General features: G+C 35.0%; 29 protein-coding genes and 1 pseudogene across 38 annotated transcripts; 16 read left to right on the forward strand and 14 right to left on the reverse strand.

Annotated features, from left to right (window-relative positions):
- Nucleotides 1-3,312: 3,312 nt before the first annotated feature.
- On the reverse strand, nt 3,313-10,469 carry LOC132308742 (uncharacterized). Its single transcript, XM_059806946.1, has 11 exons — nt 10,120-10,469; nt 8,708-8,962; nt 7,605-7,814; nt 5,929-6,009; nt 5,746-5,832; nt 5,558-5,653; nt 5,348-5,401; nt 4,404-5,236; nt 4,253-4,301; nt 4,102-4,141; nt 3,313-3,706 (listed from the first exon to the last, which is right to left on the reverse strand). The coding sequence occupies exons 2-11, from the start codon at nt 8,954-8,956 to the stop codon at nt 3,558-3,560; spliced, it is 1,848 nt and encodes a 615-aa protein (XP_059662929.1). The 5' UTR covers nt 8,957-8,962; nt 10,120-10,469; the 3' UTR covers nt 3,313-3,557.
- Nucleotides 10,470-12,033: 1,564 nt separating this feature from the next.
- On the reverse strand, nt 12,034-14,373 carry LOC132308743 (uncharacterized). The gene is made up of 2 exons (XM_059806947.1): nt 13,665-14,373; nt 12,034-12,571 (listed from the first exon to the last, which is right to left on the reverse strand). Exons 1-2 carry the CDS (start codon nt 13,986-13,988, stop codon nt 12,395-12,397), a joined length of 501 nt encoding a protein of 166 aa, XP_059662930.1. The 5' UTR covers nt 13,989-14,373; the 3' UTR covers nt 12,034-12,394.
- A 3,823-nt stretch (nt 14,374-18,196) lies between these two features.
- LOC132308745 (uncharacterized) lies at nt 18,197-20,191 on the forward strand. Its single transcript, XM_059806949.1, has 3 exons — nt 18,197-18,414; nt 19,531-19,610; nt 19,884-20,191. The coding sequence occupies exons 1-3, from the start codon at nt 18,205-18,207 to the stop codon at nt 19,951-19,953; spliced, it is 360 nt and encodes a 119-aa protein (XP_059662932.1). The 5' UTR covers nt 18,197-18,204; the 3' UTR covers nt 19,954-20,191.
- A 191-nt stretch (nt 20,192-20,382) lies between these two features.
- Nucleotides 20,383-26,329, reverse strand: LOC132308744 (glutamate receptor 3.4-like). The gene is made up of 6 exons (XM_059806948.1): nt 25,736-26,329; nt 23,426-24,765; nt 22,851-23,128; nt 22,356-22,387; nt 21,807-22,216; nt 20,383-21,347 (listed from the first exon to the last, which is right to left on the reverse strand). Exons 1-6 carry the CDS (start codon nt 26,028-26,030, stop codon nt 20,895-20,897), a joined length of 2,808 nt encoding a protein of 935 aa, XP_059662931.1. The 5' UTR covers nt 26,031-26,329; the 3' UTR covers nt 20,383-20,894.
- A 4,772-nt stretch (nt 26,330-31,101) lies between these two features.
- Nucleotides 31,102-37,426, reverse strand: LOC132308746 (glutamate receptor 3.7). 3 transcript variants are annotated; one of them, XM_059806951.1, is made up of 6 exons: nt 36,552-37,426; nt 34,173-35,518; nt 33,440-33,717; nt 33,264-33,295; nt 32,126-32,529; nt 31,102-31,730 (listed from the first exon to the last, which is right to left on the reverse strand). In XM_059806951.1, the coding sequence occupies exons 1-6, from the start codon at nt 36,874-36,876 to the stop codon at nt 31,314-31,316; spliced, it is 2,802 nt and encodes a 933-aa protein (XP_059662934.1). In that variant the 5' UTR covers nt 36,877-37,426; the 3' UTR covers nt 31,102-31,313. The 3 variants fall into 3 exon arrangements, with proteins under 3 accessions (XP_059662934.1, XP_059662933.1, XP_059662935.1); XM_059806950.1 differs by having other exon boundaries at nt 32,126-32,532; nt 36,552-37,423; XM_059806952.1 differs by having other exon boundaries at nt 32,126-32,532; nt 34,173-35,510; nt 36,552-36,648.
- An 11,692-nt stretch (nt 37,427-49,118) lies between these two features.
- Nucleotides 49,119-50,500, reverse strand: LOC132308747 (36.4 kDa proline-rich protein). The gene has a single exon (XM_059806953.1). The coding sequence runs from the start codon at nt 50,373-50,375 to the stop codon at nt 49,404-49,406; it is 972 nt and encodes a 323-aa protein (XP_059662936.1). The 5' UTR covers nt 50,376-50,500; the 3' UTR covers nt 49,119-49,403.
- Nucleotides 50,501-51,540: 1,040 nt separating this feature from the next.
- Nucleotides 51,541-57,078, reverse strand: LOC132308749 (uncharacterized). Its single transcript, XM_059806955.1, has 6 exons — nt 56,010-57,078; nt 55,718-55,867; nt 55,291-55,413; nt 53,357-53,401; nt 52,834-53,271; nt 51,541-52,384 (listed from the first exon to the last, which is right to left on the reverse strand). The coding sequence occupies exons 2-5, from the start codon at nt 55,830-55,832 to the stop codon at nt 52,892-52,894; spliced, it is 663 nt and encodes a 220-aa protein (XP_059662938.1). The 5' UTR covers nt 55,833-55,867; nt 56,010-57,078; the 3' UTR covers nt 51,541-52,384; nt 52,834-52,891.
- On the reverse strand, nt 55,999-56,860 carry LOC132310007 (uncharacterized). Its single transcript, XM_059808250.1, has 2 exons — nt 56,827-56,860; nt 55,999-56,501 (listed from the first exon to the last, which is right to left on the reverse strand). Exons 1-2 carry the CDS (start codon nt 56,858-56,860, stop codon nt 55,999-56,001), a joined length of 537 nt encoding a protein of 178 aa, XP_059664233.1.
- A 10,453-nt stretch (nt 57,079-67,531) lies between the features above and the next one.
- Nucleotides 67,532-69,352, reverse strand: LOC132310497 (leucine-rich repeat extensin-like protein 3). The gene is made up of 3 exons (XM_059808666.1): nt 69,097-69,352; nt 68,174-68,974; nt 67,532-67,717 (listed from the first exon to the last, which is right to left on the reverse strand). Exons 1-3 carry the CDS (start codon nt 69,182-69,184, stop codon nt 67,686-67,688), a joined length of 921 nt encoding a protein of 306 aa, XP_059664649.1. The 5' UTR covers nt 69,185-69,352; the 3' UTR covers nt 67,532-67,685.
- Nucleotides 69,353-75,447: 6,095 nt separating this feature from the next.
- On the forward strand, nt 75,448-79,370 carry LOC132310008 (uncharacterized). Its single transcript, XM_059808252.1, has 5 exons — nt 75,448-76,581; nt 77,323-77,409; nt 77,598-77,944; nt 78,083-78,704; nt 79,296-79,370. The coding sequence occupies exons 1-5, from the start codon at nt 75,448-75,450 to the stop codon at nt 79,368-79,370; spliced, it is 2,265 nt and encodes a 754-aa protein (XP_059664235.1).
- Nucleotides 79,371-84,825: 5,455 nt separating this feature from the next.
- LOC132308751 (uncharacterized) lies at nt 84,826-86,540 on the forward strand. The gene is made up of 2 exons (XM_059806957.1): nt 84,826-85,537; nt 86,005-86,540. The coding sequence occupies exons 1-2, from the start codon at nt 85,004-85,006 to the stop codon at nt 86,119-86,121; spliced, it is 651 nt and encodes a 216-aa protein (XP_059662940.1). The 5' UTR covers nt 84,826-85,003; the 3' UTR covers nt 86,122-86,540.
- A 417-nt stretch (nt 86,541-86,957) lies between these two features.
- Nucleotides 86,958-88,775, forward strand: LOC132308750 (UDP-glycosyltransferase 71K1-like). The gene has a single exon (XM_059806956.1). The coding sequence runs from the start codon at nt 87,168-87,170 to the stop codon at nt 88,605-88,607; it is 1,440 nt and encodes a 479-aa protein (XP_059662939.1). The 5' UTR covers nt 86,958-87,167; the 3' UTR covers nt 88,608-88,775.
- A 3,249-nt stretch (nt 88,776-92,024) lies between these two features.
- LOC132308752 (UDP-glycosyltransferase 71K1-like) lies at nt 92,025-94,084 on the forward strand. Its single transcript, XM_059806958.1, has one exon. It carries the CDS (start codon nt 92,095-92,097, stop codon nt 93,541-93,543), a length of 1,449 nt encoding a protein of 482 aa, XP_059662941.1. The 5' UTR covers nt 92,025-92,094; the 3' UTR covers nt 93,544-94,084.
- A 759-nt stretch (nt 94,085-94,843) lies between these two features.
- Nucleotides 94,844-103,428, forward strand: LOC132308753 (pentatricopeptide repeat-containing protein At3g22150, chloroplastic). Of its 2 annotated transcripts, XM_059806960.1 has the most exons (3): nt 94,844-99,830; nt 100,621-100,670; nt 103,145-103,428. In XM_059806960.1, the coding sequence occupies exon 1, from the start codon at nt 96,912-96,914 to the stop codon at nt 99,492-99,494; it is 2,583 nt and encodes an 860-aa protein (XP_059662943.1). In that variant the 5' UTR covers nt 94,844-96,911; the 3' UTR covers nt 99,495-99,830; nt 100,621-100,670; nt 103,145-103,428. The 2 variants fall into 2 exon arrangements, with proteins under 2 accessions (XP_059662943.1, XP_059662942.1); XM_059806959.1 differs by lacking the exon at nt 100,621-100,670.
- Nucleotides 103,429-108,742: 5,314 nt separating this feature from the next.
- Nucleotides 108,743-109,817, forward strand: LOC132308754 (VQ motif-containing protein 22). Its single transcript, XM_059806961.1, has one exon. The coding sequence runs from the start codon at nt 108,812-108,814 to the stop codon at nt 109,487-109,489; it is 678 nt and encodes a 225-aa protein (XP_059662944.1). The 5' UTR covers nt 108,743-108,811; the 3' UTR covers nt 109,490-109,817.
- A 2,548-nt stretch (nt 109,818-112,365) lies between these two features.
- Nucleotides 112,366-115,288, forward strand: LOC132310498 (probable pectinesterase 8). Its single transcript, XM_059808667.1, has 5 exons — nt 112,366-112,758; nt 112,884-113,055; nt 113,170-113,376; nt 114,688-114,947; nt 115,058-115,288. Exons 1-5 carry the CDS (start codon nt 112,367-112,369, stop codon nt 115,209-115,211), a joined length of 1,185 nt encoding a protein of 394 aa, XP_059664650.1. The 5' UTR covers nt 112,366; the 3' UTR covers nt 115,212-115,288.
- Nucleotides 115,289-123,061: 7,773 nt separating this feature from the next.
- On the forward strand, nt 123,062-125,203 carry LOC132308755 (zinc transporter 8-like). Its single transcript, XM_059806962.1, has 3 exons — nt 123,062-123,733; nt 123,925-124,074; nt 124,738-125,203. Exons 1-3 carry the CDS (start codon nt 123,125-123,127, stop codon nt 125,041-125,043), a joined length of 1,065 nt encoding a protein of 354 aa, XP_059662945.1. The 5' UTR covers nt 123,062-123,124; the 3' UTR covers nt 125,044-125,203.
- Nucleotides 125,204-134,882: 9,679 nt separating this feature from the next.
- LOC132310009 (uncharacterized) lies at nt 134,883-137,891 on the forward strand (annotated as a pseudogene).
- Nucleotides 137,892-162,132: 24,241 nt separating this feature from the next.
- On the forward strand, nt 162,133-169,945 carry LOC132308757 (ethylene receptor). The gene is made up of 7 exons (XM_059806965.1): nt 162,133-162,340; nt 162,969-163,924; nt 165,175-165,543; nt 165,672-165,938; nt 166,030-166,154; nt 166,410-166,607; nt 169,130-169,945. Exons 2-7 carry the CDS (start codon nt 163,010-163,012, stop codon nt 169,485-169,487), a joined length of 2,232 nt encoding a protein of 743 aa, XP_059662948.1. The 5' UTR covers nt 162,133-162,340; nt 162,969-163,009; the 3' UTR covers nt 169,488-169,945.
- A 720-nt stretch (nt 169,946-170,665) lies between these two features.
- Nucleotides 170,666-176,453, reverse strand: LOC132308756 (protein FAR-RED IMPAIRED RESPONSE 1). Of its 5 annotated transcripts, none has more exons than XR_009482468.1 (9): nt 176,141-176,453; nt 172,398-174,650; nt 172,246-172,302; nt 171,898-171,966; nt 171,728-171,796; nt 171,573-171,641; nt 171,415-171,462; nt 171,084-171,317; nt 170,666-170,882 (listed from the first exon to the last, which is right to left on the reverse strand). XR_009482468.1 is itself a non-coding variant. In XM_059806963.1 (8 exons), exons 2-8 carry the CDS (start codon nt 174,504-174,506, stop codon nt 171,261-171,263), a joined length of 2,478 nt encoding a protein of 825 aa, XP_059662946.1. In that variant the 5' UTR covers nt 174,507-174,650; nt 176,141-176,453; the 3' UTR covers nt 170,666-171,260. The 5 variants fall into 5 exon arrangements, 2 of the variants coding, with proteins under 2 accessions (XP_059662946.1, XP_059662947.1); XR_009482469.1 differs by having other exon boundaries at nt 170,969-171,317; XR_009482467.1 differs by having other exon boundaries at nt 170,960-171,317.
- Nucleotides 176,454-179,023: 2,570 nt separating this feature from the next.
- On the reverse strand, nt 179,024-182,734 carry LOC132308758 (protein FAR-RED ELONGATED HYPOCOTYL 3). 2 transcript variants are annotated; one of them, XM_059806966.1, is made up of 8 exons: nt 180,557-182,734; nt 180,414-180,470; nt 180,029-180,097; nt 179,875-179,943; nt 179,707-179,775; nt 179,576-179,623; nt 179,377-179,456; nt 179,024-179,299 (listed from the first exon to the last, which is right to left on the reverse strand). In XM_059806966.1, the coding sequence occupies exons 1-7, from the start codon at nt 182,732-182,734 to the stop codon at nt 179,400-179,402; spliced, it is 2,547 nt and encodes an 848-aa protein (XP_059662949.1). In that variant the 3' UTR covers nt 179,024-179,299; nt 179,377-179,399. The 2 variants fall into 2 exon arrangements, with proteins under 2 accessions (XP_059662949.1, XP_059662950.1); XM_059806967.1 differs by lacking the exon at nt 180,029-180,097.
- A 5,267-nt stretch (nt 182,735-188,001) lies between these two features.
- On the forward strand, nt 188,002-197,120 carry LOC132308759 (probable protein S-acyltransferase 19). The gene is made up of 10 exons (XM_059806968.1): nt 188,002-188,575; nt 190,044-190,157; nt 190,583-190,993; nt 191,768-191,836; nt 191,958-192,029; nt 192,110-192,238; nt 192,348-192,428; nt 194,309-194,509; nt 195,448-196,547; nt 196,664-197,120. The coding sequence occupies exons 1-10, from the start codon at nt 188,531-188,533 to the stop codon at nt 196,668-196,670; spliced, it is 2,229 nt and encodes a 742-aa protein (XP_059662951.1). The 5' UTR covers nt 188,002-188,530; the 3' UTR covers nt 196,671-197,120.
- A 2,802-nt stretch (nt 197,121-199,922) lies between these two features.
- LOC132308760 (gamma aminobutyrate transaminase 3, chloroplastic) lies at nt 199,923-209,195 on the reverse strand. The gene is made up of 19 exons (XM_059806969.1): nt 208,945-209,195; nt 206,875-206,993; nt 206,512-206,596; nt 206,264-206,336; nt 204,446-204,543; nt 204,109-204,201; nt 203,534-203,607; nt 203,407-203,445; nt 203,200-203,288; nt 203,044-203,120; nt 202,881-202,955; nt 202,062-202,109; nt 201,871-201,954; nt 201,698-201,785; nt 201,532-201,610; nt 201,174-201,264; nt 201,005-201,083; nt 200,763-200,878; nt 199,923-200,321 (listed from the first exon to the last, which is right to left on the reverse strand). Exons 1-19 carry the CDS (start codon nt 208,990-208,992, stop codon nt 200,247-200,249), a joined length of 1,530 nt encoding a protein of 509 aa, XP_059662952.1. The 5' UTR covers nt 208,993-209,195; the 3' UTR covers nt 199,923-200,246.
- A 6,618-nt stretch (nt 209,196-215,813) lies between these two features.
- On the forward strand, nt 215,814-217,809 carry LOC132308761 (scarecrow-like protein 23). The gene has a single exon (XM_059806970.1). The coding sequence runs from the start codon at nt 216,145-216,147 to the stop codon at nt 217,486-217,488; it is 1,344 nt and encodes a 447-aa protein (XP_059662953.1). The 5' UTR covers nt 215,814-216,144; the 3' UTR covers nt 217,489-217,809.
- A 3,068-nt stretch (nt 217,810-220,877) lies between these two features.
- Nucleotides 220,878-221,707, reverse strand: LOC132308762 (uncharacterized). The gene is made up of 2 exons (XM_059806971.1): nt 221,431-221,707; nt 220,878-221,371 (listed from the first exon to the last, which is right to left on the reverse strand). The coding sequence occupies exon 2, from the start codon at nt 221,346-221,348 to the stop codon at nt 221,145-221,147; it is 204 nt and encodes a 67-aa protein (XP_059662954.1). The 5' UTR covers nt 221,349-221,371; nt 221,431-221,707; the 3' UTR covers nt 220,878-221,144.
- A 4,433-nt stretch (nt 221,708-226,140) lies between these two features.
- LOC132310010 (uncharacterized) lies at nt 226,141-226,512 on the forward strand. Its single transcript, XM_059808253.1, has one exon. It carries the CDS (start codon nt 226,141-226,143, stop codon nt 226,510-226,512), a length of 372 nt encoding a protein of 123 aa, XP_059664236.1.
- A 51-nt stretch (nt 226,513-226,563) lies between these two features.
- On the reverse strand, nt 226,564-230,168 carry LOC132310499 (uncharacterized). Its single transcript, XM_059808668.1, has 2 exons — nt 230,042-230,168; nt 226,564-228,384 (listed from the first exon to the last, which is right to left on the reverse strand). The coding sequence occupies exon 2, from the start codon at nt 228,358-228,360 to the stop codon at nt 227,050-227,052; it is 1,311 nt and encodes a 436-aa protein (XP_059664651.1). The 5' UTR covers nt 228,361-228,384; nt 230,042-230,168; the 3' UTR covers nt 226,564-227,049.
- A 4,504-nt stretch (nt 230,169-234,672) lies between these two features.
- LOC132308764 (probable E3 ubiquitin-protein ligase ZFP1) lies at nt 234,673-240,867 on the forward strand. 2 transcript variants are annotated; one of them, XM_059806973.1, is made up of 6 exons: nt 234,673-234,868; nt 237,481-238,766; nt 238,879-238,929; nt 239,024-239,122; nt 239,390-239,554; nt 240,491-240,867. In XM_059806973.1, exons 2-6 carry the CDS (start codon nt 237,588-237,590, stop codon nt 240,635-240,637), a joined length of 1,641 nt encoding a protein of 546 aa, XP_059662956.1. In that variant the 5' UTR covers nt 234,673-234,868; nt 237,481-237,587; the 3' UTR covers nt 240,638-240,867. The 2 variants fall into 2 exon arrangements, with proteins under 2 accessions (XP_059662956.1, XP_059662955.1); XM_059806972.1 differs by having other exon boundaries at nt 237,562-238,766.
- Nucleotides 240,868-247,458: 6,591 nt separating this feature from the next.
- LOC132308765 (uncharacterized) lies at nt 247,459-250,521 on the reverse strand. The gene is made up of 2 exons (XM_059806974.1): nt 249,893-250,521; nt 247,459-249,621 (listed from the first exon to the last, which is right to left on the reverse strand). The coding sequence occupies exon 2, from the start codon at nt 249,316-249,318 to the stop codon at nt 248,056-248,058; it is 1,263 nt and encodes a 420-aa protein (XP_059662957.1). The 5' UTR covers nt 249,319-249,621; nt 249,893-250,521; the 3' UTR covers nt 247,459-248,055.
- Nucleotides 250,522-266,371: 15,850 nt separating this feature from the next.
- LOC132310011 (uncharacterized) lies at nt 266,372-277,760 on the forward strand. The gene is made up of 5 exons (XM_059808254.1): nt 266,372-266,478; nt 274,764-274,825; nt 275,429-275,484; nt 276,102-276,700; nt 276,808-277,760. The coding sequence occupies exons 1-5, from the start codon at nt 266,372-266,374 to the stop codon at nt 277,007-277,009; spliced, it is 1,026 nt and encodes a 341-aa protein (XP_059664237.1). The 3' UTR covers nt 277,010-277,760.
- Nucleotides 277,761-286,940: the final 9,180 nt, after the last annotated feature.

A 286,940-nucleotide genomic window follows, 5' to 3' on the forward strand; every position in this document is an offset into this window, starting at 1 on the left:
AATAAAAAGTATAAAATTTGGAGTGATGGATATTTCACACAAGACTTAAAATTCAATGAGTTTTTAAAAAATAAGTAATAATAAAAATAAATAAATTCTCAATTTATCTAACATTCCATTTTATTAGGTTTCGATTCAATAATGCTGAGTTTGGTGTGCATGAATGGAATGAAATGCAAGTAGGAATGTAATGATAATGGGAATGGAATGGAATTGTCATTCTCATTATATTGTTTGGTTGTAAATATGAAATATATAGGAATGAAATAATAATAACTATTCAAGTGTTTGGTTAGACTAATTTAAAATTTAAGATGGAATAAATTTTAAATTGAATTCTCCAAAATATCCCTCTTAGTAACAAATAAATTAAATTAATAAAATGACATTCTCTAATAATTTTTTAAAAATAAATGGTGGCAGTGGTGGTGGTGGATGGTGGTGGAAAGTAGAAATGGTGATGTTAGAAGATGACGGTGAATGCAATGGTGGAAGGCGGCGGGTGGCGGTGGTGGTGGAAGGCGGCAGTGATGTTGGTGGAAAGCGGTGGCAATAGTGTGATAGTGGTCGTGGAAGGAGATAATACTGTAGGTGGAGGTGGTGGAAGCCAATGGAGGTGATTGTGGCGGTGATGGAAGGTAGTGCAGGTAGCGGTGGTAGAAAGTGGTGGTGGTGGTGGAAGGGGTGGCGGTGGCGGCGATAGTGGTAGTAGTGGTGGTGATGGAAGGTGGGAAGGCGGTGGCGATGGTGTTGGTGGGAAGGTGGTGGCGGTGGTGATAGAAAGTGGTGAAAGGCGGTGGCGGTGGTGGTGGTGGAAGCCAATGGAGGTGATTGTGGCGATGGTAGAAGGCAGTGGAGGTAGCGGTGGTGGTGGTGGTGGCGGTGGAAAATGGTATTGGTGGTAAAAGGCGATGGTGGTAGAAGGTGGTGGCAATGGTAGAAGGCGATGGCGGCGGTGACGGTGGTGGTGGTGTGAGGCGATGGCAGTGGTGGCATTGGAAGGAAGTGGTGATTGAAGGCGGTAACGGAAAATGGTAGTAGTGGTGAAAGGCAGTGGCAGTGGTGGAAGGTGGTGGTGATGGTGGAAGACGGTGGCTATGGTGAAAGGCGGTGGCGGAAGGTTGTGAAAGGCGATGACGGTGGTGGTGATGGTGGTGGAAAGCGGTAGTAGTGGTGGTGGTGGTGAAAGGCGATAGCGGCGACAGTGGCAACGGTAGCAGTGGTAAAAGGAGGCGACGGCGGTGGTTGCAGCAATGGAAGGCGATATCGATGGTGAAAAACGGTGTCGGTGGTGGTGGTGGAAAGCGGTGGACGATGGTGAAAGTCGGTGGCAGTGGTGGTGGTGGAAGGCGGTGGTAGTGGTGGTGTTGGTGAAAAGCAGAGATGGTTATGGTAAAAGGTAATTGTAGTTTTTGGATTTGGAATATGTGGGTTTTTGGGAAGTTGATTTTTTAAAAAAATTTACTTGGGAATGGAATGACCATTCCATAAATTTAGTTGTGAAATTCATTCCAATGAAACGGTCATTCCCACTTTAAATTACATACCAAACAAAGGAATGATTGGGATGGACATTCCATTCTATTCCATTCATGCCCACCAAACGCAGCATAAATGGAGTATCAGTTACCAAGCATGAAGCATAAGGTTTATTTTATTTTTATTTTTATATATGTATGCCTAAAATTTGTATAGTTTTACAAAATGTTTCAATTTTTTTTTTTTAAATCCCCCTAATTTTTTATTTCTTTCCTTTTTATTCTTCTTCAAATTCTTTTTGATATTCTTCAAAAAAAAAAATAAATAAATAAATAAATAAATTGCATTCTCTTTCTTCAATCAAATCCTAAATTTTTGAATTGCCTTTCAAACTTCTCTCATATTTTTTTCCTTTTTTATTTTCTTCTTCTTACATTTTCTTTTTTTATTCTTAAAAACTTTCTTTTTTGCACTCATATATAATATATGTGCTGTATCCTTCTTTTCTCTCTCTTTTTTTTTTTTTTTTTTTTTTTTACTCTATAAATTTATCAATGGAATTTATATGGTTATATGATTATATCTTGTTGGGCAATACAATTTATAAAAAATATTTAAACATTTTGCAATAAATTAGTTACCAACCATATTTTTGTTTTGGAATAAATCAAGCCACAAAAATAAAATAAAATAAAATAAAATAAAATAAAAATACAAAATAAAAATTTGTTGCCGCAATGATTTTTAGTATCTGTATTTTATGTTTCTGAATTTTCTTTTGGCAATTAATTTTTTTTACATACTTTTATGAATTTTGATTACAATTTTATTTTTTTAACTTATTATATAACTGTACTATTAGTTAATTAAATATATATTATTATATCGAGTTTAATATGCTCCTAAAACAGATTACTTCTCATTCTTTCTTTGTTTTGTTTTTTGTTTTTGTTTTTGTTTTTTTCAATCTTCGTTGTCGGAAATGAACTTAGTACTGTTCGTAACTGTGTACTGTCTTTCGTTGGTCGTCAGTGACGTGTCTTTTTCACTCTAGTCCCGCTTAACTGACTGTGACTGAGATATGGTCACATGCATGCCACTGATAGGCCTCGCACATGGCCTCCCAAATGGGCCCAACCCAAAAATCAGAAAAACCCCACAGTGGTAGGCCTGTTGCTTAATTAAAATCCATGGCAAAACTGATATTTCATCTCATTTATGTGACATGGGAAAGAAAAATTTAGATGGAAATGAAAAAAAGGAATAAATGAAACATCACTAGAAAACAGATTAGATCTTTTTTTATTGTGTTAGTAAAGAAAGAAGGGAAGGGAGGGTTTTAAATTATTTTTTATCATTATATCCATCACTATCTGTAATATTACAATTTATAAAAAATAGTGTTATAATTTAAAACTTGTATAATTCAAAATAGTAATATTATAATTTAAATTTTTTATAACAATCCCACTTATCATCCTCTGGTTATCTTTTCCCTCCAAATAATGAATTCCTTCCCATCTTACCTCCACACCTCTTCATTCATTCCTACCAAACAAAGCAAACTCCACACCTCTTCATTCATTCCTACCAAACAAAGCAAAAAAGTGAAAAGACCACTATTTTGATTTTGAATCCACACCATCAGACTCGAATACTCTTATCATATATTATATACCACATAAGGAATACTAAAGAGATCACCATGTGCCTTCCCATAAAAAAAAAAAAAGATCACTATGTGGTATAATGGTAAATTTTCATAAACCTAAACTCAAACCATATAATAATAATAAGAAGAAAAACTTTAAACCAAAAAAAAGACTTTCCAACTTAAAAAACCAAGCCTTTACCACCATGTAATATTTACCTGATAATTTGTCACAACATCGAATGTACAATTCTGTAACTCTACAATGTATTTATACACAGCAGAATACATGATTGATACATATACCATAATTATTCTCCACGCTTTTCTGTCACAAATTTTGATTGTACTGCTACTGTTATTCCACATACAATGCTAACTGACTAAGCAATGCATCTGCTGCTACTGTTATTCCACATACAAAATACTAAGCAATGCATGTCTCTAGGGAGGATTTGGCAAGCCACAACAAGCCTGGATCATTCCGCTTCAACACTAAATAAGTTTCCGAATTCCCAATTCCATCCAACACAGCATCTTCATGGAAACCAATCAATGAAAGAATCTCCATGGCAGCTGTAAATCACAAAAAGCAGAAAACAGGCATTGTTCAAATGGCATTTACAGGACAGACGCTTTTAATTATAAGTTCGGCCAGCATGATTTAAGGTTTGGATGGACCTTCTAGGGTGCATTGGCATTTTCAAGATAAAATCGAATCAAGTGTAATGGAAATAGAATTTCAGTCAATCAAAATCTTGAAGCCAGACATGTCCCAAAGTAAACAAAGGAAACTAGATGGTTCAATCAAATGAATTCTCGTTTTGACTAAACAATTATGGATGACTTAAAAATTTCAATTTGAATTGACTAATTTGACATTGTCAAACTGACCAATGAAATTGCATTTAGTTTTGGGACATTCATGCATTCAATTAATTCAAAATTTAAGATTGAGAAGAGAGGCAAACCTTTATAATTTGCAACATGTCTTTGAATTATGGGATTAGCCTGCAGTACATAATCCATTAATACATAAGAAGATTGATGAGCAAAATATGATATTTAAAACAAAAAATCAAGGGGAAAAAATTTTATTATTATGACATGGAAATACCGCACCTTGCGGAGTCTCTTGAATTTCGTTTCATCTGGGTTTTCAATGACATTCCTGCATAAATAAAAGGAATTCCAACTTTTGTCAACAATACAATGGGTTAACAACTAGGAACACTTTCACAAAGAATATGAAATACAAGTTGTACAAGTTTACCTAATTATCTTAAATAAAGTTTGCAAGACTGTGCCAGCCTCCAAAGGATTAACTTCAGATCGCAACATCTCAATGGCCTTCTGCAGACGACTACAAAAGACAGTAACAGGGTCTTGAATTCTCTGTAATTCTTCATCATCAGGATCAAGTTCATCAGTCTGTATTCTAGAAATTCCCTGCCCAGGTGTCAAATCATCATCAGGATCAGGCTCAGCCCATGAAACTCCATTTGCTTGAGAATCATCAGGATCAGGTACCTGACATGACTCAGTTATTGCCAACTTTCTTTCAGTTGTCAAAGGAGGTACAATCTGTGTCATCTCAACATCATCATGATCTGATTCCGAGGAGATCCTGTTTTCCATGGATTCTAAATGTGGTTCAGTATCCATAGTTTCACCACCCTCGGTATCATCAGGATAGGGCTCAAACTTTTTCTGACTGTTGTAGCAGTCATCAGGATCGAGCTCGTCAATGCATTTCAACTGAGCATTGTTTTGATTTTTAATATCCATTCTCTCTTTATCCACAGCTTCCATATGATCAGGTTCTTCATCAGTACCAAACCCAGAATCATCAGGGTCCCTTTCCTCGTGTACATGAAGTGTTGTCAATATGTTAGTAGATGCATCTGCTACACGGCGGTAAGCAGCAGCCACTGAAGATGCACGAGCATTAGCCAGCTGAACTGATGTGTTCCCCCCAAGCTTATGAGATGAATTGCTATTGCTATCAACATAAAACTCCTCTTCATAATGTTCTGAGTTCCTGACTCCACTCAAGGTGTGGCTTCTTGTTCTCGTCCAATCTAAACTAGCAGCTTCTTGGTTAAGCTGCAAGAAATAAGGGAGGGGGATTCAATCAAGAGAAAACCAAGCCCTAGTGATGTAGTCAATTCACGTGGAGATATATATATATAGAGAGAGAGGCACATCCATATATACCTGTTTATCTAGAGCATAGAAGTTTGCATCATGTTCAGAGTACACCATGTGAGCCTAAAATTAATATAAGAACCAAATAAGTGCATTTGATAGTCATTCCTAATTATTCACCAAATGGTCATGCAAAAAAATGAAGCTACAGCACATGTAGACATGGGCATGAGAAAGAGATTTGACATATTTCATGACAAAGTAAAGCTTACAACTCACAAGTTCGTGCAGAAGAGTTTTCTTGATGCTCTCATATTTCCTGAAACCCTTGAGGTCATCAGTTCGCAGACGTAGAGATATCTCCTCTCCATGATTCTGGAACACCAATCAGGAGTCAAAACAACCAAAAACAAAGAGAAAAGTGTATATCATAAATTCACCTCTCTCATGCTGAGGTTGACCCTTACCTTGTTGAAACCAAGAATGCATTTGGGGCTCACACCAACATAGCCCACTGGGGCCAACTCAGTCATAATTCCCACCCGCCAACGATGCTTTTAAGAAATACAAAAGAACATACCATATCAGAACTGACAGAAAACATTATGTAAATGGTACAGTTGCAACTAAGAAATGGCACCTGATACTACCTTATTCATGATAGAAACTATTCCTGGATCTGCAGCAAGCATATGCATTCGTTTCAGTGCCTCAGAGGCCGGTGGATTCAACTGTTGACAGCAACAACTGGGTCAGTAAGCAGTTCAAGAAACAGACCAGCTCATTCCTATCCGAAAAAGGTAGAAGGAAAGACATAGAGCTTTATTGAGCAGGGGACACATGCAAGACTTGAACAGAGAAATCACAGGAACAAGCACATACAATAAACATGCTCTTGACGAACATAAAGATAAGAGATTTTGAGACTTTTAACGTCCCAGTGGGAAGATATCTGAATTCTTTATGATTCGTTGCCAATGACCTCGTATTCTAGGTGGAATCCAGGGCCAGGGGGTGCTCTTTATAAGAGGACTAGGGTTTGAGTCAGATACTAGCACTACTTTACAAAAAGAGTTCCCCAATCTGAAAATCCACTACCTCAGAAAAACACATGTAAATGACCAGAGTTCAGAATCCCAAATCACCGTATCATATTTTTAGTTCCACTTTATAGCCCCCTACTTTGTTTTGTAACAGCCAAGCCCTGGATGAGAAAATAAGGCAGCCTGAAATGCCAGCTCGCCCCTCTGCGATGGAAGACCAATTCAACCTCAGATCCTATCTGCCTGACTACAGATGGCTTGATATCCGCTAGCCTATCCTGAATAGGAAGTATTTCTGAATCTTTACAAGCCTTAGATCCACTTAGACTAATATGTACTGCTCTTGGTAAGAGTCTGTTTTCCTTCCCCTGCATAACTATTTAGCCCAGAAATCCAGCTACATGACTGCAATGCCAAACACACAACCTGTTATCGTAAAAATGATACCCGTTTCACCTGATATATCAATTCCAACCAGCAGCCATGGCTCTCAAGCCTTTGAAATCCCGACAACTTTTACCAACCAGGAAAAAGAAAAAAAAAAATCCCGACAACTTAAAGGAAGAAGGGGCATAATAGAAGTTAGAATACTACAAAGGAATGCCCTTAACAGGAGCCACTTTCTGTTTACAAAGATAATGCCTCTTTCACAATGCTAGTTGCCTCTCAAAGCACTTTAAATACTAGGTCCTAGATCAGTCGAGGAAAGATCTGTAACCCCATTGACATCCCACTTCGGAATGGTCCAATATTTCAGCAACAAGGTGATCATTAATCCATCAAACCTTGGTTCAACCAACTTAACTCATGTGACCTTTTAAATGATTTCTACTTATCAAAAAAAAAAAAAAAAAATGATTTCTGAACTGCTTACCATTGTCAAAACAGAACAGGGAGTCACTCATGTCTTAGATAGCCCAAAAAACACACACTACAATCACAACTATTCCTCCCTAAGCAACATCTTTTAGATGCAAACAAGTTATATAGGAAAATGGTGTACGAAGTGGTGGCCACTGGCTTCTTAAAAAAAATCGCAATAATGGTTGAATTTTAGTTAAAGGAAACCCCGCAACACCCCCCCAAACCAGAAAAAAAGATTCCCAAACCACAAGCGCACACAGGGCGAAAAAATCCCCCAAGAATACCAAATCTATCTAAAACCCAAAGTTATTGATGCTTCATGTTTCCTTATACAACTTGAATATAAAACAAGTAAATTAGAGAAAAATCATGTATGTAAAAGCCAGAAAAAAAAGTATTTCAGCAAAGCCTGACTATACCTCTAGTCCTGGAATATGAAGTGTGCGGAAATCACAAAAGATGTATTGTCCGTGTGGAAGTTTTAGAGAAGTATGCGGTCTATCTAACATTCTTTGCTTTAGTCTCTTCTCCTCTTGCTCAAATCCTGCTATCCTCAGGTCGGCCTTTGCATTTTGCAGGACTTCATCCACCTCAACTTCAGGCACTCCCATCATCCTAATAGACTTCCCCTGAAATAGAGAATGCAAGAATTGATGACCACACGAGACCAATAAGAAATTCTCAAACATGTTTACAAAGTTATAAAACAAGAACAACAATGTTGCTCTTCTGAGATGTGGAAAGAAGAACGAACTTTTATTTCTAAAATTTATTGCAAACGTAGTCCAGGCTTGCAGCTACTTTTTACCTTCTTTTGTACAGTGCACGTGCACAAATAAAAAATCAGTTCAGGACTACCCTAGTTTAACCAATATATATATATGCTGTAGGCTTGTAGTACTGACAATTGTACCCCTATAAAAAATAGTGCTCAACAAAAATGGTCATTTCAGTCTTTACTAAACACTTCATTTAATAGACATGATTATTCAGGCTTTCTTACTCGCTACGATGATTGTCATAACAAGCCATACAATTCTACTAATGGGAACGGTGACATCCAGGACAAGTGTGCTCACACACACACGAAAAAAAAAAACGGCAAATCAATCAGTTGTCCTTTGCATGCATCGATAGGGTATTCATACGCTGATGTGATTCAAGTCAGGACAGTCGTGCTTGAGAAAACCAAGCACACAATAAAATAAGCAAAGCGGTCAGTTTTCCTTTGCATGCATTGATGGTGTGTGTATTCATACGCCGATGTGATTCAAATCAAGTATGGCCAACAAATCTATCTCAAAAGAAATAAAAGATCACATGAAACTAGTCTTACATTAAGAAGAGATATAAGTAAAACTGTATAAGAAGTCAGCAGTGTGTATCTGCCATAAATGGCTTGCTTAACCCCCCATCAACCAAAAAAAAATAAAGCGCAAAATACAAGCACATATTATAAGAATTAGTTACATGATGTAAAAGCAATATTTATTGACCATAGATTAATAGTAAAGAATGGTACCTCAAGAAATGATATATCTCGCAAACTTAGAGCAGAGTGCTCATCTGAGAAAGGCAACAGCAATTTCGGAAATTTATTGGAAGATTGTGGTACAATGAGCCGCATAGTATCTGCTTTGACATCAGCCAGTTTCTGCAGTTCGTGGCCTAACTCTTTGAGAGTAGCAGCTGAATCCATCTCCAGAATAAACTTCTTCCCCCTCCATGTAACTGAGATGTTGTGCTCTGTGTTTTGCTTTTGCTGTTGCATACTGAGCTGCAAGAAATTTGCAAAAGAAAATGCCACGTCATGAATTTAATCAACTTTGGATAAGGAGTTCATTCATATAAATTTTAGCCACTTTTCATCTATTTCAAAGTACACAGCTTTATTTGTCCAAACTTAGCAGAATTAAAAAATTTAATAGGATATCAAACGGGTCGAATTTTCTCAATTTATTTGTGCAATCAGGATAAAGCTTCTACACCTTTCCCAATTCCCACTCCACAAAAACCATGTTTTGATCATGTTCTGATCCATGAATTGATACAAAAAATTTACATAATAGCCAGATTGTGATGCAAGGACAGAATTCTTTTATATCATTTTCGTGGGCAAGGAGGGAACAAAGAAAAACCAAAGACTGACAGTAAAACCTCCATCCTCTATCTTTGATCAAGACTGAAGAGTTCTGATGACAATGCTAAGTGCCACTGTGCCAGTACTAGAAAGCTTCAACTAAACAACAACTATGGCAACTTAATGAAGACTATCTTAACATTCAATGAAGGTAAAAACTTGAATGCGTAGAAAGATAAATGTTTTAGCAGAAACTTGAATAACTATGGGCTTAGGAAGCACCATTCTTGAATTGCTAGTGTGCGTGAGACAGCTTAAGAAGCACCATTCTTGAAATTTATAGAATTATCATCAACGAATTTGAATTCAAGTAACAAATACTTTAACTCGTTTCTTAATTTGCAACCATGTTTATCTCCAAAACAATAATTCCTGTTACATTGAATCTTGAACTCCACCTTCAAATTAAAGAAACCCAAACGTTCTAATCTTCAATCAATTCAATGGCAATCAATTAAACCGTTTAAGTTCCCAATTCAAATACAAATAGATTTTCAGATGAAACCCACATTCAACAAGAAAGATCAGCTAAAAAGTATAAAATATTAAAAAATAAAAAATGATAAGACAATAGTCAAGAGGTTGCCAAACCAATACCTACAATTCCTTTGATACCAAACAACATACATCAATAATATTCAAAACCCAGAAGAGATCAAACAATTAACCAACAAATATTCAAAACTGTAAAGATAAAGGACACAGTTTCTTAGACTAATTCCACCATGACCTTGACTTATGAGACAATTATCGATTCTTTGACAAATCCATATGGAGAATTTAGGAACATTTACCTCGGTTGTTGATCAGATGGAAGATGATGATCAGATGAATCTCTCTCTAAGCGAAATGGAGTATCAGAATACGTTGCGAATCAAACGATGATATCAGATTATATATAATTCCAAAATCTGCAATATTTATATATGAATGGGGAGCGGCGTACTTTAGCCTTAGGACGTGGAATTAATCTAATGTAAACGGACGGTGAGTAGTGACGCATGTGCTAGCATATAAGCACAAGCGAAAGCTCGAGAAGCAGGAGGTGCAGAGGGGTGTTTGGCAACGACTCTATGGTCATCCTTTGTGAGGCTGCAGTTTTCCTTGCGTCGGTCAGGGATTTCCTTGTTCTGTCTTTGTGGTCCTTTCATTAAATTTCATAAAACATTCACATAGAGGCTTCAAAAAGCTGTAGATGACGCGTTTCACCTTCACGATCTTCAGGGAAAGTCTAAAAAACGAGTGGGGATGCGAGGGTCATTTCAAATTAAATGCAAAATGAAATACGGAGTAATTAACTTAACCGGGACATTTAAATTTGTTGACCTAAAAAAGTGATTGATCGCAAAAATACTTTAAAATGCCTAAAATAGTAATTATAATGTCTAATTTTTTTATAAATAATATAATTGACTAATGACACTAATAATATAATATCTTATTGAAGTTTCTTTAATTGTGTTCCAACAATGTTAATTTAATTGTACCACTTAATCAAAAATATTTAACTTATGGAAATGATGCCTTGATAAAATTTGTGATAGAGATTGCTGAAAATATCTCCAATAACCATTCTTTTTTTTTTCTTTTTTTTTTTTTTTTTTTTTTTTCAGCGCTAAAAAAAAAAAAAAGGAAAAAAAAAATCCTATATTATAGTTTGAGATGCCCAATTCAATGTTAATTATCAAGTTAAAGTAGCTACGTAAAGAATAAGTTTGGTTTTCTCCGATCTAAATTTGGGAAGGTCACATTAGGTAAAAAAATGAACACAAAGTCAAACTCATGATATATTATGATATCAAAACTTAATAGCTGAGTCTGGCGGTATTACCCGAATGGTAAAGGGTCAAGTCTTTAGTGCCCCCAACCCTGTAGGTCTAGAGTTCACGGGAAATCACTTTTAATTAATATATAAAAAAACTTATGAGAGGGAGTGGTTGGTGAAACCCACCCAATTGGAGGGGGGCCTCACCTCTAGAGGGCGAAGGGTAACAACCCCTTGCCCTCGCGAGTTGAGTAATTGCCAGATACTCAGTAGCTTTGTACAAAAAAAATTTCTACAGAAGAGAACTTCATACACGATAGGGAGTGGTTGGTGAAACCCACCCAATTGGAGCGGGGCCTCACCTCCGGAGGGTGAAGGGTAACAAATCCCTTGCCCTTCGCGAGTTCAATAATCCCCAAATACTAAGTAGCTCGAGACTATTGGTGATGCCAAAGATGTGCCAATTAGGACTATGTATGGTCCTATTCGAATTGGCCAGATGTTCTCTTAATATATGGTGCCACATACGCCATGACGTGGCATGATCCTCTACACGAGGCTTGTTCTAAAGCTTCTGGGGGATAACTTTGCTTAAGCATTGGATATGGAAGATAATTGGAAAGACAATTCCGAGACATACATGTATAACAACAAATGAAAAAGGAAACCATCTTGTCATCTTATCTTCATTATTGAATTTCACATCACAGTTTCACCTACGCTGTAAAGCAAATACTCGCAAATACTCCCTCCGTTCCATAATGGTTAGAATTGAAAACTTACTCCCAACAAACATAATTTAAATGGGTAATTTTGTAATCTTCAAAAAAAAATAAATAAATAAAATAAAATTGAAATTTCAATGAGGAATGACCACACCACACAAAAAGCAAACTAGTAATTTGAGTTCAAATTAATCACACAAACATCTGAAATGGTACTGTTTTAAGTATAAAGCTCCCACAATCATGGAGTATCAATCCATAGTATAAACCTGGCTGTACTTTCATGCAAACAAAGTAACAAACACAAATGTATTTCATAACTAGAAAAAAAAAAAAAAAAAAGAAAAAAGAAAAAAGAAAAAAGAAAAAAGAAAAAAAAGGAACTGTTAATAAACCATCTTTGGTTCAATTCTATCATTCCATAATGCTTTATAACAAAACTTAAAAAAGACCATTGTCTAAAACCTTACTTCAGTGAATACAAAATGAACCTTATCATCCAACTGGAAGATTTGGAATAAAATATTTCCTAAAATGAGAAAAAGTAACACAAAAGCTTAGCTGCTGAGTCAAACTATTTCAAGCCCTCTTCTTCTTATTTAACGCAGGTCTTTTGCCAATTGCGGATGTCTTGCCAGAGTGAGGCAGCAGGCCGCGCAAAATTGCTAAAGCAGCAAAACCCATGAAAGGGGCGTAGATCATCAACAGCTTATCTGATGCTTTATTGGACCACATCAGTTCTGCTAATATGGCAACCTGAAATGCATAAAACTAACAAAGGTTAAATCATCCTCCAGCTGTAACTACATTGTCCATTACGCAAGTTTTATCATTTCACATTATAAATGAAAAATCATTAAAAAAGGAAAGAAGGATCCTGCTATTCTAGCAGTGATCTCGTGGATGTGCCACGGCAATGAGATGGTAAGTCCACCATTGAAGTCTCCCATTTGCTAACGAGGGTATGATGTGTGGTGATCCAACCATTCTATATCCTAAAAGAAGTTATCTTATTGCATTATTAGGTAGACCTGTTGAAGTTCTCTCATGACCTCACGAATTTATAATCCATCATTGCTTGTGGAAAGCCCCTCTACTCCTCAAACTCCCCATGTATGTATATATAGATCAATAAGGATCACCTAGTCACCAATGGTGCTTATTATGAGAGCTTCTGGTGTGGCAAGCATATGAGCAGTTACTTGTTAGTTTATTCGGTTTAGAGCACTAGGTAGTTGATATGCAATTTCAATAATTGTAGACTTGCTCAAACGTATTATATCCACAGAACAACCTTGGCAACCATTTCTTAGTTTGAAGAAATATGAAAACAAGAGATGGAATTAATATTCTTCATTTTAGTTAACAGAATTTATTGGAGGAAGCCCCTCAACGATAACAGAGCAGATCAGATTCTGAAATCACACTTCTCTCCCATAATTTCCTCAGACAATAATGGATTAGCTAGCTTTTATTTACCTAGAGACCAAAGACACCACTAAAACTCTCATTGCAAAGTTTATGCATTTTACCGTATACCACTTGACATTGTAATATATATATAATACAACACAAACACACATATACACATGTTAACAAACAAGGCAGATCACACTTATCTCCCATCATTTCCTCCTACAAGTCAATATGAATGAATCAATTTTTCCTTAAAAGAAACCAATTAGAGCACTAAAACACACTGCAAATTTTCTGCATTTTCCCACATAACAATAAAACAAAATTCAACCCTCAAATAGAAATCTGATCAAAACTACACAATTCCCAACAATCTTCCATATTATGTTGTATGTAACAGATCAAAAGGGGCAAAGAGAAATGGAAAACATACCATAGAAGTGAAAGTAGAGACTCCGTAGAGCAAGCAAGTAGTACCGAACCAGGACTTTCCAGCCGCAATGGCGTAGAGATTGATGAGGGAGAGAGGCCACTGGAAGAAAAGCTCGAGCCAAACGAGGCCCACGAAGAAATTTGGCTTCTCGGTGACCAAATAGTCGCCGTAGTCAGTGGCGTACGAGTCCTTGAGATGGATGAGGAAATCGGGGAAGTATTCCAGAGGTAGGCAGGTTTGGGCGTCCATAAGCGGAGCTACGATGGCGATGAGCATGAAGAAGAGGAACAGTATGGCGTCTATCAGCTTTATCAAAGCCCCCATTTTTGTTGCGCTCTCTCTTACCTGGATTTTGTTTCAGTATAGGTTTTGATGGGTTTTTGTAGCAAAAAGGGGATCTTGGAACGTTGAAAGGTCAACGGGTTTGCGGAGGAGGCTGAAGAAGAAGACTTCACAAGCTTTTGCTCTCACTAGGTCACAGAGTCACAGTTTAAAGTGTGAAAATGAAGAAGAGGAAGGATATGGAGTCTATCAGCTTTGTCAAAGCTCCCATTTTTGTTGCTTCTTCTTGTCCCTCTGGTTTTTGTGCTTAGTTTATGCTTTGATGGGTTGGTAGCAAAAAGAGGATCTTGGAACGTTGAAAATTCAACGGGTTGCGGAGGAAGCTGACGAAGACCCTCGATCACAGAGACACTGTCACCATTTAAATAATGAAAAATACAAATTTGTTCGACAATTATAAAAACAGCTATTTTTCTAAAAACAATTTTTAAACTAGTGAACCAAACATGTCATAAATTCAGCGGGTTGCGGAGGAAGCTGACGAAGACCCTCGATCACAGAGACACTGTCACCATTTAAATAATGAAAAATACAAATTTGTTCGACAATTATAAAAACAGCTATTTTTCTAAACAAAAAATTTTAAACTAGTGAACCAAACATGTCATAAATTTATAGAATAACCCTCTTTTATGTTTCAAAATATGTGTAGTATATAAAAAATAACCTTCCCTGCATTATTCTTAAATTAACAATATAAACTTTAGATTTTGATGATTTAATTTTAAATTTTCAATCCAGACCGTGCTGTTTTGATCTGTAATTCAGATTTATATATGCATTTTTAAGAATGTATTAATTAATAATCTTTTAAACTAAAATTAAATAATAATTATTTAATGTTTTAACTTTTATAAGGATGTATTAGTTAATAATAATTTAAATATGTTAATTAATATTGACAAATTAAAATTTTATCTAATAGGAAAAAATATAAACCTACCCTACTCTCCATAAGATTGATTAGATTTCATTATCAAGGATAATGAAATCAAATCTGACGTGGTTCAACAAGTAAGAATAATCATACTATAACTGGAGAAGGTCAAAAGGATTAAATCATATCCCGACAAATCTGGTAATAAATCTCCTATGATTTCGCACATGCGAAAGATAAGGTCAACCATCAACATCAGCGGAACGATTTTGATTCCAATCGACAACCATAAATAGGGCATCAAGCCATTAAAGAAGGTACGAAGTAAAAACTATTATTAATCCCTGCTTTCTTTTTAGACCTCCGTGACTAATTTGATCATCGGAGAGCTCTTGGCAGACACCACATCGGTGCCGTCAAGATTCATCGATCTTCTCCTCTCTTCCTTGCAGGAAAACGGTATCGTATCGGACTGTGCGAATTTCAGCCTCAACAGTTGGCGCCGTTTGTGGGAATCACGATTCCCTTGAATCAATTAATTACTCGTCGGGTATATACGTTTGCAGTCCAGTATGGTTACCGAAGGAACACCGTCGCAGGGATCTGGTCAAAGGGTAGAGTCAGGTGAAAACCTAGACGTCTCAAACGACCAGGCACGGCTTGCAGCGTTGGAACTACAGGTTCAAACTCTGAGTCAAGGTATGAATCAGTTGATCCAGCAAAATGCAACGCTCTTGCAACACCTTGTTCCACCGGCTCAACAAAACTTTCCAGAACAAGATCTCTCAGGTCCAAACGGAGGTAATGAAAATCTTGAAGAGACGGATAATCATTCCCCCCAAAATGAGACTGAAGTGGAACAAAGCCAGGTGGGAACCCGACATAGAGAGGTGGTTCACCCATCTCTCCTACGGAGTTCCCGACCTCCTGAAAGCATAGCTTCTATCTTAAGGAAAAGACAAAGAAAATTACCCATCTCGACTTGCAGATCAAGGATCTCAAGGGGAAAATGGAAGATGTAATGCAGGCTATTAAAGGGAAAGGTCCTGCCGTCGTAGATGATCTGGTATAAAGGACCAACTTGCCTTTCAGCCCCGCCGTTATGAAATGTCCACTACCTAGCAAGTTCATGATGCCCTCGTTCGAAAGTTTCGATAGGACCAAAGATCCCCTCGATCACCTGGAAACTTTTCAAGCTCTTATGCATTTACACGCTGTGCCAGATGAAATCATGTGCCGAGCTTTTCCCACTACACTTAAGGGATCAGCGAGAGTTTGGTTCAACAAGTTGAAGCTAGGAACCATCAACACCTTCGAAGAATTGAGTAAGCAGTTTGTGAGCCACTTCATTGCAGGTCAGAGGCATAGGAGGCCGGCTACCTACCTGTTTACCGTGAGGCAACAAAAGGAAGAGTCGATTCGGGAATACATCACCCGATTCAACGCAGAGATGTTGCAGGTAGAAGAGGCGGACGACAAGGTAACTTTGACAGTTTTCATAGGAGGACTCCAAACCTCCAGATTCTTGTTCTCCTTATCAAAAGAACCTCCCACCAGCATGATAGAGTTGCTGGTCAGAGCGTAAAAACACATCAACGCTGAAGACACCATGAGTGCACGGAAGGAAGGAGAGGATAAGAAGAGGCCAGCCCCTCTCGCCAGGGATGAAAATAATACCAAATATAAGAAATCGTTCTTCAGCCAGAGTGACAGCACATATCATGAGAATGACTCAGATGAGTATACTGACTAGAAATTGTCTCGCGGCTGGAATTAGCCTTCTCAAGTCATTCACAATAAAAACTGGGGGCATCTTAGTTAATCATTTTAAATGGAGGGTAGCTCCATCACGTGTTACTTTGTTTTTAATAATGATGGTCTTTAATAAAATTCCTTTTAGTTTATACGTGTAGTATCCCCGTACTATAAGGGATAGTAAATGAGTGTCCTATATTACAAGGACTCGGGCTGAATGAATCCCATAATCCGTATCCCCGTACTATAAGGGAATAGTAAATGAGTGTCCTGTATTACAAGGACCCGGGCTGAATGAATCCCGTCATCCATATCCCTGGACTATAGGGGATAGGTATCTTGTATTATCAGGATCCGGGTTGAATGAATCCCGTAATCCATATCCCTGTAATATAAGAGATAATAAATGAATGTCCTGTACTACAAGGACCTGGGCTGGATGAATCCCATAATTAATATCCCCTTACAATAAGGGATAGTAAATAAAAATCCTTTATTAAAGAGATGAGCTGAGTAAAACTCGTAAAGTTCAATTCCCTTACTAAAGGGACGAGCTGAGTAAAACTCGTAAAATTCAATTCCCTTATTAAGGAGTGAAAGTCGTATAATTTATTCCCTTATAAAAGGAAGAGTACTGTTCCCTCGGGTGCAAAAAAAAAAAAAAAAAAAAAAAAAAAAAAAAAAAAAAATTATTACTATTCATGAACAGTACCTGCCGGTACTGTTCATGCACAGTACCCGAGGATACTGTTCCCTCGGGTGTAAAAATAAATAAATATTACTATTCATGAACAGTACCCGCGGGTACTGTTCCCTCGGGTGCAAAAAAAAAAAAAACTATTCAGGAACAGTACCCCGCGAGTACTGTTCCCCCAAGGGTACTGTTCCCTCTGGTGCCAAAAAAAAAAAACCTGACTTATTTTAATCCCTTCCTTCTTTTTAGACCCCCGTGACTAATTTGATCGTCGGAGAGCTCTTGACAGGCACCACACCGGTGCCGTCAAGGTTCATCGATCTTCTCCTCTCTTCCTTGTAGGAAAACGGTACCGTATTGAATTTCAACCTCAACATTATCTATTGAGGTTATGATTAAAAAATTATAATATAAGACTATTTAAAAAAATTCTAATCCTTAGATCTGATTGTCATCCACGGATTTGATCAGAACACCTAATTATCAATTTTAAAAAATGATAAGCATGTCAATTCGGAGACATTATATAATATTTATTATTTATTATTTAATTCTTTAGTAATATAGAATTTGATGTATAAACATATTCAGTTATTTCTCATCCTAACTAAATCAACACCTGAATTCATCAGGGAAACAATATCTAAAAAGTTAATTTTAACACTTTTTTTTTTTTTTTTTTTCCTGTCCAACCTAACTAGGGTTAAGAATTGAGATTAGACATGAATCCATGATCGAAATTTGATTGGAACTAGATCCGAATCCGATAATCTAGCATGGCATCCGCATCACACTGGTGAGCCCCGACCCATTGGCGGATGATAATGGATCCATCATACGGAGTATATATAAAAACATGGATCCAAATTACTATGGCCAGGTGCTCTCCATTTTCTTCATCCATCCAGTGGAGAGAGGAAAGAGAGGGGGAGGAAGAAGAAGAAGAAGAAGAAGAAGAAGAAAGAAAGAAGATGAGTGAGAGGCCGGTACCGAGGAGAGAGAGCCCTTGGGGCATATCAGGGGAAAATCACCGAGAGCCAAAGGCACACAGATGCAACGATCGAGCCGAAGATGTCGTCCAAGTATTTCTATTCCCCTCTTTTTTAAATCAAACCCCTTAGAATCTTCATATATACTTATACTGTGTGTGTGTTTGTTAAATGCTATAATTGTACCCACATACATACTTTCTGTTAAAGAACTGTTGTGGGTATATGGGTTGGTGTTAATATTTGGATTTTTGAGGTGAAGTGGTAGTTTTGGTGCTTTCTTTTTAATTCTTTATAAGTGTATCAATATACACCAACCTAGGACGAGGCCAACTCAAATCTAATTCTAATTTCACAATTAAGTAAATTGATATTGAATACTTAGTGGATTCAACTTTAGGATTCTAGGGCAGGACATTATCTTTATTTTGATTTCTTTTCCAATTTGCTGGATGGGTTTAATTTCTATAGGTTCTTTCTTCGTTCTTACTGTTGATCATGTGATTGATGTCCATTAAGAAGATCCTGAATCGGTGTAGGATTTGAAGATGGTAGAAGCACTTGGATTTTTTTTAATGATTCACTGTGCTGAGACCATGAATTTTGGCATTTGTTGTTTTAATTCCATCTGTTTGGTGCTGCTTTGGATCTTTTGTGAGAGGTGAGCTTATAAATTTTAAGTTTAAATGTTTCTCTATGGCTTCTGGCTGAATGAGTTCCTGCATTGTACTTGTGTATATATTTTGGGTGAGTTGTGCACCACTAACTTTTGACATGTTTAATTCCATCTTTAGAGACATTTTAAAAACAATTAATGGAGGCTTATGTGAGACGTGATAATTAATGAACCAGGGAATGATTTGTTTAAGAACAACATATAACTCCCCTTCAAAAAATTGTAGCAGTATAGATAGATCTGTAGAACAAACATATTCTTACTTAGGAAATAAGTACACTTAAATCTATTAACAACAAAACAGATCTGTCACAAATGAAATGTAAAAATGCATAGTGAGATGATTTAAACAACGTTTTCCTTCATGATGTATGAGTTGAGTATCATACTCTCTGAGCCTATCATCTTAGCGCCGTTGCTTGCCTTAGAGATTCTTGGTAGCAAACTCTTCATCTGGAATCGGTTTTTGCTTGGCCGTGAAGGTTCAACATTGTCTAACTTTTCTTGATTTATCTTTTTTGTATACTTTGTAGGCATGTTTTGAAGGCAACCCATTTAAGACTGTTCCGGGGCCTTTTAAGCTCTTCTGGCAGTGCATGCGCTCAAAACCTGGGTATGTTTGATCTTTCATTCTATTGTATGTGGTTCTCCTTGAAACTTGGTAATTTTCTCTACCGTAAGTTAAGGCAATTGACGTGTAATCCAGCACGTAGAATACGAGAGGGGCGGTTGACGTTCCACTTAAATTAGTTCTTTGGCCAAGGTTTTCAATTCTAGGGACTCACATACATAATAGTTCAGTGTAAAGTTTAATGGGATGTGCCATTTACTTTTGAAGTATATATTTTTTTAATTCTGCTAATTGAATCACATGTTTTGTTTGCAGGGAAGAACCAACTGAGCCGTTTTCCTATTTGCAATTGGATCCTCCAAATAGAGAAGTGAAACTTGAGTAAAGCCTATGCTGGAATGTCCTTAAATCCCTTTTTATGTGGATCTTTGCAACCTTAGAATGGCAGTTTTTGTTTTGTTTTTGATGAAAATAGGTTGACTCGAGGCAATACTTATATTCTGGCTTTCGCTGTTTGAATAATATATGTATGACAAAAAATGTCAATTTGGAGTCCATCCCTATTCTTACTTTTGCGAATTTAACATGACGACCTATAAATTAATCTTTTTTGTATGAAACAAGCTTATAGAGTCTTGCACATCTAGTTTTGTTGCATTTCTGTATCATATGAATGAATGATGTTGCTTCCTTATCAGCATCTGATGAATCAAAAAACGTTATTTTAGCTTGACCAGAATGCTCAGGAACAGTTCTAATGGGGGAGACTCTTCCCGCCCCGGCAGGGGGAACGTACTTACCAATGCGTAGGGAACCGGGTAAACATAAGTAGTGATAGAATAACGGGAGTTCCAACTCCTGACAAGACCTTGCATTAGAGTTACATATAAGAGGTCCAAGAACTTTGAACCCTACAAATAGTAATTGTAGTTCAAGTTTCTACTCAATGGACCTACCATCTGTACGCAGAATTGAGGATATATTTCTAATAAGTTTGTTAGGCACCTTAGAAAGGCTGAAACAGAATGCTCTTGTAGCATTCTTCTAACCCACTAAGAAGAAACTGTAAAACTTCAGCCTCTTCAAAACTCCTCTTTTGTGAAAAAAAAATGCAAACACAGAGATCGTCCTGAATCACAAACAGTAGTAACACATGTAGCCAAGATCGATCTCTCTCTGCGGATTGTCTAGATAACATTCTCAATCTAGTTTTTTCTGGTATCGTGGAAATGGGGAGTATGTGTTAGCGTCCTAGATTGTGTTATATAAAAGCAACAAGGGTAAGGACATTGGAACAAATCACCAGTTCACAGTAACAAATTTTTCTCAGGGAGGTGAACCAGGCTGGATAGAGCTCTGGCTAGCTTGTCCTCTCTTATCACCGTTCTTCCCTTTGAGCATTTCCTTAATCTCAGCTTCTTTCATATCGACAAAATCAATCATGTCCCTGAAGCTAGCTCTTGGGATTGTACATCTAGCCATTGCAGGTTCAGGCTCTTCAAGCTCCTGATCCTCGCCTTCTGGGCTAAATCTGCGGTATTGCCAGAACACCCTACAGAAAAACACTGCAAGTGCAAGGAAGCATGCAATACCACAGATAAGGAATAGGCCCCAGAAGCTCTTGAGAGAAAGACGAGCTGCTTCAACTTCATTGATTTGTTGGTTGCACTTGCTGTGGAACAACCATTTATCATGTATTCTTTGGAGATCACCGCGCTCTGAAAGATGAAGAATTGCAGTTGACAAGTCCACTGCAAGAGGAGAGTCCTTCTGAAACGCCTGAGTCAAAGAAATCAAACATGACAGTCAAATTAGGCCTTGTTGCAAAATAGTTCTAAATTCAAAGGATACAGTGCTATTATATATTGTCCATCTAATCTCTCTCTCTCTCTATATGTGTGTGTGTGTGTGTGTGTGCGCGCGCATATTTTCCACGCTTTCTTAGAACCACACAACCAATTGAACTCCTTTCCATCCAGCCATCAAAATCATGGTGCTAGAAATAATATAGAGCGACCAAAAAAAGAAAAAAGAAAAAAGAAAAAGAGATTAGGCTTAAATTAGCATAAGATCAAATTTGTATTTAGCATATGGAAAAGAATGGCATCACCCAACACTTTTTTTATTTCAACAATATTTTTCAATTGGAGAATCGTAGGTTGTCAAAAAAAGTTTGCCAAGTCATTTCAATTTAGTTGCAGTTATACTTCTTTGGACTTATACTGAGGAGATACTTACAAATCCCCATCCACTTTTCATAAACTCCTGTCCAACAGTCCCAAATATGCAATCAGTTTTAGACAAGAAGAGATCAACATAAGGAGGCTCGTCGACTATTGCAGCTACACCACCACCTTTTGGACCTAGCTGAAGGGCACTAACATATTCTTCCTGGGTTTTCAATATTCTGAGCCTAGATTCTGCAATATTGAGCTCTTCAATCAGATAGTTATACACAAATGATCCATCCTGAACTCCAACTGGATCATTGCTTGAAATCAAAGTGTCAATCCCTTCAATCCGTGAAGTCAACTGCTGCACCGTAAGGATTGACGTCAAACTAGCTGTGTAGCTTGAATTGATAATCAAGACCACAAAGAGCCATAAGATGAGTATTAAACGTCCGAGGGTGCTCACAGTGTTCTCCCCTGTGTTAAGTCCAAACAGGGAAGAATTTTAGTGGTTTTCAAGCATAAATTTCCAAAAATTGTAGACAACTCCATAGAAATAAATTAAAAGAACAGACATGACACGGAAGAATATAAGGACCAGGCATGGTTTACTTACTGTGCGAAAAAAACATTGTTGAGAAGCTAAACCTGCAAAATTAAAGCCATCTTAGACTCTTGGTATTGTTCTTTAACATTTGTAAAGTTAAAACAAGGGATGAGCCAAGGCAAACATAATCTCGGTTTTCACATGGGTTTTGAGGCAGGCTTTCAGGTAGCTTGGATAATTATAGCCAGTATGATTGGCTAGCCACTAGCCAAATTACCTCAGCACATAAATTTATTTTCAAAAAATCTGAAAGTTATATTCTCTGTCTCCATCCATTATAGACTTCTTGAGAATGTTCAAGTAGAAAACTCATGTTTACACTGATAAGTTGTTCTCCGTGGTGCAATATGCATGATGTTCTACATATGCAGTGCTATAGTTAGAGGGATGTGAATGCCCTGGCAACATCCAAGTCCATCACCTAAATGCTTTGACATCATCTTCTAGTGAGACATGCAGTGACTCTATTTAGACTGGAAGACTTGTGAGTTAAAAAATACTAACCAAAAGATTGTTACGAGTTGTTGTCCCGGCGGACCACGGAATTCAGCATTCATCCGATGCTCGAGTATCCAGACAACAGTTCCCACAAAAAGAAAGAAGGCCCCAGTGACACACCACATTTGCACAGTAAATGGCTCTAGGAAAGCCCAAGCACTAGACTTCATCTGTTTGACAGGAGCAACTACGATAAGTCCAGATTCCAGGTAAGGCTGTGTAAAGTCCACCACTGTAGTCCTATTGGTAACAATTGTAATGTCCCCAATAGCTGCGTCATACTTCTGGAAGATTAAGCAAACCAAGAAAATTACCATACTATTGAAACCTTACAGAAATCCAAACAAATTATTACAACTACTATTTCTACAGAGAATACCAATACCAACACAAAAGCAAGAACACACAATATTCAATATTAATGCCAAAGCTCCATGTAATCTTAGTTTTCACTTTTCATTTTATTATTACCTTATTTTTTTTTTTTTTTTGAGGGAGGGGGTTCTGGTATGCAAACTTAGGAAGACAATGCTAAAGTTAGTGGGGTTGTATGACAAATAAACTTAAAAGCAGATACTCACATTCTGTGCGACATCATTCACAAGATTGTCATAGGAAGGGTTTCTCTGAGCATCTCCATATAAAATGTATGTGTGAGGGACGGGGTACGGCAACAGGTTGAGTGCAGCTTCAAAGACATCAATACAGTATCCTCTCACCCCTGGGGGATTCGTGTCTCTAGCTACAAATTCTTGATACATTACTCGGCGAGGCACTGCAATTCGCAATGGCTTCCCATTATCAGGGAACACCCATCCCCGTGGCTTTGTAATTGTTTCACCAGGCCAGATTACTGTGTAAAGATGTTGATTACTGGTTGAGGTGTTTGGGGGGTTCTTATATAAGATTTCTGGAGCAACAACAGAAAGACCAGAATAATTTGACCAATAACCTATCCTGCGCAGCCCAGTTCCACCAATGTTAAGAACATCAAATGCTGGACGAATTAAATTCTTCTCTGGATCACATTGAATTTGACCAGTCAAACCTGTGAAGTTCGTTGCCATAAGTATGTGGAGCAATTTCTTGCCTTCATCAAAAGTACGGAGTGCTGTTGACTTTAGTGCGTCTCTACTGATGTTGTGCAACCTGGGGTCGTCAGAGAAAGAGATATTTCCACCTTCATTGAAGAAAACTTCAAGAGCACGGGCAATTAACCAAACAGAATCGTAAGCATAGAGTGCATAAGAATTGAAGCCCGAGGTTTCCTTATATTTCAAGTTATTCCACCTGGATGTAAAACTTCTTTTTAGATCAGAGTCTGGAGTGTGAAAACGAAGTGCAATAACCCCTTGTAAGAGATTCATTGTATCAGTACCAACTGATTCTGGCGAATCTAGAACAGAAGGAAGCCAATCTGTAGCAATCCAAACATAGCCGCTGGTCATCATCTGAAGATGTTTTGCTACAGAAAATATTGTTAGACCAGAATCAGGATTTACATGTACGACATAAACCCGAGTCTCCATCAGGTTTACTTCAACTAATAAATCATTAATATCACTTCTGGAGGCTCCAGGAGTGAAGGCAGCCTTGTAAGAGATCTTGGTACGCTTCTTTGCGAGGGCATCACCCAATACAGAAATCCCATTTCTACCATAATCATCATCGACAAAGATGGCAATTACCTCCCTCCAATCATAAAACTCGACCAAATCAGCTACTGCATTCATCTGGAAATAGTCACTCTGTGTGGTGCGGAGGAAATATGGGTACTGCAATGCAGAAAGACTGGGATCTGTTGCCCCAAATGACAGGAGTGGCACATGAAGTTCATTTACAACATGGGAGAGAACATGTGCTATTCCAGAGGATTGGGGGCCAATTATAGCCACCACACTTTTCTCCATCAGCTCAAAAGCTGCATGAGCAAGGATGCTTTGTCAAAATTGTCCTTTTATTTTATTACAAGATAATCCTTGATCTAGAGAGAGAGAGAGCAATTAGTGAAACACTCATCATCCAACTTTTTTATTTTTGTTTATTGAAAGGGGTGTTTGTCACAGATAAGTTGCTATGTTCATAAGTAGTCACACAATTATGTGAGTCCTCTTCTCTACCTTTTGCTTTGGTTATTGGCTACTTGTAAATCTAGCGGATATCTTTTTGACCTCTTTGTGTCCTGCTAATATTGAAACAAATTTCTTAATCATTATGCTCTCATATTAGGATTTCTAACAAACTGGTAATCTGCTTGAGTGATGGTTGTGAACTTGTGCTGAATAGATGGTTCTACAATGGGTCATAAACTTCAATTCTAGCATGTAAACTCAATGACTTCTAGAGTTGTAATATATCAAAGAAACAAAAGACTTAAACAATCCAGGGCCATGTCATACAAAAAACAACGCCTAGCCAAAGTCCACATAGTCCATGAACTATTTGGCTAGTTAAGATTAACGTTCCTAAATCAAAGCTGATACAATTGAGTCAATTGACATTGTGAGAAACTTAGGTGCCACTCTAGAATTAGAATTTTAGGAAGTCCTGGAAGAATGCTATCTAGACCGTAGTTCATAAAAAAGTACTGCAGTTATAAGAAATTGATAACTGAGATCACAAAGCACATGATGCTCAATACTGTGTACTTGCATAAGGCAGTTCAAAAGCAGAGTTGCAAATTAAATGAGTAGAAGTACAGTTAACTAAGACAACCTCATATTTCCCTTCTAAAACTCTACTTTTTTATATAATCAAGGGCATATTCTATTTTTCAGTGTCCTAAACTGACTACCCGAGGGGGTAGTTCCCTCCTATTAATAGCAGGGAAAGTCTAAATTTGGAGCCTCTCAGAGAAGAAGTTCATCAACACAAGGGCATTTACGAATTACCTTCTACGGTTCCAAGAAATCCACTGCAATTTGTATCTTGAAAAAAAAGGTTCAATTTTGTCCCTGCAAGAATGGTTGAATCAGAATTGACATCATCAATTGCAGCTGCAATCGCTGGCCTCACGGACCGTCCAATGACTGAGTTGACAGTAAACAAAGCTCCAAGATTCACAACAGGAGGCCTTGAAGAAGAAATGCTGACATTTCCATTCTTAGCCAGGACTTCCATGGACTCCCACATACAGAAGAACATCAACACCAGTAAAGCTCTCTTTATGGATACGTGGACCACCATTTTTAAGAAAGCCAGCAATTGGTTGATTGACTCTTCAGATCACAATTTGCACTGTTAACAGATATAGCATGAAAGAAAAGCTTACAATTTGAAGATTTCCAAACATGTCCAACACGTCTCTTAACACTCTCAGTAACAACCCAAAACTACCTAATAACTGAAATCCAAACTTGGATGCTAGATATTGGTACACACATGGTAACTAACAGTAAGCATAACAAGAACAATATCTACAATATTCAGCATTGAGAATAACCAATTTTAGCTGTAAATTTAGTGATTTTTTGTTCCAAATACCCATCATTTGTACTATTTATTTACATTTCTACTATTTATTTACAGTGTATATAAATTAATATAAACATAGACATAATACAAAACAAGTTGGAGAGGCATTATTCAACTTTATTGAAGAACTCATACGGATGGATTAACAAATGAAGAGAAAATGACACTAAATGTAAATAAGAGATACTTACAAGGGGAATTTGAGGTTACTTGATTGAAGACCACATGCAGACAGATCTTCGAATAGATTGAGTGCATTTATATACAAAACACCTAAGAAAAGCTAAAAGAGATCATTTCTCATTCAAACATAACCGACATTGAGAGATTCAAAAGTTCAAAGACTGTCTGTCTTGAAAGCTCAGTAAGGAATAATTCTTGTCTACAATATAATTATTTACTCTATTTTTTCTTTTTCTTTTTTCTGAAATAGAAATTCAGTATTAAAAAAAAAAGAAGAAGAACGAAAAAAAAAAATCTGCATTTACAGTCCCGTCTCAGATATCAGAATCTGATGATGGTTTTTAGATATTTCAAATTTGTAGTGGGTCCCAAGTCCCAACTGTAAATATGCATGTGAAACATGTGGACCAAATATGAAACGAATGTATGTCGTTTTAGGAGTATTTTGTTTCAGCATCTAATTGCCAGTTTGCAAGGAACGAATTAGGCATCAAATTTTGGATTAGGCAACAGAAGTGGTTTAGAACTCAATTGGAAAAAATTGTAAAAGTAAGAGTTATTAGTTATATTTTAATTTGACTGAAAAAAGAAAATTGAAACTTTTCTATTTCAGTTTACTTAACTATAAATTTTAGAATAAATTACGCTGACCTCTTTTCATGTTTGAACAAATTGCATAAATATAACGTTTAATCTTTATTATTTTGACATCTTAAGAATATAAAATGTCTTTCATACTCTTATCTAATTGAATGATAGTTTAATAATAAATTCAAATCAAATGATTGTATTACCCTTTTATTTTTTTCCCTTATATTACCCTACCTAATTCTTCTTTCTTTCTTTTTTTCTTTCTTTTTTTTTTTTTTTTGAAAAAAAAAGTAACCTAATCAAACCCTAAAAAGACACCTAATCAAATGTTATTAAAAAAAAAATTGTAAAATTTAATAATATAAAATTTGAAAAAAAAAAAAAAAAGAAACCTAATCAAACCCTAAAAAGACACCTAATCAAATGTTATTAAAAAAAAAAAAATTGCAAAATTTAATAATATAAATTTTGTATGAAAAATAATATTTTACATTTCAATGACATTTCATGGTATTTTTGTTATTTCATGTCAAAATATAAAGTTATTAAGATCTTTTAGCACAAGGAAAGAAGAATTTTCATTACCGGCGAGGATTATTGTTGAACACATAAGTCAAATATTTGAGGAGGTCAAAATAATAAATGTAAAACACTCTACTGCATCTAATTTATCCAAACCTCAGAAGTGATCAATGTAATTTATCCTAAATTTTAAGCACTAAATAATTGTTTTTATTTTTTTCTATTTTACCAAGAAACTTAGGCCATTTACCTCTATACAACTTTTGATTTAGAGCCAGTTTGGGATTGCTATTAGAATGTTAAAAGCGTTTTTAATAGTAAAGCTGTTGTAAGAGTGCTTTCAGTAAGATGCAGTTAAGTGTTTAGTGCCACATTGTATAAAGCACTTTTTATACTCGAAGCACTTTTAAATTTGTTTGGTAATAATGTTGCTTAAAGCACTTTTATTACTAATTTTACTATATTACCCTTACACTAAACATATACTAATTCCCTAATATTAAATATTATAAAATTTTATTGAGTTCAATAATTTATAAAGATCAACTTGTATTTTATTTTATTTTTTTTAATTTTAAATATTACGTATTTTGTTTATGATATCGAATTTATATTGAGTACTAAAATATAAATAAATTAAACATATTTTAATGATGATTAATTTGTATTTGATTTGGGATAAATTAAGCAAATTTGTTCATATACTATTTGATAATGAAATTTAATAATATAATATTTTGCAATATAGATAACATTTCATAAAATAAAACTAAACACTTTAATCACAATTAATAATCGTATTACTTGTTATTTAAGATAATAGTATAAATGTATTATAGTTATTTTAAAAACAAATTACAAATCATAATTTATTAAAAATTAAACATCTAACAATTATATAATTCAAAGTCCCAAAATAAACTGAGATTGAAAGGCAGCTAGAGAGTCTCAAAATAAATTAGGATTTTAGTTTGTTACAGAGTCCATATTGTTTGCTGTTCATTTGTAGAAGGGATACAATTGTATTTATAAAAAATATAAAAGGATTAAATTGTATATAAGAAAAGTAGTTACCTAAAAACATGGATCTCTACCATAACGTAATTTTAAAAGTTACGATTCCCATCTTCACTTATACGCGCTTTTTATACCTGACCTCTATCATTTATAAGAGCTTTATTTTTTCACCAAACACATTGCATCGCAATTTTTTAAAATAAAAATATTTTCAGTAATAGAGAAGCAATTCCAAACACCCACTAAGCATAATGAAGTGCATAACATTGAGTAGTTAGTATGGTAATGAATTTTTTCCAATTCCTTCCCCTCAACGATCAACAATAAATATTTGGTGCTTTCGCATTACTACTAGGTATATTTTTTCTTTATAATTTTGGGTCCGGGTCCGGGTCCGGGTCCGGGTCCGGGTCCGGGTCCGGGTCCGGGTCCGAGGCGTGAGAGAAGCTATTGAAATATGTTGGGAGATTTTAAAGTGATTTAACCTGCTTTTGCTCCACGAACACACAAACACAGGTCAGCATGGGTTTCCAATCATCCAACTGACTCTGCCACACACAATCCAGAAAGAAAAAGTTGCAACTAGAATAAAATCTTTATTGCAAATGAGATCTACAGGAAAATCAAACACATAAATAAAAGCATGTTGCAGCAGAATATATAATGTCTCCCCAGCTATGAAACACGGACACAGATACGGAACATGGGTATGACATGACACGGATACGACGACACGGCAAATTTTAAAAAAATAGGACACGGACACGGCGGGGATACGCCTATAAAATTATATATATATATATATATATATATATATATATATATATTACTATAATCTTGTACAGAAAAATAAAACAACAACAAAGAACAGAATCAATTTCAATAATTTCATCTCTGTTATAAGAAAAATATAAACAAGACAAAACAGAAAATAAATGAAAAATAAAGTTGATCCAAATTCCAAACGAAGATGTGCAGAAGAGACATAACTATAATGAACTAAATATGTATATGAATAAACATATATACTTTTAGTCTTTCACAAAGTTTTGTTCATGTAACTTAAATATATATATATATATATATATATATCTTGTTCATGAAGAGAGATAATTGAAGAAGAGGAGAGATTGAGAGGAGTGAGAGAAAATAAATTTTGGACACTTTACAAAAGTGTCTGACCGTGTGTTCGAGCTTCGGACACGCGTGTCCAATAAAAAATAATATTTGAACACTTTACAGAAGTATCGGACATGTGTCCGACCCTCGGACACTGGTGTCGGTGTCTGAAAAGTATCCGACACGGGTACGGGACCCCTGGGAGGAGTGTCCGTGCTTTATAGCTCCCCAGACATCTCTATTCAAAACATGGAATACAAGGTGTAATTTGGAAGTGTTTATTGAATTGAAAACACAAATCCTAATAAAGGGTTTCTGTAAAAAGCGAGCCATCAATTGAAAATCATGCTAGAAAATGTTCTCTTAGGAGTGGGCGGCTTGATGTTTTTATCTATTCAAAAACTGTGTTAAAATACACATAACATACTATGTTTTACTCTATAAAATTAGAGTTTTGAAATTAAAATTGTGAAATAAGAGAAAGACAATACAGAAAATTGAACTAAAATTTTTTCCAATTCCATCAATTTCAATTCTAATGTTCCAATTCTATACAGCTGAACACAGCCTAATAAAAAAGAAAAGATAATTTTGATGACACCCGACATCCGACTTTGAATGAGAGTTGGGTGTGGAGTCGGTAAGTATAAGAGATCAGATTTTAAAAAAAGTGAGAAATCCTGTGATGAAAAAGACCATAATGTTTAATTTAATGTACCCAAAGAGTATCGGGGAAGGAAAGAAAAAGCACAAGTGAAAAATGAATAAATTGGAAGGAAGATGAAGGATGAAAAGTAGACCAAGGATTTGGGTTTTGATTCCCATCTTACTTCGATTGTGTGCTACCCTTTGGAAGGAAATTCTATTTAGTTTTGAATTTTAATTTGATCTACAATGTGGGATTAATAGATTCAATGTCTGAATGTAGCTCAGGTACCTAATGAGACCAGACATGAAATATTTGTGCATCTTTATTATAGGTGTTCATAAATTCAATTTGTATGACTAAGTGCTAGATAACAGTTTTTTCATCATTAGAATGCAAATATGTGCAAATCATATCCATCTATTGAGTCACGAAAAACAGGAACAGATCTAACTACAAAAGATCAACTCAATCATAATTTCCTACCAAGGTCCATGATGTAGATGAGCCAATCCATATTACTTCAGTCTGGTTTAAGATCTCCTACTTAAAAAGTTAAAACCAGAATAGGGCACAAGTCAGGGTGCTGCAAGTCACTTCAAACCATTAAAATTACCAAAGCCTTGACTTGAGTGGTAAATAAAAAAGGGAAACATATCAACAACCATATAATTGGATCAAGAAATCCTGGCAGAAAATTCTAACTGGAGCAGAAGAAAAATAAATATCAATATGAAGAACTATATATTGCACTGTTTATATATATATATATATTTACATGCTTCATTATGCTACTTAAAAATGTACTAAACTTGTCATCTACAAACTGGTATTCATTTTTACACCAAAATATTCAAATTGCTCTAACAAAATAGACCGCCCCTTCGAACCCTTTTGTGAATGTAAAACATGATTGATCAGCTTGTTTGGGGTTGAGGGTTGTCACGCTGGGTAAATTTTTTTTTGATAGCTTCTTCCTTCTCATCAATGAAGTGAACGAAGCTATAAATGGCATGAGAACAACGGGTGCTTAATGATACTGAGGAGGAAGGAGTAGAATGGTCCATCTGACTCAATTTGTACCGGATATATTGGCGAACAGTACGAAGCAAAAACAGGATTAAGGCAGTGAGAGCAAAACCACCGCATAAAACATAGAGAGCCCAGAAGCTATTCAAGTGGAGCTGATTAGGCTGAGAGCTTCCTATCCTCTCTGCAGAACAACCTGTCTTACAAAACCACTTCTCGTTGATCTCCTGAAGTCTTCCGTTCTCAGCCAGTTTAAGGATTGCCGTTGACATGTCAACAGCAAGCGGAGAGTCTCTTTGAAAAGCCTGATATTATTACAAGGCAGAGTAAATGTCAATTCAATGAGATGCCACAAACAATAGTTCTCTTAGGTTCCATTATATCCAGGCAAAGTTCACTGGTGTGACTCAAAGACTAATAAATGTCTTAAATCAGGTTTAAATGCCACTACTTCATGAGAATAACATTTTCCCCCTTCTTTATCCTATTAAAAGAATTGAATCTGCTTTAAATATGCAATATTGATATTTCAGCTGGTAACTTAACCCAAACTCATGATTGTGCAGGCTACATACATGCATACATGAATGTAAAATGCAACCATGTAAGAGTGCACATTCACATTAATTAGACATATCATGCATGTATTTATGTGTATGTGTTAAGCATCATTGATCTACATGTAGAGAGAGCCACTTACAAATCCCCATCCCCTCCATGCGAATGGTTGCCCAACAATTCCAAAATCAGTCTGCTTTGACAGAAATAACTCCACATATGTTATCTCATCTACAATAGCTGCCACCCCTCCATTACTAGGTCCTTGTCGCAATGCTCTCTCATATTCTTCTGGGGAGCCAAGTTCTACAAGTCTTGAACGAGGTATGTTAAGAATGTCTGTAAAATAGCTATAAGAAAATGACCCTACTTGATACCCAATAGGCCAATCGCTTGTAATCAAGCTATCGATCCCCGTGATGGATGAGGAAAGCTGCTGGACTGTAAGAATTGAAGTTAAGCTTGCTGTATAGCTTGATGTGAGCACCATCAGCAAGAAAAGCCATACCACCATTACCATCCGTCCAAGTGCACTAACTGTATCCTCTTCTGCGATATAATGATAACAAGAAAGTTGTCAATTAATTAATTGTCAGTCACAGAGTTTACTTATATAATCAAAGCAGTGACAGAATGAAAGTACTTTTTCCCCCCTTATAGAAAATTAAATCCAATAGAAAGGGAACAGGTAACAAATATCACCAATTATTGCAAGAAAAGTATGCAATATTGAGAATGAATATAAAAAACCTAATTGAGATTTTCAATATATAAATTTGTTTTTTTAAGGTTAAATGACAGAAAATCTTTAGTATTAGGTTTGAAATATCAAATTGTGCATGATACAGCCATGACACACCACATTGTTCAATATTTCAATGAGATGACCACTAGGTTTGAATCATTACGGGCAAAGTAGTTTTCTCTCAATACTTCCATGGCTGACAACAATTGACATTACAGAAGAATTGTTATCTCCCAATACTTTCAATTGTTATCTCGCCACACTTCCATATCAAATCAGGGTTTCAAAGCTTCATATAAAGAATAGCAACTTGATTTCAGTTGGAATTACAAAATTTGATATGAATGTAAATCTAGATCATTGCTAAATTGGAAAGAGAGTCATAATTCTTGTTACTAGTATTTTAAAAACTTCAGATAGAAACAAAAACAATGCAAGCCCTAAAACTTACCTAATCAGCATTCCTCAAAGAAACGTGCATACACTATAGCTAGAAATAAATTAAACATGTTTTAGAAGTCATAATTGTCCTTACTATTTGTCTTGAACAGAGTTGAGAAGCTGAACCTGCATCATGAAATGATCAGAATTTAATACTCTTATGTAAACATAGGGTTCATAAATGCAACTTTGAAGCATCAAAATATTTAATGACAATATTTTGTAAAGAAAATTGGAAAGGGAGTTCATTAGAACATCAATGAAGCTTACAAGCACATTGTTATAAGCTGTTTCCTAGGAGGACCACGAAAGTCATCATTGACACGATGTTCAAGAATCCAAATAACCGCTGCAATCATCACAAAAGAAGCTGCAGTGGCACACCACAACTGCACTGTAAATGGTTTGAGGAAAACCCAACCACTTGATGTTGAATTCCTGATGGGGACCACTACAACGAGAGCACTGGCAACATAAGGCTGAGTAAAATCAACAATCTTTGTCCTGTTCATAACAATTGTAATGTCCCCAACTGCTGCATCAAGCACCTGAAACCATACTCTCATAGAATGAACAAGTCATGCTAAATGGAATTCAAATTACCAATCAATGTGCCTCGCAAACATACCATTCTTCAAGTTCTAGGACACTCGGACCAAAGGCAACCGGGCAAAAAGGAAAAAAAAAATCATAACAACACACACGTCATTTCCACTTCCCCCATGTTCCTCTTTTAAATCAGTCATGTATTATATAACAATGCAAACAAATGGCAAACCAGGCCTCAAAAAAGAAAAGGAAAAAGGAAAACGCAACAGTGATTTAGATCAGTTGGTTGGTGTCATCCATTTGAAATTTCGGCAGAAAGCATCTCCTAGGAAAGATCTGTTCGTGTGACTTCATTCTTTCAGCATGTTTTGTGTAAATTAATAGGATGTCCTTAGCCCACATTCCATGTGCTGGACCTAGTGTTACTGAAAGAAAATTAATATGATTTACTTACATCATCTGCAACCATCTTCACAAGCTCATCATAATTGGGATTGGACTGACCATCCCCAAAAGGCTCAAATATGTAAGGAACAGCATATGGGACTAGTTTTCGTGCTTCCTCAAACACGTCAATACAATATCCTTCTATTTTGTGGCTGTGGTTAAAACCTGTCACAAAATCTTTAAAACTGGCTCTATTTGGTACTCCAATTCTCAATGGCTTTTCATCCTCAGCAATCACCCATCCACGTGGCTTTTCCGTCTTTCCACCAGGCCAGGTAATATTACCAAGCTTCTGATCTAGACGGGAAGAGCTTACTTGTTCACCTTTTAGAGCTTCGGGGGGTAAAACAGAGAAACCTGAATAATTAGACCAATAACCAACTCTGTGAATTGCCATCTGCCCAAAATTAATGACATCATACCCACCAATCACAAGGTTCCTATTTGCATTAAATTGAACCCGGCCTGTCAAACCAGTGAAATTTGTCTGCAACAATATCTTGACTAGAAGTTGACCGCCATCAAAAACTTTGAGATTCTCAAGCTGCATTTTAGTTGCTTCCATACCATGTAAATTATCATCGAAAGAAAATGTTATATTCCCGTGCTTGTCTAAAAATTTATCAACTGAATGTGCAACTGCCCACACTGTGTCATAAGCATACAGTCCATATGCATTCAACCCAGAATGTACTAATCCTTTTTGCTGCATTTTTCTCCAACGAGACACAAAGGCCTTAATCTGGGTGGTCTGTGGAATATGTTGACGAAGTGCAACTACACCTTTGAGGATTTGCAGAGAAGCTCGATTCACAGGGGAGAATGAATCTAAAGTGGCACAAAGCGAATCCGTTGCAAGCCACACATAATTGCTGGTCAACATATGAAGCTTTTGAGCTATACTAAAGATTCTCAACTCCAGGTCAGGATTAATATGAACCACATAAACACGAGGTCCAAGCAATTTGGTTTTATTGAGCATGTCAGTTACGTAACCAAGATCAAATTGGGTGGGTAATGGCAACTTATAAGAAATCTTTGACATTTTCTTCCCAAGCTCATTACCTAAAGCAGATACTCCACTTCTCCCATAGTCATCATCCACAAAGATGGCAATAACCTCCTTCCACCCATAAAAGTTGATCAAATCAGCCATGGCAGCCATTTGGTAGGAGTCGCTTTGCGTGGTTCGGAGGAAGTAAGGGAACTGAAGGGCAGACAGAGTTGGATCAGTGGCAGCATATGAGATAAGAGGCACTCGGAGACCATTAGCTATATGAGAAATCATATGAGCTATTGCGGAGGACTGTGGGCCAATTATTGCCACTACTTGTTTCTCGATCACCTGAAATGCTGACAATAGAATTGCAATTATATTGATGTAGTTTGCAGACAGGAATGAATAACCTGCGTTCTGACCCATAATTAATCCATAAAAAGTTGCACAAAGTTCAATTGATGTGACCAAAAGAAGTATTACTGCAGATTGGACTCTTTAAAAGTGAATTTCACTCATTCCTTGGATTGCCTGAATTAATTTGGAAATTGTGGATAACATTAAGAATCCAAATTAATAGTGTTTATTTACCTGGATTCAGGATAATTAACATCTGAACACCACTTGAATTACTTAAAGCTTACAAAACTACAATAGATATAGCACCCAAATAATGATGACATTATTTTCAAAATTTACTATATTATAGGCAAGAAACTAATGAGCACCGACACTTTTGAGGAACTGTCTCATATGCCAATGCATCTTGTACGTGTCTGTGAGATAATTTCATCATTTACAGTTTAATGTGAGATAACCCAATCATCAATAATGAGCCGCAATGCATAATAATATTCTTTCCGTTTTGTTTTGTTTTGTTTTGTTTTAACAACCTGCATTACTTCTTTTCTTTTCTCTTACAATTTATGGGGATTAAAACTCTTCTGTAATTTGACATCCAAAAACCTAACATTTCATATTTAGCAAGAATAATTTTAATTTTTAAGATTTAAAGTTGTGAGAAATTGGAAATGATTCCTCTTTACAAATACGTTGCAACATATATAAAAATACTTAGAAAATTGCCACATTCCACTTTTAATCATTTTAAATTTCCTTTCTGTCATTCATTTTGAGAACAAAATTAGAACCAGAGGACAATTGGTTAAAAAAATAAATAAGTTTTAAGTATGAAAAATTTGCTTTGCACAATCTATAGCTGAAGGTGGATCTGATCAAGATAACCCACAATGACTTCTATGAATCTGCTTGCTGCATAAGTATCAACATCACAGTAAAAATTACACTTTTTACATTGTCACGAATTATAATTGAAAAAAAAAAAAAAATCATAAACACAAATACAAGCAAATGGAGAGTAAGAGGTACCTCCAATGGAACCCATAAACACACTACAATTTGTATCCTCCGTGATTAACTTCAATTGAGTGCCATTGAGAACACTCGGGTCCAAATTGATATCGGAGACGGCAGCTTCCATGGCCGCCTTCGCAGCTCTACCAATCACCGAATTGAAAGTTAAAAGTGCACCTATATTTATAACAGCAGGCCTTTGGCAATACACACAAGCACTATTGAAAAGGATTAATATCAAAAGGGGCAATCTCATTGTGGCAATGGATTTCATGGTTGAAGCTTCAAACTTTATAAACAGGGAAGAAGACCAGTGTTGACCCAAAAGGCCAAAACCCATATGCTTCACAATGGATTTTTAGACTTCTGAAAAGATATTAACTCCAGAGGCTTCACATATTCATGAAGACCCATGTAATAGCATCAAAGTATCAACATGGGTACCCTAGAAATTAAAAGGGTACCCCATAGATTAAAGGCACCTCTGCTTCGTGATCAGAAAACTACCTGTTCTGGATGTTTTTTTTGGTTTTTAGGGACTCAATTAGAGTGGAAAGTTTCTTTAAATGAATGATGAGTAGAACACCAATTTTGAATACCCACAAGTGTGAAGAAAATGAAATTGAAGTTTAGGCCGACCCTGAAAACGAAGGGTACAACGTATTTGGCAAAAAAAATAGTGCATTCAAACTAGTTAGTGTGATGTTGATTTTGGGTTTGTGGAGATCATGTTTAACATGATGGGAAACAAGAATATCATTTGTGGAGAGTTAGAACCAAGAAAAGATAAGCAATAGAAACAGTACTGTGTATGAAGAAATTAAAGAGGCTTCAATGAAGGTCTATATCAGCATACCCCATTTACCACATGCTTTTTAATTTCGTACTCTTACAATCTTATCGTCTCTGAAACACGCAGACAGACAGGACAGGGATTTGTCACCCGAATACAATAAATTATAGATAAATTATACAAACTTCCCTTATATTTTATCATAATTGTAAAGACCTTCTTTTTAGTTTGAAAATTTACACAAATCTTCCTTAAATTGAAACTAATTTACATAAACCTCTCGTAAAATAGATTAACGGACCTATTTAATTTACTAAAATACTGCAAAATTATTATAATAAATGACTGAACTACCCATTTTCTTTTAGAAATATATACACACACAAACATCAATCGACCACTGTTTCTCTCCGGCTAAGAACCAGCACCAACAAGTTGGGTTGTAATTAGGTCTTGTTGATTTGGGTTTCGTGATGGAATTACAGATGTTTGTTTACTTGATGGGTGCAAGGGATGATGGTATTGTGTAGTGAGAGTAAGATGAAGTTGCGGCCGCCAGCGAAGACAAAGATAGATGCTTGTGTATGTATAAAACGATACAAAGACGGCCAAAGATAAACATATATTCTTGTCTCTCTCTTCTCTTTGCTAAAATGCGCACTATGCGTAACTGGAGCTCATGAGACTCATATACTGATCCCAAGAACACAATTCAATTTGAACGATCATGGCGAATTGGATCTCCTCCAAACCCAAGGTCGCCGAAGCCCTCCTCCATCAGGTAATCATTCGATCTCTATTATTTTTTCCTTTTTTTATGTAATTTTATTTTAATTCTATTCTTCATAATTGCCACTCCAGAATATTCCTAAATTGTTATAAAATTCCAGGTTCTGCTTCTTTTCCTGTATTTTTCTTGGCAACCAAACAGATTTCTATATTTTCTTGGGGATGCTTTTGTTATTTATTTTGATTTAGCTAATATTACTATGAATTTTGATGATTTTAATTCAGATTGATCAGCAATTGGCGAGATCCAGGCAAAAACTAATGCGGTTGTGCCATTGAAAGATCAATTGAAGAAGAATACAGAAAAAACAAGTGATTTGATCGGTAAATTACATAATGATCATAATTCAAATGTAAATAAAAACAATAGTCACAATCTGAGCAAGGAGGTTGTGGCGCCTGTAAATTTGAAACCTTCTTCAAAACCCAATGGATGATGGGGATTGTGTAGTGGAGGAGGATGAAGGAGAAGGAGAGGAGAGAGTGGATAAGGGTATTACGGATATTTTATTTAATTTAATACATAATGTCAGCATAATTAGTTATTGATTAACGTTGACTTTAATAAAAGAAAGTTCAACGATAAATTAATTTTATTTTTAGGAAGGACTTGTATAAATTCTTAAATTAAAAGGAAGGTTATTGTAATTATGGTAAATTATAAGGAAAGAAAATATAATTTATCTATAAATTATCAACTACATTTGACACGTGCCTCCGATGTACGCAACATCAGTGTGTTTGTATAATAGTAACTGCATTAATAGAGGTCTTTCCTACGGTCCTACCTCAGACGTCAAAAATTAGGCTAATTTACGAAGTTTATGCAAAGTTTGTTCTTTACACTCTTTAGATTTAACATGATGAAACATTCATACAAAATTACAGATGGCCCTTCATTGTGTTAGTGATGTTAATGATGTAAGAGCTGACTATGAACAAATTCCCTAATTTTTTGCAATTAACTTTATAATTTTTGAAAACTTTTCATATTCTGAAATTTTTTTCTGATTATATATAATTTTGTGATTTTTTTGGTACTCCCTAACTTTTTCTTCTTCTTCATTTTTATTATTATTATTGTAATAAAGTTAATTTGGATGGAATTGTTAGAAAAGAAACGCATATAAAAAAAGTGGCTAGATTGTTGGAGAGATAGTGATTAATTTTATTTTTAATAAGATTTCAGTAATTATTGTTTGTTTGTTCTAACATTTTTTTTCTTCTTTTGTCTCTCTCTTGTTAGAGACAGTCTCAGTTGGGCGGCATCGTGACATACTCAATAGGTCTGTACTCTGTACCTGCCCACAACTCTCTCTCTCTCTCTCTACCTCTCCCTCGTCTCTGTTAGAAACCCTAAAATCGCAAATCCTCACAACAACAAATTTGGGAAAATATTGTGGTTTTGTTAGCAATTGGAAAAGCCCAAAAACAGATTCATATGAAAATTTCTCTATCAACACCGATAAAAATTGCTCCACAATGACACAAAATGTGTTAATAATCTCTTCACAAGATTTAATGTTATGTTCGGAATCGGTACCTTAAATTTGAATTGAAAGAATTTAGTTTATTGAATATAGATTATTATCAGATTATAAATTTTTTTATTATTATTACTCATATTTAGATAACCGAATTCGAATTAAAATCTAATCTATTCACAATTCTAGATACAAGGCCTACCAAACTCTTGTGTCCGTCAGTCCAAATTCAGAAAAAAAATGACAGTTCTTTGAGAAGGTCCACACACATATTTAATGACAGTTCCTTGGATAATGTGGGTTGGAGCATTCATCATTATTTATTCCCTTTCATCTTTAGGACTTGTTCTTTGAGAAGGTCCACACACATATTTAATTTTCTATTGGTTTATTTAGGCTTGTACATCATTCGTGGGCTTTCCTTTTCAAGGTATGGCTTTGTAAATCTTGTAGTAAATACTTTTACTTTAATGAAACTTATCTTCCGAGAAAAAAAGACCACACACACACACATATATATATTGAAATTCAATCAAATGATTCCAAGTACTTTTGCCTTTGGCATAAAGAAGCAAAGCTATAAAGTGATTTATGGAGGTGTTGGTGGGAAGTTTTGACAATTCGCCAACGAATAACAATGTAAAGATAATTATGGAAAAGCACGTAAACCAAATCAAAGCAAAAACATACCCAGCCCAATGAAGATCAAATTCCGTATATTAAAATAATCAAAAGCAAAAAATCCAATTAACATAATTAGGAAAGAATATCTGCCTTTTCACTACTTAAATGTACACCACATATATATATTTATTTAGTGTCCTGAATAATGTGCATGAACCAACTTTTGAAACATGATAGAAAAATGTTTAAATCATGCCTTCAAAAGTGCATGTCCTACTATGAGCTTTTTCTTTCAATTTTTCTGAACTTGTCAGGAATTCACACACATAATTGATAAATAAACATTATCTTTATTTTAATATTTTGATTACACACTCATTCACCTTTCACAAACTTGACTCACCTTCTCTCTTTACAATTATATATCTCACTCTACACTTTGAGCAACACAACTCCTTAGATTATAACATCAATAAGCAACTACTAGCGAAATATATGCTTGAAATTTAAAAGAAAAATAAAAATCCATTTCTTCGTTATGAGTTATAATTTAAAAAATATTTTCTAAAATATATTTGACATCCAGACAAACCTAACTTCGGTGCAGTAATTTACAAATGCTTCAAGTTGTACAAGGTGTTTCATATGAATGGTACACCCGGCAATGCCTTTGAAACTGGAACAAGTTAAGGTCGAGATGCAACAAACTTTATTTAAAGAATGTAATACATTTGCTATTAATTTGTGTTTTTTTATTATTATTATTATTATTATTAGTACTCACATGTACTTATTTTTTTTAAAAGTTAAATTCTGATATTTCTTTAAAAGGTCAAAAAATGATATTACTGAATCAGTGACCCGTTGATCTATTAATTTACTTAAGATAATGAATGATAGATGGACGACATGGGTTTCATCTGTCCCTACCTGCCCTCCCCAGTACTAACCAATTTTTATCCCTTCTACAAATTCAACAATTTCAAAAATGTCAAAATCTCATAATTTCAAAAAAATGGTGACGTTAATATGGAAAAACATTATTTACTTTCACATAAATATCAGTTTTTGTACATCAAGTACCACTTTTGTTTTGAGAATAGAGGTATCACTTTTTGTGTTTTAGGTATCACGTTTTTGTGCAGTACAAAAAGTGATACCTAATGACAAAAAGTGGTATCTATACGCCTAGTAAACAATATTTTTTAATGTCTTTATTTTTTCAAAATTATGAAATTTTGACTCCATTAAATAATAAATATGAATTATTAACACTATTTATGCACGTAATAATCCCAATCAATTTTATAGTGGCCAGTTAGACAATATACCATTCACTTTGTGGGATGCCATAGTCAATCTTGAAGAGTAAAATTGACCTTGTCAACTAAGGGAGGCTTGCATCTGTAGGTGGAAATCGCATGATAGTTCCCACGATGCTATTGTTCTATATATTTTAGAGTTATTTTTTTAACATTAGTATTAATCTTTCCAAAATATATATATATATCACGATGAATCGATTTCACACTTAAAAAAGACTATTTTCTTTTTTTTTCTCTTGACAAGTAATTTTCATAATACTTAAAACTACCCAGCATATACTTGATGAGACCTATTATTAAATCTATGCACATATGTAACATCATAATCTCTATAGTTAAACAGTCAATTTAAAATCCGACAAAGAAAATAAAATAGAATGATCGTACTCCTCGTTGATACTGTTGAGGTCACAAAAATAGAATGACATGTGTTCCATTTGAATTTTATAAGAGGCAAAATTTTAAGATATTAAATTTAAAAAAGACATTAACTTTTCCAAAATATATATATCTCACAATGAATTAATTTCACACTTAAAAAAACTATTTTTTTTTTCATTTTTTTTTTGTCTTGACGAGTAATTTTCACAAAATCTAAAACCACCCAGCACATACTTAATGAGACTTATTATTAAATCTATAATGTTGACGCTAGAATCGGCTGGTTAGATCCGATCTTATATTGATGGAAAACAGGCATGCCGGAACCAATTGTATGGTTCGATTGTAATTGGTCAACTATAATCTCTTTCGAGGGTTGACTTTCGGACGATACGAGGATAAAGAGAACAGTGATACTCCTCTTAGAATTCAAGAATTGCCTTAGTTAAAAGGACTTTTCAATAAATAAATTATAATAAAAGATTAAGAGAATAGAAAAGGGAGGAAAATAGATATAGCAAGAAAAGAGAGAGATAGAAGGAAAGAGAGAAATAGATAGAACGAGAGATTGAGAAATATAGAAAGGAGAAAGAAGAAATAGCAAGGATGCTATTCTTGGAAAAGTGTGAGAAAGCAAACAAATAATAATAAAGATTCTAAGAGTGCTGGACCCTAATATAGCATGTCACTTTGTTTATTTATAAAATAATTCGTAACTAAATCCTACACGCAACTATTTTACTTGCTATACAACTCTATATCAAAACAACTATAAATTCAAAATAAACTAATCTTAGAGATAACTATCACCATTTAACTAACACAAACTAATCGATATATATATATTAAAATTATATAACTAAACTTATCTTAAAGATAAATACTAGCTTTTGATCCTTATTCAGTAGTCAATTCAAAGGCTTCTCCAACCTTTGCATGTATTTTAATCCACGTAAACAACATAAACCCATTTCAGCCCAAATTATAGCCATGTCACTGTCCAGTAATTCTGTCGAAAATGTTTCATTTCAAACCAATACTTACTGCCATGTTAATGTTCATGTAATTATCAAAATGGGTGTCAACATATAGTAACATCATAATCCCTATAATTAAATAGTCAATTTAAAATCCAACAAAGAAAGTCAAAAAGTATGAACTCCTCGTTGATATATCTCACAATGAATCGATTTCACACTTAAAAAAGACCTTTTTTTTTTTTCTTTCTTTCTTTTTTTGTCTTGACAAGTAATTTTCACAATATCTAAAACCACACAGCTTATACTTGATGAAACCTATTATTAAATCTATACACATATGTAACATCATAATCTCTATAGTTAAATAGTCAATTTGAAATCCAACAAAGAAAGTCAAAGAACTCCTGCTTGATGTTATTGATGTGAGAATGACACGTCCTCCATTGAAATATTTTATAAGAGACAAATTTTAAGGTGAATAAATGTTTTTTTTTTTTTTCTTTTAAAGTTCAAATAAACACATTCACACGCTTAACACTCAACCTTTCAATTTAAAAATTAAAATTTATACCATCTTGAATTAGTATCTCTTTCCACTTTTATGCCAAAGACAACATATATCCATCGTACTAATTCAAGATGGTATAAATTTTAATTTTTTTATTGAAAAGTGGAAAGACTCTCTCTCCACTTTTATGCCAAAGACAACATATATCCATTCTACTAATTCAAGATGGTATAAATTTTAATTTTTAAATTGAAAGGTAAATTAAATTGAAAGGTTGAGTGTTAAGCGTGTGAATGTGTTTATTTGAACTTTAAAAAAATAAAAAAAAATAAAAACATTTATTCACCTTAAAATTTGTCTCTTATGAAATACAGTTTGGGCTTGGCTTGGGCTCGGTTCGTCAGTAAACGAGCTGAGCTCGAGCTTAATTTTCAAGCTCGTTTAATAAACGACTCAAGCTTGAGCAGCATTGAGCTTGGCTCGTGACAGGTTCGCTAATTTGAAGGCTCATTTATATTACCATTTTACAATTAAAAAGTTTAGCCCATATGAACATAAGTTTGGCCGAACCCACATCATCTTATTATTAAGGTTCATGTACATATAATTTATTAGTCCATCATCAAATAAGGTTTAATCTCAGCCATTAGGATAAACAAATCTCAGCCGTTGGTTTCTAAAGTTAAAGATTAGAGTAGACCTAGAACTCTAATCTGTTGCAAGTCTGTGGCATGTCTTCTTCTTCAGCCCCGCCGCATGGTCCACATGATGTCGCCGGCAACCCTCCTCGTGCGACACAATTCTCTCTTTTCTCTTTCTAACAAATCTTAAGGTACAACAGTGCAACATATTGATAGATCAAGTCTGATATAGTGTGATACCCCTCGGATCCGAAACACGGGTTGATCAGGCCCAGGCCCAAACCCGAGGGAAATATCAAACAATTAAAGTATTTTAAAACGAACACTGATGACAAAAAACAATAAAGATAGAATAAAGCTGAAAGAAATAAAAATAATAAAACCTTCCATGTATAACTGAAAAATGAAACTCCAATCCTCCAAAACTTCAAAGTTACAACTTAGGAATCCACTGGTGGACCCCTAACCAAAAGTTCAACTGAAACTGAAAACTGAAAATAGATAATGCTAGAAACATCGAGAGAAGTCCTACGTAATCAAATGAATGTGAGACTGTCCTTGACAAGCACGATTAAGCTCTAAGGCTGGAACCGTCATGTACCTGAAAAGAATAATAAAGGAGTGGGTCAGACCCACGAGCAAGTTCTAATCTAACTGTAATCCATATAGTGACTCGATACGCAGATACACCGTAGACACCTCACAATATCTATCTAGTCCATACGTATAAATATATCCACACTAAGGGATATTCACTAGTCTATAATAGGGGTCTCAACCTGAATAGAAGGCAACATGTGAATACGCACCCAAAGGTGGGCATGAGTACCTAGACCTAACAGGGTACACCTCAACCTATTATAACCAGCTACGCATCCATTGCATATACGCACCCTGACCAACGAGTCTGAGACTCAAGCTCAGTTCGTGGTACCATAAACATATATATAAAGTCCGTCCAAATTCAGGGTATGTAGTTCAAATATTTATTAAACTGACATACAACAAACTAACTAGTTAATCACTCAACTTATTCAGTTGATGTGAATTAACTACCATCCATTAATCTAGGAAGTCATCCAACTTGGTTACAGCTGATCTGACTTAGTCATAAATATGATTTAGTATCTTTCAATCCATTCCATTAATCCATTAGGTTATGTTTATGCGTTTTGAGCTAAACCGTCCCTAGTATGTCACCGTCCCATACCGGTACACACAATCCTCCATATCCATGTAAATTACAACATATATAATAGTTCAACAATTTATAGACCCAAAACCACCATCCAAATAATTGCACAAAAATATTTAAAGTTTCAGCAATTTAAATCCAAGCATTTAACCATATAGTTGCAGGAGACGATTTAATAAATCAACAACTAACATCCAGAGCCCGCATAGACCAAATTTAATATGTCAAGGACTCTATCATGCATGTGAATAAGTTAGATAATCCTATTATTATCCAATAAATTTCTAAATCAATTTCAGAAGGTTGTTTAATGTTTCAGTAATTTAAATCCAAGCATTATCCATATAGTTACAGGAAACGATTTAATAATTCAGCAACTAGCCTCTCGAGCATGCATAGATCAAAATTAATAATTAAATGACCTTATCATGCATTTAAATGTATTTTAAAACAAGTTTTATAAACACATTACATTCCATCAAATTGCTGAAATTTATTTCAACAATTAATTTAACTTCCATTTATTAACAACATAGGAAGTGCCTTAATTTTTACACTATTTTTTCCGACAATTTAGAATTAAACTTTAATCAATTTAGGGTCTTAATAACACTTAAAATTCATTCCTTAATCCCTCTGTAAAGTTCCAGATTCACTCAAATAGTCTCCATGCTCCAACAGTGTTAAACAGTACGTAGAAAACTAAAAAAAAAATAACAAAAAAAAAAAAAAAAACAAACAAAATTGAAGATGGAGCCTGCCCCAAATTTTGGGAGCAGGCTCTTTCAGCCTAGAGCCGGCTCTAGGAGTCCTTAGAGCCTGCTCTACTTGTTGTGGGAGCCGGCTCCCACATCCATGGAGCCGGCTCTCACCTCCTTTGATAGCCTCTGTCCCCGTTGCTTCGTTTCAGTCCGTCTGCTCCCTCTCTGATCAATTCCTACCACTCTGTTGGTTTCTAAAACTAATCTTAGGAGTCATTAATTTAGTCTAGAAGCATCCCCAAGGTTGTTTACAATAAATTTGAAAACAATTACTGAGTTTAAACAAAACCATTAAACTAGCATGCTTGGAAAACAACACTGGAACAGGTTTCAGAAAACTTCAATTATCTTCCAAACCCTCTATTCCTCTTCATCACTGAACCTAAGGATCTTATATCAATCCCAATAACATCCCCATGGTTCATTTACAGAGACTAAAAACAATTCCAAAGACTAAAGTTACAACAGAGCAACATGCTTAAAAAAAACAGAAAACTGAAACGAGCCATGCATGAACTGTAACAGAATGGTTTTCAACATAAACAGATCATTCATATGACATATATTAAACATATATCATCCAGTTATTGATTGATTAAACCCTAGAGATTATCTAGGTGCACAGAACACGAGCCAAAGAGAAGGAGAAAGAGAAGAACTTGCTTGTGATTTCAATTATGAAATCCCTGCGTCGTCTCTAAGTTTTCCAGCAATTCTGAACGCCGTCAAGCTTCCTATAACTCCGTCTCTAATCCTTACTCAACCTCCTTGGTCCTCTCTGTACAATTCCTCTTAAGCCTCACTCTGGTTTCCCCCAACTGCTCTTTGTTTCTCTCTCTATATCTTTTGTACGTGAATAGGGTTTTTCCAACCCTTGATATAGATTATAACCGTGTATATATAGGTGTAAAAAAATCCTAAACCCTAATCCTTGTTTAATTAGAGACAGAGCCCTAATTCTAAGCCTAGTCGGCCCATAAACCTATCTCTGTTACCACAGTGCGGTTTACCTATACGTGAATTGCAACCCAGAGCTAACTGTAACTTAAACCATAATTAAATTAAAAATCCAATTAAATAATTTAATACACTTAACCAATTAATTCCAATTAAAATAACCCAATTAAACAGTTAAAAACACTTAAACAATAAATGCCAATTAAATAATAAAAGATAACTTATTTAATTCAATTTAAAACACATGTCACCTAGGTAAACAATTTAAATCAAATTAATAAATAAAAATAACACATAGGTAAACAATTAAATCAAATTAATAAATAAAAATAATTAAACCCAATAATCACCCAAAAACAATAAAAATAATAAATAAAATGCCGAAACCATCCTTTTAAAATTAGGGGTATTACATATAACATTGTAAGGTTTGATTTAATCTTGTTCTGTATTATTTTTTTTTCTTTTTTGTCGGAGATGGAGATAGGGTGATTTTGTTTCTCGGTCGAAGATGAAGATCGGATTTAATGGAAGAGATCGGGTGATTTCTTGAATTGGTGGCTATTGGGTAATGTAAAGATTCCAAGCCGAACCCGAGCCTGAGCCCGAGCTTGTCCAATCTCTATCGAACCGAGCCCAAGCTGAGCTAGTCCAAGCTCGCCCGAGCACGTTTGTGGAGTTAACGAGCCGAGCCCGAGCAAGCCAAAGCTTGGCTTAGCTCGGTTCATTTGCAACCCTAGGCAAGAGAGAGACACACACAAAAGGAGCAAGGATAAGTCCCACCAGCAGCCATGGGGATTGGGTTAGCAAATAATTATCAAAAAGTAACCTTAAAAAAAAAAAAAAAAAAAAAAAAATTGACGTTTTACTTTATGAAATGCTATTTTACTCTAGGATGGTCTGAACTCCTGAGTGTCTAAGGCTTCGTTTGGATTGAGTGATTTAGAGGGATTTGGAGAGAAAAAAAAAAAGGGAAGGATAGTGATTAGGGTGTTTGGATGGGAAAAAAAAGAGAGAAAAGAAAGGATTGGGAAAAATTTCCCTCCAAAATTGATAATATTTAGAGGGATTTGGAACAAATTACAGAAGGGGCAGTTGAGAGACAGCCGGTTATATATATATATATATATATAGTTTACAGTTGCACAGAGAAATAGAGTGGGAGGCTAAGAACAAGATGGATACTAGTGGGGAGGCTGAAGTATATATATATGTAGTTTGCAGTTGCACAGAGAGAGAGTTGCAAAACAAGAATTACAGAACTTGATTAGTTGATTTTAGAAAAAAATTTAGAACAAAACCCATACATACAAGTTAGTTGTTGTAGATAGAGAGGGGGGTAAGCTTGAAAGATATGGGTTTTGATTTTTAGAACAATCTAAAATGATATGTCGATGTAAGTTTTGATCTTCTGATTTTTGTAGATTTTGTAGTTTGCCGTTGGAGAGAGAGAGAGGAGAGAACGAGAATAGAGAGATGGAGGCGATTAGGGAGGCTGAAATGATTTTGCCCTACTAACCTTACCCAAAAGGGTAAGATGGTAATTTCATTATTATTTTTTCTTTTCTTTCCTCTCATTTGTGTTATCCAAACAACAAAATTGCTAATTTCTTTCTTTTCTCTCCTATCTATCCAATTATAGCTATCATTTCTTTTCTTTTTTTTTCTTTTCTTTTCTCTCATAATTCTCTCATATGTATCCAAACGAAGCCTAAGTAATCAGGATATGTAAAGAAAAAAAAAAGTCTCTAGGAAAGTAATTTTTACATTAGATTAATTAAAGTGATTTGTTTGATCAATTAATTATTTATATAAAATATAATATTTTGTATTTAATAAAAATAAAAAATCAAAATCAAAAGTGATAAATTAAACAATTCCTTTGACATTTTTATCACTAAAGCAAGTAATTATACCCAATCCGTCAGTTTTATTTACTTACTCGGTTCTTGTCCGGTTGTCCCCATCTTCAAAGCCATCTAGACGTTGTCCATGCATGGGTAACATGTTGTCTACGCATAAAGATTAGTTCACAAAGTCCATGAATAGAATTCCAAAAAGGTGAGAGAGAAGATATGGACCCCACCACTGTGGGGGCACAAACTCCACTATCTCTTTCGTGGGATTTGGTTTGCAAATAAATAAAATCCAATTCAGAAAACAAAATTTATACAAAGCAAACACCTGCTCAACATAACAGAACAGAAAGTTACATAGATCACTTAACAAAGTCCCCAACATGAAGAAAATGAAATTAAAACCAACACTCCCAAACATAACATTCATTTGATATGCTCATTAGACCTCATCTTATAAACTATGACATTAAATAATAATTAATACAGTACGTACACGTAGCGTACACTTTCTCAAAGTGAACTCCACTTGAGTTCACACCGATTTTTATTGTGTGTTGAAGAAGTAGGTAGCTAGGCAGGACACTTGAAACCTGGTGGTGGAGTCTTACCACAGTCAACTAGAACCTCAAGAGCAATTGGTATGATGATGTTAATATTCAGAAGCTTTGCCTTGATGGTGGTGCACAGACACACTGCTGCGTCTAAGTCCACCAGCCCTTGCAGCACTGGGCAGCATGTGTCCTTAGCACTGCTGCCAATGCCAATGTGCACCAACCCACCCAACAAGTCCACACACGCCCCCAGTTTCAGCGTGTCGATGGGGCAAGTTTCTTGTCCTGCGGGCGGCGTTGATGGCGGCGTTGTTGGAGGCGGTGGAGGACACGGCTGTTCAATTGGTGCTGGTGGTGGTTTTGGCACAACGGGAGGCTGCACCACCGGCGGCGGCAGTACAACAGGAGGTTTTGGTACGGGTGGTGGCATTACAACCGGAGGAGGTTTGGGCACGTAAGGTGGCATTACAACGGGAGGAGGTTTGGGCACGTAAGGTGGCATTATAATTGGTGGTTTAGGTATGTAAGGTGGTTTTACGATGGGTGGTTTGGGTACATAGGGTGGTTTGGGGATATGGGGTGGTTTCACGATGGGTGGTTTGGGGATATAGGGTGGTTTCACGATGGGTGGTTTGGGGATATAGGGCGGTTTCACGATGGGTGGTTTGGGGATATAGGGTGGTTTCACGATGGGTGGTTTTGGGACATGGGGTGGTTTAGGTTTGGGGACATGGGGTGGTTTAGGTTTGGGGATATAGGGTGGTTTTGGGACATGGGGTGGTTTAACGATGGGTGGTTTGACATATGGGGGTTTAGGATGAAAGGGTGGTTCAATTTTAGGAGGGTGTTTTGGTGGGAATTTGGGGGGAAGTTTTGGTGGCTTAGTAGGAGGAGTTGGATATGGGCAATAGGGGCAAGCAAGAGAAATGAGCAGAGTGCCCAAGTTGAGGAGAAGGATTAAGAGTGTACCAACATTACACTTACCCATCATTCTTTTTTTACCCAATCTCCCAACCTAGCTCGAGTGGGAAGGAAAACAGAGTTTCTCACACTCGGTATATAATCCAATGAGTGGAGTATTTAGGCTTCTTATAGAGAGGAGAGAGGGCAATATTGAGAGAGAGAGTGAACGAGCAACCTCTAGTACTGTTTTTCTTTGTATTTCATTGAAGGTTTTCCTTTGATAAATTGATTGGAATATTTGTCATTATTCATTGACTTGAGTGACACCACATACCAGTCAGTCTGGATATGGGCTATATCGCAAATAGATTATTAGGGTGTTTTGTTAACCGTGTAGGCTAGGGTATGGTGATGGCTTTTCTTTGGCCTAATTTTCAAACATTGAGAGGACAAGGGGAATCCAAAGGACGCGGTGTTTTGCCATCTAGTGGGCCTACTTGCTTGTCTATTGTGTCCGTGATTCAGCTAATCTACATGTGACTCTCACACAGTCGTCACACTAACCCATTATTTTTTACTATAATATACTCCCTATATCTTTTTCCATGTGTGTGTGTATTATACTTACTAATATATATATACAAAAATTAAGTTCTAGAATAGGCTAAATTTAGATGGGGTGGATATATAAATCGGAGAGTTATAAATGGGAAAAGAGTTTTTATTCTTATAAAAAAATGTGACAATGGTCATCCATCAAAATTAATTAACGTGAATAAAATTATTAAAAATGACCTTATAAAGTTAAGTACGAAAGCAAAATGAGTGCAGAATTCATCTGGCCGACTTGAAAAGAAAAAAACAAAAGGTGATGATAATAACATGCATGTGAAGACAGACCCCTATAGGCTATAGATTTTTTTCAGTCAAGCAAGTAGCTGGCTTGGATGGACCACAAAATCTTATTCTCTATCAAGTTAAATGAATCATGAATCCAGGCTGTCGGCCACGTACGGTGACCCTTTTAGTAGTACTGGAGAGCATACTGCTTCGCACGTATTTGCCATTTTCATTTCAAAGATTGCATGCTTCCAATTTAATTTGTACGTAATTGCTTCTACAACATAATGGATAGGGTCTAAAACCTCTTCACAATTGACAACGTCAGAATAGCTTTTGAGTCTCAAATCCACTTCACCTTCATCCAACCACACAAAGGCCTATGATTTATTCAATCAAGATGGTTCATCTAATTAGATTCAAAATACTAATATCATCGTTTAGAAATGTTCAACAGTGTACATATATTCATTATCATTATATATATACATATGCATATACATATTTTTGCGCAATCAATTGATAAATTCGAAGTAACAATTCCATTGATCATTTGTGGGTTCTAATGCAGAGTGCCTGAATTTGTAACCCACCCAAACCCTTCACTGCAAGCTTGTATATTTGCCGATCATCTCAGCTCAGTACAGGGGAAGTTCACTTTGCTTACCAAAAATGCCAGGCCCATATTTTGGAGATATCATATCGATCCATAAGTAGTGGGAATTGTAAGGAGATGAACAAGGTGACTGGAAGAGATGCTAACGCGGCTGCTGGAATAAGAACCCAATCCTTTTTATGGCCAAATACAAGATAGAGTGTGGCACTGAAAGTTACCATCATGGAAGTTATAGAAAGAAACAGAGTAAGAAGACCGATAATTAACCTTTTGGGAAGAACATAGAGGAAGTCCTCTTCTGCATAGCGCGATGTGAGGATAGACAAGAACATTAACAAGGAAGCTATGGATGTAAATAGAGATATAGCATCTGAAACCGCAAAGATTATGAAACCAATTTCTTTGGAGAAAATTGGGACGCCATCGTCCTGATTGTTGCCGCCTGGAACGGTAATAGCTGCTGCAAATACTACAGTGGCAATGAGTGCTGCTGCAATTGTGCATGAATTTGCTGTGTCTTTCATCCATTTTTCTGCTTCGATTACCAACTCCTTGTGTTCTTCACTGAATACCATTGCAGCAGTTTTTCCATCTTTGTTTTCCGTTCCCCTTAGGGAAGGGATTACAAACTTTTCCACTTCCTACATAACAGCCATAAGTTAAGATTAGTGGAACAACTTCCATTAATTTGTTTTATCATATAAGGTGTAATTTTCAAGTGTTGGAAAAAACATCGATTCTCCCAAAATTCAGTGAGAGAGAATCTGGGGATAAGTGAAAAAGATTTGATGGGCTGAAAATGTTTCTTAAAGAGAAGACAACTAAAAGGAAGATGGCCATCTGTGGGTTATATATATATATATATTCATATGTATTTTATTTGATATAGAGTAATAAGTTGGTCTATGTTTTTGGCTTGAGTAGCATTACCGCATGCAGACAATAATGAACAAATGTCAATAATATAATGGTCGACACCTGACTGTCAATTAAGACACATCGGGCATTGCCAATGCCCCATGCTGTGGTGGCACCATTTATAACACTGCTCTAATCATATTTAGGACAGAAAGTAGCTAAATTTCAATACCTTAAACCATTGTAACTCACGCCGCATCTGTAAAGCTGCACCAGAAACGCGATTAAGTTTATTTGAAGGTGCCAATTTTCCAGCTAAATGCAAGATGTTGTTGCCAAATAAGTCTGCATAGTCTGTAAAACTGCTTATCCTCGGCATTCATATGATATAAGAGCTTGAAAACATTTTCCCAGCGTTCTATAACTGCCACTTGAAATATGACATGACTTTCTTCATCAGTGAACAATTTTGCGGCTGGAAATGTATCCAAAATCTCTTCAACAACCTCATGAATACCCTGTCTTGCAGCCTCAAAGAGAGCTCCTTTGAAATGAGAATCGTAAGCACTCGAATCATTTAAAGATAATATTTCCTCACACAAACATTTAACAAGTTGAAGAGCTTGATGATGTATCAATTTTTTCTCTCGGATGTGCTTGATATGAGGCACTGCAACAATTAATTAAGGAACTTACTCAAGAACGTGATCAATAACATTCAATTGAAACTATGTGTTTACTTAATTATCCCTTACCTAATTCAGCAACTTGCCAAAATACAAAATGCAATTTCTTCCTCACTGTTAAAGAAAACAAAATAAACAAGTTGAAATTTAATTTCAAAGGAAAACACCAGACAACATATATATGAACTAGCTTGTTGCTAATTATCTAACTTTAATTTTAATTAAATTGTTTATATATGATGATCAACTAGCTAGCTATCTACTTTTACTGGAAAAATGTTTGGCTGAAAATTTTGCTAGCTTCCCAAAGTCTAGTTTGACCCAATATGAGAATAGCCAAACAATTCTTGAAGTGACTCGACCAATAGATTGATTGTTTGAAGATCAGACGACTGTTGATAGATAGTAATGACCTCTTCCTTTATATTCTGATACCTCAAGAAAAAGGACTTTTAACACCAAGTAATTGATATAAATGGGAAAAAATGATTTAGAACAAAAGGAAATCAACATTCGTTTCACTGATTCGTCATATAAACAATTGGAATTTGTACAAAGATCAACTTGAAATCAAGTTAAAGATAGGGTTGAAACTACACTAAGACTACTTGTGAGATATTTAAATTTTATGTTGGTGAATTTCGTAGTAAAAACTTGTTGATCGAATTATAATTTTGGTTTATCTTGAGTCTTTTCGTCTTTGGAGCTGAATGGTGAGTGCCTCGATACCATGGAATTAGATGAAGACACCACTTAGAACAGGTATGTGAGCGAGGACGCGTCATTTAAAGGTTGGTGGTCTAGGACTTAGAATTTGAGCTTTTAATTGAAAATTTTTGAATCCTGAAAAGCCCGACCAGTCGCACTTTTAGTGACCGGTCCACCAAGTCTTGGTTGGAACCTTCGGAGAGTTCGACCAGTTGCACTTTGCCTGATATGTGCAAGTTTTTATGTTTTGGTAAGATTTTGTTACCTTTTAACACCAAATTTCTAGAGAAGTCTACAACGTTTTTAAAACCATTTTCTAATTATTTTGAGGACTCTCTAGGTATTTAAACCTCTTGAAACTCCAGCCCTAGAAGGATTTTGGGGGAAACATAGAGAATATTTTTGACACCATTGTTGAAGCTTTGACAGAGATTTTTTTTAGAGCACACACATACACGCGAGTGTTTAGGGTGATGCTCTTCATCTGATCAAAGGGAGTTTCAGAGCCTACTTCAGCTAGTGTCCTTAGTTTTTTCCTGCAGGTTTCCATGTAAAAAATATGGTGTCCGGTTTGTTCTTTCCTTACTTGCTTTACTTTATCATTTTACTTTGTGATTGTGGATGTTGAAATGTTAATTGTTATGTGTAATTAAGCAATCACAAAAATCAAGCAAGAAGACCTATTCACCTCACTTTACTGGTTTACTCCGTTTCACTAAATTAACTAACCACTCCTGCACTGCGCATCTCACACTACAAACTAAAACTACTCCTAAGGAAAGCAGTAAAGTACAAGTAATAAAATAAAGGCAATCGTGTGGTCGAGAAGAGGACCCTTCTCCAAGTTTGCTCCACGCCTATTTATAACCAGCCTTGAGCGGTTTGAAACAGTTACGAGCGGTGAAGCCTAACCGCTAGAAATGGTTAACCAAGGATAGTTATCAGAATAACAGCCTTCCCCAAGTCTTCAGCACCTTTTGCCACGTGCCCAATCACATATGGATTCAAATTTCAAATTTAACCTGACCCTTCGGCACATGCTTAATTCAATTGAAATCACACTTTCAGTTCCGCAACATCTGTCAACCGCTCAAAAGTTTGGCACCATACAAAAGACTCGCACAATTTTCACTCAAAATTTACGCAAAAGCACTTACACGTGGTCCAATCTGGAAAATTCCAGATTTTGATGTAAACAAAAATAACTTTTTCAGACATGTTATTCAGTAGGAGTACTTGATTATACGAAATTTTGTAACAAAACAGAAATGAAATAATGAAATACGCACACTTACCCATGGACATTTGCATCTGCAGGAACCCTTGACAGTTGCTACCTGGATCCTCAATGTTACTGGCATTTGGAGGGTTATTGGTATTTGGAGGGTCAGCGTAGTTGTCCAGCATCACAGGAACACCTTTTTATATGAAATTAGTTTCCTCATCAGTACTGTACAATAGCAATTATTTCTTGAGGTAAATTTGTTTCGGTTTCATGGGGTGTGTGTGAGTGTACCCCTTAATTATTAAATACATGGTCTACCCTATATATATAGTAACCACAAAAATTTATAATACACCTAGCACATAATAAGATAAATAATTATAGACTTAATTTTCATTATATATACCTACCTTATTGACTTAATTTTCAGCATATATTCCTACCTTATTGGGTGAAAAGAAATGGCAAAGAAATATAAACAAATTACAGAAACTAACAAGAATAGATTAAACTTTGCCAGCGGTTGAAGCAACTTCCACTTGGGAATGCAGATGCCTTGCTAGCTATTGCTGCCAGAGAAGAGTCACCATTAGAACTCATCATTGTAGCCATATTATGGTAGTCCTGAAGCAAATCCAATGCCACATCTGTGAAATTTAAATTACAATTAATCCAACTATCACTGTATCAATCAAAATGTTTTCTTATATATATATATATATATATATATATAGCCAAATAAATATATATATAATAAAAGATGGATAAATTCTCTGAGTCAGTACTCACCAATGAATTCAGATTCAATTACATAAATGAGAAGGAAAACCCCACATTGATTTGCAAAGTCATCCCCTACAAGGATGTTCTTGGTCTCGCTTATCAAATATGCAAGTGTATCCTTTTGCTCATATAGAGCAGCATGGTGGACTGGAAAGTGTTTAGCGTTGTTCCTAATAAGAAGCGCAGCTCGGTTATTCTCCACCAATATTATGGCAGCCTCAGTGTTGCCAACCTGTGCAGCGACGTGAAGGGCCGTCTTGCCAAGATAATTTTTTATGACAAGTGCCTCCGTTGGTATTCTTTGCACCACATTCTCCAAAAAATGATGTGCTTTTCTGGTCGCCACTGCTACATGAAGTGCTGTCCCTCCATTATATGTGATTATCGCTGTGAATGCATTTTCATTATTATGTTGGGAGAAGAATCTTTCGGCGCTCTCCCAGTCACCTCTCAGTGCAGCTCTGTGTAATGGCAAGTACAAGCTTATATCCTCATCATCTGTGAACACCAACACATGGTCGGAATTAGTAGATAGTATGTTCCATATGTTTGTTTTTGTTTCAATGTAAAATATTTTTCGAAAAAAAGTTCACTATTTTTGGTGTTTGGATATTAAGAACAGTAAAATGTTTTACAGTTTAGAATAATATTTGCTAAAAGCCTGAAAATGATTTAGAAATCCAATTCACATAAGTCATTTTCCAAAATTCTGAATCAGTCGAACTTGCACAGTTTGAAAAAGACGACGACATACGAAGAAGACTGGAGCATAAGAATTAAATGGGAGGCTTGAAGAAGTGAATTGAAGTTGTAACAGAGATACTCATGGCACTGGTGTAGGAGGAGACAGACGGCATCGACGCCAACAATGCCTGTTACAACATTGGAGATGATGATGATGCGCAGTGGCGATGATGACGATCATGGCGATCAACAGAGGGCTATAATAAATAGGGAGCCTTGACCGTTGTGTTGGTAAGAATGATAAGTCTCTGCCATTTGATGGTGAATTTTGAGTCTAAGGTATGTTATGGTGTTTGGATTTTTGGTGTTCTAGTTGATTACTTAATTGATGACCAGTGTGAATTTGATTTTGTCTTTCAGGTGCTTGACAAAATTTGCATTTGTAAGAGTTTTGGACATGAATTTGAAAAATATTTTACGGATAGTAACCAAACACCAGAAAGTAAGTAAGAAAAAAATTATTTTACTTGAAAAATATTTTACCACAAAAAATGTTTTAAGTCAAAATAAACAGTGCTAGTCTTTTTCAAGTCAATAAAGTAAGTATTTAATTTTTTTTTAAAGTTAAATTGTAGTAACTTTCAAGAAAACAATGTAATAAATGCCCGCCATTTTAAGATGCCCGCCATTTTAAGATGTTAGATTTCTTAATTGATAAGTTGGCTTGGCTCGCCATCCACTTGATGGGTTGTGTGGGACCCAAACTTGAGCCCATATTAATAATTTGGTGGATGGAGAGTCAACTATAATAGGCTATATTCACACTCCCCTTTTCTACATTTGCACTCCCATCTTAAAAGAAATGACAAGTCTAACCCTAATTAGAAGCGAATGATTTTATTTTATTTTTTTCAAATTACACAACTCCCCTTTCAGATATCCCCTCGTAGTCTCCAATCTTTAATGTTTTTGGTAACACAAATAAAAATAAAAAAATCTTTTGACTGGACCCAAAAATAAAGCATAGTACGCCCATAAAAAAAGACCCACAAAAATTCTTCGTTCAATAAATATCCCTTTTGACAGGACCCAAAAAAAATACAAAAGGTTATCTCGGTTGAATAAATTATCACTTTTGACATGACCCACACCAAAAAAAAAAAAAAAACCTCATCTCTATTAACTAAATTCTCTCTTGACAGGTGGAAATAAAAAAGTACTAAATGAAATAAATAAGGTAAAGAAAGAAGAAGTTATAATTAATAGTATAAAGGGTAGTTATTGTATTATACAACAAGGAATGATGCATTAATGAATTAAGGGACCTTCAAGGAATGATGCATTAATGAATTAAGGGACCTTCTAGTCATTTTCTTTTAAAAGAAAAAGAAAAGTGCGGTGGAATCGTAGAGAAGGGGAGTGCAAATATCGCCTCCCTATATATATATATATAATATATAGACTGATGGTGACAATTCAGGGAAAGTAGTAATATAAAGGTGCATTAAGTAACATTTTTGTTTTCTATTTTTGCAGTCTTGAGAAAAAAGAGACACGATTTTGCTTTCCTAAGTGAAGTAGAAAGCAAAATGGCGTTTATTGCCACAATTCTGAAAATAGAAAACAATAACAGTATTTAGTAATACATATTTGTTACAAGATGGACACTATTTTTAAAATTTTTAATTTTTCTATTAGTACCAAAAAACCTTAAATTATGTACGCAATTCATTTATTTCACAAATATTAACGATACCCAATACATGATAATAAAATACAATATCGAATTTAAATCATAAATCCTAATTTTACCAATATATAAGTATAAAATACCATGTATTAAGATAAAAACGCTCTAACCAATTATGTATATAAGTACATGTATATGCATCATGTAATCATTTATTATGTGATATATAATATATTTAACAAATAGTATATTATAATAAATAAAAAATCAAAAATAGATATCTTATATGTAATAAGATACATAATGTATTATAAGCTTATAATTTAATATTTACATATAATATAAAATAGATATGATATAATAATAGAAAATACCTATTGCATAATAATTTTATAATATGATATAAAATTAATAACAAGAATATAATAAATCATAAATATTTTTGTCTCAAAAAATAATTTACACTATTATATACTATGTTATATATTTTTATTAGTAATTAATATGTAGCATTAGTATATAACATGAATTTTGTTTGAAATGAGTGTAGTAATAATAGTAAAAACGTTTTTGTGTTACACTGTCGAAAACATAGGAAGTATTCTTTTTAAGTTTCCTCTTTTTTCACAAAAATGAAAAACGTTTTCTTTTATAGAAAAACAAAAACATATTATTAAACATGATTTTTTTTGTTTTTGTTTTTGTTTTGCCTTTTTAGGGGTTGGCGATAATAAACAAGAAACGTTTCCCTTGTTTCTCTAAAACTACCACTGTTTACTATTTTAAAGAAAATTTAAAATTATCTTAAATAACTAAATCAAGCATGCTCATGACAATCTAAAAAATGACTAATATTTAAATTCGAAGTGATATGAGTGCTAAAACATTGGAAAGCAGGGGCGGTTGCCAACTTACTAAAATGGGAGCCAACTTCTGAATATTGTGAGGATGATGATGATGACATTCTTGTGTACGCGTCTGAATATTGCGAGGGAGAGGATGATGCTGATGCCATTCTTGTTTTGATGTGATCACTCAATGGCTGTAATGCGCTTATAACAGTTTTGATCAACAGCTGTGTGCACTTGTTAGGTGTGACAACTGATCATACTTTATACAAAATCAAGAAGACTTAAAAGAAAGAATTTGACATAAAAAGAAAAAGAACATATATATCACTATCAAATGAGTTGTAATTAAAAGAAAAGTCAGACTCCATATATATACTCACATGATCACTTGACAGATTTCTAATCTTTTATATTTCTCTGAACTAAATCTGTCTTCTATTTTAAAATTTCAGCCCTTAACATTCTAAAAAATTAATAATTAAATTCAAAGTCATACTAAAATTTTGGAAAGCAGGGGTCGTTGCCAACTTACTAGAACGGGAGTCAACGGTGATTGGGAGGAAGATGAAGCCATTCTTGGTTTGAAGTGGTCACTCAATGAAATAATTGGGGAATCCCGGGACCAATAGGAGGAGACAAATGGGGTAGTCCAGGGACCACGTAATAATTTCTCCAAATTGGGAAGGCTCCAGAGAATCCCGCTCTTCTACGGCGCTCCTTTCTTTTCCCATTTTGTGGTTGACGCCGACGGAGATATATGAAGAATCTGGTTGAGGTTGATTTCGTATCATACTCTGTGTCTCTCTCTATCAGTCTATTATCACAGCTGCGATATCCCATTTTATTCATCATCAAAAACCCTAGAAAAACCCTAAACCTCTCATATCATGTCATTACAGCTGCCAAAAACAACAAACACACAATTGATTCAGAAAGATACACAGAACCATCAAACCACAACCATGGAAAATGATTCAGAGAAGCAAGAATATTAAAAAGTCCCTGAATTAGAGTCTATGTGGCTAGAGAGAGAGCCGTCGTGAGGAAGGAGAGGGAATTAGGAATCTGATATGAAACTGACGTTAGGCAAAAGGTCGGCGAAAATAATATATTATTATTATTTGAAAGAAAAAAAAATATAAATAAAAAATGTTTTGATCTGTATTTTCATTCGCTTCACCATTTTAACTTTTCTTTTCTCATCCTGAATCGGTGGCATTGGAACCTTTTATTTTTTTTATTTATTTTTTTATTCTGGTGTCTGTTCTATGATCTCTTGTATTAGTTTGTTTTTAAGCAACCAATTATCTCAAACAGGCGATTTTGTAAGCAACTTTGTAAACTGGTTGAATCACAATCATTAGATCAGCGAGGCCAACACGTGAGACCCATTTGTAATATAATGATGAGTTTGATGGCGTGAATGAAAGAGAATGCTAAGTGGAAATAGAATAAAATGCAAGTAAAAATGGAGTGAAATAAAATGATCATTTTCATTTTATTATTTGATTGTAAATGTTAAATGTATATAAATAGATGGTAATAACTATTTATACATATTGAGTTTTGACCGATTTGAAATTTCAGAGTTTTTCAAAATATCTTTTTTAGTAACAAATAAATTAATTTAACAAAATTAAATTCTTATATAATTTTTTAAAAATAAATGATAGTAATAGCGATGGTAGATGGTGGTGGTGGTGGTAGTGGAGGTGGAGGTGAAAAATGGTAATGGTGTAGGTGGTGGGATGGGAAGGCGGCGGTGAAGGCAATGGTGAAAGGCAATATGGAGTTGGTGGAAGGCAGTGGCAGTAGTATGGTGATGGTGGTGGAAAGAGATAGTGGTGTAGGTGACGGTGGTGGAAGTCAATGGAGTTGATTATGGTGATGGTGGAAGTCAGTGGAGGTGACTGTGGTGAAAGGCGATATTGTCGGTGGTATTAGTGGTTGTAGAAGGCGATGGCGATGGAAGGAGATGGCAACTGTAACGACCCACTCTACCATATGGTATGATATTGTCCGCTTTGGGCCTGAGCTCGCACGGTTTTGCTCTTGGGCTTCACCCCAAAAGGCCTCATACCAATTGGAGATGATGCACTTACATATAAGCACTTCACCTTTCCTCTACCCAAGCGATGTGGGACTGTGCACCCGTAACTTGCCAGTGTGGTAGCCTGTCAGTGTCTCTTGCACCCGCCCACGGTACACCCGCCCACAAGGTCATCACAATCCACCCCCTTTGGAGGCCCGACATCCCCGTCAGCACACTTCCGGCTGGGCCAGGCTCTGATACCATTTGTAACGACCCACTCCATCACATGGTATGATATTGTCCGCTTTGGGTCTGAGCCCGCACGGTTTTGTTCTTGGGCTTTACCCCAAAAGGCCTCATACCAATTGGAGATGATGCACTTACATATAAGTACTTCACATTTCCTCTACCCAAGCGATGTGGGACTTGTGCACCCGTAGCTCGTCAATGTGGTAGCCTGACAGTGTCTCTCGCACCCGCCCACAAGGTCATCACAATCCACCCCCCTTGGAGGCCCGACGTCCTCGTCGGCACACTTCCGGCTGGGTCAAGCTCTGATACCATTTGTAACGACCTACTCCACCATATGGTATGATATTGTCCGCTTTGGGCCTGAGCCCGCACGGTTTTGCTCTTAGGCTTTGTGATACCCCTCGGATCCGAGACATGGGTTGATCAGGCCCAGGCCCAAACCCGAGGGAAATCAAACAATTAAAGTATTTTAAAACGAACACAGATGAAAAAAATGAAATAAGTATAACTATTAAAAGCTGAACAGAATACTAATATAAAATCCTCAATAGCCTGATAAAACTTAATAAAATCCAACTTCCAAAACTTCCATGAATTACAACTCGGGAATACATCTAGTAGACCCCTAAATAAAAATCTCAACTGAAACGTAAACAACTGACATAAAACCAAATACTAGAATATGGAAGGACATCCTACGTCGTCGGTGGAATGAATGATAATCCCTGCACAGCACGATCAAGCTTAAGACTGGAACCGTCCGATACCTGAAAAATAAGAGTGGGTTAGGCCCACGAACAAGTTCTAATCTAACTGCAATCCATACAGTGACCTGATACGCAGATACACCTAAATACCTCATAATATCTATCTAGTCCATACATAAATATATCCACACTAGAGGACCTTCACTGGACTATAATGGGGTCTCAACCTGAGTAGAAGGCAACATGCAAAAACGCACCCAAAGGTGGGCATGAATACCTAGACCTAACAGGGTACACCTCAACCATCATATCCAACTATGCATCCCAATGCATATACGCTCCCTAACCAATGACTCTGAGACTCATGCCCATATCGTGGTGCCATAACATATATATAAAGTCCGTCTAACCCAAGGTATGCCATTTTATTATTTATTGAATTGACATAAGAATTTTAATCCAGTTTAGTCATTCAACTTAATCAGTCGATCTGACTTAAACACAACCAACATTTAATCCAGGTAGTCATTCAACTTAATCAGTCGATCCGACTACACACAAATACAATTAATCCAGATAGTCTTTCAACTTAATCAGTCGATCTGACTAAACAAGGTTTAGGATTCAATATTTTACAATCCATCCCTTTCATCCGATAGGTTAGGTATTAGCATTTTGAGCTAAACCGTCCCTAGTATGCCACCGTCCCGTACCAGGGCATACAATCCTCCATAACCATATAATTGACAGAATATATTAATTCAGCAATTAAAATTCCACATATATATAATCCAAAACCAATATCCAAGTAATTGCAGGAAAACAGTTAAAGTTCCAGCAATTAAATCCAAGCATTAAACCATATAGTTGCAGATTGTGATTTCATAACTCAACAATTAACATCCAGATATGCATAGATCAAATCTAATATATCATTGACTCTATCACGTATTTAAAATCAATTCTATAATCATATTATAGTCTAGTAAATTGTTAAAATTAATTTAAGCAATTTATTTCCTTCCATCCGGTAACAGCGTACTGAGTTGTATACTTGTACTCTGTTTTATCTTTAGCACAGAGCCCTAGCCTATCCATAAGTCTAATTCATCAATTAATAGACTTCTCCGTGTATCTAAAATTTAATTTAGAATCCAATTTTAGCACCATAAATTAGCAAATTAGAACTAGACAATGAATTACCTTCCAGCCGTTAACCGCACGCAAAGTGGTTAATTTGCGCACTGTTAATTCCATTAATAAAAAGAGGGTATTTTATGCAATCCAAGACTTTGATTTCATGTTAAAGTATTTGTTTAAAACCCCCATTAAAGTTTCAAAACTTTTCCTGAACCCCAAGTGCCCAAACAGTAGCTGAAAACCCACTGAACGCATCAACTGAAAAGAGCCTGCTCTTTTAAAACATTGAGCAGGCTCCAAAATGGAGTTGAGCCGGCTCCTTTAAACCATGGAGCCAGCTCCATTGGGTTAGAGCCGGCTCTATGTAACCTAGAGCCGGCTCCATTGTAGGAGGGAGCCGGCTCCTTCTCCATGGAGCCGGCTCTCTCCCTCTGTGAGAGCCCTTTCCCCCCGTCTGAAGTTTCTGCAACCTTCTGCCTCATCTCCGGCCAGTTGCAACCTGTCTAATTGGGTTTAAACTTTTCTTAGGAGTCTTAATTATGTTCAGTATAGTCCCCAAGATGGGTTTACAGTAGTTAAATTCAACTACAGAACTACAAGTTCCACAGACAAAACATGCTTAGGTAATACAAATACTGTAATGAAACTTCAGAAATCCATCACCTAACTAATTCAAAATAAAGATAAGATTAATTTGACATATAAAACATGCTTGATTCAATTATTGATCCATTAAACCCTAGAGTATATCTAGGTGCACAGAACACAGGCCAACGGGAAGGAGGAAGAAAAGAACTTGCCTTTGATTTCAGTTATGAAATCCCGGCTTCGTGTCTACTGTTCCGGCAATACGAACCACTGTAAAGCTTCCTCTGGTTCTAGTAAACCCACCACCACACCTCCTTTGTCCTTCCTTCTCCTAGGTCCGACCCTGAAGCCTCAGTCAGAAACCTCACAAACTTGCTCTGCTCTCTCAAAACCTTACTCTGTATCTCTCTGTGTTTTGCAGAACTAACACTTTGTTTTCCCCCAAACCCTAAACCAACGTGATCACTGTATTTATAGGCGTAAACACTAAACCCTAATCCTTGTTTAATTACAGCCCTATCGTATAACTCCAGTCGATCGGCCCATATAGCAGTCTATGTTAAGATACTCACGTAACTTCTTAGGGAACCCTAGTTAAGTAACGGATCATTTAATACTACAATTACTCAATTAATATAAAAACACAATTAATCAAATAATTTAAAACACTTAAAATAATTAATTCAAAAATCATCAGTTAATAAATAAATAAATAAAACAAATAATCAATTAAATAAACAAAATTAACAAATAAACAAGTAAAAATGCAATTTAACTAATACATTAAATACCAGGAATATCCTTTTAAATCTAAGGGTATTACAGGCTTCACCCCAAAAGGCCTCATACCAATTGGAGATGATGCACTTACATATAAGCACTTCACCTTCCCTCTACCCAGGCGATGTGGGACTTGTGCACCCGTAGCTCGCTAGTGTGGTAACTTGACAGTGTCTCTCGCACTCGCCCACGGCACACCCGCCCACAAGGTCATCACAATATTTGTAATGACCCACTCCCTCACATGGTATGATATTGTCCGCTTTGGGCCTGAGCTCGCAAGGTTTTGCGCTTGGGCTTCACCCCAAAAAACCTCATACCAATTGGAGGTGACACACTTACATATAAGCACTTCACCTTTCCTCTACCTAGGCGATGTGGGACTGTGCACCCATAGTTAGCCAGTGTGGTAGCCTGACAGTGTCTCTTGCACCCGCCCACGGCACACCCGCCCACAAGGTCATCACAATCCACCCCCCTTGGAGGCCCGACGTCCTCGTCAGCACACTTCTGGCTGGGTCAGGCTCTGATACCATTTGTAACGACCCACTCCACCACATGGTATGATATTGTCCGCTTTGAGCCTGAGCCTGCACGGTTTTGCTCTTGGGCTTCACCCCAAAAGGCCTCATACTAATTGGAGGTGACACACTTACATATAAGCACTTCACCTTTCCTCTACCCAGGCGATGTGGGACTGTGCACCCATAGCTCGCCAATGTGGTAGCCTGACAGTGTCTCTCGCACCCGCCCATGGCACACCCGCCCACAAGGTCATCACAATCCACCCCCCTTGGAGGCCCGACGTCCTCGTCGGCACACTTCCGGCTGGGTCAGGCTCTGATACCATTTGTAACGACCCACTCCACCACATGGTATGATATTGTCCACTTTGGACCTGAACCCGCACGGTTTTGCTCTTGGGCTTCACCCCAAAAGGCCTCATACCAATTGGAGATGATGCATTTACATATAAGCACTTCACCTTTCCTCTACCCAGGCGATGTGGGACTGTGCACCTGTAACTCGCCAGTGTGGTAGCCTATCAGTGTCTCTTGCACCTGCCCACGGCACATCCCCCCACAAGGTCATCACAATCCACCCCCCTTGGAGGTCCGACGTCCTCGTCGGCACACTTCCGGCTGGGTCAGGCTTTGATACCATTTGTAACAACCCACTCCACCACATAGTATGATATTGTCCGCTTTGGGCCTGAGCTCACACGGTTTTGCTCTTGGGCTTCACCCCAAAAGGCCTCATACCAATTGGAGATGATGCACTTACATATAAGCACTTCACCTTTCCTCTACCCAAGCGATGTGGGACTGTGCACCCGTAACTCGCCAGTGTGGTAGCATGTCAGTATCTCTTGCATCCGCCCACGGCACACTTGCCCACAAGGTCATCACAGCGACGGTGGTGGTAGAAGGCGATGACGGTGGTGGTGGTGGAATGTGATGGCGATGGCGGTGGCGGCGGTGGTGGTAGAAGGAGATGGCGACGGTGAGAGGTGGTGGTAGTGGTGGTTGTGCAAAGCGGTGGCGATGGCGGTGGCGATGGTGGTAGTGAAAGGTGGTGGTGGTGATGGAAGATAGTGGCGGTGAGAAAGGCGGTGGCGGTGGTGGTGACTGTGGTGAAAGGGAGTGGTGGTGGTGGTGGTAGAAGGAGATGGCGACGGTGAAAGGCAGTGATAATGTGTGGTTGTGCAAGGCGGTGGAGGTGGCGGTGGTGAAAGGTGGTGGTGGTGATGGAAGTTAGTGGCGGTGAAAAAGGCGATGGCGCTGGTGAAAGGCGCTGGTGGCGCTGGTAGTGACTATGGTGAAAGGGAGTGGTGGTAGTGGTGGTGGAAAGGCGATGGCAAAAATGGTGGTGGAAAGTGGTGAAAGTTAGTGGCGGTGGTGGTGGTGGTAAAAGGTAGTGGTGGTTTTTGAATTTGGAACATGAGGATTTTTTAGAAAGTTGATTTTTAAAGAAATTTACTTGGGAATGAAATGACCATTTCATAGGTTTAATTGTTGAATGGATTTTCATTCCAATAGAATAGTCATTTTCACTTTAAATTACATACCAAACAAATGAGTGATTGAGATGGACATTTCATTCCACTCTATTTCTGCACACCAAATATAACATAAATATAATTTGATAGGTTTGAAAATTTAACCTAAATAGTGGTAAAACTAAGATTTTCCTTTTTACAACCTACTCATTTGTGGCCTCACAATTATTATTCTTTATGAAAAATAATTTTAAAGTCCCAGAAGTTTGACAGAATTGTTTAACGGAATCAAATGTAAAAAGCGGGATTATTCACTTCTCTATTTCTTACATTTATAAAAAGCATAACCTCACCTCACCTCACCGCTCATTGATAGCAGCATATCTGGTGGCCTCACGAATTTATTCACGTCAAAATTCGTGAGGTCAAATATGACGGTGGACCCAAAAAATATGGTTGACAAAATACCAGGTTTGAACATTTGTTATTACAAGTCGTACTTTACATTTCATTTTAATAGAAAAAGTTGGTTGATGGAGTGGAACATGAGGTTGCATTCCACCGTAAAAGTGCTAGCGTCATATATCGTAGTAAATTTAGTATAGTAACGTTTGTGAAAATGTTATTTGATTCTCCGGAATCAATTTGTTTTAATTTAATTTAGGGGAAAAAGGAAGTTTTATAATACACTATTTTCTTTCTCAGTAAGTAGTTATTAGTACAATCTTTTTCATGTAGAGCACATTATTATAGAGTCTCTTAAGTGTCAAAATCACAACACAGTGACATTTATCAAATGAGAAAATTTATGACAAAAATTCGAAAGTAGTATGTATAAATTAAAATTCATCTAACAGCATGCCAACGCCCAATTTTTACTATATTGAGAGAGAAGATGAGGAGGATCCAGGAGGAGAGGTTGTGGTTGTATATTGCCATGCGGCATGTGTCGTCAGAGATCAATTAAAGATGAATTGGCATCCATCAAAACCTGCCATGCACACATACAACCACAAAGAAGATTAAAAGAATGATCCAAGAGTGTAATACATATAATATGATACCAGTCAAAAATTGGAGCGCACATGTATGCGAATGTGTTAAAAAGAGAAGAGTCCAAACAATGCAAGTACTGTCAATATAGAACATCAACTGCACCTGTGTCCTCTATCAGTCACATGTTTTTAAATATTTGCAGACATGAAAAGGATAACACATCAAAGCATCACTTAAAATTGTTTTCATTTTTTTTATTATTTGGAAAAAAATTTATGTTGCCATTGGAAGCATCACATTTTGAATCTGAAATCGAAGAAAATTTAGTTCAAAATCCTTTGATTTGAAATTCAAACCGTTAGTTCGGTATTCCCAAACTTAACATTAGAAAAATGCAATAATCATCTCATCATGATCTGGTAATGACATTTAAAAAATAAAAAATACATACTTGGATCAACTGTGACGATCATGGCAGACCCTCCAAAATCACAAGTGCCTCCAGCAACCTTTGTCCTCTGCCAGTAACTATTGAAAGCATAGGAGGCATGGGCTATCACTGTATTGGGTTTGAAGCATGGCCCATTGGGCTGAATGGACTTGCAGTCCGCACCTGATCCACAAGCATAGTCCATGGCTTCTTGGATTATTGTATCAGGCACCGTTGGCTTCGCAACACACCAAACAGCAAAATCAGGTCTCTTGTGTGGAGGTGGTGGCCCATATGGTGGCGGGAAAGGTACAGGCGGTAGATAGACCGGAGGGCTTGGACCATGCTTGGGTGGGCTATGGGCTTGTTTTGGTGGGCTAGGCCCATGATGAGGCGGACTAGGGGTAGGCACAGAGTGGGGTGGATTCTGGACCGGGTTAGGTGGGCTAGGGTTGGAGTGGACCGGGGTAGGTGGGGTAGGGGTGTGACCTTGGGGTGGTGGGGTTTGGTTAGGAAATGGAGGGAAGTAAAAAGGTGGTGTTGGGGATGGTTGTCCATAGCTATTAGGAGGTGGGTGTGGGGTGAATATTGGAGGAAATACACAAAATGGAGGTGTATCTTCAGGAGAGGGAAGTGGTCCTAGTGATTCAAAAGGTACAAGTGAGAAGGGATAGCTTATACCATCTAATTCATCATTTGATATTGCTGGATTCATGTTCAATTCATCATTTGATACTTTGACATCGTTTATTGCATCAATCGCTGAACTTGTATGGAATTCTTGGCCTCTGAACTCGAACATTTCCAGTAAAGTCCTTGCCTCTGCATCAAAAGAATTTACTAAGAAATTGTAGCACATATATGCAGGTGTAAATTAGTAAATAATTTGGCACTCTATATATAATGTTAATTACTATATTTTTGAGAGAAGCAATAAGAAATACCGCATAGAGTGAGATTTGTTGTGGCTAAAATGGATATGCATACAGCTAAAATGCACAATCTGGTGCAGCCACTTCTAAATCTCTCCATACTGAAAAACAGCTCTAACCAAATTGAAAACAGTTAGATATATATATATATATATTGATGAACTTCAGATATTACAGTTGAAATTAAAGGAGATTGAAGCAGAAGTGGGAGTCTAGAGAGTGAGGCTATAAAACTGATGTTTAAGCAAGACAGAGTGAGGATAAAGATGCAGGGGAGAGTATTTCTTAAGAAGGTGTGGTGTTTAATTTTGTGTGGAATATATGCTTGCTTGGCAAGGGAGAAAATTCAATAACAGAGTTTCCTGGACTTTCCATTTTGCTTGCTTCCTACTCAAAGAGCTCTAACCAGAATCTACTCCTTCCTATTAAAAGAACAAAAAGGTGAAGTCCGATATTATGCTTCATTTATCATTCAAATCCATAAAGAAGTTCCTTAGAGCAGTAACAACATACACTTGCCTAACTTAAGCTGCTACAAATGCCATTGTTCATATAGATCACAGTGCCACGAGTCAAGCAGTTGAGATGTGAGAAAAATTAGTCAGCATTTATACAAATTGCTTACAAATCAGTCTTAAAATTCCGCAACAAACAGTTCTGAAATCAGTCACAAGTAGTCACAACTGTCTAACATCATTTGTCAGATATGACAGCTGCATAATAGGATTAATCATCCATCTAACAAAATGAATTTGGAAATAGATTGAGCAATGAGCAGATATGGAAGTGTGCCGTGCCGTGCTTGCTCATATAACCCTCGCGCAGTTTATTCATTCGGTAGATGAGATACGGGATCCATTAAATTCAATAACTGAAATCTCCAAAGCTTCACTTTTAATGCAAAACTATTGAAATGTCACACTTATGCACAGGATATCTCAATAGAGATTGACAAATTTTCTTTATTTCATTAGCATAATATAGTTATTATAAATTACAGACTAGTCAAATTGGTGGAACGAAAGGCTCATTAAGACGTGATATAAAAAGAATTTGAGGGTCATATGCATGCACATGACATCTCAATAAAGATTTTTATTTTTATTTTTATGTACGACGTTTCCATTTCTGGAGGATTGCCGACTCTAATCGGAATTGATATGTAAATTTTGTTTATTGACAATTGTTAATGAAAAAGATAAATATATTTAAATTTTAAGGGGATTGGATATGTTTTTTTTTAATGGAAAGTAAGGATAATTTTATTGAATGATGCATAATATACAGAAGGAGTGATAGGCCCACAAATAGTGGACAGCCCACTCAAAAGGGCTTGTACAGAGACACTGTCCAACAAAAGCAAAAGCAGGCCCAGTAAGCTACAAAGACAATTCTATTCTTGTCTAAGGCTTACAAACTTCCGGTGTAGAAATCAGAAGGGTACGAAACCCTAATCAGATCGATCCGGCGGCTCAGGTGGTGGTTCGATGAACGCCGGCAAGTCCCAATCAAGGGATTGTTAATTTCTATTAAAAATCATTTCTTTCTTTTATTTATTTATTTATCCTTGTTTTTTTCTTTCTTCTTTTTTTTTTTTTTTCTCTCCTTGTGCAACTTTCATTCCACCCAATGAGAACATTGCTCTTTAGTGCTGTTGGCACCAAAACTTGGCAGCCACTTCAACAGTGACGTGGACCAATGAGGAGCTGACAAGTGTGCAATATGATTCCAAGGAAAGTCGGCCAATAGAGAAACAAGAGGAGAAAATATAAGGAAATATATATTTCAGCCATCTTATTAATAAGGTTGTGGCTGAATACATTTGCAAGATTTGAACCAATTCAAATGTGGTCATTGATTAAAAAGGAAAGACCTGGAGATTTGGTTACAATAAATAACTAAATCCCTATGAAATAGGGATTTAATTGGAAAAGGAATTCCAACAAAGTAGGAACAACCATATGAGTTCAAAAGCTACAAAAGGGTATTCAGGCCACTTAAGGAAATTACACAGTCTATGGAAAGAAGTTGTTAAAAATTAGCAACTTAATTATTAGCAACTTTTTTAGCGATGTCAATTTACATTCGATTAAATCAAGAAAAGCTGTTTTGGCAAGGATCTTCTACTAAAGCAAGCCAATATATTGGGATTTGACCCAGTAAGCCGTGAAGAGAAGAAAATCAAGAAGAAAGAGAGATTTTCTAGCAATTAATTAGGAAATAAATAAAACTTCTATAAATAGAAGTGTTGTATTTTATTCCAATTTGTCCAGCACCAACCACAAATCAACATGAATCAAAATTCATTTATCAAATGACTCAACGTCATCTTTATCTTTATCAATTCTTTATTATTTTGTCCAAATGGCAATTTCCATTTGAAGAATACGAGTTCCAATAACTTATAATTCTTTTTGCAATGCTTAATTATGCAATTTACAATTTATTCTTTGTTTGATGCAAATGAATTTAAATGACAAATCTTTGATCACATTCATGTCAATTTAATTCGGCCTGTTTTCTCATTCCAAAATGTCATTATTTTCCATATAATTTCCATTTAGCCAATTCCTTTATTGTTCATTTCAATTCGGCCGATTTACTTTTCAGTCCATTTCAATTTAGCCAATTCATTTTCATTTACTTTTTCATCGCATTTTACTTCTTTTAAGCACTTTAGATAAAAGTCCTTACTACAAACAAGGCACAAAAGAACCTTACTGGGAGTTCTTACTAGTCTCTCTCCCACACAATCGCCTGAGAGTTAGCCATCGAAAAAAGGGATAGGCTGGTGTTCGAATCAACATATATTGAGTGTTTTGTACAAATACTCTGGCACGCCCGCGAAGAGTCCATCGACCGGCGTAAAACCGCGCGAACATATTTTGGCACGCCCGGTGGGACCACTAGTAAGTGTTTAGAAGAGGCAAAAAAGCCACGACGGCTTACGAAGAATTCTAAGGCCGTGGTTACTGAAGAAGAACTGGAGGAAGGACATCAACCAGATCAGGCTAAGAACATTGCATCAGGCCCTACCGATGAGCTAGCAGTGATGTAAGCACATGTGAGTTCCTTGGTAGATGCAATGGGAAGGATGGGTGCACGTTACAATGACCTGCACGAAACTATGTCCCAACTTTCAGCTGCCATTTTGAACAGGCCGACTCAGGCTAGCAGCTCCAATAATCAAGAATCGGCTCTTCAGCCGAATTCGTCATAATCTACTCGGCCAGAGAGGGCCATTGAATCATCACAACCATGGCCGCCAATAATGATACTTCAACCAGGTGCAACATTAAGTCAGTCGGCTCATATGCCACCAACCTGGGCAGAAAACATCCATAGCCTACTGTGTCAGGTTTTAATCAGCCACCAGTAACAGCTCCGCGGCCATAGGTAATTCCACTAAACCCTCCTCGGGTACCTTTGAACTCGAGGGGCAATCAGATCAGGTGGAGGCCACCGAACCCACTATATACTCATGTGCCACCACAGGTTGGGCTCGGGGGGCAAAACATAGCCAATCAGCCACATGATTGGCCGAATTACTATCAACCAGCGGCTAATCAGCCACCAGTTTATAATCAGGTACCGCCAGTAATAAATCAGCCACCACAGGTCATGCTAGACAGAGGACAATTAGCTGATTTACTTACCCAAGAGTATGGTCTGGAACTTAGAGGTGCAGGGCGACCAATTTATAGAACCCCATATCCAGAAGTGGTAGATCAAGTTGAGTTTCTTAGAGGATATAAAGTCCCTGACTTTGTAACCTTTAGTGGTGAAGGGAATCAGTCGACCGTGGAATACATTGGCCGTTTCACAGTTCAATGTGGAGAGGTTAGTGTGAGCCCTTGGTTAAAATTAAGACTTTTTCCTCTTTGACATGGGCAGTTTTTTCATGGTATATGCGTTTACCTCCTAACTCTGTTTTTAATTTGCCACAGATGGAGGAGTTATTTCACAATCGGTTCTACCGTACGGAGACGGAACCAACTCTGGCTGATTTATCCAGGCTGAGCCAATTGCCTAGTGAATCGGTCGAGCCATTCATTGCAAGGTTTAGGAGGGCAAGATTGAGATGTTGTGTACCTCTTCCAAGACAGGAGTACATTCGTTTAGCCTTGAACGACCTTGATTTTGAACTTCGGAAGAGGTTTGAAGGAGTCCCATTTTATGACATGTATGACCTGGTTGAGAAAGCTACCAGGTATAAGTTGGTCCTCAAGGAGGAAAAGGAACGAAAGAATTCCTCGAAAGGTACGTACTATAGGTATCCCAATTATGAAGTTTTTTCAATCGATGTGGTTGAGGAAGAAGATCTTGATTCTAATCTTGCTGAAGTTATTATTAAGAAACCTTATGTATGTGAGGCTTTAACAAAACCGAAGGCATCTACCGGTGGTACTCAGCCATCGACTTCATCGGCCAGGAAGGGTACGGCTGATACTGGTAAGGTTTATACGTTTGACTTGGCCAAGACAGAACAAATTTTTGATCATTTGTTGACCGACAAACAAATTGTCCTACCAAAAGGACACAATATGCCATTAGCCACTGATTTAAAAGGAAAAGAGTTCTGCAAATTTCATAATTCATGGAATCATACTACTAACAATTGTTATGTATTTAGAAATGTATTGCAGAAAGCAATTGATGAAGGTGTATTGAAATTTCTTGAAAAGAAGCCAGAAGTGATGGGGTTTGATGGTGATCCATTTCCTAATATTGTAAATACTAACGTTATCAGCCTAGCAACTGAGAAAGCCGCTGATAATGGTAGACAAGAAATATCACCAAAAGTTCTTGATAGTTCGTCATCGCCCAGCAGCAAAGAATAGAGGGTAAAGGACTTGGAAAATCAGTTGAGAGAAGCTCAAATTGCCCTCATCAACCACGGCTGTTGCCCAAAATGCAAAAGCCATAGGGATAATCAGGACAAGAGGAGCCATTTTCAATTTACCAGGAAACGCAGTGTCCATGAGAGGTTGGGTTTTCAGCCTAAACATAATCATGAAGAAATTAATCGGCCATTATTCAGAGAGAATGGGCCGAGAGCAGTGAGAATCATTCGGTCAGAAAGATCTGTGGCCGATAGAGTTCTGTCAGAGTAACATTCTTATCCTAGTTTCAAAAGGAAACCAGCAATCCAGTCAGAAAATATGAGTTTAAAAGGGGAAAGAATCTAGCCGTGTAAGAACGGTTAGACTTCTTTTGGTTGATCATGGCAGATGGACTCGAATGAATCATACAAAGTTTCCTCAGCAACCTTCTACACGTACTCAAAAGAGGAGGATGCAAAGAAAAAATGCAGAACTTAAAAGGAAAGAGGATAAAATTGACCAGGTTCAGCCAGCTAAGGAAGATGAACCAGAGGAGGCCGAAGACATAGAGGTTGCTATAACTTTTGGGAATGAGACATCCTTTTATGAGGAGAAAGATGATTAGCTAGATCAAGATCCCAAGCATGCGGCCAAGTATAGAATTCGTTTTGGCTCCCTTTCGGATGAGGTAAATTGTAACATGGTATTTGTTTTACCTTCTATTTTTGAAGTAAGGACAGAGCCAATGATGAACAGGGATGTCAAATCAACCAAACTTAAAGAGGAGGCTGAATCATCAAAAATCAAGAATGACGCGAATAGTTCTTCAGCCGGGGTAGGATTGGTCTCGCCAGGCCCAACAACTGAGGCCGATAAAATCATCTTTGAGAAACCACCTTTGGCCATGACACAACAATTGAGGCTATTGTATGTTAAAGTATGGGTTGAAGGTCAGCCAATTAATAAGGTGTTGGTTGATAATGGTTCGGTGGTAAATGTCATTCTAGCAACTACTTTGAAGAAATTGGGCAAAACCATGGATGATGTGGTTCCAACCGATGTGACCATCAGTGGTTTTAATGGGGGATCTAGTAATACCAAAGGTATTATGCCTTTGGAAATTACTATTGGTGGCAAAACATCCTTTACGGCCTTCTTTATCATTGATTCAACTGCGGCCTATAATCTCCTTTTAGGCCGAGATTGGATTCACCCTGATATGTGTATCCCATCAACATTGCACCAAATGTTGATTTTTTGGGATGGAAATGAAGAAAAAATTGTTGAGGCTGATAACAAACCCTTTATAGCCAGGGTGTATTCGGCCGAAGCTGCACTTTATGACGACCTGTTGTACCTATCAAGTTTGTAGGCATCAACAAGATGGGTCGACCAGCAGCAGCAACAATGAAGAAGAACTTGATTAATATTGATATTGAAGAGTTATTGACAGAAGCAGCTCGGCCGAAAATTAATATTTTAAGGTCGACCATCAAAGAAATTGAAGATGTTTCTGATGGATCACACGACTAAAGAAGAAATGAAGCGGCAAGCTTTCAGGGCCGCTTGTATAAGACTGAAAACATATTTGGCTGAAAAAAGATTAGCCAAAGAAAAACTGTTATATGAAGAAGTATCGGCCAGCATGGCCGATATAGTTCAAGAAGGTTTCGAAAAATTGGATGCAATCCAAATTGAAGATATAGAGTCAGCCCCTTCTAGGATAGAAGATAATAAAGCAGAAGTGCAGGATCCCTTATTAGAAATTAATGTTGGTACTGAAAAAGATCATCGGCCATTATTTGTTAGTGTTTTGCTTGAGCCTAATTTTCAGGCCGATTTGATCAAGTTACTAAAGGAATATAAGGATTGCTTTGCTTGGAGTTATGAAGAGATACCTGGCCTATCAAGGGAGTTGGTAGAACACAGATTACCTATCAAGAAAGATTTTCAGCCTTATAAACAACCACCAATGAGGATGTCCTTGGAAGTGATGCTCAAAATTAAGGAAGAAATTGAAAGACTTCTTAAGGCAGGATTTATTCGAACAGTTAGGTATGTGGAATGGTTGTCTAATGTTGTTCCAGTAATAAAGAAAAATGGCAAACTTAGGATTTGTGTGGATTTTCGTAATTTAAATATTGCCACTCCAAAAGATGAATATCTAATGCCAATGGCTGATCAACTTATTGATTCGGCTGTTAAGCATGAAATATTGTCTTTTATGGACGGCCATTCAGGTTATAATCAAATCTATATAGCCGAGGAGGATATTCACAAAACGGCTTTTAGATGTCCTAGGGCAATTAACACTTTTGAGTGGGTTGTGATGCCATTCGGCTTGAAAAATGCAGGTGCTACTTATCAAAGGGCAATAAATTCAATCTTCCATGATATGATTGGCCGATTTATGGAAGTTTACATAGATGATGTAGTTGTGAAGTCATCGGCCAAAAAACAGTATTTGGAACATCTAAAAAAGGCTTTTGAAAGAATGAGAGTCCATAAGTTGAAAATGAACCCATTAAAGTGTGCTTTTGGGGTATCAGCAGGGAATTTCTTGGGATTTTTGGTACACAAACGAGGCATAGAAGTTGACCAGAATAAGGCCAAAGCTATTATGAATGCTATGGCTCCGACCAACAAAAAACTGGTGCAAAGGTTTCTCGGCCAGGTAGGTTTTCTTAGAAGGTTTATTTCTAATCATGCTGGCCGAGTACATGTTTTTTCTCCTTTATTAAAATAGAAGTCACATGCGAAATTCCATTGGGATGAATCCCATCAGAAGGCTTTTGACAAAATAAAAGAGTATTTGGCAAACCCCCCGGTAGTAATGCCTCTAAGGAAGAAATGGCCGTTGAAGCTTTATTTGTCGGTCGCGGAAGAATCAATTGGTAGCATGCTTGCCCAGAATAATGAAATAGGGAAGGAACAGGTTGTTTACTATTTAAGCAGAGTATTAACTTATGTTGAATGCAGATATTCTTCAATTGAGAAACTTTGTTTATCTTTGTATTATTCAGCCATGAAATTAAGAATATATATGCGGCCGGTTGATGTTTACATTCTTTGTCAAACTAACATGATTAAATATATGCTATTAAGGCCATTGATCACTGGCCGAATATATAAGTGGGCATTGGCCTTGATGGAATTCGATTTTAATTTTATCCCACAAAAATCAGTTAAAGAAAGGGTTCTAGCTGATTTCTTGGCCGATCATCCTTCAACTGATATTGATCCATAGATATATGATGAATTGGAGTCATCAGCCATATTCTTAACTCCTTGGATATTGATGTTTGATGGATCAAGTACGGCCGATGGAGCAGGGACATGTATTGTTATCATTTCACTAGCCGGGAGAAAGACTTCATTTTCATTCCTCTTAGATTTTAAATGTTCAAATAATCAGGCCGAATATGAAGCACTTATAATCGGCCTGGAAAATCTAATTGAAATGGCTGTTGGGGATGTTAAGATTTTGGGAGATTTAAACTTGGTACTAAGTCAAATTACTGAAGATTTCAAATGTTTAAGTTGGCAATTAGGCCGTTTCATTCTCTGGCCACTTCATTGTTGAATTAATTTAATACTGTTTAACTTAAGTTCTGGCCGAGGGGACAAAATAAAGAGGCCAATAACATGGCCTAAGCAGTCTCTGGAATCAGAGTACCAATTGGAATGAAGGATCAGTTGATAAAAATCACACGAAGATCATTACATTCGGCTGAATTAAGAAATACTATGTTGGCCAATTCCTGGGTAATTGATATTGAAGATCTGGCCGATGATGATTGGAGGATACCATTCATAATATTTCTCCGAAATCCAAACATCAAGGCTGATAGAAGTATCAAGAGAAGGGCAATCAACTTTTTACTTCTTGATGGGGATCTATATAGAAAAGGCCTTGAAGATAGACTTTTACTACAATGCATAAGTAAAGAAGAGTCACTTCAGGTTATGGTCGAGGTGCATAAAGGCAGTTGTGGAGCCCACCAAGCTGGGACAAAGATGAGATGGCTGATTCGAAGGTATGGATATTATTGGCCAAGGATGAGAAAGGATTGCATAGATTATACAAAAGGGTGTTAGGCTTGTCAAATACATGGGCCGATTCAAAATGTACCAGCAAAAGAATTACAACCAATAATTAAATTATGGCCGTTCAGAGGTTGGGGCCTAGACCTTATAGGTAAAGTCAATCCACCATCAAGTGAAGACTCTCACTGGGTGATTGTTGCCACGGATTATTTTACTAAATGGGTTGAGGCTAAAGTTTGCAAATCGGTTGATCAACAAACAGTGATTAACTTCATAGAACAACATATTGTCCATAGATTTGGAATTCCAGAAACATTTGTTTCAGACAATGCAACAGTGTTCAGGGCAGTTGATGTGCTACAATGCGGCCATAATATGAGCATTCATATGTCAGCCTCTACACCATACTATGCCCAAGCAAATGGTCAGGCCGAGTCCTCAAACAAGATTTTGATAGAGATCATTGAAAAAATGATCAAAGATAAACCAAGAAGATGGCATGAGACTTTATCTGAGGCTCTATGGGCTTATAAAAATTCAAAGAAAACAGGCACAGTAGTTACACCATATATGTTGACTTATGGCCATCATGATGTTCTGCCTATGGAAATGAATGTTAAATCGGCCAAGGTCGCATTCCAAAATAATTTAACTCCGGCTGATTATACTCAAGCAATGTTGACAGAGTTGGAATACTTAGATGAAGTTAGGCTGGATGCCTTAGATCATATCATAGCTCACAAAAGAAAGGTAATGAGGATCTACAATAAAAGGGTAAAACCTAAGTCTTTTGCTGAAGAAGATTTAGTTTGGAAAGTCGTTCTGCCAGTAGGTAAGGTTGATAGAAAACATAGAAAGTGGTCTCATAAATGGGAAGGGCCATATCTAGTTCATCAAATCCTAAGTGGAGGAGCATACAGGCTGAAGTATCTTAGTGGCCGATTGCATGATTATCCCATTAATGACAAATACCTTAAGAGGTATGTGCCAACAATCTTTGAAAGGGAAAATTAGAGTCAGCCAGTACCTTTGGCTAACCATGTGTACCATGTGTAATAAAATTCGGCCTATTTATAGGCTGATATAGTTGTTCAAATTTTAAATAAAAGGGAAATTCTTGTTGAAGTATTGATGATTGTTTAAAGTAGCAAAAGAGGCCATTTATTTATTAAAATGTAGAAGGATTACATCATCTGAGGTCATACACTAAAATGGCTACAAAAAGGGTCCCATTAAAATAAAAGGTTTACATGTTTGCAAATTTTTTCTTGAAATCGGCCCAAATCACCAAGGACCGATTGAAAGCAACCATGGCTTGTCTCTTTGATTCTTCTAACTTAGGTAATTCTTCACGAAGATTTGCATGCTCGTGAGCAAGGTCTTGAGCTTCAAACTGCAATGCGGCAGCCTCGGTAGACAAAATGGCCTTACGAGCATGAATCTGGTCGATCTCTTTTTGAAGGACTCTCTTTCTTTCTTCAAGGCCGATGAATTATGTGTTCACTCGGTCAAAGATAGAAGCTTGTGTTAATAACTGTTCACCAAGAGTATCTTTCCTACTTTTGCTCTTATCAAATTGGTTGATTGATTCATTGGCCTGAAAAATCTTATCAGCCAGAACTGGCAGTTGACCTTTGAAAGTAGCAATGGTGGCTTGTAGGTCGACTGGGAAGTCTGGATACTGGCTGAGTGTGGTAAGAACAGCCGTGAGCTCACTTTCAAACTTGGGAAGATCAGCAACATCTCTTTGTAAGATTTCAACCAAACTTCTTTTTGTTTCTTCCATGGTTTGTATTGGAACACTGGCTGAGGTAACTGGAGTTGCTCCTGAAGATTCACTCTCTCTTTCCTCAGTCACTGAAGCCACCACATCTCTGAAGAAATTACTCAAGGCTAGGAGGGAAGATGCAGGAGCTTTTAGTGGAGGAAAAGATGCAATAGCTTGAGTTTCTCCATGCACAACCTGTTAATATGAAAAATGTTAGAAGTATAATTTTTTATATATGAGTAAAAATACAAGTATGAGATAGTCAATACTTTGGATGATTCGGCTATAGTTGCATCCAAATGTGACTGATGGCTGATCACTAGTAGAAGAAACTCTGGCCGAAGAGCTGTGCTGTCTCCATGAGAAGAGGCTTTGGCTGGAGTGACTTGAACATTTAAGGGCACCTCAATGGGTTCATGAAAATCCTTCAAATGACTGAAATTCCTAACTGGGCTATAGACCAAGTCAAGAAGTGGAGATTGCTGTAAAAGAAAATCAATGATGTTATCAAAAGTGATGAGGTTAAAAGCTTAGGTAAAAATTATCATTACCTCTTTTTCATATGAGGAATGATTAGAAGGGTCATCAGCCACATTAATTACAGGGCCCAGTTCAATTACAGGATCATCAGCCACGTCTTCTGTAGGTTGAGGGCTTTCTGGATCCTTTTCTACCTCATGTTTCTTACCTTGTTAAATTTTGTCCTTTTTAATGTCCCATGGGCAGTTAATTTCTTTCTTTTTTCCTGAAAAATGAAATTTTATTAAAAATTGTTTCGGCGAATAATTGTTGTGGCCAAGAGTTAGGAATTAATATTGGCCAAGTATTTTAGTAATACAGCCGATATGATAATCTTCGTGTGCTGATGAGTGTAAACTTTTACCTTGCCTGCAACCGGAGGGGCTGGAGCAACATCAGGGATGGTGGCTGATTCAGTTTCTGCAGGCTGAGAAGGTTGACTAGAGGAAATTTCATCATTTTGAGGATCAACATTTTTTGGATTAAGGGAGGCTGATGAGGTTTCATTATCTGAATCTGCAAAAGGGTAAGAGAATTTAATTCAAAGCTTTTAAATAAATATATATATGAAATAAATGAAGATTATACCTTTGAGAAGGCTAGCTGTGGCCTTTGCCTTAACTTTTCTCTCTTTATTTATCTTTGTTAGAGCATCTGTTGCCTGAGAGAAATGGAGTTTCTTGGCTGTTTGTTTTTTGCCTTTGGGAGGATATTTTTGAGGCACTTTCTTTAGAGTAACAGCCCTGGTAATTATGAATGCCCCTTCAAAGGCCACAAATATGAATTTAAATGATTCTAAGATTTTAATGACAAGGGACTGGCATTCAACTGTCGTGGTAGAGGCAATGTAAGAGGACCACCATTGGTCAAAACTGGAATTTGAGGCTGGGTTTTTTATGAAGGGTTGGAATCTGAATTCAGCTTGTAAACTAAAAAACTGAGAAGATACATTCTTAACATAAGATTCATCCGGAAATACCACATGCCGATTGAAATTTTTGTTAAAGGAGATATAAGGAGGCATATGAATTATTTGAGTCAGGTCAAATTGCCTAGCAAGCTGGCTAGGATTGTAAAACTCAACCCCGACCTTTGAATTTACTGTCCCCAAAGGACCAGTGTTGAAATGAAGATCTCTTGAAAGAAGGAAACTGACCCACATGGCCGAAAGCTCATCAGTAGTCTTCTTTGTGGATACTCCTTAAGGAGGAGTCAGCCATCGAGGGGCTTGAGAACAGTGAGAGAATGAAAGGTACTGGCTGATGGTTCTATGCTTACAGCCAGAGTAGAAGAAATTAAAACAATCTCCAAATGAGTGGGATTTGGGCACGGCCGATACATAACTCACAGAAAGGAGTGGGTTATTGGTCGATGGCCTCACCACAGGCCCTAATTCAGGAAAGTAAACTTGTAACCAAATTTGAAATAAACAGAGGGGGCCACCATAACGTCCAAAGTTAGAGGTAAGTAGGTCATAAATTCCCCTATATAAATAGGATAACACTAAAGGAACTAGAGCAAGGGGTTTACCTCTGGAAGGAGCAACGACCACATGAATGTAATCCTTGGTAACTTGAAAGGCTGGTACACATAGAAGAAATTTGCTCAGCCAGGCTAACAAGAAGGCAATATGCTCGGCATCATTTACAGGAACGCGAAGATCCATGGTAGAGGTTAAATATTTGCCGTATGAGGATTTGGTTCCAGTTTGTTTAGAGGGAAAAATAAAGGGGGAGTCCTCTTCTACCAATAAAGTGCTCACATTAATTCCAAAGGGTTTGAGGCCGGTTAAATAGCATACATCTTGAATGGTTGGAGCCATCATGCCACACTTCAAGTGTAAGGAGTTGGTGGTGGTCGACCAGTTGAATATAACTGCTATCATCAGAGCCCTGTCCTGAGCAATATTTGTTTTGCTCAGTTGAATGGCATCATAAATACCACAGGTTTTCTACGTCTCTCCTTTCACAGCTCCAACTCGATCGACCCAATTGATCTAAGCATCATTGGGAATATGCCATGTCCTAAAATGAAAATGTGGCAAACTGCCATTTTCATTAGGAGGGAAAGTTTAAAGAAATGGAAGTGCCTCAGCCGAGGGGTAGTAAGGTGAGATGGATGAAGGAGCTTTATCAAGGAAAGCAGGACCTAAACCCTTGAAGTCAGTGCGAAGATCTATGACAGTATTAAGGCAATACTTGTAAGAAGAAAAAGTTTTTAGGGATTTCTCGATGGCACTGTTATGAGTTGAAGAATCTGAAGGTTGTGGGGCCGAAGTAGAGTCGGTTGACTTGGTTTTCTTAGGAGCCATGAAAGATCGTTAAAGGAATTTGGATTGTTGAAAGATGAGGAAAGGAATTTCAGAGTTAGCGACTTAAGGCTAAGGAAGAATGATCTCAGAAATTTCAGGATAAGAAGCTAAATACTAGCTGGGTGTAATGACGGATTGATGTAATCACTGCTTTAATTGGGAAGTGGGTAACCATTAAGGCAGGTGGTTGGGAAAAGAAGGAATTAATTACCAAAAATTTGAAATTCAAGCTTGGCCGACTCAAATTCCAAAAGCTTCTTATCATAAACGATAAGAGCATTTGAAATTTAGGGGGCATTTGTTGGCACCAAAACTTGGCAGCCACTTCAGCAGTGACGTGGACCAGTGAAGAGCTGACTAGTGTGCAATATGATTCCAAGGAAAGTCGCCCAATAGAGAAACAAGAGGAGAAAATCTAGGGAAATATATATTTCAGCCATCTTATTAATAAGGTTGTCGTTGAATATATTTGCAGAGATTTGAACCAATTCAAATGTGGTCATTGATTAAAAAGGAAAGACTTGGAGATTTGGTTACAATAAATAACTAAATCTCTATGAAATAGGGATTTAATTGGAAAAAGGAATTCCAACAAAGTAGGAACAACCATATGAGTTCAAAAGCTACAAAAGGGTATTCAGGCCATTTAAGGAAATTACACTAGCCGAGTCTATGGAAGGAAGTTGCTAAAAATTAGCAACTTATTAGCAACTTTTTTAGCGATGTCAATTTACGTTCGATTAAATCAAGGAAAGCTGTTTTGGCAAGGATCTTCTACTAAAGCAAGCCATAAAGAGAAGTAGAGATATATTGGGATTTGACCCAGTAAGCCGTGAAGAGAAGAAAATCAAGAAGAAAGAGAGATTTTCCAGCAACTAATTAGGAAATAAGTTGAATAAAACTTCTATAAAATAGAAGTGTTGTATTTTATTTCAATTTGTCCAGCACCAACCACAAATCAACATGAATCAAAATTCATTTATCAAATGACTCAACGTCATCTTTATCTTTATCAATTCTTTATTATTTTGTCCAAATGGCAATTTCCATTCGAAGAATATGAGTTCCAATAACTTATAATTCTTTTTGCAATACTTAATTATGCTATTTACAATTTATTCTTTGTTTGATGTAAACAAATTTAAATGACAAATCTTTGATCAGATTCATGTCAATTTAATTCGGCCTGTTTTCTCATTCCAAAATGTCATTATCTTCCATTTAATTTCCATTCAGCCATTTCCTTTATTGTTCATTTCAATTCGGCCGATTTACTTTTCAGTCCATTTCAATTGAGCCAGTTTATTTTCATTTACTTTTTCATCGCATTTTACTTCTTTTAAGCACTTTAGATAAAAAGTCCTTACTACAAACAAGGCATAAAAGAATCTTGCTGGAAGTTCTTACTAGTCTCTTTCCCACACAATCGCCTGAGAGTCAGCCATCGAAAAAAGGGATAGACTGGTGTTCGAATCAACATATTTTGAATGTTTTGTATAAATACTCTGGCACGCCCGCGAAGAGTCCATCGACCGGCATAAAACCGCACGAACAAGTGCTTATATAAATAAGAAGATGAGCCATGAATTTTATTTATTTTAGTGATGCTACGAAGGATTTCAACTAGAGAGATTGCTGATATGCATATCTCACCAATTAAAAGTCTTCCAAAGATTTCGGGTAAAGCATTTTTATATTTATTTATCTTATAAATTACTCTGTATTATTTTTGGAGGACTTTTTGAATAAGGTAAAATTATTATTTTTGGTACATATAAGGTAGAATAGGTCCTAGGTATCAATTTGAACTAACTTAGACTTTAAAACTAGCTAAATACTTTATCTGAATTCGATTTCAAAATTAGAGCATGAGTTGAATTTGAATCAGAGAAGCTGAATTGAATATCAAATTAAATTGGATTAGGACTTAAAATTTAATAATTCGAATAACAGCCAATGTGAAAGGGCTATGTTTGTAATTTTCTTCCCATTTTTCATTCTTTTAGTATGCTCAACGGTACGAACGACCAAGTAACCAAACCTTGTTCTTTTTTTTTTTTTTTTTTGGGAAAATTAAGCAACTAATATGTTCATGATAAAAGTAAATACATAAGGAGGGTGGCCAAGACAGCCCAAAAGGGAACCACCTTGTTTTGATAATGCATGACACGTTTACCTTTCAAAAATAAAAATAAAAAATACATGACACGTGGCATTACAACTTCCCATAAAACGAATGCCCAGTCGTCTTTTGGAAGCATTACATTGCAACGGTAACTTTCTGTCTCTTCTTCTACTTTCCTCCTTTCAAAGATTCAAAATTTATTATTTGGTCTGAAGCATAAGCGTTTCAGAGAAAACCAGAAAATATATGTACACACAAAAACACATAATCCATAAAGATCTCTAGGTGATAACCCTTTTCTGATTTTCTTTGGAAAAGAAGTGAAGATGGTTTTCAAACTACAAAGAGAAGAAGAAGAAGAAGAAGATAGAGAACCCCTCATGAATGGCAGAGTGGTGGTGGTGGAGTACTTGGAGTCGTCAATGTCTCAAGAGCTTCTCTGCAAGTTCCCAGACAACTCGGCCTTCGATTTTGACTATACCCAAAGTTCAATTTGGTCCCCTTTAGTCTCTCGTCACTTCCCTCCCATTGTCTCCATCATTGGCCATGGTGATCGTGGTAGCTCCGATGTCCTCCAAATGGTGCCAATGGAATTTGGTATGTCAACACACAGAAAGTTGTCCTATGAGGAGGAGAGAGATGGAGTATTGGACAATATTAGTAGCACTGACACTTTCATGAAGAAAGTGACCACTAATCTCAAGAAGAAGATCACCAACTCTGTCTCCAACAATCTTCGCAATCTCAACAATCACTACATGAAGAAGATGAAAAGGAAGAAGAAGAAGAAGAAGGCATTTGATTTCTCTCCAAACCCTCCTTCTGCTAAGGGGTCTTCTACTACCCCAACCCCCCAAAAGGTACTTTTTCCTCTTTCTCACTACCATAATTTTTTTTTCCTCATTTAGTTTCCCCTGTTTCACTCTGCTTTTGTAGTCTACTTCTGTTATAGATAAAATAAAGTATACTACTCATTTATCAGTTTTTTTTTTTTTCATTGACTAAAATGAATTTTTTAAAATTAAAGTACTTATAATTTTTGGAAAACTAGTATGAATTAGTATCACTGAAAAGAGGAATTTTTAACCTTAAATTTATTCATGAAAAAAGAAGAAGTAGGAACTGTGAAATAAAAATTCCATAATTTAACATAAGAATTGTGAACAGAAACTCAAAAGTTCAATTACTTATTCTTATATGTTCAATTTCTATTATTAGCTTCATTCATTGGTCTAATTTTCAAGTTTGTTTGCCCTAGATTTTATAACTTGCAGATGTTTAATTATGTGTTTTTATTTTTTACAATGATGTAATGGTGAATAAGCAGGGATGGGCTAAGGTGCTGAAAGCTGCCTCTAAACATTTTAAGAAGAAGAGTCAGAAGAAAGATTGTGGTGCCAATTATATAACACAACCCAACTATTTCAGAGATGCAAATTTCTGATTACTTTCCCTTTTCACTTCTGCTTCTTCCTCCTCTATACTATTCTTTTATTGTTATTTTGGTACTTCTCTTATGTTTTTTTACTGATATGTAATCTGCAAATTCATCATATCAGCAATATTATTGACTCTGGTATTTAAAGTGTTTATTGTTTCTATTTGCATCATTCATCACATTATAAAATATAGTCAATACCAATTCGTACTAGAAGGAGGAGCACTTGCCCCTTGAGCATTATGAGACCAGAGTAATGACGTTTTTTTTATCAATTCCTAATAAGTGCATCTTCAGACCAGAGTATTTACTTCACTGTTGACCATCAATCTTTACTCTATCTTCATTTGTATCCTAGTTTAGGAAAAAGCTATATATTTCATATATTAATGTTGGAACCTCTAATTTAGACCTTATCCGAATTAAAAACAATAACATCAATAAATAGCCATTTTCTTTTTCTCTCTCTGTGTGTGGCTGAGGTTTCCTTTCCTGTTGATTTCATGGTGGGACAACTAAGTTGTATGGTTGCAGAAGTTTTTTTTTTTTCTCTGAAGCTAGGTTGAAAATATTACATGAAGTTTTTCTTCTCTAAAGCTAGGTTGAAAATATTACACTCATGTTCATTTAGTCGCGAATGTCTCAAGCAATCGTTATTATCACATCAGGCTGGTCCAAAATAACACAACCAGTCAACCAACAACTACCCAATGGGTCCAACTTTGAATGGTGCAAAGATAAAAGGGACCAACGTTTCTTGGCCTTGTCTTCATGATTCTGACACTTGGTTTCGTGATGACCTTGATCATCGATATACAAATTTTGGCCCTGCCGTCCTTAATAAGACGATTTCTTGTAACTGCTTTGTCAATGTAGTAGACTAGTAGTAACCCCATTAATACTAGAATACAAATATGTGTGTATAATTTCCGAAAAAAAACTACGTGTGTGTATATATTTAGATATATACTCCAGTTTAACCAAAGAAAACATCAATTGAACCAGTAGGCAGTAGTACTCATCACCTACCTAGTACCCACCTGCACACAAAGATGATGAAGGCAGAGCTGGTTTTCGTGCCCGCCCCTGGTCGAGGTCACCTTGTATCCACAGTTGAGTTTGCCAAAAGGCTACTAAATCGAGACCAAAGGTTATCAATTACAGTCCTCGTCATAAGACTACCATTCGGCCCAGTTATGGACTCATCCATCGGCGACTCCCAAATCCGATTTGTGTACCTTCCCCCAGTCCAACCACCTCCCTTAGATCTAATCTCTAAGTCACCGGAGAAGTATTTTTCTGATCTCATAGAAAGCCATAAACCCCACGTCAGAGCAGCAATAACCGATTGTGTATTGTCCGCTGACCGTGCCGGTGTAAGCTCCAATTCAGTCCGACTTGCCGGGATAGTAGTCGACCTCTTCTGCAGTTCCATGATTGATGTAGCCAACGAACTTGGCATCCCTTCCTATGTGTTCTTCACCTCTGGTGCAGCCTTTCTTGGCCTCATGCTTCACCTCCCAACTCACCACAACCAAACTGGTGCTGAGTTCAATGAATCCGATCCCGATTCAATCATTCCGAGTTACGCCAACCCAGTACCTGCAACTGCCTTACCGTCTTTTGTTTTCAATAAAGATGGATACACCTCGTTTTTGAAGCACGCCATGAAATTTAGTGAGACCAGAGGAATCATTGTGAACACATTTGCCGAACTCGAACCTCACGCACTGAATTCGTTGTTGGATGGTCACGCGCCACCCATTTACACTGCTGGACCGCTGCTTGACCTGGAGGGTCAGAAGAATCTTCCCCGATCCGATCGTGACAGGATCATGAATTGGCTTGACGGTCAGCCATCCTTGTCGGTGGTGTTGCTGTGCTTCGGTAGCATGGGCACTTTTGATACAACCCAACTGACGGAGATGGCGGTGGGACTGGAGCGGAGCGGCCACCGGTTCTTGTGGTCGATTCGGCGGAGGCAGCCCACGATGGCGGTCCCAGAAGACGTCGTTGATTATGAGGAGGTACTGCCGGCTGGATTCTTGAAACGGGTGGACGGTAGAGGGATGGTGTGCGGGTGGGTCCCGCAGGTGGAGGTGCTGGCCCACGAAGCAGTGGGAGGGTTCGTGTCTCACTGCGGCTGGAACTCAATACTGGAGAGCTTATGGTTTGGTGTGCCGGTGGTCACCTGGCCAATTTATGCAGAACAGCAAATCAACGCATTTGAGATGGTGAGGGAGTTGGGATTGGGTGTGGAGCTGAGATTGGATTACAGGAAACAAGCTCACGGTGATGGGGGCGGTGACGTTGATGTGGTGACGGCGGAGGATATAGAGAGAGCAGTGAGATGTTTGATGGACGGAGATAATCCTGTGAGGAAGAAGGTGGGAGAGATGGCGGAGAAGAGCAGGAAGGCGGTGGCAGATGGTGGATCTTCCTTCACTTCTATTGTACGTTTGGTTGAGGATATGTTGGGAAACAACCCATGAAAGTACAGGGTTGAGGTTTAAGAATGTGTTTTAAGTCCATTGACAGCTTTATGTGAGAGTTGTTAAAAGTGAACTCATCAATCTTGTTGAGAACATTTTTATGGTTGCAAACCAGCTCTTGCATATTATATTGAGCCCATAATGGCACTATCAATTCTGCATAGAAAATGATAATTCTTTTAAAGCCGAAAAAAAAAAAAAAAATAAAAAAAAAAAAATAAATTGTAATGCTATCAAAGAGTTCTATCGCAACAAGAATCAATGATTAAATACGAAAAAGTTCATTAATTTTACCAGAAAAGATACTTCTAATACTATCACTTAAAAATTTTTAATTTGTAAAAAACATTTAATTGCTAACTTTATAAATTCTATTCACCCTCGCACAAATATCAAAAGGACTACTTTAGTCGACATATTTCGCTTCTAAAAATGGGATTTTCAGCTTTATAATGGAAATTGAAATGCACATTCTGCCTTTCAAAATTGGTACATCAAAAATGATATACCAGAGTTCAGCACTTGAATTCTGCCCGTCCACTAAATGATTTTTTAGGTCCACAAAAGAATAAAGTAATAATAGCACATTTGAAGTGAAGGTACATTAAAGACTAAAAGTGATAGCGATACATGTGAATTTACATTAGATTTTAAATTGATACATTTAATTTTGACGACTGAAAAGAACAATTTGAGAAATGAATCATTGGAAACAATGATTTTCCATTTTTGAGAAAGAAATTCTTCTTGTGGCCATCTAAGGTACAAGGACTTGGGTATGTTGAGCCCCCACACGACACAAACACTGAAGGTTTATTTGAATGTGACCTTGCTGCTTATTTTGATTCAAGGTAAAGTGAATAAATCAATGCAACCATAATTCAGGTTAGAGTAAATTTTCCTCCTAAAGAATGATAGTCTCCACCAAGCCCCTTCTGTCTTCCATAATTCAGCTACATTGCTCAATTTGAAACTTAAGTTTGTCTATTCTAGTTTTCTACTATGAAGGTGGATGGATTAATCATTAATGGAAGGGAAATACCATTTTACCCTAGCAGAATTTTTAATTGAAAAATATTACTCTTATTTTTATGGAGTATTAAAATCGAAATTTATAAGACAATACTACTCTCTTTCTTAGCTTTTTTTCTCTCTCCTCCCATATGTTTGTATACATATATATCTTTCTTCTTTTTTCCTTTTTTTATTTTTTCTGTTATTTTTCTTTTTAAACTGATTCATTCTATACTTTTTACTCTTTTTTTAATTTTATTTTTTATTTTTATCAAAACCAATTATTTATCCTCTATTATCATCTATAATTTATATATCACTCATCAAACCATCTTATCTATCTTTAAAATGTGATTATCCCATGGCTATTGTACATTTCTCTTTCACGTACTTTACTAAATCATTTACTTTTATCATTTATAAATAACAAAAGCTCAATTATACAATTTTACTTCAACTAAAATTTAATAAGAAAGTGCGATTATCCCATCATCACTATACTCCCCGTCCCCCTCTCTAGTTAAAGGGTACGCTTTAAAAAGTAAGATTAATTATTAATAAATGAATGAATTATTTGGTCCCTCCTCACGTATAAGGAAACATATTAGCTGTCTCTCTCCCTCTCTAGCTCTTTGCTAAACCATTCAACTAAAACTCAATTATATAATTTTACTTCAAAGAAAATTAAATTTTATAATTTACTTTAATTAAAATTTACAGTTATGAAATCCTCATCTAAAGTAAATATAAATAATATTTAATATATACAGAATTCATCAGCAGTAAAAAGACAATTGAAAAAAAAAAATGATGAAATAATGCATTGACAGAAGATTAACTACAATATATGTTATATATATGAACACACAATGGAATAAGGAAGGATAATAATAGTCAATAAAAAAAAAGAGAGTAATATTGTCCATGAGAACAAGAGCAGTGTAATACTTATCAAATCAACAGACACTGTGCATGAGTGAATACCGTTCATGCAGTGACTCTATCAGCTCAGGCTGAATTCGGTTTAAAAAATAATATTAATTATTAATAAATGAATGAATTATTTGGTCCCTCCTCATGATGTATAAGAAATTATATCAGCAGCCTAAGGAAACTAGCAGAGGAAATTACCCAAAATTTTCTCTAAAATTACGAAAAACCAAGAAAAAGAAATCCAATCACTAAAAATATGAAATATAAAAACTAAAAATAATTCGAGTCTATGTAGGCCTCCAACAAAAATCCTGAAATATTTGACATTCTTTGTACGAGTAAAAAATGGTGTTGGATTTCTTTCGATGCTATGATCACTATTAGGCGTACAGAAGGAATCGTGTTTAAGAAGCTCAGCAAAGTATTCGATGTTTGTGGTGCACCAAATATAACTTTTATAGCTTCACGATTAATAATATATTTCACAGGAATTGATATGTATGAATATGCAAAGCACACATGATCGGCTATTAGTCATTCGACTCATTCCAACACAAGCTCCTAGCTAGTTATACGTCTGATTGTTTTTTTTTTTTTTTTTTTTTTGGTAATTATTACGTTTGATTGTTCCTTGGCATCAACTTGATGCTTGAACTATTCTACATGGTCCTGGACATGCAAATTGGGAACATGCAACTAATTCACGTTTCTTACTTTCAGCAACAACGAATTACGTACATTTTTGGGAGGTGGAGGTATAATGAAGAATAAGAGGGTACGTGTTGGAAGAGAAAGGGTGATTCTCTACAATTTTCTTTATGCTTTCACTTATGCTTTCTTTCTTACTTTTAGCCCGTGAATGTATGTAATCAACCCCTAGGTACGTTGTCACTATTTCTAGAGGAGGCTTGTGTATGTAAGGGATTGGTAGCCGCCATGAAGCACATACTCGGGCTGGCGATCGAGTAGGGATGAGTTTATTACTTAAACCCTTGATAATTAAATCAATGATGATTTTTTTTTGTTTTTTTTTCTGTGTGATCAATATTCATTTGTAAAACAAGCAATAAAATATATCAATCACATGCTAACTTGTTTTCAAAATTAAATACATGAGCATATTCATTGTAGTCACATAACACCCTATATAGTTGTTTTTGTTATTATGCCCAATTTTATGTTCTCGTGATTGTTTGGAAGGTTTTCTCATATAAACCATGCATAGACTATGAAGCAATTATACTTGTGTAATGTGTGGGTTGTTCCTTTTCTCACAAAACATTTCACACACACCCCTATTAAAATATAGCTAGAACTCACTTTTCTAATAATCTCCCCACTTGATTTCTTAAAAATTCCTTAGATTCGTGGAACTTAATGATCTCCCTGCCACGTACCCTTAAAAAGACGAATCCTTGCAACTGGTTTGCCTTGATGTCGAAAGGAATAATACTGTAATACAAATAAAGTTGATCATCTAAAGAAAGATCAATTGAAGCAGTACTGAATACTGATCGATCACCAAAACATATATACCAAGATGATGAAGGCAGAGGTAGTTTTGGTTCCCTTCCCCGCAATAGGTCACCTTGTATCCACAATTGAATTTGCAAAACGCCTACTAAATTGGGACCAAAGGTTATCAATTACAGTCCTCGTCATAAGACCACCCAGTGCCCCAATTGTAGACTCATACACCCACTCACTCGCCACCGGCGACTCCCAGATCCGGTATGTGTACCTTCCCCAACTCCAACCACCTCCCTCAGATATGATGTCTAAGTCAGTAGAAAAATATTTTTCTGATTACATAGAAAGCCATAAACCCCATGTTAGAGCCGCAATAACAGATGGTATAGTATCCTGTGGAAGCTCCAACACAGTCCGACTAGTAGTGGACTTGTTCTGCACCTCCATGATTGATGTAGCCAACCAACTTGGTGTCCCTTCTTATGTGTTCTTCACCTCAAGTGCAGCCTTTTTTGGCCTCATGCTTCACCTCCCAACTCATCACAACCAAACTGGTGCTGAGTACAATGAATCCGATCCCGATTCAATCATTCCATGTTACGCCAACCCGCTACCTACAAATGTCTTACCCTCTTTTGTTTTCAACAAACAAGGTGGATACGCTTCCTTTTTGAAGCACGCCATGAAATTCAGCGAGGCCCGGGGAATTATTGTGAACACATTTGCAGAACTCGAACCTCACGCGCTCAATGGTTTGTCGGATGGTCACGCGCCACCCATATACACGGCTGGACCTCTGCTTGACCTCCAGGGTCAGAACCATCTTCCCCAGTCTGACCGTGACAACATCATGAAATGGCTTCACTGTCAGCCATCGTTATCCGTGGTGTTGCTGTGCTTTGGTAGCATGGACACTTTCAGTTTCAGCGCAACCCAACTGGCGGAGATGGCTGCGGGACTTGAGCGGAGCGGCCACAGGTTCTTGTGGTCGATACGGCGGCCTCCGTCGCCGATAGGGGTGCCCGAAGACTACGAGGAGGTACTGCCACCTGGATTCTTGAAACGGGTGGAAGGTAGAGGGATGGTGTGCGCATGGGTCCCACAGGTGGAGGTGCTGGCCCACGAAGCAGTTGGAGGGTTCGTGTCTCACTGCGGGTGGAACTCAATATTGGAGAGCCTGTGGTTTGGCGTGCCTGTGGTGACTTGGCCAATCTATGCAGAACAGCAGATCAATGCATTTGAGATGGTGAGAGAATTGGGATTGGCTGTAGAGCTGAGATTGGATTATAGGAACCATGGTTTTGGTGATGAGAGCGGTGGTGTTGATGTGGTGACAGCGGAGGAGATAGAGAGAGCAGTGAGATGTTTGATGGATGGAGATAATCCGGTGAGGAAGAGGGTGGGAGAGATGGCGGAGAAGAGCAGGAAGGCAGTGGCGGATGGTGGATCTTCCTTCATTTCCATTGAACGTTTGGTTGAGGATATGGTGGTAACAACCCATGAGGGTAGTAGGGTTTAAGAACGGGTTTAAACTTTAAAGTCCAGTAATTAATGTTAAATAAGTACAAAAACTGTTTTGCATGATTATTGAATGTAAGTTTTGCAGATTGCATTTTAATAGTTGAACAAAGACTGCTTGCATTTTAATGCATCATTCCTATCAAAGTTGCATCCTGTTTCTTGCCAAATGTTAAGTCAGCTTGTATGGCAGAACTTTTTATACTTCGTGAAAGTATTAAGATGTTGATTAACCGGGGCTTCTCCAGTGTGATCGTTGAGGGAGATTGTCAAGGAGCCATGGCTCTTGTCCCAAATGATAGTCTCTCAATTACAGTTTTAGGTGATATTTTTGCTTTACTTCAGTTGGGTAATGGTGATTTTTTTTTTTGTCTTGAGTTAATCGAGATTGTAACTATGTTGCTCACCATCTAGCGAAGATGGCTCTCAGTTGTAAGAGAGGGGATAGTGATTGGAATGTGTGGCCTTCAGGCTACTCAATCTCATTGCTGTAGACCTTCTTTCAATTTCTCTATAAAATGTTTCTTCCGTTGTTCGTTAAATTCATATTGAAAATGATGATGCATGTTTTAGAAATAGAAGAAATTAATTGGTTGTTGCGCTGAATTAGTTTAACAAGACTACTCTATAAATCCTAAGGACGCTCTCAAAAGACCATTTTACACATGCAAAGCATAATAGTAAATATATCACTTCTAAATTGGTATTTTCAGCTTTTAAAATGAAATGATTATCGTGTCTGGGACATGTAATTGAAACTTTTAAATTGAATTTAATGAAATTAAGAAAAAATGTAGTTCAATTTTTGGAATTGTTTTTATTTATTTCTAAAGCTCCAATCATATTACTGCTAAACATAATGTTAAAAAATTCGTGTAATAGCATACACTGAAAAATCATATACTCGTAAAATGGAGAACTGATAGCTCCAAATGAGTTTTTTTGATTAATTAATCATTATTAATTATATCAAAAAGTAATACTTCTAATCTACTACTACTTTGCCTTCAAAATGAAGATTTCAATTGAAACTAAAAAGAAAAATTTGTGGAACGAACTATGGGGAACATTGTTTTTTCCATTTTTGAGGAATATATGCTTCTGGTGAGCCCCATGTCATCGTACAAACACTGATTCTTTGTTTCAGATGTGACATTGCCTGTTTTGATTTAATGTAAAGTGAATAAATTAATGTAAGCATAATTTATGTTAGAATAAGTTTTCTTAAAGAATATGGGATTAAATGCAAAAAAAATCTTCATATACATTTTTGCTGCAGATGACTTCATCCGGCAACTCTCCGCTAGAATCTCACCGGCAAAATGATCACGTGCCATCACGTGATACATATCTAACTTTATGACCATATTGTCCTTTATAAGCATGAAAAGACTCCATTGCCCTTCTTGTGACCATCACCATCATCACTGAGGCAATCCATCGCCACCACCATCATCGCCGAAAAAATCCACTGCCACCACCATCAAGCATAATGACCACCTCATCTATGGTCCCTAGCAATCCAAACGCACACATCAGCACCTTCTCTCTCCTCTCCCTGCAGACCAATCCTCTTCAGATTGTTCATCAATGATTTCACCCTCCGATTTCAAAAAAGAACAGAAAATTAACAAATTGTAATCAAAATGGCTAAACAGAGACAATAAACAAAACAATATGGAATAACACTGGGTTTTTTCCCACAGAATTTAGAAAAATCATTAAAGCAGCCATCAGTCCTCCGAGCTCGTCGCCGCCACAGTTCTTCATCACAGCCGAGAGCTCCATCGGCCAAGCTCAACGGTCCATCTCCGCCGCTGTGCAGTTCATCCTCGCCGGAACAATCTATAATTTTCAACGGATTATGACAGTACCTTGTTCGCTTAAGTTTCATCTATCTGAACCTTGTCGCCGCCGGTCCGCAATCACTTATCACGCCAACTCATACAGCTTCGGCTAGATTGCACAACGGCCGGCGAACAAGAGGGAGACTCGGTGGGTTTTGATGGAGAGATGTGGAGGAAAAAATTGGCCATATGAGGAAGAAGACGACTGCCGCGGCGTGGGGCGTGCAGAGCACGCGATTTGCAGTTACCGGCGCGTGTTGAATTCCTGAAATTATGTCATCGCCTCCACTGCTGCAGATCTATTTATTGATGACGATTTGGTAAACCCATGGCCGCCACCTGCAAATCAAGACTGGTGGTTGTAGTGATGTTGCAATCTTTGGCACCACCCATACCAAGTGTTGATTCAAACCCAAGCGGCGTGAAGGTGGGTGATGAAAGGTCAGATTTGAAGGTTTGGTGGTTCAATTTATCTCGACGGTCAGTTGGCGTCTTTCTCCGATGAGGTTCGACACGACTGCCGTTGCAAATCCATCTCTGCCGGCGACCACAAACCCAAAATCAATCACTTAATCACAACCCCCACACTCAACCCAACCAATTCAACCACCCAATCACCAATTCGGACCAGAGAGATTTTCAGATCAGAGAGATTTTCATGCCGGCGCTAAGCTCCACCATGACCGAGGGCAAGATTGTGTCGTGGGTCAAGTGAGAGGGTGTCAAGCTCTCCAAAGGCGAGAGTGTAGTCGTCATCGAGTCCGACAAGGCCGACATGGACGTCGAGACCTTCTAAGACGGTTACTTGGCCGCCATCATGGTCGACAAAGGTGATGTCTGTCGAGTTCCTCACGACGGTACATATATACACATCTATATATCTATATCTATATACACACAACAAACCTATTCCCGTCGCTCCGCAACCGTGCGCCGCCTTCTTTGGGCTCGAGTCGATAGTGGATGAAGGTTAATTTTATTAGAAGGGCAGTTTCATCCTCTTATTTTTTGGTGGTGGGCAAATTACAACAAATTTATAATTTATGGTAATTTTTTTTAGTTCAGAAAAATTAGTTGCAAAATCCCTATAGTTCAGGAATTTTTTTTTTGCATTCTCACCAAGCCTCTCTGTGCCTCGGGTGAGGTGTGTCTATCAACCTTCCAGTTGTTAGGTGAGTTGTGCCTATCAATCACAAATCATCCAAAAACTTGGGTTGAATGCAGCGTAGAAAAAACAAGACTTATTTTTTTATTAAAAAAGTATACAATCAAAAATATTGTTTTGTTATTTTTATTTTATTTATCTATTAATTTTGTTATTGAGATATGTGACAAATGATTCTGGAAAAATTGGAGTAGAAAAAAATTGTAGACTTGTTTTTTACCGATTGTTTATTTGAAGATAGCAATCCTACTAAGTTATTCAGACATTTGATGTCGTTGTAGATAATTTATCATATTTGATAACTTCCATCCAAAAGATATCACAACTCAATAAGAGGAGGCAAAGAATTCACTCCAAATGCGGTTAACCATGTCCTCCTCTTCTCTTCCTCTCCCACTCTCATCTTCTTTTGCTAATAATCACAGTCACTGTCACCACCATAACCGTTCTTCACCCTCATCCAACCTCTCGTTACCCCCAAACCCACCTTCCCAAATTCAACCATGGGGTTCCGAAGACTCCTACACACAGACGTCTCTCGACCCACCACCCCACAAAACCCGGTCAATTCGATACCGACTCAGTCAATTGTGCCGAGAAGGCAAACCCCATATTGCCCGACAACTGTTCGATTCAATTCCCCGCCCAACAACCGTAATTTGGAACACAATCATCATTGGGTTCATGTGTAATAACATGCCCGAAGAAGCTATCTTGTTCTATGCTCGCATGAAGTCTTCATCCCCTGATACCAAATGTGATGTCTACACTTACTCCTCCACTCTCAAAGCGTGCGCTGAAACCGGGCAGCTTAAAATAGGTAAATCAGTGCATTGCCAACTTCTTCGTTCCCATTTGTATCCCAGCAGAATTGTCTCTAATTCTCTCTTAAACATGTATGCTACTTGTTTGAGTTCAACAGAAGATGAATTGGGTTGTTTTGATTCTGATTTGTCTAGATATGATCTGGTGCGTAAAGTTTTTGATACATTGCGGAAGAGAAACGTGGTTGCTTGGAATACCATGATTTCCTGGTGTGTAAAAACAAAGAGATACGTAGAAGCAGTTAGGCATTTTGTGATGATGATGAAAGTGGGAATAAAACCCACTGTTGTAAGCTTTGTCAATGTTTTCCCGGCTGTTTCGAGGATGGCGGATAATAACAATGCGAATGTTCTTTATGGGTTGCTTCTTAAATTGGGTAGTGAGTATGTAAATGATCTGTTTGCCGTGAGTTCTGCGATTTGCATGTTTGCCGAGCTTTCTTCCCTTGATTTGGCTACGAAGGTTTTCAAACACTGTTTGGAGAGAAATACAGAGGTTTGGAACACTATGATTGGCGCATTTGTTCAGAAAAATCATCCACTTGAAGCAATTGGCTTTTTTCTGAAAGCTCTAGAATCAGAACACAGTATTCTTCTGGATAATGTGACTTTTCTCTCAGCTCTAACGGCAGCTTCACAGTTACAGCAGTTGGAGTTTGCTCAACAGCTACATGCGTGTACAATTAAGAATTCATTGGCATTGTGTGTCATTGTACTGAATGCAATAATTGTCATGTATTCAAGGTGTAACTGTATTGAGATGTCATTTGAAGTATTCAGTAGAATGCAGGAAAGAGATGTTGTTTCCTGGAATACCATGGTTTCTGCTTTTGTGCAGAATGGGTTAGATGATGAAGGGTTGATGCTTGTGTATGAGATGCAGAAGCAAGGGTTCATTATTGATTATGTAACAATAACTGCTCTACTTTCAGCAGCATCAAATCTAAGAAACCAAGAAATTGGAAGACAAGCCCATGCTTATCTTTTTAGGCATGGTATTCAATTTGCAGGAATGGAAAGTTATCTCATAGACATGTATGCTAAATCTGGTTTGATTGAAGTGGCACAAAAACTTTTTGAGAAAAATTGCATTCTTGACAAAGATCAAGCCACGTGGAATGCTATGATTGCTGGGAACACACAAAATGGGTTAATTGAGCAGGCTTTTATTGTCTTTAGGCAGATGCTTGAGGAAAATGTGACACCCAATGCTGTAACCTTCGCATCAATTCTCCCTGCCTGCAATCCAATGGGAAGTATGACTCTAGGTAAGCAACTCCATGGCTTTGCCATTCGGAATTCGTTGGACCAAAACATTTTTGTGTGCTCTGCTCTGGTAGACATGTACTCAAAATTGGGTGCAATCACTTATGCTGAAAACGTGTTTACTAATTCCCCTGAGAGAAATTCTGTTACATTCACCAACATGATATTGGGTTATGGTCAGCATGGGATGGGTGAGAAAGCACTCTCACTTTTTCACTCAATGAGGAAATCTGGTATTAAACCTGATGCAATTACATTTGTTGCAGTCTTGTCTGCTTGCAGTTATGCTGGATTGGTTGATGAGGGCCTTCAAATAGTTGAATCAATGGAAAATGAATACAGGATTCGGCCCTCACCTGAGCACTACTGTTGTGTTGCAGACATGTTAGGGAGAGTTGGGAGGGTGGTGGAAGCCTATGAGTTTGTTGAAAAATTAGGTGAAGAGGGTAATATATTGGGAATTTGGGGATCACTTCTCGCAGCTTGCAGAATTCATGGAGAATTTGAGTTGGGAAAAATTGTTGCCAATAAGCTGCTTGATATGGAGAGGGGAAATAGCATGGCAGGCTATCATGTTTTGATGTCAAATATGTATGCAGAGGAAGGAAACTGGGAGTATGTTGACAGAGTAAGAAGGGGCATGCGGGAGAAAGGTTTGATGAAGGAGGTTGGCTGCAGTAGGATTGATTTAGCTGGGTATGTGAACTCTTTTGCATCTAGAGATCGAAAGCACCCTCAATGTGATGATATATATGATATGTTGGGAGATTTAACTATAAATATCAAAGATGCTGGGTACAGGCCTCGTCTTGATTCGCATATAGGCTGGATTTCTGAATCTGAGGAATGATAAAACCTCTTTTTCCATTTGGATGGCCTATGGAATTACAACTGGGAGACTAATCACTTCATGAAATGTACTCCACTGGCTATTGCTATTGCCTTGGTTGATGGATGGCTGGTGGTTGAGGCTTTGTGATTTAAGCCAATACCATTTGTAGAGCAGATCAGTGTCATTTGTCGGTGGATGTTGCCCAAGGCCATCTGCATCATATATGGTGGAACAGTATGCTTCAGTGTTGTAAATGTCAGTTTTCAGGTGGACATGGAGCAATGAGGTCTGAGCTGACATAGGTCGAATGAGATCATTCAATCAACTCAAAAAAGTCTAATACCAAATTTTCAGGTCAGTTACATAAATTCTTTATAAACATTCGGCTCTGCAGTCTTGTCTTCTGTTCAATAATTTTTGATTTATAAGAAACACCCCATGGAGAATTGGGTCTTTATTTCATATGTTATGTGCAGATTCGCTGTTAAGTTTCTATACTTTAGCTCTTTAGCCTAATTTTATACGGGTCCTTTAATTACAAGTTTCTCGCTTTGCTTTCTCCTTGAACTTCCTATTGTTATTGTTGTTGTTGTTGTTCTTTGTCTTATTATTGTGTTATCTTTGTAGAGCACAAACACATTGATTTGACATGGCACAGACATATCAAATTAAATTAGGGAACATATTATTATTATTATTATTATTATTATTATTATTAGGGTAAGGTGCAAAAAAAAAAAAAAAAAAAAAAAAAATCTTGCTATATACCTAATGTGCAATTGCCCCCCTGCTGTTAAAAAAACTCCCTACATTTTCCAAATTGAGCAAATAAGGACAATTCTTCAATTTGAAGATTGGTATATTGGGGGTTTTATAAAAACAAATTTTTTTTGTACAAAATACATTTTGGGGGTTTTATAAAAACAAAAGATTGTTCAAGATTGACAATCGGGGCAATTTGCAACAAGTTTTCAAATTATAGAGATTATATATATATGCTAAATAGCAGGGGTGTTTTTTGCACATTTTTTATATAGCAGGGTTTTATTTGCACTTTACCCTTTTTATTATTATTATTGTACCTCTAGAACATGAGCATGGATATGGGCCACTTATAAGACATGACCTAAGTCGCACTGTGCAGCAGCAGAAGCCAGAGCAAGAGTGGGAGCATGAGTCAATGTCCAAAATTTGGTGAGAGCGATATCGTCTCCATATTGTTTATATATTAATTGATTATATGTACTTAAAAACATGATTTTGCGTGGTGGTAACAGCACAACATATTCTTTGATATAGTCAAGGGTTCAGTTTTTGTATCTCGCACTTCAACATTTTCATAATGTCCCTAGGCATATACATGCAAATCTGGAAATTAGGTGGACATGAAACGCAAAACAGTGTCTGGTGAGCCCAATTCATGTAGCTTTCAATAAAATAATAGCAAAGCTGAGTCCACTAGTGAGCCCAATTCGAAAACATAGAAATTGAGAGAGTGGATTAATGGTAAATCTGGACCCAAAGTGTTGATTGCGTGAGCTATAGAGCACCCACTACAAGAAAAAGTTATTGCCTAGTGTTGGTCACTCCTATATAGGATGTGGGGAGGAACAAACTGGATACTGAATTTACATTTTGTATTATTTCACTCAAAGTGACTACTTTCAGACTTAAACTCGCTTTCGCATGCTTGGCAGTCCAAGATTTCAGCTTAGCACCAAGTAATGACCCCTAGTAAATGTGCAAACTCTTCAGAAAAGAATCTTCTTTTCTATGTCAAACATTTTAACATATGTGGCAAACTGTACTTCTTAGTTTACAAGTCTAACATTTTACAGCTGTCTTGTTTGCTTGTCAGTTTAACCAATTCTTTTCAATGCCAGTGCTTATCGTGTTGTTAGCTTGTTTCTTTTTGTCTATCCTCTCTGGTTGTATGAGAATATTATTTATGACAATACGTGTTTGGCTACATCTCTCAGTTTGAGGATCTAGCTTAATGGTGTGTGCGTCTGGGTTTAGCCTATTGGTCTTCCGAAAACGGGCCATCTTATAGCAGACAACTAACCCCTACTCAACTGAACTTGATTCTACCCAGAGAGAGGGGAGAGAGAGAGAGAAACTGCCACTAGGAGGTGAAATGAAGCGGATTCATGTGAATCTGGATTCAGATCCATATTTTGATGTCAAAATCCATAACTGAATCCAAATCGAATCCCATATACACGATCCATATCTGACCAATATAATCCAAACAAGGTCCTACTAAAGTAAAATATACCTGAATTTGGTCAGATCCCGGTTAAACCCCAATCCATTTCAGAATTACTAATTTCCAAACCTGACCTGGATCTGTAATGGATACATTTTGAAATTTAGACTCAAAATTAAAAACCAAATCCGCTAAACTTGACTTCGGATTGGATTTTGGGTCAAACCTTCTCTATTTCAAGCCTTACCTTTCACTTGGGCTGGAGAGAGATTTGTAAGAGCTCTTCGAAGGTCCCCAACTATGTTTCAAAATGGATTGCTTACCATAAAGACAAAGGAAGGTTTCTTGTAGTTGCATTTCTCTTTCCGCTAATGAAATATAACTTATGAGTTACGACTTAAAAAAAAGAAGAGATGAAACTGGAAATACACACAACTATCGCTTATAATGAAATATAACTTGGTTATTTGTTAGGATGGTTCATTGGGTTTTAAAATGTTTCCTGATGGTTAAATGATTGTCATTGCCGTAACTTTAGGTTTACGGAGTCAGAAGTGCTCAATTCATGAATTTATGGAGATATGTATATAAATGTTTTCTATAGTATAAGCTTCAGTCAAAATTGCAACACCTGATTTAGGAAAAATATATATATATTGCAATACCTGTATTCAGAGGATAAGGTGATGGGACAGCCTACAAAATTTTTCTTTGAATGTTATGCATTTATGCATAATTTGTGTGTTTGTGTGTTCAACTAGATGATATATAGGGAATGGAGTTGAACCCACCCGAAGATAAGTGCTGTTTATTGGTTCTATTCTGTGGTGATTAATGTGGAAAATGAGACTGAAAGATATTTCATTCGTGTATGGTATTTCAAGTACCAAGTTCGTTCTTATTCATTGAATGAGTTGCTGTTTTTTGTGGCATATTAGACTGCATAGGTCATTGTTTGCAAGCATGTCTATGTTCTTGTAAAGTTAGCTTATGCTCAAATTATGGATTTTGATGTTACCTTCTGAAAAATAGGGAATGTAAGGCAGACGATCTCTTAGATATTGTTTAAAAGTATGCAATGGATCTTTTTTTTTGCAATTTTCCTTGTGATTGTTCAGTTTTCTACTGCCTACTAATGGGAAATACAGTGGAAGGTGCTCAGCAAAGGCATTCATGTCCTACTGGATAGTTGTTATAATTATCAATTTGGTACATTCGGTTTGGTTATTTACATGAAACTATTTGTATGGACTGTTGTAAATTCTACTTGGGCAAACACTCGTATTAAAACCTTATATGCCATGCCAAACGTACTGATTTACAAAATCTGGCTATTTTTCAGATTCACTTGATTATAAGATGTGATCCATTTTTCACATATATTTGAAAGTAATTAAATTCCTCTTAGTATTAATATTTTTTGGCTTTACCTCACATTTTGCTCAATATATTGTTTTAGGTAGCATGTGGAAGGAATTTGGCAGAAGGGGTTTCCACCATTGGAAACTCTTTCAACGCGTGTTTGGTGATGTTACATTGAAGAACAAGAAATATGTCATATTCGAAGTCCTTTCTGATAGGTAAGTTTTGGATGACTTCTCGAATCTCAGTTTTAGTGAATAATTTCAAATCTCCTAATTGCTAAGCTTCCCTTGTAATTATTCAGAAAGTCTCAAATTTGTTGTATAACAATTCATCATTTTTCTAAAATATTGAAATTCAGTATCCTTTTGAAATCGAATAGTACCAGTGTTTCATCCCATGAATTATACTTTGTTTTAGAAAACTGCACCTTTATTATCACTCTCATTTTGTTGGTCTTTTAATAGTTCATGTAACTTTTATCCACAGTTTCTATGACATATATAAACCTAGATTTAGTGCATACTTTGTCTTCTCAATTTAGACTAGTTTATAGGCCTTTAGACCATGTTGCTGAAAACAAAAAATATATTGAAATGAAGCAGAACATCTCAATCATGAGGATACTATTTTTATATATTTATATCTATATATATATGCAAATTTATAGATTTTAGGGTAAAGTACATTAAAACCCCCTTAGGTTTGGCACAAGGGCAGAGAGATGAAAGTTGTCCTACTTTTGGACAATCACACCTCTTAAGTTTTGATAAAATGGACAAAGACACCCTGACAATGTTGAATTGACTTTATTACCCTTTGATAAAAAAAAATTGGCAAATACAGTTGACTTAAATTCCCTTGAACAAATAAGTTTAAATGGACTTAAATACCCTCTTCACCTCTGTCGCCAACCCAAACACACCCCTCTGCAACACAATTCTCAGAAATGTATTAAAGTTTGGTGAATTCGAGAAAACCCTTTTGGTATATTCATCTGGGTACATTGATTTCAAGAACATTTCTTGGTATACCAAAAGGGTTTTCTCGAATTCACCAAACTTCATTAGATTTATGAGAAATGTGTTGCAGAGGGGTGTGTTTGGGTTGGTGACAGAGCTGAAGAGGGTATTTAAGTCCATTTACACTTATTTGTTCAAGGGTATTTAAGTCCATTGTATTTGTCAATTTTTTATCAAAGGGTAATAAAGTCAATTCACCATTGTCAGGGTGTCTTTGTCCATTTTATCAAACTTAAAGGGGTGTGATTGTCCAAGAGCATGACAACTTTCATCTCTCTGCCCTTGTGCCAAACCTCAGGGGGTGTTAGTGTACTTTACCCTAAATTTTAACTAGGAGTGGCAAATGAGCGGGTTGAGCCGGGTTCGGGTTGGGTTGAAAATTGGCGGGTCAACATGGGTCAAGACCCTATATTTAACCCTTTCAGAACGGGTTGAAAATAGGCAGGGTCAACCCGTTATGACCCGTGGATCCATTAATTATTATTATTATTTTTAATTTTTTAATAAGTGCCAGACATTTACAAATAAATAAATAAATAAATATATAAAGTTATTTTTTTTTAATTGATTGGGTTTATATATATATATTTTGGGTTTATGAAGTTAGGGTTTATATATATATATATATATATGGGGTTTATATATATTTGTGGCCGATATCGCTACTGCTGGTGCACAGTTGTAATGTCATCAGTGTTTGGGACTCTAATTTTGCTTCCTTAGGGTTTTTCAATTACGGAAAGGGTTTATATATATGGTGTGAATTGTGAACTGGGCACGGAGATGTTGAATATTAAAAATAGAGTTTATGTTTTGGGTAGTGTAATTTCGCTTCTTTATCTTTTCTTTCTTTCTTGGAGCTTTATGAAGTTAGAGTTTATTAATTACTTCTGATTGAAAGAGTTTATTATTGGTGGTGTTTTTTTTTTTTTTCCTCCAATTTATGAAATTAAGATTTATCAACTATGGGTGTGAAATGAGCTTGGAGTAGTTGGATTATTATTATTACTTTATTATTTTATAATTAAAAAAAAAAGGAAAGTTTAAAGCACATCCATGTGTTCCCTTTAAGGGGAGCATTTAAAAAAAGTGACATATTTATAAAATTGCGGATAACTGTGTTTGGGTGGGTCAATTTCTTATCAGCAATTTTATAAGTAGGTGGATTAATTAATTAATTATTTATTATTTATTATTTTTTAAATGATGCATGCATTGTTATTAGGTAATTTTTATACTAATTTTTTTTTTTTTTTTATAATGAATTTTATATCATACAACAGTTATTCTACTACTTTGTCATGGTGGTTTTATTTTAAATAAAAAAATATTATTTAATGCTTAACTTTTCATCATATGTGTATAATGTTAATTTTTTTCAAAAATAAAAAGTTGAATACTTTAAATTGAAAATGTTATGTTTATGTACTTATTTAACAAATTATGTTTCTATGCAAATGGCTGAGGTAATGAATAACGTGAGAGGGCAGAGGAGTAGGAGGAATGTGGGAATGGGGCCACCCAACGCTATAATAGTAATTTTTTTTATTTTTTTAAAATATATATATATTTTTTATTATTATTTAAATTTTTTTTATTATTTTTTTAAATTATTTTTTTCAAAAGGTTTTAAAATTTTTATTTTTTAAAATTTTTAAAATTATTTTTTAATTATTAATTTTTTTTAGAAGAAGATTATAGAGAGAGTTGATTGATAAGAAACAAATTTAGAGAGAGAAGATTGTGAGAGAGAGAATTTTAGAAAGTGAAATTAGCAAAGTGCAATATAAAATAAATGTGTGTTACGTGTTTATTATGTGATGGGTAAAATATGGGTTGAATATGATTAACCATATTCAACCTATCTTGACTTTCAAATTAAATGGTTACAAATTATCCAACTCATCTTGACCCATAATTTCTGACCCATAATTTCTGACCTATTTTGTCGCTCTTAATTTTAACAATACGAAAAAAAACCCTTGGACAATACCAAAAATAAAGAAAGTGAAATAAAAATAACCATACTTGTATAAACCAGACTGGTTTATATTGCTGTCTTAATTTACAGCAGCAGAGTCGTCAGGTCGATGCAGGACAGTCAAGCCATGCCTTAATTCGCGCAAAGAGACAGGTAGAGAGAGAGATGTAGAGAGAGAGTCGGTCAGTCAAAACCAACGTGCGGGGTCAGATGGGCATTCAACAAAATGATCATCTCCGATGTATCTTGCTCTTAACAGTCCTTTTCTAACTTGTTCTTCTTTGACTACGTTCCCTTCTTTGACTACACTCTCTCTCTCTTTTTACAATGACCAAATCCTTTTCTTCATCGGCAGGAAGAGAAGAAATGTCCACGTGATATATGTTTGTGTGCAAATATGTTTCTATATATAACATTCATCCTAGACTTCTATGCCGATTCTTTTTCTATTCATTTATGATTGTGATGGAATTTTGTTTTTCTATTAAAATTATGACTTCTTCTTGAAATTGATTTTCTGACAAATAAGTTATTTTTTATTTTATTTTATTTTTTTTAAACTAATTATGCTGACTATAGTGAATATAATACACATACTTGAGCTGGATTAGGCCATTCGTTTATTAGTGATATCTATTCATGTACAAGTTTTGTAGTAAGTTCTAGAAGAACGGTATATCCGTATATGGGTACATTGGCACATACATTCGCACACTCATAAATAAAATATAAGTAGCTTAGTAGAGCGTTTAAACTGTAGCTTCAGCTCCAACCATGCGTGTTCAAGGCCAAGCTTGAGTTTGAGTGTGAACATGGTAGATTCAATTTTTCATAAATATGACGAAAAATTATAGAACATTGTATTCTCTTTTCTTTTTATTTCTTTTTTGTTTAATAAGGTAATGAATTTTTCTGTTTGCTTCGTGGTATCATATGTGGTATCATTGGGTCACTGACCAATAATTGAACTTCTTTTTCTTTTTCTTTGCTAAGAAATTAATATTTTCAAATACATTGAATTCTCATCTTTTCACTTTAAAAGAAGGTAAAAGTAGGTTCTTGCTACCTTGGATGATAAACAAACATTGAATAATAGTACTAAAGCTTTAAAAAGAAAAAAGAAATCAGGGTTCGGTTAAAAAGTATAATAAGGATAATGGTACAGAAGTCGTCCTATGTTGTGAGTATTTATATACGACAGCGTGAAGCTAACATATATAAATACAGAGTCTATCACATTGACATGTGCATACATAATGTCATTTGTTGTTAAAACACTTTTCACATCATCAATTCTAAGTTCGCTTACTTTTTCTTTTCCTTTTCCTTTATTTATTTATTTATTTATTATTATTATTATTATTTTTTATAGGTGGTACTCACATACCCATGTAGACTTGTTAATGGAATGAATTTTGGTCCGAATTCAATTTAAATTCGATTCGATTAATCGAATATGGATTGAACAAAAAATCCGATAACACGATTACGATCTTAATCCGATAATCTTTTAGTTTAACAAATCGAATATGGATTATGTTGATTCGATCCGATTAAAATTATATATATATATATATATATATATATATATATATATATATATATATATATCTATTAGAATTGTATTAGAGGTAATTCAAAAAAAAAAAAAATTATAATATTATATATACAATAGTGTGGTGTTTTCATTCACATGTTAATAACTCTCTTAATATACATACAAATAATATCATACTCTTTATAATTTATATATGTTAGTAATTATGATTTTAATTCGAATTTGAATTAAAATTATGTTTTTGATTCGATCCGAGTCCAAACTAAATAGGATAAGGATTGGGACATTCAGTCTGAGTACCTGTTAGTGATCCGAATCCGATAATTCGTTTGCTTTACAAATCGAATATGGATTTGATCGATCCAATCCGAATCCGATCTATTGACATGCCTATACCCATGTCTCTATTAAGACTTGAATATCTAATATCTCATTAAGAAGTAGAAACTTAATACAGCTAGTCCAATTTTAAATTCATTTTTCACTATAGGTAATTCAAATATTCACTTTCCACATAATCAATCTCAATTTCACTTTTCACTCTGGGAATTCACATATTCAATAATAGTACAACGACAATAAAGTATTTTTTAATTATTTAGACTCATCTATGTGAATTATATTTTTTTATTTTGCTTTGTCATAATCTCAGATAATTTACATCCTATCATATTTTGTTTTTACTAATTCAACTTACGGTTAACTTTAATTTTGTTTCTTTACTTAATATTAACTTGGACTATGACCTTAAAAAAAATTCACATATTCACCCCCAACTAATAACGTATTCACTTAAGAAAATGACATTAGGAGTGCCCAAATATCAGTTTGGGAGGTTTCCGGGTTGTTTCCCGAGACTCCAACCAAAGTCATCTCAGTGATCAACCCAACCCACCCACCCACTCTCTCTAAGTCGTAAGTCATGACGTGGCATCCGAGAATGACGTGCTCAAAAAGCTGTTGTTGCTTCCGAGAACCTGCCAAGCCATTCTCATCCCACGTGCCACCTCCAAGAGATAAAGGGTCGTGGATCTTAACAATCCTCCCAATTAATTTTACCAAAAAAAAAAAAAAAAAAAGAAAGAAAAAGAAAAGTCTTGATTTGACCAGATTGGTAGCTCACCATAAATAACAATCACACAACAACATGTTTCATTCTCTCTTCCAAGCAAATACTCAAAAAAAGGTCTGAAAGAGAGACATATGAGCTCTCTCTCTTCTCAATTCTCTCACATGAGTGAAACCATGTCAAGTCCTAGTGACTGGGCACACTTCTACCCTTCACCAGCAGCAGGAGGCCATGACAACCCTTCCACCACCATGTTCGGTGGCCGAGCCGCCTCCGAATCCACCGTGGTCACCAGCACCCAGGGGTCGGGCAGTATAAGCCCAACTGGTAGTCACCTGAGCCCAGAAGGCCGAGTGGCCAAACCCATCCGAAGAAGGTCTAGGGCTTCCAGGAGGACACCCACTACCCTACTCAACACAGACACCACAAACTTCCGAGCCATGGTCCAACAGTTCACGGGCTATCCGAGCCCACACTTCGCACCAGGGTCTCACCATGGTGGTGGTGCCACAAACTTCAACTTTGGGCTTGGGAGTGCTAGTCAACAAACAGTCAATCCAAGGGCAGTTATGGGCTCTTCAGCTGCTGGATATCAACTACAATTCCAACAACAGCTCCAGCAACAACAACAGTACCATCATCATCATCATCATCATCAGCAACCTCAGGATTACATGCTTTCACTAAGCAATTCAAGGCCCAACATGGATGTCTCTGATCATGGGTTTATCATGCAGACTATCTCGGCCCATGTGCCTCCAAGAACTTCATCGTCCAATGAAAACACCCAAAGTAACAATTACATGTTCTGAGAAAGGACATGAGAGAGATCTTTCGAAAAGAGAAAAAAAAAAAAGGACATCAGAGAGAGAGAGAGAGACAGAGTTAGGTACTGACTTTTGCATTGGGGGTGGACAACTATTGACCAATGTACATATTTTCTTAATAACACTTGATAGCAGCAATACTAGGATTAGGTTAGGCGCCATGTGATGTTTATCTTCCACTTTATTTTATTTTATTTTATTTTTAAATCTTATTGTATTGGTAAAAATTTGCCAAAAAAAAAAAAAAATTGTATTGGTAATTAATGTTGTTTCCTTGATTATTTTCTTAATCAGCTTGAAACCCTTTCTTTCATTTCCATGTAATATCTATTGCCTAATGTTTTGACAACAGTGTGTGAGCATGTACACTAAAGGCATCCTCTTCACAAACTTGCTCATTAGTCATTATTAATCTACCATTTTTCTTAATTATTTGAGAAGCTTGAAGTTGAGTTGTTTTTTTATTATTATTTTTTTATTTATTATTTTGTACCTATTTTCTTGCATGAGAAGGTCAAAGTTGGCTTTTTTTTTTATTTGAAAAAAATGGTTTTTTATAATTTGGGAATCGAAGTTCACCAACACATAATTTTTCTTACTTTAATAAAAAAAAAAAATGTTTAGGGTGTATTCGGCTGCACTAAATTGGAGTTTTAGAATGTGTTTAGTTGTATGAAATTGAAACCTTGAAATTAGCATTGGTGAAATTTGAAAAAAACTAAGAAAATTGAACCAATTTTTTTTTTCAAATTTCAATTCCAAGACTCAAATTTTGGTGTGAAAAAAGAATGTATCATGTTGATTTAAAGAGTCTATAAAAACCTAGAGTTTTTTTTAATTCAGCTGCCATAACAAGTTTTTTTATTTTTACCTTTTTTATCGCTTATTTTATTTTATTTTTTATATATATAAAAGAAAAGAATGTATCATGTTGATTCAAAGAGTTTACAAAAGTTAAAAGCATTTTTAATTGAGCTGGCATGATTATATTATTTATTTTTTATCTTTTTTTTTCCGTAAGGAAAAAAAATGTACCATGTTAATTCAATGAGTCTATAAAAAGCTTAAAGCATTTTTAATTGAGCTGGCATGATTAATTTTTTTTTTTTTTTTTTTCTCATTTCTTTCTGTAGAGAAAAAAGAATATATCGTATTGATTCAGAGAATCTATAAAAGATTAAAGTATTTTCAATTCAGCTGGCACGAAAAATTATATATATATTTTTTCTCTCATTTTCCAATTAACATTTCATTGAAAATGATTGATTTGAAAGCGACATCAAATGGGGGTGGGAAAGAGGAGGTGAATGTGAAGTCATTTTGGGACCATTGGCATGAAAAAGGAGAAAAATTAACTTTAGAAAAGTCAAATATATTCTCTTTAATCTTTGCTTAAATTAAATTTTATATGGATGCTTTCTGATTGGCTAAGATTACATCAATGTTTGTTTAGTCGGAATCACATTATTACGGTTTCGTAATTTCAACCTTATTACAGTGACCACACAATTGATTTATTCACAATAAAGCATATTACATATGGATTGATTAAAACACACCATATGTACTCTCTTTATCCTTAATTTATATTATTATTAAGGTCCTAATCTGGCGGCAACTTGGATGGACCCCCATCCTATACGTATTTATGTGTGTGTACGCAAATCAATTTTAGCTTTTTGGGTCATTTAAGCCCTACTAATTTTCAATGTTCTAATTAGTAGTAATTAGTAGTAGATTAAGCATGGTCCACTTTGTTGGGCCTAAGGACATCTCTCCTAGTCCCATTCAAGCCGACACTTGTCATCTAGTTTTTATTATTTTTATTTATTTTATTATTATTGTTATTATTATTTTTTTTGGGGGGTCATTGCCAGCATTTTGGTCGTCATTGCCTTTTTCATCAATTCATCAATGAAAATGTTCCTTCAAAGTTAAATTGAATTTCTTTATGCAGTATTATGAAGATCAAGGCTGCGAAAGATCAGCACGGTTGGTACAGTGATTATTTGGATCTAAACGTGAATGTTGTAAATTTTACACGTAAAAACATTTGAATTTAAATTAGGTGTGATTTAATGATAATTACATATATTTGTAATTTATTTTGCAGCCTCCTCTTATAGTGAAAGTCACCATTTTGAAATGCTTAAATCCTTAAATAAATAAAACTGACTTGAAAAATAATACAACATGGTTTAAACCAATTGAATTCAATTCAATAGTATCTTCAAACAAAGTTTTCACCTAAAAACAATCCCAAAAAAATAAAGAAGAGGCCACAAAATTTCTTCATCAGGCACTAAAAAGAGATATTTGTCTTGCTTAGATGAAAAAAATACAGCAATTAAAGATATTAATCTTTTTCAATACTAAGATGAGACCAACCTGAATTGAAGCTAGACCTACTAGTAATTTCATGAGCTATGCACACTCAATTGCAGACTTAGTCGTATATTTGATGATGGCGAAACTAAAGTAAGTTAATTTTGAATTGGATAGTAACTTAGCAGATGAGTCCATAGGCTATGCCTAAGCAACATAGAGGTTTTAAATTCCACATAAATTCCAAGTTAGGAATTGGGCTTGTGTTGGACATGGTGATCCAATTAAGGTCCAAATTATTCAATACAACCCACTAACATTTTGTATTTCAAGCATTTCCCATCTCAAGTTTGGTAGGTTGGGAATTGTCCCAAGAATAAACAGGGGCAGAGTGGTTTGCAAGACATGCCATCAACCCTTATGCTTCAAGTGCATATATTTTGTTACCTCTTAAATTCAAAATTGTCCATATATATATATATATATATATATATATATATATATACCCTCTCAACTATTATTTGGATCAGCCACAAAATGAGTCTCAAAAGCATGTCACTCACTCTTCTCATTGCCATTTTTGCAGCTTTGTCATCCAAACATTTCATCACTCCAGATTCACCATTCCTCAACTGCCTCATTGATTTTACTACTCTCGCCACCTTCCCATCAACCATAATATCAACACTAGTACCATACAAAAGTCTTGGAGGGCATCACCATCGTCGTCGTCATCCTAATAAAACAATAGCATCAAATTGCGACGATTTTCCACCTGATTTTCCACCTCCAGCCACTAACACGACGTCGATTATTTGTGTTGACTGGAAAGGGTGTTGTAATTTCACAACTGTGCAAGCTGCAGTTGATGCAGTTGGAGTTCTTAGCCAGAAAAGAACCATAATATGGATCAACAGTGGCATTTACTTGTAAGTTAATTAATTGGTCTTCCCTTCAATTTTTTTCTCTCAAGATTTTCTTTTTCAATTGAATATTTTTCATACTAGTGATCATTACTTTTTGTCACTGCATGGCTTTGATATATCAACTTTAGTGAGAAAGTCATTGTTCCAAGAACCAAACCAAATATCACATTCCAAGGACAAGGGTATACTTCTACTGCAATTGTGTGGAATGACACAGCCAATTCTGCCCACGGCACATTTTACAGTGGCTCTATCCAAGTTTTTGCTACCAACTTCATTGCTAAGAACATAAGTTTCATGGTGAGATATAATATATATTCAAACAATAATATCATTATCAACCATTGATTTAATTCTCACTTACATATATAAAACTTACATGTTCTCTTATATATGTATATCTTATTATATTAGAATGTAGCCCCAAGACCGAAGCCGGGTGATGTTGGAGCTCAAGCAGTAGCCATGAGAATAGGAGGAGACCAAGCTGCCTTCTGGGGTTGTGGATTCTTTGGAGCTCAGGACACTCTTCATGACGATAGGGGTCGCCATTACTTCAAGGAATGTTATATTCAAGGTTCAATTGATTTCATCTTCGGCAATGGAAAGTCATTTTATGAGGTACTAAATTAAATATATATACTATGTATATATATGCTGTATCTTGGCTTATGAGCAACCTCTAATTGCTGTGATTTTAACTCTATGTTCTTGCTGAAATATATGCTTGTGCATCATCCAATGTTACTATATATATAGGCTGCAATTTCAAAACACGGAACCTAATTGGCTGAATGCTACCTAGAGTTGCGGTTTCAGTCCACTAGAGACATTTATGGAGACACTATACACCTGAAACATGGAGATTAGAAACTATACCTTAAACTTTTCATGTTAATTTGAATTTTTAAGCATTAATTTGTACATTGTCATGGATAAAACATAAGTACTCACACACATTTCACAAATTGCCTACTATCAAGCTAGAACGTTGATCGGCAACCCCAAAAGATGAGTATCCTATGCCGATAGCCGATCAATTTGTCTCCATTGTCAATCCAAAAGGGCAAAAAAGAAAGTATCAAAACGGACCTGTGAGTGCAGATGGCAAATACGGCACCATTCGTGTGATGACCTTGTGGGCGGGTGTGCCGTGGGCGGGTGCGAGAGACACTGTCAAGCTACCACACTGGCGAGCTACGGGTGCATAGTCCCACATTGCCGGGATAGAGTAGAGGTGAAGTGCTTATATGTAAGTGTGTCACCTCCAATTGGTATGAGGCCTTTTGGGGTGAAGCCCAAGAGCAAAACCGTGCGGGCTCAGGCCTAAAGCAAACAATATCATACCATGTGGTGGAGTGGGTCATTACAATTCGAATCCCTCACAAGGTTACACCATTCGGAGAAAAAGGGAAGACTTTTTAGCCTTTTATTTCATATTGAAAGGAAAGATTTTCTTCGAAACGAAAATGAAATGAACCACTTCGGAGGATGTTCTGAAGTCTGCCCCATATAATGATGTGTCTTTCCCGGCTCGAATTGTTCTTTGTCTTCACTTGACCCAGAGAAAGATGGGAGGGGAGACCCGCCTGTCGTGGAATGTCTTCGACTTAGAAAAGTTGGCATTAATTCATGGGACATAGCCCGGATGTCCTCCTTAATTTGAGAAGCTTGTCTGTTCATGCAAATGTGATTTGTAATCGATGAAAGAGATGAAGCTAGTTTTGGGGAGTGTTTGGTTTAGTTTTACTTGGAAATGAAAAACAAGAAGAAAAAACAAGAAAATAGTTTGAAAATTCACTTGGTTGATTTTTCAAAATCTTTTTTTTTTTGACAACATAGTTAATAAAAAGGTCCAATTCTGTTATATTTGTTATTTGGGAATGTTTTTCTGTTTTTAGAATTCTTAAAAACTGCATTACGTACCTGCAGAATTGCCAGCTGATATCTATAGCCAATCCCGTAGCTGTGGGATCCAAGGGCATAAATGGAGCGGTTACAGCACATGGGAGATCTTCCAATGATGAAGATAGCGGGTATGCATTCGTCAACTGCACGGTGGGAGGGACTGGAAGAATATGGCTAGGCCGAGCATGGAGGCCCTTCTCCAGAGTCATCTTTGCATACACAACCATGTCCGATATCATCGCGCCAGAGGGATGGAATGACTTCAATGACCCTACAAGAGACCAGTAAATTATTTACTAATTTCAGTTTGTTCGTTAATGACTAATGAATTAAATGAATCCTTGTTGATCAAGTACTCGATCATGAAACTAATTTAAGCGGTTTGAACACACAGGTCTATTTTCTATGGTGAGTACATGTGCTCAGGAGCAGGAGCTAATGTGACAATGAGGGTGCCTTATTTGCAGAGACTCAATGACACACAAGCTTCTCCTTTTCTTAATGTGTCTTTCATTGATGCTGACCAGTGGTTGCAACCATACTCCTAGGATTTATTTATGAGCTGTGTCTTTCAATTTCAATGTAATTAAAATGATAATATAATTCATCATTTATTCATGTTTAATTAATTTGTTCATTTTTTCTATCTATACAAAGACTTAACATTATTGAAAACTTTTATGTTTGACAAGACAATAAACCTCTCTTATATGTTTAATTGTAATACCAATACGAATACCAACCCTTTTGTAGGATTCTGTTGGTCAACCATTTTATCCAACCAAATCTGACAAAAATCTAATTGGTCCGTCCACTGTGTGTGATTAAACTTAATTAAATTGGTGAGAGAAAGTGAGGAGGAAGGATTATTAATGTGATTTATGATGGTGAGTGATTAAACTTTATTAATACACCATGTATAAAATGCGATAAGTCGATTTTCTTTGTTGTACTATCATCACAAGCTTTATTTGTGTACACTCTTAAATTCAAGAGTTGAACTATAATATATTAAATTCAAGCTAGTAATTCTTTGCATTATCGATTCAATCAACATGCATAACAAATGCTTCGCCTCTACAATCTCAAAATTAAAACCTAAAAAAATATGAAGTAATTAATATGGCAATTATCGCTTTCTTCTTTTTCTTTTTCGATCTCCATATGGGTCTGGCTACGAGTCTGGCCCAATATTTAGTTACACTTGGCATCAGGCCCACAACAGTTTTTTTGGGCATCCATATATCATATCCCACCCAAGTTCCTAATTTTGCCTCATCCTTCGCTTCAATTTGCAAAAGCTACCACTAATCCTGGTTCATATGCACAAAAGCCACTTATGCAGCGAAAATTTTCAAAATAATATATTATTCTCTTTTTACACGTGATGAGATCTTGTGCGTGCCATTTTGGCCCATAGTCACACAAATAAAAGCAGATTCTTGTTAGATTTCATATAATTACCTATATGAAGTTTAGGTATATGTATAATAAAATGGTACCATTTTAAAGCGGAATATGAAAGTGATATTTTAAATACTAAAGCGGAATATGAAAGTGATATTTTAAATACTAGTAGTAAAAAGCATAAGGCAATAGCTTATTATTAGTGAGCGGATGAACAAAAAGGATAGCCATGTGACGATGTCAACCAAGGGAAAGCCTCAAACGCGGAATGCAAGGATATGACTAAGTTGGAAAAGGCACACCTCCGCTTGCTGCTGCTGCTGCTGCATGTGATTAGTGGCTTATGAGCGAGGAAAGAAAATGATGGATCGGAGTCCACAGTTACATGACCCGCCAAAAACATCAGTCTAAATAGTAGTAGTTGTTTTGAATTCAACATTTCTAAGCTACGGGGAAACTAAGACTAGGTAGGTATTTATTGAGTAGGGTAAAGTGCAAAAAAAACCTCTTAATTATGGGCATTTTGCAAATAATCCCCCGAACTACAAGAAATCCCCTTAAACTATCAATTTGTTACCGTTTGAAAGTTCTTACATACTTCATGCATTAATCTTCCATTATTACATACAATTATCATCACATTATCGTCACATTTCACTTGCTGCTGCAGCAGCATATGCTTAGTGGCTTATGAGCGAGGAAAGAAAGTGATGGAAGTCCACAGTTACATGACCCGCCAAAAACATCATTCTAATAGTAGTTGTTGTTTTGAATTCGACATTTCGAAGCTACGAGGAAACTAAGACTAGGTAGGTATCTATTGAGTATTGCTTTTTGTTGTGGACCTTATCCAAAGAACGTGGAATCCCTTTGTAGCCTTTTCGCAATTGTTGTGAGGTGTGATCCGTGTTTGTTCTTTGTTTTGAGCATGAGCAGTAACCACGTGGTCGTTAATTATATCTTCTCAAAATGAGTGGAGTGAGCCATGTGTGATTCGCTCTCAACAACTAAAATCACTGCTTTCATTCAATATTTTAATTTTATAGGATTTCGATTAGTATTTTTTATTTTATTCTCCAATATATTGAAACAACGTGTTTAATCAAAAGGGTAAAAAGGAAAATGATGAACCACCGCAATTAGGATGACTATCACCAAAGAAAACATAAATTAACATTAAATTGCAAAATATGTGACCAAGTACTCCATATGAATAGCAGTAACCAACAACCAAAGCCCCAAGGGACCAAAATTTCAATTAATGGGGACAGAAAATAGACATTAATAACTAGTTTTTAAGTGAAAGTAGCCACACTTCCACTATCTATAACATAAAGGAAAGAAAAGGAGCGTAGGATTCAAGTCACTAAATCATAACCACTAAAATTCGAACATATACACACGCATATTTATATATAGACATCACTTGAAGAATTCTTCTACCGCTGAAGTCAACATCCATCGTGAAACTACCAGGAAACTAAGATTTGGAATGTGTAGTAGTAGTAGTAGTGTGTGTTCTTTTTGGAGGTGAAAAGGGTATGCTCTTTAATTTTTAGCCTTTTATATCTTCTCAATATCTCTGTCTTTGTTCCTTCTTTTGTTTTTTCATCCATATTCCCTTTTTTATGTTTTACTTTTGCTTTTTCATTCTAATTCCCTTTGTTTCACAAACTAACCAAAGCTGCATTTTTTTTTCTTTTATTCAGCACCATACAAAATAAAACAATTTTTATCAAATGCATTTTTTTTCATTGTTACTGTTATGATAGAATGCATTTTTTATTTTTTTTTTACTGTTTATTGTTACAATAGTAACATTACCCAACAAAAACAAAACGCATACCAAACAAGTCTTAAATTTTTTTCTATAAATTTGGATAGTAGAAACATGAGATAAAGGAGGTTTCTCCTAATTTTAGAGCAAATCAATCATTTTTCTGATTATAACTTTCAAAAATGACGACTTAATTATTTGGCAAAGACATGGTTGTAAAATTGTAATAGACCCACATGTATGAACGAACACACGTTTAGGTTTGATTCTCTTACGAGATTTTGAAAACTGTTGTGATCGCATTGTTTATAATTAACACTGGCCATTTATATATATATATATATAACAGGAACCACCATTTAGTTGTCACATCCCATCCCTTTTTTCATTGTGATGAAGGGGTAATTTCAATTAATTGGTTCAAACAGTAACTGGGTGGCGATCATATATATATATATGCCACCTAAAAAATCAAGCAATCATTATCATATTTATCTTTTATCATGTTACATTCATTTGGCCTATAAGCGTATAAGATAAATGACTTAAAATAAAAAATAAAAATAAAAATAAAAAAAATCGACTTTAACATTAAATAAGTTGAAAAGTAGTAGAGAGGTAAATAATGTCAATTTATTCAGTTGACCTAAATAATCAGTCTTTAAAAAGGTTTGTTGGTATTTTCTTTCAGTTTAAAAAAAAAAAAACGAGAACTATTTACATGATGACCCAAATTTGGGGGGTTAAAAGGAGTAGGTTGACTAAGTCAACTGAATGTATAACTGCACTATTTTTGCTGGGAACGCCACTTTATGGAGAGAGAGAGAGAGAGATACATTGAACCAGTTTATCGCTTTTCCTGATGAATTGAACAAAAATAATACCGTAGAGGGGTTGGCGTGGGGGTTGGGTGCGCCTCTTTCGGATAACAATTACAGTAGGTGCTATGGATGGATGGGCCACCAGCCAAGAAATACAAACCAGACGAAGATGTGAACTTTATGTACAGAACTCTGAAATTTTATTTGAATTCAGTCAGTCAAAAAGGTTGTATTGTGATCAATAATGCAAGGGAGTTAAAAGAAAAAATTCAGTCAGTTAAAAAAGGTTGTATTGTTCTTGAAATTCTATTGTCAAAAATACTTAGCGTTTTTCTCACTAACAAAAAAAACTTCAAGATTTAAATACATTTCAAAATTAATTCTTAAAAATCACAGGAAGGAAAAAAATTAAAATTAAACGTACTCAAAATACAATACGAAAAGAAAAATAAAAGAAAAAATTATAATCACTATTGTCATCAATGATATTGAATGGCTCATAAAGTTTTGATAGTTCTTACATACTCCATGTGCGCAATAATATTAAATCCTAATTAAAATAGAGCATATAATTAATACAAAGTAGAGAAATAATTAAGTACCGTAAGTGACCAAAACCTTAAATACGGGGGAGAGAGTGAGACAAATATATATTTCTATATTTAAAAGGGTAATTTTGGTATTTGAGAAAAAATAATTATTTATTTATAAAATTAAGGATAGAAGTGTTATTTCCTTTAAGATTGTAATGCAATCGTAAAAAAGAGAGTGCCTATAATTAAGTAATATTATAGGATAATGTTTTTGTCCTACCCCATCAAGACAAATTGTTCTGCACATCATTAATGTATCTCAATAAGAGGTTGGCACCTCTTTTAAATTTAAAAAAATACAAAATATGGGTTATACCCATTTCTTAGAGTTAAACTCGACAAATCTATTGGGACACAATAGCATATAAGACACACATCTACCTTAGGACAGATCTGGAGTATTATCTAATATTATATATATTGATTAATAGATGTCATGTTAATACATGTCATCTATATACATACTATTAAAGTTAAAATGACTAATATATATCATATTAAATATACTATTGCCTAATCGCTGTCATACTTGTTAACATATATCATGTCATGCTAATAGATCATGTCATCTCACTTTTATAATACGGAGGTGTACAATTTTTATTGGATTTTTTCAAAGTATAGTAGTAGGTAATGACATTTCAAATAAATCCACACGGGGTGAGTCCACATAACTTGAATTGTTCTTATAATTTTAAGGCAATAAGAGTAAATTGAGAATATTAAAAAAATAGTATAATAGAAAAAATGGGACAAATAATTTTAAAACAGTCAAAAATAAAAAAATAAATATTTTTTGTGAGACGGAAGAAATATATAATATTAGTTTTTTTTTTGGCTCTGATTATCCGTTTTTAGTTTACGGTGAAAAACATTTTCTACTTAATCATTTCGACTTGTATAAGAATGCAAATATACTGTGGCCTCTAATTTGCTACAATTCACGGAGGGGTAAAACTTAAAAGGAGTATGTTGATTAAGATTGAAAAATATGCTCACCAAAAAAAGAGAAGGGTAATTCACAAAATGATAATGTTGACACCCAAAAGGATCCAAACATCCCAAAAAAAATGTGTATTATACTTCAAAATTTTATTAATTTTAGTTCAAAAAAATCAGAATATTTTGAAAAACAATTTTACCCTTGATCAATACAAACCACATGTATTGGCTCGGCCACCCCAAATCCCCAACTTTTCGTATCTCTCTAAGCTCCCACACCCAACATCCGCTGCTCTCTCTTTTTTGGGTCGAACCCAATACCATAGACAACAATGTTGCATTGCAATCCATGATTTCGAAAAATTAGTTCAAAAAAATCAGAATATTTTGAAAAACAATTTTACCCTTGATCAATACAAACCACATGTATTGGCTCAGCCACCCCAAATCCCCAACTTTTCGTATCTCTCTAAGCTCCCACACCCAATATCCGCTGCTCTCTCTTTTTTGGGTCGAACCCAATACAATAGACAACAATGTTGCATTGCAATCCATGATTTCGAGCAAAACGCGAAGTTGAAGATATTTATAGCATAGTTCACAGTATCGGCTACGATCGTAGTATCGATCGCAATCGTGATATAACGAATTTGGACAAATTGATTAATACGGGTCACGTATCGAACTTAAAAAATGATCAACTCTAATCGGATGATACGACGAACCATTCATACTATTTTTTTTTTCCAAAAATCCTAATTACTTTTGTTTATGATCTGTTTGTGAAATAAAAAAAACTACGGTTAAATAATTTTACTTTGGATGTAATGATTTACAAAAGTTGAAAAGATAATTTAAGAATTTAAATGGGTGAATTAAAAAATTAAACGATAATAAACCAGTATAATTTGCCCCCAAAAAACATGAAGAATGAAAATGGCATGCCTTGCTGCTGGTACCAAATTGGAGAGAGAGAGAGAGGGGGGGGTGTACATAGACGCATTGACCCAAAAAGGTTAGAAGAAAGTTAAGAGATGTACCGTTGACTTGACCCGTCCACAAAGCCAAAGTCCAGTTGAAAAACAAGGTCCCCCTCACTCCCATCCAAGAGCTGTTATTTAGTCTAGTCTACATTTGCGGGCGGTCCGGTGGGGCTCTTTCTCATCGTTATTATTTGGAGTACAATCTCTGCAGGTAACCCATGCCAACCAATTTCCAAAAATATCTCTACTTCAATTGTTGACTTCACACCCAATTTTATTTTTGGTTTTTTGGTACCAAATTATCTTTTACTTAAAAAGATTTTCTTGTTTTCACATTTTCTTGACCAGAGGAGTTTTCTCCCTTTCATACTTGTATGTTATATATATATATATATATATATATATATATATATATATATTTTAATTCTTACATTCAATTTGGGTTTCCAATAATTTCCTTTTATTATCAAATTCTATCATTACTCTTAAATGTATGTTGCCTAGTAAATTATCAAAAATTTAAAAAACCAAATAAATCACTCATTACTGGAGAAAATCTATAAAACTTACACTAATTTACAATAAATAAATAAAACTAGAAGACAAGTCAACTTATTAACATTGCACATTAATTTAAGAAGATATCCCTCAGGAAGAAATCAGGCTAGCTTCTAAGTGATGTCTTCTAAAATAAATCTGCAATCTTAATAATTTGACTTGCCTTCTAGTTTTTTAATTGTTTTTCTCAACTTGTTAGTTAGATTAATAGGAATCTGTTTGCTTGTATATTAAGATCATGAACCCACCATCATCCAATTTTGAGAACTAAACCAAAAAAAAAAAAAAATTCATAAACTAATAAAATTAAGAACACATTAAAAGATTATTATTATTATTATTTTGTATAGAAGATAGATTGGGAAGAGGAGAAGATTGTAAACTATAAATTTTCTTTTAAAAAAAAAAAAAAAAAAAAAAAAAAAAAAAACCAACTAGATTAACCCTGCATTTAGAAGATTGTATAGTTAAGTGAATAATGATTTCGAATTCAAAAATATGATAATTTTGATGAATTTATGTAAGTAGAGAGACTCGTGATGAATTCATGCTGACTCCTCCTAATTACTTATTAAAATTATTGTTTGCCGGTTGGAAAGGCAATTACAAGAAGAAAAAAAAATGCATTGTCAGAGGCTTGCTGACGTTGACTTGCGTATTTTAAGGTTCCCTTTTTTTACCGAGAGCTTGATTAGGGTTTATTAGATGCTTCTAATAAATACGAAAGCTCATATAAATTAATTTCCACACTTCGTTATGTCGACATGATTTCCACACTTTGTTATCAAGTCCAACAAATCATAGGAAACTCCGAATTTCTTTCACATTCAAACTCCCTCTATGTATATAATTAATTAATCACTTAATTTGGGGTGGGTCTCTATAATCTCTCCTAATTTAATTACGTACACACGTGTCACATATACAAGCATAATCATAGGATTTTACCAACAAAACAAGATCAGAAATATAGCTAATAATTAAGTCCGCATAAAAAAATATTCTTAAATGACTTCATTATTTCTCTATCCAGTAGGTCAACACCTTTTTTTGTTTTGTTTTTCTTTTCCCTTAATCACATTATTATCACATATCTTAAGTTCATGTCCTCATTATTACACATGGTTTGACCAGTTTAGCCCTATGGTGAAAAAACCAATAACCGGCCTATTTCTTCAAATTCTAAGTTTTAATTTATTTATTTAAAGATCAAAGCAAAGTTTTTAAGGTAATTTCATTCTTCTTTTTGTGCCATTCTTCTTTTTGTTCCTTATTTATTAATATATATGTATCTGTATATATATATATATATAGTCTTAGTTACTTACTATAACTCTATCTCCCTTGAACACTCTCTCTCTCTCTCTCTCATTCATCAACATGAACAAGCTCGTTCCACTGTTTTTTGGCCTTCTTGTTATTCTTCCAACCTTAGTTTTGAGTGAATGCACCTGTGATGAAGAAGATGGAGACCGTAACAAGAGTGAAGCACTCAAATATAAGTTGGCCGCCATAGCTTCCATCCTGGTGGCCGGTGCAATCGGCGTCTGTCTTCCGATTCTCGGAAAGTCTATACCGGCTTTAAGTCCCGAGAAGGACATCTTCTTCCTAATCAAGGCCTTCGCGGCCGGAGTCATTTTGGCTACGGGTTTCATACACGTCCTGCCCGACGCCTTCAATAACTTGACCTCTCCGTGCCTCGCCGACCACCCGTGGGGCGATTTTCCGTTCACCGGATTCGTGGCGATGATGTCGGCGATCGGGACACTCATGGTTGATGCCTTTGCCACCTCGTACTATAAGAGGGCTCACTTCAACAACAACAACAAGCCTCAGCCTTTGAATGGAGATGAGGAGAAGGTTGGGGAGCATGCAGGTCACGTGCATGTTCACACCCATGCCACTCATGGCCATTCTCATGGCTCCACCACCTCTTTGGCCGAGGATTCGGCCTCATCCGAACTCATTCGACATCGTGTCATATCACAGGTAATTTTTTGTTGATCAATTTCTTAATTATTTGGTTGTTACTGTATGATGATCAATTTTTATATTATAGTGTCTGTGATTATGTGTCATTGTGGTTCACGGATTTTGTTGGGATATTTGTTATCAAGTACATATGGTATTGTTTGTTTTGGTTTGAGTTTTGGGTATTTAATTTTGGTTGGTTGATGTAGGTTTTGGAATTGGGGATTGTGGTTCACTCAGTTATCATTGGAATTTCATTGGGTGCTTCTGAAAGTCCAAAAACAATAAAGCCTCTTGTAGCTGCCCTCACCTTCCATCAATTTTTTGAGGGCATGGGACTTGGTGGATGTATCTCTCAGGTAATACATATCTATATTTTATTTCATTAGGACTAGGATTTCAGAGAGATGGTGAACAATCACCAAATAAATATGATATTTGTCAAGAACACTTTGCCCTCATTGATTCTAAAGTGTAGTTGTGCCAAAGCAGTCTTCTAACAATAAATTAGTCAAATTTCTAATCTGAAAGCATATCCAATGACTTGTTTTTTCAAAGTCTACAATTTCTGAGAAGTAACTGTTTGTAAATTTTCTTCTTCTTTAATAACCATGTGCAAGACTTTTTGGATTTCATCTTTTAAAAAGTCCAGCATAAATGAATAAATATCTTTATAATTAACTTGGTGTTGTTATTGTCAAAACTGGATCATTAGTCCAGCTCCCCCTTTGAACCAACTGGTATAATGGACATTTGTGATTGTGTATACCAGTATTTATCTATCCATCCCTTTCTTTCATATTGGGATTTTCATTTTCTTGCAGTTCTTCATAGCTGGTTCTTTGTTTGTATATATATATATATATATATATATATATATATATATATATATATATATATTAATAGTTGAAAATTTGTTTATCATTGTTAAAAATAAATAAAGGTAAAATTTTGTTTACATTTGTTAAAAATTTAAAAATAAATAAAAGCCTAAATTTCCTTTGCTCTTATTCCTTGGGTAGGCAAAATTCAAGGCTGGAGCTATAGCAACAATGGCTTTGTTTTTCTCTCTGACAACCCCGGTTGGAATAGCGATTGGGATTGGAATTTCAAATGTTTACAAAGAGAATAGCCCAACTGCCCTGATTGTTGAAGGCATTTTTAACGCTGCGTCGGCTGGGATCCTGATATACATGTCGCTGGTAGATCTTCTTGCGGCAGATTTCATGAATCCAAGGATGCAAAACAGTGGAAGGCTTCAATTGGGGGCTAATGCTTTTCTTCTTTTTGGGGCTGGATGTATGTCTCTTTTGGCGAAATGGGCTTAAACCTCAAACTATGGAATTTCAATCTCATGTTTTTTTTTTTTTTTTTTCCCTTTTTAATTTAGTTTTTCTCCAATGTTGTTCCTCATTACATTGTAAAAATAGGAGGCTAAAGAAAGAAAAACAGAACTTTAAATGGTGAAAAAAAATCTTGTTTAGTGCATATTACTGCATCTTTCTGGTTCGTCCTTATGCTTGAGAAGAAGTGAGATTATGTGGAATTGCAAGACCATTATTATGTTTTGGACATAAATGTGCTAAACTTTAAAAAAATGAAAAGAAAAATTAAACCTTTAATAATCATTGGATTAATAAAAAGGGAGCTATACATTTTACCTTTAATAGATATCAAAGAAAAAAAGAAGAATTGATTAGTAACATCAAATCAAATTGTGACAGAACAGGCAAGGCAACAACCGCTAATTAAATTAGATTCGAACTCGCAAGTTCAAAGGATGCATAGTTGTGTGAAAATTTTCACGTCATAAAACAAAAATAATAATAATAATAATAATAAAATAACAACAATAACAATGTTATAATTTTATTTTTAATTTTTTTTATCAAGCCAGCACAGGCCAAGGCAGAGGCCAAGGCAGGTATATAACAAGTAAAGTATTTTCCTGGGATTTCTGAGGCCTTCTCTTGGTCTTTTGTGATGGAAGAAATTATTCCAATGTATCAGTAACATCAAATCAAATTGTGACAGAATAGGCAAGGCAACAACCAATAATTAAAATAGATTGTCTCTATTATAATTTTGACTTAAGAGGCGAGGCAACAACTAAATTCGTCCGTCTGTCTCCATTATAATCTTGACTTAAAATGTTACTCGCGCTGTGGGACAGGGATTGATAGTCGGAGGTTTATCTAGTAATTACAAGCTAAGTCACACAATCATTCTTAACAGATGTCGCTTTTACGTTTCGAGCGCGCTCTGCGTGCGCTCTCGCTCAAATTCTTATTGTTTATGATTTAATTTTGTCATTCTCACGCTCTATCTATCACTTTATGACTTAGGTTACAAGTTCAAAGGACGAATATTTACAAAGATTCCCATGTCATAAAACCAAAAAAATATTCACAAAATTAGATTTATTTTATTTTATTTATTATTATTATTATTTTATCAAGCCAACACAGGCCAAGGCATAGCAGAGATGAATATAGAAAGCCTGAAAGTGGTATTTAACAGGTCAAGTATTTTCTTGAAGTTTTATGATGGAAAATAGGTCAGGCAACAACCAATAATTAAAATAGATTCGAACCTGACCTTCTCTATTATAACTTTAACTTAAGAGGCAAGGCAACAACCAAACTCGTCCGTCCATCTCCATTAGAACCTTGACTTAGAATGCTACTTGCGCTGTGGGACAGGGGTGGGTAGCTGGAGGTTTACCTAGTAGTTACAAGTTAAGTCACACAATCATTCTCAATAGGTGTCGCTCTTACGTTCCAAGCGCGCTCCGCGTGTGCTCTTACTCAAATTCTCATTACTTATGACTTAATTCTGCCGCTCTCATGCTCTTACTCTCGAATTCGCTCTCGCTCCCGCTTCCACTTTCTGTGATTTAGATTACAAATCCAAAAAACGGGTAATTGCGAAGATTTTCACGTCATAAAACAAAAAATCACAAAATTAGATTTTTTTTTATCAAGCCAGCACAGGGCAAGGCAGAGCATAGGTGAATATAGAAAGCCTAGAAGTGGTATATAACAAGTCGAAGTATTTTCTTGGAATTTCTGAGGCCTTTTCTTCTCTTGGCTAAGTTGGCTTGGCCTTTTATGATGGATGAAATTAAAAAGTTAGAAATGGACTGTAAGACCCCAAGCTAAAAATAATAATAATAATTCATTTCAGGTGGCTCCCACATGAAATTTATTATCACATGCCTTTTCCCAAGTGTTTTTAAAAATAGGTTTAATATTAGCTCATCTTAATAATGTTAAGGCCTGCTGCTACTAACATATCTTCTCGTTTAAAACAGGAGTAGGATAGTATTGTTTGAGTGAATTTACTTGGCGACAAAATAATACGGAGTAATATAAAAAAATAAAAAATAAAAAAGGAAGCAAACTCTATAAGGTAAACAACAATGAGGGTACAAGGCCCAAGAGTTGGCCCAGAACCAAACAACAAAAGCCGAAAAGGAATACAAGCCAGCCAAGCCCGACCCTAACCGAAAGCGAAGCAAACAAGGGAAGGCAACTTACACATCGCAGCAATGTTATGCGAATGCGACCATGGAAATTCAAGGAGAAAAGTCTGCATTTGACAGTGTTGAAGGCCAAGCTTGAGAAACCGAGCTTAAAGATAAACGATCCATCTTCAAGATTTGTTAGTAGGATTCCATATGGAACTCAGCCAATTAGGCTTTCCACACTTTTATGTAAGTCCAACTGTTCATCATATATAGAAATTTTCACATTCAAAGGTCCCTTAAATATATATATACATACATAATTAATGGCTTAATACCAATATGTATTCGTTGCAAGGGAGTAAAATCTAATTTGTAACAAAACTTGTAAATCAACTTTCTGAATCCCAAAGCTCAATTTTTTTAATAAATAATAACCTACTCAAATTTAATTTACTAAACAAAATCAAATATTATAATTTTCTCTGTAATTAAACAAAAATAATTTTTTTTATTAAAGCATGTTTTTATTCTAACTAAGATTCAAATAACCATCAGACATAAAGTAGATGCACTACTAAAACATGCACAGTCATCATAGTCGATGAATGTTACAATAACTACTACTTGTTTGTGTTTGTGTTTGTGTGTGTGTGTAAAGGTAGATTTGTCAATGGATCAGATTTTGATTCGAGTTTGATCGGAATTCGATTCCATAATTAGGTTAAAGATGGATCGGATTTTGATCCGAGTTTGATCAAAATTCGATTCCATAATTAGGATAAAGATTGAAAATTTAATCTGATAACCCAGTGAAACAAATCGGATATGAATTATGGTCTATCCAATCCAATCCGATAACAATCCAATCCAATCCAAAATAACATATTAAAAAATATAATCTATTTTTATGATATATAATATTTTTTATATTATAAAAAAAATTATCATTATTTTCCCCTCTCCTTCTTTACTCTCTCTATTTTTTTCTTATTCCCAAGTTTTTATTCTTTAACAATTAGTAAAAGATCTAATTTTTTTTTATATAATTTATTTATCTTTGTTATTTTATTCTCTTTTGAACTTTTTTTTTTAAAATAAAAAAATATACACACACATTTATCAGATCGGGCCGGATTATCGGATCAAATATCCATTTGTTACCAAATCGGATATGAATTTATTCATAAAATATCTGTTGAATTATAGATCGGATCATATCGAGTATATTCTTATCGAATTTGAATTGAAATAATACTGATCCGAAGAAAACTCAATCCGTTTACCGTTCAATTTAAAGTTTGATGAGTGTTTGCGAAGTTTATGGATTTGGTCATGTTTGAAAAACTAGCTCACTAATAAATTGAAGAATTTGGTGTGATTAGAATTGGCAATTTCTGAGTGGGAATAGTTGAAAAATAAGCAAAGGAAGATCAAAATTGAATATGTATTATTATTATTTTGTTATTGTTGGGGTGGTACAACGTGAGGTGAAAGATTTTGTTGGGATTTTAAATTATTGGTGTTTTATGATGTTGATGGTCGAAGAGAGATAGATAGAGAGGGTGGAATCTGGACAGAGGTGATGGTGATGGTGATGGTGATGGAGGCTCACATGGGTGATTAGGCAGCGATGGCAATTTTTGGTGGTCAGCTTTATCTGAGAAGCAACATTGTTTTCTATTTTTGTATTTTTTTTTTTTTTAAATGAGCGACCTTCCCATACTCTAAGCCGTAGATATGAGGGGGGAAATACACGTGTCAGTCCGGTAGAAATTCAAATTAAGATGATAATATAAATTGTGTGTTAGTTGTAGGAGTAGATATTAAATGTCTCTGTCAACCCCAGTAGGCATTGCTATTGGCATTGGAATTTCTAATATTTACAAAGAGTATAGCCATTAGCCTGTTGAAGGGATTCTAATATGTCCCTCGTTCATCTTCTTGGCTTAGCCGGGTCTAGCTCTTCTGTTTCATTTGGGGGAGCTAGCTCCCTTGTTCTAATTAATTTCCTTTCACTCTTGTAAATTCCATTTTAATGGAAGCAAGTTAAAAGAAAAATAAGTTGTTTGGATAATAGTAATACATTTTATTGAAGTTGTTTTTTACTACTAACACTGTTTAAGCTAGTTCACCATTTTATCCTCCTTAATAATCTATGAGTATTGCAAACATGGCAGCCGAGTTGACTTTGGATATAACAAGACAAAAATAAAAATTATGACCAAAAAGATAATTAAAAGGGATTGATTGAAAATATTATGGAGCAATAATTAATTGGCGTGTCATTTTGTTCATACTTTCATTGTTAATACTTTTAACGTTCACACTTAAGTGGTCCCACTCATAGCTGAAAGTGAAGATCGATCAACGAGACAAGCTTAAAAGCCATGAGACCTACGCGCTTGCTAGCCAATTGGGACAAACACGAATTTATTTACCGAATTATACTGTATTATTTTAAAGCAGCAACAATATAAGCCTTTTTTTTTAACACATTCAAGTTTAAATTAAAGAAAAATATCACTTACCTCCCTGAGGTTTGGCTTAATTACAGATGCTACTCCTAATATTTCAAAAATATCACTTACATCTCTCAAAGTTAACTATATTGTAACACTTTGCCCCTTTCGATGACATTCTAACGCCGATCAACAAAGATTTTTTGATAATGTCATCAAATTTTGAGCATAAAATACCATATTTACCCTTATTATAATTACAAAAACAATCCCATATTTACTTTCGAATTGAAAATTACTCATACACCCTCAAATATCACACTTTATTCTTCTTCTGTGTATACATTCTCTCTAATCTGGAGCTTACAACGGTGACGACAAGAAGGGGTAGTGGCGGTCACCGGCATTGATGTCTTTGATTGAATGGCGTCAGTGATGGCTTGACTTGACGGAGGTGTAGGGGGGCATACATAATAATCCTTGGAATTCGAATTTCAACGAGAGTGCAACCCCTAATTGAGTCGATCATCGGCGACCTCACATCTGAGTCGAATCGGTTCCCATGAATTTCAAAATAATTATTATTTTTTTACATGTTGATCCCTCCTATGCCAGAAGAGATCGTATAAGTATCATTTTGGTACATAGACAAGTAAAAACAAATTTGTGTTGGATTTCATATAACCTATATTAAGTTAGGTATAGAAGTAACAAAACAGAACCATTTTAAAGCACACAAAAATCCTTTAACGGGATGTGAGTGTGTTGTTTTAAATAATAGTAAAAAGCAAAAGGCAATGGCTTATTAGTGGGTGGTACAACAAAAAGGATAGCGATATCAACCAAAGGGAAAGCCGCAAACGCGGAATGCAAGGATATGACAAAAATTAGTGGCTTATGAGCGAGGAAAGAAAGGGATCGAATTCCACATGCAGTCACATGACTGTGGAATCCCTTTGGAGCCTTATCCCTGTTGTTGTGAGGTGTGATCCATGTTTCTTCTTTGGTTTGCGTATGAGAAGTAAGCACGTGATTAATTACATGTGCTCAAAATGAGCGGAGTGAGCCATGTGTGATTCACTCTCAACAACTAAAAATCACTACTTTCATTCAATATTCTAATTTCATTGGATTTCGATTACTATTTTATTTTATTTTATTTTTCTATATATTAAAACAACGTGTTTAATTAAAAGGGTAAAAAGGAAAATGATGAACCTCCGTAATTAGGATGACTATCACCAAAGAAAACATAAATTAACATTAAATTGCAAAATATGTGACCAAGTACTCCATATGAATAGCAGTAACCAACAACCAAAGCGCCAAGGGACCAAAATTTCAATTAATGGGGACAGAAAATAGACATTAATAACTAGTTTTTAAGTGAAAGTAGCCACACTTCCACTATCTATAATATAAAGCAAAGAAAAGGAGTGTAGGATTCAAGTCACTAAATGATAACCACTAAAATTAGTGTCCGGGGACAGAAAACAGACATTAATAACTAATTTTTAAGTGAAAGTAGCCACGCTTCCACTTTCTATAATACAACGAAAAGAAAAGGTATGTTGGATTCAAGTTGCTCAATCATAACCACTAAAATTCCAACACATGCATATAATTTGCTCATCAAACTAACCAAAACTGCATTTTTTTTTTTTTTAATATAATTTGCTCCACCAAATTGGTGTTTCAGTTTTTGGTCATTATTCACTAATAAAACAGTTTTAGCAAACACATTTTTTTTTTCAAATTATAGATAATAAATGGGTCCGTTTGAAAAAAATAAATTGCTAGTTGTAGAATATTATTCCGGATTTAATTTTAACTAAAATAACAAAAACAATTTTGCTCCCTTTTGGCGAAGTAAATTGACCTAAGGTTAAGAGAAATAAGGAAAATTTTTATTTTTCTCGTTTATGTGCTACTACAATAATAAAAGTACTCAATAAAAACAAAACGTATATCAATCAAGCCTTGAATTTTTTTCTATAAATTTGGACAGTAGAAAAGTGAGATAAAGGAGGTTTCTCCTAATTAAAGAGCAAATCAATCATTTTCTGATTATAACTTTCAAAAATGACGACTTAATTATTTGGCAAAGGCATGGTTGTAAAATTGTAATAGACCCACATGCATGAACGCGTGTTTAGGTTTGATTCTCTTATGAGATTTTGAAAGCTGTTGTGATCGCTTTGTTTATAATTAACACTGGCCATATATATATATATATATATAAAACAGGAAACCCCATTTAATTGTCACATTCCATCCTTTGTTTTTTTTTTTTTTGGAAGTTTACATTCCATCCTTTTTTTCACTGTGATGAAGGGGTAATTTCAATTAAATGGTTCAAACAGTAACTGGATGGCGATCATATATATGTCACCTAAAAAATGAAGCAGTCATGATCATATTTATCTTTTATCATGTCATATTCATTTGACTATAACATAAATGACTTAAAATAAAAAATTCGACTTAAACATTAAATAAGTTGAAAAGTAGTAGAGAGGTAAATAATGTCAATTTATTCAGTCGACCTAAGTAATCAGCCTTTAAAAAGGTTTGTTGGTATTTTCTTAAATATGGGGGGTTAAAAGGAGTAGGTTGACTCAGTAAGAATTTATAGCTGCACTATTTTGCTGGGAACACAAACTTTATGGAGAGAGAGAGAGAGAGAGATACATTGAACCAGTTTATGGGTTTTCCTGATGAATTGAACAAAAATAATAATAGTGTAGAGGGGTTGCGTGGGGGTGGGTGCTACGGACGGAGGGAGGGGCCACCAGCCAAGAAATACAAAACGGGTGAAGATGTGTGAACTTTCATGTACAAAACTCTGAAATTTTATTTGAATGAAGTCAGTCAAAAAGGTTGTATTGTGATCAACAATGCAAGGGAGACTGATAGACACAGTTCACATGCACGTCTTTACCTATTTATTTTTTACTTTGGCAAAAGAATTTCACTCACCCACTTTTTGTCCATCTCAGGTTTTAACTTTCTACATTTTTTCTTTTCTTTTTTTTTTTTTTTTTACATTTTCCTGGCTAGTTAAAAAGGTTTGAGTCTGTTGCCAACTTAATTTAAATTTAAAGTTCGACTCCAAAATTTTTTATTCAATTTTATCTCTCTTTATATCTAATTTACAATTATTATTAGTGTTTTTTTTTTCTTTATATCTAATTTACAATTATTATTAGTGTTTTTTTTTTTTAAAAAAAAAAAAAGGAAGAAGAAGAAGAAGAAGAAGAAGAAGAAGAAGAATTAAGTATTGTACTCAATTGATCAAATCCACTTTTATACTTTGCACTCCACTTTTCTGTTTTTCGTTAACGTGAATCACAAAAAATTCCTGAGCTAATTAATATCATTCCTTATTTTATTATATCATAACCTCCCTTTGTATTATAAATTTTCTTTATTTACCTTATTTAGTTATTTCGAAAACGATAGTTTAATATAGCAATAAATCAATTGTTCTCCTTAATCTTATCTGGCATATTGAATGCACTAACTAATTTTAGATAAAACTATCATTTCATGTCATTTTCTTCACTATTTTTCTTTCTGTATCACAATATCGTTTTTGCTGAAAATTCTTCCTTCTATAAAATATTTTTCTTGAAGAACTGTGTTGCAGTGCATGATTTTTGATTTTAGCGCTCTTCAATTAATATTATATATTGTTAATCTTTCAAAAAAATAAGTTTTGACATAATATCGGTCCCCCTTTTTTTTTTTTTTTTTTTTTTTCTTCATAAAATTCTTGTTCTTGAAATTCTATTGTCAAAACAGTTGGGCTTTTCTCATCAAGAAGAAAAACTTCAAGATATAAATACATTTCAAAATTAATTCTTAAAAATCATTTGAAGGAAAAAAAAAATTAAAATTAAAATTAAACTCAAAACAAAATACGAAAAGAAAAATAAAAGAAAAAATTATCATCTCCATTACCATCATGATATTGAATGGCTCATAAAGTTTTGATAGTTCTTACATGTTTCGTATGCTAATCTTTCATTATTACATACAAAGATCAATAATATTAAACCCTAACTAAAATAGAACATATAATTAATACAAAGTAGAGAAATAATTGAGAAATGTAAGTGACTCAAAACGTTAAATTGGGGAGAGAGGGTGAGACAAATATATATTTCAATAACTAAAAGGTTAATTGTGGTATTTGAGATTTATAATTATTTATTTATAAAATTAGAGATAAAAATGTCATTTCCTTTAAGATTGTAATACAATTATAGAAAAATGGAGTGCCTATAATTAAGTATTATTATTATTATTATTATTATTATTATTTTCTTGATACATAAGTAATATTATATATTAATAGTTAATATATAAAGTAATAGTTAATATATATATAAAGTAATATTATATATTAACTAATAGATGCAATGTTAATACATGTCATCTATATACATATTACTATAGTTAAAATGACTAATAGATATAATATTAAATATACGATTGCCTAATAGCTGTCATACTTGTTAACATATGGTATATACATGTCATGGTAATAGATTCACTCAGATCCAAACATCCCAAAAAAATGTGTATTATATTTCAAAATTTTATTAATTTTAGTTCAAAAAATTAGAATATTTTGAAAGACAATTTTACCCTTAATCAATACAAACCACATGCGCTGGCTCAGCCACCCCAGGTCCCCAACCTTTCATGTATCTCTAATCTCTCGCACCCACCATTCCACTACTCTCTCTCTTCTGGGTCCAACCAAAGATATTGAGCGAAACGCAAAGTTGAAAATATTCATGGCATGATTTGCAGTATCAATCAACGTCGCAGTGTAACGGATTCGAACAAAATTAATATAAAATACGAGTTGCGTATCGAAGTTAGATCACGTATCGGATGATATGACGAATAATTCATAGTATTTAATTCTCTTTTTTTTCCCCAAAAACCCTAATTACTTTTGCTTATGATCTATTTTTGAAACAAAAAAAAAAACTCCAGTTAAATAATTTTACTATGTAATAATTTACAAAAATTAAAAAGATAATTTAATAATTTAAATGAGTCAATTAAAAAATTAAATAATAATAAAGCACTTGGCCGTGTATTAGAGGGGGGAGTGGAGGGGCACAATTGGTTCACGGATACAATGTTGTATGGGCCTGTGATATATCCAAATTAGGGGTGTCAGTGTAATTTGCCCTAAAAAAAAAAAAATGAAGGAATGAAAATGGCATGCCTTGCTGTTGCTACCATCAACACCACCCAAATTGAAGAGAGAGACAGAGGTGTACATATAGATTCATTGACCCAGAAAGGTCATGTGGCTTTGCTGAGGAATACAACAAAATTAAAAGAGACGTTGCCCACAAAGCCAAGTCCAGTTGAAAAACAAGGTCCCCCACTCCCCTCCAAGAGCTCTCTGTTTTTGGCAGAAACGTTGGGTGGACATTTGCATGCACTGGCATTCGTCGGACTCCTCGGCGGACTGTATCGGTCTACCTGCTTTCATTTGTTGGTCAATTTGGAAATGCAGAAATGATCTGGTTTTCAACCATCGCAGATGGGATCCGTTTGAAGTGGCCCAGAAAGCTCTTCTGGATTTCAATGAGTTTTTGGAGGTTTCTCGCCAGAATTCTTTGCTTGCTGTTCCCTTGCCTTTTCATCTTCCTCCATCTGTGGTTTGGACTCCCCCTCCAGTGGGTTTTTACAAGCTTAATTTTGATGCGTCTTTCCACTCTTCCACGAAGACTTGTGGTGGGAGAATGATTTTACACAACCACATGGGCCATCCGATGAAGATTGCTTCTGTTTTTTTCAATCAAGGTTAGCGGTCCGTCTTTGGCTGAAGGCTTGGTGCTTAGAGAATCCTTTATTCCTTTAAAAAGGTGGGGTTACCATAATGTGGTCATTGAGGGAGATTGCCAATCCGTTATACTTTTGCAGCCTGCTGTCGAAGCTCTTTTGGTCGATCTTGCTGATGTTTCTTTTCTTCTTAAGGAGTGTTTGGGATTTTTATTGGCGTGGTTTATGGCAAAGAAAATGTGGTATCTCGCAAAAAGGCTTTTGTAGCCGAATGTGATGATGTTGAGTGGAGTATCTGCCCCGTAATTGTGTGATGCGCTTTGAATGAATTGTTTTTCTTGTTTAAAAAAAAAAAAAAAAATTTAGTCTGCTCTACATTTTGCTTGCCCAATTGCCCAAATGCAAAAGCAATATTCCGAAATATCTCTAATTCAATGTCTTCAATTGTTGAATTCACACCCAAATTTATTTAATTTTTTGGCACCAAATAATCTTTTACTTAAAATATCTTCTTCAACTAACACTAAAATGTTTAACTCAGTATTGATTCCACATTTTCTTGACCAATCAGGAGTTTTCTCCCTTTCATACTTATATATATTTTAATTCTTACATTCAATTTGGGTTTCCAATAATTTTCTTTTATTATCAAATTCTATCATTAAATGTATGTTGCCAAGTAAATTATCCAAAATTTTAAAAACCAAATAAATCACTCATTACTGGAGAAAATCTATAAAACTTAAACTAATTTACAATAAATAAATAAAACTAGAAGGCAAGTCAACTTATTAAGATTGCACATTAATTTAAGAATATTTTGAGAACTAAACCAAAACAAAATTAAAAAAAACTAATAAAATTAAGAACACATTAAAAGATTTTTTATTTTTTATTTTATAGAAGATAGATTGGGAGAAGAAGAAGATTGTAAACTATAAATTTTCTTTTAAGAAAAAAAAATCTAGATTAACCCGAAATTTAGAAGATTGTATATTGAAGTGAATAATGATTTCGAATTCAAAAGTATGATAATTTCGATGAATTTATGTAGGTAGGTACTCAGTGATAAATTCCTGCTGACTCTTATTGATACTTATTACTTCTAAAATTATTGTTTGGCGGTTGGAATGGGAATTACAAGAAAAATAATGCATTGACAGAGAGACGCGTTGACTTGCGTATTTTAAGGTTGCCTTTTTAATGAGAGCTTGATTAGGAATTTAGGGTTTATTAGATGGACCCTTCTAATAAATACGAAAGCTCATTTAAATTTCCACACTTCGTTATGTCGACATGCTTTCCACAGTTTGCCAACAAATCATAGCAAACTCCGAATTTCTTTCACATTCAAACTTCCTCTATGTACGTAATTAATCACTTAAATTTGGGTAAAAAATCTTCTTAAATGACTTCATTATTTCTCTTGCCAATTTGTCAACACCTTTTTTTTTTTTGTTTTGTTTTGTTTTTCTTTAACCGGCCTATTTCTTCAAATTCTAAGTTTTAATTAATTAATTTATTTATTTAAAGATCAAATTTTTGTGCCATTATGTGTGTGTATATATATAGTCTTAGTTACTTACTCTAACCCTCCCTCCCTTAAAAACACACACACAAAGCTTGTTCCACTGTTTTTTGCCCTTCTTGTTCTTCTTCCAACCTTACTTATTATAACCCTCCCTCCCTTAAAAACACACACACAAAGCTTGTTCCACTGTTTTTTGCCCTTCTTGTTCTTCTTCCAACCTTACTTTTGAGTGAATGTACCTGCGATGAAGAAGAAGGAGACCGTAACAAGAGTGAAGCACTCAAATATAAGTTGGCCGCCATAGCTTCCATCCTGGTGGCCGGTGCAATCGGCGTTTGTCTTCCTATGCTCGGAAAGTCTATACCGGCTTTAAGTCCCGAGAAGGACATCTTCCTAATCAAGACCTTCGCGGCCGGAGTCATTTTGGCTACGGGTTTCATACACGTCCTGCCGGACGCCTTCGATAACTTGACGAATCCGTGCCTCGCCGACCACCCGTGGAGCGATTTTCCATTCACCGGATTCATGGCGATGATGTTGGCGATCGGTACACTCATCGTTGATGCCTTGGCCACTTCGTACTATAAGAGGGCTCACTTCAACAGCAACAACAACAAATCTCAGGTTTTGAATGGAGACGAAGAGAAGGTTGGGGAGCATGCAGGTCACGTGCATGTTCACACCCATGCCACTCATGGCCATTCTCATGGCTCCACCTCTTCGGCCGAGGATTCGGCCTCATCCGAACTCATTACACATTGAGTCATATCACAGGTAATTTTTTTTTTGTTAATCGAACTAAGTCTCAATTTCTTAATTATTTAATTTTTACTATAAAATCAATTTTTATATTCTACTGTGTGTGATTATGTGTCATTGTGGTTAACGGAATTTGTTGGGATATTAGCTCCAGCCTTGAATTTTGCCTGCACAAAGAATAAAAGCAAAGGGAAGGTTTTTATTTATTTATTTTAACAATTTGTGTCTCTAACAGTACAAACAAATAACCAATTATGAAATTTAACAATATGAGATTTAAACTATATTTAATTTGTTTATTTATGCTTACATTTTTAAAAGATGAAATTCAAAAAGTTTTGCACATAATTATTAAAGAAGAGAACATTTGTATTTGAGTACTACCTGAGAGATACATCCACGAAGTCCCATGCCCTCAAAAAAATTGATGTAAGGTGAGGGCAGCTACAAGAGGCTTTATTGTTTTTGGACTTTCAGAAGCACCCAATGAAATTCCAATGATAACAGAGTGAACCACAATCCCCAATTCCAAAACCTACATCAACCAACCAAAATTTCATATCAATCAAAAATCCAATACTCAAAAGTTATATACCACTTTCTGCTCTGCCTTGGCCTGTGCTGGCTTGACAAAAAAAAATAATAATAATAAATAATAATAATAATAATCTAGTTTTGTTGTTTTTATTTTTTGTTTTATTAAGTGAGAATCTTTATCCACCCATGTCCCACGAGTAGCATTTTGGTTTCGTTTGGATTGAGGGATTTAGAGGGATTTGGAGAGAAAGGAAAGGATAGGATAGTGTTAAGCGTGTTTGGATGGAGAGAATAGAAGAGAAAAGAAAAGATTGGGAAGGATTTGGAGGGATAGCCTCACTCCAATTCCCTCCAACTAAATCCTTCCAATTTTGAGAAAATTTGAGAGGAAAGGAAACAATTTAAGTAAAATTTTCACTAAAGACAAAATTAGCCTTCCAAATTCTATACACAAAATTTATATTACATTCAAGTCCTAGGTCAATAATATTAGGGCACAGCTTCTCTATCTCCTTTTCTCTCTCATCGCCGCTTCTCTATCTCTATTAGATATCCTTATTTGCACCAGTTAGATTAGCTAATAAAATATAGAAGTCCAAGAGGAAATCACTTGCTCATGGGGGGCTTTCACGACGGCTCCATGAATGTGCTAAGGTGATTGAAAAGCATGCCACACAGCTTTGTGTGTTAGCTGAGGGCTGCAACCAGCCAGATTATGTTAAACTTGTCAAAGAACTTTATATTGAACATAATGTCAGCTTTATCAGTACCTAATTCTAAAACTCTTGGCGAGTGGGCTGGTTTGTGTAAGATTGATTCTGAAAGGAAAGCAAGGAAGGTGGTTGGTTTTTCCTTTGTTGTTGTTCAGGATTACAGGAAAGAAACTCAGGGTCTTCACATAGTTCAGGAGTATGTGAAATCCCATTAAGCTTACAGTTGAGAATGAGAATCTTTTTCATTGAGGGGCTTTTTCTTTAGTTAATTTTGAGCAGTTTTTATCTCCTTTTCTAGAGATATTACACTTTTTATTTATCATCCTGTCTTCTTATTTGAATTATGAGGAGTATTTGTCTTATAAAAAATAAAAATACAGAAATCCAAGAGAAACAAAATTTGGAGGAAAAGAAAGAGAAAATGTGTTGCAGAAATACTTGGAAAGGTGGTGCTTACATTTTCAACCTGTCTTTATTTTGAATCTTTTGTTTGTGGATAGGGATTTGGGCCCCTTAATCTAAATTAAATCCACTATATAATGGAACTTTAGGATCCAGAATTAGATTATTAGAACGTTAATGACATCCTTGACCAATTTGACGTTCCAAATTACAAGTATTTCATAGGATTTTATATAATACAAGTAATTCAAGCTTTCCAAATTACAAGTAATTCAAGCCTTGAAAACAAGGTATTTTATTTACATTAGATACAAAAAGGTAATACAGTAATTTGATTATTATCATTTCCTTTCTTTTCTCTCATCTATTTTATCCAAACAAAAATATTATGTTTTTCTTTCTTTTTTCTTCTATCTATCCAAAGATATAAATTATAGCTATCATTTCATTTCTCTCTTAATCTTTTCTTTTCTTTTCTTGTCTCTTCTTCATATCCAAACGAAGCCTAAGTCAAAGTTATAATAAAAATGGACGGATTTGGTTTTTGCCTATGTTTTAAGTCAAAGTTATAATGGAGGCTATAGGGTTAGAATCTTATTTAATTATTTAATTGAAATTCCATAGTTTCAGGTTTAAGCCCATTTGGCCAAAAGAGACATACACCCAGCCCCCAAAAGAAGAAAAACATTAGCACCCAATTGAAGCCTTCCACTTTTTTGCATCCTTGGATTCATGAAATCTGCTGCAAGAAGATCTACTAGCGACAAGTATATTAAGATTTCAGTCGACGCAGCATTAAAAATGCCTTCAACAATCAGGGCAGTTGGGCTATTCTCGTTGTAAACATTTGAAATTTCAATCCCAATCGCTATTCCAACCGGGGTTGTCAGAGAGAAAAATAAAGCTATTGTTGCGATAATGGTCGAGGATTCCGCCTCATCCGAACTCATTCGACAAATAGCTTTATTTTTCTCTTAATGAGTTCGGATGAGGCGGAATCCTCGGCCATTATCGCACAAATAGCTTTATTTTTCTCTCTAACAACCCAGGTTGGAATAGCGATTGGGATTGGATTTTTAAATGTTTACAAAGAGAATAGCCCAACTGCCCTGATTGTTGAAGGTATTTTTAACGCTTTGTCGGTTGGAATCTTGATATACATGTCGCTAGTAGATCTTCTTGCAACAGATTTCATGAATCCAAGGATGCAAAAAAGTGGAAGGCTTCAATTGGGTGCTAATGCTTTTCTACTTTTGGGGGCTGGATGTATGTCTCTCTTGGCCAAATGGGCTTAAACCTGAAACTATGGAAATCAATTAAATAATTAAATTAGATTCGAATCCGGTTGTCTCTATTATATATCTCCATTATAACATTGACTTAAAATGTTACTCGCGCTGTGGGGCAGGGTGGATAGTCAAGGATAGTAAGTTGCGAAGATTCCCACTTCATAAACCAAAAAAAACAACAAAATTAGTTTTATTATTATTATTATTAGAGTAATGATAGGGGAACCCAAAATGAATCACCGAATTAGTATCGAATTTGACGTGGTTGGCCATTCTTATCTCGTATTAAACAATTATTTTTAGAAACTGTTTAAATAGATAAGGTGGATAAAAACACGTCAGATTCGATACTTATTCGAGGATAATTTATCGATCTGCCTATCATTATTTTTATTATTATTATTATCAAGCCAACACAGGCCAAGGCATAGCAAAAAGTGGTATATAACAAGTCAAGTTTTTTCCTGGAATTTTCTGAGGCCTTCTCTTCTCTTGGTCTTTTATTATGGAAGTAATTAAGCTTCCAATATAAAAAGTTAGAAATGGACGGTAAGACCCCAATCTAAAAATAATAATAAAAAATTCATTTCAGGTGGCTCCCGCATGAAATTTATTATCACATGCCTTTTCCCGAGTGTTTTTAAAAATAGCTTTAATATTAGCTCATCTTAATAAAGTTAAAAATAAAATGATCACTAAGGCCTGCTGCTACTAACATATCTTCTTGTTTAAAACAAGGAGTAGGATAGTGTTTTAAGGTTTTTCAAGAGCATTGTTTGAGTGAATATATTTGGCGACAAAATAATAGTATAAATAAAATAAAAGTCAAATGTCTACATGGTAACAACAAGGAGGGCACAAGGCCCAATAGTTGGCCCAGAACCAAACAACAATAGCCCAAAAGGCATACAAGCCAGCGCAGCCCGACCCTAACCCAAAGCGAAGCAAACAGGGGAAGGCAACCTCCACATCGCAGCAATGTTATGCGATCATGGAAATTCAAGCTTGAGAAACCGATCTTCAAGATAAACAATCGATCTTCAAGATTTGTTATTAGGGATCCATATGGAAGTCACCCAATTAGGCTTTCCACACTTTTATGTAAGTCCAACTGTTCATCATATATATAAATTTTTACATTCAAAGGTCCCTTATATATAAATATATAAATACATAATTAACGGCTTAATACGAATATGTATTCGTTCCAAGGGTGTAAAATCTAATTTGTAACAAAACTTGTAAATTAACTTTTTGAAACCCAAAGCTCAATTTTTTAATAAATAATAACCTACTCAAATTTAATTTACCAAAAAAATATAATAATAATAATAATTTTCTATGTAATTAAACAAAAATAATTTTTTTTAATTAAAACATGATTTTATTCTAACTAAGACACAAATAACCACCCGACATCAAGTAGATGCACTAAAAAACATGCGCAGTCATCTCTGTCCCATTTTAAATGTCGACTTCGAAAATTGTGACCCACAATGGGACGGAGGGTTGAGGGAGTACAATATAACTACTACTTATATATAAATATATATTTTATATATTTTCTTTAGAGCACGTGTATCGACCTCACAACACACACACCATTTAAAGTCAGGAGTGCAATTCAAAAGTAAGATCTCAAAAACCTACCTCCCGATCCCTATGCCCCCGAGGACCTTATATATATATATATATATATATAAAGTCTAGTTTAGTTGCTCCCTGGTGTGCAGGGAGCAATATACGTAACTTTCAATTCTTGAATTTCATCCAATGACTGAAATTGGAAACAACTCATATTATTTGTTTGTGGTTTTTTAAAACTCCAAAACTACTTCACTACTCTCACTCTTCTATATCCAAACGATTTTAGCGGTAGTATTTATTTTTATTTTTATTATTAATACATTCTTATTATAAGGTGTTTTAATAAAACACTCAAATTGAATGGTTTTGAAGTCAACTTATCCTTAATAAAGAAGAATATAATTTTATAGCATATGTAATGTGCAGTAGTTTCATCAAAAGAATAATAGAAAGTTTTAGACATAATCAAACCAAATTAAACTATGAAAATCCACCAGTAAACATGTCGAACCCTGACTGCAACACACAAAAACACAAATTCCCCAAATAAAGGAAATGGTTAATAATGTCAAATTCACCACAGGCCGGAGTATGTTTTTGGAGGTTAAGGTACAAGAGGAAATGTTGTTTTACCTCAATGTCGTCACTAAAATCACTGTACATGAAACAATCAATGTCTCCTTCATAAAAGGAAAACCATCCGCCTATTTCATAAGCAAACACGCAAGGTTATAGGAAGCTGCAAGTGGGTGAATTCGGCACCTCCTTTCACTCTTCTATATCCAAACGATTTTACCTCCTTATTATAAAGTTTTCTATTTTTATTTAAAACAATCAAATTGAGTGGTTTTGGAGTTTTAAAAAATTACAAATAAATAATATTAGTTATTTTTAATTTCAGTCATTGGATGAAATCCAACAATTGAAATAAAAGTCGCGGGGACTGTATATATATATATATATAAATTACATGTATACATATATATGTACAAACACAATCACTCCTTATCGAAGGTAAATCTGTCAATGAATCGGATTTTGATCCGAGTCCAATCCAAGTCCGATCCCATAATTCGGATATGGATTGAAGATTTATTAATTCAATAACTCATTAACGATCTGAATCCGATAATCCCTTAGTTAAACAAATCGAATATAAATTATGGTCGATCTGATCCGATAACAATTCGATACGAAATAATATATTAAAATATACATAATATTTTTTATATTATAAAAAATTCTTATCATTATTTTCTCTTCTTCTTTACTTTCTCTATTTTTTCTTATTCCCAAGTTTTTATTCTTTAACAATAAGAAAGATCTAATTTCTTTTTTTATATTTTATTTATCATTGTTTTTATTTTTATTTTTGTATTCTCTTTTGAATTTTTTATTTTTTATTTTACAAAAAATAAATAAATAAAAAATACACACACATTTATCGGATCTGACCGAATTATCGGATTGAATATATGTTTATTAACAAATCATATATGAATTTATTTACAAAATATTCTATGAATTATCGAATCATATCGAATTAAGTATATCTTTATTAGATTCGGATCAGCACTGTATTTTTCTTTGGAACTAAGTGAAGAAGAAGATCGAAGGAGGGCCAAAAAGAGTGTCTTGTTCTTTATGATTAAGGGAGTTTAATTAGAACGGAACACGTGTTTTTCTTTGGAAATGATTTCCGGCTGTGACAAAGGATCGTGTGCAATTTGTACATTCATGGATTTTTCTGGTTCGTCCTTGTGCTAAGAGATTCAGTACTGTAGTACTGTAATTGCAATACCATTATGTTTTTAATGACAAAAAATGTGCTAGAGATTAAAAAATGAAAAGAAACTAAAATTCAACATGTAATAATCATTGAATTAATAAAAAGGAACTGCATTTTACCTTCTGATTTGATCAATAGCATTAATAGATATATATCAAAGAAAAAAGAAAACTTGATTATATATATATAGAGAGAGAGAGAGTAACATCTAATTAATCAAAATGTGACATATATATATATATATATATATATATCAAAGGTGCTTACAAGCAGAATAGGCAAGGCAATTAACCTGCCAACAACCAAAGAAAACAAACATAAGTTGTCAAGCTAGCACAGGTCAACAAAACTAGATCCTTAATTTTATAATGGCCTCAAGTGTTCGCATAAATTATTAGCTGAGGCATGAGCAAGCTACAACAAAAATGGGAGTCCTTGAGGTACATAACAAAATTTGGGGTATTTTGCTGTAACTTTCTCAAGGCCTTCTTATCATGATTGTTGATATTTTGTTTGTAGGTTTTGGAAATGGGGATTGTGGTTGACTCGGTTATAATTGGAATTTCTTTGGGTGCTTCTGGAAGTCCCAAAACAATAAAACCTGGCTGCCCTGACATTCCATCGGGCATGGGACTTAGCGGATGCATCTCCAATGTACCAAAATTCATTAATTATTTGAACAAAGATATTGTTGGTATTTGTTTTTATGTTTGGTGACTTGTGTTCTTCCTGTTAATAAAAAATCGTCGATCCCCTTGTGCTGCAGGCAAAATTCAGGCCCGGAGCTATAGCGACAATGCTATATAATATTTTTCTCTATGACAACCCCCAGTAGGCATTGCTAATATTTGGCATTGGAACAATATATGCATCGTATTGTTCTTCCATAAAATGACTTTCGTTGTCGGTTGATATTTTGTTGTACCGTAGGTTTTTGAATTGAGGATTGTGGGAATTGGTGGATGTATCAATCTCTCATGTACCCAATTTCATTATTTTGAATGAAGATATTAATGTTGGTAGACCTCCTTATATTCCACTGGGCATAGGATTTAACGGTGGCACAATGGAAGATATATATTGATTGGTTTGCAATGACATTAATTGATTAGATATCATTAGCTTGTGGCATGTACGTACTGCTTTTAAAACTCTTTTTTTGGTGACATTAATATTTCACTACTTACTGCAATACATATACTCTGTTACAGCAGACCTACACAAGAGACCCAAAAGAAGCCTCCCTCAAAATGCTGTTACACTTAATTGCCAAACACTGATTCGGCGCCAAGTGGAATTCCAGATCTCCAAGCTCTATTTGTTTTGCTTTCCTTGTACACCTACCTTACTTTATATATTTGCTTAATTTAAAAACAAAAAACACCTGCCTCAAACGAAGTACTGTATAAGAAGACCTCTTCATCGTAATAATTGATCTTAGGTAGTAACGTTTGGGGACCAAGTAAATAAACTTCTTACATATGCTCCCTCTCCACAACACTTAAAAAAAAATAATAAATAAAGGTAAAAAAAAAAAAAAAAAAAAAAAAAAAAAAAAAAAAGAGTAAATTACACGAAGTTTTGTCAAATTACACCCTGAATGGATTGTTTAGTGTTTATTATTTTGATATCTCTAAGGTTTGGCGAGTTTGCTCAACGATATCCTACCATCAATAAAATTTTATAGAATGATCATATTGCCCTTCTCTTGTATTAAAAGACAGATACCAGTTTTTGATATTGTAATGAAATGACAAAAAAACCAATCAAAATATGGACTGAAATGCACATTTATCTATTTCTTTTATTTAAGGAAAAAAAAAAAAAAAAAAAAAAAAAAAACATCACCACATGCCATATATATATATATATATAATATTAAAGATAAATATAAATTCGTATATATAGATTTATTGCACATGCAAATTCATACTATAATTAATATGCATATATAAATTTATTGCACATACAAATTCGTATTATACAAAATTTGTATATAGATATATATCTAAATCTGAGTACATAATATTGCATTTGCCCTTAAACTATGGGGTAAAATGCCAAAAAAATAAATAAATAAATAAATAAAAATAAAAATCCTTATATTATTGACTAATTAGCAACAAATTAACTCCTAACTTACAAAAATTACAACAAACCTCCTAAACTATACATTTTTAATATAGATTGCCCTTATATCACTGATTGAATCTCACTGTTAAAATTGCATGTGACATACAATATACCGTATAAATTAGTGACCTTAATGCCCTCAAGGGTATGAAAAGACTCTATTAGCGCTTATATATATATAGATATTTATAATACTGTTCATCTTCTTTACAAGAACTGATTTCATCTTAGGGCTAAACCGGTCAATCCATGTATAATGAAGACATGAACATAGCCTCATAGGTTAACTTTCAAAAAAAAAAAAACACACATAGCCTCATAGGATATGTGATAATAATGAGATTAAAAAAATAAAAAAATAAAAAATTGTTGTGGAGAAACATGAATTCATTTAAGAATATTTTTAATGTGGGACCCTATTACTAGCTATTTTCTTGGTTCAACCCCATAATTATGTGGGCACATATGCTATATATTTTTTTAATGTGGGCATATATGATTACGCCGTATAGTATATATGTGCGGTAATCATGGGATTCAACTAACAAAACGAAATATATGCAGTAGCTAGTAATTGAGTCCACATTAAAAAAATTCTTAATTGAACTGATTCTCAAGAAAAACGGCGGCCAAACCAACCGGTTCTTACTGGCTGATTCGATTATACTTTGTAATAAGTCTATTATATATTTCGCTCGCTCCACTTTTTTTCATTTCCACTTTAATTTAAAATAAAATAAAATAACACTTCTAATTTTAAGTTTACAAATTAATGATTTTTTTTAACAAAATACAAAATAAAATCAATCTAACTTACATGCATTAATTACATTATGTCAATCAAATTTCTAAAACATATTAAAACATTTTATATGTGAAGGCAAAAGCATAAGTTAAAACTTTTATTTGTTAAATGAAATAGCGTAGCCTTGACCTTCGAAGCAGATCCTATGTTTTGGAATATAAGCTAATAGCGTCTACCTTAAAGATAGAAAATTTGTTCCCAATTTAACAGTAGTTTATGGCTGGTAAAAATCTGTCCCATTTTCAACCCTAGGAGAAGAAACATACTAGTTAAAAGGGCGAATTGTACCAAAAAAAAAAAAAAAAAAAACCTGTTTTACTATTATTCAGTTGCAAATACCCCCCTTATGTATTTTTGACAAAAAATTCTCCCCAACTATTTCAAGGGAGTGTTTTTAACTAATATCCATTTAAGTAGTTGTCTGAAGTAATTTTTTGAATGAAATTACCCCTTAACAGATTATTCTTCAAACAATTTATTTATTTTTTTCTCTCTTCTCTCTCCACGTCAAGCAAGCCTTCTCATTCCTTCAAACACAAAACTAACAACAGATCGAAAAATTCAATTACTAAAAATTTGTCTTTCAACACTATTTGGACAACATGATATATCACATGTAAACAATAGTTGATGCCCGAATAATACTTAGCTATATTTACTTAATCTATAACTTTTTTTATTTATTTACTTTTATTATTGGTTTTTTTTTTTTTTTTGTCATGATTTTTATCCATGTAATTGAAGAAATCATTTGTATGTAAAAAGTGTTATGCTTCCATTGGTTTCTTCCTATCTTAATAATAAGATATAAAAAAAAAACATCTCAGTAATAAGAGAGTAAACTTCTTAAAAATTACCTCCATACTTCATCCACATGGTATGTAATTTTTGAATAGTAGGTGGTGAAATCAAAATAATATATCAAAATAATATATGATGAGATGATAAATGCATTTCTCTCAAACTAATTAACTTAAATGTCCTTTATAATTAGATTATTGTGAATTGAATAGAGGGCAACAATGTCCTTTCAGATTTGAAGCAGTCATATTTTTAGGTCTTTAACTTGAGTACATTAACTATACCAATTTTGTTTCAAAAAGTTACTTTGTGGTATTTCATGTTCTCAAAGTAAGTAAAAAAAAATTTTAAAAATTTCAGATTTGAAAAAGAAATTATGTTGCTTTTTAATTGCCAATTTTAGTCCACTTACTATGTAGTAGTATAATTCAATTAAGGAAAAGAAAGAAATCAGATTAAGGAAATATGGCAAATTATTAATTATTTTTCTTAAAATAATTAACTATTATAATGGCTATTAAAGTCTAAAGATCAAGTGCACTGAATGAGTTCTTGAGCTGCTAAATTTTTTCATATTATTAATTATACATAGCTTAAATATGATTTTATTGGCTTTCCATTTTTTGTTTTTTTTGGGAATTTTTCTTTTCTGTTTTACATACCTTACTTGACCAGAAAAAGAAAATAAATAAATAAATTGTCTGAAGAATAATATGTTAAGAGTTAATTTCGTCTAAAAAATTTCCTTAAATAATCACTTAAACCACACCTTTGGGATAGTTGAGAGGTGTTTTTTGCCAAAAATATTCATAAGGTAGACTTTTCACAACTGGTTAATAATCGAGACGAATTTTTTACAATTCGCCCTAGTTATAATATGCATTAATATGCTTTATTACTTAGCTTAGGTAAATAATAGTATAGTGGTATATTATATATATTTTAATGTATAACGGTAGTTAGGACTCAAAAATAAACATAAAAACAATACCCAAAAAATAAAAGAATCCAAAAAAAGTTATCTAAGTTCTCTCTCTAGACATGACCAAAAAAATAATATATATACTAAAGAAAGAAAAAAGCATAAAAATAAAAATAAAAATAAAAATAAAAATAAAAATTGGTTGAAGTTTGCACCATAAAGAATAATTATGGCATTGCAAAATATATAATGAATTTATTACATTTTTATTATGGGACGTGATATTCGCACTCTTTTTTTTTTTACACTTGCACTTTACTTATTTCTTTTTTGAAAGAAAATGACAAAACGACCCCCTAAACTCATAAATCTATATACCCTATAAAAGTATATTCAATTTATAATATTTATATACATTTTAAAAACACTTAATTTTTATTGTTACGTGACTTTTCAAGTTTCTAATTTACGTTGATATATATACCTTTTGATTTCTAATGGTTGCCCCTTATAGGATTTCAAAGCAAATATTATTACTCAGGTTTCCAATTTACATGGTTATACACCTTTTGATTTCTAAAGGTTGCATCGTTCAGGAATTCAATGCTCTTTTATATTCCTTGTCAATACACTTTTTTCTAATAAGAAAAATAAAACTTTTAAAAAATGACCTTTTTAACTGTGATACCCCCGGATTTCCGGATGCGGGTTGGCCAGGCCCACGCCTAATTACCCGAGGATATCAAACCAATTAGCAATAAACGAACACAGAATACAATTAAGAACACAGAAATAAATAAATTGCTGAAAAGAAACTAAAACAATAATCCAAATGTTAAAACCTCATAATAAAATTTTATAAATAAAGAAATATTATGATGCATCCAACTTTCCATTTCTAATACAATTCGGGAATCCATCTGGTGGACCCCTAAAAACTCCAACACTGAAATCAACAACTGAAGAACTCCAATGCTAAATCCCAAAAAAACTCCTACGTCGTCGAAAGGATGAGAAGTTGTCTCTGCTCAGCCCGAACAAGCTCTAAGACCTGGAACCGTCCGTTACCTGAAATAATAATAGTGGGTCAGGCCCACGAACAAGTTCTATCCTAACTACAATCTAAACAAAGACCCGATACGCAGATACATCCTAGATGTCTCAACCATATCTATATAGTCCATAATAGATAAATATATATCCACACTACAGGACTCTCACTAGACTATGCTGAGGGTCTCAACCTGAATAGAAGGCAACATGCAAAACGCACCTGAGTGGGCATGACTACCTAAGCCTAACAGGGTATACCTCAACCAACATAGCTAGCTACGCATCCTACTGCATATATGCTCCCTAACCGTCGACTATGAGATTCGAGCTCAGATCGCGGTACCATAATTTATATATATAAATTCCCATCCAAACCAATGTAGTGCCGCTCAACTATTCGTTGCCACGACACGACATAAAATTAAGATTTAAATGTTTTAATTAAATCCCTATCCTTCCTATTAATAGAAAATATAAACAACCATCCAATATGTCGTTCAACCGTTTTAGTTGACAGGACATGAAACCATGTAGGATTTAACTGTTTTAGTTAATCCATTCTGTATGTATGAATGAGTTGGAATTAGTGTTTTAATCTAATCCGTCCCTCCGTATACCACAGTACCATACCGGTGCATATCATGCATAGGATCTGTAAATGATGCAACAACCCAATCAGTACATCACATAAATCCACATAATTCAAATAATTGATAGAACAAAATTGAAACAGTACATCAATCATAATCCCAAAATACCATCCCTGTAATTGCTAAAACAGTTTAATAGTCCAGCAATACAAATCCAAATCCATAATCCAAGTAATTGCATAAACAATTTAATAATCCAGCAATTAAAATTCAAACATTTAATCCAAGTAATTGCATAAACCATTTGATAGTCTAGCAATTAAAATCCAAATCTATAGTCCAAGTAATTGCAGAAAACGTTACATTATTCTAGCAATTGCAATCCAACAGTAATCCAAGTAATTGCAGAAAATGTTTAATATTTTAACAATTAGCATCCCAAAGCGTGTATAGATCAAAACAAATACATAGATGACCCTATCATGCATAAAAAAATAATAATAATAATAAGTTTTATAACCATCCTAAATCCCATTAAATTGCTAAAATTTAGTTAAGCAATTAACTTGTCTTTCATCCGTTAACAGTATAAAAAGTTTATCAATTTAATACTGTTTGTCCCACTGACTTAGAGGCCAACTATGATCAATCTAAGGTCTTAATAACACCCAAAATAAACCATTCAATCCCTCTATGAAGTCCCAAAATTTTCAGAACAGTTTAATCATCACACAATTCAAAACAGTGCGTCAAAAACAACATCAGGAAGAAAATTTTGAGGTAGAGCCTGCTCCAAAACTTTGGGAGCAGGCTCCAATCAGCCTGGAGCCAGCTCCAATACCCTTGGAGCCGGCTCTACATGTGTGGGAGCCGGCTCTCACCTCCTCTGAGAGCCTCCTACTCCGATGCACTCCGTTTTAGCCCGTCTGCTCCATCTCCGGCCATTCCAACCCCCCTGTTCCTCTTCAATACTAAACTTAGAAGTCTTATCTAATCCCAGTAGCATCCCCATGGGTTGTTTACAGTGATTAAAAGTAATTACAGTAATTTAAAGTCGTTACCGATTTAACATGCTTTTAACGCAAACTAGAACCCAGAGATACAAGAACTACAATAGAACAATTCCATGCATACAGATATCTGATTTAGCATATAACAAGCATGTAAACTTTAATTTATAATCAATTAAAACCCTAGAGACAGTCTAAGGATGCACAAAACACAGGCAATGGGAGAGAGAAATGAAAGAATTTGCCTGTGATTTCAGTTATGAAATCTCGGCGTCGTGTCCACTGTTCCAGCAACACGAACTACTGTAAAACCTCCTAGTGCTTCGGGATAATCCACCACAACCCTTCCTTGGTCTTCTCTGGTTTCCTCCTTGACAACCCTTACAGTGCTATGTTCCTTCAACCCTCTGTTTTACAGAACTTACTTTACGTTTCTGTGATATGTGTTATGTTTGTAAACCCTAGGCTAAAGCATAATGGTGCATTTATTGGCTTAACCCCAAAACCCTAATCCTTGTAATATTCGAGTCAAAACCCTAAAGAAAATTCCAGTCGGCCCATAGAGCAACCTAACTTATAATATATGTCGGCTACTTATACGTGAATTAGAATCCAAAATTATAACCGTAACTTAAATATACTAACCTAATTTTTAACATTACAAGAATTATAATAATTTAAATCTCATTAAAACCAGTGAATTACAATTAAAACCATACAATTAACAATTAAAGAAAATAACACCCAATAATGAAACAATTTAACTTAGCCAACTAATTCACATAAAATAATTACTAATTTAATTCAAATAAACACAATTAAAGAAAATAATTCATTTAAATAAAACAATTAATTAAAATACCACTACTCAAATAAACAATTTGACACATAAGCACATAGCCACAAAAATCAATTCATAAATGCACATAGAACCAAATTTAAATTTTAATTTTATCCTTTTGAAAACTAGGGGTATTACATTCTTCCCCCCTAACAAAAGGAATTCTGTCCTCGGAATTCACGAAACTCTGAATTATTTTTATTAAAATTCATTTCCATTTCAATTGTGGACGCTGCTTCCGTGTAGGAGCTCTACTGAATTCCAAATCATCCACAAAAATTTATAAGTCCGATATCAAGGAACCATAAAAGTTATACAACACGTAAGTTGTATTGAGCAACTTTCTATCCTTACCCAAATTGTTTAAATAGGGTACAGATCCGCATTCCTCCAAGGTACATAGCATAAATGTGTAAAACTTCTATGCGTCTCATCCTAACGTTGTAAATCACGAATTGATAGACTACCGCCTAAATGGAGAAACACCCTCCATGAACGTCAATGTAATATATAAAAACTGACCTCCCTCAGTATCGCACCTTACTTCTGATATAGAAGACATCCCCAAATCAACTGTTTCCCACTCCCATTATGATTTAGGCAGTGGCAAAGATCTCCAACGATCTCCGGTTATCCATCGTCCACCTTTCTAACAAGTATTACTCGTATTAACAGTTATATACACGTCTTTTCCCAAACCTAATCCCTAAAACGGACAGTTGATGTCTTGATGTTCCTGATAACCATCCGAGTGCATTGAGAAGAAGTGTTGATTGTGAAATCGCATTCATTCTAACAGCACTAACAAAACTACAAATCGCCCGTCAGTACCTTAAGCTCTAACTGAGTAAAGTAACACCTCCACGAAGATCAACCCAAATATGTGCAGTTAACTTCCTTATTTCCTGTGATAACAGCCAGTGTCATTGTTACACAAGCGAAACTGCCACTATAAACTCAACAATGAATCGCAGGATATGAATATCCGATCAGTTGTTGAGAGCATCCACCTCCCTATTCCTTTCCCCCGGACAGAACTTAATGCAAAATGTGAATCACCACATTGAGGCATCTAAGTTGTCTTGTAATCCCTTCTATTTATACGAACTGATGACCCACCAGTTCGCAATAAACCAGAATTTAGCTGATTTAATAAAGAAACGAACCAACATCTCAACCAAATCCTGACCCTTTGTAAAAGTTAACAACCCCTCATCCAAATCCGTGAAAAGGGTCTATCAGTTGAACATAGAAAATGTCTACAAGGGTCTCGTAATCTCGAATGGTCCATCTCGATCATATTAGAAATGGTATCCAAATCACCACATCCCTCTGCTTGCCGATCCTCCAAACAACTGTTTCATACCATAAAGTATTTTATGTTACACTGGGATGAATAAAGAACTAAGAGATGTAAATCTCAGTCTTATATCTTTCTTCCCGTTTGTCTACAGAAAGTACCAACTGGTCTGGTACCACCAGCTTCCGTCTGCACCCATTGCTTACATCGAAGCATTGTCAAAAGCTAACCCTGCAACTGTATCTATGCATCACCAGTTAGTGATAAACTTACTGATAATAAAATTAACCGGTAATTCCATTCATCGAAGGTCAACTCACTATGAATTTTTCACACACACCGTGCACCGCTTCCTTATATAGGTGTTCGATCTCACCTTCCTATTCTTAAAACACCCTACTTCGCTATTATAGGTAAGTGTCAAGTTAACTCCTTGTCTCGCCTCAAAGGAATATGGAATTTCTCCCATCCTCCATAAAGTCATCAATGTCGTAGTAACAGCTAATTGTTGCGACTTACGACTCTTAAAAAAATTCCACATTTTATACAGTATAGAAACTTTGGTTCCTCCTCTAAGTGCAACACCAGCAACTCCTCCAAATGACACCCTCGTAAAATAATGTCTAGATCACGAATAGACTGATAAAGCTTTCATCAGTCCACTATCCTCCGTCGGCGTCATGCTAATAAGTACCTACCAACACAAAATCCTCCATCCGAACCATAATTGCATTACAGTTATCTTTACCTATCACATCCTCACGAATCCCCAAAACATTAACAACCACTATTATTATAGCGTTGTAAAAACGAATCCCTACCTAGCATATAGCATATCAAACTAATCCCTTTTAGTTTATTTGACTCATGTTGATAGTTTAACTATCACATCCTAAATAGCATACCATATTGATGCATATCTAGGTCCAATAGATTGGCTAGAAGTTTGTATTTCTACCCAATCCTATGACCATACATTCACAAATCCTAGCATACATAACGCTATTACCCATGTCATCAAAATAATAGTTGGCCGATCACATATTTGTGTCCCCAACTAATCCATAATCCCACTCCGAACTAATTAACAGAGATGAAATACGTACTGACAAAATGCAACACATAATCACAAAAATGAAACACGTAGATATACACAATACAACAAAACAACCAAAATATAATTCTACTTAAGACATCCTCCATTCCAGAGAAGAAAACCTCCTTTGAACTCAAATTCACAAAAGTTCATTCCATAGTTTCGTTGGTAATCATCCAACCTTTAAACCGATCCGCTAAACATAGCTTAATTACACAATCGTTTGCCTAAGCAAATATCCAAAGTCTTAACCATCATACTCCTTATACGCGGAATGCAAACCATCTAACGTGGCTTTACAAAGCAACTTAGAATGTCACAACCTAATCCCATACTCTCCGGAATATGATATAAAATCACGTCTTTGTTCTGGTAAGAACTCCATCCGATTCCCAAACTCCTAAAGAGTACTTCTCAAATAACTCCCGGAGAGATGATATGAAACTTTAACTATATGTAGATTGGTTCACACCAATTCCATTAGTACCATTCACTATACTGCTGGTGAATGAGAGCACACTTGTGCGATCCTTCATCCTCAAACTTCTATATTCCCTTTTCTTGGATACGCGGAAATCTCCTCCCTTAAGATCCTCTTCGGACTCTTATTCTTCGCTTGTCTCATATTTAAGAACAACCGAAATTGTGTTGGCCCTGGCATACAGTGACTTAACACCTACACCTTAATCCTTCCGTGGCCTATACTTTCTAAGTAGTGCCAACTCTGGAACTAAACCTTTAATCCCCAAGTTTTGTTTTTGGCAAAAAACTTGACAACATACTCCTTTACTCCGTTAGGTCGGTATCACTTTCGTCGTGGACCCCATCCTCTTCCTAGTGTCAACCATTCCATATCTACAGAATATAATTGACATTAGCTCCTCCTAATGAACCGTAAAAATAGTACAACGAATCCTAATATGGCTCTAAGGTTTAAGAGACGCAACACAGAAGTCTTATAACGAAAACACTCCTAAGGACATTAGAACCTGGAGTGCTCTGATACTAACTCTGATACCCCCGGATTTCCGGATGCGGGTTGGCCAGGCCCACGCCCGATAACCCGAGGATATCAAATCAATTAGCAATAATCGAACACAGAATACAAATAAGAAAAACAAGAATAAATAAATTGCTGAAAAGAAACTAGAATAATAATCCAAAAACCTCAGAATAAAATTTAATTAACAAAGAATGATTCTGATACATCCTACTTCTCCATTTCTATTACAACTCGGGAATCCATCTAGTGGACCCCTAAAATATCTTACTGAACTCAAAAGATTGGAAATGAAACCCAAGTCTAAAATATGAAATAAAACCCTGGTCATCGGTGGAGTGAATAACTGTATCTGCTCAGCACGATCCAGCTCCAAGTCTGGAACTAACGAACACCTGTAAAAATAAGAGTGGGTCAGGCCCACATGCAAATTCTTCTCTAACTATAATCCAAACAGTGACTCGATAAGCAGATACACCCTAGATATCTCGACAATAGCTATCTAGTCCATACATATAGATATATCCACACTAAGGGACATTCACTGGACTACAGTAGGGGTTTCAACCTGAATAGAAGGCAACATGCGAAAACACACCCAAAGGTGGGCATGAGTACCTAGACCTAACAGGGTACACCTCAACCTACTATAGCCAGCTACGCATCCACTGCATATACGCACCCTAACCAACGAGTTTGAGGCTCAAGCTCATCTCGTGGTACCATAAACATATATATAAAGTCCGTCCAAAACTAGGGTATGTAGTTCAAATATTTATTGAACTGACATTCAATAAATAAGCTAGTTAGTCTATCAACTTATTCAGTTGATATGACTTAACTATCATCCATTAATCCAGGAAGCCACTCAACTTAGTTGCAGTTGATTTGACTTAACACAATTAGGATTCAATATTTTTATATCCATTCTTTTAATCCATTAGGTTAGGTTTAGGCGTTTTGAGCTAAACCGTCCCATAGTATGTCACCGTCCCATACTGGTGCATACAATCCTCCATATCCATGAAATTGACAGAATATATTTATTCAGCAATTTAAATCCAAAACCATATAAAAATTACAAACTATCAATAATAGTACAACAATTTAATAACTAAAACAAAAAACCAGGTAATTGCAGAATAGTTTATACAACACTACAGCAATTACAGTTCAAAACCATATCCAATTACTTGTATGATAATATCTAGATCCCACAATTTAACATCCAAACCATGTAAATTACAACCTATAAATAACAGTATAGCAATTTACATTCCAAACCATCCCAAAAATTACAGAAGACTATTTATAGTTTCAGCAATTTAAATCCAAGAGTTAAACCATGTATTTGCAGAAAACGGTTTAAAGGTTCAACAACTAGCATCCATAGCATGCGTAGATCACATCTGATATGTCAATGACTCTATCATGCATTAAAAATAAGTTTTTAAATCTCATTATAGTCCCATAAATTGTTAGATTAATTTGAACAACTTAATTTTCTCCATCAGGTAACCGCGTGCTAAGTTGTATACTTGTATTCTGTCTTATCTTTTAGCACAGAGCCATGCCCTATGCCCTAAGTCCAATTTATTAATTTAAAAGACTTCACTGTGCTTTTAATCTTAATTTAGAATCATTATATATCACCCTAAGTTGTCAAATTAAAACTAGACAACAAATCTCCTTTTAGCCGTTAACCGTACGCATAGTTGTTAAATTAGCGCACTGTTAAGTTCATTCACTTAGAGGTCAACCTTACTCAATTTAAGGACTTAATAACACTCACATCCAACCTTCTAATCCCTCTGTAAAACCCCAGAGTCAATAAAAATGTTCCCATGCTCCAACAGTATCCAAACAGTTTGTAGAATTTTTTTTTCAGAAAATTACTATTTGGAAGAGCCTGCTCTAAATTCCAAGAGCAGGCTCTTTTTTGAGCCTGGAGCCGGCTCTAAGAATGTAGAGCCGGCTCAATGAGTATGGGAGCCGGCTCCCACATCCATGGAGCTGGCTCTCACCTCATTTGAGAGCTTCCAGTCCCCGTTTGCTCCGTCCTTGTCCTTCTGCTTCTTCTCCGGCCTATGTCCACCCTTCAGTTGATTTCTAAAACTTATCCTAGGGTCTTATTAATACCAAAACAGACTCTCAATGGTTTTTGAACAATGATTTGAAATCAAATACAGAGATTTAACTAAGCAATTTACTAGCATGCTTAAAGAGCAAAACTAGAATAGACAATAACGAATTTATTTCAGACCACTTTCTCAGACAACAGATAATGAAATTTGACATATAATAATCATGCAAGATCCATTTAAGACTCAACAAATTCCCTAGAGTCTAAAAATTACAACCGGACTAACAAGTTTTTCCAATAAAACTGAAAACAGATGTGTACGAATTCTGTAATAGATTCGATTACAACCCAAACAGATTATCAATATAACATACCATTAACATGTAAGTTTTAGTTTATAATTTATTTAACCCTAGAGACTACCTAGGTGCACAGAACACAAGCCAAAGGGAAGGAGAAAGTAGAAGAACTTGCCTGTAGCTTTGGTCTCAAAACTGTGTTGTCGTCTTCCCAATTTCCGGCAACCACTGACCACCTTCAAGCCTCCTGTGGTTTTGGTTTAATCCACCACAACTCTCCCTTGGCCCTCTCTGTTCTCCTTCTAAGTTTTGTTCTGTTTTTCTCTCGTTCAATTCTCTCCAAACTCTCTGTATTTTCACTATGTCGTGAATAGGGTTATCAAACCCTAGGGACGTGTAAGTTATATATTTATAACTAACTCCAAATCCTAAGTCAATAAAAACCCTAGACGTAAATCCTAATTAATTATGTCGGCAAGCCCATAAAAATACTAAAATCCTAAAAGATAATTCATACACTTAATTTAATTAAACAGTTACGTCCATGCAAGAAAATAATTAATAATACAATTAAAGTAAGCATAGCAACCAAAAATACAATTAATTTAATTAAAATATACTTAACCAAATAAGGCAATTTAAATACAAAACTAACAGTTTAAAACAAATAAACCAATTAAACATTTAAGCAACTAGTCACATAAAAATGCAATAAAGATAATTGAATTCCAATTTTATCCTTTGTAAAACTAGGGGTATTACATTATGGTACAAGTAAAGAACTATGATACCCTTGAGTCTCGATTTATGGATTCATGGCAAATTACCAATTTGCCCTTTTTGGACCTTGTTATTTATTTTTGACGTGAAATGACCGTTTTACCCTTGGATGATTTTGGGTCGGGTAAGGACCCGTTTAATGATCCGGATCCATGAGGATTTGGGTCGTTACAGTTTCTTACTCTCTTTTATGTTAATATGCTTTTATTGGACTGTTATTATTTTATAATGCTTTGTTTGTACTATTTATATTCTGCTATGACTAAGTGTTTTGTTTCAACTACATTGTGATCATGTTTAATTGAAAAAATTTCATTCTCTGCACATATAATGTGTTTATTGTTCTGTGTTCCTTTTCTACATAATTTTGTGTTCCTTTCTTGTTTAACCTTTTAAGAAATATTGTTCTTTTATTGTTATATTCTAATACAACATATGATTTAATATAATAAATCTCTTGTACTATTGATTCACTAGCCTTTTTCATTGCTTGACAAAATAAAATTATATTCTCTAATTCTTCGACTGTAAATATTACCGCAAGAATATTAGGGTTTCCATAAGGTTTTGCATAAAAGGACTTTAAAAATAATGAAAAGTAACAGGAGGATTGGCTTAGTGACGGATGAATGATAACTTAAAGTTTTGAACTTATTCTGCTATGAAATTTTAAATAAATAAATAAAATTACTTTAGCACTTATATTTGCAAGTTACCCTTAGTTATTTTAATTTTATTTTTCTTTCTCCATTTCGTTTCCAAATTATTATTTTTTCTCATCTGAACTATTTTACTATTCCAAAATATAACTAAGTTACAATCATGGGCATCACATATGGTTCTATCTAGTACTTTAAATGTAATTTCACAAGTATTAAAAAATGTGTTTCAGTTTATAAGTTACTCATTTCTTCAAGGAGATACATAATATCAATAATAATAAAAAATAAAAAGTCACATTTTTTTAATTATTTTTAATAAAATACAACCTTAAAAATCTATATGAGAGTATTTATTTTAGATTCATAAACGATATTGTTTAAATTTTCATATATTATCAATAATTATTTAAGAAAATGTCAAGTAGTAAATTATTTGGTATATTTTAGACAAATATTTTTTTTCATGTCAAATTAACTCTCACAATGCATCTAGAAAGACTCTCCTTGTAAGATAATGTCTGACATCACATAGTGGCACTATTGCAAATTAAATCATCTATGGCGAACTCAGTAAAATAGTAGAAATAGGGATATTTTGTTAGAAGTAAAAATGATTTTTTTGAGATAATATAATATATATATATTCGCCCTCTAGTCCTCTATACTTTAAACTTTTGCATTTTAATTTTTTAACAAACATAAAATAACTTATTTATCTCTCAATTATAAAGTTTAAAAATAATTTAAATGAGATAATGAATATTAATACTTACACTAATTTATTACAAGAAAAAAGTGCAAAAAAACCCCTAGACTATTGCCATTTTGCAAGAAACCCCCTAAACTACAAAAAAACGCCCTTGAACTAACAATTTGTTGCAATTAGGGACATGGGTCACTCGCTTATGATCGAAAAATGGAAAAGACAATTTTGCCCTAAACATAAACGAGGGCCATAGCCGAGGGGCCAGTTTTTGGGGCTGTTTCTGATCGCGAGGGAGGTTGAAGATAGAGAGAATCGGATTCGGCTGAGTGAGCGAGTTGGGAAGGTATTGAGTGGTGGTTGAGTTGGAAGAAACCGAGTTGAGAAGAAGCAGAGAGAAGATTGGGACGGAGAGAGAGATGAGGGGAAGAGAGGTGATGGGTGGTGGTGGTGAGTGGCGAGTAGGGAGGGAAAGATTGGGTGGGAGGCGATAAAGGAGTCGGGAGAGAACGTACGCGGCGTCGGCGTCCGATGAGGAGAAAGGGTTGGGTTGGATTGACGGCGTTGGCACTACGTTCGTCATGGGTACAAACGCGTTACGCGCCTATCAAGGACGGTAAAGAATCAAAGGGCGTTGGGGACTCTCCGGCAACCGAAACTCTTCCGGTGGGCTCTATCTTTCTTCTGTGTTTTTTTGGGTTTTTTCTGTGATTGATTGTGTGAGTTGGAAGAGAGAAACAGAGCTCTCCACAGCCCATCACCGAATCTGTCTTACCAGTGCACAGCTACGCTTCATCACAAACCGCCGTCATCACCGTTGTGCTAGTCATTGAGTATCACCGTCGGCGCCATCATCTCCCTCCTTATATCGCCACCATTTCTCCTCAACTACAGCCGCCACCACCACTTCTCCTCAACCACATCCGTCGCCATCACCTCTCAACCACGGCGAACCCCGCCTCCTCTACATAGCCGTCTCCGCCGCCCCATGCCGCCAATTCCTCCAAGAACTCCGCCTCCGACATCCAAATCTTCATCGCATCATCATCATCCAAGAACAAATTCCAAGAACCCCAAAATTCAAACCCTTAACAGTGCTGAAGTTGAGAATTTTGCAAATTTAATTGACACTACCGCCGCCATTAACTTCAAGTCGATTTCAGTATAAGGAAGTCACTGGAGACGACGGTAGTTCGCCAGGGATTTTTGAGAAAGAGTCTTAATACACCTTTGTTGAAATTAAAAAATCACAAACCAATTAAAATTAGATTTTAATTTGAGAAAAGCCAAACCCATATGACTGAATCCGAGCGGAGATGTTTTTGGGAAAACCCACCTTTGATCGATGAAATAGAAATTCATGTACAGAGAAAGCAATTAGTAGCTATCACAAGCGATATATATGTTTCTTTAGGGTTTGATCAAATAAAGGTCAATTGAGAAAATATAAGAATTCATTCTTCTCCAGCCTGCAATTGTTTCTTCTCCGGTGTAAGCGTCTTCTGAAAAATCTTTCATTTTTTTTAGTCTTCAAATTTCAATCCCAATTCTAATTTTTTTTTAGTTCCACAACGAACACAAATAAATTTCTACACTGAACGTGATTTTTTTTTTTTTTTTTTTCCCATCTTGCGGAGAAGATAAACAGTAATTTGTAAATGTGTGTAACTGTGTATATAGAAAGAAAAGCATATGGACGTGTTTGGGGGTGTTTAAATTGTGTTTGGGTTTAATTGTTATAATAATAAGGGGTTTTAGTGTCTTTTCAAGATTACAAGGGTATTATGGTCATTGTCGTCACTTTAATGGAAAGACCCGTCCGGAAGAGTGATGGATGGAGTGATCTGTAACAAATTTGTATAGTTTAGGGAGTTTTCTGCAATTTTGATAGTTTAAGGGTTAGTTGCAAGTTTTTAGTACAGGGGTTTATTTTTGCACTTTTCTCTTTATTACAATGAAACTTAAGAAGTTTTTACTTGGTTATGAAAATGTAATTTATTTTCCCGAGTACAAATGTGTGAAAAGATATGTTTTCGTTTAGAAATAAATTTCCAAAATGATCACTTTACCAATTTCATTCGGAGATCCAGGTCTCTCTCTCTTTCTGATTGTGATTGAAGCTGCCCTCGATTCGCCAACAACTGAACTTAGGTTGCAATTCCATACCAACATCGACTAAAAACCCTAACTCAGCTGTGGTTAGTAATCTATCTATTTTTCTTTTTGAATCCCTTTAATCTGTTTCTCTGTTGTTGTTTCTCTTTGATTTTTTTGAATTCTCTTATTTTACTGTTTTCTATATATATATATATATATATTGAAGAACTGTAAAATGGCAAAAGCATAATAATATGGTTATGAAATCAAGGTCACTCAGGCATGGATTAGCTGACATTTCTTTGTTTTTTGTTCTTTATACAAGCTTAGCTCTCATTTGGTGATTGAATCGGTGTAAATTTGTGAACTGGAACTCTGTGAACAATAATGTTACCTCGTCATCACACTTTCATTAGTTTTCGTAACATTTTGATATTGGGGATTTTCCTTTGTGAAAATAAGGCTAAGAGACCATAGAAATTAGAAATGACATAGCAGTCGTAGGAACTAAACTGGGTTAGTTTTAGTTTTAAATTTCTTAGGTTTGTCGCACCAAAACTGCAATGTATAATCATTGCAGGCATACATAAAAGAATATATTGTAGGTTGTAATTTCATTTAAATGCTAACTCTTTGGTTCATGTACAAACATATATGGCATTTCACAGTGTTATTGCATAATAGAGCATTACTGTTGTTGACAAGTTTTTATTGCCTGCTCAATTTCAGGTATGTAAAGAGAGAGTATTGACTAAGGAGTTTTAGTTACTATGGAGGGCTGCAACTGCATTGAGCAATTTGAGCCGCAATGGCCATCTGATGAACTATTGATGAAATATCAATATATTTCAGATTTCTTTATTGCGCTTGCTTATTTTTCTATACCACTGGAGCTCATCTACTTTGTAAAGAAATCTGCCGTGTTCCCGTATAGATGGGTGCTTGTGCAGTTTGGTGCTTTCATTGTTCTATGTGGAGCGACGCATCTTATCAATTTATGGACCTTTAGCGTGCACTCAAGAACTGTGGTAATAGTCATGACTATTGCGAAGGTTTTGACTGCTGCAGTGTCATGTGCAACGGCTCTTATGCTAGTGCACATTATTCCTGATTTATTAAGTGTTAAAACTAGGGAATTATTTTTGAAAAACAAGGCTGCAGAACTTGATCGAGAAATGGGCCTTATCCGTACACAGGAAGAGACAGGTCGACATGTTAGAATGCTAACTCATGAGATCAGAAGCACTCTTGATAGGCATACAATACTGAAAACTACTCTTGTTGAGTTGGGTAGAACATTGGCACTGGAAGAGTGTGCGTTATGGATGCCGACACGTACTGGGTTAGAGCTTCAACTTTCCTACACTCTTCATCATCAGAATCCTGTAGGATTTACTGTACCCATTCAGCTTCCAGTAATCAATCAAGTATTCAATACCAACCGTGCAGTAAAAATATCTCCGAATTGTCCAGTGGCAAGACTACGACAGCTAGCAGGAAGGTACATGCCTGGGGAGGTTGTTGCTGTGCGTGTACCGCTTCTTCATCTCTCTAATTTCCAAATTAATGACTGGCCAGAGCTTTCAACGAGACGCTATGCTTTGATGGTTTTAATGCTTCCCTCAGATAGTGCACGGCAATGGCATGTCCATGAGTTGGAACTTGTTGAAGTAGTTGCTGATCAGGTTTGAGTTTTCCTAATTTTGTATCAACAAAGTCTACATGCTACATCTCGTTAAAAAATGTATGATAAGAATCACATAGAGAAAGGTGATGCTAAATAAGAGAACTAGAAAATCACAACCTTTCATTGCAAACAAATTGAAATTTGTCCATCCAATAGAAGGGAGGCATTTTTATATACCAACTACTTTACTAGCCCAGCATCCTTTCTATTATTTCTAAGGTCAAATGTTTGAAGTTATCTCATTAATGCAAAATTATTCAAGCTACCTAAAATTACGTCCGCTTGAAGTTAACTTGGCTGTAATAACTAGACGAAGAACGCATTCGTAAGAAGTAAGAACAGTGATTGACTTAAAAGAAGCCTTCACCAGCTCCTAAGTTCCTAACCCTAATAGAACACTAATAAACTCACTTAAATTGAACAAAGATTTACAGAGCATACTCAAAACAAAAACTTTTAAAGTAGCAAAAGCAGAAGATTTGAACAAGATTTTTTGCATGTCAACCTATACTGTCCTCTATTGAAGACCACCAAGATCTTTAACTTCGTAAGTGTTCAGAAGATTGATGGTTTGATGCTATGGACATGGGTTTTACCACTAGATCCTCTATGACCATGCAAATGACAACTCCTTTAACGCACCTTTCCAACAATTTTAATGTAGCAAAAGGAAAAGTAGGACTGTTGGCATCTTAGATATTATGGTGAAAAGGTTATTTTATACTATTCAAAGATGGTCCTGCTGATGCTATGAGAGCAACAATTTAGGTGCTCTTAAAGGTCTTAAAGAGGAAATCTCTTTAAGTGTTAGCAATCTTCTGGTGGAAGGTTATAATAGATTAGGCATAGAAGGAAGGTTGTTTTTGGCATAATTGATTAGGTAAATCTGTGATGTGTCCGGCACTATGCATGTCTCTTTTTTCTTAATTTTATAGGTCGGCTGATAGGAAGACGTGCTTGGCTGGGGGGTGGGGTGGGCGGGGGCGACATTCCTTGAGCATGTTCAGGACTTCAGGGTCATTCAATTATGGGTTTTTATATGGTTATATAGTTACCTTACCCTCTTGGGTGGCTTTGATTATTTCCTAGTTTGTTTAATTTCATGGTATATGTTTTGTCCAGTTTCATGCATTTATTATTCATCTATGATAAAAATTTTTGTTGCCTATTGTAAAGAAAAAAGGGCCTGATTAACAAAGGTTATAATGCCTGGAGAGTCTTATTCGTAAAATCTTCTTGTTGTTGCAGGTGGCAGTTGCTCTTTCACATGCTGCAATCTTAGAAGAGTCAATGAGAGCAAGGGATCTTCTTATGGAACAGAATGTTGCACTTGATCTGGCCAGGAGAGAAGCAGAGACAGCTGTTCATGCTCGCAATGATTTCTTGGCTGTTATGAACCACGAAATGAGAACTCCTATGCATGCCATTATTGCACTCTCTTCATTATTGCAAGAGACTGAGCTGACACCTGAGCAACGTTTGATGGTTGAAACAATCCTAAAGAGCAGTAACCTTTTAGCTACGCTCATAAATGATGTGTTAGATCTTTCAAGGCTTGAAGATGGTAGCTTTCAACTCGACATTGGAACTTTTAACCTACATGCGCTCTTCAGGGAGGTAGGATTATGCATTTTGCCAACTATTATTTATTTTAGAATGTCTTGTGGACATTATGAAATTTGTTGATATTTTCCTTGTACTGGTAGATGTTGTTGGCATAATTAGATGAATGTTTCTCATTGCAGGTCCTTAACTTGATAAAGCCTATTGCATCTGTCAAAAAGTTGTTTATTTCATTGAGTGTAGCTCCAGATCTGCCGGAGTATGCTGTTGGCGATGACAAACGACTTATTCAAGTTATTTTAAATGTCGTTGGCAATGCTATCAAGTTCTCAAAAGAGGGCAGTATCTCAATTTCAGCTTCTGTTGCGAAATCAGAATCTTTAAGAGATCCCCACGCTCCTGACTTTTTTCCAGTACCAAGTGATAATCACTTTTATATGCGTGTACAGGTAGGCATCTTCTATGCTCCATTGAACCTCTGGGTACTGAATGCTTGGCTTTTAGGATATAGTCATTTAATAATATATACCTTGAATGCAGGTAAAAGATTCAGGATCAGGAATCAACCCGCAAGATATTCGTAAATTATTTACCAAGTTTGAACAATGTCAATCACCAGCAACCAGAAATTCTGGCAGTGGACTTGGCCTTGCAATTTGCAAGAGGTATTTAATCACTTGTTATTATCTTCCTCAACTTAATTGTGGTTGTTATTGTCCTTGCACCCAGTTTGGATGGTTTTCTTCTTTATGCTTGTCTTGTAGTTTTTCTACTTATCAGAGAGATAAAAATAAAATTTTTTTTTTGGCTTTCTAGTTTCTCTGGGTCTAGAATTATATCTAGTCTATGAGTTTTTGCATATAATATTGGCTGATTAATATGCACTTATAATAATTTAACCTTTTCCTTGATGCAATCAGATTTGTAAATCTCATGAAGGGGTATATTTGGATTGAAAGTGAAGGTCTTGGCAAGGGATGTACTGCTGTATTTATCGTGAAACTGGGATTCGCTGAGCGGTCAAATGAATTGAAGCTCCCTTTTGCACCTAAGCTGCCAGCAAATCATAGACAGACTAATTTTCCGGGACTCAAAGTTCTTCTTGTGGATGATAATGGGTTAGTCAAACATCCGCCTTTTAACTTTATTTTATTTTTAGTTTTATTTTTATATATTTAGTTAGTTTTATTAATATCTTGGGGTGTGCTGCCCTGATTTCAAAGGTTTTTCCCCCATGATTGACTGATTGATTTATAGAATTCACAGTTCCCAAAGAAGAGGCAATAGAGGGTAATTGTGGGAAAAGTCAAAGAGAGTCCAAAATTAAATCAGAAATATGAAGACACAACCTAATTGAAGTGTGTTGTGATAATCTGCGCTCAGGTGACTAATGATCCCTTTGGTACGTAGGGCAAGTGGGAGTAAGGAAAGGGGGAGGGTAAAAAAGGGAAGGAAAATATTTTCATGGTTTGAGCCGTTTGATACTAGGAAATGGGGAAGAGAAAGAAAGAGGAGAGGAGAGTCCATCCTTATTTCTTGACATTTTCTTCCCGTAAAAATACATTCTTTTTTTATGTTGTGGTGTAATGATAAAATCACGAAAAAAACCTCAGGATGGCTGAATTGGCATAAGGCCTCTGGGCATGACCCAGGGGTATTGTATCAACTTCTTGGGCTCACCTGATATCTGAAGGGCTTGAGAACACCCTCTATTACCAGAGGAAAAAATAAAATAAAATCATGCAATGGCCCTAGCCATCCTTTTTTTTTTTTTTTTTTGTTAACCTCACTTTCCTTCTTTCTTAACCAAACAAAAACTGTGAAAGGCCCCTACTTTTCCATAGAGTATCTCCTTTCATCCCTTCTAGTGTTCTACCTTCTCTTTCATCTCCCTTACCAAATTAGGGCTTATTTGGATTTGCGCTTTCAAGTCAGACATGCATGATTGCTGTTTTAAGTTGTACAGCAACTAGTTACTTATCAAAAAAAAAACAAAAAATGTTGTACAGCAAGTAGAGCAAAAAACTGGGAATCCTAAAATTATACTCCCTCCATACCAAAAGAAGTGTCACTGCTTTCCTTTTTCAAATGGTAAAAAAAATAATGTCCATGTTCTGTTTTGAGATGTTCCAAAATTTTAATTCTCTAAATTGTCCTTAATTTTTGAAAATCTTTTCAATTCAATAGAATAAATGTTCAAATTTGTTGGATTAATTTTGTAAAATTCAAGGCTGCGAGACTTATTGTGGGACATAGTTTAGTAGGAATTTTATCTAATCTTGAGTAATAGATAGAGAACATGAAATTGGTTTGAATGACCCACACCCCTTGAAAAATTTATAACTACACCAGTATCAGAGATATATAGTAGAGACATACTTTTATAGCCATATAAATAATGCTACAACTTTTGTATAGGTTCCTTACATTCCCTGCCATGGATAACTACTAGTTGTACAAACCCTGGTGAAATTTGAAGGCAAAAATTGTTGTAGCTTGCCCTCCTCCAGATCGTTTTGCTTGCCTGTTTGTTAAGGTTGTTTTAGTGGAGGTGGGGATTATAAAGAGCTCTAAATTCTTAAATCATGCCGTGGGGTTGGTATTAAATGATCACCTTTTGAAAAGAGTTATGAGCTTGTGCAATGGAGACTTTGGGAGCTCAGTTTTACCCTTCTTGATAGGGGAATGGAGGGCTGCTGCTTTTAGTTCCTTCTCCTTCATCTTTTTTTTTTTTTTTTGCTTTTTTCTTAGTGTTGGAAATATACACACCACAAGAAAATAATGCATTACTGAAACCTTAGTTGAATGGATATTCGATGAAAGAAACATCTGATGTGAAGGAAACCAATTACGACGAAGAAAATATTTGGTGCTTTTTTTGTGTTCTGCTCTCATTTGTGTTAAATTTATGGTTGGAAACTTGGATTCGGTCCTTTGGATTTGAGCTGGATTTCAAATACCTGCTTTTTAAGTTATCAACAATTATACCTAGTGTTTAAATCTATGGATTTAAATTAGCTCTTTGCGTGATGGAATTATTTATGTGAATGATATGAAATTGAAACACAAAGGTTAGAAAAAACCTTCTTAAGGTATGAAAAATCATTACAATCTGTTTATTTCAATTTATTGATTTTTTTTATCACTTTGATGATATGCATGTCTTTTACAACCTATATAGACCATTGTTGTCGGAATGCTGTGATAGTGTCTTTCTCTTTGGTAGCTACAAAGTTGCTTGGTCCTTGGACCTTGTTGATTGGCAATTAGTGATTTGTTTGATCAATGAGAATTCAGTTTTAAGTATTAACCGGTCTTCTAGAACTCAATCTATTGACTTGAGAATTGTCCAATTTATTTATATATACCTTCTTTTATATCGACCCTCCCTGGTATAGACTTTAGATCTAAGTCATTTATATCGAACTTGACCAGAGTGCAATAGTTCAGTCAACAACAATACATTGGAATGAAACTGGGAGAATGATTTGCAGTTTGCTATTCTGTAATGTTTATACGCATTATCTGTATTTTGAACCTTTATTATTTATATTTTCAGTTTGATGAGTTCTAGTTTTAGTAGTTAGTGCAATTTAGTTGCTGCCTGCCATGGTAATTTAATTTAAACTTGCTAATACAGGGTTAGTAGGAGTGTGACCAAGGGTCTTCTTGTGCACCTAGGATGTGACGTATTGACTGTCAACTCCAGGGATGAGTGCTTGCGGGTAGTTTCTCAGGAACACAGGGTGGTGCTCATGGATATATCTATACCTGGTGTAGGAGGTTATGAAGTTGCTGTCCGAATACATGAAAAATTCGCAAATCGTCACGACAGGCCGCTGATAGTAGCACTTACAGGAAATACAGACAGGACAACAAAGGAGAACTGCTTAAGGGTTGGTATGGATGGAGTTATGGTAAAACCTGTTTCAGTTGATGAAATGAGGAGAATTCTGTCAGAGCTCTTGGAGCATCGGGTTCTACTTGAAGCCCAATAATCTTTAAGAAAATACTTACACCAGAAGACTCTTGTTGAAAAAAAGAAAAGAAAAGGCAGCTATGTAAAAGCTTCAGTAGAGCTTCTTGTACATACAACAAGGCGATGTAGCAAGATGATGGAAGATGGACATGTAATGCTCTGATAATTTGGCATGGCAATAGCAGGTTTACAAATCCTTCTTGTACAACCTGTTGCTCTATGTGCTTACTGGAAAAGGAAGCTATAAGCGGGCCATAGAAGTTGGAAAACACTCGTGCTTTGAAACTAAGTTGTGTATTGTGATATGGTGGTGACTTTGTTACTTTGCTTCAATAATGTTGTCTTACATTTGAATCTTTGTACGTGCATGAGAATTGGAGGTTGGTGTTTTGACTTAAAAAGACCCCTCCCCTTTACCTGAAAATGTTGAAAATTTTGAAATATCCAATGGTTATGCAGATTTTGTTCAATTTTTCAGTTGGGAGGGAAAGATAGTCCATAGAAAGGTGTAATTTAATTCAGCTTACCTAGGTCACAAGTTCATTGAATTCAATCTGTGATTCCAAGTGAGATAATGTCCTGATCATTTCAGGGAGTGCAATTAAAATCATAAGATGTTCTTTTGTAGTTTTGTTTTAGATATGTTTTTAATTTTACTCCTCCCTCTTGGTTAAATCTCAAAATAAGAAAATGAGGATTCTTGACTACTAATATTGTTTGACAATGGATCATGACAGAATTGGGCAACTTATAAAGATCACCAATACCGAAATGTAAAACTAGGGATGGGTGTATTGCATTCTTGCAAGTTAAATGAAATGCCTTTGAATGCAGAAGTTATTGAATCGAAAGAAAAAGAAATAAGTTTGTTTTGGCGGATAGAAATTTCTCATTTTCTTAACCCTACCATAAAGGTTTTTATCGGTGTATATTTTGCATCTTGCGCACTTTCTTGTTCAACCTTCTTCTCGATGCCAACAGGACGTCACTGAAAGTAACCTACAGTTCCTATTTACAGTAGTTGTTTACTCCTATTTAACCTCTACCTTGTCCTTGTTTCTTTCTAATGTCAAGTATAATATTTATAGTTGATTGAAAAAGTAAGCTTTATTTGATTTTTCACTTTCAGTAGACTAAATTTACCTCATTTTCAAGCTTCTATTTGACATGAAAATTTCTACATCACTAATTTAAGAATTTCCCTGGCAACATATGGTACATCAATTGCAACAGAATGTCAATGTTATTAATACATGGATTCAAACAGATCTGCCCTCTTAAACCAAATCAATTTCAGACTTTAATAACTTAAGAGCATTGACAGCAGTATAGAAGAGATCATCGCGGCAATTCTGCCATCTATATGATGCAGGAAGAAGTGTATACTTTAGTTGGCGTCAGCCCCAATCATCACCTGCAAAACACAATAAATTATCCTCCTCAAAATTTCACAACACCATATTTATAATATCTTATAATGTGTTTCCGTACCCCAGAGACCTATTCATTTAATGGTCCAGATATACCCTGCTCCTGCTGATCTCCTAATGCGTTGCCATCACTAGTGCAGTGATGTGTAACATTACATAAAAAGGAATGTACAGCTAGCCTTTACCTGGGAAACAAACTCCCCACAGAAGATACTGGAATCAATTTGCCGTTTAAAGATATTACCCATCTTTTTATCCTCCAACAAAAGACTAGTGCTGAATTCTGGAACCACTTTCTGAATTCGAACCGGGATAATGTAACCACCTACAAGCTTCGGAAATCAAGAAAGACATTTCTTCCTTTATGCATGTCTTGAAGCATTGCTGTGCAACTGAGTAGGTCTCAAATTGGGCTCATCCTGAAATTCGGGTCAAAACCCCAAAGTAATAAGTCCTATGCAAGTCAATGTGTTATTGCTTCAGGTACCAATCTAATTTTGTAACTCACAAACTGACCTGCAAGCTGTAACTGAAACTGGTTGGTGGTCTAAAATCCAAATGTCCCTACAAGAGTGTGAGTAAAATATCAAAACTTTATAATCTGAACTACAATATGTAACCCAGAATTTTTCTTGTAGTAAACTAAATTACAAATCTGATTAAACAATATATACCAGTCCATGCATGTTTTGCTGAGCGCCAAAAAAACCATCATGGCTTGGTCCTATAGAATTTAATTGTCCCTACAAACCCAATATGAGAAGTTACTAAAATTCCTATAATTTTCTTTATAAATATGCATTATAGTTATGGCTTCAGTATAACATACCAGCCCTTGCATGCTCTGTTGATTAACATAGTAACCATCATGCGGTGGCTCCATCAAGTTCAATTGTATCTGAAATCGATTTAGAATCAGCATGATTTAAATTGCAATACTATTGGAAAACTAGTAATATCTGCTACTACACTGCAGTCCAAGATTACAAGAAACCATACCAGTCCTTGCACATTCTGCTGTGTCCCATAATAGCCATTAAGGGTTATTCCTTCTGAGCTCAGATTTTCCTACAAGCAAGATTGCTCATATTAAGAAAATGTGCATCATCAAAATCACTGCAGCTATAGACTTGGTCCCTTTCTAATACTTCTCAATCACAATTGCGAACATAACACAATTTTCCAAAGGTTTCGCATTTGTTTTATTAAAGAAAGCTAGGTGTTTGATATACAAAATGAACTTCATTCAAGAAAATACTGTATCCCTATTGTAGTCAAAAACGCACTTTTATCACAACATACCGTGAAAGAAATAATGGAATCACAAATAGGAATACAATAACAAACCATTTGCTGCAAGCCATCTTGTGCCTCAACAATTATAGCTTCTGGCTCCAATTGTACCTGAAATAATACCAGGCCTTCTTATTTGTTCATTTTTGGCATAAACAGTTATGGAAGTAGAATGTATTGCCACCAACAGTTAATCCACAACTGACCTTTCTTTTCTTGTTTGCATTCTTCTTCTTACTTGGTTTGGTTGCAAGGCTTCCATGATTCTCTTCTTCCATGTCACGGAGACAAAGAGCATTGCTGCTAGATTCTGCAGCAGTTTTATTATTAACATTCACACAGTTCTTCAGAGCTTCAACTAGTGCGCGAAATGCAATATTATAACTCTCTTCAGATAAGGATCCTTCTTCACCCAATTCAATGGCTTGTTTACATAAATCATTGTACCGTTGCACCCTAGTGTGCATTCTCTCTGTTCCTTCTACCATTGATTGCCTGCTCTTTGCATCTTTTGTCCACCTCTTCAAAATATAGTGAGATGGAATGCTTGAAAGGCCACAAATTTGGAGAACAATCATTGCATGCCTACACAGAAAACCTTTGTATTCAAACATAAGACATGAACAAGAAACCTCTGACTTTGTCTCACCCCATATGACCATAAAAATTTCACCCTTCTCACAATCATCAACTCTAAATGTTATACTTGTTCCATCTTCGCTCTCCTTTTTAGGATGGCATCCAACTACACCCAAAACCTCAACTTGGAATTTCTTGAATATTGCATGCGTATATAATGTCGACATTTGTTTTTCGCAAGGTGAAGGAGATTTTAATGCCGGCTGTTTATGCCAAGTATCAAAATCAGCTATGGCTTCCTCTTCGTACCTATTTTGAAGAATTGTCCCATATTGTCTTACTAACTCTTTGAGAGTAATTTTCTTTTGAATGTATTTGTCAAAGAAAGAGATTATACTTTCAGAACGTTGAGTTGTTGACATTCCAGCTAAAAAGACATCCTTCATATAAGTAGGCACCCATTTTTTGCGATCTTCATACAATGAACGAATCCATTCATCATCTCCAAGCTCAAATTTATTGACCATCTTCCACCATCTCATATCAAATTGTTCATCCGTCCAAGACTTAAAAATACATTTGTTGAATTTCACCATAAAATTCTCGTGCCGGTTTATTATATGAGCGAGAGTTTCAGGGATCTTTTCCAATATATGACAAAGAGAAAAGCAGTGACGTGCATTTGGGAAAACTTCTTCAATTGCCGCCTTCAAGGCTTTGTCTTGATCAGTAATTATCACTTTGGGAGCTTGCCCGCCCATTGCTCTGAGCCATGTCTTCATTACCCAAACAAATGTTGAATTAGTCTCATCAGCAACCAAAGCACATCCAAGTAACATGGACTGAAAGTGATGGTTCACCCCTATAAAAGGGGCAAATGGCATTTTATCGTTTCCTTTGATGTAACTGGTGTCAAAACAAACCACATCACTGAAACTGACATAATCATTCCTACTTTTAGCGTCGACCCAGAACAAATTTCTTAGACGCTGGTCTTCACTCAAGTCTATTGCATAGAAAAAATAGGGATTCTCCCTCTGGATATGCATGAAATACTCTAGCATAACTTGTGCATCTCCCTCCTCTAAAGCCAAGTATCGCCCTTTATCAAACTGAGAATGCATGTTATTGCTGAGAAAGCCAACATTTTGATATCCACCAGATTGCCTAGACATCTCAACATACATCCTTCTTGTCCGTTCACTAACAGCATGCAAAATGTCAATATTATTCTTTTCAGCCAATTTTACATTCCTATGAATTCGAAAATGGTATGCAAGGGCTGGTAAAAGCTCATGATTATGCTCCTTTATGAATTCATGAATATACCATTTTCCATCCTTCCGTCTCTTCACATGCATGCTGGCTTTGCAGCCTGTTTTTTTAACACCTGGGCGCCTACTGCTGCCCTTATCTGATTCTGGTGTGACTCCATATCTGGAACATGCAAATTTGGCATCAATAAATTCTTTTGATTTCTTTGAACGGCGGCTGTTTTTTATTGAGGTGGTAAATCCCATGGACTTCGCATATTCTTGATAAAATGAATATGCTGCCTCATGTGAATTAAATTCGATTCCATTACGTGGCTCAAAATCTGTATCCCCTTCAATAACTACAATGTCCTTTTTGAGGGAATTAACAACCCCCTCATCTCTAGCACATGCTTCATCTACATCAACCATGTTTCCACTCACTTCATTACCACTATGCACGCTGTCTCGACAATCCACCATATCACCAACCACATTTCATCTCCCCCCCTGCCCAATCATGTCCACCAAATGGTAGTTTAAGATTTATTTCTATGAAAAAAATCTTTTTTTTTTTTTTTTTTTTTTTTTTTTTTTTTCTCTCCAGTGAATCAATTACAAAATTACCTGGAAAAAAAAAAAAAAAAAACTATGTGAACAACGAAACAACATTAGCAAATTCAGTTCCAGATCAATATCCAAAAATCAAAGCTATCCTAAGCCTCTCAACATAGGACCAACCAGAGTTAAAGCAATGCCAGCAAGTCCTTTATATTGGATAATTAATTCAAACTCAATTCCAGAGTTTCATTCTCCATTTCTTTTCAGGAACATAACAAAATAGTGGGACTAATAATGAGAGGTTTCATAAGGAATTATTATTTCATGAATAGGAGAATCCTTTATTGTTTAACTTAGGTTTCACTAATAAGTCATATACCACAGTTGTTAAAGGGGCATTGTGGGTTCAACAGAGTAAGGGCATCTAACTGTATAGCTAAATAATCAGTATTTTATGGCTGCACTAAATAAGTAGAAAGGCCAAAGTTGATCATTTGGGTGGTAAAGCAAAGCAAAGACAGCCCCATCAAGCAATGAATGCAAAGGTATCAATTTTCAGTTTCAGCACATCTATCACTATATAATGCTATTATTCATTTTTCTTTTATGCTTCTCTTTCAAGATGGGACAGTTGCTTCTTTCCTAATTTTAAGTGTAAACCTCAATGATGGGATTTTCTTTTTTGGTTTTCATGCCACTAGTCAAACTTCCTGAAAAGGAATATAATTTTCTTTTTTTTAACCAAAGCCTTGGCTTGAGTGGTATGTCCTCCACCTTCCTAAGGTGAAGTCGGTGAGTATATTAACCTATGAGGAAAAATAATAACAATTCATTATTTTTCGGGTGATTGCACAAGTTACAGAAAAAAGAAATTAAAAATCCCATCAGTATGAAGGATTACAATTCCATTGGGTTAAGGGTTGAATGAATATAAAAATTAAGTTTGCATTACACCAGTTAGCAGATAAAGATAACGTTATCATCCTTTTCAAGCCAAATTATGAATATAATTGACATGTAGCTGATCCACAGCAAGCTGCAAACAAACCTCATGCATTCTCAAGAAATCAATCCACCTTCCTAATTTTTACAAAAAGCAGCTAAAGCAAAGGTGCATTGATGCAACCCCTTCCTCAAACCTGCTTTTTTAACTGACTACCCCATTTAAACTAACAGGCCCCTCTGTGGATGGTGCTTGAGTGGCAGATATATTTCTGAGAAATAGGTATTTTAGTTAGTCTTTTATGAAATCTCTAGGAATTCTTCTTAAAGAGGAAAAGGAAATCAAACAAACACTACCTTTGTATTTTCAATTTCAATTTATAATTCTGATACTTTCAAATATGACCACAAATGAGAGAGCTCCAGAAGATATATACCACTCGGTATATCTAACCATATATCACATTTCAGTTGAGAGAAGCAATACTTACATGCATATGCAAATACGTATAAATACACACACACACCCACACACACACACACATATATAGATATGTGCTCGTGTGAGTATGCACAACAGAGAGAAAAAGGGAAAGAGAGACAAAGAGGAGTACTTGCTGGCGGAGAGGATGCAGTGGTCTTCGCGTTCCTAAAACTCGATAGAATTGGGTTTTTGGCTTTCTTCTTCCTCGAATTCGAGTTTGTGTGGAGAGAAGATCTTCGAACCAAGAAGCCCTAAATTGATCGGTCGATTGTTACGATTTGAGAAAAAATTGAACTTGTTTTACCAGGATCCAAATCCAATCCCAGACATTGAACATGTTCAGCGCGTTCAATCGTGTTCGTGTACCACCTGAATCTGATCTACCAAGCCCAGAGTTAAACAAGCTCTAGGTGCAGACGAGAAGTCATACACGTGTGTGTGTGTATATATACACCAATTTTTCTTTTATTTCTCTCTCTCTCTAGCTAAACCTTTTCTTTTTTTCTTTTTTTTCTTTTTTTTTTTTTTTTTAAATTTAATCTTACATTAAACTTTTCTAAACTTCTTCCCAGAGTTGTATATTTAAAAGTACCAAAACTTCCTCGTACTTATTAATGTTAATTTAGTACTTATTAATTCATGTATGCAACAACAAAAGGAGAAATGTCCATTTTAATAAATGAATAGTTTATATCGTTTTTAATCTTTCCTAATTCACAATTTCGCAAATAAGTTATTTCAAGAAATAATAGTAAATTTATATAAATTTGAGATTCTATTTTACAAAAATTGCATAAAGACAATTTTATTTGAAATTAATTTTAATAAGAAAATGACATTACATATATATTTTTGTAAAGGGCAATATTAGAAAGAAAAAAAATCATTGTTTCTGAATTTATGAACTTAAATAGGACTTTATTATTCTAATAAAATTTTACACGACTTAATGGTCCTCTCAACTAGTAGGACTAAGGTGTAATTATTATTTTTTTTTAATAAATTACCATGAATTTCGGTTTGCTCAATTAATAAATGAAACAAATGTTTGTGGTTGGTTTGATTCCAAGTAAAAGTAAAGTATATATAGTTTTGTTTTAAGAATCTCGTCTCAGTTAATAAATAAATACAAATTGCTAGTCAAGTCAAAGCTGTTTATGAAGAGAAATATTTATTTTTCTAAATTGTCGGAATTCAAAACAGGTTTAGATTTCACAAGATTTAAAATGAAAATTATAGGACAGAGATAGTTCAATTTTATTATTAAACTTATACTACTGTTTGTAACCGGCCTAAATTGAATGTAACTCGTCTTTTTTTACTTATTTTTATTTTATTTTTTTTCTTTTCTAAATAAATCCAACATTTATTTAGGCCTTATTTGACAACTGTTTCTGTTTTACAATGTTCGGATTTCATATAAAACCAAAGCTTTAAAAAAAAAAAAAAAAAACTTATTTTAGTAAACTAAAATTTGCTGCACAAAGTTTCAAAGATGCTTGAGTGATGTATAAAAAATATTGCATTTACATTGTATTGGCTTTTTATTATTATTAAAAGAAATCTCTCAATTGCTTCCAATCTGTGCAAAATGAAATAAATGTTGCCAAGTAGTGTTTCTATTTTTTACCGATTTAGTAACAAAAACAGTTGCCCACCCTTTATCCCTTCATTTTTCCTTTTCCAACATTGATTTCCAAAAGGTTTTGATTCCAAACAACTTTGGGTGAAAAACATGTTTCTTGTATTGATGATTATAATTACTCTGTAAGCTTCTAGTTACCTGATTGTGCCTGTTAGTTTGGATGTAATATATTTTTCAAAAAATATATTTATTTTTATTTTTTGTTGTTTAGTTGACGTAAAAAATGTATGAAAAAAAATATATATATATATATATATATATATATATATATATATATTAAAACCTAACAAAAATAACTCACACATCAATTTTTGACAAATTATTTTACATGTCCCACCTAGGAATGACAAAATATCTTGCCCACCCAAGTACCCCACCTTGCTCCATGTAAAACGGTCATGAGAGTGGTTAAATGGTTTTGGGGGGTTAGGATTTATAATGACAAATTATAATTTTGTTCTTATACTTTATTTTATATTTAATAATATTAAGTGGAGTATATAATAAGCAAATTCTAATTTTTTTCTATTTCAATCAATAATATTCTTTTGTATTATTTTTATTTGAAAACTTCTATGTATTATTTTGATTTTCCAACAATAATTTTAATTTTAAGTTTCAATTAAAAAGTTGACTCTTATCTTTGTCACATAAGATAAAAAAATAAAAAAATAAAAAATTTACTGTAGTTGAAGATTTATTTTATTATTTACTTTCGTTAGATTCATATTACAATTACGAAAATACTATACAAAATCCGTCCCCACCCCTCCTCACCCGTCCGCCCCATTTAATAAATTGTTTTGGGGTGGGAATGGGGTAACTATTATAAACATGGAAATGGCGTTCCCCTCCCCAAACTGCCCCATTGCAATCTGATGGTGATTGCGTTTCCCCCTCCCCAAACTGCCCCATTGCAATCCGATGGTGATTGCGTTTCCCCCTCCCCAAACTGCCCCATTGCAATCCGATGGTGATGGCATTTCCCTCCCCAAACTGCCCCACTGCAATCCTTAATCCCGCCCGATGAATTTGATCTCAACCTAAACTTTTATCAAATTAAAAAATATATATTTTACTTAAAAAGAAAAAAAAAATTCGAGAAAAAATATTTTACTGCAAAACAAACAGAAGTGTCTTTGTATGCATGGTAGGCCTCTTTTAAGTTTTAAACCTCCCCAGGACTTGTGCCAAGGTAGAAGAAAGTGTGGCCTTCCAAACAGGTTTGAGTAAAATATTGTGTGTAGAGATTCCGGGGAAAACTTCATAACGGTTGTATTGTCTATAAAACATTAGGTAGATAGATAGGTAGGTAGGTATTAGTTGTCTACAACATAACACACAGCCAACAAGAACAAGAGACTTCAGTAGTGATAAATTACCCGCAGGTGATAAATTTAAAGGACGTAGTTAGGCTTAATAAACATCACAACAACAATTATTACAACTTTAACAAGAGAGAGAGAAGCAGAATTCGAAGTGTAAACCAGTTTTGATATCAAACTGCCTAATCTATCATCTATTTTACAGACACCAAAGGACCAAAAGAGATCCTTCTCTCTGGTAATCCTTCCATCCACAATGCACATTACATATAATTCTTTACAGAGAGTCCACCTTTTAACACCTTTTTTCCAACCTCATCTGCAAATAATAGTATTGTCATCCCATGCCATCATAGTTTTGACAGGTTTTTAAGTATTAACAGAAATGTGAATTACCTTTGCAGAGAGAAAGGTGCTCCTCATGCATGTCTTGACACATCATCATGCAATTGCGCAGATCTCACATTGGGTTCTTCCTGCCATAAGGGAGAAAAACCATTTTATGAGTACCCTATAAGTAAATTGTGTGCATGTGCACGCGCGGACATGTCCATGAAACCTATTTATTCCAATACCAAAAAAATGGTAAACTGACCCGAATCCCGTACGGGAAGCCTGGTGTTCGGAAGAAGTCCATCTGTCCCTGCAAGCATCAAACACCAAACTGTAAATAAATGACAATTTTAGTATACACTAAATGTAAAGGTCAATTGTAGGATAACATACCAGTCCATGCATACTTGGCTGAGCGCCATAATAGCCATCATGGCCTGGTGCTATAGTGTTTAATTGTCCCTTACAGATACAAGAACCAAATTTTAATAATCAAAATCATATTACATATTATATAACCATCTTCCTATTTCTCAAAATCACAAACATAATATGATGTACCAGCCCCTGGATGGTCTGTGGATTTCCGTAGTAGTTATCACGTGTAGGTCCCATTAAGTTCAATTGTACCTGAAAAAACATAGCTTGTCTTTAAATTGATAAATATATCATCATTATGTGGTGAGAGACATGATCATATAATGTCACATCATACCATTCCTTGCACACTCTGTTGGGGGCCAAAATAGCCATCAAGGGTGACAGGCCTTGAACTTAATTTATCCTACAAAAGTAAAATTCCATTTATAATGCAAGTTCAAACCATTGAAAAGCTCATTTGATATTTTAGTGCCATGAATACAGTATTTCATTGCACTTATCTGTTCTCCCTCAAGTATAACAAGAAACATCATCAACATATATATATTTATGTGTGTGTGTCATTTAATAAATTAGATTTATATCAAATGAATGAAATTTTAAATATGATACTATCTTTTTTCTTTTTTAGTAAGAGATATGATACTATCTAATGCACACGATCTATATGTAACTGAAAATATATTGAGTTGACAAACTAAATTTCAGATAAGACAAACCATTTGTTGCAAGTTTTCTTGAGTCCCCATGGTCATAACATCCGGCTCCGTGTTTACCTGCAATATGAAAGATGCCTTCTTTAAAGAAAAATGACTATGACATAACAAGAATGTGAGCACACTAATCACTATTCATTACTAACCTTTCTTTTCTTGGTTGGATTCTTCTTTTTATTTGTCTTGCTCATTCCTCTACTTTGGTTATCATCCTCAATGGAGAGAAGACCAGGAGCAGTTGTTGTGCCAGCTTCTACAAGATTCTTACTATTGTTATTAATACTAACACAACTCCCAAAAGCATCTTCTAGTGCATGGGATGCAAAATTGTAACTTTCTTGAGATAATGACCCTTCTTCACCCAATTTCATCGCTCGTTGACATAAATCATTGTATCGTTGCAACCTAGATTTTACCTGTTCAGATCCTTCTCCCATCAAATGTCTGCTCTTGGCATCATCTTTCATCCACCGTTTCAAGATATATTGAGATGGGATAGTGGAAAGGCCACATATTTGGAGAACAATCATTGCATGTCTACAGATAAAACCTTTGAATTCAAACATATGGCATATACAAGATATTTCTGACTTCAATTCATTCCAAGTAACAGTGAACTCTTGTTTCTTTTCAAATTCTTGAACTCTAAAAGTTACGGTTGTCTCATCTTCTCTCTCTCGTCGAGGAACACAAGCAACTGCACCTAAAACCTCAACTTGGAATTTCTTAAATACTGCATGTGTGTACATCCCTGACATATGTTTCTCAAAAGGTGATGGAGACTTGAGGGCAGGATGCCTGTTCCATGTATCAGAATCTGCCTTGGCTTCCTCTTCATACCTGTCCTGCAGTATTGCCTCATACTGTTTTACAAACTCTTGCACAGTTGTCTTCTTATGCACGTATTTGTCAAAAAAAGAGTTCATACTCTCAGATCGCTGAACTGTAGACATTCCAGCTAAAAAAGCATCCCTCATGTAGGTTGGTACCCATTGTATACGATCTTCATACAATGATTGAATCCATTCATTCTCTTTAAGTTCAAACCTGTCAACCAATTTTCGCCACCTTTTCTCAAACTCCTGATCGGTCCACGACCAGTGAATGCATTTCTCTAGTTTTGCCATGAAATTTTCATGTTGTTTAATTACAGGACTAAGAATTTCAGAAGCCTTCCCAAGGACATGCCACAAGAAATAGAAATGATGAGAAGATGGAAAGACCTCTGAAATAACAGATTTCATCGCTTTGTCTTGGTCTGTGATTATTACTTTTGGAGCTTGTCCACCCATTGCTTTAAGCCATGTCTGCATTACCCAAGAAAATGTAGCTGTACTTTCGTCAGACACCAAAGCACATCCAAGCAGCATGAATTGATAATGTTGATTCACCCCAATAAAAAGAGCAAGAGGCATTCTATACTTGTTTCTAACATAAGTAGTATCAAAAGACACAACATCATTGAAATTGACGTAATCATGTCTGCTTTTGGCATCGACCCAGAATAAATTCTTCAGGTGTTGATCTTCACTTAAATCAATTGCATAAAAAAAGTTGGAATTCACACTCTGCATCTGCATAAAAAACTCAAGTAAAATCTTTGCCTCTCCCACTTCGAGACCCAAATTCCGACCTTTATCAAATGGATTTTTGGAGTCATTCTTGAGTCCAACCACACTTTTGTACTCCGCAAATTGTCTTGCCATTGCAGCGTACATCTTTCTTGTTTGTTCACTAACAGCTTGAGCAGGTAAAAGTTCATGATTATGCTCCTTCTCAAATCTATGTATAATCCATTTTCCATCAGGTCTTCTCTTCACATGCATGCATGCTTTGCAGTCTGTCTTTGCACATGATCGTCGACCAGTTGCATTCTCCCCTTCTAACTTGTGTCCTTGTCTGCTACGCGGTCGATTGTAGGACTTTTCATACTCACGCTTAGTGCCATATCTAGAACAAGCAAATTTTGCATCGATGAATTCTCTTGATGTCTTTGAACGACGGCTGTTCTGTATTGCAGTATTAAATCCCATAGACCTAGCATATTCTTGATAGAAAGAATATGCTTCCCCATGTGATTCAAATTCCATACCAGAAAGCGGCTCAAGATTTATATCCTCTTTAAACTCTATCATATCTGCTGCAGGTGAATTCATGTCCCCTACATCTTCAGTGTGTACCTCATCTCCAACATCCACCATAATTCCTCTCTCTCCATCTCCATTATGCAGTTTGTCCTCAGCATCTAACAAATTATCAATTCCATTTGGTTCTTCATCTTCCTTATCATGTTCTCCGGAAGGTAATCTAAGATCTATATCCATGGCAAGAATCTAATGCACTTTCAGTAGATTCTTTTCCTTGAGTACCTGAAAAGTAGAAAGGAAACTGGAGCAAAAATAAAGCATTCAAAAAGACAACCCACAACTATGTTTAGATAAAATTATAAATTCCATTTGATCTACTTCCAGAAACTTTAAAATACCAGTCAAAATTATGATATATTCTATAATGCCTACCTCCCCCACAAGCATGAATGGTAAATAAAGAAAGATAGAAAAAATAGGAATATATTTCAAAATTACTACATATTTCCATAACTACTTTCTTATAATGTTGCTCTCTTTTGTGTTTACAGTTACTTCAAAATTGGTAAAGTACCCAAATTTGAATACACTATCTTACATAACCCTCCTAAGAGGAAGAAAAGAAAAAAGAAACGAAAAGACATGAACACTTTAGATTGCTTAGATTTGACAATTAGATTAACATGACATCTAGACACATTTACCCAGCAAGTATATAAGAGCCTGTGTAACACAGTATCCCATTTTCCCATGAGCTAAAAAGTACATGAAAATCCAAGTGATCCAATTCTCCATATATCATGCTTAGGGAGACTGAATATTTCCATTTACCTAGTCCACTCTCCTCACAAGCATTTTACACGCATAACTGTAATTATACCAGTTTGACCATTGTGCATATAATGCCAAAAGTTAGGTATGCATCCATCTACATTTCAACACCCTCAACTAATGAGAACCACACTGGGTAATAACCCTAACTATACCACGCCATGAATTTCCATCTGTCATCTATAGTGGCCAATCAAAACCTAATAGGCTCACAGCCCAACCATCTTTAAACAGCCATTATCCAACTTATAACATCTAATTACGTGAAGATTCCTTTTTTGAAGAAAATCTAAAAATTCACTCAATAACAAATGTCCAAAGACCTCTAACATTTCAAGAAATTTTCAATGTTCAGAACATTAACCAGACATCCTGCTGCCTCATTGCTGGCAGATTACTCTTATCTCCTGATTCTCTTTAACCTCCAAGCTACTTTTATAATTAACACTAAAATAACTTTTACAGTAAATTGAATTTAAAACTCTTCCAGAAGAACACTATTTTTATAGTTAACAACAAAATAGCTTTTTCTGTAAATCAAATTATATATAAGGATATTACTGCTAAGAGGGGTCGACGGGAGACAGACCTAACATTTAACATCATTTGAATTCTGACATCATTTCCATTAATAAAATCAAAGTGTTCAAAAAATAAATATTTGCTAAAAAAATGGAGAGATAAAAAGGGGAGGAAGGAAAAAAGATACATCTCATCTTAATCTTCACACAAGAGTTGACATCCCAACTATACATTGAGTTATATCGCATCATAGTGGCCTATAACCCCGCTTCACCTCCATTTGCAAGCTTCCTCGCTATACCATATACAATTCACAAAGGAATTATATACGCATGTTCTTTTCTACGATAAGTAACACACACAAACTCATGTCCCAACCAGGATATGAACCCTGTCATTCCCCCTTTAGTGAGGAAAAGATAAACTGCTCAAGTGGAAAAAAGAAAACCCTACTTTAGAGCACTTGAAGTGGATGTATATGGGGCCCGAAGAGGAGGGAGTGGAGAGTGTGGGAAACGGCTATAAGAATAAGGTCTATCTCCAATCAACAAGTTCTCCATGGCATGCACTGTAACTCGTGTACCACTCCTCTCACCTCACAACATCAAGTTAAAGGGTCACCCTTCTCACATGGTCCAAGGTTCAGATAGACTGATGCCTAGCTTGCAAGACTAATTAGCTTATACAATATTTTTTTTCCCCATTAATACCAAGATTAACCGCCCACTCTTCCAAGGTAAGGGTCCAACATTTCGTTCCACCATTTCATTTTGATCATTGTTCCAAGATGTGTGGCCTTTTCTAGTAGTGTCTCCAACTTTAATGAACTTTTTTGATGTTCTTAATACTGTCAAGCCCAGCCAGACAATACTTATACCATATGCAAACCAAGCCAAGCTTGACTAATACCCGTCTCAAACTACAAAAAAACAATGCCCAAGGTCACCACAAGCCAATTTTGCTTTAGACAAGCTTGTTTAGTAATTGGCCTGAATGTTATGCTCTATCTCATCTGCTAAAAGCTGATGAAGAAGCTCAAATGAGCTGCACACATGCAAAGCTCCAAATTTTTTTTGAAGCAACTCGATCCATACCATCAGTTAATATCACTGAGTTGTTGATAGTGTGTTGGAAGCTTCAAGTTGTAAAGAACATTTTAAAAGAAACAAAAATTAAACTGCTAATGCAAATGCTTTTATTTAAATTATATTTGCTTATTCTCTTCTTCTCTATCATCATCATACAGAGAAGACATTGACCATTATAATTATTCATGCAACTGGTTACAGACCTTCCCATTATAAAATGCACACCCATCTCAGAAACCAAAAAGCAAACCAAGATTCATAGTACAGAACTACAAAAAAATAAAATAAACAATTTATAATCAGACTTCTGAGTTATGAGTAATCCAAATCTGTTACTCGGAAACAGCAAATTTAAAAACTTTACGATTCGGTTCAGCCCCTGATCACTTATCATTTCAAATTCTCTCTTTTGTTCTAGCCAATCTTGAAGCTCTAAAAAAAATACAGAACTGAAGATAAGAAGATCCAAAAGATATCAACCCATATCAGATAACATTCTGATATAAAGTATACATAATGATAACGATATGGTGGTTCAGTGAAATTGAATGAACGCATAAGATGTGCAGAAGTAGAGAGAGTTGTTTAAAAACATTAGGGAATATACGCGTATATGTAGAGAGAGAGGGAGAGAGAGAGAGAGGGGTGAGGGAAGAGTTTTAGAGAGAGAGAGAGAGAAAGAGGTACCTCTAATTCGTTGAGCAACGCTCTCTATCTGTTCTCGATCTGCCGCTGCAAATCCACGCGAGGGGGTTCGGCGAGTGGACTGCGTTTCCCCAATTTCGGTGGATTAGGGTTTGGAGAGACTCCCACCTTCACTCGCCTTTCCTCTCACTCGCTCTTGATGGTCGCGCGTGAAACCCTCTGTCTTGGGGAGCGTTTTATGAGGCCAGCAAACGTGAAAGCGCGTGCCATAAGCCTTGCCTTTTATCCACCGCTCCACAAAACCATTGTTACATAATTTCAATACTTTAAATTTTGGACTACTTTTTTTTTTTTTTTTTTTTTTTTCTGTATTTTTTTTTTACGTTTTTTTTTTGGGCAAATAAGTTTAAATTGCACTTATCACCCACCAAGTTTCTATAATTCTAAATCTTTTTTTTTCTTAAAATTACACTGTCTTCCCTCAAGTTACACAATCCTTCTTAACTGGTATCGTTCTCACGCTCCGAGCGCGCCCGCTCCACGCTCCGTGTACACTTTGACTCAAATTCTCACTATTTATGACTTAATTTTGCCGCTCTCATATTCCTGCTCTCGAATTCGTTCTCGTTTCCTTTACCGTTTTATGTGACTTAGGCCTTTCCTGAATTTAATTATCATTTTAACTTTTGCCTTACATTATTATATTATTTTAGTTAACAAATGGAGTTAAAAGTGCAAAGACATGAGTAATTATATTTTTGCACTTTATTTTGTTCATGTAAACAATGTTTCTAATGATTTTGTTGACCGAAAGGAAGAATTTTGATGCAAAACTTTAAGGGATGTTAGTTTAATTTTTTAATGAATATATGAGACTCATAATGCAAAATAGAAGAAGAAAAAAATATGCGACTCTATAATTATAATATACATCATAAAAGTTGAATGCATTAACTAACACTGATTTTATGTGTGGTATAAGTTGTAAGATATTTATTTTTCTACTAGTGTCATCAAACATTAAATTTACTTATATTAGTGAATTAAAATTTTAAAAAAATAATTTTATCTTTGAGAGACTGTCTTGTTAATAAAAATATATATTTCAAGTTGATAAAAAAATAGTAAGATACTCAAACAAGACAATTATTAAACAAACTATTTTATAGGAAGTAAAATGTTGGACTTTTAAAAAGATTTGTGTGGCAAAAATGCAAATGCTAAGATAGTTTGAGTCTTTATAAAAATGCCCTCTAAAAATTTAAGAAATTTTAAAAAGAAATCCAATAATATTTTAAAATAAACTATTATTAACTCTAAATTCAAAAGAACCCCTCTATACTTAATTTTTGCATTTAATTGTTTTGGTTAAAAAAAATAATTGTGGAGATTTATTTCACCCCTCCACATGTGTATTCGTCTTTGGCCAAATAATGTTCAAACAACAAAATTCAATTATTAAGGTTGTCTCACTGGAATAAATTTCTGGCATGCATAAGATTTGTTTACCGGACTATATTGTGAGATGAAATTGTTAGAAATAATTTTTAAAAATTAAATATTATAAGTGAGATGATAGAAGAGAATATAAAAATAAAATTTATGTGATCAAATTTGAAATTAAGACATAATAATAATTATAATATTAATAATAATGACGATGATGACCCGAAATTACACCGATTACTGTTGGAATAAAAAAATCGCTTTTAGCTGTTAAAAAATTGTTGTTAGTAAAAATCATGATAGGTGTTTAGTGACACATTATAATAAGTACTTTTCAGAATTAAATTATTTTAAAAATAATTTAGTAATAATTTTTTTAAACACTTTTATTGCTAATTTTACAATTGTTTCCTTTAATAGAATGTTACCATATTTGATAATAACAACTTTATTAAGGAATGAGTGAAATTATTTTTATAAAAAATAAAATAAAAAAATTATCTAGTGAAAAATAGTTACTTAAAATGTTCAATCTCTACTAAGCAATTTAAAAAAATTTAAATTCTAATTTTAATCAAAATCTCTCCTGAGCTAAATTTGATAACCAATAAAAACATTTTCTTTTTTTTTTATAATTACCAAACAGAACAAAATATAATTTTAAAAAAAAATACTTTAGTAATTTCAAACTAGCTCTAAATTGACTTAAACTATTGGATGACTTTTCTATAGTGGATTATTGAATGACTCAAAAATACTTTAGTAATTTCAAACCAGCTCTAAATTGACTTAATTTCATGCTATATATTCATTATTGGATGACTTTTCTATAGTGGATTATTGAATGACTCTCTTTATCGTTGGTGTGTACTTTTGGATTTGTCTTTATTTAGATGATGAATATGATGGAACCAAAAACAAATTGAAAAACAGAAAAGATAGTAGCATAGGGTTAGAAGAAAAGGTGTGACCATGAGAGAATATTGGTCCCACGTATGCTCACCCAATTAATATTCCCACACACTTTTTCTACAGCAGGGTACACACACTATCATACCACACTCGCACATCGTCAACTCTCAACCCTTCTCCGTCTTTCGTCAGTTTCTGTTTTGTTCGATCGTCAAACGCCTGCACTTTCATTCCCCCATTCTGTTCCCTTTTACCTCCTCCCCTTCCACTACTTCACAAAGATTTCTACTTTCTTTTTTTTTTTTGTTTCTTTTTTGAATTTTTTCCAATTATGATTTTTGAAAGAATTTGGTAGGACTAGTTTGTGTGTGTGTGTGTGTGTTTTTTTTTTTTTTTCCTAGTGACATTAAAGACTGCACAGTACAGCTGTGCTTTTTATTTTTTTAGTAATTAAAAAAATTGAAGTTATTTTGGGATTAGGAATTGGTTAGGGTTTTGGTTCATTTGGGTGGCATTGTTGGCCTGGATTGAGTTGACTAGAGCTTCAATTTCTTGTTTTTCCAGTGCCAAGAAAAATAGTTAGGGAGTTATGGTGAGGAAACATGGATGGCAACTACCAGCACACACATTCCAGGTTTGGATGATCTTCTTTCTGTTTCAGTTCATTCCTGTATCTCTTGATCTGGGTTTGCTCAAATTAGTAATTTCCTGACATGGGTATTTATTGGAAAATGCTAAAATGGGGACGAGGGGTACTTGGGTTGTGGGTGTGTTTCCACTTGTTGGGTGAATAGGGTTCTCAATTCACTTCCTTTTGATTATTTGCTGGTTGGATTCTTCAAATAATATGATTTTCATTTTTAATTAGCTTTGATCGAAGATTTGGTCTCTGGGTTTCTTATTTTAGTTTTTATAGTGCCTAATTTATATGCTGTCAACTATTGAAGATTTGTTTTTTATTGAATTGGTTCTGAGGATTTTTCATCTGTGAATATGTTCTGAAACTGTGGGTGGAGTTGGTACTGAACACAGTGCTAATTTTTCTTTCTCCCAGCTACTACATTGGTGTTTTCTGTTACAATGATTATTCAGACCTATTCAATTTATTTGCTTCTGGTTTCTTTACGTTATTTAGTAGTATATTTTGACTTGAAAATTATAAACTTAAAAGAGTTAGTCAAGACAGTGTGTTTATGTGACGGAATATGAAAATATGAACAAGTAGAAGGATAAATTTGGTAAACACTGACTTGAATGATAATCAATATAAATATTCCTACCAGAAACTTACTTAGAACAACACAAATTTGCATCGGATGGTAATGATAGCAAGGTTGGTGAGTGGACCATACTATTGAGCTCAATTTTGGGTCTGATGGTAATGATTCAAATTCAACCTCTAATTTAGAACAAAACAAATTCATCACTGCTCTAAAATTACATTCAGATTCTAATAAGAATTTGGTTATTTTTCTTTCAGCTGTTTTATAAAATAATGATAATGTGATGGTTTGTCTATTTGACTTCTAGTAACGTTTACAAAGTTCAATTAGTAAAGAATGAGCATGTTGTGGCTATTCTGCTAGTGGAGAATGAGATAGCAGATCACTTCCTGACCTCAAATGAAGGAATTCTACCTCCATAATTAATTCCCCACTCCTTTTTCCTCTCTTCCCCTTTTGCCCCGAAAAAAAGAAGGTAAAACTAAAACTTATAATGAAAGTGCTGTTTTGTGATAAACTATTGTACTGATAAATAGAAATTGTTCATCTCTCCACATATCATTACTTTTGATCTAAATTAATTTCTATGCAGTCACTATAATCAACTCAAGGTTGTCTTGATTCTTGACATCACTTGATTCTGGTTGTTGATCATTCATTGATTTCAAGTTCATGGTTTCACTGTTAAGTGATTTTTTTTTTGGTTTTTTGGTGTGTTTTAAATGACATGCTAATGACAACTATGAGATGGTATTTTAATGAGATAATTTTTGTTTGATGAAGAAGGTTATATTATGGATTTTGTGTTCAAATGAGTATCTATGCTCTTATATTTAGCTAAATGTTTCTCTAAACTTTTGGTTTTTTTACCTTTTGTAGGTTGTTGCAATTACTGTATTTTGCTTGTTGGTTGTTGCGTTCTATGCTTTCTTTGCCCCTTTCCTTGGAGGCCGCATATGGGAGTATGTTTTGGTTGCTGTTTATTCTCCAGTGGTATGTATTCATTTGATTTAGATAATGCCCTTGCACATTTTAATGAAAATGCTGCATTTATTTTTATTGAAATTTTCAGGAGTGATTGATTGATGGGAAAGAATATTTGGAAAGTGTTTTCAAAGAAGTAACACTAGTAGTTGTGTTTATAGCACTTGAAAATCAGGACCTCTAGGAAATATGTTTTGTAGTTCTTTATGTTACTTTGAAAAGAAAAGAAGAAAAAATTTGTGAATCATTATGTATGAACCATGAAAGAGTTTGATGACTAAATTATCATTTATCTTGGGCATTATATTGGTATAATTAATTGACAACCACTGCAATCATAATAATACATGCATCATAGTGTCCTCATGATCTATCTTCTACTTGAGTACATACCCTTTATACTTGATGGTGTTCATCTCCTTCTGATATTGCAGGCACTCCTTGTTTTCATTCTGTATGTGCGGTGCACTGCAATTAACCCTGCGGATCCCGGCATTATGTCTAAATTCGATTCTGAGAGAATGAATAATCCCAATACAAAGTTTGGGTTGTCGTCCAAGGGCCTGCCAGTAAAAATGGATGAACTTGGCGCTGGGGCACATTCTTCTCCATCATCAGCTTCAAGAAGTTCCATTGCTGCAGCTAATTCCAGTAAGAAAGGTTCAAATGGAGAACTTGGGAGTATCAATACTAGGGTGAAACCCACTACCAGGTCATCATGTTGCAATGTAGGAGGAATCATTTGTGCATTATTTGTACATGAAGATTGCCGCAAACAGGATAGCGCAGCTGAGCAGCAAGGCACAGGAGAAGATGCTTTGTTTTGCACGTTATGCAATGCTGAGGTACTTTTTCATTGCAAGTATGTTGCTACCATACATCAAATCAAATATCTATCAGTTTCTTTGAGTACATCTGCCCATTAGATTTCTACAGTTATGTGCCACAACAGCTCCACATACTTGCATTAATCTGCTCATCTATGCATAAAACTTCTAATAATTCTCCTTTATATTAGGAGCTTAAATTATATTTAGTAAAACCTTTAGGCCCTCTAACCAAGACTTCTTTTTACTCTAATAATGCCACCTAGCCACTAAAATATTCACCACTTCATTGCCATATTGGATTCCACACCCGCCAACACCAAAATTCATGATTCATCTACTGCCCCACTCTCCCACATGCTCCACCTCATATCCTTGCCTCTACCACTGCATGGTGAATCCACACCACTATCAATTCAGGGGTGAATCCACACCAATGTAACTACTAGATTGCCATTCATTCCCCTTTTGCATTACGTATGCCTTCTTTTCCCCCTTTTGCTCATAAGGATCAGATAATTTCACAAGCAGAAGAGATTTTACAGCCTGTACTTCTCTCTTTGTTTTATGCCTTTTTGCTTCATATTTTGAGAAGGAAACTGAAAACATAAATGAGAGAGAGAGAGAGAGAGAGTTTTTTAAAGGCTTGCACCTGTTCTCCTTGTATATTAATGTGGTCAGTGTCCTACCATTATTGTGCCACATACTTGTGAAAGCTCAGGTAGCTAAAGAATATAGGTTTATATATCCTTTTTTTTTTTTAATTTATTATTAATTCTTCCAATGCTTCAGGTGAGGAAGTTCAGCAAACACTGCAGAAGTTGTGATAAATGTGTGGATGGATTTGATCACCATTGTCGGGTATATTTTGAACTGTTCCGGGTGCTCTCTGTAGTACATGTCATATTATCTTTCTACTTGAGGACGAACTTATTTATAACATTATCCAGGAAATTAACCGTATTACATTTCATTGTTGCAGTGGCTCAACAATTGTGTAGGAAGAAAAAATTATGTGACTTTTATTTCTCTTATGGCCATTAGTCTCGTTTGGGTATGTTTGAAGCTTACTGATTATAGTTCTATAAACAAAAATTTTGAACTGCTAATGATCTCTCTCTCTCTCTCTGTCAGCTTGTTATTGAAGCTGGAGTTGGCATTGCTGTTTTAGTGTGTTGCTTTGTAAATAAGAAAAGCATGGAGACAGAAATAATTGACAGACTAGGAAATGGTTTCTCTCGTGCCCCATTCGCAACTGTTGTGGTATATTTTATTTTAATTCATATATGCTTTAAATCAAAGCTAAAATTTGATAGTTATTATATGAATACTTCTAAATCTTTATGCCAATGTTCAATATCTTTATGTGCAGGCTGTATGTACGGCAGTTTCGTTGCTGGCTTGTGTACCCCTGGGTGAACTTTTCTTTTTCCATATGATACTTATTAGAAAGGTCAGCAGCCAGAGATATTTTGGTTATATTTTTGCTTTCCGCAGATAGAAAATATTGTGAAGGGTAGACACTACATGGTGGACGTGAATTTGTGGATAGAAATAATGCTGGGATGTTATCTTTGACTTCCAGTGACATCAATTTATGGTAGGGAGTATCTTTTCTATAAAGAGAGATGAACAATTAATAACCTTTAAAAATGAATCAAATATGACATGAACCAACTTTGATCAAATTAGAAAGGTAGACCAATTAACATGCAATGTAAGGTTATTCCAAGTGAGAGCTTAACATCGCAATATAAGCTAGTAGTTTTATACATAGAAGGACAATCAAAAAGAGAAAGAAAGTAAAAACATTAGAACTAGGAGTTCAAGCCAAAGGTCAAAAAGAAGTTAAAAAGGTAGTAAGGGAAGCCAAATACAGAGCATATGATAATCTATATTCTAAATTAGGTACAAAAGATAGGGAGAAAAATATATGAAACTTGCTAAACTTAGGGAGAGGAAAATTAAAGATTTTAATCATATTAAATGCACGAAGAGTGAAAATCAAGAGTTTTAGTAAAAAGATACAAAACTAAAGAAAGATGGAAAAGTTTCTTTGAGGAATTGTTAATTGACAATCATTTAAAAGAAATTAGGTTTGGAATAATATAGTAACTTTAGGGAGAATGGAGAGAAGCATACTGTTCTCATAGAGATATAAAATGCATTTAGGAGGACGAAATCACGTAGGGCTTTAGGACTTGATGACATGCCTATTGATGTTTAGAAGTGTTTAGGAGATGATGGCCTGTCTTGACAATCAAAATTGTTTCATAAGATTATAACTAAGAGAATGCTTGATGAGTATTGTAACAGTATTTAGTACCTATAAGAGGAATATGCAAAGTTGTACTAATAATTGTGGAATTAAATTAATGAGTTATTCTATAAAACTTTGGGAGAGTGATTGATCAAAGATTAAAACAGAAATTGAAGTGTCAAGAAATCAATCTAGATTTATGCCGGGGAGTTCAACTATGGAATTTTTTTTTTTTTTACTATATTAAGGAAACTAATGTAAAGATATGGAAAGAGAAGGATCTCCACACACACACGCACACACACACACATATATCTTTTTTATTATAGATTTAGAGAGCCTATAATGGGGTCTTTCTAAAAATATACTATGGGGATTTTTAGAATAAAAATGAATCACAAAGAGATGCGTCGACATGAGGCATATAATGGGGTGTCTGGAAATATAATATGGGGAGTTTAAAATAGAAATGAATCACAAAGAGATAAATTGACATGATAAGGGACATGTGCGATGGATCTGTGACCGAATTTAGAACTACTGTGGAAGGAACAAGTGAATTTTCAATTATTGTAGCTTACATCAAGTATTAGCATTATGGTCCTATCTTTATGCCTAGGTTAAAGAGAAATTGGAGTAGATGTTAATCATTGAATCAAGGCAGAGTTTGCTGATGCATTGAGAGTTATGTTAGGGGAAGGGGAAAACCAGAATTAGTTTGAGTAAAGTAAGGAAAGACATGATGCAATCTGGTTTGATTAAGGCTATGCCCTTGGATAGAGTGGAATGGGAAACATGATTTATGTACCCCACCCAAAGTAGTTGATACAAGGCTTAGTTGAGTTGAGTATAATGCTCCATTTGGTTGCCTAGTCATGGTGGACTTGGAATGAAATTGGGGAATCTTTGCAATTGTTTGCAGTTCGAATTTGCTGATTGTGAAGTTCCAACATTTTTGACTTGCAAATGGAGCATTGCAGAAAGATGAAACATGACCTGGAGAAAGTTAAAGAATATGAAAATGCAACCAGCTTAATGATTCTTTTTTCTTATTCTTTGCTTTGCTGGATTAGGGTATTACAACGTACGAGTATGTGGTGGCAATGAGGGCCATGAGTGAGGCACCGGCAGGAGTCTCTGTAGATGAGGAACTGCCAAACATATTATACTCTCCAACAGGATCTGCAACAACTGGGTTCAGTGGTGGAAGTTCTCTGGGCCTGCAGTACAAGGGGCCATGGTGCACCCCCCCTAGAGTGTTTGTTGATTACCAGGTATAACTTTAAAATGTACTTTATGTTTTTATCTATATATTACAATTCAAAAACAGATACAATCATTGTTAGTAGTGAACTGAACACTCTTTTTATCGCTCCTTGCTTTAGTTAACATAATCCTCTGTGATGGGACCTTTGACCTTGGTTTCACATGCAGCCAAAGGTTTCAAAGCTAGTGCTGAGCAAATTGTAATATAGCTGATTCATGGGTTGTATGGTTTCAAAGCTAGAGAACTGAGCAAATTATTAATAATTTTTTTCCCTGCCAATACGAATAATACAATTGACTTTAATCCAAGTCTGATTATGCTAAAAAAGTTAATTTTTGCTTGTTTTCTGTTAAGCTGGATTAGTTCAAAAAACAAAGGAATTCAAACCAAAGGTCAAACATATAGACCTGATCATCTAAGCCTTGAAATAGTTAAATCAATGAGACTTACTCATATTATAAATGCAGTTACAAATCTTTTCCAGCATTTTTCTGTATCTAGGTTTAATTTATAAAAACTCCCACCAGTATTATTTTTTACTTACTATCTGCACTCTGCAGCCTTATTATCATAATAGATTTATGACATTCATTTGTTAATAGGACCGAGATTTCACAAACTTTTCCATTTTTTTCCAAATAATATCAGTACCGCTCTAATGCTTATTTTTCTAACATGCCATGTTTTCATTAATTTTTTTCCTGTATTGTTTTCTATTTTTATTTCTTCATTCTGAAATTCATGCCTCATTTGTTGCTACAACTCACCCCCCCAGGCGGCGTCATTGGTGCAAAAGCAACCTGCTTTTCCAATTGCTGCTAAGATTTCTATTTTCATGTTGACTTAATCTTGTACTATTTATTGTGGTGAAAAGGGAAAAAGATATTTATACTTGATCAAGGAGTAATTGGTAAACATATCTTGTTTTGAAACTGGCTATTTCAGGACGAAGTTATACCTCACTTGGAACCCGGAATGGTCCCATCAACGGTTGATCCAGATGCAGCCGGTTTTGCAGAAAGGGGGAACAAGGTACCTAAAAGGCCTGTTCGGATCAGCGCTTGGAAGCTTGCGAAGTTAGATTCAAATGAGGCAATGAGAGCTGCAGCAAAAGCCCGGGCATCCTCATCTGTATTACGGCCTGTTGATAACCGTCATGCAGATGGTGAATTGAGCTCCAGTGGTAACGTGAGCATCAGAAGCAGCGAGAGCACCGACATGGGAGGGAATAAAGACATGAAGAACGAACTGAGATTATCTCCTTTGAGAAACTCTTTTGCTCCAAGTCAAGGTAGCCGGGATGAATATGAAACCGGCACCCAAAGTGTGAGTAGCTTCAGCAGTCCAAGCCATGTTCACGACTCTGTCACACTAAGTCCTCTCCCACAAACTCATGGTTTCAGCCATTTTAATGCAGCTAGTTCAAAATCTGGCTTTGTCCCAGATCGGCCCCTAACTTCTAGGGCAGCTTTCCCTAACATCAACCACCCAATGTCCAATACTTCCTCAGAATTTGATGAAAAGGTCATGCAAAAACATGGCACTACCGATCCATTATTGCTCTCAGCACCAGCTCAAGCTCCGGCAACGTCTCTCCTTCGAGACGTGAAAAGGACACTTGTTGTTTGGGACCAAGACGCCGGAAGGTATGTGTCAGTCCCTGCATCATCTTCAGAAGCTCGAAACAGCAGACCGTCCCTGCAAATAGGAGTATCAAACCCTAATGCAGGAACAGGCAGTTATACTCAAAGGCCAGTTGTTCCACCTCGAGAACCTTTGTTACCTGCAGGTAAGCCTCCACTCCAGCAGTCGGAGAAGCTTACATACACTGGAGACTCTATTTTCTATGGTGGACCCCTTCTGAGTGCCCCAATTAGGAATGATTTGAGAAATGAGAGGGGCTCGGGTTCAAGAGAAGGCCAAGATAGGATGCCACTGAACTTGCCTCGAGAATCCAGGTTTAAAAGAGATGCAGCCTCAAACCAGCTTCCTGTGTTCATCCCTGGAGGTTTTGAGCAGAATCCTGCATCTGGGTCCCGTTCAAAGTAATTTGTGACCAAACTTCTAACAGAAAAAATGGCATTTTTTCTCTGATTGAAGTAGTGAATGACTGAAGCTCTAACAGAAAATAGTGTCATTCACATTTTTCTCTATTTATCAGGTTTTGATATGGAGGGGAATTGAAAAAAACCCCTAATGGAAGTTGCCTTCAAAATCCAGGAACCTTGCGATCTGAAACAGCTTTGGAACAACTAAATCGTGAGGTTCCAGTGTTTCTTCTCGAACCAAATTTTCTGAATTAACACGTTGGTGCTACTTGATGAACTTTGTGGGTGAGACTTGCTCTCTCTCTACATTGTAGCTAAAGGATTTTACCTGAACTCTTTTTTTGTATAATTGAGTTTCATTTGGTAGGTTTCAGAATATCAAAACCAGCTGCCTTGTAGCTAATTGTTCATTCTTTTCAAGTGTGATTTCTATGTCACGCATGGCCATGTTTAAGGACTCCTTGGTTGAAGTAGATTATTCTTCTTCTTTGCTTTATTTTTTTACTTTATTTTTTTCGGAAGTTAAAATAATGTGTAATGAATAGACATTGTGGTGGGGGGTTTTGGGTACATGTCTGTGCCTTGTACCAACGGTTGGTGTTTTCTTTGTTTTGTTTCATGCCTGTCTATTCAGTACTGAACTTTAAGTACACTCTGAGATTCTTCCCAGTGATTAATATACCTGGCTTCTGTTTGGTTAGGAAGAAAAGGGATAAAATGGAAAATGATCAAAACTACTTCTGAAAGGAATTCTGCTGTAAATGTTTCTCCTCGGTTCTTTTTGTAGTGCTTTTGTAAATATTTTCATCAATTTTACTTCGCTTCTTTTGTTACTTAGATTCAGATGAAGCATTAATTAATTTTATTGAAATGGGTAAATTCGTAATTTTAAATGGCACTGACGAATAATTGTTTCTGCCATAACATTTCTGGTTCAGATTGAGGGTGATGACCGATGAGAAAACAATAGTTTAATAGGTTGATTTAGAGTCTGCAGTCTGATTAGTTGCAAAAGAAAGCTTAAAATTAAGGGTGGAAGTTGCAGAAATTCTACAACTCAATGCTCTACACTTTGGATATTTTTTCCTTTTCATTGGCTACTTTTTCATTTTCATTTTTGAGTTAAGAAATTGGGTTACTTCTCTCACACGCACCCTCTATACAAGTTTGTGTGAAGAATGAGTTTCGAACCAATCTTGATAGTATTTGTGGAACCATTAATTCAATTATTTGATACAGTTTCTTAAAACTCTAATAACGAAAATTAACTTTTTTTTTTTTAAATCATTTTTTGTCAAGTCTTCTAAGTTGTTTTCAAAAAATTTGCTTTCAGACAATTGTCAACGAAAATAATTTTCAAAACATTTTATGTGAGATTGAAAAAAATTGGTCCAGCTATGATATGGGATGGAAAGAAGAGAGGAGAAAAGAAAAGAACAAAAGTGAAAAGGAGGAGGCAAACAAAGAAAAGAAAAGGAAGGGAGAAAAAGAAGGATAAAATTTACACTTTTTTTCATATCATCCTTCTCATTATGGGAGATATGATATTGGTATTCAGTTTCATACGCTTACTCTTCCATAATTCTTTTAAGAAATGAACTGAAAAAATCACACCTAAATACTGAACTAAAAAACATAGCATTTTGAGACAATTGTGGAGTGTGGGATTGCTTTTGTACAAGAAGGTGAAAACAATCCAAAAATAGATACCTACCAAACGTAAAAAATAAAATAAAATAAAAGAAGATAACTATTACTGCCACTTGATCCTATCCACAATATATATAAAAAATAAATTCTAAAAAAAAAAAAAAAAAAAATGAGGAACAATAATGGTGCTTAAACGACAAATTATACCCTTCTATTTAAGAATTTATACAAAAATGCTATTATCAATAATATTTATAATTTGAATCCCGTGGAGGCCATTCCCTTAATTTTCTCAACAGTAATTGCCCAATGCATATGGGACAAAAGGGACTACATGCATCCTTGATAAATTATGAAATACTCTAAAAGGCCGACACCATTACTGTCGACCAAATAAAAATAAATAAATTGCGGCATGGCTTTAATTTCCTCATACTGCGTAAAGGCACAAATTTGCAACGCAAGGATTGTCAAAGACCTTGTTACCAGGTCGTAAAAGCTTAACCGACTACAAGCCTCTAATCTCAGTGAATGAACATCATATAAAAGAAACTATATCATATTGTACACTAAGGGCCTGATTTCCTAAAATGCAGAACACGATAAGTGATTTTTAAAAATAAATTTGTTTGATAAAATTTTAAGATACCGATTAACATGGTAAGTACCGTTTAAAAAAGGCCAAAATTTTAAGCGTTGAGAAAGTTACTTATCGCTTATCGCAGAAGACGGTAAGTGGTTGTATTTAAAAAATAATTTTTTAAAGACTACTCTACCATCATATAATTGTGTTCTTTCTTTAAGATTTCTCTCTGCGATTTCTCTAAGGAAAATGAATTACATGTAACAAATTCTAAAAAAATTAAAAAGATAATTCTACGTAATATATTTTAAACACACATATAGCCTTTTGGTTACCATTTATATTGATTCACTATAAAAAATAATTATTTATATAACAAAATTCTTATTCAATTTCAAGTACTTTCTTTAATATTTTTAACACCATTTTTATACCCTACATAAATATTATGTAATTATTTATATAATAAAATTCTATTCTCAAAGATGAATTATCTTCTATGTACTTTCTTAACACTCTTTTCAATACCCTACCATGTAATCCAAAACTCATATATTTTTAATTTTACTTTCTTTAATCTTTTGTAACATTCTTTTTCATATCCAAAACCTATATATTTAAAATTTTCATTAATTATTTATATAATAGAATTATGTTCCTAGATAAGAATTCTTTTTCACTTTTCTTAATTTTTGTAACACATTTTTGAATACCCTATATAAATATTATGTAATTCAAAACACATATATTTTAAATTTTAAATTTTACCTTCTTTAATTTCTGTAACACCATACCTACAAAAATATTATGTAATCCAAAACCCATAGATTTAAAATTTTCATTAATTATTTATATAATATAATTTTATTCCTAAATAAGAATTCTTTTCAAGTATTTTCTTTAATCTTTGTAACACCCTTTTCAATACCTTACCTAAATATTATTCAATCTAAAACTCATATATTATGTAATACAAAATTCATATATTTTAAATTTTCATATTTATTTATTTCATTGAGATATTTATTTATTTCATTGAGTGGATGTGGTTGTTTTATTAATATTTTTATATTATAAATATAAAACTATTATGAATATCAAATATTGAGGACAAAAATACAACATGTACAACTTTCAGATTTCAGCTTTTGTATATAAGCACTTAAAATTAAAATGTGCTTAAAGTTTCAACGCTTAAGTATTTGAAATTTTCAGTCCTTAATTTTCAGTCTTATCAAACAACACCTGAGAAACAAACACTAAAACTGAAAGTGATTCTAATGTCAACAGCAGAACGATTTTATTTGGTGAAAAAAATAAAATAAAAAAAAACCACAATTTTATTTGATCTCTCTCTTTACATGAGCCATTGAAATTATCGCCATTATCACCCACTTTCCATTATCACCCACTTTCTTCGTCAACTGCTCCTCCTCCTGCTGAGAGACTAGGGACTAGAAGAGTTACTTCTGCTGAGACTTGAGTTCCTTCACTCTTTCTTCAGTAGCCTTTAATGCTTTCCCATATTTGCTTATTAACTGAAATTAAGAGTAATTTAATCTTTAATCAGCACCAGAGATCAAATTGTCATTCATTTTGGACAGACAGTTAAAAAGATCAACTTTCATGTTTTAAAATGAGGATGATGAAATAAGCTCCATTATGGGGAAAGAAAATTTTCCAGTAGCCTAGTTGAGTCGCATGTTTCAGAATAAGTGCCTTTGTGTCCGTTGTTTCGGCTCTTGCAAGCACTATTTAGCATGCAAAAGTCCTTGCATCTTAGTCTTCTTAAGAGAATACCAGGATATACCTCTGCCCCATTTAAGAATTCCCAGCAAAATGTGTTAAATTTTCATCAACAACATCAGCAACCAAAATTTTAACAACTTTAAAGCCATTCTTCTAAAAACCCTAAAAACTCTTTTCCTTCTTCACTAAAAATGGAGATATCTTCTATTTAACTCTGGACATAAACCTACCTCATCAACTTCGTCAAGGGTCATTATAAACGGAGGAGACATCATTATATTATCACCAGCAACACGAACCAACATTCCAAGCTTCTGGCACTCTGCTCCAAAATACGCACCTATCCCTGGTTTGCCCATCAAAGTTTGTTAAAATAGGAAACTATGTGACGATACAGATTAGCAGAAGTATAACTCTTTGCCTCAGCCATTTATACTGAAAATTATCAAAAAGGAAATAAAAATTAACTTACCCCATTCAGGAGGGAATGGATCATTTGGTGATTTTGAATCTGTAAACTCAGTCCCAAGAATCAAGCCAGTTCCCCGAATCTGATAAATCAGAATAGCTAAAACAGAGTAAATATCTAATAACCATATCTACGCTTATTTATTGAGTTTTACACAGCTGCTTGAGATAACCTCTCCAATGATGGGACTGTCGGAAAATGCTTTTATACCATCTTGAAACCTTGGGGAAATGCTCTTCACACGTTCAACAATATTTCGTTCCCTGCCAACAATTCAACTAATTATTATTATTATTATTTTTTTTCTCATCTCAATTGTTTTCTCATAGATAATTAGCAGGTACCAATGGGCCAGTGGTCTAGCGGTATCAACCTCTTACCTCCCAAAGGGAGGTCAGGGGTTCAAGTCTCAAAAGAGACGTGTGAGTACCAACAAGGAAAAAAAAAAAAAAAAAATTAGCAGGTTCACATAAATAAAAAAAGCTTTATATATTTTATAATTTTTAAGAAATACGAAGTGAGGAACATACTTGTAGATCTTGAGTGCTTCCAGAGCAACAGCACATGATACAGGGTGACCAGAGTAAGTAAATCCATGAGAGAAAGAACCTAACAAAAATGAATTTAGGAATAGCGCTAAATTAAATAAGCATAAGAAATAAAATAATTAACTCATATGAAGATTTATGATCATACCAAGTTTGTTGCTTTGAGAATATATAACATCCGAAATTTCAGGGCTCACAAGAACAGCTCCAATCGGCATATATCCAGAAGAAAGAGCCTGTGAAACTCAATTTGGAATCAGAGGGAAAATCAGAATCCAAACACAGGCAGGCATAGCCTGTAGCTGAATGTAGTTACTCTACCTTTGCAATGGTAACAAGGTCTGGTTTGATGTTGTACTTATCACAACCATATGTTGTTCCAAGCCTTCCAAATGCACAGATTACCTAGAACAAATGAAAATAAAGGCGGCAATACTAGGTCCAGCTATGAACCACACACAAAAAAGCTTACTGACTACAGTATTGAAAATATGAGAGAACCATTCCAGTACCTCATCTGCAACAAAAAGAATGTCATATTTTTTCACTACCACTTGAATCTGCATCGTTTTTGAAAAGAAATGCTAGTTAGGGTCATATATTTGAGAGGGAGAGAGAGATGACAAGGAACTCTGGAGCATTGCATTTAAAAATATAGCAAAAATCAATTATGTAATAGTTAAAACAACCAATACTAAAAGTTCTGACATTTTGGAATGAGTTCTGCCATGAAATTTCCATTCTAGTACCAAATATGTCTCATCAAAAGTGAGCTGAAATTTGAATATCAGATGCATATATGTAAGACACATAAATTCAACATATCTATTTCCATAGGCATACATATTTAGATATTACATAAAGTTGTTCATCAGCAAGAAGGGTTCTACGTCTGCATTTGGGATCATGAAGATGCATCTTAATTATTAAGTTATTAACGAGTTAAAAAAAGAAGTTGCCAAGCCTAATTGGGTATATATGCATTGCAACTGGTATTTTCTTGTCCACTTACAAAAATATAACAAATCATTATCAATTTCTCACAAATTCAATAATGTAAATGCCTATTTATTGAATACCTTATTCAGAAAATATATATATATATATATACACACACACATATTGGATACCTTTTGCCTACATAATGTATGTAGATGCATATGTTGGTCACCTAGCATGTGCTTTTGTGTGTGCAACAGGAGAAGCAGATCTCATCACTATGCAGCTTATAAACCAGTGACTGTGAATGTAGGGTATTTAAATTATTTCATAACACTAGCACCTTGATTTCCCATCCATAAAATTTAAAAAACAAGAATAAAAAATCTCACTTTGTCAAAATAAGTGGCAGGAGGAGGTATCACACCACCTGCTCCCATGACTGGTTCCGCAATGAATGCAGCAATCTGTGATGAGAATTCATACCGGGTCAGAAACTTTAACCAACCATTCAAGTTTTATAACACAAAAGTTCATAGCAGTAAGCTTGATTACCGTCTCAGGACCCTCTTTGAGGATAAGATTCTCCAAATTATTGGCTAACCTGGTAGAGAACTCCTCTTCCGTCTCACCTGATAAACACTACACCAATTGATATAAAAAGCATAAAGCATAAGAAGTAATATAAATATATAAAGGTTAAATGCAAACCAGGAAGATGATAGCGCCAGTAGTGAGGGCAGTCAGTATGCAATACAAATGGAGCTGGCAGATCAAATTTTTGATGTAGAGCTGGAAGGCTGTGAAAAAAAAATATTGCTTCTTAGTTCTTACTGGAATGAAGTGATTTCAAAGGTTTAGAACTAAAGATGTAATCATGTAAATATCGTTAATGTTCGTTGTAAATAAATATCCTACCCAGAAAGACTGGCTGCTATAAGAGTTGATCCATGGTATCTGTCAAATGCAGAAATAACATTACAATCTCTTAGGGGTTAAACCAAGGGGAAGAAAAGAAGGAAGAGAACACTGTCAGTTGAATTACGATTTTTCTCGAGCAATAAATTTCTTCTTATTTGGTCTTCCAAGTGCATTGTTGTAATACCAAACCAACTTCACCTACAAATGATTAAGATGAAAATTAAACTTTAACTTCATTTTCAGTTGGAAATTTAATTTCAAGTACCAACTAGCAAAACATAACATTGAATTCATAACCAAGTTGATTTTCAGGTCATTTTGGGGTTTGGGGGGGGGGGGGGGGGGGGAGGAGGGGTGTTGGTTTATCCCTATGTTGTTCACGTCTGGTATCAATTTGGTTGAAAGCATCTAATTTATTAATCTAAACAGAAGAACTAATACAGAACAACGTTTATTTGACAAGTTTCAAATTCCTTTACATTCAGTATATGTCTTCTTCTCTAAATTAATTAAGTTCATAATCATATTCTACATTACATTCACAACAATTTACATTTTTGTCGAAACAAAGAAGCTGACATAACTTTTCTTATTCTAAAGTCAAATGAATATATATAAATATATATTTACAAGATAAATTAAGTGTGGTGAGGTCTCAAAAGGAAAATCAAATTATACGCTTCCAGATAATAAGCTAACCTGAGTATCATTGGCTTCTGACCCACTATTTGTAAAGAAGGCTTTTGCCATTTTAGATGCTGTAAATGTTTGTAGAAGTTCCTTTGCAAGATCCTGTGGGCGAATGATAATGTAAAAGTAATATTAGAGAGCATATTTAGAGAACATCCTTCTGGATATTGTGCAACAAGAGCCATGTAGCATCATTGTTACTATCAGAATAAAGATACTATGAGATTAAAAGTGTCAACATAAAATTCAATGTAGACTAGATCTTGACGCTGAAGCTAAATTATATAACTGTAATGGACTCCCTGAATTCAATAAAAACAAAGTCAAAGAGCAAATTCATCAATACCAAAGAAGGTCGTGTAGTACGATTCCAAAAGGAGTGGTAAAATGGCAAGGTATTCAGTTGTTCAGTTGCAGCTTTGACAAGACGAGGTTCATTTCCCCCTGCAATTGCAAAAGTGCATCGGCATATGAAATTAAGAAAAGAAATTAAATCCTTGGCATGCAAGTTGGATACATGAATTTCACTACATGTAGAGGACTAACGGGCATTATAACTTTCTTGGTGCAAGATTTGTCTAATCTACTTACTTAGGCATGGGACCACAATTCATATGGCCCTAAATAAGTGGCCATATGAATTGTTCAAAATGGGTACTTTTCTCCTTTTAATTTCCTGTAGCAGAAGAACATAATAAGAAGTCATCATCAGGAACTTCTAATGAAGTAGGAATTTGTTTCCCTCTTCCCTTGCTGAATAAAAAAATGGGCACATGTCCAAACATAAGAGAGTAATGAATGGGTACATGATCAAGATAAAGTCCGTCGGATAAATATCCAATAACCATACCCGTGGCATGTCATTCTTGAGAAGGGAATTTCAGAGGTAATGAAAAACTGTGTAACAAGCAACGAAGTAGAACTTTGCTCAAGAACCAACTCAATTAGCATTTAGGTCTCTCACATTCTTAGTCAGTATTCAAGAACCAATGGCAGGTAACAGCCTGTACAGTCCAGTAGAAATTTTTTCTTGAAAAAGCAAGGACATGCTTGTTTTCTTACATAAGTAAATGAGATCCCTTTCAAAACAAGATCTTTCAACACAATGCAATCATTCAAGAGAAGTACAACTCTGCTTTTGGGCAAATGTTGCAATTATGGATTAGATAATTGCAATCATTTAACTAATACCAACGCGTATTAGATAGCATTACCAGCTTATAACTGAGAAAGGGCAAGAAGTCTCCAATAATCGTGGTGTTCTGGATTATTTGTTGAAGAGTTCTGGTTGTGTACTTGCACTCCCTCCCTTACCCACACAATTGTTTGTGCATATACACATTAAAATTTGTAAAAAACGAAAATGGTTGGTGGGGGCTTCAGGTAGCTTCAAGAACAGCAAAAATATTCATTCTGGAAATAGAATGAAAAATAAATAAAATAACAAAACAAAAAAGAATATCCGAGGTTCAGCTAATTGGCACCACAGAATTTGTGAACTACTGCTAATTCAAAGTTATCAGAACCTTGTACGAGATTTGGGTTACTTTATCATTTTCACTGTATTTTATATGCAACATTCGAGAACCCGCTGAAGATAGAAATTATTATACTTTGACTCTTCCTTTGTGGAGGAAGGAAAAAATTCAAGATGCCTTTTTTTTTTTCTTTTTTAGGGCGATAATCACTTATCAAAATTTCATCAATACATCGAAGGCTTTTCTGTAAATATATTGATAAGATAGCTTGGTATCCAAACTATATCAGTGATTGTGATCCTCATCCTGTACATAATTAGTGTTATGATCTACCAAAGAAATTGGGTGGGTATAACTTACCCAAAAAAGAAATTGGGTGGGTATAAGGCATTTAGTCTAACCCCACAGTTGCTTAAGTACCAAATGTACAAGATACTGCTTATCCTCTCATCATGGGGCTTACAATCACCTACACAACAGAATTAAAATTTTATAATTCTGGGGAAGTGGCTTCCCCAATAAATTTGGAGTGTTCCAGAATGTTTATGTGCAAAATCAGATTGTCATATTTGTACAAGTATTTCAAACATCAGTGTTGAAAAGCAAGGAACATAAATTCAACATGTAAAAACATGAGAAAATGAATTGAGAGAGAAGTTGGGGTTAGCATGGGGGTTCATTAATACCTAATGCAGTGCACCATAAACCAGCAAGAGCATCAAGATACTTGTTACCATTGCTGTCATAAACATAGCAACCCTGTAAAAGTTAATGAAGAAGAATTGTGTGTGTTAAATGGCAGAACATAACAGCTTTTCTAGAATAATAAACAAAAAATGGTGACATAATAATAGAGAATGTACATAGCTTCTTGTGTTTCTTTGACGTCACAAAATGTTAGGCAAATTAAAGGCAACAGGTCAAAACGTTGTACCTCAGATTTATCTATGACTAAAGGATGCAAATCAGTAGTCTGCCACCCAGCGGTGAAAGGTGCCAACATATCATGCCCTTTATACCTGAGAGTGCCAAATAGTTTCGGTAACAAATGGAAAAATATATATATTTATGGAAGCACAAGTACGCATTAAGCCATACAAAGAATGAGTAAAAATATATATATGTCCTATGTTCTCTCAGTAAAAGAATGAGAGAGAGAGGGGGGTGGTGGGGGGTTGGGGGTTGTGGGGGTTGGGGTTGTGTGTGGTTTGGAGAGTGTTATGAACAAAATAAAACACTACATACCCTTTAAAATCTGGTTTGGAGAGTGTTATGAACAAAATAAAACACTACATACCCTTTAAAATCTAACTCAGTTGCTGTATCTGTACTATTCCATCTGGCCAGTGAGGGAGACCAAATCAAATGTTCCTGCGAACTTCTACAAGCTGCAACATGTTTTATGTATGTACCAGTCTGCAAAAATGGAAGTAGAATAAGTTGCCAATTACATAAAGGGACAGTACTAAAGCATAGAATCTACCCAAAACATCAAAGGTGCATTTGGAAGTCCAACGGTATTTAAATTTTCCGTTGTTTTTTGCACATCCTTTTCTGTACACATTCAACAATGTGAATGGAGTGGGAAAAATAAAGGGAATCAAGCTGTCAGAAAAAATAATATACAAATTTAGGATTTCACTTAATTTCACAAAACTATTAGAGCCTTTGATGGTTCCCATGTCCTCCAATACCACCTTCCAGTTCAAGATGGTGAACTACTGAATTTGTTCCTTCTAATTCTATGCAGAACTATGAGCCAATGAATTTCCATGGTCAGTGTAACTTGTTCTAAAGAATACACAAATAATTTAAATCCGAGAATATTTACTAAGAACCTGTAAAGTATTGTACAATTTTCTGCAAATATAAAATTGAATTTCAATTAATAGAATGGGCCTCACAGAAAATTGAGTCGAGATCATCAAGCATTAAGTATTTCTTCAATTATCTACTTCTTATTAAAGCAATTTGAATAAGACATTGACTTTAAAAAATTTCGTTCAGCTAAAACCATGGACCTTCATAGCCAAATATAAAAGGATTTTTAGATACACACCATCCAATAAAACAAACATCTCTCACATTAGACTGATTTAGAAAGAGAAAAAAAGAAAAAAGAAAAAAGGAATGATATTTCTATTATCCATTTGACTGAGATTTACCTTTTTCCTGACCTAGTCATCCATTTCTTGACCTGCAACTACAAGCAATTGAAAGACAGCTAGACTCATCAAGCTCAAATGTGCTAGTATTTGCATCTAAAAATTAACTTAATTTACTGTAGTAGATCAACAAGATAACAAATTATTGTATAGAGTCTCCACCATAAAGGATGGGCCACCGTGCCGGAGAGATTCGTTCCTACTTGAATATATTATAAACTTTGGGCATGAATAATTCTATAAACAAGTCATACTTTTTTCTATATTGGGTACCAATATTTCTTGAGTTAATACCCACATATACTTGTCCGATAATTTCTAAACATAATAATTTTAAAATATTTTTTTTGTTATGAATACCTATATGATACTGACACCTCTTGAGCATAAATTATATTGTTCCTAGTATATTGTCATAGTAAAATTATTAAGAAAAACGCATCAATGGTTTCAAATACTTAAAATAATTAGAAAATAGTGAGAATATCACAACTTAACTCAATAAGGCCTTTTCCCAACCACTTAAGGTCGTCTACATGAATCTTTTTCCCCAATCTCAATCTATCTAGGACCATAACTATAGATAAACCATTTGCTATCATATTAAGATAACCCAAGTTAGTTTTGGTCTTTCTCTTTTCCCATAATTACCTTCTATAACGACCATGACACTTTTACTAATTGGTTAGTTATCGTACATCTCAACCAACCAGTGCACTGTACGATAGATAGTGTTTCCATGATAATGAGAATCTGCCCATGAAAATACACAAAAATACACTATCTAAAGTAAAAAAAACTGTGAAATAGAATTGAAAGTCACCATAAGCTAATCCACGGAGTGTCAAAAACCAATTATAAGTCTTAAAAGCATGGCAAACAATCCTTAATATAAAAAATTATCAAGAAATGAAATCAAACTAAATGAGTCTCCAAAATTACTCAATGATAAGCCGCCAAAGCTAAAAACTCCACTGTAATTGAATGATAACTTGATTAGTAGAACCCAAAGTAATCAATTTATAGCTTTATCTGTGGGAAGTGATAGATCGAGAAACAAATCGTGACACAGAGATCTACTGTATGAAAGGACCCATGAAGCACAAGATACATATAATTTCAGGTATACATTCATCCACACAGATAAATATGTAAGAGGTAATCTAAAAAAAATTATCAAGTGGGTATCGAGGATTTGAAACCTGGGTGAAGCTTCTGAGAGTGGATAGAAGGAGACGGTTGGTGATCATCTTTTTTCTTAGATATATTGACTTTGCTATTTAGGCCCAAATACCCAGATAAATGAAGCAATTGCAGACACACAGAATCAGAGCATAACAGGAGTGAGGAGTGAAGAGTGAGAAAGCACGAGTTGATCTTTCTCTCTTGATATGGTAGCAATCTTTTTTTTTCCTATGATTATGATATACACACCTTGACTTGTGAAGAACACGTGTTTGTGTTGGACAAGATAATTCGGTGAGACTTCAAATCACAAAACAATAGAATCACTTATTAGATATATTTATTATATATATAAAATTTACGGAGTACTTGATATTGAGTAATTTTTGAAACAAATTGGGCCATCCTTTTCCACTACCTAGTACCCTAGTACTTACCAAGTAAAATTAGTACCCTATGTTCCTTGATTTTATTGTGTTCTCAATTTTATTTTCCTGTAAACCAGTAAATTGAAACAAGCCTTAAATTATTGAATATTTTAAAAATAATTATTAAATAATTGAATTAGATAATTATATGATATTACATTATGTGATGGGACTTTCACTCTCTTCACATAAGTCAAATTGAATAACTATCAAATTCAGTTCCTAAATCATTACTCATTTTTTAATATCAAATTCGGTACCCCAATATAGGATATTTTGTGTGTGCATCTAATTCCTTGTAAAAAAAGTAAATTGGATGAGGTGGAATTATTATTAGGTTGGATTAAGTATAAATATTTGATGCAATTAAATCTCTATGGTCCTCCGTATATTGGAATCGTTTCTAATAAGTGCTTGGATTCTTATTTTAAATGTTATTAGATATGCTCTTAATATACTTCATTTACCATTTCCACGTGCCATCATTCATTCAATTTTTAGTCAAATACCACCAATTCTCCACCTTTGAATTCCAGTAGTGCACTAAAATAGTTTGGGACATAAATATAGGGTGTGTAGATCTAAAACCTTTTTTTGTCATTGAAAAAAGAACTGAAAAGGCAACGTTTTAAAACCTTAAGGTCAAATTGCACCGGATCCTTCATGCTATCAAAAAGTTTAATTTTAATTTTTTACAACAAGCACCCACAAATTATTAAAGAGAGGTATTTTACAATTTTTTTGATAATATAAAAGAATTTAGTGTAATTCATCTAAATTTATATTATAAGTTATAACATATATTATCATTTAAAAACATTGATGAGAAAATGGAAACGCTGATGACTTTTTAATTAATATATTATATTTGTCTTAAGGGTAAATTCTAATGACACCTTTTAAAATTTGACCTAATTACAAGTAAATTTGAAATTTGTTATTTTTTTTTAATAAAGACTCTCCTATGTCTTGATGAATTTACTTATCTATCATCATTAATCTATTGCTAAAAAGATTAAAATATCTTACTTACGTTAAATTACAAGTTTACACACCTTAATTTTTTTTTTTTTTCCCATTACTTCTCCCTCTCCCCTATACAATATATATATATATATACACACACACACACAATTACAGATCACTACCACCATCCACGATTGTCTTCTCCGACACACCACCACCATTACCATCATCCCACCACCATTCCTGTGAGCCACTACCACCGGGAACGCCTCGATCACCATTCATCGAGGTACCCATCATCTTCCTCTTCTACTATTTTTTTTTAAAGAAGAAGAAGAAGGGAACCACCACAACCGTGAGAACTCGCCCTCCCTGACTCACTCAACCCCGACGCAGTCCTCTTCTTCTCCAATTCCACAACCAACCTATTTCTGCTCTGACCCAAACAAACGGTCCCATTGTCACGAAACGCGCCGGAATGGTCGAAAGTAGGGGTCACTGACACTAAATGTTTCGATGGCACGCAACCCATTACGAGAAATGGTCACCGACCCACGAACAAAGATTGATTTTCAACACTATCAGAGATCGACCCAGATCGAGAAATATGTCAATTAAGCGAATTTTGACCTCGATCTGTCAAGTCTCAAATGGGGTTTTTCAGTACTGGGTCACATTACAGATTAAAAATTCTTAGCCACCATGGTCTCACTCATTGTCTCACGTTGCCATCGATTATCAATGAAGTAACGCCTCATCAAGTGGTCATCACCGAAGGAGTAACACTCATCAACTGGTCATCATCGAATACTAGCCATTAACTTATAGGGTTTTGCCTCAGCATGGAAATGGGTTTGTTACACATCTACGAACATGAGGTTTCACTGTCATTCGCGTCGAATATTGATCGTGTTCCAGCAAAGTTCCCCCAACTCCACCATCATCTCCGATAAGAAATTCCAACTAGCCACCATAACTGATGAGACGCAATCAACAATTGCGTTTTTCTCTCTCTATACCCATCAACTCCGGCGACCCACCACTGATGCTCTCAATGCCTTTTCAAAGAAAATAGTTCTTAAAACCCATGTAACTATCAATGAACCATTCGACAACACAAAAATACATCATATATCTCATCTCTGTCTAGAATAGATGTAAGTAAAGCAAAGCTACTAGATCGGCATCGAAATTGTTGGAGAAAGACTGAAAGATGCCAATATATTTTTGGGTATTATGAATTCAGAAGTTTTTGGGTTAAAATTGGTTGATTTCAGTGCTATTGTTTTGATGGTAGGGGCGGCGGCGGTTTGCGGGAAAAAAATGTTGGGGGATGGTGGTGGTGATATTTATTATATATATACATATAAATAAATAAATAAATAAATATATATATATATATCTGTGTATGCCTGTGTAATATATATACACACAGAGAGAGGGGTATATATATACATATAACTATCTTGGGGTTGTTTCGACTATTGATGCAAGTTTTTTTTTTTTTCTTTGTTTTTTTTTTTTTTTTTGTAATTTAATGGCATGATAAGGTAATATGGTATTTTTACTTAATTAAAGGGCTTTTTGGTCACCTCAAATTAATTTTCCGACTAAAAATACAACTGTTGTTTTTTAACAGAAATGAGATCTTTGAGGCAAACCTCGAAGGGAATACATTGCGAACAAAATGACAGGTTTTAAATTTATTTGTAATTAGATCAAATTTTAAGGGGATCATTGTAGGTTATCCTTGTCCTAAAATAGAATTATCATATAGTAAGTTATTAACTAGATTGAATCTAAATTATAATTACTCCTCCAGGTGTGTGTTTTTGGGGGTGGGGGGGCTTATTTAATTACATTTATGCTACTTTACTTAGTTTTCCAAGAAAAAAAAATTAAAATTTTGAATACATATTTCTAATTATATTCCTTCTGTTTTTGTGCCATTTTAGTTTAATTTATTCGTATACTATTTTCCTTTCCTAATTTAATTCTAAATTTGATATCCTATTCTTTCACATTTGTGACCATTCTCAACATGCCAAAAAGGAATGTTTTTAAAATGTTAAACATTTTGAAAAAAATACTAATATATAAGAGTCATTGCAAGTTGAATTATTAAATTTTTTTTTCAATACCTGAATTTTAAGTTCATACTGTTCATGGATCCTAAAACACACTCTAATTGTACGAAAGAGTGCATTTGAAAACCTAAAGGGTTAATTTATTTATTTATAATAATACAATATAGTTTTACGAAAGAGTGCGTTAGAAAACGAAAAAGTTAATTTTTTTATTTATTTATGAAAAATATCCAAAACGCTACTGTAGTAGCTTTTTGATGAGTCGTCTTTTGACCGAAACGGGAAAATGAATAATTTTTATAGGCCCCACTTTAAAAGTGGGATTCCTGAGTTTGGTTCTCGTGTGTCACCTGTCCCCACACCTGTGGAGCCCATTGGATTGATATTTTCCCAAATAATTGTGGCTTAGAAGTTGATTTATCGTATGTTATGGGAATTTATTCTGGGTCCAGCCTGTGTCTTTATTGGACTTGTGTTTTGAGTCCAACTCACATATTGCATATTTCTTTTTTATTATTATTTTGACAGTTTATTAATCGGTTGGATGTTGCAAACCCTTCTGGCTAGTTTATAATTTATTTATTTATTTATTATTAATTTTTAGTGTGATCGATGATGGCAGTAATATCAAATTTTTAGAATACTTCATAATGCATGACCAGATACATACCAAACTCAATATTTATTTAGAGATTTTATTTTTGATTTACAATCACTTAATAAGGATAACCAACAGTCCATCTGCAACTAAACAAATAAAATATGGCTCATTTAGATTGAACAATTTTCAAGTCGAGGAGTTACCACATGCCGCCTCCTTTTTCATTATCTCATTTTTTATTTGGGTATATTACACTAACATACACAAATTACACACAAGATAGATTTTTGAGCATTTATGTGATTTGAGTCATTTGACGAGTGTGTTTAATGACACCCTTAGCCAATTTTTATCCATAAACTTGTTGGCCAAATTTTATTTTATCTTTTATTTGTATGCAATGCAATATAATACATTATTATTATATAAAGGCATTGTTAACTTTTTTAATAATGAAAGTCACTTTTTGACTGCTAACGAATTTGAGAAATATCAGAGTAATAAATGTTGAATGGTATATTCGTGTGTAATTTATCAATACTTAAAATAATTCAATATGAAATGGCCCTAAGAGCTTTAATATTCTCAAAATAAGATAGATCTAGAAATAACTCATCAAATTTTCTATTATATTGGTATGAACTGTCTGTGAGACTTGGACATGCCTCAAACTAGTTAGTGTACTTCAGAATTTGGTTAGTTCAACCCAAGTAGCAAATATTTATGATTTTTCTTAGCCTAAACACATTACCTCAAGTTTTGGACAGAACTCATCAATTGACACATAATTAATTAATGGTTAGTTTCTGAGTAAGAGATATCCATCCCCGGACATATTTGCCCAAATAACATATTTGAATGAACTAAATTTAATCAATTAGTATTAGTTTAGATGATATAATTATTTTTTTTGTAATCAGAAAATTGAGTATTCTAATTCTGTTAGGAATAATATTGTGAGCGTGTATTTAAATTTTGGAGGGTAAAAAAAAAAAAATAAGAAAAAAGAAAAGAAAAAAGAAATAGTATACAACAGCGGCAGTAGTTTTGAATAAGCATTTGATTAGGAGTTTCACCAAGACATCAAAAACACTGACTTTCTGTAATTAATTGTTCTTTGTCTAGAGCCGCCATTATCACGACAAATTAAAAAGAGTATCGTTTGGCAAACAAACATGGGGACGAAAAACGTTGTATCATGATGAGCTCTGCAATTGGTTGAGAGTGGTATCCATTCCAGAATATTAGTATCAAAACAAAGGACACACACGTGTTATTATTATTATTATTATTGAGGAAGAAAATACCGGTTTAAATATAAGAGATTATAACAGACAGTCTAATACCATACAAATGAAGTACTATTAACAAAAATATATATTCTTAATAAGAAATTAAATTCCATAATAAGAAATTGTTTAAGAAATCATTCATGTGGTAGATTTGAGATGTCAATTTATCCAGAAATTCTTTCCTTCACTACCTCTAATGGAGTTTAGGCTAGATTGTTGAAAACCCGAATCTCCCCATATTTATTAATAAGCATTTTATAAAGATAATTTTATCATTAACTATAGCATTTTTCTTTCATTATTTTTCCATAAAAAACATGCTACTCAAACTATCTTCGACCCCTATATGAAGCACTTTTGTGAAAATTAAATTATGAGCGGTGATTGGCTTGCTTTTTCTGTTTGGAACCCGTATTCAGTCTTGCATTCTCTAACTTAACCCCTAAAACATTCTTACCGTGAAAAATAAAATATAAAAAATTATTAATTGTTATTTGAGGGCTAAAACCGAACATGACACAATGGTGTGAGTCCCACTCCTCCACAATTGTTGTGGGACTCACCCCACTATTTTACGGTTCCATTGTAATAATTTTTCTTGGATCTTATTCTGATAATTTTCTTAAATTATCTTTGAGGGATAAATTTTGGAATAGGAGTGACCCGCCTAACTAACATCTCTATTAATTGAAAAAAACTTAAATGTCTAATCACATGGTACCACTATCACGTAGTGATTATTAAGTAAGAATACATTTATTTTAGTAATGCCTATCAATATATAATTAATACGTAGTTATATATCTCATCATTATATCAAAACATTTAAATTTTGGATATATTATTAATCTAATTTGATACAATCAAGAAGTAAAATATGGTATAGCTAACTTTATAGTATTAATTTGTACAGAAGACTTGTCTCAAACAAAACTTGCCTTTCATATTGAGTTTTAACCATTTCACCATCCTTAATTGATATGCTGGAGGGATCCATCCATTAGGTGGTCAGTGAATTATTTAAAAAAAATTACCCACTCAAAATCATTAGATACATCACTGTATATTATTAATATTATTATTGTTCAAAATTGCACGTCTCTTATGTTTCCAACACTTAATCTCTCTTCTTATTTGTGTGTCCATTTATCGTCAAATAAAAAAATAATAATAAATATAGAAAATAAAGTCATAATTAATTTAGAGTGAATCATGAGCCAGTTTTTAAATGGTAAATCATATTTTTGATTAATCCTAATGTGTACGATTGTGACATTGACATGGAAAAGTGTATTTGGCTATTTGATGGTCCAATGATTTGACATAATCATAACTTTATAAAGCTAATCCTAACCACACTTGGTAACAGAAGTAATGATGGTGATGATTAATACTTTTTATATTATAAAAAAATTAATAAGACGTATCAATTTCTAAAAGATAAGACAAAGCTTGATCTCTTAAAACTTGGCAAAGCAACTGCCAGAGAATCCAAAGATGATGTAATTAGGGAGAATATTAATACCTAATCAGACCTTAATTAAACTACAACATTTGCTTCCATAAACACTCAGCACAACAGACAGACTTGACGACGGACAAACGGAGAAACTAACGTCGATAATACCACCAAAAAGCTATTGACCTTTCTCATCCTTCCCCTCTCTCTCCCTCTCTCTCTACTTTCTCTCTCATCACTGACAGTTCGAATTCCCCTCTCTCTGCAACTCTCTGCAGAAACTTTCTTGTCCGTTCTCGAAGGTTTGGCAATTTTCACTCAAAAGTTTCTCTAAAGGGCTTACCCTTCTTGATTCTCTCCATTTCATCTCTCTATCCACCGATTATGCTTCAAAGTCTAGTTCCTCAATCTCCAATTGGCTCAAACCCTAGCCCCAGCTCGTCCAACTCGGCCATGAGAGCTAAACGCACCATAGACCGTGCCGGTGGCGGCGGCGAATCCTCCGGAGAGCACGACGACGACGCGTCGCGGAAGCGGCGAAACTTTTCCGGGGAGGCCACGGTTTCAGGCGAGAAAACGGCGGTCGAGCATGAAGAAGCAGTCATCGACGGCGAGTCCACCGGGTTACGACTTCTAGGGCTGTTGCTACAATGCGCCGAGTTCGTGGCCATGGACAACCTTGACGACGCGACCGATCTTTTGCCGGAGATCTCCGAGCTCTCATCGCCGTTCGGGTCTTCACCGGAACGAGTAGCGGCGTACTTCGCCGAAGCACTGCAGGCTCGGATCATCAGCTCGTGCCTCGGCACGTATTCGCCTCTCAACATCAAATCCCTAACCCTATGTCACATCCAGAAGATCTGCAACGCCCTGCAATCCTACAATTCGATCAGTCCGTCCATCAAGTTCTCTCACTTCACTGCCAACCAAGCGATATTCCAAGCACTGGACGGCGAGGATCGAGTCCACGTCATCGATCTCGACATAATGCAAGGCCTTCAATGGCCAGGATTGTTCCACATCCTGGCCTCCCGATCGAAAAAGATCCGATCCATGCGAATCACTGGCGTCGGATCCTCAATCGAACTCCTGGAAGCGACCGGCCGGCGACTCGCGGATTTCGCGAGTTCACTCGGTCTACCCTTCGAGTTCCATCCTTTAGAAGGCAAGGTTGGGAACATAACTGATCTGAGTCAACTGGGAGTAAGAATTGGCGAAACAACGGTGGTCCACTGGATGCACCATTGCCTATACGACATAACGGGGAGTGATTTAGGGACGTTGAGATTGTTGACTTCTTTGAGGCCCAAACTGATCACGATCGTCGAACAAGATTTGAGCCACGGAGGTAGCTTTCTGGCGAGGTTTGTGGAGGCACTGCATTATTACTCGGCGTTGTTTGATGCTTTGGGTGATGGGTTGGGTGAGGACAGCATCGAACGGCATCAAGTGGAGCAGCAGTTGTTTGGGTGCGAGATCAGGAACATCGTGGCCGTTGGTGGGCCCAAGAGAACCGGTGAGGTCAAAGTGGAGAGATGGGGGGATGAGCTGAGGAGGATTGGGTTCCGACCCGTTTCTCTGGCGGGTAACCCGGCCGCACAGGCCAGTTTGTTGCTTGGCATGTTCCCATGGAAAGGATACACTTTGGTGGAAGAGAATGGGTGTTTGAAGTTGGGATGGAAAGATCTGTCTTTGTTGACAGCATCCGCTTGGCAGCCGTCGGATTAGATTACCAGAGGCGAGGAGAGGAGGAGGATATCGGGATTGAGGTCAATCATAAATCGAAAGGACATGTGTTTGTCACCAAGTACTATTTATTGATAAGTAGAGGAAGGTTTTGTCTCTGATTTGGTACAGTTTAAGAGTTCTGGTGATTGAAGCATTAAGTGAAGAGCTGTCTTGTTCACTTTGTTGTAATTCTTTGAAAGGAAGAAAAACATGTATTCGTTTATGTTGGAGTGGACCGCTATTTTTTCTAGAAAATTGAACCTAAATAAATAAAGAAATAGATTGATTCTTTATGGGATCCATTCCTAGTGATTTTAAAAACACTCGCTATACATACATTTTTTTAAAGGTGAATTACATTGACCTTATGTTGTGTTTGATATGCAAGATTGTAAATATGGAATATGTATGAATGGATTGATAATAATAATTATTTTAATATTTTGTTGGACTAATTTAAAATTTAGAATGTAATAAATTTTAAATTAAAAATTTTAAAATATCTTAAATTGAAAAAATAGCATTCTTTTATAAGGGCGTGACAATGGTGCTATAGGTAGAAGTGGAAACCGAAAGTGGTGTTGGAACGCAACGGTGGTGTTGTGGAAAGTGTTGGTAGAAATAATGGTGGTAATGGTGGAAGGTCACAGTAGTGTAGGTGATGATGGTTGGAGGAAGTAGTGTGGTGGTGGTAAAAGGTGGCAGTGGTGGTAAGTGGTGATAGAAAGCAATGAAGGTGACGATGGTGGTTGTGGTGGAGGGCGTTGGCAATGGTAGTGGCGGTAGAAATGGTGGAAGGCGCCGGCAATGGTGGCAGTGACAGTGACGATGGTGACAACTGTGTAGGTGGTAATGATGATGGTGGTGGAAGGCAATGAAGGTAGCGGTGGTGGAAAGCGGTAATGGTGAAAGGTGGTGACAAAAGGTAGTGGAGGTGGTAGTGGTGTGGTGGTTGAAGGCAACAACAATGGTGGTGATGATAGTAATGGCAGTGGAAGGCAATGGAGGTGGTGGGGTGAAAGGCAGCGGTGATTATGATGGAAGGTGGTGAAAAGCAGTGGTGAAAATAGTAATTTTTGGACTTGGAACATAAGAGTATTTTAGATGAGCATTTCATTCTATTCCATTCATGTACATTATAAAAAATAGTGTAAACTAAATTGATATGTTATATATCAATGATTTTGTGGTCCAGTAATATTCCCTCTATTTTTCAAAATGAATGATGAATATTCGAAAGTGAGCGTGTGAGCGTGACTTATAATCTCTAGATAACAGTTTCATGCTCGGGATTTAATCCTTCTTGTTTATTTATTGTGCCGCCATAGCCAACTAGGTACTGGTCTCTGCGAGGGAGTCGGAGTCCAATCAATTGCAGTGGAACAAATAAAAAAAGGGTTGGTTTGTCAGTCATGTCAGTTGTCAGCATGAATAGAATAACGCTTGCATGATTTACATCGCTAACCATTAACAAAAACTATTGAGTTACTCGCCTAACCCTTATGAAACAAACCTCTTTTGCATCGCTACAAACTGGCTTACTCGCCTCACAGTTGTTTATCCCCCAATTTCTTTTTCTGATATTTTCCTTCATCACAGCCATGTAACTATTTTTTATTTTTCACCAGGGGCCAAATCTCCATTTGTAAGTTGCAGTTTTTTTTTTTTTCTTTTTTAATCATTTGAAAGGCACAGAAGCCAGGAGGCAATACAAGGAATAAGCCGAGCCAAATAAACACATACAAATCATGAAGCAATATAATAAAATGAAGAACATGTTCCACATTTGCTAAGAAAGAGTTACCGCTCTAAAACGAAACCATCAAGGAAGAAGACAGCAAACTGGAGTGACCAAATATCAGGCCATCATCAAGACAACAACTTCAAAACTGCATCTACAAGGCGCCTCCACACAGCCAACCCCGCATAAGATCAAATCAAGCCAGAGAAAAACAAAAATCGAACTAGATTAGAGATCTAACTGAAGGGAAAATAACAGATCTACCCTTTCGAGTCTGAAACAAACCAAACAAGAGCAGATCTAGCCATACAAAAACAAAAAACGACGTAAAAAACCACCCACATACGAACTTATTATTACACCACTTTCATTCATTGGTTCAATCATTGTTATGCCATTGTTATTAATCTGTGGGAGGCAAGTAAGGTCACCTCCCCACTCCTATGAAAGTCCCCACTCCTATGAAAGAAAGCAAGGAGCAAAGGCGGAAGGGACCGAGCCGCTGTGAGAGAGAGAGATGGGAAAGAGAGAGAACAGAGGAAAAGTTGAGGTCTGTGAGTTGCGTTTTGGTGGATCTCTCTTTAGTGAGCCAAGTATAATCCCAACTAGCTAGTGGGCTCATTTGATAGGGACTGTTTAATATGTTACTTTCTTCTCGCCCCTTTAGGAGACTTCTTGCACCGTAAGATTGTTTTTGATCCTTCATTATAGAATTCCACCATCTTTTCACTCATTTTTTGTTAATAGGAAATTGGTTCAATTTCAATCCCTTTTGTACCAATTCAGCAAATTTATAATTATTTACGTAATAATTAATATTACTTCAGTCTCAAAATAAATATATATATTTTTTGAACTGTGACTTACACCTAACTTATGTACCTATGTTAAATTGATTACACAACCCTACCATAGAATATTCCTATCGAGATCCTAATTCCTTAAGGCGACATCTTTGGATGAATATGCTGTATTCGTCTTGTTAGTTGAAAATAATACTACTAATGCCCAATAATTTCTCCAATTATCAAAACAAAAGTGTTACTGTGCAACTTGATCTAGGGAAATTGAAGTGGGAATATCTCAAATCACAGTGGTCTCGAAGACACTCAACACATATACCACGTATAGATCAGCTCTAGTACTATCACACTAGTCTCCAAGGTTGTTTTGGATTAATTAATCCAATTGGGGTTAAACTATAATGCCTGAAAAACCAGATTTCGTCAGATGCAGGGAAAGATTAGCTCGCCCCATAACAATGAACCACCTTTGCAAATTTCCTTTTAATGAATCTTCATTTTTAAACTAAAATTTAAAATTCATTCATTTCATTTTTCGAGTTTACGACTCAGAATTTGAGTAGGGTTTAAATTAGCTACAAGGTGCAGTGTTCATGGTTCGGGATACATGACCTATGTGGTTTTGGGTTCAAGGTTTTGAGATTTAAGGACTCAAATTTAAGGATCAGGTATAAAGGTTTGAGAATTATGTTCATCCATAGAACCAAAGGAAAATGACTTCTCTGTAATTACACTACCATAGTTAGCCATCTACAGAATTCAAAACTAAATCACTGTGATTTAGGCTACCTTTGATGAGGAAAATTTAAAACAGAGACTCCAACACAGTCCAATACTAGTAATCATTTCTGAATTTAATACCCCTTATTTCTATAAACTTCTAAGATACATCATACACCAAAGTAATATTTTACCAAAAAAGTATTTCATCATCAATATATCCATACCTATGTAACATATGATTTATATATATACATATAAAAAAGACGAAGCGAGCAAACAAAGCAAACAAATTAAAGTAGTAGTCATTAATCATCAAGCTAACCCATATGAGATCGGTCTCCAATTGTTCTGATGAGGAGAGAAGCAGTGTCTTCGATCTACAAATAGTCTTAGTATTTGACGACCAAACGCCTAGCACACATACTGCAATAGAACTTTTTCTTGGTCCTAAAATACAGAGGCAGGAAACAGAACCTCCATTGACTCTCAACGTCCATGGCCTGTATCATCCCTCCACAGTACGGACACGACCCTGGTGCTGGTTGCCTAGATATCACCCTTTCGTCCTCATCGCACACGAACACCAAACACATCTTTATCCTCTTTCTCTCTCTACCTTCTTCTCTTTCTCTGTCTGAGTTGCTTTTCTTTGAAATATCCTCTTTCTCTCTCTACCTTCTTCTCTTTCTCTGTCTGAGTTGCTTTTCTTTGAAATACAAATTGAGGGTTTTGCTGAATTGTTGATTACTGGGCTATCTTGGGATTCTAGTTTTGTGATTTGAATTAGGCAACAAGGCGTGTATGTGATGGTAGTATTTATAGAGAGAGAAATTTAGAGAGAGGGAGACGGAAGAGGGAGGAAGAAACTAGACGCGTGTGGAAGAAAGGATTGAGAGGAAGAAGGTGACTTCAATCTAGAAGATTCGAACCGACCCATAAAGGTTTTACTTTTACGTACCGTTTTACTTTTATTCTATGCTTAAATGATAGACTTTTCTGATAGCGCGTGGAGGAGCTGTTGAAACTCGCCTTCTATGCGTGTGTGCATGTGGAACACATATTTGTTTGTACTAAACAATTTATTTTCCTTTGCGTTCCATATTATAAAATTTTTGTAAGAGCGTTTGATAAAATTAAAAATTTTAAGAATTGAAATTTATAGGTGTTTTATCCTCACCTATAACTAAGTGTTACTTTTTTTTTTTTTTTAATGATATTTCAAAACAAAACATAATTTAAATATATATTTGAAAGCACCAATTAATGTTTTAAAATTATTAAAATGGAGGCGATATTTGTACTCCACTTTCTTACATTTGCACTACAATCATAAATGATATGACAATTTTAACCTTAACTTTACAAATAAATGATTATTACTTTTTAATTGACACAACTGTTCTTTTAGATTTCCTATAATTATCTAATTTTTAATATTTTAGGTCTCTTTTGAGTTTGACAAAATAATAAAAATAATAATAATAATATATATATTTTACAGGACCAAAAAAAAATATTATGTTGAATAAATTTCCTTTTCTGACCGGACTAAAAAAAAAAAGTAACCATTAAAAAAAATTATCACTTTTGACAGAAAATAAAATCCCCCAAAAAAACATATTTATTGAAAAAATTATCTCTTTTGTCAAGATAAAAAAAAAATTCAAAAAAATATCTCTATTGATAAGTCCCCCAAAAAATATTTATTTTTATTGAATAAATTATTATTATTATTATTTTTCCTAGTTGGTACTCATACACACTTACCTCCATGGAGGCTCAAACCCCTAACCTCCTTTTGAAAAGTAAGGCCATGGTACCACTAGGCCACAGATCTGTTGGTTAAATTATTTCTTTTGACGGGACCCATAAAAAATCACCCAAAAAAAAGTTACGATGACGAAAAAAAAAGAAGTTAACTTTGTTGAATAAATTATTTGTTTGAATTGTCAAAATAAAATTATCGAATAAATTATCTTCTTTGAGAGGACCTTCAAAAAGAAAAAGAAAAGACAAAAAAGTATAGCATAGGGAAAAAATATATATTAAGGTAAAAAAAAAAAAAAAGAAGTTAAAGTTGTATAAATGATAGTTATAGTATTATAAAATAATGGATGGTACAATAAAGAATTGAATGACCTTTTTGTCATTTTCTTTAAAAGAAAACAACATGCATGTGTAGTGTAATTAGAGAAAAGAAGAGTGCAAATATGGCCTCCCTTACTGAAATTTTAATTTTTTTTTTATATTAAAATCTTAATTTTAATTTGATTATTTCAAATGTAACAATTTGTTTTATTGTTCCAAATTTAAGTTTTGAAAACTTTTTAAAATAAATAAAATAGTAAATGTTAAACTTCACTATTTTTTAAAATTAATAAAATAGTAATTATTAAATTAAAATATGCTGAGTAGTATCACGGCGTGCATGACAAGGAGGTAAATTTCAACCTTTTTATTTGTATGCGTTATTCTTGTTCTTGTATGCCTCTCTATCTACGCGGAATCATATATGCAAGAGAAGAACTTTTACGCGCTTTTGGATAAAGAGTAAATTCCAGGAAAAGTTTGAAGGATGTCGGGCTCATTTGTGATTAATTTTATTATTATTATTATTATTTATTTTAGTCACGTCCATCCAGTAAATATATAGATACGGAATATATGCAATCATTCATGGAAATTTTGTCATTGTGTTAGTGGTGCCCATATGTAATCTCAATAAATTTAAAAAATGATACCATATATTTATAGAGTATGTTTGAAATGTGTTACATTTAAATTTGATATAGAATTTTAAATTTGGAACCATATTATGTTTGGAATGAATGATATAGAGTTTTTGGCCCAAATTCATATCAGCAATTTGATGATATTGTGTGTTTTGATTAAAGTAAAATAAATTTTTAAAATAAAATTTCGTTGCCGAACATAATTCCGCGAAAAACATTTTTATAACAAATCGGTTGTTTTGGTATTAATAAAAAAAGACTTTCATGAATTCCTTTCAATAAAATTCTTTTCACACAATAAAAGACTTTTTAATATTAAAAAGCTCTAACAAACGCACTCATAATTTGTTCGGATTGTCTGGACTTTTTTTGCAAAACGGAGAGGAGATCACAATTTGATGATTTGATTATAAAGTGGACTTGTATTGCAATGATTGGAAAATGTTGGTCTAATAACGGGCTTGACTGTGGTTTGTTTGGATCCTCATGCGAAGCAAAGCAGTTTTCTTCTGTTGTAGAGATTAAATTAAAATGACTTAAAAGTGCAAAAAAGATCCATAAAGTATCATAAAGTGAAAAATAATTTTTTTTTTTTTTTACTATTTTGAGTTGCAAATCAAACTCTTAATTATATAAAAAGTTACAAATAAACCTTTCTCGATTGCCGGTCAAAATTATCAAATACTAACCATTAGTTCATGAATTTTTTTTACAATTTTTCCTAATAATAACAACTAATATCAATAATAATAATAATAATAATAATAATACAATTATTATTAATATTATTAATAACTAATAATATTAGTTATAATAATAATAGTATTAGTAGTAGTATTAATAATAATAATAATAATAATTTAAAAAAGAACAAAAATAAATTGCTTGATTAATTGCCATATGGCTACAAATAGTTTTCGCAAGCTCATAAATTGTCAAAACATATTTCAAATAATAATAATAATAAAAATAACAAATAGTAGTAGTTGTATTTATTAAAATAACAAAAATAAATTGCTTAGTTGCAAAGTATGTGAATCAGTTTAAGAACCTCCGCAAATTAACAATAAGAATAATAACAATAACTAATAATAATAATAATAGTACTAGTAGTGGTAATAGTAATAATAATAAAATTTTAAAATAATGACAAAAACAAATTGTTTGATTGATGGATCCATATACATATAAACAATTTTTGCAAACTCATAAATTATCAAAATAATAATAATAATAATAATATATTTAAAATAATAACAAAAATAATTTAAAATAATAATAATATTATTATTATTATTTAAAATAATAACAAAAATAATTTGCCTGATGGATCTATATACCTACAAACAGTTTATGAAAGTTCATAAATTATTAAAAAATAGTTCAAATAATAATAATAATAATAATAAGATTTAATAATAATAGTAGTGGCGGTGGTGGTAGTAGTAATAATAATAATTTAAAATAATAACAAAAAAAAATTGCAAAAAAAAAAAAAAAAAAAAAAAAAAAAAAAAAAAAAAACAACTATCAAGAAAATGAAAAATAATCCCCTGGACTATCTGCAAATGGGGTATAATATTCCTTCAAAAGGATAATTTAGGCATTACTTGAAAATACATAGGTGTGTGAATCAACAGATACCAATAAATATGGTCTGGTGATCTGGAGAGACTTATTTACAACTTTTTATATAGTTGAGGGTTTAATTTGTAATCCGAGATAGTCCAAGAAATTTATTTTTCACTTTCTTGATAATTCATATATATATATATATATATATATATATATTGCACTATTGCCTTAAATATATATATATTTTTTTTACACTTTTGCCTTACAATTATTAAAAGGTCCTTCCCCAATTAATTAAATGTAGACTGACTTGTCATAAAGACTGTATGTAAAGCACACACCTTCTTGATGACTTTTCAAATGCCACAATAACTTCCCAACAAAATTTATAAAAATAGCTTCATTTATTTAAATACTAAAGTAATATTTTTAAATTATACATCTAAGTTTATGTTATAAAATCTATTTTTATATTACTGTTATGGAATTAATCATTTTTTAACTCGGAGAAACCATAAAGAATTTGTAACTCAAACTTCCCAGTAACCACATTTGCCACGTGGTCCTAATTAAATAAATATGAACATAGAGAAACGTAATTCGAAAGTTGATGTGTCCATTGGTTGGAATGAGGAATGACAGCCAAATATTCTACTTTGAGTTATATACAAATTGACAAACACTAGCAATCAGGTTATGATTCAGTAAGAAAAATTAAACGTTTTGGATAGTGAAATGAGTTCTACGTACTTGAATTTCACCACGAAAACATTCATCTTATCCGTCTAATAAATAAGAACAAATAATCATGACCATCAAATTTGTACTTTCCACAACCCTACAATTATATAATAAATATAACTCATAACATTTCCATGAAACTTCACAGTATATGCTTAGCTGTTTAATCATTTGTCACACGCAAACGCAACCCTCCACAACTGAGTATCTTGTATGAGAATTCTCTTTATGCGTTACAATGTCTTCCCTTATAAAAACCCAAAGCTCCATTTCTCATATCTCCACTTCACACATTCACATAGTATTATTTCCAATCATTTTCACATCTACAACACAAATGGGTAGAAGAAACTGGTCACTCCTAAGCCATCTGAAGAGGTCCCTTAAGAAGGTAAGCTTCCTACTGCACCACTTTTACATCCACCGGTGTCGGCTAGCTTCCATCACAAATGCTCGTAAGAGTCGCAGTGTAAGCTTTAATGACCGGTTAGGCTTGTGTGAATTCACCAAAGATGAAAATCAGAACGAAAGTAGTTCGACATGGTGTCTGCAGAGGACAAGAAGCTATGCTGCTGCTGTTGCTGCTGATGAAGAAGATATCGATAAGAGAGCAGAGATGTTCATTGTTAATTTTCGTCGTCAGCTTCGGTTGGAAAGACAGATCTCTCTGGAGCTAAGTTATTGCAGAGGAAACAGTTTTGGGACTTAACAAAAGTAGCATATACTGCCGACTGTATACATGTTTTGTTAATTAATTTCCATGAGAAAGAAAAGGTTGATATATTGCTGAAGGATGTCCATGACATTAAGCTTTCATTCATTTATTTCTTGTGTGAATTCAATAATTTTTGTAGGGGAACACTTACAGTAATAAATCTCTCATTTTTATTTTTATTTTTTATTTTTTATGAAATCAACAATAATGAATGTATTCATTTATACAAATGTTCAAGTACAGAAGATTCATTGTTTTTTCCTTGAAAAAAGAATACACTGGATATTTATATGTCCAAAGGAAAATGGAAAATGAAAATAAATGTTAACCCTGTCTCCTGTTTTTCCTTCTTGGAGCTAGACGGGGACAAAAACACTGAATAATAACTTTTTTTAAAAATGAAAAAGAGAAAAAGAAGGGTACAAGAAACCCAAGTACATTGTAACATATTGATCTTCATGCGTCACAAAAATAATTTAGGAGAATAATTTAGGCCTCATTTGACCCCTTTTATTTGGTGACGATTCTATGCTAGGCCTCAGGCTCTTGCAAGGATATGACAGTTTCAAAGGCCCCAACCAGTGCTTGCACCTTGTGTTTCCTCTTCTCGAGAAGCTTACTTGCGGTCTCCTCGATCACGTCATTGGATGGTTGACAATCCCTCTTTCCTTGACCCCCATGGCTCTTCGCCATTGCATCCTTTGCCTCTGGTTTGGCTTCCTTCGCAACACTTTCCTCTTCTTCTCTTTCCTTCGAGTTCAGTGTTTGGCTTCCATCATCAACCTCTTCTTTCTCACCTACATCAACCTTCTCATCTAGTGCCTTGCCTTCAGATTTTTCACTAGTAATTTCTTCTCCTTCCTTCTGTTCACCCTCAACTTTAGGCTCACCTACAAAGCTCTCCTCAACATTAGGCTCACCTGCAAAACTCTCCTCTGGGTGATTTTTATCACTTTCCTCTGTGCCGTGGTCTTCTTCTACTTCATGATGATCATCACTTGTTACTTCAACATGTACTTTATTATCGACAGGATCTTTCATTTCACCAGGCAGATGAAATGCAATTTGATCTTCTAAAATATTCGAGGAATCAAAAGGCTTGAGAAGGTCCTCTTCTTCATTCTCTAGTTCCACTTGTACCATATCCACATCTTCATTTTCCTCCAATAGTGAAATTTCAGTTGGTACTTCATTGTTTCTCTCAGCCTTCATTAACATTATCTCTTTTTCAACCTCACTAACCGATGATTCTTGATCTTCTTGTTCGGAGTCAGGCCTCGAAGAATTGGCTACATCAGTAGAACTAACACTACTTGGTGCTTTTGTTGTGGCCTCACTGCCACTTTCACTGTTTGGATTCTTGATGGTAGTGCTTGAGCTCTTCTTTGCACTCGCTGATCTTGAAGAAAATGAGTGAGACTTGGTAGGTGCTTTCGACAGCCTATCAGTTTGGGTTTTTGGCTTAGTGGTGGTTTTGGGTAGAACCCGGGGATTTCTCTCTACAGGACTTGGAGAAGTGCGCGTTTTAGGTAATTGAGAAGGCGATGGAGGCTTGTCAAGAGATCTTCTCCTATTGAGAAGGGGCTTTTTGGCAGTGTTGGAAGTTTGTTTCTTAGTAAGCATAGAAGGATCATGACTTGAGCTGATGGTAGGTCTTAGATAATTCGGTATACGAGGTTTCTCGGGTTGGGTTGCTCCATCTTTATGTTCATCAATAGAGGCTGTGGCGGATGGGTTGGGACTTCTCCTGCGCTGCGTGGTGTTAGCATGATGATGGGGTAATGTAGGGGATATTCCCCTCCTCTCCCTCCCCTGACCAGACTCCTTTCCTTTTGTTGCCATTAATCGTGATGAATTTAAGAGACCCTGCATTCAAGGTACATACATAGAGCCGGTGCAAATTTGAGAGACAGAGAGTAAAAACATTCTACATAACTAAGCATCTACATTTTTTTCCCTAGTTCGGTACTCACACACACATGCCTCTACGGAGGCTCCAATCCCTGACCTCTCTTTGAGAAGTAAGGGCTTGGTACTGATAAGCCACTGGCCTGTTAGTAACCAAACATCTACATTCGGGATTGAAGATTCTGGCTAAGCTGCTTGATCAGTGTAATTCTGCACCTGCTAGTTCTATAATATTAATCTAATCTCACACCGTGTTAAAGGATTATACATGAGGCAACTTGGAACTATAAATCAGAATGTTCTCCCTTGCAAACTAGTATCTTTTAGTATTTGATTTAAAGAGAGACGGATGTTAATGGTTAAAATTAACAGGTTACAAGATATATTATCTGTCATGTATTGTTAATAGTAAAAATTATATGCAGAGAGCAGATAAAACAAAAAACATAGAACTACTAATTTGCCTCGAGTCACACTTTCATATATCAACATGTGTTTAGAATTATTATTTTTGCAATATTGAAACACCAGAACAGTTCTAAAGTTCTGTCCGGAAATCTCTAGCCTAAAAGAAAATTTTCAATTATTATTGTAAAATTTTGCCTTTGAACCTAACAAAGTTGGGACCATCATAATCTTGTAGCTTGTTACTTTTCAATGTTTACTCTTGAAGTTGCAAAGAATTAACTCCCTCTATTTTGACCGAGTCTCATTACATTTTCAACAAAAATCCCCTTACAATCTCTCCTTCCTGCCTATTTATAGGCTTTTACAAGTGCCATTAGAATGCTATAAGTGATTCCCTAAGTTGGGTCCCTCGACCTGAGGCCTCATTCCTTACGGGCCTAGTTCTTTTCGGAAGATCCCGTGCATTCAGCCCATTCCGCAACGTCATCGTGTGGACTGAATCCAATTTCTTGGCCCGATCCTCTTTTCGTGGGTCATATCCGGCCCATGCCACTTCCGATATCCTCAACTTTGAAAGATCTATTTAAAAATGATAGTCATCTAAAAACCAAAAAGGTGTTTATAAACATGAATAAGAAGAATATGGTGAAATCTCCTACTTTCCAATGTTTACGCTGTTCATTCAAAATGTCATTAAAAAGTGAACAGGGTCACTCATTTTAAATGCACATCTGATCAAGCCCTTAGAAAATGAAAATTGTTATCATCACCATTGCCAATGGCCAAGCAAGGCACAGTTAACATAAATAATTATTAAAATTTCGGTCGGCTGGGTGAGTGGGTGGGTGGGCATTGTTTTCGAAACAGAAAATAACTTTCAATGAAAATGAAGATAAAGATAAAATTACGTACATCAGACTCGTCCCAAAGAAATTAACCAGACTCGTCCTAAAAACCACAAACCCTTTTATTTATTTATTTATTTATTTTTACACATTTTCTTACAAATAACAATGTTCTGGTTTCAAATTGGGGAAAAATGATGGAAAGAAAACAAATACCAACCAAAAGTAAAAACAACCGAAACAGCAATCAACAAATTAACTGGTTCATCCTTTGCTACAATAACATACAATCGATACATACATATATAAATATATATAGAGAGAGAGAGAGGGAGGGGAAATGAAACCCATAGATAGCGTACCTTGTAAAAAGTAAAATTGAAGAGTGATTTTCTTGCATTGAAGGGAAAAGAAATGGAAGAAATTAAGGGTAGTGGAATTGAAATTAAGGATAGGTGGAATAAGAAGTAAAGATTGGTTTTGGGCGTTTGGTTGGCATCGCAAGTAATGTGAGCGTGAAATATGCGCAACTCAAGGTGCCCTTTTATTAAACCCAGACGTCATGTCATCATCCAATAACTCTCACTCCATTAGGAGACAGGTTGACCATTTCGCAATACTAGACCTATTTTCGTCCGCTCACTCTCTTCACAAGCGCGTCAATTACACTTTCAAGTTCTTACCGTCCAATTTTTGTTGTGCCTATATTTTAAAATTCAACATTACATTTGATAATTTCCTTTTATTTTATTTTTTCTGTGTCGGAAAGATAATTTTCATTTACTATGCAACTTTTTGAAATTTATTCCCATATTGTCAAATGAGCCTAAAATTCGAAAATGATAAAATTTAAATTAAGTATTGTGAAAGTGAGAGAGCAAAATTTAGTGCAAAATGTAAGTCATTCCTGTTTAGAAAAATTGTACTACATAACAATATAATTTAATTTGTGCATCTCAAATATTTAAAATATTGTACTTTGTCAATTTGACCCCTCAAGGGTATCTTAAAAATTTTCAATAGCAGTTGTAGAAATTAAGACAACTTGCAAAAAACTGTTTAGTATAAGAGGGTTTGTTTGCAAATTACCCTAAATATTTGCATTTGACTTCTTATTAAATTCTTGATTCCCATTTCTTCTTCTTATTCTTTTTTAAAAAATAAAATTTGATAAAGTATGAATTAACTGTAGCAACTTTGAAGATAAAATACAAGAGGGAGGGGGTCCGAACAGCCTTGTTCATAAGCCGCCCACGCGAAGTCCTTCCCTAATTCCAAACGGTCAAAGCCACCGTTAGTGAACAAATCTCCTAACAATATAAATTTGTCAAATTGTTTATTGTATACTAAAAGATAACCAAATTTGTATTAAATCTCAAAATATAAATATTAAGTAGTGGTTGCTAATATACATATATATCAAGTAGTGGAATATGGCAAATTTCTTTTTTAAATAAAAACAAAAATCTGGTGGCATACAAAGACAGCCAAATAACCAACCGGAAAGTCAGATTTCCCTCCATTAATAATATTTTATAAAAAATTGGTTTGGTTAAGTAATTATTTTCCATAAATATTTGATTTTTAATTAACTCAGGTGAATTTACTGGTTTGTTCAGGGCTAGTTTGGGCATTGGATTAACTTAAATGGCCCCTTTACAGGGAGCAATTGGATAACTTAATTGATGTTATTTTAGGCAAAGAAAATATAATTTTTGGAAGATGGTAGTTATTTAAAGGGTATTTTTTTTTCTTCCAACAATGTATATAATGGACAATACTTGGGTTCTCTCCTCGAAGGATAAAATTCATCATCCTAACTGATATGATCCAATACAATTTAGACACATTTAAAATTTTAAGATTTCTAAAAATAATCATTACTCATTTTCTTACCGGTTAAACCAAATCCTAAAGTTTTTTTTTTTTTGCTTTCCAAGAGAATCACGATTGTTTCTATACCCAAAAAATGTACCAATTAAAGTGTTGAATAGAGAAGGAATAAGAGCTTAAAATATTATATGAAAAATTGATGTTAATCTATATTTGAATAGAGTTTTTTTCTACATTTATTTCTTAGTTAGATTTATATTTTTGTCAGAGTTAGATTTATTTTTTTGCATCCCTCCCAAGTTCTCAACACCTTCAATTGATAGGACAAACGGTTGTTCTTTCTTTTCTTTTTTTCTTTTTTTTTTTTATTCATTGGTGGAAAATAAGAAAAAGAAAGATTAAAAGTTTGTGAATACTGCAAATTTCGATTGGGTGCAATTTTGTGTCACTTATGACCTTATGTTGGTTTGTATATTGTTTTACATTTTGAATAAAAGTTGAATATTTGATTAATGTAGATAACCTAGGGTTTCAATGGAGGTTGGGTATGGAGATTTGTGAAGAGAGATAGAGGGAGAAGGGAGAGAAGAGAGCCATGCTAAAAGAAGGATTCTAAAAATTTTAAACTGAGTTTTGGTTTAATTTGTAAGTTGGATAATAACCATTATTAAAAATATTAAAAGTTTGGACATGTGTCTAAATTGTATTGGGCCACACCAATTGGGTGAACCCAAGTATTGTCCATCATACATAAAGCGAGAGAGAAAAAGAATTTGAGAGCAGTAGGTCAAAAGTGACAAAAATTAAGTCACACATAGTGCGAAAGAAAGCGAGGTCGCACGCAAAACATAAGAGCAAAAGCGTGCTTAGAACTTGAAAAAAAGGTCAGTTGAGAAATTTATGTGATTTGACTCATTAAAAATTGTGCGGATAAAAACGAATGCATACACAGAATATAAGAACAAGAGTATGCTTAAAAAGTGAGAATGAGAAAAAAATATGTTACTCCACCCAATTATGCAAAAAAGCAAGAGAAAATATGTGAATTTGGGCATAAAGTAATTAAACACCAAATCCTACATCATCCTCAATTTAATTTGAATAAGTAACAACATTTACAAAATCAAACCACCATCACCATCATTCACACAATTTTTATTTTTTAATCTAAATTTAAAAAAAGAACCGTTCCAAATATATATATTTATATTTTTTAAAATTCGTCATTGTACCATAAGTCTCAGACGGATGCAAATATCTATAAATCATGAATAATGAGATTTTAACTTGAACTCAAGTTAATAATTCCAACTTGAAGTGAAAGAGATTTTGGAAATCAATTTAAAGTCTTTAACAAACATCATTTTTTATTGAAACCAAAAAAATGAGGAGTGCAGCTCATAATGATTTGGATTTTAGTTTGTCTCTTCAAACATTATTTGAAGCCTTTATCCTCGATACCAAAGAAATCTTATCCTTTGCCAGATTACAAATTACTTTCGAGTTTTGATGTGATTCTTATCAACCACACATAATATAATTTTAATTTCGAGAGATCTAGTGAACTCAATTTTTTAATATTTACTAATTCGATTTGCAAACATGTAAGATCTTTATAATTAATATACATTCTCCCTAAGAGAAATAGTCTTGATTGGTTTTAATAAAATGTTTGCTAAAAGATTTAAGTTATTTATTTTGAAAAAGAAGAAGAAGAGATAATAACTTAATAAGTTTAGATTAGGTTGTTTAGAGATGTAACAAAAGACTGATTATTAATATAGGATAATGGAGGGACTTAATTTAATATATTTTCCAACGGGAACTTAATATAATTTCAAAATTAAATAGTGCAATTGAAATAAAATAATAGTAATATTTGCAAAAGAGTTATCAGAAATTTTTAAAAATCCGTCCAATGAGAATTAGGATTATGAAATCAATTAATTTGCTAACTCATGTACACCCTTTTTATATTTTTCCCAATGTGATGAAGATCTTGGGGAAGGGGAAAAAAAAAAAAAAATCCTCTTGGTAAATAGCTTGACAAGCCTATATAAATTGTTCGTCTAATAAGCATAGATACAAGACATGAACACGATATGACACTGATACACATACACATATACGTAAAAACAAAGTAGGACACAAATACAACGTGAACACGACTAACATAAATATAAATTTTTATTTATATATTTATTGAATGATACCATTACAAAACTTTAATTAATTTATAAATTTGATATAAAAGTTGCATAAATTAAAAGATATGGATAGTGGAATATAAAAAAAAATATAAAATTATATATGATATTATTATCAAATCTTATCATTATAATTATGTTTTGTTCTTTAGAGGTTGAACGCGTTAATGAATGTGTTCGTGTGTTCAAAATAATAAAATTTATTTTTAAATAATAAATACGCCATAAAATATCCAACAGATATCTAAAAATTTTTATGAAGTGTTCTTATTAACATGAAACCTGATTGAAGTATTTGTACTTCTAAACTTCTGGTCTACTTTTGATTAGAAAACAACTAATTGAGGTCTATTCACGAACACTAAGTGCCTTTCTTAAGGTCTATTCTGTTCATCCATGAATAATGGTTTTAATACATGTAAAATAAGAAGTGTGGTGGTGCAGTATGACTGTATGAGGGTGCTTTAAAAGCTCGAAACTGGTATGGTTGATGGAAAAAAAAAAAATCAAAAATCAATTATATATACAAAATTATGCAACCAAGTATTTGATATATTTGTGTATCCCAATTTAAATTTTAAAATTGGTTTTTTCTGGAAGGAAGAAAAACCAAAAGAGAGAATACAAAAATAAAGAAAGGGGATGAAAAAACAAAAACTTCAAAAAAAAAAAAAAAAAAAAAAAACCAATGGGTTGGGTTGGGTTGGGTTAGGTGTCTGTGAGAGAGTTTTATCAGCCTCAGATTCTGATGGTGGGGTGGGTTCGGTCCACAAAAAGAGCATATGGTTCCTGTTTGTGTTAGTTGGGGTGAGTCTTTGACGGTGACGTTTCGGTCACCCATCAGCCGTCGATATTTGACCGTCCAACAGTGTTTCATCTGACGGCTCATATTTCACCACACGCTCAATTGTTAGGACGGCAATTTGTTTCTTTACTTTAAGCTCTCCATCTGAAATTGTTTTCTCATTAGTCATCTTCCCTCAGCCTCGGATCTTACATGTACACGTTTCTCTCTCCTCTCTAAACTCTCTCTCTCTCTCTCTCTCTCTCTCTCTATTCTCTGTCAAACAAACGCCTCTTTTGTAATCAACCCTTTATCTCTATCTATCTCCTTTACCAGAGAAGAAAGAAGAAGAACAGAAAAAAGAGGTAGAGAACAGAAATTCGTTCCTCCCAACTTTTTTTATTTTTATTTTTATTTTTATCGTATATGCAGTCATAATTTTGTTTGGTTATTTAGAGAATCAAATCATGGGCGGGTGTCTTTCATTTTTTGAACTTTTTGATTGTTCAAGCTGCAAGGAAAGCGGCTATTTGCCCTGATAAACAGATAGTGAGGAAAATTTATTTATGAATCATTTAAACCAAGCAAAGCTTTTCTCTGCGTGTGTGTGTCTGTGTTTTTTTTTTTTTTTTTTTTTTTTTTTTTCGGTTTTGAACTGATGAAGCTTTGGCCATGTGGGTCTCTTGTATCGCCTTTGTTTCTTATATTATTTGTTTTTCGTTTCAACTTATGAGATGATTACGTAATTGAATTTTGTTTCTAGATGATAATTTTTCACATGATTGATAGTTGAGAATAAAAGTATTGGCTATCTCTTTTGTTTTTGCTCTTATTTGCGATGATCTTTGTACTCTTTTGATAGAGTTTAATTATATGGAGTCTTTTGTAGGTTTGAGTTTATTGGATTGTTGTTTTGAATCGATTTTCAGATAAATCAATTGAATAAAATCAAAGACTTCTAATGACGAGGGTATTATTTTTAGCTTTGGGTAATGAAATTGATTTTTTATTTTGTATATATATATATATATGTATGTATATATATTTATATATATAAATATATTTATATGGTGATGATGATGATTTTATGAACAATGTGATTTTTAGAAAGTTTTCATGTGATTTATATGATTTGCTGATCAAATTACTCCTACTAGAATTGCAGCAACTAATGCTTGCTCTTTTTCTCGAAGTTCAAGCATATATATTCCTTCTTCATTTACAATTGTTGTCCCCACTTAGTCTCTTGATAAGGCGGCATCAATATATTGATCGAGTTTTGTTGTTTGGAAAAGTGGTTTGTATGTTTCCCAGTAATTCTCTTTTTTATTAAGGTGCTTGTCATGCTACTACTTTACCTATGATTTTATTTGTATGTGGGCTTCTTGATGGATATTTTTGTTATTTATTTGAATTGTATTCATTGATCTGTTGGAGGCCTATTTTGGCTCGCTGATATCCATAGTCTTTTCAGTTTCTTGAGAGCTTGGGTTGCTTGATCCAGTTTTCTGTTCATAGTGTTCTCTTTTTTTCAGAAAACATAAAAAAAGAAAATTGATTGGTTGATAGCTTTGTAAACTGTTCAATGAAAGCTCGGTGAAAAAGAGGTTTTAATTTCAGAGAACAGTTCTTGTAGTTCTCTGAGAATTGTTTGTTATTATCTTATATTACACAAAACTGTTTTCAGAGAACCGAACCGAACAGTCTCTAGAATGTTTTTCTTTTGTGCCTTATTTTTAATGTTCTAACATTATGATATGCATTTGGGTTATTAATAAGGTTGGACTTGGTGTTTATGCAAATATTTTGGTTGTGTTATTAGCAGGTGTTTAGCCTTTTGGGATGACTAATGAGTAAAAATGTCACTATGCTTTTCAGAAATTTAGAGGAACAGATGAAACTGTAGTAACAACATTTTTTTTGGCTGATGGCTCTGGGATAGCAGTATGGAGTGCACCCCTTGAAATAGAGCAGAAATGTTGATGTTTTAGCGAATTTTATAAAAATAACATAGAATGAGTGGATGGCTTCAAATTATTTATGGAGGAGATAATATATTGTTAAGTGTTCCAATAGTTGCCTGGTCAGTCGAAATTTTAATATAAATTTTTGATTCTAATTGAGCTTTATTGCTGGTCATGGCTTAAAGGTATCAAGTTAATACTCAAGCTTTCTTGTTATTTGGTTTGAGTTAAGTAAATTTTTTACTTCCTCACGGCCTAGCATTGGGATATAAAGGGAAATATCTAGCATATAAGCTTTTTAGTATCACTTTATTAGGCAATTGAAATGCTAAGACTGCTCTGAAATTGTATCTATTTGATCTATCTGGGTTCCCCCAGTTTGTCACCTGTAATCACTTACCTACTTTTAAGTAATGTACATGAATAATGTCTGTTGACTGTTGCGATGTGTCCAACAAGAATAAGATTTTAGTGTGAGAATTATGATTATGTGTAACAACATATGAGATTTGTGAAACAATGTTTTCTTTCTCTACCATCTTGAAAATCAAGCTCAAACAGTTCCTGTTGTTTTCTGTTCTGAACTTGATTTCCTTATGTAGCCTACCTTTAGCATCTCTCTCTGCTTTATTGTTTCCCGTTTCTATATTGTATAACACTTGATTACAACGTAACCAGGATTTTCTACTAGACTTTGATATTCTAGCAAAGGGAGATAACTGATTATCAAATTCCCTAAAGCTTTGTGGATTCCATGAATGCTTCTGGTGCCTGGAATTTCTCAAATGTCCATAAAATTTGAGCTCAATAGTAGAAATTCAATGTTACTCCCGTCAACTTTGTATAGTCAATTATTATGGTAATCCATTTGATTTTCGTTTTCCCAATTTCATGTATCATCGGAGCACCATAATTGCAAGCTATGCTTGTTTCCTTTTAAGGTTGTATTATGTACACAGCAGTACAATGAATATTGGAAAATGATATTTATTCCTTATTATATGTCTATTCAGCTTAAATTATAATCTATTGATGTCAAAAGACCAAATCCGGTTGAAGGTCTTGTGATTGGAGTATATTATTGTACGTTACAGATAGTAAAGGGTATACACTGCTATATATGGATGAGCTTTCTGGTAAAAGAACTATTGGAGGGCATGTCATTCCTAGAAAGGGATCCGGTCTTGTCTTGAGAGATACAACTGAGAACAGGGATCGAAATGCTCAATTCTGCAATCGACTTGGATGCAATGGCAGACTTAACTATACGAGAGGTTCTCAAATTGGAAATTCTGAGAAGCCCAAATCTTCGAGTGGCAAAGAAATAATTGGCAGCTCGGCTAGGACTTGCTCTGTGGTGACAAAAACAAGAAAATCCTTCCAAGAATCGAGGAAAAAACTATCTTCTCATTTAGAAACAGATTCATCAGAAACTAGTAGTGTTGATGATGAGTCGAGAGTGTCAGAAATTATTCCCTCATCGGGAAATATTCAAATAGGGCTTCGGTCCAAATTAAAATATGCCGAGTCCCGTGAACATAGATTGATGGAAGTGGGGAGCTCTGGTATGGCATCAAATGGTAGATCTCCAAGGATATTGGGGCAAAAATCTGTGTTGAGCAGCCAAGACACCCTATTGGGTTCCTCTATTCCCTTGGCATCTAAAAGCGCCCAGGGGGCAAGAAACAATACTAATGCAAGTAGATATGGTTTGAGAAATTTAAAATGCAGTTCAATATCTGATGTTCTTCCTTCAGGTTGTTCATCATCAGAACCAAACCTCAGTAGAAGGAATGGTATGGTAAAAAAGAGAAATCCTGAAGGGGAAAGTAGTTCGTCTGCCAGAGGGAAAAAGATGATCGGATCATCAGCACAAGAGGGGCATGGTTCCTTTTCTACCAGTGGCATCTCCATTTCTGATTCAAGACGAGCCAGAAATTGGCCTCCTAGCAGGGATAATGGTGTTGTGTCAGTTAGGACTCGGAGGTCAATAATTGGCGACACTAGAACCAGGCTTTCTAATGAAGGAAATGGGAACAATGTGTCATTGATTGAATCCTCTGGTATGATTCCTCAAATGCCTCAACCTGAGATGCAAGTTGGCGTAAATGTTCCTAGTTCATTGCTTCAGTTTTCAGTCGAAGCTTCTTCAAGTCATTCAAATTTTAATGGTTGTTCAAGTACTAGTGGTGGCAATATGCCAATTATGATGCCAACTGATCTTGAAGAACATGGAATTACCCGTTCTTCAATGTATCGTAATGGCTTGCGGCGATATAACATGGATGGGATTGCTGAGGTATTTTGTCTATATTATTATTCGAGTTACCTTCTGTTTCTAACTGTTACCTTTAGTGAAGCGAAGTTTTGGTGTATCTTAAAGTTTTTTCATATTTCTGATTACCGTCCAGGTACTTTTAGCGCTAGAGAGGATTGAACAAGATGAAGAATTAACATATGAGGTGGTCAATCTTGAACACTTCATTTCTGCAATTTTATCCTCCTTGTTGGCAACTTGTTGATTAACTTTATTTTTTATTTTTTTTGGTCCTGCAGCAATTAGTTGCTCTGGAGACAAATTTATTCCTTGGCGACCTTGGCTTCTACGATCAGCATAGAGACATGAGACTGGACATTGATAATATGTCATATGAGGTTTATTATTATTTTATAGCACTCCTACAAGTTGGCTTTGATTTATTTGTTTCCAGAATATTTTTCTTTATCCCTGCCATCTTAGAGATTTCTTTATGCTTGCAATCCTCTGAATTACCTTAATTTTTTAGAGTTGTGTTGACATTCTTAAAAAATAACAATATATAAGCAAACATTTGTCTGGTGGTTTTAAAACAACTACTATCTCAGTTTAACTATGTTATCTTAAGCTGGTCTATCAACAGTATATTGCCGCTGCTGTAACAGGAGTTATTAGCTCTAGAGGAGAAAATGGGTACTGTGAGCACAGCACTACCAGAAGAAGCATTGTCCAAATGTCTTGAGAGAAGGATCTATCAGACTACATCTCCACGTGAAGGAATTATAGGGTGCAACAGAGATGAAGTTGATACCAAATGCAGTATTTGTCAGGTCTGCCGACTTTGACCTCAGATATTTCTCAATTAATTTGTTTTTTCTCTGTCTAATTTTACTGCAATTATAACTATAATTGCAATCGGGCTTCCCGGTTTGGTGGGTGTCAAACCTCAAGCCAAACAAGGGTTTAACAGCGTGATTTTGAATCTAATTTGGCCAAACCTCAGACAATTCTCTTTTTGCAGGTTTGTTGGCTTAGGCAGGTTTAGATGCTGTTACGAAAAAAAAAATGTGCAAATTGAGTTCATGACCTGGTAGATAATTATGGTATTAGTTTAGTTGGCTTGCCTCTTTGTAAAACCACCCTGTTTCACGTCTATCATTATTTCATTGATCTGAAATGCATCCAACGTGACCAAAAAAAAAAAAAAACAAAGCATCTACTGCAACCTAGTGACATGTATAGCAATTACAAACAGGGTTTTGTTTGGTATGCCTTATGCTCCAAATTTTTATTTTATTTTTTCCCATGGCAATGGTTAGTAGTTTAGTTGGGGGAGGGGGGAATCAAACTTAGGATCAGTAGGGTGGGGGGCACTTTTGGCCTGGCCTTTTTTTATCACTCGGGCAACACCGCCACACCTCCTTATGCTCCAATTTGGTTCTTGCTTTTGTAATTCAAGCACTCCAATGTTATATATGAACTCTACAAAAAAAATAAAAAAATAAAAAAAGGGGGTCAAGATTTAGGTAGCACAAACAGAACTACGTACAATTCATTTTCGGGATACTCCTCACTTAAGTTTCACATGCTCCTTAGCTTTGAATGAACCTAACTGGAATGTATATTTGATTAGCTGTTGCTTTGCAGACACCCTAATTGCAACTTATCCTCTCCTTCCCCTGAAACCTTTTCAAGAATTGTTTTTTTAATCTCCTGTTAAACCTTTTAGTTATAAAGTTCCGTCTGCTATTGTGTATCTTTTGCAGGAAGAGTATGTGGTTGGAGATGAGGTGGGGAGGTTGGAATGTGATCATGGGTATCATATGGCCTGTATACACCAATGGCTGCGGCTGAAGAATTGGTGCCCAATCTGCAAGGGTTCGGCAGCACCCTCACAATCATCACAATTCTAATAGCAAATAAAAAAAATTCGTTGTGGTAGTCGTATCATTCACTCTGTACAAATCATGGGGGACTCTTCATGTCTCTTTTCTTATTCTGTTTCTTATGTACATAAGAAACCCCTTCCATCCCAATTCAACCAATAAACTCAAGCTCTTCACTCTGTGATGATGGGAGCTTCATACTCCTCTGTAGAACTTTGAATGAAAGAACTCTCAAATTTCTACTGTTCATATGAAAATGATGTTCATAGTTTTCTTGTTTTTCTTTGACACTTTTTTTTGTTTTCTTTTTTCTTCCGTGGTTGTTTAGAAGTATGAGGCAATGAATGATGTTGGTATCCTTGTGAAAACACAGCAGGAAAGCAGAAAAGAGTCTTGGCAGAAAAATGCAATTTTAATGGGAAAGAAGTTGCCACTGTAAACGTGGAGAACAAACTAACAAATGACAATGGCTGCGTGCTATTGAAAAGATCAAGTTTGAACTTGGATGGATAGATCAGTTTGCATATTACAAGCGTGGTATTCTTTTTCCTTTTTTAGTTCTTCAGCAGTGTAACCAGAAACCAGTTTTTCCCAATTCCATTTTACCTCATGTTTGAGCTGATGATTTGTTATTCGATTTTGCAAAAGAAGACGAACACATTATCATTATAAAACGTAAATTCTATAACATGAGGCTGTCAGATTTTACAAGACCTTACTCGGCTCTGCCCCTCCCTATCCTCTTTCCTGGAAAAGCTTTCCTTTGTCAACTTCAATTACAAAACTCTCTTGCAGTCAAATTGCTGAGATTTTTGCTCCCATAACTGCTGCTGGGATCAAATATGTTAAAAATTTCATTAGAGATGCAGCAAAAACTCCCATGTGTCCTTGTTTGAATATAATATCGCCCTCCATTTATCTCAGTTCTGATGCTTTAAATCAATGATATTTAAGACTGCTTTGGCGCCAATGCTAAATTCCAAACTAAATACCTTGGTCTGCCTCTTATATGCACTAAGAAGAAGGCTGTTGATTACAATGCTTTTGAAAAGATGATCTTCTCCAAGGTCAAGTCTCGAGCTAACAGCTTGCATTCTTATGTTGGCAGGGTTTAACTCATCAAGTCAGTCCATAGTATCCAAATTTAACATATTCCTAATAGGCTCATCAATTAGCTTGTTCAAGCCATGAGATCCTTCCTGTGGAAGGCCGTTGAAAGGAAAACTATTGGTGCTTGGTTCAACTTTTATATATAAACAAGGATTTTGTTGCCCAAAGACCATTATAGTCACAATTCAAAGACTCTAACAACCACTAGGGTAATATATCCGTGTCTAAATCTCCCCTTTTGATGATGGGCAGCTCACTTACTCAACCTACGGGCTACCACTATTTATGAAAAAAATAATAATAATAACTCAGAAGACTGATCAAATCTCCAACTCGATATTTTTCACATAAATCAGCAGCCAAGCAATTTGAAGGTTTGAGAGCCATAACCTGTTTGCAATCTCCTATAACCACGCTGCCAGTGTATCCCCATTGAAGCATGAGTTTCAAACCTTCGTTAAGAACAGCTGTGTCTGCATTACCTATATGTTGAAAGCAAACTAAAGCCACCTTCAAAGCTCTACCATAAGAGTCTCTCAACAACATTCCACCCCAACATACCCTGGACTTAACATTGAATGAGGCATCCGCGTTAAGCTGCAGACTGTCATGAATAGGAGCTTTCCAACAACTGGAATTAGGCTGAGTAGTACTCCGCAACATACCCTTAAACGCATAAAACTGGACAATCTGTCCAAAATTTTATCGGGTTCCATCTAATTCCCCCGAAACACGAATCATTTCTACACTAGCATAATTGCCAACAAATAATGGAACTCAATGAAAAGAGATCTTCCACCCCCTCTGAATCTGCCCACAAGTTATTTAGATAAACACAAACTTGCTGCAATGACATTTGTCTTTCAGAGCCAAAATCCAATCTCAAAGGGCTTGCATTCCACACAAACCTAGCAATAGGACAAAAATGTGACAGGTGGGATATAGATTCCTCTTTAACCACACAACCTGCAAAAAGCAATGTCCACCATGACCCTGGCCTCAGGTTGCACAAAACAAGCAAATCCAGAACTGAACTGGCACGATACAACTTCTTCCTTCATTTCCATCCCAAACACAGAACCATGCCAATCCGTACTAAGTTGGCATTGTTGGGAAATTAGCCAAGTGACTGTTTGCATGGTCCAACTTCCTCTTTTGCCTAATCAAGATTCTAGAGTCCAATCAAATGATTCTATAAATAAAGTCAGTTCTGTTGCAAAAAGAGGACCTAGAAGGGAGTATGATACCAAGTAAAAATGACCATCTCTTGCAGCACCATCAACGCACCAGTAAGGTGTCTAAACTGCTGGCCTATAACTAGAAGCAAAGAGCATTTCAATCATAGGATAGATCATAGTCAAGGAGCAATCGAGTTTAGTTACATTACTGGAAGAAGACCAAACCTCAATTTGGGGACAATGCTACACCATATTTAAGCCATGCAATTCCGATGTGCCCAAAGGCCATGGTGGAAATGTTAGTTCATGGTTAGTTTGAATCTCCTAATTTTTTTATTTTATTTTTTTCCGGTTAAATCCAGAATAATAGCTTATGCGAGACTTACCTGAAGTATAGGAGATTGACTCATAAAGAAGTCCTACTGGTTTAAATCAACCTAATAGCAGCTGGTAGCAAGTTATTTTGGAAAGGGAATTAAAAGAAAAGTTGTTGTGAGAACCAAGGGCAAGCCATTGGACCAAAAGCTGTTTCTAGACAAACCAAGTTTCCTTACATGACCATTACCAAAAAGGAAAAAAAGAGAAGAAAAGAGAAGAGAAGGTTTCCTCTTATGATATTTTTTTAAGCATAGAAAAGACCTTGCCTTTCTAAGCCATGATAAGAAAATATTTCTGTGACTTTGTTTATCCATTAAATTAATCCAACCTTCCACTTTGGCGTGACCAGGAAGCTTAAGCCATATCACACAAAGTTTATGAAAATAGCACCTCCTGAGAACAAACAAAATCATCATCGACACATTTCACATAAATATTAGTTATGCCAACTAAAATTTATAGTTACCTATTGTCCAAACAATACATGCATATTTAGTCTCATACACGTTTAAACTGTATAGATCCATCTCCTAAGTTACATTATAGTAACTAGAACCCACTCAAAGAATCCTATTATCTTTTTCCTTTCTTCTCCCTCTACCAGTCTTGAACCCTTGACCTAAGGCTCGAGAATGTGACCTAAAGCCACTAGGACAAAGGCGGACCAGTAAAGAATCCTATTATCTTTACCAAGTTCAAAATTATCCTATTATCCACTACAACTTCATTGTCAATGTAAGAACTGAACAACCATGGGTGGAAATAGCATACAGTAAGGACCATGCAAAAAAAGCATGTTCACAGTTCTCATGTACTATATTTTAACTTCTTTGCTTTTTTAATCATGTTTGAATGCATAAAGGTTATCACTTCTTGTTTGTCTCCTAGTTTTAATCCTCTTGGTAATATTATTATATTTTCTACACCACAAAGATAATAACAACCATCTGACCTGCAAACCAACCTTTTCCATTTAGATCAATGGCCTTTGTTTTGAACCATCGGTAAAGAGGTCAAGCCTTTCACTTAACAGAGAAGATATCAGAATCAGTATGCATTTATATCCAAGGGAATTGTATTTATAATGAGGTTATATCTTGATATTCTGTGTGTGTGTGTGTATATACATATATAATATTTTAAAGAAGGGTTGTAGGAACAAGGCACATGGAAAATTGTATCAAATCTCTTTTATAAAAGATCAGATAATCAAAAGATCAAGTCCAACACAAGGCTTGAGAAACACCATGTAGTTTACACCAATGTTAATATGATCATAGCATGAGATGCATCAATAACTCAGGAACACCAATAAATAATATATCAAAAGCAGTAAAATTTATATAAAATAAATTCTGCCACTTCGAAGTTTGTATTATCCTTTCCAGAGCAAAGATACAATAATACTAACATTTAATAACATAATGATTCAGGAGTCTTACTCTAAAACAAAAATGTATTACTACTTAAGAAGTACATTCTAAATAATTGTATCATTGTCATTGAAAGGAAATTTCGAGACAACAATTACAAACGGAATAGATTACAAATATGATAAAAATAAGATTTCTTTCTCCAAAATAAAAGATAGATTAACTCATGATGCAAGAGATCACATATGACTAAAAAAATCTAATATCCATATCTTCTCTCCATAGATATAATACATTGGATGTAATGTAATCACTAAATTACAATCTTATATGGTGCATTTGTAGTAAAAATTAAATCATAGCTTATGTCTGGATTTGAAATTATTATGAAATTCTAAGATCACAGGAACTTCTTGATTGGCATGAGATCAAGAGCCTTAGTTTGTAGCTTCCAGAGAGGGTATGTTTTCTCTAACCAAGAAACGGCTACCACATTATCAAGATCCCTCAAAATCACTCACATATGCCTTCATTTTTTTTTTTTGTCCCTCTTCCATCCATTTCACCAAAATTAGAAATAAATATATATCACCAATAGAGGAATCACCATGTCACTAGAAATGCAAATAACTGACAACATCCATGAACCAGCATAATATTTGGATAGAAAATTCATTAGAAAAAGTAACAGCAAAATGCAAAAATATGGATTACAGTCATTATATACCTGAACTCGAGTCACATCTTTCTCTCTACCTGTGTCTACACCATCAATGGGATCCAAACCCTAGAAAACTTACGGTTACAGAATCAGACTTCTGTCTGCTGATGTGTCAGTGGTGACATGGAGTAGATTAATGGTAGTCATAATAAGGAGCGAAGGATCCCCACCAACTGATAATTTCTTAGAAAAAGAAGAAATTGTTGAAGACCGGCCACTGGTTGATAAAAAAATAGACTATAGCTTGCAAGGCAGGACTCCAAGAGAATGCTAGAAAATGGACTTACAGAGACTATTCACTTCACGATATCCTTGTTTAAAAACGCTCATAGCGCACAAGCGAGCACCTAATAAGCAAGAAGAATAAAAGATGTAAGATAAAAGATCTAGACACATAGTCTGCAAGATGTGTGTGAGCAAATAAAAAAATCTGGAGAAAGAAGAATCAAAGAGAAAAAGTAAAGGAGCATGCGAAACCTACATATAATCCAAATGCTACTTTCCTGTTGCGATTGAGCAATGCAATTTGCAATTTGGATATTCATACGCTTACTAAAGAAATGGAAATAAAGAAACCTACTTTGGCATGGTCAGTAACAAGTTCAGGCCTCTTTAAAAACTGAGAATATGTAGATTGTGGGCAAAAGATGAATAACAACCTCTTTTTAGTTCTTTGATCTTTAAGATAAAGTGCATCTTTAATCTTCTTCTTTCAGCTTCTGTTTCAAAATGTCAGGCACTGTGGTTCAATCTGCATCGCATCAATCTTCACTTTTACCTGAACAAACTTCCATTTTAATTTATGCATTCTGCTAGCAACTGAAACCAAGTGTCAGCCTAGGATTTATTTGATATCCCCAAAAGAGCAATATCATTTAAATATGTAATACAATTGTTTCACCAAAGAGATATTTAATAGCCTAAAAGATAAAGAATTAAGCATATGACCTCATAAGACTTTTTCTTTAACAGATTTACGAGCTTCAACTTTATAGAAGCACGGTTTACCATTTATGATCATTATATGTGCATTCTTTATTTATTCTTTTCCCCTTTCTTTTTTTGTTCAAGGGTAAAAGGATTCCTATACATGAAACCAGCAGTGATGCAGAACATGAAAGATAAAAAAACTAATGAAGCAAACTAATACTCACTTCCTTGTGAGAGTGCAAGGTAGTAATAAAAAGATAAATAAATAACACACTAGTAACCATTCCAGAGTATACCGCACTTCGCAATACGTAAACTGATATCACACAACACAATAATTGCAGTTTTTACTGAATTACCATATATTGAAGAAAAATCATCAATCTCAAATTTAATGAGAAGGTTTAGTATCACGCTGAATAATTCACAATGAAAATATATGATTCTTATCAATTAGTCTGCATAACTTTTACCCATTTCCATTTAATCTTAAATTTTATTTCTCATGAATGTTCCCCCCTTCAGAAATTTTCTACAATATATCAGTCCTATTCTCCTTGCCGGCTGAGGCAAGATTGTCCCTTTCCTTAAGGTTTTAAGAACGAATGAATACAGACCAGCTTCATGGCATCCAAATAATAACTACAGCATGACTGTTCCTTTCCTTACAGTTTCAAGAAAGAATGAATACATACCAACTTCGTAGCATCCAAATAATAAATACAGCATCGATCCTTTGCAAGTTGGATGGTCAAAATTAACCAGATTAGTCCTATTCTCCTTGCTGGCTGAAGAGAGATTGTTCCTTTCCTTACGGTTTAAAGAAAGAATGAATACATACCATCTTCGTACATCCAAATAATAAATACAGCATTGATCCTTTGCAAGTTGGATGGGTAATATAAAATATAAATACAGCATTGATCCTTTGTAAGTTGGATGGTTAAAATAAAATAAGTCACAACATATAATATGCATGAAGTCTAGCAACTCCCACTGAAACTGTAAGCCATGAAATTGCTGAGACATGCAGGTATATTGATCAAATCTGAATAAAACACATCATATTTCCCAAGAAAACATATGATTGATAACTTTATCTTATAAAATAGAATAAAATTATTAAAAGAAGAAAACATAGTTGAAACAACAAAAAACTTCCACAGACAAAATTTTAAAATCTCATTTAGTAGTGACACTCAAATCCAGACCATAAAAAACAATTCAATGGATGTTAATCTGTTATTGATATTGAGATTTCAATCAATTTCAGATATGAAAATACATACATAGAGATTCTGCAGCTCTTACATACTGTGACTTTTGCCTTTCACCAAGCTACACAACAATCTCTCTCCAAAACTTCTCCAGATTTCCTCTTCATTGGCTGTAAATTACATGGCAAATCCAAGATCTGCAGAGCTGGCATCAGACAGTGACATGAATTCTAAACGTACAACAGGGCAACCAAACATGGACATTCTGTTTGAAACTGTCCTTAGTTGGTTACTGTTTTGAAAATATTCTTGATTGTGTACAGGAGGTGCAGCAGTTAAATACAGATATGTCAAGCTTAGAGCCTCATTCATCTTCCAAGGCTCAAAGCTTCATCTGAGCAGAGTCATCTGGTTAATCATGACTAAAAGATGGCAAATAGTTGTATCAGTGGTGTCCAAATTCACTTGTCAATCTCTTCAACCAGAATAGACCAAGTCAACTATATATCTGGGAAACACCAATAGCTCTACCGATGTCTTATTCCTCAAATGCGTGCATACAGATCTTCTCCAGCAGCAATGGCCAGTTTTCTCCAAGTTGCTGTGGGTTTAACTCCATTGCAACCTTAAAATCAAGCAAAGATATCGAGCAACGGGGTCTCTGGTCCTGCAAAACTTCCATAGGCCCAACACTATGCATATGTAAGTGATTGCTCGGCCACATGCCATTAATAAGCTTGCCTTGAATCTGCTGTTTCTGAGCAGGTTGCTTCTTCGTTTCAGGTGACCTGGCCCCAACCAACTCAATGCAAGACCTGATCAAATGTTTCAAGTACACATCCAACATGTTATTCAACATATTAGCACATTCAATAGAAACCCCTTTGAGGCCCTGTGCTGCTGCAATCTGCTCCATGCATTTCTTCAGTGTCTCTGTATCTGACAAACCCCCGCTGTCAAAATAGTGAACAACATTATTAGTGCTTGCTACGGGCAAGGTTTTGTGGGCCCCACCTACACTAGCTGAGCAAAATGGAATCCCAAGAGGAGCAATGAGAGGACTTCTAGAGATATTCAAGTGGTTGGACTGTTCACCCGCTCCCCCATCTTCAACAACAGCTACCTGGCTCTGGTCCTTACTGTGTACATGGAGAGAAAGCAGACTATCTGTTGATTTCTTTATTTTAGACCTTCCATTATCAGGTTGCTCAGCAAGTCCTTGAGGATGTTGCATTAGTCTTTCGTGATCATGTGGAGTCAAACTCCCATTTGCCATAACAGTCTTCATACCACTATCTTCTGTAGCCATTGATTGATGCGACACACTATCTGCTTTCTTATTAGGTCCAAGAGGGCTAGGCCGATCCTTGAACTTCCGGTCACGAATTGCAGACCTTCCCTTACGCGGGGACACTGGCAAAACAACACCATTCGACCAAACAGGTATGCTTGGAGTATGATTCAGAACAACTGAGTCACTCTGTTCATGTCCATCTTCTGCAGGAGAAAATTTTCCAGCTCCTACAGCAGATGTTGTGGGTCCCACCACATGAATTGGCGGCGGAGTCTTTGCTTGACAGGCATTCTTTAAGATCGACCGTATAAACTGATTATGCAATGGCAGATTCTCTTTTCCAAGCAGCCGAAAACACAACTTATCAAACTCACCCTTGCTCAATTTCTGGCTTAACAATCTATTCAAGTAATAAAAATAACGCCTTGACCTCTCCATCCCAATCTTCTTTACAATCTGAGCCTTCAATTCTGCAACATCAATTCGTGACTTCTGCTGTGGTTGCATTTCTCAGCTAATAAACTCATACAATATCAACAGCCAATATAAACCCCCTTCAAGAACCCGAAATCAATCCGAATTATGGATAGTTCCCTATCCAAACAATCCTGGATTCAACCATCCACATACAGTACAATGCAGGGACGAATCTCATCTTCACAAAACCGGAACCATAGGAATCAAATTACAGCCCTCGAGCAGAGATCAAAGTAATTACAAAGCCCTAATACTACTTAATCATATTCAAATTCTTCATAAATCAAAACCCTAACTTTGAATCACCAAACTCCACATGTTCTTAGCTTCCAACTGTAAAAAAACCGTAAAAAATAAAAATAAAAAATCATCACTGCACTGTTCGAACAGAACACTCATTTTATTCAAAATTCAACGACCCAGTAGTGGCAATTTACTCTTCTTACACTGAGATCGCGAAGGGAGTTAAATACAGAGAGATCGACAGTGACTTCAAAGGTTCGAATTTACCGAGAAAAAACAAAGATAAATAGCACAATAAAGACTGTAATAAGCTTCGAAAAAAACCTATGAGTGAATCGTAAGTGTGAAAATTGGTTCTGACCTTCTACCAGCGAAGCGAAATTCGAATTTGCTGCAGCGACAAAAGCTTCGAGTGTTGAGCGACTTCGTTGCTGTTCCGATGCCTTCGTAGCTTTTCTTCGAATTCGATTGTTTCTTTGCTTTCGATTCCTCGAACGAGCTTCGATCTCTCTGTCTCTCTCTCTATTCTCAGATTGTTCACTGAAATCACTGCATTGGTTGTTTTATTTGTTTTCAGTTTTTTCTTTTTTGGTTGCTGATTTATCGCGCTCTTCGTGAAATTGGAATGAACCCTCGGTCGCTGCAGCTAATACTCTCTCTCTCTCTACTTTCTCTCTCCTCTTTGTATAATCTTACTTACTCATATGAATGGAATATTGGGAGCATGAGAGTAAATCAAATCATTAAATGTGCTTCATAAAATGTTTACTACTGATCAAGCAAAGAAGGACACATAAACACTATTGCTTTAGTCAATTCTGGTGTTGATCTGAATTGCATATCAGAAGAATACTTAGTTACCACACAAATTTTTTTTTTTTTTTTTTTCTTCCATAATTACCACAGAAATTATTTATTCATTTCTAAATATTATTTTGTGAATATTCTAAATTATGCAAGTATTCTCAATATTCCAAGGGTTATGGATTAAGATTGACTAGTAGAATTAAAGAATTTGTTTTCCCATTACAAATGGAAATTATTAGAAGGTTTAATTTCCCAAAAAAAAAATTAAAAACCGAAAAGAACTATGAATATCTAACACCTCTTGTGCAAAATTTAGTGAACTTTGGTTAAAAAATGGGGAAGGAATCTTTTATCTTTATTTTGTGTTTTGGGTAATGAAAGTAAATTAATTTGCATAACCACAATCACCATTAAATAATTTCACCAGAGTAAGTTCAAAGTAAAAGTTTAACATTCTCAAAAGTTGAACATCCCGTTCAAAAAAAAAAAAAAAAAAAAACGTATTTAGTGACTCTTTAGGTTCGCCTTTCATTAAGATATTACATTTTACTATTAACTATCAAATATGATCACATTAGTTGGTAATACTCAAATAATATACCCAAGATGAATGATTATTATTGATGTTGTTTTTCTACATTAAATTGAGCTGAGTTGACAATGAACAATATTAAAATTGTACATCTAAGTGAAGATTCACAATTAAAGTATTAACTAGACCCAATGGTTATTAACATTTATTGCATTTTTTTTTTTTTTTATGAAGATGGCAAGACATGATGGCAAAATTTTCAAAAAAAAAATTTTCAACATAAACATGCTAAAAATTCATGTGCAATTTAAGCTTTTAAGAATCAAAATCTTATTCTTGTAACTTAGTTGATTTTAAATGACATCCTTAACTATTTATAGACATTTTATATGCATTCTAAAACTTTTGATATTAATATATATTATTTTAGAATCTTTCAACTCTCTGTAATAATGTATGAGAGACTTTAATCATTTGAATATTATCTAAAAAAATAATTTTAATCACTTTGTCATTCTTATTTTATTGAGATTTAAGTTGTCTAATAATGCTATAAGAATTAAAATTATCTATGTATTTGGAATTAAAATTATCTTGACTGAGGGAGAGATGTGACTAAGCCACAAGCTTCTTCACAACAAAAAAAAAAAAAAAATCCTATTATCATCTTTATTGACCACTGTTCTTATTCTCTCTTCAAATTTTTTATATTATATACAACTTACTTGCTATATTTAATTTAAAAATTATTTTTAATAACATCTTCAATTTTAATTATAGTCCAATTTTTTATATTACATGCTAGCTCACTTATTATATTAAATTTTTTTATTTTTAAGAACACTTTTTATTATAAATTTACAACTATAACACAAATTACCTATTACTTCCGTCTCCCGAGTATCCTATTTATGTACTTTCTGGCCTAAATTAAATGTCACAAATAATAAAAAACAACGTCTAATTCGAAACGGGACGGGACGGGACGAAGGTAGTACTATTTATTTATTTTATTTTGCATATATGTATGTCTGGGCTCTTTAGGTAACGGTTGATCATAAATGGGTTCCCTAACTCTGTAATTCTAGGGTTTTTAAAGTAAAAAGAAAGTGGTAATCTCTTCCTTGCAATGACAGTATTAGGGTTTTGTTTGTTGATTCATTTTCCTTCTATCTATGTGTTGTTTCAGGCAAGGCAATCCACTAGATTAGATTAGAAGAAAATGTCAGACTTTTCTACCTCCAGATTTGTTGATGGAAATCCTCGCTAAACTGCCTATCAAGATCCTTGTATAATGCGCCTGTGTCTGTAAATCGTGGTACTCTCTGTAAACTATAATTATTCATGTTAAGCCATTCATTACAAATAAACATGAATTCTAGGATCTTAAAACTTCATTATTTTTCACATAGTCTATAATGCATATATAATGCATAAATAAATACTAATTAGATATAAATACCTCGATCTGTGATTGCAAATAACGTAGAGATCAAGTCCAACTTCGAGATCCTTTCTGCAGAACGAACAACGAGATAAACTGCAATAGCCAAAGTATGGAAACCGATTTATCTCTCTTGGCATTTTGCACACATAAATATTATACGTGTTGTATTCATTATTGTACATAATTGATGGAATATATGCACTTTTATAAAAGCAGAGAGATGACCAGTTTTCGTTTTTAGTAACCTTAATTCTACTTTCCATCAAAGTAAGGAAAAAATAGGAAAACACTTCTCCAATAATTAATTACCATAAAGGTAATTTATAAGTTAACCAAATAATATAATATTAATCTGATACCTATTTACTTAACTACTAATTAATGAAATATATCACATGTCCAAAACATGTGGGCCACACAATATAAGAAAATATCTTACAGCCTCCCACTTGGCCCATATGATAACTTCGGTAGCGGTTTAGTAAAATAGTCATTAGTGTGCACCATAAATCAGATTGACTTATTAAATTGGTCATTATAAATACCATGGTAAATAAGCTACTAATGCGAGTCATGGCGGTTATATGTCCTTAAATGACACAGTTCCTTCCATTTACCACAACACTAGTAATTTATTCAACATAGTTTATAAATGAGAAGTATCAATAATGATCTAACAACAATGTCTTTTCCAAGACTATTCCTATTATCATTTATTAAAGCAATACGTACATGTATATTAATTAATAGGAAATATCATAAACACATTTAATCAGCGCAAAATGTCAAATACATATAAATACTGTTAAGCAATCCACAATTAAAAAATAATCATCATTGACTACATTCAAGACCCATTCTTTCAACACGTTCCATAAATGTCTTGGGTGGTAGTTCATTCATTAATGGATTGAAATCATAATGAATTGTGTATTTATATGTTCAATAAATATTCTTTGTTTCTAAATATCTTCTTTAATGATAAAGTATTTCAACTTTAGAGTACTTATTATTTTTCATACAAGAAGATCAACAATTACAGAATAAATTTTCAGCAATCTGAAAATAGTACCCATAACTCCAAGTCCTGAAATAAATTCTGCAACAATAAATTGTAGCCTCAAAGCATGATACAAATTAAAAAATTCATAATAGACAAAGTAATAATAAATTACTTTGCACTTTTCATAATATTGTTCCTCCAACCAAATCTTCTAGAATTCTTTTAATATATGCTTTATGAGACAATTCTAAAAAATCCACGTGATCTATTATGAAATATTTATATTCGTATTACGTAAAATGTCTTATTCATATATTTTATTTCAAAGTTCTTAGAGATAACTTTTAGTTTCTAATAATAAATTAAGATCACTACTAGCAAACAAAATATCATCAATATATATAGAATCAGAAATATAAACTTACTCCCACTAACTTTATAGTATATACACTGGTCAACAGTGTTTTACTTAAAACAAAAAGAAATAATGGTATCATTGAACTTAATATACCATTGTCAGGAAGCTTGTTTAAGTTCATATATTAACATCTTAAGTTTACAGACCATGTATTCTTTACTCTTTAATGTAAAGCCTTCAGGTTGTTCCATATAGACTTCATCTTTCTAAACTTCCATTCAGAAAATCAATCAAAATTAAATTCTTTCAGATATACCACATAGTCATCTGGAATAGCAGATCTCCTTTTTGAGATCGTCTTAATGTTATTCCTTATGATCCTTTTATGATATATTCATTGATGACAATCTCATCATGGAGTTGTTGATCATTCAATTATTCTTCGATGTTATACAATTCAACAACTGAAAGAACAATTATTTCTTTAGAAGTTATGAGTAAAGAAATTTGTACCTTAACTTCTTAAATGATCACATTCTTATTTTTATCACTCCCACTGACTTCACCATTTTTAATGAATCTGACATTACTAGTTTCAATAATTATCGTACTGTGTTTAGGAAAGTAAAACTTGTACCCTTTAGATTACTTAATATCCACAACATTATGGGTAACGAGGAATTACTTAACATACTCCTAACCAATTCCATGAGAGTACGATTATGCTTTACAGCTACACGCTTCTGTTGTAGTATGTATAGTAAAGTGTATTGAGCACAAATGTCATACATTTCAAGGAGTTTGGCAAACGGTTAGAGTATTAACTCGTTTCATCATACTTTCCATAATATTCACTACGTCTATATGACCTTATAATTTTCACTTTTCTATCTAGTTGTTTTTCAACCTCATTTATGTATACTTCAAGAATACCCACTGCTTGAGATTTTTCATGCAACAAATAGATATATCCATAACTTGAAAAATCAACTATAAAGGCGATAAAATACTTTTCTTCTCCAAAAGATGGAACATCAGAAGGTTTACAAATGTCTGTATGAATAATTTCAAGAAGCTCTGTACTTCTTGTGGCTCATTTCTTTGTGTGTTTGATTTGTTTACCTTTAATACAATCTACACAAACACTAAAATTAGTAAAGTTTAGATTCAGAATAATCACATCCTTTATTAATTTTCCTAACATTTTACTAGATATTGATCTAGTCTTTTATGTCACAAGAAATATAAATTTTCTATTAATTTAGCTACGTTTAATTATAACATTATGATGCAAGATCAAAAGGTTTTTAATAAATAAACTATCAAGTTTGAATTTACTGAAATTATTAACAATAATACAATAACTCATAAATCTTAAATAAACATCATTATCAAATTTAAATGAAAAACTATTAACATAAAGTTTTGAAATAAAATCAAATTATAGGAAATTGAATAAACCTAAAAAGTTTAAAATAATTTAAATAAAATCCACTGTCTAACATTAAACATAATGTCACAATGGTTTCAACAAAATATTTTTCCCAATTATCATAAATAAGAAATTCTTATTTGAATTTGTGATTTAGGCCATAAGAAATTCTTGCATTTATTAGAAATATAAACATTAGTACTTAAGTCAACCTATCATGTATTAAAAAGAATGTTAATAAGTAATTCGAAATATACAAAAGCCCTTACCATTCTTTTTCGAATCATTCTTTATATTTTATGTAATCTTTCTAAAAGTGTTCAATACATCAATGCCACTTTTTCATTATAACATTCATTTCTTTTAGTAGATTGACCTAGATCTTTTAATTTTGGGTGTTGCTCACATAATGCCTTTTCAGCCTTATTCCCAAAATTTATTTATAATTTCTTGAGTTATCAGATGAACATAATGATTACCTTGCTACTTAAGTCTTGTCTCCTCCTAAATTAACATAATGGTCAATTAAATCACTTTCCACTTGTCTTAATAGTGTTAATTCGAAATGACCCTACTGAATAGACAAGAAATTGAGAATAAATTAAATAAGAAAATTCTCGTTCACAATCATCCATAAGGTTCTCAATTTTATAGCAATATTAGTCATATAAAAATACGATCATACATGATACGAGTACCAACAAAAAATGCATAGTAGTTATATCAATTAATAATTTTAGTTTTAGATATTTATCTACAATACGAAAACATTCTTATAATCAAATATTCCTTAGCACTATCACTATGGGGAACAATTATTCGTATAACCATAATGTTTAATCTGTTCGATCACTCCCAAGCTTTATGGAGAATCTTTTCTTCCTTACTGTTTTTATCAGTAATAACAGTAGGTTTCTCAATTTAAAATGTTAAATCAAGATTTAGCACATCTAAATTTTAAATCCAACTTACTCATTCCATTATGAGAAGTTAGTCCTATCAAGAATCATAACAGATGTAGCATGCAAATTAAGGGATATAATAAAACAAACATGATAAGATAAAATACTCACAATAATAATACTTTGAGTTAACAACACGTATGTATAACTTAAAAATATAAATACAATATATAACTATAGTACCCCTTTGAGTGGCAGTTATAAAATACTAATAATGATATTTATATGTATTTATACGTATACCTTTATTGGTGATGCATTTTTTTAATTAAACAGATAAGTTACCTTTGGATATCCTATATCTACCCAATTAAAAAATACGTACAATCCTTTAATGTTCATTTAATCACTTGAAAATCAATTCCCTTTGAGGAATTATTTCTCATAATTAAATAAACTCAATATTTATGAATATCACAAAAAATAATAAGTATCATAATTCATGAAATATTGCAATTATGTTTACTACTAAAATTAATATTCATCAATTATTATGGTTAGACCACTTTGGTAGCTACTAACCTTTACATAATATGAATATTAAATTAGATTGTAACTAATTATGATCAATTATGTCTATTACAAAAATTAATATTCATCAATCATTATGATTGGGCCACTTTGGTAGCTACCAATCTTCACATAATATGAATATTAAATTAGATAGAGATTAATTCATCAGTAAGTTATATTTACTACTAAAATTAATATTCATCGACCATTACGGTTAGGCCACTTTGGTAGCTATTAACCCTCACATAATATGAATATTAAATTAGCCAGTAACTAATTAATCATTAATTTACCCATTTAACATTATACACACATACTTATACTGATCGATTCTATTATAAAAAGGTTCGATCCCAGAAACTTAATTGTCCGAAAATTCAATAAAAATATCCTTTTACTTTATATATAAAATAAAACATATTATTTTTATTTTTGGACTTGGAGATCAGAATTGAATCAATCTAAAATTGATTTTCCATCTTGTATATATGTTTGGATACAAAACAATCATTTATTTATATGTCCAATACGGTCAAATTAAATTTCTAGATTCACATATTATTCTAAAAATTTAAATTTTCAATAAAATAAATAAATACACGTACTTTATATATTTAATAATTTATTTATTTTATTTAATCATGTACAAAACAACATCATTACAATTAACAGCCAGATTTGCTCAGCGGAATAAAAATAATAAATTTCATTCTGTAAATTTATTATGCACGAAAATAACATTCTGACTTGTTTTTTTCATTATGTATCTTGATTTGTCTCATTATGTAATCAAAAGTTTCATTCTGTACATTAATTTGTCTTATTATATATACACACACACACATAAGTACGTAAAACGAGGCATAACATATAATATCAAGTGTGAAGCTAACAAATCTAATCATTATATATACAAATAAATTCTGGATAGTAATATATATATATATATATATATATATATATATATATATTTGTATAACTTTCAACTATAAATTTAGAATTCAAGAAACACAATTAATGAAGTTAACAAAACTGATAAATCCAAAGTCAACATGATATACTAGCAGACTTAACAGTTTTAAACGAATGCATCGAGTCATAACTACTGACACATGTGTGGAGGTCAATTACATTGTATCTTAATCCAATAGATCATATAAATCCAAATCTCATAAATTAAATTATTTAATTTTAATTTAAACTTACATATATTATTTATGCAAAGATAATGAAAAATAATGAGTTCCAAAACAACGGGCTCTGATATCACATGTAAACTATAATTATTCGTGTTAAGTCATTCATTACAAATAAACATGAATTTCAGGATCTTAAAATTTCATTATTTTTCACATAGTCTATAATGCATAAATAAATACTAATTAGATATAAATACCTCGATCTGTGATTACAAATAACGTATAGATCAAGTCCAACTTCGAGATCCTTTCTGCAGAACGAACAACGAAATAAACTGTAATAGCCAAAGCATGGAAATCGATTTATCTCTTTTGGCCTTTTGCACACCTAAATATTATACGTGTTGTATTCATTATTGTACATAAGCGTGGGATATATGCATTTTTGTAAAGGCAGGGAGAGGACCAGTTTTTCTTTTTAGTAACCTTAATTCCACTTTCCATCAAAGTAAAGAATAAATAGGAAAATACTTCTCCAATAATTAATTACCATAAAAATAATTTATAAATTAACCAAATAATATAATATTAATCTGATACCTATTTACTTAATCACTAATTAATAAAATATATCACATGTCCAAAATATGTAAGCCACACAATATAAGAAAATATCTTATAGTCTTTCACTTGACTTTTCGATAGCGGTTTAGTAAAATGGCCATTAGTGTGCATCATAAATCAAATTGACTTGTTAAATTAGTTATCATAAATACTCTGGTAAATAAACTATTAATGCGAGTCATGGCGGAATGTACATCATTAAATAACGCAGTTCCTCCCATGTACCACAACACTCTAGTAATCTATTCAACCCTCTCTGGTCACAAACCCTAGTTTCATTACCACGCACCTCAATCGATCAACTCTTGCTGCGAACAACCATCACCACCAGCTTATACTAGTTCGAACCTACTCTGTTTACAAAAATGAACAACACTTCACTCTATTTTCCGATAACAAAGGTTCTGTGAGTACGCAAAGCTAGGGCTTCCAATCAAGAGCTCTCCAAACATTTACTTTAGGATAATTGGTTGCTGCAATGGGCTCATATGCCTTTCCAATGTTCTGTCGGGCGAACTGTATCTATGGAACCCGTCTATTGGAAAGATGATAATTCTCCCGCCAGCTCGTGTCACCATTGGATCACATGGTGCATTTATGCATAACATTGGGTTCGGGTTTGATCCATTTACTCATGATTACAAGGTGGTGAGGATCAGGATTGTGTATCACCGACCACATGGATATACTGGTGTGAAAACTCCACGGGAGGTTGACATTTTCACTCTGAGCACGGGCACTTGGCGCAATATCAGCCATTTGGATCTTCTCCCTTATGTCATGGAGGAACTGGCTCCCCAGGTTTATCTGAAAGGGGCTGCACATTGGATTGCAAATGATATGAGGGGTCAAAGCTTGATCTTGTCCTTCCACGTGGGTGATGAGGTATTTCATGAGCTTATGCTGCCTGCAAGCCTGGGTGGTACGGAACAGATGCTAGGTGTTTGTGTTGCCAAGTTTCAAGAATCACTTTCTCTAATTGTGCACCGCAGTCCTGAAGACAATTGTTGCATATGGGTGATGAAAGAGTATGGCGCAGCGGAGTCTTGGAGTAAACAGTTCAATATTGATATGGATGGAGGATATTTTAGGTGTGTTGGCTTTAGAAAAAATGGTGAAGTTCTATTGGCAACAAGTGGGGGATTTCTGATATCTTATGATCCTGAAGCTGACCCAGATGAGGAATTTGCTCAATTTAAGGAACTTGTAGATTTTGATGTTCTTTGGTATAGGAATTCATGGTGTAAGTACTTCTATGCAGATGCTTACACAGAGAGCCTAGTTTTGCTTGGATCAAAATCTTGTGATACAGTCACTTGTGAGGTATTACTTGTTTTGCATCAAGAAGGCAGTGGAGCTGAGGAAACCTACCACACATATATGGAGAGGCATGATTTCACTTCTTTCACTTCTTTTTAATGCTATTGCTAAGTTCTGTTATCATTGCACGTGAATGTCAAAGCTCAACCTCACATAGCTAACCTCTGTTATCATTGCTCTAGTAGGTACCATGAAATTACAAGTTCTATAGTCAATTTATGTTTCATGAGTAATAATTATTCTAAATCTTGACATGCTTTTGAGTCTGATATGCAAGGGATTTTGTCTTGCATGGTTGTGGCCGAGCTTGTAAAATAAAAAATGAGGAAGCGAGGGAAGGGGGAGTACTGTTAAAAGAGTAGAAGATGCATAGAGGAGAACTATTTCCCTGTTTTTTAGTTAGTTTTACTTTGCTTACAATACATAAAATTGTATATCAATGCAGTTAACAACTTTCTTTAGAAGGATTTATCTCACTCATGCACTTTTGAACTGTTGGAGCATTTGGTCTTGATATGCCTTGAAGATATTTTACTGAAATTTTAGTCATCCATTATTGCTTATCTTATGATGACATTGATTGTTTCTAAAATCTGTTTTGGGGTTTGATCCACATTATATTATATGAATTAAGTTGTCAAGTTTCCTTGTTTGGGCGATCTTGTTGGATTTTGAGCAAGCATTTAGAAGTCACCAATCAGGATATTTAGTAGGAAACCATAGCTAGTTTTCCCTTTAGTTTGAATGCTCACTAAGGTCTAGCTTGTTTAGCCAATATGACTTCTCAAGCTCTCTTCAAGAGCTCCAACTCCAGCTTAAGATCAAGATTGATGAAAGAAAGGGTATAAACCCAAAGTAAGGCCTAATAAATGAGTCATGTTCACTAGTCTTAAATGAGTTTGTTAATGATCTGTTTATCAACATGTTTGTGAGCCTAATGAGTTAGCCTACTATTGTTTGGGTTCGACTAATTTGGTTACGAGTTAAAATTGTTATTTAAGTTTGACTTGTTTACTTAGCAAACAAACACGAGTTTTATATTATCAAAGTGAGCTTGAATGTCTGAACAACTTTGTTTATTTGCAGCCCTTTTTGTAGGCTAAATAGTCGGTTCAATGTGCCACTGCACAGTGGAGTTATCACCTCTAATTGGTCAAGACACTACCCGCTAGATATCTAGTATGATATAAATTGGTTTAACTTCAATGAAATTCCACAAGTAGTCCTATCCACCCTTATATTTGTTGTTCCTCTGACTTGATGGGAAGAGACTTTAACAAAATATAGGGCCTTCATACCACTTTTTACTGCGTTCAAGTGTCAACCATTACACTGATAACAGTAGTTTACAATCTCATTTACGCAAATAAAATTCCATCTCATTTGAACAAATAAAAGTCAATTAGCTTTAGTGACCATGTGAAGTTGGCTTTTAGAACTGCTAATACCTTTTTTGCACATTCTTCTGACTGGAGTTCAAAAAATGTGTGGCATTTGATGAAAAAGTAATTAAATCAGGCAAAAATATGTTCATTTTTTTTGCTTTCTTTTTATCCCCTTTCAGTATGTCATAGGCACATTTTTATGTCCTGTAATTTGAGTTAATAATGTGCTTGCTGGTGATGTGTTAGTGTTACTTGATGGTATTCTGAGGTACTATATCTAATTGCTTTGATACACCTATTTAATTGATGGTGAAACCTCACATTACTAAATAAATATACCTGACCTATCTTCTGAGACATAATGTCAAGTTTCTAGGACAAGTTTTACAGGCTGCTTGCCAAGACATTCCCCTAGTCTAAGGATGGATATTATATACAGAGAACCAGGATTTCCCTATATTTGAAATCCTATAGTTTGTTTTCTCGTAGTTTTCAATTTCTGCAATATATTCTTGTAGCAAATTCTCATTTTAAAACTTTTAAGTTGATGAAACATGGCTTACAACACCAACAAAAAAATTTGATTAGAACTGTTGAAACTGATGAAATGTAACTCTGGTTGGATGACCTTGATCCAGAAAATAATTCAGAGTATATGTATTTGTCATTTTACAAACTGCCTCAATGCTGCTTAAAGCATATTGTTGTGAGCAAAATAGCTTGTTAAGGTTTTATTAAGGCACTCTATTGTTTTGTATCAAAATTATGATAATCAAGCAAGCAGAAAGCTAAAACTAACAGGCATTATCATTTTCTGTTAGAGATACTGCTGGATTTGCCTGTGCTGCATGTATTTGTTTCTCCTGAGAAAAATATGATATTCCCCTGAATTGTGTTCTTGACTACTTACAAATTTTTGATGTTTCGGAACCTTTATCTTGATTGATAGACGTTCTTATCATGTTGAAATGCTAATGCATAATTCACTATTTTGCTGAAAATTCTGTTTTTAGAAAACCTGTCACTGAAATTGGTCGTAACCTGTGCCCAGTCACGAGAAGGGAAGTAGTTGAGAAGGGAAGTTCTTTTTCATAAAATTCGGTTGAATGACCTATCATTAGAAGTAATGTATGTTGAGAAGGGGGATGTAGCATGATTCAAGTTGGCTAACTTGAATTGAATGACCTATCATTTTAAATAAGATCTTCTTATACCAACTATGAAACCCAGTGGATTTTGGCTTCAGGTTAAGTTCTGGATTTTCCTACTACAAATAAAAGTAACATACTAGTATGTGCTTTTCAATGTTGGCCTTCCAAATGATGTGCATGATTCATGAATCAATGAAAGTTTTTTCACATTATGACAATAAGTTATGCTAGTCTTCATCACATTTTTGCACATTATGACCCAATGTCCAATTCATTGTCTGTTCCACGGTTCAAGAGAAGTTCCAGCAGACTTTTGTGATGGCACCAGCCACCCTAAGACTCTTCTTTCACGATTTCTTTGTTCAGGTGTGTGACCCTGTTCTTAGCTGTATCTAAACAACATTGATTGTCTTCTATTTTCTGAATCCTTTCTAAAACTAACTAGTAATCTCCTACATTTTTTGGTAGGGTTGTGATGCTTCTGTGATGCTAGCTTTGCCCAATAACACTGCAGAGAAGGATCAGCAGGGCAATATTTCCCTTACTGGGGATGGGTTTGACACAGTGATCAAAGCCAAGGCTGCTGTTGACAGAATGCCTGGGCGTAAAAATAAGGTCTCGTGTGCTTTTATTTTGGCCATGGCCACCAGAGACGTGATAGCACAGGTGATCAAGCTTGTCTCATGAACAATTTCATTTTGAAATGCTGTTTGCAAAAAAATTTATAATGTGTTTCCATCATTTGGGGTCCCTTCATTAACAAACTTCAATTCTATGGACTTCCTTTCAATACGTATGATAAGATGAGATTAGGTGGACCTGTCAAAATCGTCACAATTTTACCAAGTGTTGTTCATAATGAGTACTATTTTCATCATGAAATGCATTGGAAATGACTTGTATGCAATTCAAATACCCCACACCCCCCCCCCCCCCCCCCTCCTTTTTCGGCAAGTGTTTTTCATGTAAAATTTACACATTCAAGGTCAAGCGCTTAGTTACACATTAACTGGTCGTCCATGACCCTTGAGACTCGTTGGCATTGTTTCTCCAGTATTAGTTTCTCTGACAAATTAAAGCATATTCGTAGATGTACAAATTATCACGCCAATATATTGGCCGACCCCATTCATGTGAAGCAAACATTGCATTGAGCTGGTTTAAACTGATTTCAGGGTGAGGTAGATGATGTTGCATGCTGGCTTTGTTAGAGATCCTACCATCAAGTCTTCCAACTAAACAGCATAAGATGGTCCTCCTGTCTGCAGCAAAAATGTTACACCGATATACCATTATATCATCATCATCATCACCATCACCCTTGCCTTATCAGGTACGTATTTTTTTAGAGACCATGCTAAGGTTGAAGGATTATTTTTGTTTCAAAGACCTTTCAAATTAGACACCAGTATGAACATGTTCATAGTTGGGATTGTTTAACCATTTTAAAAGCAGTGATGTTTAAAAGCAGTGATGTTCATGGAAATATGAATTACTGCAGGTGTGCATGTGCACACAATTGGGTTTTCATACTGCAGCCAATTCTCCAAATGCATTCACAACTTCAACAGCAAGAGTAGGATTGACCCTACACTCAACCTAACATGTGCGAGGCAGCTAAAAGATGTAGACCCTAGAAATGCCATTCCCGTGGACACAAACACAAACATTCGATAACATGTACTACAAAAACCAGCAGCAAGGAAGGGGGCTGTTCACATCTGATAAATCCTTATTTACTGACAAGAGGTCGAGAAAATTCGTTAATCTGTTTGCTACAAGCAAGAAAGCATTTGAAAGGGTTTTCGGGCTGCCATTACAAAGCTTGGACGGGTCAGTGTTAAAACTGGAAACCTGGGTGAAATCCGGCATGATTGCAATGTGTTGAACTAGATAGTGATACAGCAGCGGTAGGAAGTTACCAGTATTCTTAATCCGCTGCCATATCCATAGATCTCTTGTTTATTCAGGGGTTGATGGTAATTAATACTATTTCCCTAGCCAGAAACTCTGTAGAACAGCTTATAAATTGACTGTCTGCATGAAGATAGTAAAATATGGTGACAAACTTTTCTAGTTCACTTTGAACTATTCTTCTGTAACTATATATAAAAGAAGATGGGATTGCAACCAAGAGGAATCACTTGGTCATTCTTATTTTATCGTATTGGAAGTTATGTAATGTAATATTTCGAAGCATGAAATCAATGTTTTGAAATTGAAATCCAAGAAAAAATTAATTTAATCTTTGGAACTAATATGATCCACAATTGAATTTGGAAATGACTTTAATGAAAAATCAAGAAATGATAAACTAGGAAATTCATAACAAATCTGTAGATGACTGCAAAAGTAAGAGACTGATAACTTCACTGAACATCAATGATGACCCTACAGTTTCTCAAATCAGCATTAAGTTTGATGATATTGAGAACAGTCTTATAACATGATTATGAAGACATCTTAATTTATGTGGGTTACTTGGTTGTTTAACATGTACGTAGAGGTGTGTCTTCCCTTTCTTCTTCTCTTCATCAATTTTCGATTGTAAGAATTCTTATGATACAGTTTGCGATTGTGATAGTATAACTGGTGAAAATGATGACAAAAATTTAGAATAACAAGTGCTTGAGAACTTTGGTTCAAGAAAATTCAAATTATTTAATAAATATAATAACATTGAAAATTAAAACTTTTTCAAACCAAATTTCGTTTAAGAAAAATGATACTGTAAGTAGTTCAAGAGTCCAAAAACTATTTTATGTGATGTTGATGATGTCATACTCTTTTCGAATGGGTTTGATGAAACAGTCCGCCAATGAATTGAGATAGAGAAGAGAATTTCAATATTGACGGTATAATTAAAAGATTTGGAAGAATACCAAAATCGTGCGGGTTCGAGTCCAAAGTAGACAATATCATACCATGTGATGGAGTGAGTTGTTACAAATGGTATTAGAGTCTAACCCAACCGAAAGTGCTGCCAATGAGGACATTGGCGTCTTAAGGAGGTGATTGTGGCAACCACGTAAGCGGGTGTGCCATGAGTAGGTGTAAGAAACACTGACAGACTACCACATCGGGCGAGTTACAGATGCATAGTCCCATATTGCCTAGGTAAAGGAAATGTAAAATGCTTATATGTGATGATACTATCTCTAAATGGTACGAGGTATTTTGAGATAAAATCCAAAAAATAAAAAACCGTGCGGCTTCGTCTAATGCTACGTTTGATGTGCATGAATGAAATGGAATGCAAGTGAGAGAATGTAATGAATAGATATGAAACGTACAAATAAATTAAATTTACAAAATGACATTCTTATATAATTTTTAAAAAATAAATGGTGGCAGTGGCGGTGGTGGATGGTAGCGACAATGGTGGTAGAGGTGGAAAACGATAGTTGTGTATGTGGTGGTGTTGCAAGGCGGCGGTCAAAGGCGGTAATGGTGTTAGTGGAAGGTGGTGGTAGTAGTGTGGAGTTGGTGGAAACTAATGAAGGTGATTGTGGTGGCGGTGGTAGTAGGGCGGGGTGGCAGTGGTGGTGATGGAGGTGGTGGCAGTGGAAGGCTGTAGCGGTGGTGTAAGGTGATTATAGTGGAGAAAGGCAGTGGCGGTCAGGGCAGAGCTAGGAATTAAATTTAGGGGGGCACAGTGTAAAAATAAAAAATCAATAATCACGCCTATAAATATAGATTCTATAAATCAAGAGAAAAAGAAGAAAACTTACCTCAAAATAATATGTCAATCAATGAGTAGTTTAAGAATGATAAATAGTTAAAAAAAAAAAAAAAATAGAAAGGAAAGAAAAATGAGAGAGTTTTGAAAGGGAAAAAAAATTAGAGTTTGATTCAAAAAGGAAAATTTGACTTTTTAAAAGGAAATTAAATGAATTCAAAGAGTGAAAAAGAGAATAAATACAAAATTTAATTGATAATTTTTAAAAATAAAAATTCTAAGGGGGCATTATATGAATTTTTTCATATATAATTATAAAGTACATAAATTTAGTAGGAGTATATATTTTATAGCAAGCGGGGGCGGGGCGCACGTACCCCTTGGGCATACGCTAGCTCTGTCCCTGGTGGCGGTGGTGGAAGATAGTGGTGGTGAAAGGTGGTGGCCGTGGTGAAAGGCTGTGGTGATGGTGGAGGTGGTAAAATGCAATGGCATGGTGGTTGCAACAAAAGAAGGTGGTGTTAGTGGTGAAAGGTGGTGGCGGTGGTGGAAGGCGGTGGGCAATGGTGAAAGTCGGTAGTGGTGAAAAGCGGAGGTGATTGTGATGGAAGATAGTTATGATTTTTGAACTTGGAACATGAGGATTTTTTAAGAAAATAATTTTTTTTTTTAAAAAAAATAACTTGGGAATGGAATGGCAATTGTATATGTTTAGTTGTGAAATAGATTTTTATTCTAATGAAATGACTATTTTCACTTTAAATTGTATACCAAATAAAGAATGATTAAAATGAACATTTCATTCCATTCAATTTCTACGTATCAAACACAACATAAGTATAGTCCTAAATTACCCCTACATATAACTGCCGCATTATATTTTTTACAACCTCATGAGTCTCATTCCTGTCCATGCATCTATTTACATAGTCATAAACCCAAATTATTGTAGTCCAATACTTTATGCATAAAATAGAAACCTAATTATACTGTAAAAGTAAGACAAAATACTTAACCTTGACTGTGTTGGTTCACATGGTTGAGAACTATTTAATAATTTATCCAAATTAAATCATACTGTTTATACTTTTATCATCCTCCCACTCACCATGGAAGGGAAGGATGATAGATGATATGTTATTACCGGAAGGATTGGTTCAGTCCATTAATGATTGATATGCAAATAATTACTATGTTTAATTTTTTATTTATTTTTATGTGTCAACTAGTAATTAGTCCAGATTATATAATTTCTCATTCTAGAGTTTGTTATTCCTCATGCTCTTGTTTTCTTTATTTTCACTTAGGGGTTATGGTTATCCCATTTTTAATTTTTCTAACCTAATTGTCCAATTAATCATTGTTTTTCTCCCTTTCTATTTTACTTTATGGTGCAAAAATTTGGCAAAAAAAAAGGGGGCAAAGATCACATAAAAACACTGTAATAAAATGGAACAAGAAAATATAAGTAGAGACTCGTAGATTCAACAATCCGTCAATTTGGGATCCAATTCAAGATTTCCTTGGGAGGTAGCGGGAAGGAATTGGAATGTAATAAAGAATATTGATTCATACAGAAGAAAAGGTTCTCTATTGATTCAAATACTGTACCTATGGGATAGGGGTAGAGGAAGAGGAAAAACCGAAGAAGAATCAATCTCATTTATTTTGTACCCTTCGCTCAATGAGAAAATGGGTCAAATTCTACAGGATCAACTTAAGGAATGATGGAAGGGAATAAAAAAGAAGAGGGAAAAATAAATAAATAAAAATGAAGTAGAAAACCCAGATTCTAAATCAACAAATTCAAATTGAAAAATGATCTTTTGGATTCTCGGAGAATGAGGGGCAAGGGATTGATCGAGAAAGATCTCTTGCTTTTATTATAAGATCGTGATTGGATCCGCATATATTTCGTAAAGAGAATAATCTTCTCCTTTGAAAATAATTATAAAAATACTATTTACTCAATATTATTTCTTTTCAAATCTTTTTATTTTTGGAATGATAGCGCTTTATCTCTCCAAATCTCTCCATCTTTTCTTCTCTATCCATTAATTATCCAACACTCAATCCAAACTGAGCCTTAAGAGAGATTAGCCGTAATCCCTAAAAATCAGTGTTAATTATCGTAGCTTATATTAATTATCGCAAGTGATTTCATATTAAGTAATGATGGAGCAACCGAACGGTTTTTCACGAAAATTCACCGAATCAGACGTGGCTTGGCCACGGCAGAACTTTTAAGTGTATCCTTTATCACGTCACGTGGGCTTGGGTGGGTCATCTATCGTTCATCTTCAATAGTGTCTTCAACCTCACAAATCGTTATCAAATTTTCTAAGATCCAATTGCAGCACTCAACCGCGAGGAGCCTGAGAAGATGTTGTTCTGGTGAAAACACAGTCACTTGCAATGGAAGCCGTCTAAGCGCAGTCTCTTACCAGATGTTGAAGCGCGGTCTCTTGCGGTCTCTTGTTATGGAAGCCCAAATAATCCATCTTGCAATGGACGCCTTCGAAGAGTAGTCTCTTGCCAGATGTTGAAGCGCAGTCTGTTGCTATGGAAGCCCAAATAATCCCTTTTCAGGCGTATCGCTGCTGATTTTGTCGTTTGAATATACTAATAAAATAAATCGAATCTTAATTCACAATCTATTAATAAAGTTGGATGTTGAAAAAAAAAAAAACATACAATAGAGATTAATTGTTGTTGAGTTTTTTTTGGGGAAGCTTAGAACAAAAAAATTATAGCGATTTAAAAGGAATTGATTTGAAATGGTGGACATGGTGTTGCTCTTGGTTACTTGATGATGCAAAGCTTCCAAATCTATAATTAAGATTTTTCATCAGATCTCCTCCTCTCTCTATCTATACATTTATATAATAATTATGTTGTGTTTGATCTGTATGAGGTTAGAATTATGAAACCTAGAATTTTATTAAAACTGTAATGTTTATTTTTAGTTATATATTAATATAATTACATATATTTTTTCACACATTTATGCTTGTTTGAACATGTATATGAATGCTAGACTTTGTTTTTGGTTAGTGATTCATGGGTATAAGACCGTCTCTTGCAATGGAAGCCAAAACAATCTCTCTCGTCGCCGTTGAGTGCTCCGATTCAGCCTTAAGAATATGATATAAGCAACAGGAAGTTGAAGACAGTGAAGGACCCACCCAAACAGCATACACGTGAGGTGAGAGAAGACATTGAATTTTCACTCTTAAACAATGCTTAAATATGTTGACGTGTCCTTACCAGGTCAGGTTCGGTGAAATTTCGGGGCTTTTTGTTCGGTTCCCATATCATTATTCTTTCATATTTTGTCCTGTTCCGGACTACCAATTGCTGCGACTAGTGTGTGTTTCGCAAGTTTTAGGTTTATCTAAAGTGACCTAGTGTAATAAGGGTCATTTGTCCCACATCGAAATCGGATGGGAAAGTGATTGGGTATAAATTGGTGAGTATGTAGCACTACCCAATAGTTCGAGCTTTTGGGTAAATGGGCAAGCGCCCACCAGTCACAGTTGGTATCAAAGTCAGACCCAATCCTTGATCCGGTATCACGCCAAGCACCCTGCCCGGAAGGCGTCCGGGCTAGCATCCAGAGTAGGCAAGGTGGCCCGAACCGCAAACGAGGGCGTTGCGAGTTTGGGTGGGGGAGAATGTAACAAGGGTCATTTGTCCCACATCGAAATTAGATGGGAAAGTGATTGGGTATAAATGGGTGAGTATGCAGCACTACCCAATAGTTTGAGCTTTTGGGTAAATGGGCAAGCGCCCACCCGTTACACCTAGCAAGTTTAAATTTGACCTATAATTACAGTTGACCTCCAATTAATTTTATTTTTATTATTATTAATTTTTTTAACAATGACAATGAGATCTAAAGTTTAATACGAAACACAACATAAATTAATGCGGAGGTCTAATTCGGTCCCCAATAAAATATTAAATTTCATCTAATCGCATATCAAATTCGTATGCATAGTGCTAGCGCGTATCCCACCCACCCACACAATCATCTTATCACTTTGTTGGGTCAAATTCTTTAGGCGCTCCGTGCTTCTCTCTGCTAACAACACTTGGTCAACCACAACACCACCCACCATCGCCTAATCCTTCTCTCTTTCCACTCACCACCGCAACCACCACCAACCATTAAAACAGGCTTTGCATCAGTTATCAACCCAAACCCCAACTTGGCTGAGGAGAGTCGAAGTAAAACGGCGGCGTCGAAGGCTTGGTTCACGAAATTGGCGGGGACTGAAATTGAAAGATTTTATTTTTATTTTTATTTTTTATTTTTTATGGAGATTGCTAATGGATTTGTGTTGGGAAACAGACCCAACAATTTATTGGTTTTAGTCTTCGTTCTCGTTCTATTAATTTCTGTTCAATTTGGGGGTGATGTGGCTATGGTTGTGTGGGAGTGCCTATATATACGTGTGGAAGAGAGGAAAGAGGCATAATTTGGGGTGGTTGTGGATGGTGGTGGTGATGAGTAGTGATGGCAAGAGGTGGAGTAATCCGACAACGTAAGTGTTGTGGTGGTGCAATCCGACAGCGTTCTCTGGGTTTTCTTCTCTTCGGCTCCGGCGGATCATGTTGGGATCTTCACCTCGCCAGCAAACCGCCTTTCCACCTTTCCCGCCACCACATCGCCGTATACCTGTCCCTGAGCCAAAGGCCGTGTGAGAGATTGACCAGAACATCACCTCCCACTGCAATCTTTCCCGGAGATCCGGTCATCATCAACGTCGACGATAACAGTCGTCTGTACATCAACCTTCTAATCTCCTCCTTAGCCTTCGTCGTCCCCAAAATCGCATCCCACCTTCATATTATAGATCACATGTCTTCACATCTCTCTTAATTTGAGATTTATATTTATAATTGATAGATTATAGAGGGATGAATATTTGATTGGTGAGATAAAATAAGAGAAAGAAAGAGAGTAAAGGGGCGATGTTCTCGGCATCAGCGGCGGGGGGTTTGGCTAGGGTAAATATGTAATATTATTTATTAAATTGGTCTATTTTAGTATAGTTAGTCATTTGATGTAAGTTGTACAATGGAGTCATGATACTTTAGAAATCTTTAATCTATAGAGTCGTCACGTGTGTGGGTCACTTAAATTGCCCGTGGGTCCACTTGAGAGTTATTGTATCACATTACATCATTTGTGCTGTACGCGTTGGTTGTCAGACCGTCATATCACCCTCGTTATGAAGCACGGATACTCCTCCTACGGGCTTTGTACCAGTGTCGAATATTTTTCGGACACCGATACCCGTGTCTGAGGCTCGGACACGTGTCCAACACTTCTGTAAAGTGTCCAAATATTATTTTTTATTGGATACATGTGTCCGAAAGCTTCAGACACACGGTCCGACACTTCTGTGACACAATTTATTTTCTCTCACTCCTCTCTGTCTCTCTCATCTTCTTCAATTATCTCTCTTTATGAACAAGATATATATATATATATATATATATATATATATATATATATAAGTTACATGAACAAAACTTTGTGAAAGACTGAAAGTCTATATGTTTATTCATATACATATTTAGTTCATTCTAGCTATGTCTCTTCTGCACATTTTTATTTGGAATTTGGATCAACTTCATTTTTTATTTATTTTCTGTTTTGTCTTGTTTATATTTTTCTTATAACAGAGATGAAATTATTGAAATAGATTCTGTTTTTTGTTGTTATTTTATTTATCTGTACAAAATTCTAGTAATTATATTTTGAATATATATATATATATATATATAATTTTATAGGCGTATACCCGCCGTATCCGTGTCCTATTCTTTTGAAATCTGTCGTGTCCCGTATCCGTGTTTCATAGCCACCCTCGTTTCAAACATTTTAGATCTACCTTGGTTTTTTTCCATCTCTTTTCCAATTGAACCATGTTCTCTCTCTCTCTCTCCCTCTGTTCTTATTATCGCCGTCACTCTCTACCCTAATTGAATATCACCCTCGTTTCAAACATTTTAGATCTACCTTGGTTTTTTTTCATCTTTTTTCCGATTGAACCATGTTCTCTCTCTTCATTCTTTTTATTCACTCTCTACCCTAATTGAATAAGGTAAGTTTTTTTTTTTCTAATTCTCATATTAAGAATTTTAAAATTATAATATCTCAATATGGGTTTTAATCTCGCTGGTCCTAAATTTTTCCTCTCATACGTATCATTTTCAGAACTGTGAAATTATTCATTTTAATTTTTGGGTTTATTATTATTATTTTTTCTTAGATTTCTTTTGGGTTTATTATGGAATTATTTATTTACCCTAATTAAACGGAGTAATATATATATATATTTTTTCTGATCCTTATGTTGGATTTTATAACTATAATATTTCAATATGAATTTTAAAACTATAATTACTCAATACTTCTTTTCATGCTCTCACTGCACCTAAATTTTTCCTTTTGATTTTTTATATTTAATTCGTGTAGAATTTTTAGTTTTAATTTATACTATCTTAACAATTGAATAATCTATTATTTTTTCTTAGCAGATTTTTTTGGTTTTATTATGAGATTATTTATTTATCCTAATTGAATCTAAGTATGTTTTCTTGTGATTCTTTTAGGATTTTAGAACTATAATATCTCAATATTTCTTTTCATGCTCTTGCTGCATATAAATTTTCACTCATCCATTTCATTTTCATAATTGTGAAATTGTTCATTTTAATTTTTTTGATTTTTTATATTCAATTCGTGCAGAATTTTTAGTTTAATTTGTACTATCTTACCTTGAATCAATTAGAGTTGAGAGACACGGAGATAGAAAGATGGAGAAGTAAATCAGTTTAGATCCGAATGTTTTCAAAACGAGAGTGATCAGTTCAGATTTGAAATCTTTTACTGTCTCCAATATCTTTGGCCCTATTAAATTAATAGGAATAAAGACTTCGTTAAACACTGTAAAAGTAAAAAATGTTTTAAAAATATTAAAAATTTAAATACATCAACCAAAACTGGTACGCTGACCTAGATGTGAAGCGGCACACTTAACTAAGAGATTGACATCTTATCTGCAGCTTATCTACGTAGTGTTAAGTTTCCAACTATGAAAGAAGTTTTTTGGTATAACCAAAACCAGTTACCCAAAAAAATTAATAAAGAAGTACATTAAATTACCTATTCAAGTTGAAGAATCTTTTCCAGTATCCCTGTGATCCACTATTTCTATAAAAAAACGTTGCTCTTTCTTTGTCTATTTTCTCTCTCTACTCCAACGGAGCGTTGCTCTTTCTTTGTCTATTTTCCCTCTCTCTCCCCTCTAGTCCTCTTAAACACTAGGGTGTGTGTTAAGGTGTGTGTTAATCTGTACCAGTGTAACTTAGTTGTCTCTCTTGGCTTTGTTTTTTTCGTTAATTTTTTTTCGTTTGGTATATAAAGTCTAAAGTTGATAGATGTAGGTTTAATTTTGCATTTATATACAATATATGTATCTCTTTTTTTGATCTTGTTATTCTCCATGGAATGGTGGAGATTTGGAGAAGGGAATAAAGAGACTGATGACTGATTTTATGCTTGTGTGAAGATGAAGCGAAATCATCAGCAACGTTCTACTACAATGTCATTGAGAAGGTACTATTTTTTACTTTAATGTTACGTTTAAAAGTTCCTAATGGGATGCCTGAAAGAATCAGATAAATTTTTAAAAAAAATTGTTCTAATTTTTTTTTTTTTTTTTCAATTCAATTTGGTGCAGTAGCTGGGCCAATGAGCCACTCAGAAGCCCAGGAGAGAGAATGAGTGGGAAGCCCAACTTCGTAACTCGGTACATCGACGACCAACCCATCACAACTCCCCAACCAGTCCGAAGCCCAAGTGAGAAGCCCAATCTCACAACTTAAGTACCGTCTATAATCCACCACTCTTCAACCTTTGTTACAACCGCAGTCGGAAAGTAGTGGAATTGCAGATTTCAGAGATGGGGATTTTTTCATTTCTCCATGGTCGTCTTCCCTTCTTCTCTTATGCTAGAGAAGCTGTAGCGACTGCTCTTTGAAATTAATGTCGTGATAAAGCAACTCCACCCTCTGAGGCAAAAGAGGCTCATACGAGGTTTGTTCCTGATCAACCCATACTTCACACACACACACACACACACACACACACACACACACATACACATACACATACACATACACGACCATATATAAGGTGATTGATGTTATTTACATTTTACAGGGCTTAGGAGTGGTCAATACTTGTTGGTTTTACATTATAAGACGATTCAATGGAGTTACTACTGGTATGTTCTTAGATGCACTTCTTGTGTTTGTGTTTTTGTTTCAATGAAGACTATTCTCTTGAGCTCTAATAATATGTAGCATCAAATACTTTCTCAATTTTACCTCTAGATCTTCCAAAGTTTTGCAAAAGCTAGGCCCAACACAACACTGCCTTAAAAAATCTCTAGTACCAAATCGTGAATGTATAGAACAATCTTGAAAGGGTCCTGATTCTCTAACCTCAACACTGTGCACCTCAATAGCTTGTTAGATCTATTCTCTTGCTTTGATGTTTACATTAAACTATTTTTCCAAGCTCGTTATATATGTCAATGGAGTGTTGATTAACTTGGCTTCCTACTCTCTGATTTTTTTAATACTGAAATTTAGAATTAATTTCCTTTGAAGAATAAAGATGTTGGTCCTTATTTTTGTTACCCCTTGGGAAGCTGTTAGATTGTTTGACTGTTTAAGGTTCTAATAAGTCGAGAGTCTGAGTAATGAATAAGACTTAGAGGGAGGATGAATAGGCCATTTGAATAAGTACTTTTTAAAGTTAGTTTAAGTAGTTATGTTGATTTGAATTTGAATTTTAAGTTTTGGAGTGGTCAAAACTTGTTGGTTTTACATTGTGACATGTTTCAATGGAGTTACTACTGGTATGTCACTTGCTGTGTTTGTTTGTTGGTTTCAATGGAGACTATTCTCTTGAGCACTAATAACATGTAGCATCAAATATTTTCTCAGTTTTACCTCTACATCTTCCAAAGTTTCGCAAAAGCTAGGCGCAACATAACACTGCCTTCAAAAATCTCTAGTACCAAATTTTGACTATAAACAACAATCTTGAAAGGGTCCTGATTCTCCAACCTCAACCCTGTGCACCCCAATAGGTTGCTAGATCTTATTCTCTTGCTTTGATGGTTACCATGATACTATTTTTCCAAGCTCATTATATATGTCAATGGGGTGTTAATACTGAAATGTAGAATTTATTTCCTTTGAAGAATAAAGATGTTGATCGTTATTTTTGTTACCCCTTGGGAAGCTGTTAGATTGTTGGACTGTTACCCAAGGTTCTAATAAGTCCAGAGTCGTAATGAATCTGAGTAATGAATAAGACTTAGAGGGAGGATGAAAGGCCATGTGGATATTAATTTTAAAGTTATTTTAAGGAGTTATGTTGATCTTGATTTGAATTTTGATTTTTATCCATTAATTTTTGGACACTACCAAATGACTCTTTTTTTTTTTCGTTTCAGGTATTGATATGGGTGATTTTAATCACTTTGGCTGGTCACCATTCAATCCCATCAAGGTATCTATTTTACCCTTCTATTTAATGGCTTGGCATGAAAATTGTGAGATGTCACTCTCAATGTGAACTGATTAAGTTTGAATGCATGTTAGATTATAAATATACATTATCCATCCTCTCAACCATTCAGGAAATTCGAAATATAATTAGAAAACATTAAACTGATTATAAGTTTGAATGCATTTTAGATTATAAATATACATTATCCATCCTCTCAACCATTCAAGAAATTTGAAATATAATAAGAAAACATAATGTTCAAAATATTTTCTAAGTCCTTTTTTCTAGTCTCTACTGTGCAGATAACCATGCATGAGATAAGCTCAAATTATTTGAGCGGTTGCCCTTTAATGCCATGGTATCAGAGATGTCACTCTCCATGTGTGGTTAAGTTTGAAGGTATGTTAGATTATAACTATACATTATCCATTCTCTCAAACAATCAAGGAAATATGAAAAATAATGAGAAAATATAATGTTCAAAATGTTTGAACATAAGTAAATCATACCGGCTTGACTTCTTCTCCAGCCACAGTAGTTTAGATAACCATGCATGCGATAAGTTCAGATTATTTAAGCATTTACCCATTTATTCAAATGTTCTACTTGAATTACAGGATGCTAGATCTCTCTTTTATACTTTGGGCGAAAAGAGGAGGCTCATAGAATGGGGTAAGTATAAATATGATAAAATCGATACCCCTCCAAGGCAATATAGAACGAACTACCCAGTTTTTATGACCATTGATGAATACATGGAGTGGCTAAGTACTGCCACGAGTGACAGTGAGAAGGATCGGATCTATGGCTATGTTAAATCACATAGAATTTATGTTGTTGAAAGATCTAAACCAGAGAAACTGCTTAAGAGCCCAGTCAAGGATAGTAGCTGGAAAGCTCCTCCATTAGGGTGTGTTAAAATTAATGTTGATGGAGCATTCAGAAAAGTGCAAGTCCAGGGTAAAGATGAAGAAGGAGAAGGAGCTTGGGGTGCAGTGTATAGAGATCATGAGGGAAATGTTTTAGAGGTACTTTGTGACGCAATAGATAATGCAACCACGGCATACCAATGTGAGGTCCGAGCCTTTTTGGAAGGTCTTAAAGGTGCACATAAATTTGGTTTCAAGTCTATTTTTATAGAAAGTGATTGTCAGAATCTCAATGCTGTGCTGGACAAGGAAATCGATGATAAAAGCGAATTTGCAGAGATCTACAGGTATTAAACTTTGTATTATACTTTATTTTTCTGTTTGAACTTAGAATTTTTTTTTTTGTTCGTTGTGACTAAGACAGTGTACCTTATTTTTCTCTTCGAAATGGTAGTGAGATTAAAACAGAGTACGAGGGCTTCGATTTCAAGGACAAAGGGCACATCTTCAGGGAAGCTAACACATTAGCCCATCGTGTTGGTCACGGCAGGATTAATGGCGTAATACTTCATCAGGATGTCATTAAGTACCTTGCAAAACAAGATGTGTCTTTGGTGTCCTTCCGTTTTGCGCCTGTTATTGCCAAGCCCAATTAGTGGAGATTCCAGTTCTTCCTGTATTTCAGTAGTGAAGTTAATTGATCTTAGGCACTTATCCTTTTGTTTGATTTCGACACTCAAGAAAGAGATCCCTATTGTTGCCAGTCTTACATTAAGGGGAACAAATAAAGAGAAGAAAAAGAGAGAGAAAGACCCTTTTTAACAAGGATGTTCTATGAACAAAAATGATAATTGAAGGTGTCAATCTGTGTATTTGGATCCTATGAACAAAAGATGATAATTGAATGTGTGTTTGGGATCGTATGAAAAGATGTCGATTTTGAGTAGTGTTGGTAGTTCATCATCGGCAGATCTTGCTGGATCAACACCATCACCTGTGGTTGGATTAATGAAGCGAGCACGGTGCTTTGTAAGTAGTTTTTTAAACCCCATCCGAGCGAGCTCCGACGGTGATCTGTGATACAGATCACCCTGCTTCTGATTGGAACATCTGTGTCACAAGATCAGACCGTTGGAGAAAGCAAGCAATATTTGAAAACTGAAAGCAAGCAATATTGGAAAACTGTGATATTTGTTACGTGGCAATCCGTATATAGAGCAGGCTGGATTTTTTTTTGTAAATGGGTTAAATAGCATTACTCCAAAATTAAATATTGAAAATCAAGTGAAATGAAAATTGTAAATTATTATTTTTTTAATTTTATATATTCAACATTTAGGCTTTTGTTTGGATGTAAAATATTTTTTAAAAATTATTATTTTATTTTTATTTTTTGGTGTTTGATTGTCTTAAAATATTTACGAAGAAAAAAATATATTAAAATTTGACTTTTCAACGAACTATTTTATACGCTTGATGAAGTAAATCTCAACCTCAAAACACCAAAATAGATTAAAAAAAGAAAGAAAATATTTTACCTAAAAAGAAAATATTTTACATCAAAACAAACTGAGCCACGTTGTTTTTTTTTTTTTTATTTTTTTTTTCAAAATCTTCATAAATGCGTAAAATCATTAGAGATGTTCAATGAAACTAGGTTGCTCAAAAACCGAACAACATTTGTATTATTACTTATCAAATACAAGGAGAAGTAGAGAAGAAAGAAGCAAAATTGAAATATAACTAAATTCATAAATTCAATAATAATTCGTGCAAAAAAATTTATGAAGAAAATGCATGCAGTTAAAATTCAAAAAGTGGCCAAATCAATCACCACTGCAAGTCTGCAAGCATGCAAAGATGAATCCATTGTGTACAGTACGACACTAGTTTTCATTATACATAAAAATCCAATCCGAACAGGTAATATTCAAATCTCCAAAAGTTCCATATGCTTTGCATTAATCAAAATCATAACATATTGAATTTGTAAGAGCTGAAGACACAACAAGATAATATGCCACAGTTGATTTATCGATCACACAACAAGTAGAATATATTGATCAACAAATGACACTCGATTAACAGTACTACCTTCAAAAATTATCAGCCAATCATATGCGAGTTAAACCCTTCTTGATTGCTAGTGCGAAGGACGAAAATTGATTTATTGATAGAAGATATCCTGCAGATACTCTCATAGGTATACTAGAAGGCGGATGATAACCACTGATTGGAAAATAACGTGCCTTTTTTTTTATCCATGAGGGGAAACGAAACATATGAGCGGGATGAAGGCATGAAAACAAGGTAGTTATATTGGAGGAATGTTGCAACAGACAACTTTCGCACCGTTCTGTATGAGACTGAACTCTGTTATAAAATACATAAAAAAAAAATGAAGTTAATAGAATTTCAAGGTGCACAAAGGCACAAAAGGTCTTCTGTAGCCTAGGCACAGGTGCAATATATGGCACAAGCATGATCAAAGCGAAATGCACGCATGATAATGATGCATATTAAAGACTGATATGTAAAAAACTATGTGACACATGTTAGTCAATATCAAAATAAATAGATCTTTTCAACATTTAAGTGGATTAGCTGAATCAACATACATATATCTTTTCAATTTGCATGTGAATTCAATTTAATCAATGTAAATCTGGAACAATTCAAGATATGCAAAACAATCAATAAAAAATTCTCTAAAAATGGGATTTTTGATATATCAAACCAAGAGGATCAGGAAAACTAATGTACATAAATCCTTTTATATGAGAGGCTCAGATTTAGATGACAAGCTCCAGCACAATCTGCAGAGAGAAGGGAAAAGGAAGAGAAGAAAGCCACTAGGCGTAGAAGACCACTAGTCGGGGATATGAAAGTAGGCGAGAAAGGGCCAGCTAGGGGAAGAAGATGGACTGACCTTCCCCGAGCTCCTTCCTGGCTAGCTGTTTTCTTCATCTAGAAGGCCCCTTCTCCCCTACTTTCATCTCCCTGACTAGTGGTTCTACCCCTAGTTGAGTTCTCTATCTTCTTTCTCTGATGTCATCTCCTCAGGTAATCGGGGATGTGAACTTGAAGATGGATCCTGTCATTGAACCAGAAGAATGCCCAGAAAGACTTGGGTAGGAAACCCCCCCTGTTGAAGGTCAATCTCATGATGTTAACCTTAATGAAAGAAGGGCAAGGGAAACAAGTTGCAATGGATGAGGAAGTTTATGAAGACCTTGAGGAAGACTCAGATTCAGATGTAAAGCTCCAGAACAATTTGCTGAGGCTCCAGGTGTACGAGTTGAAGAAACAATTAAATGACTCGAGTCATCGATTTGGATCTCAAGGTGGTAGCAGTGAAAAATTGTGGGTGATCCCAACAACTCATATTGCCAAGTGCCGGACGGGTCAACAGCATCACGACTGGTGTTACCAAATTGGGCCTGGAGAATATTCCTCCAAAATTAACTCAAGTAGCCCAACAAGGCTAGTTGGGCCCAGCTCACAGCTAAAGCCAAGAATCAACTTCAGATCTTGAAGTCAAATTTCATCTCCCCTTCTGTTGTCAATAGTGATAAAGGGGCTAAAGGGCAACTGGGAGGATTGCAGAGTGGTACTTTGTGGATGGAAAGCTCCCATACAATATTGTCAATTCGATCTCTCTATAACTCTGGAGAAACGAAGGTCTTATCAAGGTTCTGAACAACGATTTGGTGCTTAGAATCGTGTGCGTTATTCTAGATAGGCACTTGGTGCTCGGGAAGAGGGTTCTGGGAATGTGACTTGTAAAGTATGACATGGTGATGGTGCTAGTTTGGCTTAGATTCTTTGGTCTTCCCCTTGAGCACTGGAATGAAGGTGGCTCGAGTCATGCGGCCAGTGTCGTTGGAACTCCGTTACATGTTGAATATAATACCTCAGCCAAGAAGAGAATTAGTTATGCTCAGGTCTGTATCAAAATCGATGTGAGTAATGACATCCGATCCACTGTTCCTCTATGGATATCTGATGATAAGTGTATTCAGGTTAGAGCCAAGTCTCAAGGGCATCCACTCAAATGCAGTGACTGCAACGTTTCCGGTCACTCTAATGCTACTCGCGGTGCCTTGCATGCCGCAGCTTCTAAGCAAGGAACAGAGAGGCATATGGGTAAAATCATTGAAGATAACAAGAATAAGGAGTAAACGATGGTCAATCACAAAAGGAAAGCCCAACAGGGGGAGTGTTCTATTCCTGAACACCATGGTCCAGGTGATTATGATGCTGAGATTCCGAAAGATGGTAGTAAGGAAATGGAAGATATGAGTAGAAATCCTGAAACACTTCAAAATGTCTTAGGAGCAGCCTCTGATAAAAAGGATAAGGATTCTAGGGATCACTATTATAAGAGCTCCCAATCTGTAACAGTGGATGCAATCCTTCTAGTAGATTTCCAACTTTCTTTAAAGACATGGAAGAGGGTAAGTGGTCTACTCAAAACTCCACTTTAGAGGTTAGGAGAAAGGTCTCCCTTGGTCTAGATAAGGTGGAGGCTTATGCCAAAGAACATCAAGTGAGTAGGCATGATGTGATGTAGGATAGGGACAACCTCAAACAGTTGAAAACAAATAAGAATTTTGGGTTTCAGAGAAACAGATTATGGTTCAAGATGTGTTAGTAGAGATAAAGGATTTGAGAGTAACAAAAAAAAAAAAAAAAATAATGGAATCACACCAAAAAGTTTAGGCATCACACCTAGGGAAGGCCTCACACCCTTATATCTTGTAATCTTGGTGACTCAATCCATGAAAGAATAAAAATGTCTTTGAAAGCATTCTGTGAGTGTAGCTCATGACCTTTGGATTACCCCATAATTGAGGTAATCCACTTGACTCTATAGCTTAATAATAGTAATCACCCCATAATTGAGGTAATCAATGTTTAGACTCTAGGATTACCCCATAATCGAGGTAATCAATATGACACTAGCATAATAAAGTAATTACTATTGACTGATGCAATTTGATCATAATAAATGCAAGTTACCATAATTATGGAATTTGATCATAATTGATGCAAGTTACCATAATTAAGACATTTGATCATAATTGATGCGAGTTACCATAATTATCCAATTTGACTAAAACCCCCAATTATCAAGATTTCAAGTGGACCCCCCATCGTCTAGCATGCGCCAAATTAAGACTTGAGCCTTAGAACCCTCCTTGCCACACCTTTTATACAATTTAAAAGGCTGCTGCCACTGTTCTCTATCAAGGCGTCAAGCCATGAGGGATCTAAAGAGACTTACGAGGTGTCGCAGCGATAATCGCAGGGTTGAGGGCAATCCCTCCTTTCTCTAATGTATTGTGGTGCTCTTTCCTTATATTGTTTTTGCATGATGATTGTTTTTTTGGAATATTAGGGGTCTCAATGACCCTAATAAGCAAGCTAACGCCAGGAAATTTAAAGTAGCACAAGCTATCCTTGATTGCCTTGTTGGAGACCAAGTTGAGAAGCCTAATTTTGATAGAACTCTGTTAATAATAAAGACCATTCTTCGAGGGGTCTTATATGGATTATGGTAGAGATCTAAAGAGACTTGCGAGGTGTCGTAGCGATAATCGCAGGGTTGAGGGCAATCCCTCCTCTCTCTAATGTATTGTGGTGCTCTTTCCATATATTGTTTTTGCATGATGATTGTTTTTTGGAATATTAGGGGTCTCAATGACCCTAATAAGCAAGCTAACGCCAGGAAATTTAAAGTAGCACAAACTATCCTTGATTGCCTTGTTGGAGACCAAGTTGAGGAGCCTAATTTTGATAGAACTCTGTTAGTAATAAAGACCATTCTTCGAGCTGTCTTATATGGATTATCTGGAACCCTCACTTTTGGAATGTTCAATTGTTATCTTGCTCTGACCAAATGGTCTCGTGTATTTTGAATTCCAAGGAGTTTGACTGTTCCTGTAATGCTTCTTTTTTTGTATGCTGAGAGCAATGTTAGTTTGAGGAGCTCTAGAGGGATATTAAGGAGAAGGCCAATCTTGTTGCTGACTTCCCTTTAGCTGTATCTGGTGACTTTAACATCATTAAAGAGTCGAATGAAAAAATGGGAGATTCTGATACCATGCCTAGTGGGATGGAGGACTTCAAAGATTACCACCACACTTCGGCTCTCTATGACCTCAAGTACTCAAGTATGCACTTTACCTCGTACAATGGCAAACAAAGTGTAGAGGGCATAGCGATGAAATTGGACAGAATTTTGATTAATGACTAGGTGGAATATTAAATTTCCCTTTTCAGAAGCTTCCTTTCTACTCTATGGACTATCCTTCACACACCTCGCATCATCAAAATTCTCCTAGAGACCTCTAAAAGGGCTTCACCCTTTATTTTTTATTTCATGGCAAATGATGAGAGATTCCTGGAGCTTGTTGGTGAAGCGTGGAGCACCATGTACCCAGATATTTAGGATGTGCCAAAAGCTAAAGTTACTGAAAGTGGAGTTCAAGATGCTGAATAAAGACAGATATAATAATCTAAGCAACAGGGTTGTTTCAGCTAGACAAAAATTGGAAGCTACTCGAATTAAGATGGATAATGATCTTTATCTCTTTTGCATTTAAAGGGTAAAATTGTAGTTTTACTCTATATTTCATTCCAAGGGTATGGTCGTAATCCTACCCTATCTCCATTTAGGGGGATAAAATCATACTTTCATCTCTTTTGCATTTAAAGGGTAAAATCATAATCTTACTCTACATTTCATCTCAATGGTATGGTCGTAATCCTACCCGACCTCCATTCAAAGGGATAAAATCGTATTTTTAACTCTTCTGCATTTAAAGGATAAAATCGCATACCCTTGGAATGAGATAAAGAGTAAAAGCACAATTTTACCCTTTAATGTGAAGAGATAAAAATTCATTTTTTCCCCTTTAAAAGGAGATCGGGTAGGATTACGACCATAGAAAATGGTCGTAATCCTACCCGATCTCCTTTTAAAGGGGAAAAATTGAATTTTTATCTCTTCACATTAAAGGGTAAAATTGTGCTTTTACTCTTTATCTCATTCCAAGGGGTGTATGGTCATAATCCTACCTGATCTCCATTTAAAAGGATAACACCGGTTTTTATTTATTTTTATCTCTTTTTCACATTAAAGGGTAAAATCGTGTTTTTACTCTACATTTCATTCCAAAGGTATGGCTGTAATCCTACAGAGTGAAATAAAACATGATATTGTGAGCTCCCAAACAGTGGGAGGAGCTAGGTTATGCTCCAATACTAAGGGTATGACAGCGTGCCTGTTTTATTAAGATTCAATTCAAGAAGTCAGGTTATGCACAAATGACCATCTGGTGTATAGCAAGGCTAAGGAAAGCTTTCTTAGATAAAAATGGATGATCAAATGGCTTACAATTGGGGATCAAAATTCGGAATTATTCTTAAAAACAGATAAATACAAGAGAAATAGCAACAGATTGTTATCAAATGCTAGAGAAAATGGATCCCTATCCTGCAGGAAACAAAGGAGAAGGTTGTTAACTATTTTGATAATTTGTTGAATGGTAGGGATGACAATCAGAGCTCTTTAGCCTTCTTGTTTTGGAGATAATGAGAATGTTTTTGTTGTGGGTAGAAGAATAACACAGAATATGTTGCTGGTTCACGAGATCTTGCAGGGGTGTCACAGAGATGGGACGAAGCCGAAGTGCACTTTAAAGGTTTATATCCGTAAAGCGTTTGACACAGTTAATTGGGGGTTTCTTCTATCAATTCTTCACCAAGTTGGGTTTCTTGATCATGTGGTCAAATGGATCCAACTTTGTATTTCCTCCCCTAATTTATCCATTCCCATTAATGGGGGATTATATTGTTTCTTCGGGAGCACGGGGGTCTAAAGCAAGGATCCTTTATCCCCATACTTATTTTTGTTTGTCAAGAAGGTCCTATCCGGTTTGTTCAAAGAAACTGCCTCAAATGCTGATTTCAAGTTCCATTGGAAGTGTGATAAATTGAAGCTCATCAACTTATGTTGTTGAAGAACAACATCAAGAAATGGAATAAAGAAGTTTTTGGTAATCTCGAGTGGTGAAAGAATAGAATCCTCCTAGAAATCTCAGATTTGGATAGAAAGGAGGGTGAGGTGGGCCTTAGTAGTAGGGATATTGGCAGAAGGGAGGAGTGTAAGGTTTAGTTTGGAGAGACTGTGGTGATGGAGGAGATCTCATGGAGACAGAAGTCTAGAGCCCTCTGGCTTAAAGAAGGTGATCGGAATACGAAGTTTTTTCACTGAATGGCCAACACTCACAGAAGATTTAACCACATTGGGAGAATGCGGTTTAATGGAGTTACGGTTTCTAGGGATGATGATATCCGGGATAGCTTTGTGTCTTTTTACAAGCAGCTTTTTGAGGAGACTGAGAGTTGGAGGCCTCTTCTTGATGGGCTTGAGTTTACGGCATTATCGGAAGGTGATAGAGATTTCCCTGAAATGCAGTTTGTGGAGGAAGAGGTGTTAGCGGCTTTGAGGAGTTGTGATGGAGATAAAGCTCCTGGGCCAGATGGGTTTACTTTAACTTTCTTTCAATAGAATTGGGAGGTGGTGAAGGCTGAGGTGATGGGGGCAATCAATTCTTTTTTTCTCTCAATGCTTGCTTCATTACTCTTGTCCCCAAAAAGAGCGAAGCATGTGAGGCGAAGGACTTTAGACCCATTAGTCTTGTTAGGGTGGTATATAAGATTATTGCGAAAGTCTTAGCCATTCGGATGAGGAGAGTTCTCGATGGGGTGATTTCGGACTCCCATAATGCTTTTGTTGGAGGGCATCAAATTCTGGATTCAGTTTTGATTGCTAGTGAATGCATTGATGCAAGGGCGAGAAGTGGTATTTCGGGGATTGTGTGCAAACTAGATATCGAAAAGGCCTATGATCATGTTTGTTGGGATTTTTGTTATATTTGATGGAGAGAATGGGTTTTGGGTAGAAGTCGAAGGCGTGGATTCTTTTTTGTATTTCAACTGCACGGTTCTCGATTTTAATGAATGGATCCCTAGTTAGTTTCTTTGCCAGTTCTCGTGGCTTGAGGCAGGGCGACCCTCTTTCCCCTTTCTTTTTTATCATTATCATGGAGGCTTTTAGCCGACTGATGGGGAGGGTGGAGCAGCTTGGGTTCATTCAGGGATTCTCAATAAGCAGAGTTCCGAATCAGTTAGTCATCTCCCACCTGCTCTTTGCGGATGACACTATTGTTTTTTGTGATGCTATCCTCCTTTAGTTGAGGTATTTACGGTGTGTGTTGGCCTGTTTCGAGTTGTTTCCGGGTTGAAGATTAACATTGGGGAAAGTGAGATTGTCCCAGTTGGTGAGGTGGAGGATGTTCAAGTCTTGGCTGATACTCTGGGGTGTGGTGTTGGCTCTCTCCCGATCTCTTACTTAAGAGTTCCTTTTAGGAGTCTCGTCAAGGATAGTTGCTATGTGGGAACCGATTATTGAGAGGTTCGAGAGGAGGCTTGCAGGTTGGAAAAAGCCATATTTATCTAAAGGGGGGAGGGTTACTCTTATGAAATGCATGCTCTCAAATCTCCCGACGTATTTTATGTCGCTCTTTCTGATGCCTGAGTTAGTTATTCGAAGACTTGACGTGATTCAGAGGAAGTTTTTGTACCACTTGGTTAATTGTCAAAAAGTGTGTTCCCCTATTAAGAAAGGGGGTTTGGGTATTCGAAGGTTGGATGTTTAATAAAGCGTTGTTAGGCAAGTCGTTGTGGAGGTTTGGAAGAGAGAGGACCAAGCTTTGGAGGCGTGTATCGCTTGTCATTATGGGGAGGGAGATGGAGTGTGGTACTCAAACGAGGCTAGAATCCCAGTAGGAATGGGCTCCTGGAAGCTAATTTGTAGAGGGTGGGATGAATTCTCTAAACGTATTCGATTCAAGGTTAGAAGCGAAAGGTTTGTTAGGTTTTGGGAAGACAGATGGCGTGGGGAATTGGCTTTAGCATTCAAATTCTCGCGTCTTTACCAGATTGCAGTATTTAGAGATGCTATGGTTGCTGACTATTATCGTCTTGGTAATGGGAGGGTGACTTGGGATGTGTAGTTCCGTCGACAGTTCCATGATTGGGAACTTCTGGAAGTGTCAGACTTCCTAGCCTTCATTTATAGCCAGCTGGTGGTCGGGGTGGGCATGGATGAGATGTTGTGGGTGGGTACCTCAGGAAGGGTTTTCGAGGTTAAGTCATTCTACAATTGTATGTTGGAGCGCCTGGGTCCCATTTTTCCTTAGAAGGCCATTTGGAGGTCCAAAGCTCAAGTGAAGGTTGATTTCTTCTCTTGGACCGCTGCTAGGGTAAGCATCCAAACTATTGATAATCTGAGAAAAAGAAGTCATGTTGTGGTCAACAGGTGTTGTTTGTGCAAGACAACGGGTGAATCTGTCAACCATCTTCTTATTCATTGCTTGGTGGCTAGGGATGTTTGGTCTATGTTTCTGGGTGCTTTTGGTCTTCCATAAGTGTTCTCATAATCCACGGTAGACTTGTTAGAGATTTGGAAAGGGTGTATGGTGGAGAGCTGAGTATTAATGCTTGGAGGGCCACTCC

This window comes from Cornus florida, unplaced genomic scaffold (assembly GCF_030987335.1).
Source record: "Cornus florida cultivar Cherokee Brave unplaced genomic scaffold, ASM3098733v1 CherokeeBrave_3.0.0_Hap2_Chr05, whole genome shotgun sequence".
Lineage (NCBI taxonomy): Eukaryota > Viridiplantae > Streptophyta > Magnoliopsida > Cornales > Cornaceae > Cornus > Cornus florida.

Bases quoted from the DNA above. Each gene is read 5' to 3' on its own strand.
- LOC132308742 (XM_059806946.1), bottom strand. From the start codon at position 8,956: ATGCAACAGCAAAAGCAAAACACAGAGCACAACATCTCAGTTACATGG. The intron at 5,237-5,347 runs GTATATATGGAT...TATTTCTTGCAG, and splicing joins TCTATGCTCTAGATAAACAG to CTTAACCAAGAAGCTGCTAG. The intron at 4,302-4,403 runs GTAAACTTGTAC...TTATTTATGCAG, and splicing joins ACTTTATTTAAGATAATTAG to GAATGTCATTGAAAACCCAG.
- LOC132308754 (XM_059806961.1), top strand. From the start codon at position 108,812: ATGAGCTCTCTCTCTTCTCAATTCTCTCACATGAGTGAAACCATGTCA.
- LOC132308744 (XM_059806948.1), bottom strand. From the start codon at position 26,030: ATGGTGGTCCACGTATCCATAAAGAGAGCTTTACTGGTGTTGATGTTC. The intron at 22,217-22,355 runs GTAAGTAAACCA...GACTTAACACAG, and splicing joins AACAATGTTTTTTTCGCACA to GGGAGAACACTGTGAGCACC. The intron at 21,348-21,806 runs GTAAGTATCTCC...TCTTTGACTCAG, and splicing joins TGAAAAGTGGATGGGGATTT to GCGTTTCAGAAGGACTCTCC.
- LOC132310497 (XM_059808666.1), bottom strand. From the start codon at position 69,184: ATGGAGAGATTTAGAAGTGGCTGCACCAGATTGTGCATTTTAGCTGTA. The intron at 68,975-69,096 runs GTATTTCTTATT...CTTTTGATGCAG, and splicing joins AACAAATCTCACTCTATGCG to AGGCAAGGACTTTACTGGAA. The intron at 67,718-68,173 runs GTATGTATTTTT...TGTGCATGGCAG, and splicing joins GATCGTCACAGTTGATCCAA to GTTTTGATGGATGCCAATTC.
- LOC132310010 (XM_059808253.1), top strand. From the start codon at position 226,141: ATGGGTAGAAGAAACTGGTCACTCCTAAGCCATCTGAAGAGGTCCCTT.
- LOC132308756 (XM_059806963.1), bottom strand. From the start codon at position 174,506: ATGGTGGATTGTCGAGACAGCGTGCATAGTGGTAATGAAGTGAGTGGA. The intron at 171,642-171,727 runs GTATGTTATACT...TTGGGTTTGTAG, and splicing joins AACAGAGCATGCAAGGGCTG to GGACAATTAAATTCTATAGG. The intron at 171,318-171,414 runs GTCAGTTTGTGA...CCCGAATTTCAG, and splicing joins GTTTCAGTTACAGCTTGCAG to GATGAGCCCAATTTGAGACC.
- LOC132308758 (XM_059806966.1), bottom strand. From the start codon at position 182,734: ATGGATATAGATCTTAGATTACCTTCCGGAGAACATGATAAGGAAGAT. The intron at 180,098-180,413 runs GTTTGTCTTATC...TTACTTTTGTAG, and splicing joins AAGAAAACTTGCAACAAATG to GATAAATTAAGTTCAAGGCC. The intron at 179,624-179,706 runs GTATGTTATCCT...TGATGCTTGCAG, and splicing joins AGCCAAGTATGCATGGACTG to GGACAGATGGACTTCTTCCG.
- LOC132308762 (XM_059806971.1), bottom strand. From the start codon at position 221,348: ATGTGTTTGGTGTTCGTGTGCGATGAGGACGAAAGGGTGATATCTAGG.
- LOC132308751 (XM_059806957.1), top strand. From the start codon at position 85,004: ATGGTTTTCAAACTACAAAGAGAAGAAGAAGAAGAAGAAGATAGAGAA. The intron at 85,538-86,004 runs GTACTTTTTCCT...GTGAATAAGCAG, and splicing joins CTACCCCAACCCCCCAAAAG to GGATGGGCTAAGGTGCTGAA.
- LOC132308750 (XM_059806956.1), top strand. From the start codon at position 87,168: ATGATGAAGGCAGAGCTGGTTTTCGTGCCCGCCCCTGGTCGAGGTCAC.
- LOC132308764 (XM_059806973.1), top strand. From the start codon at position 237,588: ATGGATGAGCTTTCTGGTAAAAGAACTATTGGAGGGCATGTCATTCCT. The intron at 238,767-238,878 runs GTATTTTGTCTA...ATTACCGTCCAG, and splicing joins ACATGGATGGGATTGCTGAG to GTACTTTTAGCGCTAGAGAG. The intron at 239,123-239,389 runs GTTTATTATTAT...CTGCTGTAACAG, and splicing joins TTGATAATATGTCATATGAG to GAGTTATTAGCTCTAGAGGA.
- LOC132308759 (XM_059806968.1), top strand. From the start codon at position 188,531: ATGGTGAGGAAACATGGATGGCAACTACCAGCACACACATTCCAG. The intron at 188,576-190,043 runs GTTTGGATGATC...TACCTTTTGTAG, and splicing joins TACCAGCACACACATTCCAG to GTTGTTGCAATTACTGTATT. The intron at 190,994-191,767 runs GTACTTTTTCAT...CCAATGCTTCAG, and splicing joins GCACGTTATGCAATGCTGAG to GTGAGGAAGTTCAGCAAACA.
- LOC132308745 (XM_059806949.1), top strand. From the start codon at position 18,205: ATGGCCAGGTGCTCTCCATTTTCTTCATCCATCCAGTGGAGAGAGGAA. The intron at 18,415-19,530 runs GTATTTCTATTC...TATACTTTGTAG, and splicing joins GAGCCGAAGATGTCGTCCAA to GCATGTTTTGAAGGCAACCC. The intron at 19,611-19,883 runs GTATGTTTGATC...TTTTGTTTGCAG, and splicing joins TGCATGCGCTCAAAACCTGG to GGAAGAACCAACTGAGCCGT.
- LOC132310011 (XM_059808254.1), top strand. From the start codon at position 266,372: ATGGCATGGTGGTTGCAACAAAAGAAGGTGGTGTTAGTGGTGAAAGGT. The intron at 266,479-274,763 runs GTGATTGTGATG...TTGAATTTTAAG, and splicing joins GGTAGTGGTGAAAAGCGGAG to TTTTGGAGTGGTCAAAACTT. The intron at 274,826-275,428 runs GTATGTCACTTG...TTTTCGTTTCAG, and splicing joins TTTCAATGGAGTTACTACTG to GTATTGATATGGGTGATTTT.
- LOC132308749 (XM_059806955.1), bottom strand. From the start codon at position 55,832: ATGGCTACAATGATGAGTTCTAATGGTGACTCTTCTCTGGCAGCAATA. The intron at 55,414-55,717 runs GTTAGTTTCTGT...TCATATAAAAAG, and splicing joins GCAAAGTTTAATCTATTCTT to GTGTTCCTGTGATGCTGGAC. The intron at 53,272-53,356 runs GTAAGGGATAAT...TAATTGTTGCAG, and splicing joins TTGGCAAGTTGCTGAATTAG to TGCCTCATATCAAGCACATC.
- LOC132308753 (XM_059806960.1), top strand. From the start codon at position 96,912: ATGCGGTTAACCATGTCCTCCTCTTCTCTTCCTCTCCCACTCTCATCT.
- LOC132308760 (XM_059806969.1), bottom strand. From the start codon at position 208,992: ATGATCACCAACCGTCTCCTTCTATCCACTCTCAGAAGCTTCACCCAG. The intron at 206,597-206,874 runs GTATGTAGTGTT...TGGCACTCTCAG, and splicing joins ACTGAGTTAGATTTTAAAGG to GTATAAAGGGCATGATATGT. The intron at 203,446-203,533 runs GTAATTCAACTG...TGCATTTGACAG, and splicing joins TTTATTGCTCGAGAAAAATC to ATACCATGGATCAACTCTTA.
- LOC132308752 (XM_059806958.1), top strand. From the start codon at position 92,095: ATGATGAAGGCAGAGGTAGTTTTGGTTCCCTTCCCCGCAATAGGTCAC.
- LOC132310498 (XM_059808667.1), top strand. From the start codon at position 112,367: ATGAGTCTCAAAAGCATGTCACTCACTCTTCTCATTGCCATTTTTGCA. The intron at 113,056-113,169 runs GTGAGATATAAT...TTATTATATTAG, and splicing joins CTAAGAACATAAGTTTCATG to AATGTAGCCCCAAGACCGAA. The intron at 113,377-114,687 runs GTACTAAATTAA...ACGTACCTGCAG, and splicing joins ATGGAAAGTCATTTTATGAG to AATTGCCAGCTGATATCTAT.
- LOC132310008 (XM_059808252.1), top strand. From the start codon at position 75,448: ATGAAGCGGCAAGCTTTCAGGGCCGCTTGTATAAGACTGAAAACATAT. The intron at 77,410-77,597 runs GTACTAAGTCAA...ATTGGAATGAAG, and splicing joins TTTTGGGAGATTTAAACTTG to GATCAGTTGATAAAAATCAC. The intron at 77,945-78,082 runs GTATGGATATTA...ATGGCCGTTCAG, and splicing joins ATGAGATGGCTGATTCGAAG to AGGTTGGGGCCTAGACCTTA.
- LOC132308743 (XM_059806947.1), bottom strand. From the start codon at position 13,988: ATGGGGGCTTTGATAAAGCTGATAGACGCCATACTGTTCCTCTTCTTC. The intron at 12,572-13,664 runs GTATGTTTTCCA...TATGCATTTCAG, and splicing joins TCTCTACTTTCACTTCTATG to GTTGCCATATTAGCAGAACT.
- LOC132308755 (XM_059806962.1), top strand. From the start codon at position 123,125: ATGAACAAGCTCGTTCCACTGTTTTTTGGCCTTCTTGTTATTCTTCCA. The intron at 123,734-123,924 runs GTAATTTTTTGT...TGGTTGATGTAG, and splicing joins GACATCGTGTCATATCACAG to GTTTTGGAATTGGGGATTGT. The intron at 124,075-124,737 runs GTAATACATATC...TTCCTTGGGTAG, and splicing joins TTGGTGGATGTATCTCTCAG to GCAAAATTCAAGGCTGGAGC.
- LOC132308761 (XM_059806970.1), top strand. From the start codon at position 216,145: ATGCTTCAAAGTCTAGTTCCTCAATCTCCAATTGGCTCAAACCCTAGC.
- LOC132308757 (XM_059806965.1), top strand. From the start codon at position 163,010: ATGGAGGGCTGCAACTGCATTGAGCAATTTGAGCCGCAATGGCCATCT. The intron at 165,939-166,029 runs GTAGGCATCTTC...CCTTGAATGCAG, and splicing joins ACTTTTATATGCGTGTACAG to GTAAAAGATTCAGGATCAGG. The intron at 166,155-166,409 runs GTATTTAATCAC...TGATGCAATCAG, and splicing joins GGCCTTGCAATTTGCAAGAG to ATTTGTAAATCTCATGAAGG.
- LOC132308747 (XM_059806953.1), bottom strand. From the start codon at position 50,375: ATGATGGGTAAGTGTAATGTTGGTACACTCTTAATCCTTCTCCTCAAC.
- LOC132308765 (XM_059806974.1), bottom strand. From the start codon at position 249,318: ATGCAACCACAGCAGAAGTCACGAATTGATGTTGCAGAATTGAAGGCT.
- LOC132308746 (XM_059806950.1), bottom strand. From the start codon at position 36,876: ATGGGTTTTGGCCTTTTGGGTCAACACTGGTCTTCTTCCCTGTTTATA. The intron at 35,519-36,551 runs GTACCTCTTACT...TTCTATTGTCAG, and splicing joins GTTTATGGGTTCCATTGGAG to CATTTCAGGTGATCGAGAAA. The intron at 32,533-33,263 runs GTAAGGACAATT...ATTATATCGCAG, and splicing joins AACTCTGTTCAAGACAAATA to AAGAGGATACAGTTAGTGCA.
- LOC132310007 (XM_059808250.1), bottom strand. From the start codon at position 56,860: ATGCCGTCTGTCTCCTCCTACACCAGTGCCATGA. The intron at 56,502-56,826 runs GTATCTCTGTTA...TGGTGTTCACAG, and splicing joins CTCCTACACCAGTGCCATGA to ATGATGAGGATATAAGCTTG.
- LOC132310499 (XM_059808668.1), bottom strand. From the start codon at position 228,360: ATGGCAACAAAAGGAAAGGAGTCTGGTCAGGGGAGGGAGAGGAGGGGA.